Consider the following 288,358-nt stretch of genomic DNA (forward strand, 5'->3'; position numbering starts at 1 on the left):
GGGATTTATTTTGCATCCGTTCAAGCTGTTCGGCATGCCAAAATGATCAATGTGCAATGGCTTCTGAAATGACTTGCATATCTAGATGAGGTATGCTTTTACACTTTAAAAAAGTCAGAGGAAATTGTACTAATATTTTGAAAGACATCCATTAAAATGAATCTCTTTAAATTATTAAGTGGTTTACTTGCATTTTCATTTCCACAATATACAAAATATTCTAACCATGCCAAAAGTCACACTTACAGCAAATGCGTAGGAGCTAATTAGCTTAAAAATAGTAAATGCCCAAGATAATGTTGTGCAAGAATTAAAGTTGTCTGAGAAGTTAGTTTGCTGATACAATTAATATTTTAAAGCAATCTTCCATAAAAAACTGCATCAAGCAGTGATTTTAATTGCAAAATAATTCAACTAGAATACAGTAACTACAGTACATAACTTAAAACTACATTGCAAAACTGAAACAGCCTTAATATAATGATTAACATTTCAAATAAATAATCTGAAATCTTAAAATAAATGAAAATTACAATCTGCCTAGCCCATCCAATGGGTTTGTCTGTGTGCGTGTAAAAATTTTTTTTCTTGAAAAGTGTTACAAAGCAAGCAAGTCATGATTTAATTTTGAAATCTTAGCAGGTACAGTTCCTGTCAATCCAGCAGGGAATGGAGACAGCTGATACACAAATAATGAAACTAGGTAACTGTTATGAGAGTACAGATGGGACTCCAAGGTATTGACTGCCTGAAAACTCTCACTTTAATATTTTTCTTCTTTTGCCTGAAATGGAAAATTTCCCAGGGCAGTTATTCATGTTGATGGATAAATATTGGAAGTGAGGGAATACAGGTCTGTCGTTTTTTTCTTAAACAAAAATGTTGGTCTCAGAAATACAAAATTAAATTATACAAATAAACTCACTGGATACAAACACAAGTTTAGAATAGGAACAGAAATGAGCGAGAGAGTTTTGTGCTGTTTTCTGGAGTAATGCAACAAACAACCACCTGAAGTTTGAGGTATTTCTCAACATCATTATCATCATGCTAATATCATGGTTTAATGGCATGGACTATCATACACATGAACCCAGTGACAGAGCTAATAGGGAGATAGGAGGGCCCACTGACTCTTCCCCCACAACTGCCCCACAAGGCCCTAAGGTGAATGAGTGGTTTGTTTTCAAGCCAATAGATATAGCCAAAGGTGGCACCCCCAATGAGCCATCACCAACCCCTTCCCGGCTCCAATACTACATGTACCCATCTTGGCCTTTTGATTCTACTGTCTACGTATATAACCAGTGCTTTCTGTGCCCACCTTCTGATTACAATCCTGGCACTCACACCATAAACACCATCTCTAGAGTCTCAGCAGTTCTGCATAAAACAGAACTGAAATACTTCAACTTTCCCAGCTGGATCTGTCTGAAGACTGGCTCTTGACTCTCCAGATGGTGTAATGCACATTGACTGGTGTTTCTGATTTTCTTTCTGTGACACAGAGCAGATGCCAATAGCACTTCTTGAAAGCCTCCAACTGATGTTAATCCTGCCTACAAAGAATTTTCAGAAGCTTAAATCTGTAACGAAGAACAACATTGAGATGAAAAAATCAACAAAGGGAATTAGGCAAACCATCTCCATCTATTTAATTCTCTAGGCTTTCCAAAATATTGTAAATGAAGAGTTACAACTGAGAGAGAATGTCAGGAAATTGCTTTGATATGTTTCTTTTTTTTCATCTTTCATCTTTTTCTTATCCTGAATTTGTGTTTATTAGTACTACTCTATATTGATTGGTTCCCACCTACAGAACATATAGGCAAGGCCCCAAGAAGATTACAATCTAGAATTAAGATGTGACAAACTGGTGAGAACAAAGGATGGATGGAGGATTTGGATAAGGCCTACACAAGTGCATTAGTATGCACCAGCTGGGGTGTAAACAGTAGTACTCACCAGCTTGTCACATACTAACTGTCAATATGGACTCTGCTGACATGCACTAAAAATGCCCTAGTGCATGATGACATAGTCCCATTTGAAAAAGGATACAAGGACTGATGCCAGCCTGTTTAACTGCATTGTGGACCAGCTGAGCACGAGCACTTGCTGGGCTCCACCCATATATCTCCACTGTATCTATGTTGTGTATCGCAGAATCAAAGCCCAAGTTGTTGATGGATGGTAACAGATGAAACTTGAGAGGTTTAGAGGTTTGTTATGGAGCAGATAAGCACCCAAAAGCTCAAATGTTCAATCTAACTTTTACCACATCTCAAAAATGTCTGTAGCTTGGCTCCAGCATTTAACAATCTACTCACTCTCCTCCTTCATCAGTAGAATCATAGAATATCAGGGTTGGAAGGGACCTCAGGAGGCCATCTAATCCAACCCCCTGCTCAAAGCAGGACCAATCCCCAACTAAATCATCCCAGCCACAGCTTCATCAAGCCTGACTTTAAAACCTCTAAGGAAGGAGATTCCACCACCTCCCTAGGTAACCCATTTCAGTGCTTCACCACTCTCCAAGAGAAAAAGTTTTTCCTAATATCAACGGTAACAGTTATGGATGGTTGTGAATTTTTTGAGAAAATGTACACAGTGATACATGTCTGCAGCATGAAGTAAGCGTAAGGCACCAAGAGCCAATTTTTGCCCTCAGATACATATCAACAGCTTCAATGGATTTCAAGGCGCATTGTACATATATATCAGAGGGCACAATTTGTCCCAAAAGGTCTAACTTAAATTCACAAGAAGAAGAAAATTCAGAGTTCATTCTGAATTACACTCTACAGAACATTTTCACTGATGTGTTGCAACAGCTCATGTACACTCATTACAGTTGCAGTGCAAGGTTTGACAACTGTCCACTGCTTCAGCTATTACAGTTTCATTCTATTCATACCAAGTAATTAACGTTGGCTTGATTATTAAATTAAAATGGTTGAAAAGCAACTACTCACCTTTTCCAACTACAAAATATATTGTTCTTTATAAAAAAATGAATAAGCAAAAGATAATCAGTCAACACAAAGGATTGGTCTGCTTAAATGCATTCACAATTAAATTACATTTCAGCCCAATGCAATTTAAAATGTCACAGAAAGCAAGGCTCATTGCAGAACTTAATTAAAGCAATTCTTGCTATGTTCTGGTCCTCCTTTTTTCTCCCATTCCATCCCTGCTTCCTCCTTTTTTGTCTCTTCATTGTATTCATTCAAAAAGCCATAGACAAATTCTCCTCTTATTTTTATTATTGTTCAGACTACAGTAATTCCCAGATGCCCCATTCAGGATCTGAGCCTCCTGTTGCCAAGCACTGTACAAACATATAATAAAAGACAGTCCCCATCCCACAGAACTGATAGTCCTCAGCCCTGATCTTGCAAACTCTTTTGCACATGCATAAAGTGAGTATTTCTGAGGCTGTGTTTTCAACACTAATACATCAAAGCAGTCCATATTTTAAGAGAAATGTTAATAAGGCTTATGCACTTAAGTTCTTGTAAGCTTGCAGGGAACCTCAGAACAGAGCAGGATTCCATACCCTTTCAGCTTGTTCAGCAGAAACATTAATTGGTAAGTGAAAACTTTGACATTCACAGCTAGAAGTCAGATGATAGGATAGCCATTAGCTGCCTACATTCATACCCAAACTGTTAACCTACAATTGCTCTCAAGTTTTCAGCCAGTTTAGCCAGGCCACAGATGTCAAGTGACAGAGGGATTGTGTCACCAGCCTCCATAACTTTGCACGTGTCATCTCTTCAGAACATTTCATAACTTTTCTTCAGGATACCAAGGACAGCAGGGGACAAATATTACAAGTTAGTCAAGTTGATAGGCTAACAAATAATTTATGTCCTTGCCCTGAGCAGCTGAAGGCATGTAATCCCCTATGTTTGTATACTGAGGAGCAACAATTTTGCTCTCATACCAGTGTAAACCAGAGTTTACTCCACTAAAATCAGTGGATTTATATTGGTGTAAGACAATGTGAGAGAATCTGGCCTACAGTTCACAAATTCATGTCTTTCCTTGAAGGAAGATCCCTGGCTGCAGGGCAAAGGGGAAAACAAAAGTATAGGAACATCACCAGGCTTTTACCCAAAGATACTACAAAAATAATATGAGACAAATACAGTATAGGCAATGAACTACTAGGAAATTAAGCTTATTCACCTCTTGAAGTCTTGAGAGGAGGAAGCAAGAGATACCCGTTTTACCTAAAAGAGCAGCTGATACCTCATGATATCGTCTAACTATTCTGTTTAGACATAGTTTGGTTTATCTACACCTAGTAACATCTTGTGGCAACAGTGGTCAAGATACTTATTTCTTTCTTTATGTTTATACATATAAAAAGAGTGCTTAGCTAAAGCTCGAGGCACACCAACACAAGTTACAAGAACAAAAATGTAATGTAAATAGCATTGTATGGCTCCAACAGCCAAGGGAACTCAGAGAATTGTTTTTGCAACTAGAAACTCTGAGTGAAATCATGGCCCCACTAAAGTCAATGGGAGTTTTGCCATTGACTTCAATGGGGCCTATATTTCATCCCATGTCCATCTTCTCATTTATCTCCCACCACAGAAATACCATCCAACAATTCTTGGCCAATCAAAAATCATGACATTTTCATCTACATCTTTCCTCTTGCTCTGTTCAGGAAATTTCACCCAAGCTTTTCAGTTAATTTGAAAATGTAGAAAAGTCAAACCCTACCTTTGTTGGTAGGTGCTATTTGCTGATATATTCCATATTAGACAGATTGCAAACACTACCATAACTACCATGAAAATGACCGTAGCAAACCTGGTGATTTTCATATGGCTGAAATTGGCACAGGACTGCTTCTTAAAGCTGGGATAATTATTTACAACAGATCATGATTCTATGATTTATTTGATGAATTTCACCCATTTTTCTGTTTGCAAATTGTCACCAGCTTCTCAAATGTATTCATTATTGAAAACTATTCACTTGATCATTTCTACATATTTTTCCTGGATCTTATTTGTGGATATACAATATCTAAAGTCTGAGTCATTTTGATTGAACACACACTATTCCCTGACTGACTGAGTAGTGTGATGGGGCAAGGCCAGATGGCTACAGTAAAGTAGTGAGGAACAGGTATGTTAGCCCCAGGCTAAACAAATCCCCAATACCATGGTAAACAAATGGCACTTGCTCCAGTTAATCAAGACACCTGGGGCCAATTAAGATCCTTCTAGAAGGCAGTGGAGATAGCCACATTGATTGAGACATGAAGCCAATCAAGGGCTGGCTGGAACTAGTTAAAAGCCTCCCAGTTAGTCAGTGAGGTGCAGGTGTCAGGAGCTATAGAAGGGAGCCGTGCTGTTGGAGGAATGAAGCAGTACAAATCCATATCAGGTGTAAGGAAGGAAGCCCTGAAGGAACGGTGAAAGAGATATTGAGTGGGGGGCTGCTATGGGGAAGTGGCCCAGGTAATTGTACACATCCTATTTCCAAAAAGTCAGCTATCATAGCTTCTAATTTTAGGGTCCCTGGGCTGGAGCCCAGGGTAGAGGGTGGGCCTGGGATTCCCACTCCCCTCCCTGATTAATCACTGAGACTGGGAGACAATAGAGACTGTGCAAGGGAGGATTGCTTCTCCTCACCTCCATTGTTGGCTTATGATGAAAATGGCTCAGTAAGCTGTGGCCCTTGCCTCTAGAGAAAGAAGGGCTAAGTGGAGGGTCACAGGGAGCCTCTGAGGCTAGCAAAAATCCACCAGGAAACGCAGGACCCATGGAGTTAACGACAGAACTTTGTCACAGTAGCTGACACAGATTTTCATCGTGAATATTCTTGATTACAAATTACAAATTTGTGTTCTGCAAATATTCTGCAATATTCAGTTAAAAAATTCTGTTTCTGTGGGCATTCCTGCTAATATACACCTTCACTAGAATATCTGTGGAAAGTCAACACAAAAAGAGAGTGAAAAAAATCGATCCAAAGTGGTTGAAAAGTTTGTTGCAGAGTCCCCACCTCACCCCAGAAATTGACCAGCTCTGTTGCTGCTTCTTCAGCGCTGTATTCACTTTCCTTGTATTTTCTGTTAAATTCTGAAAACCGCTGGAAGTATTAGGCAATCACTCTTCTGTAGTCTACTGGGTTCTGTCATTTATTGTTGGGTGAGCAGTAGAAGAAAAATGAACCACAAGCATTTTGTGAAGGGGATGGAGAGGAAAAAACCCACACAGCTCCAGAGAGGAGTTTTGATTTTTGTTTTGTTTTAATTTTGGCTGAGATGGCATTTCCCAAGTCATCTAATTACAAAGTCATCCACATGTTAATTTATAAAAACATTTGTTACAACTCTTGTAACTCTGAACTTCAAAAAAAAAAATTACTTAGTCCCCCCCCACCCCCAATGAAATAATCCATGTCTTCTCTTGTGTTCTGAATATAGCATTAACACAGGTTGTTCTAATGCAGCAATTATTATGTGTTGCAGGATTTAAAGCTCCAAGATGGATGGGTCATTTAACCACACCAAAGTTATAATCCTCTCTTTGTAACAACCAGGGCCGGCTCCAGACCCCAGCATGCCAAGCGCGCACTTGGGGCGGCATGCCGCGGGGGGCGCTCTGCCTGTCGCCGGGAGGGCGGCAGGCGGCTCCGGTGGACCTCCCGCAGGCGTGCCTGCGGAGGGTCTGCTGGTCCGAGGCTCCGGTCCATTGGAGCCGCGGGACCGGCAACCGCCAGAGCGCCCCCCGCGGTGTGCCGCCGTGCTTGGGGCGGCGAAATTACTAGAGCAGCCCCTGGTAACAACACAATCATTTCCATTTTCATTTGGGTTGGCTTGTCAGTCAGGAAAGGAAGAAAGCACTAAGTCAATATTTTTTTCTTCAAAAGCCATTTTTTGCTATAGCAAATCTGATAGAAATATGCCTTTTCACCAGTTTTGCTGAGGTGGCAATTTTTTAAACATTCTTGCATATATCTGTGACAGTAATTTTGCAAGCAATCAGAATTACTAGATATAAAAACCTTCATATAAAGTATCCTTTCAGAAGCAATCGACACTGCCATAAAACATCCTCAGACAGCCTCACCAATCCCAAGAGTTCAAAAATTATGAGATCTACATCTTCCCAACAAAGTATTCAGAACGTCTTCAATAAAAAACAAAGCAAACCCAACAACATTCATTTTCAATCTAACTTCCATTTGTAAACACATAGCGCCAGATTTTCTGTTGTGTCTAAGCCTCCTCGTGCAGCACATATAGGAGCTCTGGCTCCTGTGCTACCTTCCCAAACAACCCCAGCACAGGGAACATAATAGATTTGGGGCAGGGTCCAGGGTCCAACTATGCTGCACTCCAGCTATACTCAAATGGCAAATAGTCCCTTAGGGACCACAGCGAGATAGTTTAAATAAGAGCAGACTCCACGCTGCTCTATGTTACGCTACAGCTTATGGCAGCACAGATTCACCTGGAGAATCAGGAAGCCAGACTCCATGCGCACTTGTCTGTGCTGACCTTATACTCAGCGAAGCAGAGAACCAGGGCCATGGTAGAGAATGCCCCGGTTCTGAGTGTGTTTTTGATCAACAAAGAAAACAAAACACGCACACGTAAATGGGATACCTCCCTCTCCTTTCCCTGTTTAACTCTTAGTGGGATATTTTATCCTTCTGTTCCTCTGGCCTATCCACCAAAGAACTGTTCAAACCCAGGCCCCCAACTCTTCCGCCTCCTTACCCCCTTTCCCAACCTCCTGCTCCTTCTCCATGGCAAGCTCCAACACTGCCTCTTAGATTTTCTGCCCCTCTGCATGGCAGACACTTGCACAGGAGACTGGGTTGATTTTTTGCTGTCTGCTCTCCTAGTGATGTCTGTGACAAAGGCTGAAACCCTGCAGTTCCACCTTTCCTCATCTCCCTCTCCTCTCCTATGCTCCTACCAGAGGTTGGGAGTCCAGATTCTTAGTACAGCATCACAGGACAGGAGTGCTGAGTGGGCTGGGCCGAGCCAGTTCCCTGGCGCTCTCTCCTCCTGTGCAACGTCCCTGCTCTCTACAGAGTGGGATACACGGGAACTACAGAATGCTGCCAGCACAACAGTGGTCTCTAGGCGACAGTGGAATAACTGCAGATAAATTTCTGATATGCATCCAGTGTCCCAAAATAATGGTAAGAAACCCTCAAAAATGGCCCCAGATCCCAATACTATGCCCAACTTCATTGGTTTTTCTGATGCCACTATGACTGGAAGTTCTGGAAAGAGAGACTTACTCAACACTAGTCCAAGAGAGAGGCCAGATCTGGTCCTAGGGTTGCCGTCTGTCCAAGTTTTCCCAGGATCATTCCTTTTTTGAGTAGCTGCCCCAGGAAATCTGAATGTTCTTTCTGAGATATTAAAAATCCCAGTTGTGGACACCTCCTATTACCCACTCCTTGGGCCTGCCTTTGCCTCTGGTTTCCCCTCCGTACAAGGGGCTGCCCTTGGTTTGGTACAATGCTAAGTCTGTGTCCAGGGGGTAAGAAGCAGCATGGCCTGTCTTGAATTGGTGGAGGCCAGGGCCAAGGAGACCCAGGCATTCTTCTCAGGCCTGAGCAAGGGAGATTTCAGGGCCAATCATGGCTTAGCTGGGGAAAGTGGGGCCAGGCCCAAGTATGTGGACTCTCACATCAGCACCTTAACATTTTAAATGATGGAACATGCAGGATGCAGATTGGGGTAGGGGGGCACCAAACTCCACACCCCGCCACCAATCCAGACTATCCATCCGACTTTTTAATACCTCAGAGGTGACAACCCTGTCTAGTCATTCTACTTGGAGCAATGATGTAGAGTCTTGAAGGGGATTAGAGCTGGAGAAATTAGGACCAGCCCAGTTGCTGCCCCATATCCCACTATTTAAAACAAGGTTACCTTAGTGAAGAGCGAGACTTCAGAAAAATTAATGCAACCCACCACCTGTGGAGAATGGGGGTAAATCCCAACGGTGGGTCTTCTCTTTACTGTTAAAATTGGTGAGATAATTTGGCCCTGGGGTTAGGTAACAGACTTGATCCTTGCTCCATTCTATCTATTTACCCATCAGTCTTAAGTACTTATATAGCTCATCACCATAGTATCAGAGCATCTCACAATCATTGAAGGATTTTTATCCTCACAACACCCCTGAGACAGAAGGAATGACCACTATCGCCATTTTGCAGATGGGGAACTGAGAAGTGTCTTGCCCCAGGACACCCAAGATAGCTGCAGCAGAACAGGAATTAAATTCAGGTTTCCAATGTCCCAGTCTTCAGCTTTAACCACAAGACCATCCTTCTTCCTCAGGAGTGCTGGAACAATTTGTATAGTGGGGGTGCTGAGAGCTATTGAACCAAACTGTAAACCCTTTATATGATGGAAACCACTTCAAGTCAGGGGGTGTGGCAGTCCTAGTTCCAGCATCCATGCTCCTCCCCCTTGGCAATAAGTGCTTGGAGCTCTGCACTCGGACACCAAGGGAGAGGAAGTAGGTCACGTTGTTTGACCAATCCACTGCAATTCACCTAGGACTGGCACTGCTGAGATCCAGAGGAAGGTGTATTCTGCCTACCTGTGTTAGAAAGCTGGCTGTCTGATCCAAACCAGACTCTGCATAAGATTCAAAAGAGGAAGGTTTAATCCAAGGGGGCCATAAAAACATGAAGTTGTGCAGAAGATTTTAGTAAAGACAAGATAAAACATTAATTTTCCTTATTTTTAAAAAGCATGTAATAAGAGAACTTTAACACCAAGTCCTGATTAATTACACTAAAGTAATTAGTATAAAAGGTGGTGTTGGGTTTTCTCAGAATTCAGAACATAATTTAGTTCCTTAGTTTAAAACTGTGTTTCTGAACAACTCACCTGTCATTTATTTTAAATTTTATGACCTAATATATGCAGCTCTATAAATTCTGTGTTTAGACTTAATCAAGTAGCAGCTCAGAAATTACTGTACATTATAAATAGCTGCTGGATGATAGAAACTAAGGTGAATCTGTGCCGGGGCAGGGGGAGGAAGAGTACATGCTGTAAGTTATTATGAACGGGTGTTCCTGTTCCTTTACATGATCCAAAATTCCAGAAACATCCTACACTGAGACCAATTCTGCCTCCCAATGAAGTCAACAGAAGTTTTTCCACTTGCTTCAGTAGAAGTAAAACTGAGCCCTTAATGAAGGCAAAAGACAAACAAATAAAACATAGTATAGAGCCATGGTGATGCTGGACCCAATCCATCCATACACAATAACGCCTTTATGTCAGATCCATTGGTATAAAAGGGCTGTAACGCTGGCAGAAGGCTGGGGGAATATTCGGATGGATGGGAGCTCTCCAACTGATGCAGAACCAGCATAACTGGCTTTATCGTACTCTCCATATGAGCCCCTGGTGGAAGGACATACCAGAGTTGTTTCTAGGTGTGGTGGGACATGGCTGAGGCATTGCTGCACTCCAGCTACTCTTGACTTGCAGCTGGGTGCAAATGAAAGCAGTCCTCAGGCTGCTCTAACTTTCACTGGGGCCAGTTTCTGGCCCTGTGTGGCCCAGGACAGAGTGGAAGCAGCATGGAGATGGTATAAAAGCCATCTCGGCCCTCCCCTGCAGGCCTTGAATCAACCTTCCTTTTCATGGAAGGATGAAATCTGCCCACTATTAATTAGAAATACTAAAGCAGAAGAGAGTAGAGTAGATTGAGTGGTAGCCAAATCCCCACAGCAGTTAGGATGACAGCAAACCACATTCACTAAGTTTTAAAACAATCTCATTTTCTTCTGTGGCTCTGAAGTACATCAGTTGACAATTCATGCTATTAATGACTTCAGGTAAGACATTTCAATAGTGGATTGGCCAGGCTCCTGCATGCTAGAAAATCATATGTCAGTATTAATTTCTTAAGTAGTAATAATTCACCAGAATTCTCAGCAGTGGTGCTTTTAAAACTCATTGTGTAATAGCATTTTAGTTTTCTGGAACATTTTGTGAAATGAAAGTTAGAACATATCTACTGTTATAATTTAACACATTTATGTAGTAAAAAAATGTTTTTATTCCAAGGGGACTGGCTTGGTATTGTGATTTGGAAGAAAATCCACCCCATCCTTCCCCCCCCCCCCGCATGCGCCTCATGAACCCAGGATAAATCAGTGGTTTGGAAGTAAGTAGGTAGAAACCCTTAGGCAAAGAAATCCGTTAATTTAAAGAAAGGAGTCTAAGTGAGAATATGGTGTGTCTACAACATCTTATCTGGCCTTCTGGCCTTACTCTTCTGGATGGAATCTTGCACTACTCATAAGTAAAGATGGGCTTAAGAGAGAGCTTGGATCTGGATTAGGTTTAAACTAGAGCTCAGGTACAAGGCAGAATCAGGGCTATGGGTTAGGGTTAGATGTGACAGCAACAAAATCCAACTTGCTGTTCTCAAGAGATTAAAGATAAAGATCTAGTGAAATCAACTGCTTGTGTGATTTCAGCCATCTTAGGCTAAAAGTTGAGAGAACTATGTATGCAAGTTTCTGAAAGCATCTGAACCAAAATGAGAAAATAGGCAACATCCAATTTTGGATGTGGCTCAAAATTAAAACTATGGAGATGTGTTTGAATCTTGAATCTGACCCTCCTTCCCCAATTTCCAAGTTGTTTGAATCTGACATACCAGTTTGGGAACATATCTGCCCAAAGCGTATACTGGGTTGGGCTTAGTCAGTTCTTTAGTGAGAAACCTCTAAGGGCAACCCTAATGCTGCAGAAAGTAGCACTGATGATTCTGTAGGAGGCGTCTTTCCCTCTGAGTCCATATTCAGAGATAATTTAGCATGTTGCTGTATTGCGCTGTTGCAGGTGCCTTTCAGTGTGAAAGTGAGGTTTTCCTAACTTGTGATCTTTAAAGATCACGTGGAACTTTCTGCAAGAGTGGGGTGTTATCCCCAGTATCTTAGTCTCCCATCAATTTGAGTGATTATTACTCTGAATAATTAGCATCTCTTTAATTATTCCCTGCAGTTTCAGTTGGATACAACATTCTTATTTGCTGTCTGCCTTCAAATATTCTATCTAATGAATACATTCAACAGTTGATATATTTTCCCTGGGATTTGGCTTCATTTCAGAGATGAATGCAGTGATTTCTGAATAGACTGTAGTTTTCTATTACATATTGGTGTCAGATTGTGAAGCTGTATGGGAGATGATGTAATGAAAGACACACATATATTGAGATATAGGTATAGGGAGAGAGACACTTTTTATTAATATAATAGCAATAACCGCATTCAACTAATGATATAAGACAGGGCAAAGCCAGAGAAAGGTTATTGAAAATTAAGTTAAAAAAAAAAAGCTATGTTCTTATAGAGGAACTATAAACTTTCAGGGCCTGTCTCATATGCACTTATATCATGACAATCGCCCTCCAAATGTTACAGTCTGGTACATTTGTACAAGAGTTGAAAATATTTCACCAAAATTGTCCTGCCAAGGAAATATATCCTAGTCTTTTATTTATATCTGAACATAACACTAACCAGGGATTGGAATTACTAGCCAGTCAAAATAGAAAATTAATCTGAAAATATACAAAGGACAGTATATACAAAGTTACAGCTGACAGATTGAATTTAACTGCAGTGGCATGAGTAAACAAGCCATTTTCATTTCTCACGTAAGGCTTAAAGCTTGCAAATTCTGCGCTGTGTTGATCAGTTAATTGTATTTATACTTTTTTGAAATTATGTATCTGATCAAGAGATCTGAATGGTTCTTTTCCCATTTCAGATCTAGCAAATATAAGCTTTGTAATCTATAGAGTATGTGTGAGATAGCTAAGAGATTCATATCAGTGGTCACCCTTAAAAAGTCTTCATTTACCTATGGTTACCAGTCAGTGGTATACCAAAATAATGTTTCTCTTCTAGGAATAAAGGAAGTAAAATTAATTAAAAAACAGGGTCCTTTATGAAATTTAGGATCTGTGTTAGTTTTCTGTGTCTGAATTATCTTAATAAAATATCTCAGACTCTTCAAATTTTGAGATAATTAAAATTAATTGAAAAATTGTGCAGAGACTATATTTGAAGAAATTACGTTGTAATTAAGCAAAATAATTAGTGACCGTTGTATATTATGATTATATTGGCTACATAGAGGGTCATGTTAACATCTCAAGTAACTTAAGTGTAGCTATTGTACCATCAGAGGTAACTCAATCAATTAGCTTTCCTTGAAAGCTAGTTTGTGGGCAACTTATTCCATCGTAGTAACTCTGTGGTATGAGGGAGACTGGCCATATGTCAAGAGTTCTCCATGGTAGATTGGCCCAACTCTCACTGCTCTTTAAAGGGTCCAGGACTACATACCAGCTTAAGCATCAGAGTTTGAAAGGTTCTCCATGTCACTTCTGTGCTGGCTCCTCTGCCCACCAAGGTAGCAAAAACTGAAGGAAGATTAACTGAAGCAAGAGAACAGGGGGAACTCAAACCTATAGCCATCAAGATTATTCAGGTCTCCCTAGCCCCATTCACATATCACTGGTCTCATTAAAACAGCCCTCTAAACCAACAAGCTAATTGCAAACCGAAGACCAGATTTACCAGTATACACTTTGGCTGATCAGCACTGCTCTGGCTTAACTGGCCAATGAGTTCTGGCTGAATCTGCACTGGAAATTTAAATTTTTAAAAATGATTTACAGTTAACAACATGTATCTTCAAGTCACTCGAAATATTGCATGGTAGAATTCTTTTGGGGTTCTTTCTTTAATGATCACGTAAACCAATTTTAAACAAGGAAAATTCCAATATAAAAAAAACTATTAGCAGTATTCCAATTCCACATATAGGAAATAACTGCACAAAGCAGACAGGAAAACAAGACTCTGAGAACACTTAGTTGTTTCCTATACACAAAACTGTTGGCTTCATCAGAGAAAGGAATGAGACAGCAGAGGGAGCATCTCAGCTCTGCACTGCCATGTCACTCTATCAACACACAGCAGCTGGAGTGGAGAAGAGCACCGGGCTTGAGTAGGAGCCAATGCCCTACCACCTTTCCAGAAGTGGCTATTTAGTATTTCCATTAGCAAAAGAGCAGCTAATGCAGTCTCATGGCTGCAGGTGCACATGGAAAAGTGAAGAGGAGAAAAAAAATTAAAAATAGATTCACACAGCAACATGGAAAGAAAAAAAGAGATACACAGATGATTCCCCAAGAAGAGATACAGGAAATGCCCTTTCCTGTGCTGTGAAACTGATGTAGGAGTCTCAGAGACTGAAGAAATCCCTAAATCGATGAGGCTGTGAGAACTTGTCCCATTGCTCATGGTGGGACTGATGCTGGGACGGGTGTGACAGACACAGGGAAGGGTGCTGGGATAGGATGGATTCTGCAGCACTTACAGGTCATAACATCACTGGCCTCAGGTCTAACAGGACAATAAACTAACCATTGGGGAAGAGATCAAAAACTGAAGGAAGCAGCATCACCACAAGTTCCTAACCAGAACCACCCACAAATAGATTCTCTCCACAGTGAGATAAGGAAAAGGAAGTTGAGCCAAAAATACAATATAGAGACTTGGTGATCACAATCTGGGACAAGAAAATGAGGGAGACAAAACACAGTGGAAACACAGAGAGGAAGGACTGTGCAACTAAAGTGACAGGAGAAATTAAAAACCAGAGACATTTTCTGCTTCCCTGTTAAAGACAGCAGGGATCATTGAAGTGACTTTCTTGTATTATCTGTCAGTAAAAGACTTTCCCATTGAATAGAGAGAGAATAAAATACCACCCAACTCTGGGAGAAAGAAGAGAGACAGCAACTGAGCTCTATGCTGTGCTGTCACCATATCCAGGACTGTGAAGTTAGCAATACCTATGGCAGATGAAGCCTGGCCTGCCCTTCCACAAGAGACTCAGCTCTTCATTGGAGTGAGAGCAGAGTGGCTAGTGCACAGCCTCATGGCCATGGAAACATAGGGAGAAGGAGAAAGTCAGGGAAAGAGAGAAAAGAGAAATTAAAAACAATGAAGAAGAGATTTAATATGTAGCATGTGAGAAAAAGAAGAGCCCTGAGAAACCGCTGGGAACAGATAGCTTTTTTACGCAAACAAGTAAATGGGGGCGAGAAGGGTTAGCATGTGGTTATTTTAAAGGAAATCTCATTAATTTTGAATGCTTGGTCTTGCCAGTGCTGGAGTTTTAACTACATGGGAAGTCTGAAGCTTGCTAAAGCCAACTGTTGATGATTACCTGTTTTGTTCATTCCCTCTCTAGCACCTGGCATTGGCCAATGTTGGAAAATATCATACTGGGCTAGATGGACCATTCGACTGACCCAGTATGGCCGTTCTTATCTTCAAAAATCATGAGTTTACCAGGAAGGAGGAGGAGGGTAGGTGGAAATCATAAGACTGGCTTAAAATCATGAGACTTTAAAAAAAAAAAAAAAAAAACTCCACCTAGAATCTTCCTCTTTCATAATGGCTGGCATTTCCCATTTTTCTCAATGGGAATTGGTTTGCCAACTAAGTTACCGTTGAGATGGGTTTCTACTTCCCAGTCTGACTGAGGCAACAGGCTGCTCTTAAAGATGGCTGCTGGCTTTGCTCTCACTGGAAAGTATGGGGTGTAGTGGCAATTTTGAAAGAGGACACCTTAACTGAGGGCCTCAGTGCCTTCAACAATAGATGTTTTGGAAAGAAGGGAATTCTTGGTGAGTTTCTCTGAAAGAAATTATTCTTATACACTAAACTCTGCAGAGGGATCAGTGTTCAGTTCCGAAGCATAATGTCAAAGGAACCCCTTCAATATTTCTTTTCTAATGGGACCTGTGCACCATGCTTCATAGAGTAGGGAGTGAAAACTAGAGAATAGGGAGGTGGAAACTAGGGAGTGAGTGTGCAGGGAGAGGTGGAGGACAGGAGGAAGGAGAAACAGATATATATTCAGGCATCATTGTGCTGCTTTAAACCCAGTTTAAATAGTCAGTGGACTCTGACTGCATTGCACTTCTCCAGAAGTACATTAAGCAATCAGAGTGTACTGGGTAAATTTGGCCATAAAATAAAAAGAGGAATATACATTTGATATTTTACATCTTCATACAGAAATATCATATAGTAACATTTACTTTGTCTAGTGTTTATGTATAAAAATGTTTATGAAAGAACAAAAAACAGACCAAGGAAATTGCCAGACAAAAACAAGGTTAAGATGGAGTTAACGTTGAGAGTACATATCAGTAACTCAAAGTAAATATATTACAGGAATGTTGCAGTTATCTCAGAGCCAAGCATTATACGTGTACAGTCAAGCTTATGCTGAAAAGAAATCCAAATTTGTTAAGATATGGAAACGTGTGAATTTAAAGGCCAATTTGGACAGAAACTCTGAAAATAAAGGTTTTAAATGGAAGTACTGACACAAATCTATAGCACAACCTCATGAAGACTCTAGATTAAAACACTAAAGAGACATTCACATCAGTGAAAGCAGTACAGTACAGCAGAGAATAAATTAAAGACCAGGTGTGTGTTTGTGCTTATTGTAAGCCAATGAATGTAAAAATCACTTTGGAGTGCAAGGAGGATGAAAATGGGGACTGAAGTTCTCTAAGTTCACTGGAAACAATATAAAATAAAATATAAAGTAGCACAGATGTATAGAATTCAGATTTAATAATATATTTATTTATTAATTCCATCAAAGGCTGGAAGAAGAGATGTGCGTTTTGCTCACGTTACCACTAGCAAAAACTGGAAACAAACACAAAAGGAGCTAAACTGAAAACAATAAAACTTTGAAATAATAAATAAAGTATATTGCTAGATGGTGGCATTAGTAGGGTGCTTCAGATGGTAATTTTTAAAAAATATATTGGTTCAAAATATTGACGATGTTGTAATAAAGAGGGTTACTGCTGGTCATATCACGTCCTTGTTCTTTTCTGATCTCTGCACCCACTACCCTGAATAGTTCCGACTCACCCTAGCACTTAATTCCCATGAGTACAGAGGAACCACTTTTAGGTCAATGAGCTATGACAATTTATACCAGCTGAGAATCTGGCACAGTGTATTTAAAGGAGGCAGCATTAGGTCCAGTTCTGGATTCCTTGCACATACAAAACTTCAATCAACTTTAATGGGAGTTTATGTTGCACAAGGAACATAGCATTAGATGAGTCATGTAGGTTTTAGATAGAAAGAGCACTTCAGTCACAAAGAAAATAGCAAACAATGCCTGTATCCTCCTTAATTAGCACTTATTGCTAAAAAAGACCATTTGTAAGGGCCAAACTAGCAACAAAAACAAATGATTATATAGTAATTTAATTGATTTCACTGCCAATATTTTAAAATTTGGGTACAGCTTCTCAAGCTCAGCTCAATTCTTTTTTCAGATATTCTGTCTTCTGCAACAATAAGAAAAAGATTAGAGAAAGATTAAGTACGTTTTCCTTTTTCGTAGTTTGCCTCTAGACACTGCAGTGACTCAACCGCATTGCTACGCCAGTGTCCCATTACTGAAGATGAAGCATGATGTGTTATTTCTATCATTGCCATTATTGTTATTTCTCTTGCTTTGTTTCAAATATGCTTCCCATTAGTTAACCAAAGCTGGAGAAAGTTTAAAATAGAAAAAAAACTGAAGTTTTGAGAGCAATGTTTTCCTTTCTTTAGCTTGCCTCTAGACTCTTTAGAGCAGTGATCCCCAACCTTTTTCATCTGGTGGGCACCAGACGACAAGCCACAGAGGACCGTGGCGGTGGACGAGCATCCGCTGAAATGCCACCGACAAGCGGCGTCATCCAGAGGAGTCGCCGCCAAAATGCCACCGAATTTTGACGGCATTTCGGCAGATGCTCATCCACCAGCCAGTACACGGGCGCACTTAGACGCCCTGGTGGGCACCATGGCACCTGTGGGCACCATGTTGGGGACCCTGCTTTAGAGGACCGACCACAGTACCATTGGTGTTACTGGAACTGTTCAAATTCTCCAGTAAATTACACAACTCCTGGGTTTTCATTTACAAACTATCAGAAAAACTGAATATTTCAGCCAAAAGTTCTGCTGTACAACGTTCTCCCCATTTCATGATACTCTGTAATTTGCCATCAATTTATGAATTATGCAAAGTCAAAAGATCTCTTTCCTTAATATATTTTGACAAACTACTGACCACTGCACCTTGCGAAACTACAGTACAATTGATGAAGCGTAATTATCTTCACACAATCTCATTCAATGAAAGCCATAATTTGCAATTCTTTACTGTCAGTATAAAACATTTCTAACATCTCCATTAGGTTGACAGTATCTACCCAAATAATGATTCCATAGACTCTCAGGATCTGATGTACCTAAAGTTTTTAAGCTCATTATCTATGTGCTTAGACATAGTGCCTATAATGATGAATGCTCTGGACATTTCAATCTAAGAACACAATCATGAACTCCATACTCTGGCAAAACTACCAAAAGACTGAGTGATGGTGATAATGTCCATGAGGGTTTTGCTGGAGTAAGGAGAAGTAAATAAGGCCCTATTCTTTGAACATTAATAAGAACACTGAAAATAGAGTTTGTAGTTTATGAACAGAGGAACAGGGTTTGTTGAAACCTACTCAAAATCCCTATGAGTTAATTATATATATTTCTAATCATGTGATGCAGTAGATGTAATTCCTTTCTTGATCAACTGAATAGGTTGCAGCAGACAGTTTCATTAATGAAAACTGAACTAACAGATGTTGTGTTTTTATATTTCTGCATTTCAACAACAAAATCAGGAGCAATGTTGTTTAAACCATAATTAAAAAAATAATGTAGAAGCAGTTTTTTAAATTATTTCAGCAAGTGCTTCTGCCTGCTTATTAATGTAACAAAATTTCAGCCTAGCAAGAACATTAGTCCATCTTAGAAATGTTATAGAATTTCATCTTAAAGAAAAAGATGTGATAGAGCAAATAATAGTAAGAGCTTTGTTCCTTTAGTGTAGTTTCAGATATGCCCATTGAAAGAAACTGTGTAAATTTTTTTTTGTACATTCGCAGATTATTTATGTGCCTCCAGCGGCCGTCAAACCACCAGATATGGCACTAAAACTTTGTCTATTATAATACATACTGTAGAATGCTTTGATTATAAACTGCCATAGAATCCATTTCAGCTAGCTTTTCACTAAACTTCAAAACTCTTTGCAATTTAAGGGTTTGATTCTGCAAGGTTCTAAGCATTCTAGCCTCAATCCACCAAAATATTATTCAGATTCTTGAAAGTACTTCACTGCATCGGGGTCACAGTGCTAAACACCTTGTAAAGTCAAGCCCTTAGTTATTAAATTTTACTAGAGACAGAACTGTTGAAAGTTTTTTCTTGCTTTTTTTTTGGCGCATTTCATAGGATAATTCAAGGATGATGTTAATAGGAATATTTAATGGCAGATAATTAAGTAATTCAATTAAGTGTTCCCCAATCTGAATTTCTCTGCTGTACCTGGACATTCAAACAAAACCACTTTGTCTCTTGCAGCTGCTCTGAAAGGCTAAAGACTGTTTTCATGCCAAAAGAGTGTAATTTATTGTTATTGTTATTGTCTAGAATAAAAATGTTTGTTATAATGCCAGTTTATAGGAAAATATAAACTCATCTTACTGTCCAGATTTATTTCGATGTTATGAATATACAAAGGGTTTTACTTTAGCCACACCATAGACATTATTCCTCATATATCTAGTGCCTTTAAGAAGAGTTTAATGATGACATGAAATCATATCATGAACTAAATATCCTCAAGGAGCAATTAACAGACACAGAAAGAAAGAAGATAAAGGAATCATCGATCCAACGTAATTCCCCCCAAAATATTGCTAGGTGGATGTCCAACCAAATTATTCTTTTGAATTCTGAAGTACAATAAGTGTTACTGAAGAAGGCTGTCAGATTCTGATGTATTTGATAGGAGTGAATTATATTTTCACCAAAGAATCCCACTACTTTTAATTTTTTAGTTTCTTTTTGAATCTCTCAATATCAAAATGAGCAGACACATGGAAACATTTCTTTCCCATCTGAAAAAAACAGCTAGCCAATGGAAGAAAAAATATGTTACCTCTCCTTGGGGAACTCTATTCTAACTCCTGTTCTACACTTAAAAAGTGTAGGTCAATATAGCTGACAGCACTCAGGGGTTGAAAGAGCTATACACCCTGCATGCAATAGCTATGCTGACCTAACCCCCAGAGGAAATGCAGCCAAGTTAGCAGAATAATGATTCTGTCAACCTAGCTACCATTGCTCAGGGGAAGTGATGTTCCTACAGTATCAGAAACCCCCCTTCCATCTCTGTAGGATGCACCTACACTACAGGGCTAAACTGCCATAGCTACTGTTCCATAGCTTTGTTGCTATAGTCCCTATAGTGTAGACATGGTTTAAGAATACCCCAAAACACGGCTAGAACTTCAGCTAAATATATAAGAACTAATTTACGAGAACCAAATAAGGACTAAATCTCAGAATTTCCTAGTACCTAACAAAATTGTTCCTACATATGTTGAGATCTAATTGATGATTCTGTGCATGTACAGAGAGCAGAATATTTTAGGTAAGATCTGCCATACACATCTGAAAAGAGAATTTTACCTTAACTACTTACTTTGGGTCCCATTACTGTAACCTCTTGGTGTATTATAAATGTATTCCTTAGTAGCTAATCTAGACTAGAATCCCAAGTCAGATTCTGATCTGAGTTGGACCAGTATATTACATTAAAGGCCTGGCAAAATTTGGTTTAACTTGTAAATTTGCATGCAAATATTATATTCTGATCCATGTTCTGCACTCCTTCAGTAGGCAAATCTTTCATTGACTTCCATAGGAGATTAGTCTATAAACAACATTTAGTTTGCCACAGACTAAAAAATGAATGGACGTTTATGCTTCAAAAGCTGCTTTTGCTCTATGAAAACCTTTGTAAAGAGATTTGATGGTTGAATGGTAGTACAGAAGAATTTGGTTTCAGTTATCACTGCTTTTAGTAATTTCTGCTTGAAGTCATCACAGTGGCCATTATCAATTAAAAAAGGCCCACCCTCCAAAAGGCACTTCCTTTGACTGGTATGTTTGCCCTGCCCTTTTATTGATCAGTGGACATTTACTAGTAACTATCAAATTGAAAACCTTTTCTTAGATTTTTTTTCCAGTGATTTTGAAAAGGAGAAGAAAATATCAAACTTTTTTCGGTGTTTCTAGTCTTTAGAAAAAGAATGTCAGAACTTGCCAGAGCGCAGGAGAGACAATTATAATCCAGAATCAATAGGATTGAGTTGGATAGTTGGATTTGATGTACACTTGTATTTGAACAATATTAATCTCATTACGAGGCCACCTTTTCAAAGGGGTCTCTGTCTGGTCTCCATTTGTGTGCTTTTGAGCACCCAAACAAATTTGCATACATTTTTTAGGGCTTTCCCTTATGGATGCAGGTGATTGAATTCCATTAGCTGCATGAGCAAGAGATTGGGCTCAAAAATGCATGCCCATGTGCTATAGTAACATAAATCTATCACAACATTGACAAATTTACTAGGTTCATCTGTCACTTTTTTCTGTTTATCCATAAAATATTTTCAGATCTTTAATTTTAATACATTCAAGTTTAAAAAATCATATTTCATTGTCTAACCTACACAACTCAAATTAAAGCTGGAAAAATATAAAATTCTTTACTTGTCCTGAAGCATTTCCTTAGATGTGGCAACATCCAGGACTTTATCTCAGTCAAAAACAAATGAAACATTTAGTCAGAAGTTCAGATTCTACACATAAAGCAGATTTGGGTTCCTGAGCTCCCCGGCCTTCTAAATAGAAAAGCAGGGATTCAAGTTCCCTTTCCAGAACTCTACATAGCAATGGCATTATATTACTGTTGCAACCATCCCTTTGCATCCCCTTTAGCAAAAGGCATATTCTTAAGTTACAAGCTATCATACTAACCTCTATATTTTCTATTTTTTTTATTCTCCAAGTAGCCCATATATTTATTTAATTAATATTTGATTTTACCAATTCCTGTAGTCCAGGGGTCGGCAACCTATGGCACACGTGCCAAAGACAGCACGCGAGCCGATTTTTAATGGCACGCTGCTGCCTGCCGGGACTCCAGCGTGCCATTAAAAATCCTGCCCAGCCCGGCCCGCTCTCCTCTGCCCTCTGCTCCCCCTGCAGGGGCAGGGAGCAGAAGCATAGCCGTGCACACGGGGCGGGCAAATGGCCCCACTCTCCTGGTGCGGCAAGCCGCAGGGTCCACGCTCCAGGGTTGGAGCGCCCGGCCAAGCGCAGCAAGCCGCCGGCCCCTCCCCCGCCTTCCTCCATCCCCTGGAGTCCTGGGGGTGTGGATAGGGGGTGGGGGCGGTGGCTAAGGGTCGGGGCAGTCAGGGGACAGGTAGGGGGTAGGGTCCAGTCAGGGGACAAGGAGCAGGAAGGCTTAGATAGGGGGTCAGGTTCTGGGGGGCAGTTAGGGGCAGGGAACAAGGTGTGGGGGGGTTGGGAATTCTAGGGGAAGCAGTCACCCAGCCCTCTTCTCTGAGCCCTGACCCCCCCCCACCCACACACCCAGCCCTCTGCCCTGAGCCCTGTACCTCCCTCATACACACCCAGCCCTTTGCTTGACTCCTTCCCCTCCCACAACCCTAGCCCTGACTCTGCACTCCCACACATCCCAGCCCCCCTCTCTCCTGACACCTGCACCCCCCCTCACATTCCTCCAGCCCTCTGCCCTGACGTGCACCCCTCCACATCCCCAGCCCCCACCCCATGCACCCACCACATCCCCACTCCCACCCTGAGCACCAAATGGGAGCACCTGCACCCCTCGCATCAAATGGGAGCTGCCCAGGTCAGTGCCCCACAGCCAAACCTCCTGCCCCAACCCTGAGCCCCCCTCCCTCATTCTAGCTCCTGGCCAAACCCTTCACCCCCAGCCCTGTGCTCAGTGCACTCCCACCCTCAGCTAAGTTCACTGCCGGTCTGGGGTCCTGGCCACTGGCATTGCACAGCCTGCTGCCGGTCTGGGCTTCTGGCTACCGGACCCTTGCCAGCCAGGGTCCTGCCGCAGGCCCCGCTCAGCCTGCTGCCGGCCTAGGTGAACAGAACCCCAGAACAGCAGTGGCCTGAGCAGGCCGGCGGCGTAAGATCAATATTTTAATTTAATTTTAAATGAAGCTTCTTAAACATTTTGAAAACCTTGTTTATTTTACAATACAATACTAGTTTAGTTATCTAATATATAGACTTATAGAGAGAGACCTTCTAAAAAACATTAAAATGTATTACCAGCACACAAAACCTTAAATTAGAGTGAATAAATGAAGACTCGGCACACCACTTCTGAAAGATTGCTGACCCCCGCTGTAGTCTCTCGAGTTTTATCTTCTATCAAGGCCACTTAATTTTTCATTCTAATCATTTGGATTGTGAAGGAATTGGTCCATTTTTTTCATAAATGAGCAAATTCCTACCAGTAATTTCTTTAAAGCGGTCTAAAAAGGCCAAAAACCCCAATATATTATTTTCAGTTTCCTTTTCTGAATCAGTGATTTAACATACTTCAGTTTCATGGTTTACTGGCTTACTTTGATCATAGCATATTACATGAGATAATATTATGTAACACAATGGACTGCAATCTTCTGTATGGAGTACCAACTTCCAAAGATACAGCAAACTGTACTCAGCAATGGTATAAGTAAACACAGTAGTTTGCTTTGTAAGTATAAAGTATTTAGGTTAGTAACTATGGAAGATAAAGTTCTATAGTCTGAGAACATTATGATATAGTAGCTTTTTCAAGAATATAGTTGGTCACTACCTTGTCCTGCTGGAAGTATTTGTTAAAGCTATGTCGCCATGCAATAATATTTGAAAACTGCACAATTAGTTCATATTTACCAAAGCATTTGGTAGACTATCTACAAGAAACGGAACACCTTGAATGATTTTTGTGGTGGTGGTTTTCTTGCCTTCATACTTTTATTCATTTATTTATTAATAGTTGTGAGAATCAGTGGGAATCAGGTTGGCATCACCAACAGCTGTATAGCCAAGCAATGATGAAGGGGAGATTTATGGCTGGGACACTGGGGAAAGACGTGTCTTGCTTTTCCTAAACAAAGTATTCATCTCTCTCTTCCCTCGTCTTCACTAGAGCACCTGTGCAGATGCAACCATAATTTGGCCCTTAGTTTGAACAATTGTATTTACATAGCAGGACATTTTCTGTCCATGTGATTTCAGCCTATTTCTGCAGACAATAAACCAAATAGACAGAAAGCTGAAGAAATTAATGAACATGTGGGGTTGTCTCAAAGAGTTTGATGTTGCCATTGTACAATCTTAGCTATCTTTATGCCACCCCAATAGTACAAGCTGCTTGGGTGATACACGGAGTGTTAAAGAATATCTATAAATATCAAAATAAGAGGTCATTGTAGAAAAAACAAAATTATGAGAGAGATTAGTGTTATCAGCATAAAGTAAACAAAATGTGTCAATGTTTGAAATATTCTCTTAATTACAAACCTTTTTGACTGGTGACATTTTACTCTGCACAGGGGATAGCTTTAATGCAAATTGGGAGATTGCAGCGCATACACAAACTAGTCAATGTAAATTACACTGTGACTGTCTCACCCTGCATTCTGTACCTCTGAAGTCTTTGCTAAAGGGGGTGTGATGTGGTGACCCCACAGAAACTCCTGGCAGAATCAGCTTATAACTATTATGTACAGATTAATATTGGCCTTCAGTTATATTATAAAACTAATGATAGATGATACTTGATCCTGAAGCTCTCACTCTCCCCCGCCCCCAAGATAGTTTAAGCCTCACTCTTGCTGAGTTTGGAGTCTTCTACCTTTTCTTTCTCCAAATCTATTAGCATTTCTCAAGTTCGTATCACTTTACTATCATCTTCAGGTGAAGTCCTTCTGCGAAGCTGGGTTTAATATACCTTGGAAAGGTTTTCTACCATGCCCAAACATTAAAGAGTCTCAACCCTCTAGACCAGATACTACTAGAAAGTAGTTTGCCATCAGATAATAATGGTTCAACTTTTAACTAATGAAGGAAGTTTATTGTAGAAAGTAAAAGAAGAATTGTTTGAAAATACCTAAGCCCTAAATTGCCTTAGGCAAATAGTCAACTTATTTTCTCTTTGGGTCCCATTACTTAGCATACTAATCCTATGGGAACAATGTTCTTGGACATCCTATGAGGTGGTGGAAATACCATTTCTGACAGATTACATTAGCAGTTGAAAAAGTACTAGCTTCCTGCTTTCCAAGGGTCTTGGAAGCAGCAAACTTTCACCAAGGGAACAATATAAGTACTCCAGATATTTTGTAGAGTGCATGCACAAATTTTTTTTCCTGTGCAAACTGACAGGCAGGGACGTTAGCCATCAAGCTTTCTGATTTGGGTGCACAGATGTCATATTTGTACCCAATTGTAAGTCAGTGGACCCACAAAATTGGATACATGAATTTGGAGCAAGGTGGAGGCTTGTGTCAAAGTTTTTCCTTTAGAACTACCTTACTTGTATTTGCTCGTCATGCTAAATATGCTTTGCAATCCAGCACAGTGCAAATACATGAAACAGCAACAGACTCAGGCAAGTAATAAGGGAAAATAGCATTAGCCTACGTAAGACAAATTGTAAGTCACATCATTTCTGTGACACAAATACAAAGTGCTAGGCAGTGTGTCTGCGTTATTTAAGAAAAGAAATTATTTTTGGTCTTACACCAGTGGAACAAACATTAGTGCTGTCAACAAAGAGAGAAGTTGCTCTTACGAACTGGATCTTCAGAAAATGTATCTTGCTGTTCTACATCACAGAGCGCTAAATACATTTATGCCACAGCGCTCTAGTTTGCCAACTAATAGTGCATTATCTAGATGCAGATTCAATATCAGTGGAACGGCAATCTTATGCATATGAACTGTCACTAAAATGCTATTCCTCCTCTCTCTCTCTGCTTTGAATATTTTCTGTTTACAAATAAAACAGAGTGCCTATCACAAAATCATTTTATCTTCGAAATGTTAGTGGTAATAGCACTGTTCAGAAATGTGATACTGAGACAAGGCTTCTACACACCAAAAAATACTGTGGAACCATACGCCACCTTCATTAATTCAACAGAAATATTTGCTTTCTCAACATTCCATTCAGTTCTCTCTCGTAATATTTCTTGACATATAGGAGAACGCTGAGCATGTGTATAGATTTCAAGTGACCAGCATTGCAAATGACCCAGGCTGAGACCTATGATGTTCTGATATATTCACTATTGTGGGACTGAAAATACAAGTCTGAAAATACTTGACCAACTGATAGCCTTCTGCTCTTTTAGCAGTGTAAAATCTCTCTGAACTTGCATTGGCTTCTGGCTCAGCAACCCTGTCCATGATTATACTGCAGTGCTCTATGACTAACTTATTCCATCCTTTCCCTCCCCCATGCTAATGCTGCTCTTAGATTACTGGGGCACCTGAAACAAAAGGAAAATAGTCATGAGTCCAAAACCTGAATGGTTGGTAGCACTGTTGAGTATTTAGTCTTCTCAATTAAGAGGGAGGCCAAGGAAACTTTTTCCCACTGGCTGGGTGCCAGGGGGAGAGAAGGAATGGTGGTAATTACATTATTTAAAACTTAGTTTGACTATATACAGAAAATATTTCTACTTCCTTTGTATTAGAGATCAAAACTTACAAACAGTAGGTTGCACCAGAGATGAAAACTGATCTGTTGCTCTGCTATGAATGCATCATTTTAGATTTAAAGATGATTGCTACACTTAGAGCTATCACTAAAGTCCAGTTTGCCTTCCCCTAGTTGTATCATTTTATATTTCTAACTAGACACCCATTATGCATGTGCAATTTTCAACTGCATATTTAATAATAGCGAGTTTTCTTTGTTCAGGTTTTCTTTTTAAATGCAATTCCATAGCTATTTAATGACCTAATGATTTGTTTCAGTTAGGTTAGGAATACTGATCTGCTGGATGAGGGGATTTTCTGACAAGCATGTTTTACCAAACTCTTGGCTAGTCCATAATGGAGTTGTTTACTCAGTGAGCAGGTGCTGCTGGAAAGCAGTGAGGGGAAGATCAAAGAAGACTCACACACGGTGTTCTTCAGACAGTAATTGTAGTGCACTGCCTATGATGTGTTTTTACAATTCAAACATACAGATTGAAAGGGGAAAAATGAAACACTTCATTTTCCTGTCACTCAGACCCTTGCAAGGAGAGTTGTTGCTCATGCTTTGGATACTACCAGAAGTAGAATGTAGCAGAAGTCTCATGACTCTAAGCTGTTCTTGGGAGGTTTGCAGTTACACAGTATATTTACACCGCAAATGATGGTGTAATTGTAGCATGGATAAACATACCTGTGCTAGCTAGATTAAAGTTAAAGCAAGTAAATAGCAGTGAAAACTTGGTGGCATAGACCACAAAACATACCAGGAACGTAATGGCCACCAAGGGTCCTTGGCAAGCTTGTACCAGGGCAGCTAGCCTGTACTGAAGCCCGTGCTGCCAGGTCCACTACTGTGGTTACCTGCACTAGAAAGCTAGCATGGATAGGCATATACTTAAATTTGCAGTGTATACATATCCATAGAAGCCCCGATTCTGCAAACACTTGAGCATATGCCTACCCTTATTCAATAAGGGTGCTCCTGGAATAAACTTACACCCATGCTTAACTGGTTGCTGGACTGGGGCCTTAGGGAGCTATGCTGCCAAGGATAGTGTTAGATCAGGAAAAGCAACAAAGAATCCTGTGGCACCTTATAGACTAACAGACGTTCTGCAGCATGAGCTTTCGTGGGTGAATACCCTCTTCTTCAGATGTTAGATCAGGGAGAGGAAACCTCTCAGGGCATATGCCCTGAGGGCTGGGACTTAATGTCTGCATGAATCCACAGCTTCTGTGCTGTTGCAAAGCCATAACCTGTGCATAGCCATAAACCATTCCCTTCCTCATTGGAGAATGTGTGTGCATATGTGTATTTAGTTTGTAATTAACTCTTTCCCCCCCTCTGACCTGGTAGTTGTTGGGGGGTTTTGTGGAGGGGGTGGTTTGGGAGGGAGAGGCAGGGAAAGAATTTAGCTCTTAGGTTAGAAACTAGGAATGGGGACTCAAGAGGGGATGACATAAGTCCCGTCCACCATGCAACTTTGGGACTGTGGTAAGGAATTCCATCCTTTTGAAAGATAATGAGGAGAACCAAACAAACAATGACAAGAATTATACCCAAGGAGTCTCAAAATTCAAGACACTGATCAGGAAAAAGATCTGGAACTCATATGAATGGCACTGCATCCTTTCATCACCCTGTTTCTGTGCTGTGAAAAGATGAGGAAAAGTTGCACACCAGACTATATGGGAGACAAACTACTACTTAGCTTTTCCTTCTAGTTTTAAATCTCCATTTTTACACAGACCAGCTGGCCCCCATTTACCTTTTCTAGTGCTCCCTTAAATGCAATGTCTGGGATCATTCATTGGGGGACATTCAGGAGTACTAGTCAGCTGGTGGCACTGCTGCCACACAATATATAGCAGCTTCCATCAGTTTGTTCAGAGATGGATGAAGTTTGAAGGGAGACTATGACTGCCTGTGTCATCATTGGTGTTTGCAACCAACTGTTTCCTTAGTTTGGCAGCCAGCGCTGACATTATGCTGTTCATCAAGAGGTTTTCCTTCGATGTTCAGTAACACAGTGACACTAGCCAGAGCAACAAAAACCTACAGCAGAGAGGGAAGATTGCAGTTCCTACTCCATTTTAGTCAAGCAACATAAAACCCTGCACAGATGTGAAAGACTCTTATGACTGCCTCTGTTTTATTATGTTTGTCGCATTTTGACCAAGTTTGGTTGTAACTCTTAGCCTGCGACACTGATCAAGAGAGTTGAGATTCAAACAGCTAGCAAACATACACACAAAGGATGTGGGGGAAGTTGAAATGTCAAGTTTGTACGGTTAGCTTATTATAGGCGCTTTTATTTTGTATAGAAGTAATCAAATGAAATTCCTGCCTTATCTGCATAAAAAATAAAAAAATGCCAAAGTACTTTACTATCTCAAGCAGGTACACTTCTTGCAGTCAATCGGAGAACTCGGTGTTGTACATGAAGACGCGATCGCAGTGAAGTTAGACACTTGTAAATGGGTTCCTTTGGAAAAGGCCATTTTCAGAAGCTGCTAGTGTAATGCTCACATGGTAGAGCCAGCCAGTGAGAGTTTAGCCTGATGGTGTCATGATTCTAACCTGGTGTTTCATTGGCTGTCTGTGTCAAAAATTGTTATCCTGTGGGAGAGATTAAAGGAACAATTGTGCAAAATAGACCAGAAGTTTATTTCTGTTGCTATATAACTCAGCTGTTTTCTAGTATCACTCAGTTTCATCAACCCCAAATACATTTGTATACATCTCCTTTACTTTTTTGACTTCGCTATTAGTTGTTCGGGGCTCAAAAATTGAATGTTGGGAGGGGCAATGCTGACACAATGCAGAAGTACCCACAGATAGTCATTAATCATGATACAGGCGAGTCTCATCTTACGCGAGGGTTCCGTTCCGCGATTAGCGCGTAAAGCAAAAAACATGTATAGTCAAAATTACATTGAGTTGAATGGCGGGTGGAATTGCCTGCACTACAGTGACAGTATTAGAATTGTTATTTTTCCCTCTTTTTTTCCCCCCCAACTGTGTAAAGCTGAAATCGCGCATGTTAAATGCGTGCAAGATGTGACAGACCTGTAATAGGCAATAACTGGCCTTCTCTGACTGGTGCCACCCGTTAGAGGACAACTTTCTTAAAGGATGAACCTAGGAAATTAAATGCCAAAACCGATGGGCTCACATACTATATGACCACATATTATTTCTCAGCTACAATATAACATAACAAAATCTCAGCCTTTATATTTAATATCATTATTTTCCTGGATTTATGAACATAGGGGGGTGAAATCCTGGCTCCGTTAGAGTCAATGGGACTTTTGCCATTTACTTCCCAGGGACCAAGAGTTCACCCAAGGTAGTTGCAGCAGTTTTAAGAAACAAATTGATTGGTCTAGACTGAGCATCAGTCATCTATTTCTTTAAATGGTTGTAGACAGCAAGTTACCAACTATCAGGGATGCATGAGATAGCACTTTTGTTTCTTTGCATTTATCATATACATTCCAGCAAAATGCAGTAGGTAATTTATTTCTCCCATGTCCGAGTGCATTCGGTTTCTGCTTCCATAGGAAAATGCACACAAAATTGTAAAAATGCTTTAACTTCATTTGTATGTATTTGTACAAGAGAAAATAAAATGACTTTATGGCACGGCAAGTCTTGGAATAAATCAATACAATTTTCAAAGCCTTAAAGGCAAAATACATTTGTTCTTCACAAAGAATTTTGAGCAACAGATCTAAGGCAACATCCTTTCCTTTAGGTGCTGAATGCTTAAGCTACATTTCATACTCAGCTCTACTCTTTATGCTGCTACATTATATAGAGAACATCCATGCACTACCTAACCTGGGCCGGCTCCAGGGTTTTTGCTGCCCCTTCCTCTTGGCCACCTCAAGCACCTGCTTGCTGCGCTTGTGCCTGGAGCCAGCCCTGTACATAACTCAAGTAGAAAGTCACTGCACCATGTTATCCCTTTTATGAGGTATTTGCACAGAGGACCAGAAACTCTGAGTGTGTACTCAGCTCCATAAATCAGCAGATCCCTACAGATCTTAAGGCACTAGACATGGTCATCTGCATGCTGCTTTCAGAAGTCTCCTGATTCTCCCCTGCCTTTATAGCAATGCAGCTCAGTCAGACAGAGTCAGGCTGGAGCTCAGGCTCTAGGACCCTGAAAAGTGGGAGGGTTCCAGAGCACAGGCTGCAGCCCGAGCCAAAATGTCTAGTAGGGTTGCCAGGCATCCAGTTAAAAGTCCAGTCAGTGGTGCAGTGGGGCTAAGACAGGTTCCCTACCTGCCCTGGCTCTGCACAGCTCCCGGAAGCAGCCATGTCTGACTTAGAGGCGCAGGGAGGCTCCATGCGCTGCTCCCACCCTGAGCGCTGGTTCCGCAGCTCCCATTGCCTGGGAACCATGGCGAATGGGAGCTGCGGGGGTGGTGCCAAGCCCCCTATCCCCTTCACCTAAGAGCCAGACATGCCAGTCACTTCCAGGAGTGGCCTGAGGTAAGCACCGCCTGGCTGGAGCCCGCATCCTGAACCCCCTGCCACACACCAACCCCCTGTGCCAGCTTGGAACCCCCTCCCACACCCAAATTCCATCCCAGAACCCGCACCCCAACCCCTGCCATACCACAATCCCCTGCCCCAGCCCTGATCCCCCTCCAGTACCCCAAACTCCTCATCCCCAGCTTTGAGCCCCCTCCTGTACCCCAAACTCTCATCCCTGGTCTCACCCCAGAGCCCGCCCCCGCAGCCGGAGCCCTCATCCCCTGCCACACCCCAACCCCCTACCCCAGCCTGGTGAAAGTGAGTGATGGTGGGGAAGGGAATGGAGTGAGCTGGGGTGGGGCCTTGAGGAAGGGGCTGGGCATAGGTCAGGACAGGGGTATTCGGTTTTGTGCGATTAGAAAGTTGGCATCCCTATCCAGGAGTCCCACTTCACAGAAGGGGAACAGTGAAACTTAATGTTGTCATGAAACAATATGGTCCACATCTAGTTCCCAAGTAACAGACCACTTTCTCTTCACCGTACTCAGACAAGCATTACAATGGCAAGCAGGATTTGGCACACTATCCATCGGTTTTCTAAATATTCTGTCTGTGATTCAGAGAGCAAATATAGATTTTTCCCCAGAAAGTCTTGCTAGTTGGTGGATAACAAATGGAGCAGATAGTTCACTGGATCCATCTCTGATGGCTTCTACTAAGCCAACAACTATCATTTGTTATAATGAGCTGAGATATAAGACAAGTAACTAAAGTTTAAAATAGTATAATGAAACTAACCCTCACATTTTACACAATTTTCTTTTGCGGCTCCTTTTTTTAAGTGTGATGTTTGAATGTTTCTACCAAGGATGCCAGTAATAGAAAGTTATCTTGCTTCAAAATCTAATGTTCCTCATTAAAATACAGATTAAACAAAAAATTCAACTTCCTTGAATCTCCATTTGAAACTGCGGCAAGGAAGTAGTTTTGAAATTATTAGCAATGAACAAACCATTTTAAATAAAGTAAGCACACCCTTGAATGAGTCCAACTGAAACTTTCATTAAAACTCTTTAAAGAGCTGGATCTCTCACCATTTGCAGCCAAATTACCAGATCATAGATATTCCAATTAGCAGCTGTTCTATTGGATATACATCTCTAAACCAAAACGCCATAAGCCATCATGTAACACAGCCAGTAAAAACAAAGAAAAATTGTGTCGAGCAAAAATATTTTTATTATTTAACATGTTTTTCTTTAAAACAGAAAACTGGAAATACGGGGTGTTTTTAAACACTTCATCAGATAACTAGGTAAAGAAGCAATATAAATCAGATATAACAACCTAACAGCATCTAGCAAATGCCCCGGCCTACCCCTTCTCCTGCCCTCCTCTGGGCACAAGGATAAAATGTGTGTGGGGTGGAAGAGCCTGGAAGTTTCTGCATCGACCTCTCTGGGAATAAAGGCCCACAGAATTTCTCCCACTCATCCCACCCTTACCACCTGTAGTTGCCTAGCTAGATCTCTGGGTATGTTATGGACCTAGAAAGACCACCTTTTCAGTTGGTTGGAAGGGATTTCCCCCTCCAAAAAGACTGGACCCACATTCGGTTGTTTTGGTTGGGGTTTATTTTTGTTGCCATTTTCACATCAGCCTGGAGGTCTAATCAGTTACTTATGGTAGTTAAAAGAAGAGTGGGGAGGACAACCCTTTAAGAACACTTTTTGACAACTTGTGGCTGCTGTCCAGTGCTATAGTTGGAATATGAGTGACCAGATCTTGTGGTAAAACTAAGCACAGGACCCAGAAGAGCATTGGCACCAATCCTGAACATTTGCGAGATGAAGAGAGTAACATTTTGTGCAGAATGAGTCAGTGTCATTCCCCGTACAATGAAAGGGCAGGGCAGGGCAGGGCAGATGCAAGGATGTTTCGTGCCCTAGGCAAAACTTCCACCTTGTGCCTGCCCCCCCCCCCGAGCCCTGTGGCAGCTCTCCGCCTCCCCACCCTAAGGCGCCCCGCAGCAGCTCCCCACCCTCCCTCTGCCCTGAGCGCCCCGCCCCAGCAGCTCCCCCCGGCCCGGGGAGCCGTGCGGCAGCTCCCCGCCCCAGCTCACCTCTGCTCAGCCTCCTCCCCGAGAACGCTGTTGCCACTCCACGTCTCCTGCCTCCCAGGCTTGTGGCGCCAACCAGCTGTTTGGCACCGCAAGCCTGGGAGGGAGAGAAGCAGAGCAGGACAGCGTACTCAGGGGAGGAGGTGGAGCAGAGGTGAGCTGGGGCGGGGAGTTCCCTTACGTGCCCCCCCCTTACTTCTGCAGGCAGCCCTCCCCGCGCCCCCCTACCCCAGCTCTCTCTGCCTAAATGCCGACAATGACCGTGGCGGCTGAAGATCCAGCTGCCGCGGTCACCGCCAAAGGACCCGAAATACCGCCCCCCAAATGCAGGCACCCTAGGCGACCGTCTAGGTCACCTAATGGGTTGCACTGGCCCTGCATAAGGGATTCCAGCATGGGCTGAATCTTTGGCTATTTACGATAAAACTGAGTGTCATCTCCTTTCCTTCTTGATTATATTGGATAGTTATATTCATACTCATACTCCATCAGCCCCACAGAACTTCCCGTATTTAAAGAGGACCACTCCCCTCCACTCTTTTGGCATTAGTTTAATAAACTTGTGGCCTGCCATGTAAAACCTGTTCCTGGAAGTGCCTTAATTCCTGCATTTCTGGACCAACAATATATAATTGTATGAGGTTATTTTAAAAATTACAGCTTTCAGTATTGGTTTATAGGACCTGTTTGACATTTAACAAAGTCAGCATCAATATAAAATGTGTGTGACTTTGTCATTAGTTATCAAGAATTTATTTAGCTCTTGAATTCCAAAACACGCTGGGCAAACTAAAAAATATTCTTTGGTAATGCAACTAATATAATCTGGGGACAATTTTAGTTCACTGCTTTTACTCTTCTGAAATGCCCGCAAATTCTCAAAAGCATTTTATAACAATGGGACTTTTTCACAAACAGTAATATGTTTAAATATTTATTCAGGTCACACATCTGTCTGACACTTAATGAACAGTATGAAGTAATAAAAAAACCTGTTTAAATTATTCACAAGTGATAAAGGGGGGCTGCTGAAACATATTACCTTGTTCTGGATTCTGTTTTAGGGACTTTATTAAGCTACTGTCAAAGCTTATAGCCTTTTCAGTAAGGTCTGACTTATCTGAACTGCTACTTATAAATATCATTTTTATGGGGTGCTATGACACAAATATATAGGACAAAATCTAGAGGGGCATCAAAGCAACGCTATGGCACACCAGGAAAGTGGGGGCATAAGTAGCTTTATGCCACTTTCCCCTCATCTTGATCTACTCCTCTGCACATGTTAGAGAAGCCTGAAGCTGTTCTAACTTGAGTCAAAAGATAATGGCCATCATGGGGCCATATACAGGCCAAGATCACAAAAATGAATTGCCTTCTGGCTGGCCATGACTCTCCTACCTTCGCCGCCTACACTGTGGAGAAGAGGTGAGGCTGGCATGGTAGTAGTGCAGCTCAGGATTCCTCTTTGCTAGGGGATTAAGCAGCTGTTGTCTTATGGAAACTTAAATGTCCCTTTGTGCCACTGGAGAGACATAAAAAGGGACTTCAGGATCTGACCCATACTGCATTTGAGCTGAAATTAGGAGAGGGAAATCTTTCTTGGCGAGGTCCGTGGGAAAATCTTGGGGGGAAATTGAGAAAACAACAAGAAAGGGTAACATTTCTTGATGAGGAAGGCATGAAATTCATGAGTACCTTACAGTTAATGGAGAAACCAGACCCCTCAGAAGTATATGTAGTTCCCACTCAGAAGTTGTTTACCACTGTAGTGGGAGTTGCACTATAGCAGAACAAATATTTTCATCTTGGCTAACCCATGGAAGGAAAGAAGAATGTGATTTGAATGGGATATAAATACAAGGCCTGGAAGAAGACTAGTACATTGAGACTATAATCCAAAACCCAGCATGGTACTTGGTTTAATGCCAGAGTAAGGATGACAAAAAGCTTGATTAGAGACACTAACCCAATTCTCCATTTCTTGATTACACATGGCATAGACACCTAGCTTCACTTCAGTATGTTTTCAGAATGCAGCAAATACACTGTTCAGCACTATAATGGTTAATATGAAAATTAGCTTTTAGTTTCTTCATGTTATTTATCTTAATAATACGAGAACACACCCCTGAAGCCTTTGTACCGATAAAGGAAGTGCAATTTCTCCTTTGAAAGGCTGGTAATCCATTATAGTACTTAATGGCATTTATAGGATGAGAAACTGAAAGTAAATTATATTGTATCATTTTCTCTTTCTAACTAGCTTCTTAGAAACACAAAATACTTCTGTATTATCAGACATCAAAAACTTCCATACGGTCACACCATGCGGAGGTATTTGCTGTTGTTTCTGTAGTGCACTTTACAGACAAAAAAGAAAAAGGAAACATGTTTTTACACTCTTTAGAGCAGCAATCTAAAGACATGATCTTCTGGCCAGCTGAGATCCTCTGGTTTCAGAGGAGCTGATGAGGGGAAAGACACCAAAAAAACATTTTTAGTTTAGAATTATCCCCTATACAAAGATTGTTGTAATGCAGTGATGCTGGTGAACACCAACATTCCATCTATAATTACATGCATGCTCTCAGAGAGTCAATTTCTGAGCCCTTCACACATGGAGTATCACCTTACTCCACAAGTAATCTCACTCAGGTCAATGTGGATTTGAGAGTAGGGTATTACTGGGTATGCTTTGAAATAAGGTTCAACTCAGCTCGAGCCAGAGTACCAGAATCTGAGCCACTGGCTTTAGGAGTTATTTTTAAAGCTTTTTATAGATAGGTCACAGAGTAAGTGAAAAATGAATTATTTACATGACCTGATCCTACACAGCAAGTATTGTGTTTGACTTAATCTAACAAAATGCACCATCTGGCCTTGAAATACAATTTATCCCAGCTCAGGAATTACGAGATCTTCTTAATTAATACCGTAGCAAGTCCTTTTCAAGAGCTACTTGTCAAGGCAGTATTGATATAGTCATTCTGGAGGAGAGTGGGATGCTTCGTATGTTCATCTGAATATCAATACCCAGGATGTTCTTCCAGATCATTTGTATTACTCAAGAGCACCATTCTCCTAATTTTGGGAATAAACTGAAAGACAGGCTTATTTCCTGCATGCTTAATTAACATACTGTATAAGATGTTTCATAAGGGGAGCACTATGAAAATACATTAGCCTTAGTGTTGCATTAGATAGTAATTGTAGTGTACCTCAGAATGGAAGGTTCCTTCAGAGGTTTAAAGGAATGTGTCTGAGGAGGATGTTTTGGGTGAGGGGTTCTTGGTTCTGGAGTGTGCTCTTCTACTTGGTACACCCCATCATAGATTTGTCCACTTCAGCACATGTTTTCAGCTCATACTTTTTTGGTTGTTTTGGGAGGAGGGGAATCAAGGCATGGTTGAGGGTTTGTCTAAAATGAAATACTACAAATATTTGGGGTATTGAAGTATTATTGGCTAGGATGAGATTACAAATTAAGTTTTCCTGATCACATTCATGCACAGTAACTGTACTTCGCATGTGTGGCAGAGGGTCTAGCCCTGAAGTTTGTACCCAGAACATCATCTGATTTTTTTTAATTGCCCCTATGCCAGTAATCTGGCCAGCATTTTTTCATGGTCCTAACTGTGAAAGATGTACAATCTGAATGTCACAATGTACCGGTACCATCTCTCATCTCAACTTTGTCAGTGCCCAAGGTTCTGGCCTGAGGTGCATGGATCACAGACGTTCTCCTTATGCGGTGTTATGCTTTTAATAAGTACTATGCAGCAACATTTCATAAATATACACCCTACAGACATTTAGGGAATTTTATGTTGCCTCTCCATATTCAACATATTCACCATCACAATCAGTGCATTGTATTGTACAGTCATAGCTGAGAATGATATCAGATCTCTAAGTGCTTCCACATCAGAGATCTTGCTCAGGGTCTCATGAGCATTTGAACACACATGTCTCACTGCTCTATTAATGAAGCATTGGCTTTATTGAATGGATGAGAAATATATGATAATAGAAAATATAATAGCAACTGAAAAATATTCTGCTTCAAAATGTATTTGAATTTAATTTTTCTCATACCTCAGGTTTCCAACATGCCCATATGTGTTGACAGAATTTCAGTTTACACTGAGGTTAAAACTTCCTGAACTAATCATAATTATAGTTACTGTCACTCTTCCCATAAAGAATATTCCTGTTAGAACATGGAAATCCATGCCTTTGCCTGCTTTCAAGAGCACTGACATTAGCATACCATGAAAGGGGTTTTTTTAACCTATAGCAGAGAATATTAATAGAAATGACTATACGTCCATAGAATTACAAAGCATCTTCACACCAAATTCTGCCCTTAGTTAGACATATGCAATCCCACAGTAAACAACACAAGTGAATTGCATGGATGCAAATGAGAGCAGAATTTCACTCTAATGCTATTCCCAGAAGTAGAGGACCTTTCCCAGCACAGTTTAACACTGATTGTAATCTGAGTATTATGAGGATGAACAGACATAGGAAACAATTAAACTCAGTAGAAACTCTAGCCCTCAAACAGATGAAGTTATTACTATGATTTCCTCACACACTAGCTCTACTAAACTCTTGTTGCTCTGTCCAGCCAAGTCACGGTTTCTGCATAACATAATAAATGTTTATTTCTAGTATTTCTCTTCCTACATGTTTAAATTAAGGAATAGCAAGAATCTGAATCTCCTACAGAAACACCGAATACTCGCACAACTCCACACCAGATAGGAGAGTGGATAGATTGATTAATTTTTACCAAACTTTGCAGTGTTCCTGTCATTTCTTGAATGGTAGCTAATAAAAAGCTTCCTTTCCCTTGATATTTATCTCTGATCATTTCAATTCTTCAAAAATATCAAATGTAACATATAGAATTCATATAAACGTATATACTGAACATAAAGGTATTAATACCGCAGACACAGAAGAGTACTCACATATCTCATACAGTCTCACCATGGGCTAATACAATTATTCCTAAAAATACATGTCATTTTTAAAAGATCATTTCTAATCCTTTTAAAGAATGCTACCAATGTCATTCTATACATTCACACCATTATAAGTAACACTGTTTTTTAAATGTCAGTCTGCAGAAGACAAAAAGATATGAAGCTTCTTGTCATTTTTCATAGCAGTCTTAATATAGTCACTTGATCCACAATTTATACTGTACATTTTTTCCCAAAAGAAATCATATTTCTAATAGCATGTATTAGTCAGGCCTCTCTGTCACATTAGTTAAATTATCTCATTTCTAAAGAGACTAATCAGATCTTATCACTTTGAGAAACAAAAAAATAAGGTTTACTTAAGACATTCTAGAACAGGGGTCGGCAACCTTTCAGAAGTGGTGTGCCGAGTCTTCATTTATTCACTCTAATTTAAGGTTTCACGTGCCAGTAATACATTTTAATGTTTTTAGAAGGTCTCTTTGTATAAGTCTATGATATATACAGGGGCGGCTCTAGGCACCAGCAAAACAAGCTGGTGCCTAGGGCGGCAAAATCTAGGGGGCGTCCCCTGCAAAATCTAGGGGGCGTGAGGCTGGGCCGGCGGACCTGCCGCCGTCATGGCTGCGGCAGGTCAACCGGAGCCCGGGACGAGTAGACCTGCCGCAGGCATGACTGCGGAGGGGGCGCTCGTCCCGCGGCTCGGCTGGACCTCCCGCAGGCATGACTGCGGCAGGTCAACCGGAGCCGCGGGACCACGGCACACACCGCAGTCATGCCTGCGGCAGGTCCACTCGTCCCGGGCTCCGGTCGACCTGCCGCAGCGGGAGCTCAACCGGAGCCGTGGGAAGAGGGGACCCGCCGCAGGACCGGGGAAGGGCGGCGCAGCGCACCGCGCTGCTTGGGGCAGGGTGATTTCTAGAGCCGCCCCTGGATATATAACTAAAATATTGTTGTATGTAAAGTAAATAAGGTTTTTAAAATGTTTAAGAAGCTTCATTTAAAATTAAATTAAAATGCAGAGCCCCCCGGACCGGTGGCCAGGACCCGGGCAGTGTGAGTACCACTGAAAATGAGCTCGCATGCCACCTTTGGCACACGTGCCATAGGTTGCCTACCCCTGTTCTAGAATCTGATTAATACTAAGGTTAATAACAGAGGCTACTTAGATAAAGCAAAATGGGAGTTTATGGAGTGAAAAACCTAAGCTGAGTGCTCAGAAAAAAACGTAAGTGGCTTGTGGGTCATTTCCAGTGACTTTTAGTTTTATTTGGTGTCTTCTACCAGTATATAGCATTAGTTGTCTATTGGTGTGCAAGTACCTTTCAGGAACACAGATCAAGTCACACAGTGCTACTGCTTTGAACATCTGTTCTCTAGTAAGTCATTAATATTGGATGCACAAAACTGGGTTCTCAAAATTGTGTTACAGTTCAAACACTGGGGAACTGCAAAGGTCTGGCTTTGCAGGTATGAACGATGTCACTCTTTAGTTGCTGGCTCACAGAGTGAATATGGGAGATAATTACAGTGAAGACAGCCATACGTTTATTATCAAAAGGTAAGATTTAAGAGATACTGAGGGAAACAAAACTGGTTACATATAAAACAAATTATAAAATGCAAACCTGGGTCTACACCTATCAATGTTTACCTTTCCTATATAATAAATAATATTTTCCCCTAAAGTTTTGCAGAGCTAGCAGGCTTCAGAGAAACCTGGGTAAAATAATTCATGAAACACCCCTTCCAGCAAGGGTTTTCCCTCAGTGAATGGATAGCAAAATGTCTCCTTGCATTCTTTTTATATTAATCAAAGTTCATTTTTGGCCTCCAGAGACTGGACATCCCCCTTTGGTTTAGTCTCTGGTGGCTTCCCATCCCCCTGTTAATCTCATATATAAATTGAGCTCCCACTGTGTTGGCTTACAACGCTTAATTTACATTTGCCAGAGAAATACACATCTTACCTCCCATCTGAAAAAGACCTGTTTGTCAGCCTTGGACACAGATGGCAAAACATGTTTTCAGTACATATACACAATTCCTTAAATACCATCTGCACATTCATCTCACAAGTATTATGAGTATCAGTATGACAGGCTTTTAAGATCTCATATGACATCATTTATGGATGAATACCATGAAAGCAGTGCGCTAGGTGTAATGAGTTTGTCAGGCCTGTTAGGAGGCACCATTACAGAATAGTGAACCCTTTGCCAGCTCATACCAATGGACCTCTGTCTCAATTGTTTTAAAAGGACCACAAACTCACCCTATAAACTCAAAACAAATGCTATTTTTCTTGGGTTAAGAACAATCCCAGAAAAGCCTTCAAAGTTTCTCAGGCTTACAAACAAGCACTAAATCTTTCTATGCCATTAGAGGCAGGAAGGCAGCTTTCTTGAAATACAATCCAAGTTGAGAAGTTCACATAGCTGATTTCTGTTTGTTTTCAGGTTCCACTACAGTAGTTTTGTACAACTAGACTCAGTAGTTGAAGGTTAGTTAATCAAGAGTTTCTCTCTATAGATTTTATATGGCTACATGTATTAACTGAATGCTCTGATAGCAATGGCAATTGACTTTAATCAGGCTATGCTGATTTATACCAGTTAAAAATCTAAGTTTTCTATTTTCAGTCAAAACTAGACAACCTTTTATTGGTATTTTTACTTGTATATCAAAAAGATTTTGAGAGGCAGAAAAGTCAGGAAACAATGCAATGGTACTAGATTCCAAAAATGATACAGTGTCAATAGCCACATTTTTATAAAGTATAAGAAATACAAGATTACACTGAAAGGGTGTTTGGCTGAGATCTAAAAATTATAACCAACATTCAAATTCAGTTTATACAGTAGGCACTGAGGGCTGCCACAGTGTTTGTAACTGTGGACTAGATTGGTTCAGTGTTTGCACCCAGGCTGAAAACTACTAAACAGTAGGAAACATAAGCAAAATGGACAATTGGTTGTTTTTACAGTTCTCATTCAGGACTAATTTCTTCTATGTTAAAAGCAATTTTCTCCATTTAGAAACTACTCTAGTTTTCATGAAACCAAAATGTGTGTCAGAGAAACACCAAGGTTCTAAATACAGATAATTTCTCTGACAGGATAAATATTTTTCTTTTCCTTTTTTTGTTTTAATACTTCCCTAAGATAGTTACTCTATGATTTTTGGACATATTACTTTATGTGAATAGTTTAGTTCTTGGGAGTTCATAGATTCTATGGTACCATTAGTGCCAAGCTACAGTTCAGCAGACAAGTACTACTCCAAAATATACCGAGAAACATGTTAAATAAAAGCAAAGCAGATATTTCATAATGAATTATTTACTGAATGAATTTCATCATCTTTTTCTGATCACGAAATGCCTACACCAAATGCATTTATTATTCAAATTTTAATCTAGACTTTGTTTATTTTACAGCTTGCAACTGAAGATGTGTTAACTTTCTAGTGTGAATGCTTGCTGAAGGCAAATTTAAAACTTGCTTTTTGCAAGTAAATATTCATATTACTAAAACTTAATTGCATCTAAGATTGTAAAAAATGAACACGAATGGATCATGTAACAGTGCTGAGGTGAACATGTAAAAAGTTGTGTGTGGAGGGGGATTAATAGGGGTAGAGATGTGTGAATCACTAAAGGTTTAAAAAAAACAGGAGTACTTGTGGCACCTTAAAGACTAACAAATTTATTTAAGCATGAGCTTTCGTGAGCTACAGCTCACTTCTTCGGATGCATAGAATGGAACACACAGACAGGGGATATTTATACATACAGAGAACATGAAAAGGTGGAAGTATGAATTAAAGATTCAATTAAGATAAGCAGCCAGAATTTTATGCAGCCAGAAGCATATGCCCCTTGCTTTGCTAGAACAAACTTTTGATAAGAATATTAGAATGGCCATACTGGGTAGGACCAAATATCCATCTAGCACAGTGCCCTGTCTTCCGACAGTGGCCAATGCCAGATGCCCCAGAGGGAATGAACAGAACAGATAATCATCACGTGATCCATCCCCTGTTGCCCATTCCCAGCTTCTGGCAAACAGAGGCTAGGGACACCGTCCCTGCCCATCCTGGCTAATAACTGTCGATGGACCTATCCTCCATGAATTTATCTAGTTCTTTTTTGAACCATCTTATAGTCTTGGCTTTCACAACATCCTCTGGTAAGGAGTTCCACAGGTTGACAGTGCGTTGTGTGAAAAAATATGTCCTTTTGTTTGTTTTAAACCTGCTGCTTATTAATTTCATTTGGAGACCCCCTAGTTCTTGTGTTATGAGAAGGAGTAAACACTTCCTAATTTACTTTCTCCACACCAGTCATAATTTTGTAGACCTCAATCATATCCTCCCCGCCCCTTAGTCATCTCTTTTCCCCGCTGAAAAGTCCCAGTCTTATTAATCACTCCACATATGGAAGCCGTTCCATACCCCTAATCATTTTTGTTGCCTTTTTCTGAACCTTTTCCAATATATCTTTTTTGAGATGGGGCAACTGCATCTGCACGCAGTATTCAAGATGTGGATGTATCATGGATTTATATAGAGGCAATATGATATTTTCTATCTTATTACCTATTCCTTTCTTAATGATTCCCAAAATTCTGTTAGCTTTTTTGATTGCTGCTGCACATTGAGTGGATGTTTTCAGAGAACTATCCACAATGACTCCAAGATTTCTTTCTTGAATGGTGACAGCTAATTTAGACCCCATCATTTTATATGTCTAGTTGGGATTATGTTTTCCAATGTGCATTACTTTGCATTTATCAACATGGAATTTCATCTGCCATTTTGTGCCCAATCACCCAGTTTTGTGAGATCCTTTTGTAGCATTTTGCAGTCTGCTTGGGACTTAACTATCTTGAGTAGTTTTGTATCATCTGCAAAAATTTTGCCACCTCACTGTTTACCCCTTTTCCAGATCACTTATGAATATGTTAAATGGGACTTGTCCCAGTACAGACTCTTAGGGGGACACCACTATTTACTGCTCCCCCTTTTGAAAACTGACCATTTATTCCTATCTTTTAACAAGTTACCAATCCATGAGAGAATGTTCCCTCTTATCCCATAACAGCTTACTTGTCAAAGGCTGTCTAAAAATCTAAGTACACTATATAGATTACCTGTATACCAGACACTCACTCTTACCTGTATGGCAGACACTTTCTCTCAATTCAGTACTTCACCTTCTGGTTATGGCTGAAACCAGGAAGTGCAAAGAGATCTGTACATGGAAAAACAAAAACCAAAAGTTAAATGAACTTCTTGGACATGCAACTTTGTTAGTTCGGGTCTAGCATGAGCTTTGGATGAAAGTTCAGGCTTTTTTTAATTCTATCTGAATGTGTTTGCCTATCCTTAATTTCCTCTATGCTCTGTGTCTACAAGAACTCAAAATTATTTTGCATGTGCAAGTTACTTAAAAGAAAACCACACACTAGCATCAGAATATTGATCAGCCCTAAATTAGGTGGGGATTTCCTAAATTGCACGTTGTGCTGTTACCAGTAATGAGGAGTGTAACTTCTGCCTCGGTATTTACTTCAACTGTTTTCACTCCAGTAGTATCTGGTGGTATTTGCAGCAGGTGCATGGCAAAACCTTTTCCGCAGTACAAACACCCAGATTACTGAGGGAAAAAAGAAATTATATCTTGCTTTCTTAAATTGTAAAACAGTTCCCCAGATTTTATTTTTAATAATTTCATCAATTTTACTGTAAAGGTGACTTGCAAAAGAGAAAAAAAAGTGTTTGTGGCCTTTTCTTATTTTTGATGTGTAACAAATATCGCAGAGGTGGAAGGGAGGAGATGGAGTTGATTCAGGTTTTAATTTCCTTGGGATGACAACCTCACAAGAGACAAGACACTGGAACCAGAGCAACTGAGAGGGGAAGGGATTTTATTCTACCTGTTTAGAAATCTTTGTTTTTCATTTCTTTCTGTTAACACCTATTTAACTTAAACTACTGGGGTGGGGGAGGGGGGAATTAGGGTCTACTTCAGCACTTGCATCCATACAAGCAGATGCCTGAACGTTCATAGAGTCGCATTCAAGCATCCCAAGTAATTGGGATTCCAAGTGGTCAGAGGGCTCTGTCATCAAAGCCCTAGGAGAAAAGCTTTTTAAGTGGAGGATTCAGTGTCCTCTCCTCTTAAGCTGAGGGCTGAGAAAGCTCCCACACTATTTCTCTAACTTTCCAAGGAGTTCTTCAGCAAAATAAGGAAGATAAATCTTGATATTCCTGATATAGCCACAATTTTTTTAAAAACTTTTATACATCACAAAGAAACATTAAAATTCTCCACATTATAGGTCACACTTTATTGCACTAGCAGAAGATTCCACTTGCAAACATTCAGTAATTTCAATATAGGCTCAATAAAACTAGCATAAAGCAAATCTAGTAAGCTTCTAGTCATTTTACTAAATAGTATATGGGTATGGCACAGTTCATTTTGGAAATGGAACACACTTCACGCAGAACTCAGAAACACAGTTCCATCCTGTCTATACAAATACAGATACTCATCCCCACACCACAACCATAAAAAACCCTGAGTGCAGCACAGCCAGTATGTCAAGTAACGGGATTCAGTGTGCCCACACAGGAGTCCACACCCCCCTGTATATGCCATACAATTATAATAGGTAGGCACTCTCTCTGTCTTAGCATGCAGGAGGGGGTTTGGGGCAGGGTGGGATGGGGAAGGGTTGGAGGTGGAGACAGGGAATCCATGAATACACAAATCCACCTGCAAAATTCTCACAGAGAAGTAGAGCTCAAGTATAACAGTGAAGCATATATAGAATGCGGCGGTGGAGAGGGGGGGGAAATTCCTCACCCCCTCACCACCCAGCTCGCACAGATCTCCCATGCATACAGTTGGTTTTCTCCATCCAGGATTTAATCTATTGACTCAAAGTAGATGCTTGATCATGTGTTTGCTACCATGTGGTTGGTAGCAACATTGCAAATGACTGAGAATGCAATGCCATTTAACAACTGAAAAGCTTAGTGGGAGAAGCTCAGATGGGGACATGATGGCCTAGGTTTAAACAGTGTTGTGACCTATATGACAGTTCATTTACAATTAGGGACAGCCTAAGGCAGCCGAGCACCATGGATGGATGGCCAATAGAGTAGCTGCATTTCTGTAATTAGTATCAAAGAAAAGTGTCTATGAGAGCTGTAACTTGAAGAAAAAAATCAGAAGAAAATAATTTGAATTCTTAAATTGTTAATTTGGAGCAGGGGCTGAGTTTTTCTCTGTGCATGGAAAGTGTCTGGCACATAATAAATGCTACAACAATCTAAAGATATTTTTAGATAATGTGGCTTCCTATGAAGGGGGCCTAACTGTAAATGCACTATATGAAAAAATGAAAGGAAGAAAGAACAGCATACCCTTCTATTCCCCAAAATGGAGAAAGGCATGAAGGAACTAAATCAATTCACATAATAAATAATGTCTCACAAAACAGTGGAGTGTTTTGACTCAATTGCCATTTAATCCATTAGGCTCAAGAGAAGATGAGGGAAAGCATAGGTCCTCTACTTAGTACAGAGGTGTTAATAATGGACAACATCAAGAAGGCTGAGTTGTTTAGTGAAGACTGAAGCAAAATAGGCATTAAAGGGTAAATTGTGACTAGATACTTAACACTAGGGAGAAGGAATGCACGCCAACATAGGGAAAGAGCACATTAAAGAATATTTAGATAAGTGAGATATATTCAACTTAGCAGGCTCTGATGAAATTCACCCAAGAATACTTAAGGAATTAGCTGGAGCAATCTCAGAACCATTAGCAATTCTCTTTGGGAATTCATGGAGGACAGGAGAGGTCCCAGAGGTCTGGAAAAAGGCAAACATAGTACTTATCTTGAAAAAGAGAAACAGAGGCCCCAGGGAACCATACACCAGGTCAGTCTAACTTCAATACCTGGAAAGATACTGGAAAAACTTATTAAACAACTAATTGAATAGATTCATAGAATTCAAGGCCAGAAGGGACCATTGTAATAATCTAGTCTGACTTCTTGTCTAACACAGCAAAGAATCCTGTGGCACCTTATAGACTAACAGACATTTTGCAGCATGAGCTTTCGTGGGTGAACACCCACTTCATTGGATGCAAGTAGTGGAAATTTCCAGGGGCAGGTATATATATGCAAGCAAGAAGCAAGCTAGAGATAACGAGGTTAGTTCAATCAGGGAGGATGAGGCCCTGTTCTAGCAGTTGAGGTGTGAAAACCAAGGGAGGAGAAACTGGTTCTGTAGTTGGCAAGCCATTCACAGTCTTTGTTTAATCCTGAACTGATGGTGTCAAATTTGCAGATGAACTGAAGCTCAGCAGTTTCTCTTTGAAGTTTGGTCCTGAAGTTTTTTGCTGCAGGATGGCCACCTTAAGATCTGCTATTGTGTGGCCAGGGAGGTTGAAGTGTTCTCCTACAGGTTTTTGTATATTGCCATTCCTAATATCTGATTTGTGTCCATTTATCCTTTTTCTTAGAGACTGTCCAGTTTGGCCGATGTACATAGCAGAGGGGCATTGCTGGCATATGATGGCATATATTACATTGGTGGACGTGCAGGTGAATGAACCGGTGATGGTGTGGCTGATCTGGTTAGGTCCTGTGATGGTGTCGCTGGTGTAGATATGTGGGCAGAGTTGGCATCGAGGTTTGTTGCATGGATTAGTTCCTGAGCTGGAGTTATTACGGTGCGGTGTGCAGTTACTGGTAAGAATATGCTTCAGGTTGGCAGGTTGTCTGTGGGCGAGGACTGGCCTGCCACCCAAGGCCTGTGAAAGTGTGGAATCATTGTCCAGGATGGGTTGTAGATCCCTGATGATGCGCTGGAGGGGTTTTAGCTGGGGACTGTATGTGATGGCCAGTGGAGTCCTGTTGGTTTCTTTCTTGGAGGTTTTTCTTGCAGTAGGAGGCTTCTGGGTACATGTCTGGCTCTGTTGATCTGTTTCCTTATTTCCTCGTGCGGGTACTGTAGTTTTGAGAATGCTTGGTGGAGATTTTGTAGGTGTTGGTCTCTGTCTGCGGGGTTAGAGCAGATGCGGTTGTACCTCAGTGCTTGGCTGTAGACAATGGATCTTGTGGTGTGCCCAGGATGGAAGCTGGAGCCATGAAGGTAGTCATAGCGGTTGGTAGGTTTTTGGTATAGGGTGGTGTTAATGTAACCATCACTTATTTGCACCGTGGTGTCTAGGAAGTTGACCTCCCGTGTAGATTGGTCCAGGCTGAGGTTGATGGTGGGGTGGAAGCTGTTGAAATCGTGGTGGAATTTTTCCAGAGTCTCCTTCCCATGGGTCCAGATGATGAAGATGTCATCAATGTAGCGTAGGTAGAGAAGGGGCATGAGTGGACGGGAGCTGAGGAAGCGTTGTTCCAGGTCGGCCATAAAAATATTGGCATATTGTGGGGCCATACGGGTGCCCATAGCGGTGCCACTGATCTGGAGATATATATTGTCATTAAATTTGAAATAGTTGTGTGTGAGCATAAAGGCACAGAGCTCAGCAACCAGTTGTGCTGTGGTATCATCAGGGATACTGTTCCTGACACCTTATATTCCATCAGTGTGTGGGATGTTTGTGTAGAGAGCCTCTACATCCATGGTGGCTAGGATGGTGTTTTCTGGAAGGTCACCAATGCATTGTAGTTTCCTCAGGAAATCAGTGGTGTCACGGAGATAGCTGGGAGTGCTGGTGGCATGGGGTCTGAGTGGAGAGTCCACATATCCAGACAGTCCTTCAGTGAGAGTTCCAATGCCCGAGATGATGGGGCGTCCAGGATTTCCAGGTTTGTGGATCTTGGGTAGAAGATAGAACAACCCTGGTCGGGGCTGTAAGGGTATGTTGATTTGTTCCGGTGTTAGTGTAGGGAGTATCCTGAGTAGATGGTGCAGTTTCTTAGTGTATTCCTCAGTGGGATCTGAGGGAAGTGGCCTGTAGAATTTGGTATTGGAGAGTTGTCTGGCGGCCTCCTTTTGGTAGTCAGACCTGTTCATGATGACAACAGCACCTCCTTTATCAGCCTCTTTGATTATAACGTCAGGATGGTTTCTGAGGCTGTGGATGGCATTGCGTTCTGCACGACTTAGGTTATGAGGCAAGCGATGTTGTTTTTCCACAATTTCTGCCTGTGCACATCGGCGGAAGCATTCAATGTATAGGTCCAGACTGTCATTTCGACCCTCAGGAGGAGTCCATGTGGAGTTCTTCTTCTTGTGCTGTTTGTGGGAGGGTAACTGTGTATCAGTGCGCTGTTCAGTGTTGTCCTGAAAGTATTCTTTGAGTCGGAGACAGCGAAAGTAGGCTTCCAGATCGCCGCAGAACTGTATCATGTTGGTTGAGCCAGTTTCTCCTCCCTTGGTTTTCACACCTCAACTGCTAGAACAGGGCCTCATCCTCCCTGATTGAACTAACCTCGTTATCTCTAGCTTGCTTCTTGCTTGCATATATATACCTGCCCCTGGAAACGTCCACTACTTGCATCCGACAAAGTGGGTATTCACCCACGAAAGCTCATGCTGCAAAACGTCTGTTAGTCTATCAGGTGCCACAGGATTCTTTGCTGCTTTTACAGATCCAGACTAACATGGCTACCCCTCTGATACTTGTCTAACACTGGCAATAGAACTTCCCCAAAATAATTCCTAGAGCAGATCTTTTAGAAAAAACATCTAGTCTTTATTTAAAAATGGTCTGTGTTGGAGAATCCGCCATGACCCTTGGTAAATTGTTCCAATGGTTAATTACATTCATTTAAAAGTCTGCACCTTATTTCCTGTCTGAATTTGTCTAGCTTCAACTTCCCGCTATTGGATTGTGTTATAACTTTCTCTGATAGATTAAGAGCCCATTATTAAATATTTGTTCCCCAAGTAGGTACTTGTAGAGTGTAATCAAGTCACCCCTTAACCTTCTCTTTGTTCAGCTAAATAGATTGAGCTCCCTGAGTCTATCACTATAAGTCAGGTTTTCTAATTCTTCAATCTTTCTTGTGGCTCTTGTGTAAGCCCCTAGAGGACAATAGAGTGATAAATAATAGCCAACATGGATTTGTCAAGAACAAATCAAGCCAAACTAACCTAATTTTCTTCTTTGACAGGGTTACTAGCCAAGTGAATAGGGGAAAGCTGTAGACATGATATTCCTAAATTTTAGCAAGGCATTTTACACAGTTCCACATAACATTCTCATAAGCAAACTAGGGAAATGTGATCTAGATGAAATTACCATAAACTGGGTGCAAAAAACGTGTTGTAGTGAGGGCTGACATCATTGGGTAAGGCTGAAGAAAGGACCTTTTCCTCATTTGGCAAATGGCTCAGGAAATAAAGGATGACAAACTATAAATAGAGCGTTTTGTTTCTGCTATTGTAAGCTTCTTCAGTATATTTGTGAACAATATTTGGCAGGACTGCAATAAGAATATGGATACATGATGACATAGTTAAAGTCAACAATATGCAGGTTGATGTAGAAAGTGCATAAGAATATAAAAGCTGTCATACTGAGTAAAACCATGACCCATCTTCCCCAGTATCCTGTTTCTAACAGTGGCCCATACCAGAAATTAAGGGGGATTGGAGAGAACAGGGCAATTATAGAGCAATCCAATCCTGTGTTCCATTCCTGGCTTCTGATAGTCAGAGGTTCAGGGTCATGCTGACTATGGGGTTGCATTCCTGACAATCTCAGCAAATAGCCTTTGATCAGCATATCCTCCATGAATTTATCCAGTACTTCTTTGAACCCATTTATACTTTTGGCCAACAGAACATCCCCTGGCAATGAGTTCCACAGGTTAGTTGGGCAGTATGGAAAGAGTACTTCCTGTTTGTATTAAACCTGTTGCCTATAATTTCATTGGGTAACCCCTGGTTTTTGTATTGTGTGAAAGGGTAAATACATCTCTTCTCAGTTTTTCCACATCATTCATGATTTTATAGACCTCTATCATAGTCTTTAATAATCTCTTTTCTAAAATGAACAGCCTTAGTCTTTTCAGTCTCTACTCATATGGAAGCCATTCCATAACCTTGATCATCTTTTTTGCACTTCTCTGAAGCTTTTCCAGTTCCACTATCTTCTGAGATGAGGTGACAAAACTGGATGCAGTAGTCAAGGTGTGGGAGTACCATGGATTTAAATAGAGGCATTATGATATTTCTGTCTTATTCTCTATACCTTTCATAAAAGTTCTTAACTTAATGTTATCCTTTTTGGCCACTGCCACACACTGAGTGGAAGTTTTCAGAAAAGTATACATGGTGACTCCAAGATCTCTTTCTTGAGTAGTAACAGATAATTTAGAACTCAGCATTGTATATATATAGCTGGTATTATTTTTCCTATATGCATTCCTTCACATTTATCAACATTGAATTTCATCTGCCATATTGTTGCCTAGTCACCTAGTTTTATGAGATCCCTTTGTAATGCCTCACAGTCTGTTTTGGATTTAACTATCTTGAATAATTTTGTATCACTTGCAAACTTTGCCACTTCCCTATTTACCCCCTTTTCCAGATTAATGAGTATGTTGAACATCATAGTCCCTGGAACAGATCCTTGGGGGACCCCACTGTTTACCTGTCCCCATTGTGAAAACTGGCCATTTATTCCAAGCCTTGGTTTCCTATCTTTCAACCAGTTACTGGTCCATGAGAGGACCTTCATCCTTATCCCATAACTAGTTTTTTTTTTCCCTTAAGAGCCTTTGGTGAGGGATCTTGACAAAGGCTTTCTGAAAATCCAAGTATACCATTATCAGCTGGATCACCCTTATTCACATGCTTGTTGGCTTCCTTAAACTTTAAACAAATTCTAATAGACTGATAAGGCATGACTTCCCTTTGCAAAAGCCATGTTGACTCTTCCCCCAACAAATCATGTTTATCTGTGTCTCTCATAATTTTGCTCTTTACTACAGTTTTTACCACTGTGCCCAGTACTGAAGCGAGGCTTTACTGGCCTGTAAGTGCCAGGATCTCCTCTGGAGCAGTCTTTAAATATTGGCATTACGTTAGCAGATGATTGGAAGGTAGCTATAGAGGCTGATTTCAGTGATAGGTTACATACTACTGTTAGCAGTTCTTTAATTTCATGAGTTCCTTACTAGCTCTTACCTGTACTTCACAAATTTCTTTCCTATACTGTGCACTAGGATATAGAGTTACCCTTTAATAAATTCATCCATAAGGGATATCTCCGCCCAAACTGTGTACTCCTGAACATCTGTTTTCTTTCCTCCAGCCCTTAGTATCCCATTCTTCATTCCCCTCCCATCCTTTAAACATCTTCTTGCTGAATTTAACTTTTTATATGACATGCCTGTGGAGAATACACTTCATTGTTTCAGCTCCTTCTTGATTTCTGCTCTATTCAACCTCCAGTTCCTGGTTCTATCGCAACTTCCCTCCTATTGCATTCCATCAGATCCATAGCTCTAATCCCTCTCCGTGTATCTGTCATCTACTGTCCCACTCAATTTCTCTCCAGCTGCCTCTCTCTTCCTCTTAGTCTTACTCTCATCATTGATAATCTCAATCTCTAACTTCCCAGCTGAGCCCTTAGCCTACCTACCACACACCTGTGCATGCAGAAAACATGCACCCAACTCCTCATCCTAGCCCACTAGTTTGACTTTCATCCCCAGACCAGTTTTCTGACTCATAAAAAGACCACTTGCTCAACCCTGACCTTGCGAAATGCTACTTTATCTCTGACCTTTTCATTACCCAACTTTCTCCTCCCTACCCACCACCTCATTTTCTTGACCAATACTTCCCTACTACTCTCCTTTCCTCCTTTGACTCAGTTACAGAATCTCTTCACTCTACCCTCAACTCTTTTGCTATTCTTTTCCACCTCAAAACCCATGCCCACTAATCCTTAAACACGGCTCATCCAACCTATGAATCCTCTACTACTGCTTCTGTGCCAGTGAATGCATCTGCCGAGATTCCCTGGCCCTCTTGGACTTCCTCCACTACAATTTTGTTCTCTCTTCACTTTTTTCACCTTCCTTATCAAGCAGTATTACCTGTTCACTCATTCACTCCCATACACACAAGTCCCATCACCTATTTGCAACCACCTTCAGCATTCTCCATCCCAATTTGTGTTCGATATTGCCAGCTTCTTCAAAGATAAGATCTTCCATGATCACTAAGGACACTATGCACTCCATATACAAATACCTTCTGAAGACTCACTTCTGATAAATGCAAAAAATTAGCTGACTAATAATGGCAAGATTGGATGCCCCTTTTACCACTCAATTATCTAATTAATATACCTAATTTAAAAAATGTATCAAGACACTGTCAATTATACCTGTGAGGACTTTACTTGCATGTAATACCCTTTTCCCCTACTCTTTACTTGTCTCTGTGTTTCTCCTTTTAGTTTACAAACTCTGACACTATGTTTTACACAATTCAAGAATGCCTCAACTTTGATGCCCTTATTGCATACTTTCACAGTGAATACAGTCTCTAAATCCTCCTCATAAAGGCAGCCTAGGGAGTTCACATAGCGGTGTGCGATATCACTTCTAGAATATCTGAGCACTGCAGAAATCATTTTTATCACATGCCCTCAAACAAAACTCCAACATCCCATTATCCCTCTTTGACTCTAATTGTACATTCACATCTGCCATCTAAACTTTGGCCTTCAACCCAAATACTCTTTTGCCTCCTACACTTACCATGTCTATAAATCTGCCTATTATACTACCAAAAACATTCCCTTCAAATGTTTACCAGTTATCTGAACATTATTAATGATTTCAACTCTAACCTTAATTTCCTTTATTTTCAACTCTTCAAAATTTATTGTATCAAAAAATTAGCATCTTCTCTCTTTCCTTCTGAAATGGGAAAATGTCTCACCCAACTTTAGTAACCTTTATAGTTTCCTGTGCACTTCAGAATACAATAACCCAATATAATATTTCCCTCTCATTTCTCAGCTCCTGTCGTCCTCAATCCTTGATCCCCCTACCCCTGCCTCCAGTCTTCGAAAAACATTTTATTCTATTCCCAAAACATCTAGCTTGTTTTAATGATGCCTCCTTCTCTTCCCCCACCTCCGCCCTAAGTCAAACATGGATCCTTCATTCAGGTTGCTCCTACAATTTAAAAAGTTTCCCAGAGCCTAACTCCCCAGTTCTCTTAAATCCTATCTCAAGAGATTCCTCTATTCTCTCTAGTCCTCAACCTCCTTTCTTAATTAAAAGTCTAGCCAATTTCTGCCCAACTCTGCCTTACCACATTTAATAACTACAGCTTGTAACACTCAATTTATTTGTTTCAATTTTTGAACTGTGTTACTTCAGTTCAGTTCAGGAGTGACTCATTTGGAGTCTTGTTTTACACTGGTGCACTGACTGCAGAACTGTAACTCATGGGGTTGGGTTCTGGGATAGTTTGTTTACTCAGACAAATATATCTGTTGAACTTTCTGGTCAGTGTTCGACATTCTTCGTACGATTACTTCATTTTAAGAGATCAAACCAACTACTTCTGCCTGACTGCAGCCTACTTTTTCCCCCCTAGAGTAATAAAAGGAAGTGAACAGTATCTGAGCAGAAACTTATGGCCAGATTCTCAACTGGTGTAAATTGGTGCAGCTCCAGTAACTTTAATATATCTAAGCTGATTTGCTCCAGCTGATGTTCAGGTGTCTAGTACTCTGATGGGTGATAGATATCTGGGTAGTCTATCCTGGGACTTATCAAGTCCCAGCATCCATACATGTGGGATGTAAATAATTTTCTAATCTCCCACCCTCTACTTCTTATAAAATGCTTTGTTCACATTCAGCGTATCACCATCTGACTACAGTTTTTTGGGCTTTATCCCATTTTGCTTCAATTGTGTGATGTACCATACTTGAATAAAGTACCCACGGCTTCAGTTCAATACAAGAACGGAACAGTGAGCAGGATATACATGGCACAGAAGCAAATGCCAACCTGCAGGAACCTGGGCCTCCAGCCCTGCAGACAAATGCATTGGTGAGGAGCCAAATGCATGAGTTGAGTCCCATCTAAGTCAAAGGAACTTTATCCAGATCCACAATGACTGATCTGTTTGCAGAATCAGGGCCTGGGGCAGCAATGAGCAAATTAAAGGTATAATGTATTCAGTACTATATGTCCAGCTGATTAATACAAGACTTCAGTCTCCAGTGGTGGCATGCAATCGATTTCATATAAATTGGAACATACACAGAAGAAGCTTATCACTACCTGGAGATATACTTTCATTAGTATGGTCTCTGTTTTCTTAAAACAGCTTTGTAATTATGGGAAAGCAGAATAAGAATCATAAAATATATATTAACATTGATTTTAAACAATCATTCAATTTGTAACTACAAGTTACCCCAGAAAATAGAATGTTTACTGTATTTTTTCTGTCTGAAGAAAGTTAAGTATTTAATTATTAATGGCACTGTTCTGGGGAATTTAGTAAAGAGCTTTTTAAAGATGAATAAGGGGAGAAAGGGAAAACTGGTCATTGTGTAGTTATTGCAAATACGTAACCTAATAAATAATTTCAGTGCTTATTGCATTTCTTAATTTAACAAACACACACACACACACACAGTGGGGCTGATTAAAATAATTACATTGGTTTATTGAGCCAAAGAGAAAAATAACCCTCCTATTCAGTATCTTCAGCACTTACTTCTGAAAAAGCTCATCTGTCCATGAGGGTTGCTCCTGTCTACCTGCACTTTTTCCACTCAGGGGGCTATCCTTAAGGCAGAAAGCTGCAATTGCAAATTGTTGGAGGAGTTGCAGCCTGCCAACAGCAGGAGGAGGACTTAGGGTATTAGTGCCACTGGTTCTCCCAGCCAGTATGATTTGTGGACATAGGGGAACTGGAGGTCTTTCTGAGCCCCAAAAAGTTGGCCCTTCACCTTGGTAACTGAGTTACTTTGCATAAATGTTACTAAAAATGTGAATTCATTGTAGTTACATTCCATGACATTTGATTATAAAGAATTTGTATACAAAAATGAAACATACTTCTTCTCAGAACCCCTCAAGCATATTTTAATGACTATCTTTATTACTACTTGTCAAACATCCATACTACATCTATCACCGCAGTTTAATCCAATTTCTCCGTTTTCTGAGTCACTTTTATATCTCTAGTTTCCCATCCGGAAGCTTCTACCCTTTTTAAACATTCTGTTATCTATGACTTCTAGGGAAAAAATTCACTGCTTTAAAATCCTTTTAACAAACAAAAAACAACAAAAACAAACAAACAAAAAAAACCTCTCAGTTTCCCCAACAAGTCAGTTCTCAATTCTGGGACTGTCTTCTCATCACACATTCCGTGTTTGTGCTGCCTTTCTTACTTTGACTCACTTGCAAGAAAAAGAAGTTCCTAATGTCTCTGCTAGGCAGCAAAACAAATCACCTCTATATTACTGTGACTGACACCGAATCTCTAACACATTAGCAACTATGTAGGAACCCAGGGAAGTTGACCTTAAAACAATTTCTTCCTTTTTTTTCTCTCCTCAACTTCTATTTGCAATTCCTTCCTCCTCTGTTTTATCTTACTACACAGTACGGAGGCCATAACTATACCTTCAGTTTCAAAATTTTAAAAAACCCATGCATAAATACACACTGTAAGAGCTACTGGAACGTAATTCATTCTCTACAGCCATTTCATTCTTAGTCTCTCTGCTCATCAATAAGGGGACTAATCACTGCCAAATAGGAAGAAGTGGTTATGATATGGATACCTGTCCATTAGGAACTGGTAAAACTATCTTAACCAGTAGAGCTACAAAAGTAACTCCACTGGAGTCAATTCAATGGAGTTGAAAACTGGTGTATACGTGAGAGGAGAATCAGAGCCAATACGGAGAAACGACAAAAGAGGCAAGCCCAAAAGAGAAGTCGCCAACATGTCTGCCAAAAACTGGCTTTGTGGAAAGAAAGGGTTATGGCATTCTGGGCGTACTATAAGCCTTTGATTCTTTAGCTAACAGAGCACAGGGACTGGAGAAAACATATTTTTAGTGCCTTATGGGCATTCATTTGTTTGATCCACCCTGAAAATTGTACCACGAGACCACCAACCTATTTCATGCAGGCCACCAAAGAGGCACCAGAAGACAAGATGCGTCACTGTCCCAAGGGTAGGCTGCCCCGCCTGAGATGATTTTCCAGTACCTTGAAATCACCCCTTTCAAGTGGCAGGTCTGTGCCTCCATTCCTTTTTGGGTTGGGATCCCGTGAGGCAGTCACTTTTCAATTGGGTCTCAGGGTTACACCCCCTTGTTGCAACTGGGTCACTGAGCAACCCCAATGAACCTGGCACTGCAAGTGTTTCCATTTGGGTCAGTAATAGTACGCAGTGACACAGAAGCAGTATTTATCTAAGCCTATGGTCTGAGTGAGCTCTCCCCTGCCACTTATTCATGAACTGGGGGAAAAGACCTCAGGAGCAGACCATATTTGCACAGACACACCTACTTTACCAACGTGATCAATATACTGTTAGTGGCTCAGTTTAAATGATCAATTAAGGTGACATCAGAAAACTCCGCTCAGTCCATTTATTAGACAAGACAAGTCAGCACAAACAGATTTATACATTACCCATCTGGAGAACAGGCTTGCAGAAGTTACATCTTCACTCTGTTCCAAAGTATGAGCTAATTTCTGCTCATATTTATATCCCCCTTGTTTCGGATAGTTTGAAAATTCACAATAGTATCTGTATTACAGACTTCATTCCCCTTCTTATCTAGTTTCATTCCTATTTTTCAAGGTACCTTTGTATCATCTGTACAGATCATCCCCAGCATACTGTACCAGTTATACCTAGAACACTGGATATTTGTCAAGTCTCAACAAAACATACATCTTGTGTTTGACAGATTCTACAGCTAAAAAAAACAAAAGATTATACAAAATTTACCTATTTATAACTTTCCATTATAAAGCTTAGCATGAGTACATAGCCATACAATTTAGCGTACATAAAAACCTTCTAGAAATATATAATGTTAGCTAATGAGGCATACTTAGTTTGCCAAAAGTATCAGTTTTGGCTGCTTTGGGTTAAACTTCACTGAAGTCTTGGATGCAGGGATAACAAAATGTTATCCTGTGTGTAGGACTAAAGGGCAGCTGAACTGTACTTCATACAGTTGAGGGGTCAACCGAAATTTAACGTCACTTGCTAAGCACGGGGTAATGAAGTAAATCAATTTAAAACCAGAGGGAGGTGGGGAAAGATGTTGCTATCTGGTGGTGAGGACTTTAAGTGTCCTATATGCCATTTGGCCCACCCCCTCCAGTATTTAAAGACAGAGCTAATTTGACTCAGTGGAGCTGAAATCACAGGTAAGCTGTTATAAGGACTGAGCCTTTAGACTGGCATGGGGACAGTGTTCCCATAAAGGATGCAGCAGCAGTGAAGTCTCCATTACTCAGTGAAATCACTGAGAACTGGGCTAGGTAGTGGAAGCTCACAACAAGGCATTGCAGCTAAAGGTAGCGTGGTGAGAGATGCAGCAGCAAGAGCACCCTCCTACCCAGCAATTCCTAGAACTGTGACTCCTAATAGCTGGGTTAGGTGTTCTTGGTGCTGTAGGGCCAGACCGGACCAAAGGACTGGAATGAACCACCTGAATGCACCCCTGGACTCTGGGGCTTCGCTGACATCAGGCAACAAACCATTTAGTGGGGTTGCAGCAGATGAAAAGGGGAAGTAGACTTTCACAACATAAGATGGGAAACTAACGCAAAGATCTACTGCCCCAGATACTGTGGGTATCTTACTTATAATTTGCATACTTCTGAATCGTCGGTGCTGTGTTTTTCCCTCAACTAATACTGTGCTCCCTCTCCCCTTAATAAAAGTTTTATTTTCTTATACCCAGATTCAGTGCTTGTGAGTTGGAAAGTATTGCCTCTTAGAGGTGCTTAGGGGGTGTTTACTTTTCCAAAATTTCTGGATGGGAGCTCATGCTGGATTTGTTTTGTAATTTTAAGAGGAACCCCTAGGTATTGAACCTTGCCCTTTGTTGTTGCCAACACTATCTAGCAGAAGGGTTACATTTATTTTGCCAATACACAATGCTTAGAGAAATTGATTTAAAAATAAAGACAATGCCCATGCTTATTGTCTTACCCAAGCTTTCTCCGATATAACAGTCAGTCTGTCCGTATGTCAGCCCTACAGCACACTGATGCCAACCGTCTCTATAGGCCAGATCCTTTAACTAGTTAGGGTGTTCTGATCTGCATGTTCTCAGCCATAGTAACAGCCTGTCACCAGGTTTAGGGGACCCAGGAATCCCACCATGGCTACAAACCGGATTATTTATAACACGGATGCTCTTTCCCTAGGCCATTGTTTTACCTTTCCTGCCAGGTTTCTTTTCAAAATCCCTTTTGATCTAATTGTGCATTCTGGCAGGGTAATATCTCAAACAAATACACTGAGGGATATATGATATTTATAAAAAATACAAATACTGGACTTCCCAGTTCACCACAATTGTCTCTGCCCATCTGAGTTGGATTTGAACAGATGACTACTCCTGTATCCCATCATACATTTTTGACCCATCCATTCCCTCAGGAAATTTTCTTTTAAAAATAAATTCCCAGTTTTGGGGGTAGAAATCCAAAGATCCCATATGCATGTTTTCCTCATGGATACACAATTTGTCTGCTGTAGAAAACCTCAAGTAACTCCAATGCTATTAGGTAAAGAAACCACTCCTCATTGGTTAGTCCATTGAGAGGAAAGATAAAAGAAGTGTTTCAGTAAATTTACATCAATAATAAAAATCTCAGTTGTTATTTTTATATGGATACCTGGCTAAAGGCATACAAGTATGTCTTGCCAGAACATCTGAAAGCTTCTGTAAAGAAACAAGTAGCTGCACAGATAAATATTCAGGAAAATTCCTATCATACCACTGTAAACCAGAAGAAAACACACACACTGTAATTACTTGATTAGTAACGTTAATAAATCTATTCTTTGTTTTGTTTCCTACTAAGTTCCATCCATTACTTCTGCATATTTTCTGTAATTGTATTTTTATAGTAATAAATGACTTATTTAAACTGCATTTTTTTTCATTAGCTATGATTACATTCCAAACAAAGGCAAAGATTAATTAATTAGATTAACTGAAGATGCGTTTAAATGACAAACACAGGATACCACCATCCTGCCTGGAGGCCGTAAGGGTATTTTAACATGTTATATCAATTCTTTGGTGTAAAGCAGTATGTATATTATCAAAGTGGTTACACCAGTTTACAACACATCACAAATTAAAGCAGCCCAGCCCATCTTTGGCAGTTAAGCATAGACAGGTGTGCACCTTCATACAACCTTTATGTGGTGGCATATAAGATCTGATTTATAGCATAAACTTCCACCGAATTTGATCTTATAAAACAGAACCTTATACAAGTTGTAATAGATGTAGTAAATGTCTCATGGAACATTTGAAAGGACAGAGAAGATTATATTCACACTTTACATTCACTGCTTGTTCATTATGTACGTCTAGAAAAAAGGACTATATTTAATTAAAAGGAAAGCTGAAAGAGTAAGAGGAACAAAAATGTTCTCAGCTTCAATGACATTATTGGAAAATAATTATTTCAGAACAGCTTATCTGTTGAAAAGCTGGCAAACTCCCAGGATCTTGATTGCTGTAAGCAATTTTATATCTGCTTTATATAGATAAATTTAACAAAGAGAAATTAATTTCAGTCTTGTAATAAGTCTCATCTTATTACCAAAATGAAGTCCCTGATGCAACAGAGCCCTGTGCAAAAGAGACTGCTCCCAAAAGGATTGTTAGCTGAAATTTAACAGCTGACTAGAAAAACTCCACCTCAAAGCTTTGAGCTTCCTCTGTTACTTCTTTCTGAACATAATTCTCAACAGATAGAGAGAGTAGCTCTTGCATTTGCCACTTCTGTTTTTGAGTTAGGAAGCCACATGGTTGTTTGGCACCATTACACATTCACATTATATTTGGAATGTATTTACAAGTAACGTACCTTAGAGCAGTACAAAGATGTTGCTCTTATTGCCATAAACTTAACATTCTTTGTCACTTACATCCACCCTATCCATTATTTTCCTGTAATCAAGGGCACATAAGAATTCTTTGAATATCCCATGAGATGAGATAGGTACAGAAAGGTCATCATCAAGCTTTAAACTGATTTTTTTGTTTGTTTGTTAAAATAATCTGCAAGAACCTGGTCCTCTCCTTCCCAGTGCTACATAGTAGTAAATTAGGGCTGTACTCTGTGGATGGCCTACCTATTTGAGCCATAACTAATCTAACAAATATTGGAAATTGCTGGATTCAACCCCCTGAAATTTGCATGACCTACATCCAGCATTAAGCTTTACAGCCAGATTCACCAGTGTGCCTTGGATTCATTAAGCTAGATTTATGGCTACTAATTTTCCCTAGAGTGTCACAAAGCAGTCTGTGTGTATTGGTGAACCTGCTCATAAATCCCACCAATCGGTCATTAATGTAAGCATTTTCAGTTTCTAGGTGGTATCACTTGAACAGAGACATATACAAAATGGATCCTTTCGTCTCCTATTATTATAAAAAGTATTTTAATTAAGGTAAAGAAACCAAGCTGCAAGAATCTAACACTGGTATATCCTAATAAAAGAAGACTGTGACATAGGATGATCCTTTCCAGCATTACTATTACATTTCATTGATGTGCAACATCACGCATATCAAAAAAGTCCCTATCATTTTATGATATTAGAGACAAATTCCCCTATCCATAAAACACAGAGAGCAGATTTATCAATTCAGGGGAAAAAATTCTTAAAAATACTCCTTGCATATTTGCTGGTTTCTTTGATCATGTGATTCAATAATTCCTTAATGACAAAAAATGTGAATGGAAAGAAAATGGAATATTCCCTGCAATCCAGTTCTCAGCAGAACTCCATTTCATTCTCCTACTGCTTCCCAATTCCTGAATCATTCCCTTCATCAGTTCTGCTTCCTGTCAAATTCCTGATGATTTTAAGAAATTATACATTTAACATATTGTGCACTTCATTTGTTCCTGGCCTTTTCTTTTTTTTAAAACACCTTTTTAAAAAAAATGTGTTTCTTCCAAGTGATTTTTCACTGGTCCCTCTTCTCCTTTCCACACCAACTCTTCCCTGACCTATCAGGTTCATTATTTTGTTCTTCTTTTCTCTTCCTTCTAAAAGACAAAACTACATTATATGTTTTCCCTTACCCTTGCCCCACCAATATCTCATTAGTTTTAAAGTACTAGATCCTAATCACCTTTTTTTATATTTTATTTTATTAATATTATTTAAGGAACTAATCTCCAACATTTTTCCCTATTTCTCACTTGGAAGTAAGTATTTTAATATGTCTTTGTTTCATACATTACCTGAAGGTCATAATACAGCTGATGTACCACATAATCCAAATGACACTCACTCTCTCAGGAGCATTTCTTCTTACGTTTACACAAAAAACTCTCCCCAGACACACTCAGTGAGCCACACACCTTCTTCCCCTTCACAATCTACATTATCAACGTCACTGAATGCTGCAAACGCTCTTTTAAAGCAACAATATTGAAGGGGACACTTGTCTTGATTGGTTTGAGAATACAGAAAGTGCCTTTATGTTTCTGCCATTCAAGGCAGAGATGGAATGTTGTCTGGACGCATGCATCACATTAGGCACTTAAGGTATGGACATCAAGCAGCATATTAAATGGAGGACTCCATTCAGATTGTTCATTTAAGCCTGTGTGAAATGTCATTTCAATAAAATATTTAAATAAAGGAACAATCTTTGTCCCTTTTTACTGATCCTGCTACTCACTTGTTTCTCCTTGTTACTGTTTTTGTGTGTGTTGTATATATTTTGGGAAGTGCCTTGGGATCAACACCAGAGAAATATCAAATTGTTGATTTATGCCCATGTTTGTGAAAGTTACATAAGGAACATAATGGAATCTCTCATTTATGAAAATGCAGCTTGAAAAGACTATACCAAATACTGTGTAAGTGGTGCTAGTGGCATCACAGCCCTTACTTACTAAATATCAGATTCTTCCCTATACTCCATATACTCCGTCCCACTCATGCCAAAGAGAGGTTTGGCGTTTATTTTGGAGTTGATGTGGAGGGTGGGGGGGAAAGGAGGAGGAAAACAATTGCTTTTGTTCTGTTTTTTCCTTTTAACAAATATGCTATGGGCCTCAGCAATTAAATCTAGGTTCTGTTCACTGATTTCAGAAAGAAATATTTCCATATGTCTATACCATTTTTCCAGTATTACATATATAAACTTAATGAAAAAGCCATAGCAACCAAAGGTGATATAATTTTCATTTCAACGAATGGAAATGAATACTAAGCTTGACCACTTAGGGCCAGATACCTACTGCATTCTACTTACACCCAAACCTCTCTGACTTCAGTGGAAGTTTTTGAGAAAAAAGGAACCTCTCTGTGCATAATAGTAGTGGGAATGATGTTCTTATACAACTAACTTTTATAGATCAGCACAACTGAATATACAAATGAGCATGAGAGTTACCATATCGGGGTACTGGACGTGTACGTTTTCAGCAAAGTGTCTAGGAATATAGCTGTGCAAGTTCTATCATCCATAACAGAAGCCATACTGCTAAATCCCAGAAAATACACACCAAAGGGGAGATTTTCAAAGGCACAAAGGGCAATTAGATGATCGTCTCCTACTGAAAGTCAAGTATCAGAGGGATAGCCGTGTTAGTCTGGATCTGTAAAAGCAGCAAAGAGTCCTGTGGCACCTTATAGACTAACAAGTTTTGGAGCATGAGCTTTCGTGGGTGAATACCCACATTCGTCGGATGAAAGTCAGTGGAATGTTGAATGCCTGCCTAACTCCCCTTTGTGCCTTTGAAAGCCTCCCCCTGGAAACTTCCAAGAAAGCTTCTCTTTTCAGGGTGTTTCACTGAACAGATTGTCAATGGGCCATACTGCAGTTTTATTCTAACGGGTCTGTGACACCTTAAAGCTGAGTAACTTCTATTTCCACATTGCCTCCTGTTTGATGTTGCTTACATCAGAAGTTGCATTTACTACAGCAGCTGTTCCTTCAACATATACTTTTATTTTCAAGCCCTAAAAATGGTTACCTGTTTAAACATAGGAAACAGTAGGATACAACAGTCAAAGAAAGATCAATTCCATTAACCATTCTATCAGTTCTGAGCATAAAAAGATGTTTTGCCTAATAGTATAAAACTACCCTCCTAGACACTAGAGAATAGAACTGTTCACAGGTAACGGGAAAATCAATTGCATTATCAGCTGGATGAATGTTTGGAACAGCAGCAGATTTTCAGATATTGGATAAATTGTTTTCTGACTCATTAAACATACATGTCGAATCTGTTATTGAGGTAAGCCGCATCAACATGAAGATTGCCATAACACTGTTAATTTAAGTGTAATGGTAACTACTAAGCCAAAAATGTTATTTTGCAGTCTTCATATTGTGAAATAAATAATTATTTCACTCCCTCCATGCAAGGCGGCACTTTTTTTTTTCCTTTTCCATGAAAAGAGGTTAGCTCATTTCAGTTAATATTGTTCAAAACCATTATTGAAGAGATCTGCCTCAGGCAGTAGCAGTTCTGGCTTCCAACTGCCTGTTGTGGGAGACCACTTCTAGAACAGAGGCATTTGTTCAGTGTCCCACCTTGTACATTCTCTAGGCTATCGGCAAATTATGGGCTAGATTATGCATTTATCTTACTCAGATAAACAGGGGAGTAAGGGCTCCACCCTCATCCCCTTATTCTAGGTATAAAGATCTGATACAGAGTATATCCCCCTGCTGTCCAGCTACTACCTACTGTGAGCAAATTGGTGGGAAGTACATAGAGACTTGACACTGTCTCCTACTGTCATTGATCAGACACAGAGGATGGAACTAAAACCTATCTCCTTTTAAAGGCTGCCAGGAGGTTCTCTCCCCCTCTGGGCAAGAGGGGATTAGGAGAGAAATTGTGATTCTGGGTGACAGTTGCTTACTGGGGCTCTCTCTGAGGCAGAAAGGTACATGCAATCTTTACACAAGGCTAAGCATATAGACTCAATCTAGCCTTCTGACAGTAGATATTGTTAGGAACTTACATGATATATTAGCCATCAAATGCCCATCTGGTAAGTTTTTCCCATCACTAACTACTACACCTGACCTAAATTTCAATCAGGGACAGAGAGGAAAAGCTCTGCATCCTATTTATCCTATGAATCATGCAGATCAACTATTGACCTCACTTTTTGACTTAGTAGATTTTCAAAGTCGTAAAGGGCAGTTAAGCTCCTAATTGACATTGACTTGCAATAGAAATTAGGTGCCTAATTACTATTTGTACCTTTGAAAATCTACCCCTCACTGTAAAGATCAAAATCATTTGTGGTTTAACCCCATTGACTGTCTTCAGTAGTTACAGAAATGAATTTAAACCTATATGTATTGTTGTGGTATCGGGGGGGGGCAATGGAGGATTAAAGCCCATTGTGCTTGGTGCTGTACAAACAATGAAAAAGGACAGATCCTGCCCAGGAGATCTCCCTCTCCCATTCAATTTCTGACAGGCACATATGCAGATGCATGTTCTGCCTTTGAACAACTACTACAAATGCACCACAATACCAGTGAGTCTATACACAGTACAACTAATATTGTCAGTCATCTTAAGCTCTTTGCAGCTGATGAAAAAGTAGGTTTCCCCAACTATTTTTATTACATGTGTCAAGAGCAACAGTAGAGTGTTGTTTTCTCCCTGAATATTCTATGCCACTGGTTCTCAAACTGTGGGTCACAACGACCCCATTTTACTGGGGTCACCAGGGCTGGATTAGATTTGCTGGGGCCCAGAGCCGAAGCCCCAGGCTGAGGAGTATAGCCCTGGGCAGTGGGGCACATGTTACAGGCCTCCTGCCTGGAGCTGAAGTCCTTGGGCTTTGGTCCCCGCTCCTGTAGTAATTTGTGTTATCAGAAGGGAGTTGCAGTGCAATGAAGTTTGAGATCCCTTGTTTTACACAAATGGGCAGTTGACACAGAACAAGCACATGTCTCCTAATTTCCAGAATACCCACTGGTCTAATATTTGACATCTCTCTAGCTGCCACTGAGTCACAGAGTTTCCTTTTCAACAATTAATCATATTGAACTTGGGTTTGGCAGCTGATCTGGTCTCACCCACTGGACTGATCTTTAGTCTCTATATAGCATATGCTTAACTATAAATGTGATTATCATTTACTTTAATGGTACGGAATTGGGACATAGAATAAGTAATACATGCCAATAGATTTAAAAATGTTATTAAAGTTAACGTTAAAAAATTATATAATACACAGGTTAAGAAAAGATTGTTTGTACATCTGGGTATAGTGCTTAGATTATCCACAAATACAAAGCTCGTTTTAAAAGTCATAAAATACATATAGTGCATAATCAGCAATAACCCACATTTAGGTGAATACATTTAACAATACAGTTTAGATATTAGCATCCAGGTATTTGAGTACATCACTTATGAAAAGTTGAGCAGTGAGCTTGTATTTGTAGAAAGCAAATATAAGAATGAGTGTAGATTGTCCTTCAGTAATTGAGCATTTAGGGTAGGTTGTCCATTTAGAAAATACAATCCATCAGGGAAGTACTTCAGTTATTTTCCCGACTGCATTTCTCATCGGCACTCCAGCTCATCCCTCCCGGTATTGCCGATGTCCAGTGATGTGTTCTACGTAGACGTCCCTTGACCATCTGATGGATGCTTATCCAATGCCACATCAGCAAGAAACTCACATAAGTATGTAGCAGGCCTTTGTATAAAACCATGCTAACTCACCCTTTTCATCAACAGATTTTGACAATTCCTGGACAGGATTCCCCTAAATTATGTCAAGGCAGCATTTGTTACTCAAAATTATTACTGGTTTAAACTAGAAATGGTCCCTTGTTCCGAAATTTGGTTCTAGATACAACATTTGAAAATATGCAAGGGTATTTGAATAAGGTTTTAGTTTTGCCCATATTGGTGTCCCATCAGCAATAGATCCCAAAGAGCTTTACAAAGGTCGGTATTATCCCCTGGTTACAGAAGGGAAAACTGAGGCACAGAGTACCAAGTGAATTAAAGTGAAGTTTCTTCTTTTACTTTGATGCTGTAATTATTTTCTCCATATCCACAAAAGCAATACCAGTGTTAACATCCTTCACTCTGAGCTTAAAGAATAACTTGCCCTAAAACTAAAATTCCAGTTCTCTATCTGAACACTTAATAATCCTTAGAGGAACTAAAGATTTGTCCATCAAGAAGGGAAGTGCTTTCAGATAGAAATATCTGCTAACTTCTCTTTTTCCTATGGATAAATAATAAGAGAATCTCTTTGCTTTGTTTATATTACCTCCTTCTGCTCATCTCTGACTATACTAGAGATGGGCAAACTATTTCTGTCAAAGAATTTACCTGGAAAACTTAGGGCTAGATTGCAAACAAAACACACTCTGCCTTGAATAAGAAACCCTTGACCCCCTAGAGTCACAATTGACTCCCTAGCTCTCCACTTACTCCAAGGGGAAGTACTCTACAAAAGCACTTAATATGCAGTATACTTCCCCCTCCCTGCTGACCAGCAAGTTATGATGCAGAATCAAGGTTCTGCCCAGGCCAACACTGCCTACCCCACTTGTGTGGGAGGGTGAGGAGTGACTCAAAGTCTTCTCTTCACCTCATGCCATGACCTGCAATACAGGTAGTCCGTGAAGGGGAGAAATGAAGAGATGACCTTATTACCCCTAAAACTCAAAGAGTTTTCAAAGTGGCTGCATGGACCCTTCTAGCTCAAATACTTTACTGGCACGAACACATGCTTATCTGTATGCTTATCTTGTCTGCCTCTTCATGCTTGTGAGCCAAAATTCTCTCTCACAAGTATTCCCTGCAAGCAAATAAAAGGAGCTGTGAATAGAATTGGAGCAAATTTGTGCATTTTGTTCAAAGGAATATTTGTGGATACAGTTTTTGCGTGTTGCTCATCTCAAGAGCACGATACTAGCCCAAAAGCAAGAGCTTCTGGGAACTAGTTTTCTAGGTTTTCTTGATGCAACCATTTTTTAAAACAATTTTTGTAAAAAAGAGTTTTGTTTGCTTGACTAATTGTTGTAAATTGTTCATATCCCTGCTGTTGATGTATCCAATCCTGCAAAATGCTGAGCAACTTCTGCAAGCTCAAGATTCTAACTCCCACTGAGGCCAATAGCACCTGATTCAGTTTCTACAGGTCTCAATGGTAGACTAGACATTTCAGCACCTTGCAGGAAATGCTCAAGTGAGCCAAATTCAGCTTTGGTATAAGATGGCACAACTCCAGTTGAATCCTTTGCTGATTTTGATATGTTCTTGACAAGTTTTTGTGCTCTTTCTAAATCTATGTAGAAAATCTTGGGGAGCAAAGGTAATGCATAAAAATCTTGTAGTAGACGGCCCCAATCTTACAGGCCTTCTGCTTGTGAAACTTCCACCGAAGTCACTGGAAGTTGCATACATGGCGTCCTCACAGCACTGCACCCAAAATATTGTGCTTAAAAAGTATCAGTGTGGGTATACATTCAGCATGCAAATGTTTATTTTTCCACAGTGTTATTGCTTTTAGGCATCCATGTGTCTCTCAGTAAGGAAAATGCGAGCACTCTAAGGGTAAGTTTTTGCATTTCCTTGACACTGACTTGTGACACCTAGCAAAGTAGTAATCTCCTTTATCAATACCACTGTATTTCTATAGTTTGCATTTTTCATTGTGATATTCATGTAACATAGCCTTAAATTAAATTTATATATGTATTGTGCATATGTTCTTGTGGTTTGAATTAGCATTTTTGAGTCTATTTCTTTAGAAGAGACTGTAGTATTGAAATATGTAACATGCAAAAGAAATTATTAATCGTTCATACTGTTTAGCAATTGAAGCAAATCACTACCGACCAAAAATAGATCATTTCCTGCAAGAACTGGGTTTTGTTTTTGTTTTTTAATGTTTTGGGAGAGTAGTTTTCTAGTTGAGCTAAATCAGAATAGATAAGAGCCTCAAAAGATAAATATTAATGAACAAGTAATATCATGAATATGATTTAATATGTAAGCCCTATTACACATCACTACATGTATTTGGTTTTCTTGCTTCCAACAGTGAAAGCAGAAAATCCTAATGTGAAAAAATGACTATGCCCTCAAGAGAGCTCCCTTTGTGAAGGGAGACAAAACCCGAAGTACTAGGAATTGATTTTTTACAAAATAATAAACTGAAAAACGGACACTTCAAGTAAAAATGTTTTCCATCATAATTATCTAAGTGCTTTCTTCTTTTTAAAAAGATGCAACATGATTCCTTTTTACATGATGCACTTAATAAAAAGCATCACTAAATATATTTTTAGAAACAGAGAGGGTGATGGGTCTTAATGTCCTCCAAGTTAGCTGCTGATTTTTTGGTTCCCTAAACTCCTGACTAAGTAACAACTGGCTTAGTGGGTCACTAAGTGACCTTGTGATCTAAAAAGTGAAGACTTATCATAGACTGACACTGCAGCCCATTTAGAACAATGAGATTTCTAAAAAGTACGCAAACCACAAATTCACATTTTAAAGCAGGTCACACTGAAGGCGCATGTGCATTTTTGCAGGTGTATACAAAGTCCCGTTTCTACAGATTTAAATCAGGTAGCTGTGTGTCTATCCAACAACTCGCTTGCTTACTTACCAGATTTTCACAAACAAATGAGTATTTTGTGGGTGCAACATAAGCACATGTATTTGTGCAGGCACCCTGACTGAACCTATTTTGAAAAAATCAGAGCCAGATTAGAGCTTTATGTTAAACTTATAGGGAAAACTATTGCCTCTTGAATTTACAAAGTGACCTTGGAGTCACTGTCAACTCAGAGGGGCAATCAAACTCAGGTCCAGTAAGTGTGTATATAAATATTTATTGGGCCAAATTTTCACCAGTACTCAGCACCCACAAATAGGGCCAGATTTTCAAAAGAACTCGGGCTCTGGGGTTCAGGCCTAGACTGAAAATCTTAACCAGAGCATATTGCTACTTGCGAGTCTAACTTTATTTTAACATTAGTTATAGCAATAAACTTTAGGTGAAACAAATGAGTTTTGAAACCATTATGGTCTTTCAGTAGTGGCAGATCATATTGGTATGAGACATAATTTGTTTTGACTTTTCATTTCGAGATCAATCATTTCAAAAAGTCCATACACATTATCCATGTTACGTTTTTCAGTTAACAATGAAAGAGAGTGACAAACAATTACATCTAAAATCAAATAAAAAGGTTAAATATTTCTAAAGGCATCTGAATTCATTATGCAAATGAACTAATACATTAATGACAAAACAAATAAACAGTTTCAGTAATATGATACGACTTTGTACTTAGTCATTTCAACATCACTAGTTGAATGGAAGATAGGAAAGAGAATTCAGGTCATATAGGGATAACATGCATACATTGAAACAGTCCTTGATACACCCCCATGATGTTGGTGTTCTGAATCCATTTTAAGTGTCTGTTCCATTGTCTTCATGAGGTTTAAGTGCGAAGAGAAGAGAGACCTTTTACAGACCTCTGTCTTTGGGCTCTCAATGTTTTCAATAGAGGAGTTTTAAACTTTTAAGTTCACAGAAGAACCAGTCCGGTCCCTCCCACCCCCACCACACCACACACAATAGATGCAGGTGGCCCTGGGATGAAAAAGAACCAACCTACTGTCCACACATATGGTGAACAAGGATTCTGGGAGTCCTCAAGAATTCCATGATGTTCCATCAGCCCATCATGGGCAGGGCACATTGGGGGGACGGGAGGAAAGAGAGGGGTTGATCTCTGACTATGCAAGTGCATCAGATTCAGGGGCACCTCAGTGTACGCCAGTTCTGATACAGAACTTGGAGATGAGGAGGGCCAGGGGAATCCGTGACTCTTGAAATCCAGTGACCAGTGAGCTCTTCCCCGTTTGATGAGAGTACAGGATAACAGCTGAGCAGTGGCTCCAATGCCTCTTGGCAGCCTAAGGAGCAAAATGCCTTCCCCTGAGACCCTACATATTTCCCCAGTACTCAACAGGCTGTGACCAGAGGATAGGATACATGCCTAAATGCATATCTTAGATTGTCAGTAGTAGATCATCTTAACTTCTACTTTGCATATGGCACAAACAAGGAGGATTGATGATGCTATATTAGATTGACAATTGCAAAACAGTCCATATCAGTAGTAACTGAAAGTTATCATCAACTGATGGCTCTTTGGTAACCTATATGAAAAAAAGTTTACTGCTGTCTATCCAGTTGTCCATTTTACAAAAGCCATAATCAGCCACCTACTAAAGCACAATGATGTGACAGTTTATGAAGGTTATATTGCTGCTCACTGTACAATACCTCTTCTGTAGAGAAGCATAGCCCTGAAAATTGAAGTTATCAAACCAGAAGCTTTCACAAGCACTAAATTCACACACAAGTTTTAAAGAAGTTCTATTCTATTCTACATAGATTCTCATAGTAAGCTTATCACCAACACACACCACTTTTTTGGAGAGAAAAGTATGCATGTCTTCCTAGTCATAAGATTGTTTGACCTCCTAGAAAATGTCAGTGATGTAAAAGTGATCATATATTAGGTAAAGATTAAAAAAATATTGCCATCTCCTGAAAATATTCTCTCCAGTCCTTTAAGGATTTAGTGCATCTTATACAAGACTGCTTACAATGCCATATTTGCCAACCATAAAATATTTCTAGCTCAAAATATTTATGATTTTGAAATTAAGTTCCAGCTCTTTGTTTATTTAGCCATAGACTTTGTTAGTGATTGATTGCTCTGATGTCAAACACAGCCTGACAGGAAGACTTTAAAATATGTTTAAAATTGTTAAATGGCTTCACAGAATTTGATGGTCAATATACATTAAAATGGTTTAAATTGTTCTTATATGGAAATAGTTCACAGCAGCTGCTGAGTACTTTATCTGGCCATCTTAGGCCCCTTTGATCAATTTTAACCCAAGTTACAGCAGTGAAGATTCCAACCTTTTTGCATTGTCTTGTAATTTTCTGTTCTCAATAGGTTCAAGATTATTTCTTCTCTGTAGTTTACATTTGTTTTTAATAGTTGATACTTTAAGATTGCATCATGCACAAACATATGAGAGCCATATGTTCTATGGAAATTGCCTCAACAATACTACTCCCCCCCTCCCTTTTTAAATTGCACTATATGTTTTAGAATGAGACCCATGTTTGTCCCAATCCCCAATCCTGCATGCTTACCCAAATCAATTGAATTCAGTGGATATTTTGGGTGTGCAAGAAGTGCAGGATTGGAACCTTTATTTTGTAGGTAGGTAAAGGGTGTTATTCAGTTCTCCAGGATGACATTTAAGCACATGCATCACATTTCCCAAAGCAACTGTCAGTCACTGGAAAACCATGGAATCTCTATCAAAGTGGGAAGCTCATCACTGGACTCTCAATTTAAGCCTCATTTGTGATGGTTTCCATGACAAAATTATCCTATCAGTTAAAAATTGGTCAGTCACTTAAATTAAAAATATTTGATTCTTTCAAAACAGGAATTATACTGTGAATTATTCTAAATACATTCTTGAGTGAATAATGTTCTGATATAAAAGAAATTTTGTAGTATAAAAATAATAATGTATGCACCTAGATCAGATCACAATATGAATGCAAATGTCCCCAGTGTTCAAGCAGATTTGATCCATGCGTTTGGTAGCTGGAATTCCTATCTGCAATAAAAACAAAGTCTAGGGGTCTTCCTGAATGGCCTAGTCCTGTCCAAGTGAAAGGCTAATACCCTCTTAATATCTAATGTTTGAAAAGCAGACTCTTGTGTAAACTGATGCAGCACAGGGAGAAAAAACAGAAAGTGAAGTTTGGTTGATATGGAATTCAGAGGATACCTTAGATAAAAGCTTTGGATGAGGAAGGTGCGTGCAATATGTCCATGAGCTTGTGATGGGAATCCAGGACTTCTTCCAGGAGAATTTCCATTTTGTCAAAGACCTGCTTCATCAGGTCCTGCAATTATCTAAAAGTCATGAGCTAATGATGGCAGCTGTGGCATTACTGTCTCATCTGGTGATGACAATGAGATGTTTGAGAAAGGGGTAACCATGTCAGCCTTTGTATCCCACTCCTCAGAAGGTCTCCTCAGGCTCAGAGTGGAGAGGACAGATGGACAGTATAGGGCAGCAAGGTCTTCTATGTTCCCCATGGGACTGAGTTGAGGAAGATCATAAGGCTTGGGGGGAATGATCAAACGCTGGCCATGCCTAGTGTTGGGAAGCAGGGTTCTTGTGTCCTGCCTCTGTTGCATCACAAATGTGGACCAATATCTCCTGGAATAAACTAGAGATCCTTAAACAGATATTTCCAAGTTTGAGTCAGAATGCTCCTCCCCACACTGTATTAGAGGTGACAACCCCTCCTCATGGATAGTCAAAGATGATAGGTCTCCCAGAAACATAAGCAGTCGATGATCCAGCTGACCTCAGCTGAGAGGATTCCAGAGGTTGCAAGGAGAATAGACTCAGGCTCATTCATTATCATCAAGTCTTTCAGGTACCAGAAGCACAACAGCACCCAGTAACAGAATCAATGCTGTTGCAGAAGCCATTGTGCTAGGCACTGATGTTAGTACCAAGGGTGTCAAGGATTCCATTGAAGCTGGTCTCTTGGTAGCAGAAGTCATTGATACTGAGACCTTTACTACTGAGGTATGGACTTAATCGACATCTTAAGGTGCTTCATAGAATCCAAAGTCCTTGGAGCTTCACTAGCACTCCTATCAGGGCCTTCATTTGAGGTCTCAGATGACCAGGTCTTTGATAAGGAATTCTGTTTTGCTCCTCTTATTCCCTTCGGTAAGCTTGGAGTGGGAAGCTCTCTGTACCAGCAGTGTGGTTACTAGTACCTCAGTCAAGGAGCATCTTCTTGGAAACTGGAGTTTTAGTTCCAACTTCCCTTTGGAACTCAGAGACCATGATCTCAATGAGAATGCGGCACTGACAGACCTGAAGGGTCTCGGTGCAGGGGGTCTGTACCCAGATCCAAAGCCAGTTTTAAGGTTTGCTCCATCATTAATAATCAAGACTTAATTTTCCTGTTTTTACCTTAAAAAAGAGCAGATTTTACATTTGTTTGGAATGTGGGAGTTTCCCAAGCAATGAATGCAGTGGGAGCATCTGTCACTAACAAGGGTTGCTTCTCAACCTTTTAAATTCTGGTGCGCCCCGAATCCCCAACAGAAGAAAATTTTGTTCAAGCCCCTCAACAGGGGGAAAAAGAAAAAAAAATTAAAGAAAAGAAATGGGGAACAAATATTCCAACTATAAAGTACTAAATCAGTTATTCCTAAGAACTAACCATAAAACCAAAGCACTTAAAAAGCAGAAACAGGTACACAGCACACAGGCAGATGCTAGATTCCATCTCTGGCCAAAGGCAGATGAGAAGGAATTGAGGGCAGTTTGCTTATGCAGCCCTACGTAGCCTCAATAAGGGGCATGATGATGTGTAGGTTGCATGTGTGGGCAGAATGGGCACGGCTACCAAAAATCTCCCATCAAAGGCACTGGGGCACATGCGCACCTAAAAGTGGAGCACCCATAGGGATGCTACTCAAAAAATGGATAAACGACAGAAATTTTATGCACTTTATTGCTGTGACTTTCTCCCCCTTGGAACTTAAGATAATTTTCTAGGGGTTTTTTTTTGTTTGTTTGTTTTTTTTAAAAAGATTTATTCTGTGAAGTAAAATCTGGTTTTGAAAAAGCTCAAGTTCATGCACACAACTCAAGAAGAAAATTCCGTTCCTAAAGTGACAAATCTTAAACTGTCTGATAAAAGAATGAAACAGCACCCAGCAAAAGGCCAAAGCAAAGTAAAAAAAATGAAACATTTTGCACGTATAGAGTAAAAAAATCACCACTGTGTCCTTCATTTGCATGTGTATATATTGGAGCAAAGGCAAATATTCAAATCAATTATGGTATCTGATGACCTCTGACCACAGTAAGCTGGAAGAGCTTTTCATAAGCAAGCACTGTTGGAGGGATACTCAAAAGTATGTTCTTTTCCTTCCCCATCTTGTTTCTTCTCTTTCGTATTCCTCTTCCGTTTTGCTCCTGTCTAATAAGAGTTTGGCTTAGGCAGACAAGTTTGCATATTTTGCAACACTGCTGTAGGTCTGTGACCAGAAAGAGGCAGTTAAAAGCAATGCCCTAAACAGCCCCATGCTGGTACAAGTTTGCCAGGTCTTGGAGTGGCTGATAGGAACAGCATGCAGTCTTATGTTCTTCCAGCTGTGAGCTACAAGTGAAAGTCAACCCTAGATACTGAAGCTGATTTTCCATCTTCGCTGTTCTGTTGTCTTCCTTCTACTGTGTGTTTTGCTTGTTTTGTCTTCTAGGAAGCAGCATTAGACTAACAAGAACGGCAACAACCACTCCAGCCCATCTCAACTAACCTCTTCTATTTTTCCCCCCAAAAGGACAGTTAACCATCTTTAATACTATCCAAAGACCAGACAAGGGTGTTTTTCCTTCTGAAGACTCTCTCCAGGGAAAGGGAATCAGGAATGTTCTTCAGATTAAAGCCTCTTAATACTTTACAGTTCAGGTGCTTTAACTATTTCTGTATATTTAATAAGAGGTTAAAAGGATATTTAATGGTGTGTTTGCCATGGTACAAAGAGAACCCCAATACCAAACCCTGAACCTTGTTTAAAACTGTTTAAACATTGGACAGTGATTGGGTTATGTTACACCTTTAATTCTTTGGATCCTATGTTCCATCTAAATTAATACATTTTCTAGCTCTGGGAATATCTGGTCTCTGCAGGAGAGTGATGAGACTTGAGCGGGGGGAATACTTACAAGTGCATAAATTAATTTATATGAAAATCAAACAGTTTTGAGCGAAAGTTATGGAGTAACTCTGTCCTTATGGAATACTGCATATGGGGAGAAGGGGCAGCCATCAAAACCTATATGTCATTTACTCTACAAGCCAAAGTAATCACTACTAAAAAATGAAGTTTATGGAAAGATGGAGTAACAAACATGATGGCATAGGTTCAAAAGGATGGTCCATTACTGCCAGAAGCACCACATTCAAATCCCATGTAGAAAAAGATTCCTTAACTGATGGACATGTGCATCAGTCCTTTCAGGACTCTTCATACATTGGGGTGTGAAAAAGTAGACCACCCAATTTGTGAATGAAACATGATTAGGACCAAATGCATCTTTATAGAACTCATTGAAAATCCTGAGTGTTACAGATATAACAAGTAGTCCAAAATAAAAGAAATCAAAAGGACTCCATGGGTTGAATGCATCTGGATGGCACACATGGAAAAACCCCTTCCATTTAGCTTACTATGTTAGCCTTCTAGAGCCCTTTCTCGCTGATTCAAAGCCTCTTGAACTGCCTCCAAACAGCTTCTAGCAATAGAATTTAACCAGCTAGTTTCCATGCTGTAAGATGCAGGGATGAGAGGTCCAGCTGTTGCACTAGACCATGATTCTGAGAAAGGAATGTCTAAAAGTGGAAAGGATGGACAGATTGACAGGTGCATCAAGAAAACTCTAGAAGAGTTTTTATTGTCATGAGACAAGGATGCAGACACATAGAAGCCCTCCAAAAGGCAGTACAGATCTCTAGACCCCCCAGTCTGAGAAATAGATAATAGTATCACAGATGATGATTAGAGAGAAATCTTAGTTCTCGGTACCTTTGTTGCTATTATTGGAAGGGACTTGGATCCCATAGTTCTTGGAGAAATGTCCACAGGTGTTGTAGAGGTAGTAGTTGTGTGGAGAGAATCAGTACTGAGGAGTTCTGTGCCATTGGGTGCAGTACCAATGCAGATGTTTCATAGATGGGACCTTATTACAATGCAGTACCGAGGAATCTGTAGCGGACAGTATTGATGCCATCAGCAAGAGGAAGAGGCTTTGGTCACTACTGACTGATAACACAGTAGTGAAGTAGAAACATAGGATTCCATGATCAGTGAGACTCTCAGTGTCAGTCCAAAGCAGACTTGGAGACATCAGATGAGTGGTGAGTCTTACACCTTGATGGGGATTGGAGCTGGGCACCGTCTAAAGATCTCTCCTCCTTTTTACTTCAGGCTGCAGGAGTCACTGACTGATCAGGGGAGGATTGAAGAGACAGATCAGTATGTTTGAGAAGCACAATGTCTCTTTGAGCCGGAAGACCTGTGAGTTCCTGGAGTAGCAAGTCTGGTACCCAGAACACTGGCAGAAATCAGTTTTGGAGAAGACAATTGCTTTTGAGGCGGGACCTCAGAGTTGGAGACCATCCTAATTGATCTTTCATCAAAACCATTTTCTATTGAACATTACAAGCTTTCTGAAAAAGATTTGCAGATTCAACATTCATCTGGGACATGTAACTTCCCATGACAGCATTAAGTATCCCCATTGTTCACAGGCATAGCTGTCTCACAGGCAGGGCAGATCTTAAAGCTTGGAGACAGTCTCAGCCATGAGACCTGCACCTCAGTACAGACCTCACACAAATAAGAATCTTTTCTCTTTTTGCACCAATAGACACTGAATGAAGTTTATAAACTATGAAGTACAGCGTAACGGGGTCTTTGCAGGACCCTCTTAGCTTCTGCCCCCACTGGGCTGAGAAAGTCACACAGAGACCTTGGTGCTTTTATTTACAGGTTGTGTTCCCACCACCTTTCCACCAGACACATAGTCTCCTTATTATAGTCCTCCAGCAGGAGAGAGGGGGCAAGTAATCACTCTCTGCTTCCCCTCACTGCCTTTCCTCTAGTGCAGCTCCCTTCTTTTCAGCTCCTCCCACGGCTTCCTTCCCCTGAGACTTTTATCCAGCCCCAGCCTGATGAGGCAGCAGCTGTTCCAGATTCCCCAATCAGGGCCAGGTGATCTACCCAGCTCCAATTCACCTCCCTTAATTGAAGCTGGAGTAACAGAGGGTTGGCTAAGCAGTTTTCTGCTTAGCACTCTGTCACGCCTCTCCCCTTTTTCTGAAGCACCTGGTTCGACCCTACAGGTCCCTTCTTCCCGCTTCTAATGGGTGGGGTCCTACTGGGGAGGCCTTCATCTTTTGGGTGACCAGCTGGGACTTCCTTGCAGGGTTCAGCCATCCCCCCTCCGCAGCAAGTACATTGCATGGGGGGTGGGCCATCCCATAGCGCTGCTTCCGCCCGGAGGTCATCACACTAGTCACACCCCTGGGTGCGCTCCCCTTTCTTTCCTTCCTTCACCTCTGACAGGGATTCAGGATTGGCCCCAGCTTCCTCCTGGGCACCCTCAAATAGTATTTGGTCCTCGTCTCCTAGGGGTCTGCCTACACAATGTTCTGTTGGGCCCATTGGGTCTGCTGAGAGCCCTGGAGCAGATACTCCCTCCTCATCTTTTCTCCTTTTCCTTCTCCCATCCTTCCTGACTCAGGCTCTGTTGTCTAGGGTTTTCTATTTCCAATACCTCTTCTCCCTTCCTCAATGGGTCTCTCCCTTCTCTCACCTTGGGCCTCTTCGCCCCATCTTGGCCAGTGGTAGCACCACTGGGTACGGCAGGCCCTCTACCACCCCAACCTGTTTCCAACAGAACTAGCCCCACACCTCATGGGGTACCTGGGTCATTGGGCACTGCCTCTCATCCCCATGGATGCATCCCAGATTTATTTTGGCCCCAGGGATTATTCACTGCGGCTTCACCAGCCCCCTCCTTACAAGAAAGCAGGCCGAGGCTGAGTCCACCAGACCCCGCTGGGGTCTCCTCCCCACCTTCACAGGAATGGTGGACAGTTTCTGCCCCTTCCTCCGCCCTCCAGAGTTGGTCCAACCACAAAATTTCGCAAAGTCACAGTCCATATCCTGGGCAGTCCTGCTTTTTATGTCCCACTCGCCCACACTGCCAGCAGATGAGTTGCCTGGTCCCAGTGGGAGCTCCCTGGTTGGTCTCCCGCTTTTTCTCCAGACCCTTCCCAGTCAGGGTTTCCATGGATTTTCTCCCATGGTCCTCATCCTTATAGGGGTGCCCCTCCTTCCTTGGGGGAGTCTGCCTCCTCTGTCAGCTTTACCACAGCCTCCACCATGCCCGGTTGGTGCCAGGCTGTTTGCAGAGGCACAACCTTCCCTACCCGGCCCTCCATACAGTTGCTCAACCCTGATTTGGCCCTTGCTCCAAAAAGTTTGCCCACCCCTGCTTTACACAGTCAAGGACAGAGCAGGAAGATATACAGGCCACACATGCAGCTCCAACAGACATGGCTGGCTCAGATTCTAGGCTTGCATACATGGGGTACACACCTGTATGGGTGGCACCCATGTAGACAAATGCTCAAAGAACAGTAGGTTTAACCGCTTGCTCATTAATTTATATATGGTGGGTCAAATCCTGACTCCACTGAAAAAAATGGGAGGTTTTTTTGCCATTAACTTCAATAAGGCAAGTATTTCACCAAGTAAGTTGGCTTTTTTGTAAGTGGCAGTATTCAGAACTGCTAAATGTCTAAGATTACACTTAAAAGAATTACAGCTTATTATTATTAGCTAGTGTTCTTGGTGCTGTACAGAACCCAAAACATAAAGATTGTATGGTCTCTGGTACACAGACTGTCTGAAGAGGATACAGAAGATCAGATGCAATTGGAAACCCAGAGGTGGAAAGAAATGAGACAGTTCACTCATCTGCACCATTTGTGCTAACAGAGCATATATAATCATTTCAGGGTAGTTCAAAATGTCTGTCATATTCCCCATCAAAATACTTTTCAACTGTTTTACACAAGAACCGGGTAGCAGTGTAGTTTTCACTGTGGCTTAGAGAGAGAGATGAAAAGGGATGCTCACAATTTTCTATTACTGATAATTTTATCTTCAAAATTGGTTCTGTACATTGGCCAGCTCAAAAAAAAAATGTAACAGCCCCCCACCTTCACTCAGTGGCACTGGAACACTTAATAATAGGGGTGCTGTGCCTCCCATTACTGCTGTCCACACCCCTAGGCCTGGGGCCGGGAGCAGGGCCCTGGCTCTGGGAGAGGGGGGATGTGGACAGGGATAAGGTGTCTGAGGCTGGGGCCACAGCTGGGGGCCATTAGCCAGAGCCCCAGGAACGCGTGCATCAGCCAGAGCCCCCAGTTTGGCAGCCAGTACCCTGGGTGCAGGGCCAGGAGCAGAACCTCACATAAAACCTGGGGGTGCTGCAGCATCCTCCACATCCCTTAGTTCCCACCCCTATGCTTTCACCCAAGTCACATGCACAAACTCTTGCAGAAACGAAACAAAGCTGTACCTTGTTGCAACATCAGATTCTGATACGACTCTCAAAAGGCTTCATTAATATTAACTTTTAATAAAGTTCCCAGTTTTCTGAGAACAGTGTATGAACCAGCAATTCTGTCAGAACCTAATCACCTACAGCCAACTGTTACTTCCAAGACCTTAATAATTTGTTGCCCATTACAATTTGCAAACACAACTCAGAAATAATTTCAGCATACAATGCAAGGCATGTTTCAATATTTACCAGCCTCATTTGGTCCTTTCAGAACATTCTTTGTATTACAGTGAATATGACATTTACTTTCTGTTATTTGTAATTTTGAAGCTGCACCAAGGTATTGCTTAGTTATTGCTATTAACATTTATAACGCGGTAGAGCCTAAAAGCTCACAGACTGGGCCTGATTCTGCTAGTCACTGCATGCACATTTGTCCCTTTTAAAGGTAGTGTTATAGCTCTACCAGTCCCCCTCAGGAGTACAGACCTTAGCAAGCTTTTCTTTGAGAGCTCTGTAATTCTGCGTATTAGTTTCCACAGTAAAGTAAGTAGCTGATGCGATTTTAGTAACTCTTTTGCATTCATAACTAAAGTTGTTTCTCTCTCTCTCTCTCTTTTGGTACAAAATTGCCCTACCTTCCACAGACAGGCCTCTTTAGATTGCATCTTCCCAGCACAATTCCGATCTAACACTTATGTCTCTGACATAATTGTCTCCACTCCACTCTACAATCTGAAAATTTGAAAAACAATCCTAACAAGACTAGGGATAATTTTAAAACCATAATCCAGACTCTCCCATTTCAAAACCTGGATGACCATATCAGTTATACTTCTCTACGCAAACACACGCTCCCAGAGGAAAACATATTTTTGTTGTCTGTATTTAGAAAGCTAGTGATCACTACCACAATCTCAATAATCACTACTGCATATCATTAATTTCACCTATGGAGTCTAAAATGGCATATTAGTGTTACATTCCTTAGTCTTCTCAAATCAATCCCAAACGACAAATTATCTAAGGAAGGTATAATTTAGATATAATTCTTGACTGTGAGCAAGGGACACATCAGAAATTTATTGCATATATCCATGTACTGTATCCCTCTGCCAGCCTACCATGTTTGTCACCTCAACAAGTACAATCTCCAGAACAGCATACAAGAAAAGATGCAACAATATTAGTAATTCAGAATTCTACTTTTGTAATGCAGAACTCCCAGGAGTGTAATCCCTCCTTAGGTCCAGCTGCTGCTTTTGGTAGCAAGGGACAGGAATCTTGCCAATATGATTTTTGGAAAAGGGAGAGGTTCAAGAACAGTTGCGTTTGGAAAGACAGACAGGGTAGAAAACCATGAATACATTTTGAATAGATTCAATTACGATTGAGCACAAATCCTGCCTGTTGATGCCTAGAACTTCTGTTGAAGTTCACTTAACCCTAATTTGCAATTCATTCTAGAGGCAAAGACTAATATTTTAAGAGGATCAGCCCCACTTATTCAGTACACAAACTGAATGGTGTGCAGTGAATGAGGCAAGGGTCCGTTAACTGAATAAATATGGAAATACTGAACAATTACGGCAGTCCTCACACACCATCTAACTTAGACTCAGGTCCTATGGAAATTATGGCATGGGATTCTCTACGCCTTGTATATGCACAAAGGACAGGCAATCTCAACTTTGGCATTTCCTGACTTAAATGCAACACATGCTTGTTTACATTTATGTTTAGGACTAGCCTACATTGTTATGAATTCTTTCATAGGTAGTAGTATCCCCATATAAAAAGATCAAAACTTCATATCTAATTTAACTATGAGCATAAATAGCAACAACCGCTAATGAGAAAACAAGAATCACAATAATTGATGCCTAATGTCAGAGCCATACAAATAGGATTGTTGCCTTGTAGCATGAACATTGGTCATTTTGATTGACCTACTTACTTCAGAGATGTTGCTTGGATGATAACTTTGACAATGCTAAGGGAATATGCTTTAACCATTATTTTTGTTTAGAGTTGTTTAAGGAGCTGCAAAAGAAAACAGCTTGCATGTAGAAAAGGCTTCACTGTGTTCAATATTCCAACTGAGCTAGCTAGGCATTAATGCAATGTATTCATCCATAAGAGACCTCTATATCAGTATAATATGAGGCCCTTTCCCATACCTCTTAAGTAACCTGAATTTCCTGACATTAAATATTTGAAATTGTTTTGGTTGTTAGTCCTACGACATTCCTAAGAAGTTCCACACAATTTCCTCCACTGCTGTCATCCCTGATGCATACCTCCACCACCACCATTTGGCTGACACCTTGGATAGGTGCACCTCTCTCCCATGGACTGTCTGCAAAACCAGCTAAGGATGTTTCTCTACCTGCCTGAAGGGCTGGCAGAGCTCAGGCACTGTGGAATGGCATGAATTAACCTTCCAACAGCTCCCATTATTTGTGTTCTTCCCTTGTCACCATGAGCCCAGTCCTGCTCTTTGTTTCATTGACAAAGAGTGAAGCTAAACCCTGTCTAAGTTGAACAAGCAGAACTTTATTAAACCCTGTGAACTGCTCTATGCACATGGCTGAGTCACTTTCAGCCTAATTCCAGCTATGCCCTTGGGTGTTGTTTCAATAAACAGCCCCTCCAGGGAACATGGACCCTCTGATTCCAGTTCCACTGATTGTGGTACACTATTTTCCCATAGCTCTACACAGCTGTGGTTTTTTTTTTCCCCTCTCATACAGGCTGGCAAGTAAGTAAGAGATGCTTGTTGGATGCCAATGCAGTGACTGGAGAAAGGCATAGAATGAAGAACACTGGTAGGCACAACTGGGAAAAATGATATTTCACAAGTGGTGTCTCATTTCGGGGTCATTGTCCTTAATGTCCCTTATCAATGATATTACAACTTCTGCTTTAGATCAAACAGCAACTGCTTAAAATCTAATTTAGATTAAGGCACCAAAAGAACTATTGCAAAAATTTAACAAAAATTAGCTAAACCAACGAGGCTGCAAAGCTATACAGTGCCACAAGCAATGCATCTTGAAGATTACTCATGCAAGTAATACCATTGTAAACAAAGGGGACATGATTTGGACAGTGGCCTCTAATCAGTGAATAGTACAATCTAATATGCAAATTCCAAATAAATTTGGATTTGATCCTATACCCACTGAAATTAGTGGGAGCTTAGCTATTAGCTACAATGGGAGCAAGACTGAGACCTTAGTCTTTAAAAATCTGTGAGCTACATTAATTATTGACATTCAGAACAGGAGAAATAATCCAAAACATTAAAATACAGAAATCCATGTGCTGTGTAACAGAGTAAAATGAGGACCCGGCTTCTGCCTAGGAAAGTACCTTATGGAGGGGAGGGGAGGGAAGGGGAGGGAGAGGAAGGAAGAAAGGATTGTTGATCTGTTTGTTTCTTTTTAAAAGGAAAATGACATTTTAAATTAACATTCACACTGATCTTCAGCGCAATAGATTAATGGAACCAGGTTGAAATCACTTCAGAAGTTTCACTCTTCAAAAGCTTTTTATTCAATATAGATTCACAGAGAGCAGAAGAGGGAGAAGGAGAACAAATACCCAACAAGTGATGTTTTACCTCTGTCACCTCTTAATTTTTCACTGGGCCAAAAGTTCAGTGGGCAGACAGAAAATGAAATGGTCATTAAACATGGGTTCAAACTGGTTTAGTAACACCACCCTTAACCAACTCCTTATTTTAACTGAGCACATTTACCCGAGCGCACACATGAGATTTGTCCATTCTTCAGAATGACTGAGAAAATATCATGTCTGAACTTCATTGAGATTAGGGCTGTTTTCCCCTACTATTGCTGGCAGAATTTCATCATCTTCTCTCTGGGGCTTTACAAGTAACACAGTCCCAGAGTAAAACAGTGCCCATAGGACGACCCAGCTCTCTTGGGAGGATGGCTGGGGATGCTGGTTGTCCACAGTCATGTTCTGATTGGCTGGCTGGGTTTTGCTGATGTTTTAGCTTGGCAGCAACTCACAGGAGGCAATTTTACAAAATAGACACACATCACTCCCAACTGAGAGGTTTTTTGTTTCACGGATTTAAAAATCTCAGTTGAAGCTGTACTTTCCCTTCCATATCCACCTCTATCTCCCTCCTTCTGTTCAACTGCCTGAGGAACTCAGGTACAATTCACTGTAAATGGTGTGTGGTTTTAGGAGGAAGGAATTAGGTTAATTAAAAACACATAGTAAAACTAACTGTTTTATAGCACTTCAGTTCCCAGTGAGGACAAGGAAGGGCCCCTGCCAAAAACCTTAAATATTGACTTGAAATGGGTTCTTTTAAACATTAATATTTTCCTGTAAGGAGAGAAAAACATTTTCAGTCAAGACTTGTTGTATGATTGTATAATCCCTTCTTTTGATGCATCAATGAAAGAGTGAGCGTTACAAAGCTGTGTGTGTACTTGTCTATTTGATAAGTTGAAGAGCCAACATGATCAATTTTATCGTGCACCTTCAATCACCTCACATTGCCTCTGCCCATTAATCTACCTCTCTAGAAAATATTCTAACATTGCTATTGTCCCGGTGACCCTTAAGGTTTTTGTGACTAAGAAGGGAACTTCCCTGCTGTTCTGAAATAGCACACATTTCTTAGTACTGAAAGCCCCTGACATAATACACTTTAAAGTTTTGACTTTTTTAGGGGGTAGAGAAAAGCCATTTTAGGTCATCACAATACAGGATACTGTGGTATGGTGTTTTCTGAGCACTCAATTAGGATAATCTGCAGGACTCGCATGTGATTAATATACTCACTACAAATTCATACCAACAAGACCTTTATATGACACCATCCCCTCTATATACATATACATTTTCATAGTATGACATATGAAAAACAAATGCCAACTTTTCATTTTAAATTGTAGTTTGTTATGCTATTCCCATTTTTAAATGATAAAGTGACATATGTTTATATTCAATGTAAGCTCCAAATCTACAGCCACGCACACAACTTAAGTACCAAGATGGCATCATTCTATTCTGTAGCAGAGCAGAAATCCATCACAACCCCTCCCCTATACCCCATCCCAGCTGGAAAATAGCTGCAGACAGCTGGCACTAACCCTGCCCCTCCAATAGCCTGTATTGGTCCCCTTACTGCACGCCAGAGTCTAGTGTGCCACCTCCAAAATCATAGCCACGTTATGCATGGAATGTACACCCACAGTGTGGCTCCCTAGTATTACATACGACACCAGTCCCACTAGGAAGGGAGTCTCTGCAGCAGCAAAGAAAAGGGGAAAATCTTGCCCCAGAGAAGCATTGCCAGGGAAAAGAAAAAAAAAAAGAGTCACAGTTTTCAAGACATCAGACTAAGAGAAAGAGAGGAGAAGAGAAAATTAAACAACAAATGCCAAGGTCAGTTTTGTTATGATGGAGAACTGATTGTTTCATTACATGTATTTTAGAAGTATATTTCATTTGGTTTATCTATTTGTTTTTTTTTTAACGGATTTGGCATGCCTGATTTTAATGCAGACCTAGGACACTGTTGGGAGTTTGTGAGCTACAGTAATGGTTTGGGAAAACAGTTATTTGTTTGTTTTTAAATTTTCCTCCCTGGGAGTGAAGGTTCAGATGAGTCAGGATGGTACCCCAAGAGTTAACAGGTGTTATCCCTGACTGCATCTAGCTTGGTACTTGATTTTTCTAGCTTGGATTGCAACTGAATTGACCATTATGCATTTGTGTGTGTCCTTGATAAAAGCTCATTGAGCCAGCACATTGGACTGATTGTGTTTCCTGCTGTCTTCTTAAATGTAGTTGGAAATTACCAGTAAATGGTTTCGTTCTTTCAATCAAGATGGCTGAAATTGCCAGTATTTGGAGCGCCTGATAGTTTGATGCTTTTGTGAACATGCCTGTTGTCATGAGAATCTTTTTTATCCTTTGCACCCACTGAAGGTTACAGTATCTACGGGATGTTTTGCTTTGATATGTAACCCTTCTGTTTCCAGTAACCTGTCTCACACTCACTTAAATCCTGAAACCTGGATAATAAATGTTGTTTTCATTATAGATACATCTCAGTGCTGATACTATACAAGGAGCTGATCCTCAACTGCATCATAAAAGCGGATATGAACAGTGCCCTTGGACACAGCAGACCAGGTATTACTGGGAGTGTTCAGTGGATAAGGGTCTAGGCACTACACGGGAATGCCTCAAATGGCACTTGGGGTCTGGGTTGCACCTATTGCTAACATGCTAGGCAAAAAGTAAGGGCTGACATAGCCCTGAGGAGATTGGGTGGGAGTGAGCGAGCTGATGCCAAGTTAAGCTCAACCAAGACTCCCTTTCCCTGGAGTCGGGGGAGGGGGAGGGGAGTAACAAGGTTACTCAGTCCTGGGTACTCCAAGAACCATCATACTTGTCTATTATCATGCTCTCCCCCATCCCTCCACTCCATTATTGCTAGGTTTGACACACTATGTCTCCCAGAGACAGCTCTGTGCCAATCTAAAATTCACTTCTGCCATGTCATCTATGAAAAGTGAGTATAGAACCTCCTACTGCCACAAAGTAAGAGTTGACATGATTCACACTTGGTATGCAGTCCATATTTGGACTCATCCTCCAAATGCCAAGCCCACATTTTGAGGATGTAGCACTTAACTGAAGCTCTGGTGATGCTGTAGAGCAAAGTGCTTTGGTGCAGACTGAACAAAGCATTAAAATTATCTTTTTATTGTTAAAACCAGTATTAAAACAGGCTGGTCCTTTCTTACAGCCTTGTGCCTCTGGGATCTTATAGTGACAGTAAGTGAACAGTTTCAAAACAAAGGATTTTTTTTTTAAATTACTAATATGGCTGTTATCATTACTAGACTCAGAATGAAGTGCCAAATGCAATATAATTAGAATCAGAAATGGCCTCAAGCCACAAAGCTTGAATCCAAGTGTCTTCCAAAGTTTAGGGTGGCTCAACTCTGAAATTGCAGTTTGGGTACATTATTCTTGTTTCTCCCCTGTCAATACATAGGGGATCATGGGACGTTGCAGGTTAATTTCTCCTTTGAGAAGAAATTGGTGACATGGGGCCTGGGTATTGTCTTACTGTAACTTGTTAATTGATACTATCTACACCAGTCCTTTAACAGAAGTGGTCACAAATGGCGTACAGGCAATGCCCTTTTCAGGGAATGTCAGACAAAACACTAATGCCCAGTGAGCAATTCTGCCTCAAGAATTCACTGTACTTCAAGGGATTAAAACAGATAGCAAACTCTCCTGCTGCTTGCAACAACTTCCTAAAGAGAAAAACAAAATTCACAAAACACAGTGTTTCCTCAAAGACTTAATGGTTGCATGCCAACAAAGTGAACTTGTCAAACTGTCACACAGTATACAACCGTGTTGTACACATACAACCGTATCTGCTCTAACCCCGCAGACAGAGACCAACACCTAGAAAATCTCCACCAAGCATTCTCAAGACTACAGTACCCACACGAGGAAATAAGGAAACAGATCAACAGAGCCAGATGTGTACCCAGAAACCTCCTTCTGCAAGACAAACCCAAGAAAGAAACCAACAGGACTCCACTGGCCATCACATACAGTCCCCAGCTCAAACCCCTCCAACGCATCATCAGGGATCTACAACCCATCCTGGACAATGATCCCACACTTTCACAGGCCTTGGGTGGCAGGCCAGTCCTCGCCCACAGACAACCTGCCAACCTGAAGCATATTCTCACCAACAACTGCACACCACACCATAGTAACTCTAGCTCAGGAACCAACCCATGCAACAAACCTCGATGCCAACTCTGCCCACATATCTACACCAGCAACACCATCACAGGACCTAACCAGATCAGCCACACCATCACCGGTTCATTCACCTGCACGTCCACCAATGTAATATATGCCATCATATGCCAGCAATGCCCCTCTGCTATGTACATCGGCCAAACTGGACAGTCTCTAAGGAAAAGGATAAATGGACACAAATCAGACATTAGGAATGGCAATATACAAAAACCTGTAGGAGAACACTTCAACCTCCCTGGCCACACAATAGCAGATGTCTACAGAACCAGACTAACACGGCTACCCCTCTGATACTTGTCACACAGTGCAATTTGGTGAGACTGACTATATCATCAATCATTATCTTAGATTTATATTGCGTTAGCTCTCAAATTCTGATGGACTCCCACTTGTGCAAGGTGCTGCGCAAACACATCTGAAGATATTTACCTGCCCCATAGAGTCTACATTTCAAATTCTAAAACATTTCAGTTTCTTCTGGATGAAGGGGCTTCTTTTCTCTCAGATGACAGGACTGAGCAAACTGGGGACAGTTTAAGCTAGCCCTGTCCATGTTTCAAATAATTATTCCTTTTTTTCTGTTTCAACAATTTTATCTCAAATTCCAGGCCTCTGCTAAAAGGAAGCAGGAGAGGGTACAAAATAAAACAAATGCCTTCTGTCACCATGCAAGTTAAAGACCTCACCCCCAAAACCCACATATTTAGGGGCTTTTTATGCTCCCTTTCCCTCTATTCTCCATTTTGATACGTGTCTATGTCAATGCCCACTTTATAATGTGGAACACAATAATGATGATTCTCATTGAAATATAAAAAGGAAATGTTTTCTAGACAAAGGAATACTTTTGTACTTCTCAAAGAAGTGTCTCGCCCTTTCACATATCTGTTTTCTACTTAACTTAAATTCTTCTCTAAAAATATTTATCTGATCTATAACTGTACGAAGTAGAAACAGGAAATTACTTTGCCTAAAGGTTTAAACATAAAAACCAGACACCCCATTTTCAACTTTAAGCTCTAATCAGGAAATCATTGTAACTTTCAATCTTTATCTTCAACATTCAACAAAAATCTCATCTTTCTTTTGCAAATTGATTTCAAAAGATGACAAATTATAAAAGTTTTATTTCTATAAATAAATTGTACCATCATTTTTAATTGCCCAAAGTCAAGTGATCCACAGGCCCTTTTATAATTATGTAGATATAGGGGGGTTAAAAGCTAGAGTGCAGAGTAAAGGAACTGCAGGTGTGCGGTTTAATGTGTTGCTAATTGAGTAGTGGGTGAGCATAAAAAGGAAGCACACAGGGTGATTATAGGGTTTTTAGTGAATGGAACAGTGCAAGTGCTGAACTCTATAATCAAGACTAAAGAAAAACAAGTTCACCTCTAATTTTCTGTGCTACAGTCTTTGTTACACATGCTCAGAATGCAAGATTAGAATGTGCACTCATGAAGTATCCGACACCACAGAATTAACTGACAGATTCATCTTTCCACCAGGCTTATCTGGGGGTGCAATTTGCAAGCACAAAAAAGGAAAAAAAGATTTGAGAATTTAGCTGAACTTCATATTGCACAGTTCTAAACTCTAGTTTCATGTTCCATCAGATGTTTGAAAAGATATAGATGAGAAATAATGAGATACAACTATAATCTAATATCTTTCCAAGCAACTCTAATTAATTTAGGCATTGTCCTAAAATTTCATTCTTCACATTTCACTTTGAAGACAAATGTATATTGCGCATATTAAGGATGGGTTACTAACTACAAAGCTTATTAGAGTTCTTCCAACAGCTTCACTTTATTTTTCAGAACTAAAGTGATAAACATTAGTACTATAATCCTTGTGTATCACATAATTAGAAAAACCTTCATGTTTTACCTTCTGGAGTAAGAGCCTACTTGAAGTTTTCTGTATTTTACATGTGCCTTCAGAATTAAACATTAACCTGAAACAATTTACATCAGCTTTTAGGCCCTTAATACATTATTTATTCACAAACATGCTTTGAACTGCAGCCACAATAAACTACCTTTAATAAGCTCACACCAAGCTTAAATTCACCAAGATTGTTGCAGAGTGAGAGTTGACCCAGTGCTCACTAATCTGGACAAATCTGTGGCAGAAGAAGAATGGACTAGATTAACAGATTTTAAAGCCAAAAGGGACCATTATGATCATATAGTTTGGCTTCCTGCATTAATATGTGTCACAGAATTTCACTCAGTTCTTGCATGAAGCTCATAACGTTTGGATCAACAGACGCTGACCCAATAGATTCTTCTACATGAATCAGGCTGTTTAACCACATGGGGCCTGATGCAAATCCAATCAAAGTCAAAGGGAGTCTTTCAATTGACTTCAGTAGTCTTTTGATCAAGCCCATCTACTCTAGTGATGTGAGGGCTATGTTAGATCCAAACCATGCAGATCTTGAGGAATTCATGGTAAGATGCTCACCACATTCCTTCCAAATACTCCTCAGCACTGACATGCTGCCATTAGTTTTCAGATTGCGTTGACCCTGAAGTAATCCTCAAACACATAGGCAAGAAGCCATGTGTCATAAATAAACAGATCAGGGTTAAGGTCTCTTTTACCTGTAAAGGGTTAACATGCAGTACCTGATGACCACCTGACCAGAGAACCAATCAGAGACAACATAATTTCAAATCTCTGTGGAGGGAAGCCTTTGTCTGTGGTCTTTGTTAGAGCTCTCTTTGGATCTAAGAGAGGTCAGTCATGTCTCCAAGTTCTCCTGGAGTAGTTTCTACTATTTAATAGTGAGTATTAATTAGAAAGGCGGATTAGTCTTTTGAGTTGCTTTCTATATTTGCAATTGTGTGTTTGCTAAAGGAAATTCTTTATTCCTGTTTGCTGATATTGCTTTCACTGAGAAAGAAAGGGGGAGGGGGAATTCTCTCCAGAGATTGATAAGTTTAGACCCTGTATTTTTGCATCCTGGTAATACAGAGAGAGTGTACTTTTTTTTCTTTCTTTAATAAAATCTTTTCTTTTTAAAAACTTGGTTAATTCCTTCTCTTGTGGAAATTCAGGGGAAGAGGAGGGGGGAAGAGAGAGTTCCTCCTGGGTTTGATTCAAACTGCTTGAATCAGGTATCTCTTTCCAGGACTAGGGAAGGGGAGGGGGAGGTAAGTCCCTCTTTGTGTTGAGTCAAGGATTTGACTCGGTGTATATCTCTCCAGAGTGGCTAGGAGAGAGGGAGGGGGGAAGTGGGCTGCTTCCCTGTGTGTAGAGATTCAGGGACATTGAATCTGTGTTCCCCAGGGGAAGTTGGGGGAACAGGCAGTGTGTCAGACACTTAAATCTGACTGGTGGCAGCGTAGTAGATCTAAACTAGGATTTTAGTTTAGAAGGAAACTAAGGCAGGTCCCCACATTGGAACCCAACAGCTCCAAGTGGGGGTGAGACCTATGACACCATGGATGAGAAATTAATGGTGCAAAGAGTAGCATTCATTTGCAATAGGACACCCGCAGAAATATTTAATTTGCCTTGGGGGAGCACACTGCCAAAAGCGACTGTTCTCTGGCTCTGCCACCAACCCCAGTCACACACCTTTTAACACGATGGCTGAAATGCGCTTGATAACAGGGAAAATGCCAGCTGAGCAGGTGCTACCCACCAGGGCTAATTCACATAGCTAATATAGCTGGTTCTCTCCATCTTGAACAGACAGCAGAAGCATTTTAGCCATATTTTATTGTTCATACATTAGAGTTTTTGTTTTACATAGTAGGCTGGTGCTGATAAATGGGCCACCTGATGTGTATGTGAATATGAACAATATACCATATACATATCCATACCTATGTGTGTGCCTCCTAAACAGCTGATAGATTCATTTGTACAGGGAAAAAAACCTGCCTTTTTAAATGAGTTTAAGGTTTGTCAACTGGTCCTTATCACATGTCCAATTTACAGCTGTGTCCTGTTGCTCTTACCCCTCCTTTATCCTATATTACAACACACAAATGGTTTAGTACAGTGGTTCTCAAACTTTTTTGCCCGCAGACCACTTGAAAATTGCTGAGGGTCTCGGCAGACCACTTAATGATCTTTCCAAATGTTGTTTGTACCATTAGCTAACTATTGTAAAGCACTTTGGATAAAAGTGCCTTAATAAACTAAAATAAATAAATAAAATAAAAAAGCCTTAATAATATATGTTTTTGTTCTACAAATAAAAGCACACAACTCTTATTTTAATAGCAGTAGTCTTACCTTTCTAATTTGATGGATGTGCCCTCTCTCCCCCACCACAGCAGCCCCTGAGTTGGAGCTGGGAAGGAGAAGGGTCTCTCCCCAGCCACAGAGTTGAGACTGGAAAGGAGGGCCATCTCTCCCCAGCAGCCGCAGCCCTGGAGCTAGGGAAAGACACCTCTTTCTCCGGCTGCCGCAGTCCTGCACATCCCAAATTCCCTCCACCTCCACTTCTCACTCAACTGTCCCCTCCCATCTTCCCCCTATGGCCTCCACCTCACATGTGCATCTTTCTCCAGGGTCCAGGCACCTAATTAGTGGAGCCACACCTGCGCATCTCCACTAATTAGGTGGATGGCCCTTCATTCTCTCATGTGTGGCTACCCAGGTGCGCACCTTAGAGGTATCTGCGGACCACCTGAATGGAGCTCACAGACCACAGTTTGAGAACCTCTGGTTTAGTAGGCAGCTTATTTGAATTCACCAGTCATTAAGCTAGACTGCGTATCTTCCTCCAAATACACAAGTTTGTGCACATAAGTTTGATTCAGCTATTTGAGAATACTATGATACCATAACCATATTCTAGTTAGACAAGAACTGACAGTGAAAGGGATCCCATCTACTAAAGTACTTTGTCAGCATTTGACAACAACTCTAGTTTGAGGATATCACTGTTTTCTTATTATATGCTCAGTTCTTTAAAAAAAAAAATCTGGTTTTGTACACATCTTTGTTTTCCTCTCTGAAGTGCCAGGCATCCCTATAGAACTATAGGCATATATTTAACAATAATAATCCTTATGAGCCATGGCACTAAAGAGAAAAGTGATCTCATATATAAAAAACCCACAGGAGTTAAAAAATACTTGTTCAAAGCAGCGAGGCTTTTATCATCTAAACTAGGATTAGGTTTAATCACTGCAGATCAATGGAAGCTCATGAAACATCCATGGCGGAAACTCAGTTACAAAAATTGATGATTCGACAAATAGGACTAAGGAAGTATTCCTAATTTACTTTATACTTGCATATTCTTCCCAAAGCCAATGTATAAACTTAAGTCTGTTCTACTGGTTAAGGAACCTGCAAATCATCCACAGCCACACATTCATTTAAGATTTATGTACATTTATAATAATCAAAATGTTTAGAACAAAAGTATTTTTAAAATCTTTACATTCTTATTGCTGCCAACTGCTACCACTTTAATTGTTACTTTGAAAATCCAATACTCACTCATTTTACCATTAGGCAACAGGCATTTTTAATAGATCTGTGAGAATGTTATTTTGTGCAGTGGTTGCTAAAAGAGCTTCTTAGCTACTAGGACCATTCAAAATTCCATTATATTTCATAATTACAACTACACTAGTAATGGAAAAGTCACTATGTGCTTTTTGGGAGAACAGCACAACACCCAGAATGCCACATGTGCACTATATATCCCATTAAATGAGAACACTACATATCCCATTAAATGAGAAGGATGTACAACTGGGCTATTCAGTATCTTCACTAACGCTGTACAGCACTTTACAGAATAAAGTGACTAGCATTTTTAAACCAGCAGTATAGAAATGGGTGAAGTTTTTGCTTAAAACTATGATGAGGACACTGAAGCATTTTGAAAATTCGTGTCAATTTCACTGAATCGTTTCAGTAAAAAACACCTTTTAAAATTTCCAAAACAATCAAGTTTGTGTGTCAATGTTTTCAAAAGAAAATTTTCAATTTTTCTATTTGTGAAATGACTATTTTGAAATTTTCAAATTTTCTTCTTAAAAGGGTTTAAACGACTCAAAATTAAAATGAAACACTTCCTTCCATCCAAAACTTATTTATTTTACTTTTTGGTTCACCAAAAACTTCAAAACTACTTTTCCCCCAATTTTTCAAAATTGCTGGTGAACCGAAAAGTCTATTATCTGCCCAGCTCTCCACCACTCTGTTGCTCTTGTAAGCAGGGCGGGCTGTCTTTTCTTAAATTACATGTAAATACTTACTTTATCTACCAAAGTATAAAATTCTTACAATGCCAAATTGTTTCTATATTAAACTGTCTCCATTCATTTGCCTCTATCAGATCCTGGAGAATCCTGCCAGACAACAACTGCTCCTCCAACTCAAAAGCTCTCATAACATGGAGTCCAGTAGATCCTAGTCCTCTCTCTTCTCCTTTTCAGCATATATAGGTGAGCCAAAGGAGGAAGATGAGACCACATGGCTTTCAAACCCTTCTAATGTGCTCTTTATTCACTCCCAGAAATGCACCTCTTTTTAAGCACCTCTCCTTTTACTGAGTGAAAGTATAGTGAAAGAGAAGCACCTAGCCCATATACACCCAGGAAAAGACAGCACATTAACCTGCCATTAGACAAGAAAAATGCATGAAGGTACATCTCACTGATGGTATTAGTCGTCTCATACAGTGAGAGACCTTCAAACCCCTTGCAAGTGCTTGAACACCAAAGCTCAGATTCTCAGGCCTAATCAGCCATCATTTCAGATAGCTTGTCAAAATCATCAATTTTTTTTTTTATGGGAATGCTGCTTCTTCCTTTCATCCCAGAAGCCGTAATAGACGTTAACTGCCATATTGTTATACTACAGGATCAGTTTAAAAACAAAATTTGTTTGAAATTTCAAACCCAGAAGTTTTGGTTTTCCATTACTAATTATTAAAATAGAGTCGAAGTTCTCATTGTTCTGGACAGCAGAGAAGACCCGCTCTGTGATTTTTGTGCAACACTGCTAAAACAAAATTAATATCACGTCCCTCTTCCACTGGATTAAACACATCCAATTTGTTGTTTACAGCTACGAGCGTCTCTCAACCTTTAAAATAATGAATATTGATTTGAAATGCAGGTAAACCCATGTAAAAGAATTATGTTAGATGGGAAACTGTAACATTTTAGAATGTCAAATGACATATCCATTTTCCACTTTTGCAAAGCTTAAGATCTTCTTCTAGCCTACTCCCATCTATATGGGGTCGGCTCTTCGAGTCCTTCTCCATTACAGTTGGTCTTGAAGTAGGTCCTCAAACTCTGCAGCTAATCAAATCCTTTTCTGTAACATCCATCTATTCCTGTATACACTATTTCCTTCACAATAGGCCATGTGCTGTACCTTGATGTTAACAGAAAAACTTGTAGAGAATTTTTTACAAAAAAGTAAAAGTTAGGTAATCATCTCATATTTTAGGTAGCATCTCTACATTTTTCTCCTGCAACACGCTGTTGAACGTCACTTCATTTTGCAGCACTCTCTATCAATTCCATCAGCTCATGTCAAATGTAGGATGTGGCAATGTCACAGAGTGCCTGATTTTAAATGCAGCTGCAGTTTGAATCATTATACCACAAACTGTAATGCCTACTCCAGTACTAGAACACAGACACACTGCAGGTATTTCATATCCATGTGGAAATTTGGTATTTCCATCACTATTACTGACCCTCCAACTACGTACGTAGAAGAAGCTAGCTTTTTTTAAGCACACAATGAAGTAGAACCCTTTCAGGAATCATATTTGGACAATGGCAATTTTTTTTGACTGACATTGAATCCTTGGAGGTGCTGACACATTTTTGTGTTCTGAAGAGACGTTTTAGGAACGATATTACACAACGTGGGTGTGACCGGTCTGGTACCCCAGCACCCCCTGGTGGCAGGGGCGAGCTGGAGCCTAGTGCCGCGCCACTCCCTTGTTCTTCGGCCTGCCCCTGGTAACCGGCGTATTACGGCCTACGGGCCAGAGTTCACATAAACACCCCCTCTCGGAGCGGGGTAGCACGGCCTGGCGGCCAGAGTCCAACAACCCTCCTCTTCGGAGCGGGGTAGCACGGCCTAGCGGCCGGAGCCCAACAACCCCCCTCTTCGGAGCAGGGTAGCACAGCCTAGCGGCCGGAGTCCAACAACCCTCCTCTTCGGAGCGGGGTAGCACGGCCTAGTGGCCAGAGTCCATAGACACCCCTTCGGAGTGGGGTAGTACAGCCTAGCGGCCGGAGTCCAACAACCCCCCAACCCCCGCTCGGCGGGGATCCACCCGCAACACGCCGAGCGGTACTGCAGCTTTAAGGCTGTCAGTCTCAACAGTCCCCTGGGTCACTTCCTACCCTGTCTAGCCGGACGTCGGCGTTGTCGGAGCGGTTCCCCCGTAGGTCCCTCCCGGCAGGCGCCCCCTCTCGGGGTCTCCGGTACGGCCTCTGCTCGGCTGACGCCCTGGTCCAGACGCACTGGCTCTCCTTCTGCAGGAGCCGCTGGTCTGCGTCCTTCTCCCCCGGTGGTCAGTCCCGACTGAGCAGACCTGCAGGCTTTTATGCCGGTCTGCCAGTTGGAGCACGCCCAGCAGAGCTTCCTGGGCGTGGCTTCCTCTGCTATCAAAGAAGGGTTAACCCCCGCTGTACCAGTGCGGGGCTGTCCCGCCCCGTCACAGTGGGGAAAAAAATTTACAACTGTGTTAGGCTGGCTCAATTAGAGCTGTGCAACATTTTTCGGACAGTCTATTCACCCCAAAATGCAGTTTCATGTAAGTTGAAACAATTCACAAATTCAGGTACAATTCAGCAAGTAGTTACTGCTGAAAAATATACATCTTTGGAAAAGTTGAAACATCGTTAGGGTTATTTATTTAAAAAGGTAAAACTCCCCCAAATGAAATGAAAATAATGAAATGTGCCATTTTTAGTCAAACAGTAAATTCAAACTGAAGTGAAATGGGGGGAGGGAATTGTTAAACAAGAAAAAAAGTCCATTTTGAGTCTACCAGAAACTAACTTTGAGCGGGTGGAATTTTTTGCTTCAGCCAAAAAAAGTCATGAAGTCACAGCACTAGGTTAAATACATCAACGGCAGAAGAGGATACCCGGAGTCTCTTTATTCCTTACTAACTGTATTTTGTATCTTTTTTTTTTTTTGCACTGAAAAGTCATAATGAAGCAGTGTGGCCTGGAGGCTAGATCTGAGTTCTATTCACTGCACTGCTACTAACCATGGGCAAGTCGCTGAACCTCTATACCTCAGCTTCTCTATTTGTAAAATGGGGATAATGACACTGCCCTCCTCAAATAATTTTGCAATATATCAAGGGAAAGGGCTATATAAAAGTGCTAGATATCACATGAAAAATAATAATTTGCAAGCATTTGTTCTTGGACACAGAACTGGCTTTTACATCTATTCTTTTAATCAGATATGCTAACTCACGTTAACCTTAGAAAATGCTGTCACTTGCATTAAAATGTCATGTTCATTTTCTCAGCACTTTCTCTTTACATGAGCAAATTAAAGGAGTCCACAGAAATAGAAGAAGAATAAAGGCCAGTAGCATAACCAATTAAGCAAATGGAGAATAGGGTAAAAATATTTTGCCAACGGCATAATTGAAGGCAGGTAATTTACAGCTGCTGCAAAGAATAACTGGCACAACAAACATTCCATAATTCAGTTAGTTAACCATGTAATGTATAGCTTTCTAAATAACAAAAAATTAGCAAAACAAATCATACTCAGGTTTCTATTTTAAGATTTGTGTATTTTCTTGCAGTAACAGCTATACTTAAGCAGAACATCAATATATTAGTAGTATTCTAAGTATGTTATTCTACATTATTATTCTTATTTCCTCTCCCGTCAGAGCCAATAAGCAATTACCTGTTGTGATTATTGTCTCCTTTCATCAGGAAAGATTCAAGAGCTTTCACAACGTGGAGACCACAGAAGATCATAGAACTGAATTCACCACTCAGAAAAACCTATTCATTTTAAAAGTTAGCCAAGGCATGGAGGCTGTTAATATATTTCCTGCAATTCTGCTGGAAAGCCAGAGATGGAGATCCACATAAGTAACTGTTTTCACCCTACACAGTTCTAATAACCTTTATGCAGCTGCAAAGCAAATGTCTGTAGGCAAGTTTTAGAAAATGTAACTTGCCATAGGCCTAAAAAGTGTGTATTTAATATTATTGAAGTTTGCAGACCTTTTTGGATACAATAAAATGGGCTTTCAACTTTTGTAACCAAATATTTTAGAAAGGAAAGAAAGGAAATTGTGATGGTAATTAGGACCCTGATTCAGCAAATCACTTAACACATAGTTAACTTTAAGCTTGTTGTAATAAATATAGATGTCAAGTACGCCCTGGAAATATGTGGTTGACAGTTATAGTTCTCTTTCTGCTTACATACTCAGGAGGAAACCACCTTATTCCCCTCTCCATAGTGACCAGGATTCTTGTAATCAGGTGTTCCAGACATGAGTAACTCCTAAAGGAACTAAAACAATGGGCGGCAGACATCTCAAAGGTTGACTTGGGCCTAGTTGAAGTTGAGGTTGAAGTCCACATGACAAAAACCTCTCATGATTTGCTCATGGGTAGACTTTCCTCCCTCTCTGTCTGGGCATGTGGAACTCACTGGGAATGATAAACAGTGAACTAAACTGTTTAAAGAATAGCTTATATTTCTCTTTGTTCTTTACTAAAAAGCAAAAATCGTAGAGGTCAAACTTCATGGTACTCTATGAAATTCAATCCCACTAGTTTTCTCCCCAGACACAAAGCAGCAAATGAGTCTGCTTTATGAATCAAAGACTTGGTCTTTCCTTATATGAATAATCAGTCTTGTGCCTTCAAAATATCATCTCTTGTGTTGTAAGTCCTAAAAGATGTGAATTACTTATATTAAGAAAAAAAATCAAAGAATGTACAGACTATATCCACTATATTTAAGAGAATTTATTGGAGGCTGTTTGATTTCTAAATGATTGGTGCACTACAGATTTGCCATGAATTATATGGCACAAGAAAGGAAGAACACTGCATAGAACAGAAGACTGAAAGGGACCTCCTGGGACACTGAGCATTGAAAGAGATAAGCACCTAACCTCACTGTAACTTTAGAAATTGCTTTCGAAAGATGAGTGTATCAGGATTTTCGTATGATGACAATTAGCAAATGAATGATTTACAAAGTAGGCAATATAGCCAGCTATTTTTTGCTAGCTGGGTATTCATATGGAGAGTAGTGAGAAACACAGTTGTAATTAATACTTTAATTCATATTCACATTTCTGTTAATCTGTTCCACCATTTTCTCATTCCACCCCAAGGCTGTCATACATGTTGAAGAAGGAAATACAAAGGAGAGGCAACAGGAATAACTTTTATTGATCTTTAATAATCTTTAATTATATTCTTTACTTGAATTCATCCAGTGCTTGTATTAGGATGGAAATAGCACTACTCCTTAAAAAGAGTTTGTCTATTTTTAGTCATTCATATAAAAGAAACTTTCCAAAAGACAAAGGACAAACAGGTTTGGTTTCAGCATACACTATCACGCCTTATTAGTATTCAAACAAGGATCCTGCAAACACTACTGCATAGGCCCCGATTCAACAGAGCACTTTTGCAGGTGTTTAGCTTTAAGCATATATTTAAGTCCACCTTTGGTCAGCAAAGCACAAGCCGTTTACTGTAATCTGTGCTCACGGCCATGAGTAATCCTCTTGACTTTGGACTAAGAGGTATTAAGCACTATGTCTAATAGTGTTTTTGTGGGATTGGGGGCTCCCCGCAAGTGAAATATATTTAGGGATAGATATTTTCAAGAGAGGCATGGGTGAATGGACTACAAAAATTAGGGTGAAATTCGCCCAATTGTGGAGAACTCATCTCGGTAGCAGTGCCTGGTCAGGACAAGTGTACACACTAGCTGTCTCACAGTACCGTTGGCACTTTATCTAGCACTCACGCAGCCCGACCCCCTTGGATCCTTCTCTACCTTTGAGTCCTAACTCCAAAGTAGAATGGAGGAGGGCGCACAGTGGAGCACACACAGGAACATACATCTTGAAGAATCTCAGTTACTGCACAAGGTGAGTAACCTTCTTCTTCAAGTGCTGTCCTTGTGGGTGCCCCACTTCAGGTGACTGTAGAGCAGATCCCCATTATGGAAGGATGGGGTTTGGAGTTGGCTGTACAGTTGAGGCTAGTACCTTAAGGCCAAGAATCATATCAACCTCTGAACTCTGAGTTATTGCATAGTGATTTGTGAACATGTGTACAGAAGCCCAAGTGGCAGCTTGGCATAGTTCTCTGATTGGAAAATTATGTAAGAATGCAGTCAAGGTAGAAACTGATCTAATTGAATGGGCTCTGATCCCTGTTGGGAGTTCTATATTTTGTTGGTAACATAAATAGATGCAATTTGAAATCCATTTCGATAGTCTATTTCAAAATGACTGAGCCCTTCAATCATTCAGTGGTGGAAACGACGAATCTCGGTGACTTATGGAAAGGTTTTGTTTTATCTAGGTAAAATGCTAGTGCTCTTCTAACATCTAGAGTCAGGAGAATAGATTCCTGTGTAGACCCATGTGGCTTAGGTGTAAAATGCAGGTAGATGGATAGGTTGATTGAGATGGAATGATGAAAATATCTTTGGTAGGTGGGAGCATAGTCACTTTGTTTTTAAAGAATATGGTACAAGGAGGATGGGCCATGAGTGCCCCAATTTCACCCACTCTATGTGCTGAGGTGATTGTGACCAGGAACACTACCTTCATTAATAAATGTAGTAGAGAACAGGTAGCAAGTGGTTCGAAAGGGGCTCTGATAAGGCTCTGAGGACCATGTTTAGGTCTCATGCTGGTGTAGGGTTGCGGTCTTCAGAGTACATGTTCTGAATGCCTGTGAGGAAGCGTTTCGTAATCAAGTGTGTGAAGACTGAGAAACTATCTATCTTGTGGACAATAGCAGCTATGGCTGCGAGGTGTACTCTAAGCGAACTAATAGATAACCCAGAGTGTTTCAAATGCAATGTGTATTCCAAAATTTAATGTACCTAGTGGCTGCAGTCCCGGTGCAGAGGATGCTGGAGGTGCCCAGAGCATTTAATATGCTCACCTTTCTGGCTGTCGGCACTGAGGGTAGCGATCTCACCAGAAACAGTTTTCTCTTGAATGGTTCTCCGTGTGCGGAAGATGTTTTCCTCTTCCTTGATTTTCTGGAGGAAAGGGTACTGCTCTGTCCAGGAAGGAGGTGCCCAGAGTCAGACAGTGGCATTAGGGATTTTTCCATAAGGATCACTAAGTCTGAGATCCTATTTCTTCCTCGCTCCATGAGGTTGCTGCAATGGGCACATTTTTGAGGAGCATGCGCCTCCCTTAAGCAACGGATACACTGCAAGTGTCCATCAGAGACAGGCATAATATCCTTGCATGAAGTGCATCTTTTAAACACAGGTGAGCATGGCATTATCGTTGTTCACTTTTGTACAACAAAATAGAGAAATGGAGGGGAAGTCCAAGTTTTTTTCTTCTAACTATTAGAACATCCATTTTTAATCTATTCTAAGTTATTTCTGATACTGCCATTGGAGCTCCATCTGCAGCCAAGGATGGTTGAGAAGGCATATTTGGCCTGGTAACTTTTACCCCTAACTCTATATATGTTTTTTTCTTGTTTTTTCTTGTTTTTCCTCGAATTCTATGTCTGACAATTTAAGCCCATCTGTGGTCAAAATGTTTCCTTTGTCCTATGTATCTGCATGCCAGTTTGCTTAACAAGGTCAGTAGGACAACACTACACCTGTCACAACTAGGCCCAAGTCAGTCAAGTTAGTTGCAGGTATCATTCAAACTTATTAATTTAGAAAATGACCCTTATGTCAATTCCCAGTAAAATATAGTCATGAGAATATATAGCTACCCATTTAAGAAAACAAAAGATATGGTTTTGCCAGCCAACCATACTCAACTAAACAAAAAAGGATGTAAGCAGGGTTATGAAGAACATGACTTATTTTCAGTAGCTTTGATCAGGCAGTCTTGCAATGTATGGACTATCATGAGCACGTAAATATATATTCCCACAAATATAATTTCATTTGATTAGATTTAAGGATGCTTAAGTGCAAAACTTACAATTATAACCACTAAGCAGCATGGATATCTCCAGCGAAGCAGGGGTTAGAGTAAAGCAGAGTGTGGGGTCAGAAAAGGAAAGCACAGCTCCCCTACTCTTGCCAAAATGCCCCCCCCCTTGCTTGCTTGATTGAGCAGTGCTTCAACAGTTCCCCTCCTGCTTGGCTGATGCCAAGAGAATTCTCCCTCCTGTTTTAAGTCTTCTTCAGCCACTGTCATTAAGACAACCACAGTTTACATGCTTGCATACATACACATATTCCAGTAACCAGAGAAGAAACCTCAGCTCCACAGTAACTCACCTGAAGTCCCAAAATATTAATGGCCACACTATTCACACACAACAGCCTGGGAATGAGAACGATAGAGAGAAATAAATGAGAATTGCAAGACAGTCATGGAATTTTAAATCCTTATTTTCATTTTTATATATTCATTGTATACCATTTGAAAAGGTTATAAAAAGCCTAACACACATTTTTATATTGCTTTTTTCAGAATAGGCTCTTTCAAATGCAAAAGCATCTGGAAGGCTAGAAGGGTTTTCTTATTGCTGTTTTAAAAGTGATTTTCATACTCCAGCACATTGTTAGTGTCTAACCAGTGAACAAATCCCTTGTGTGACAGCAACTTAAACCTGGGTCAAGCACTCAGCCCCCTGAGACATAGTAGTACTGCAGTCCTTAATGAGGATTGCTGAAATATTCCTTTAAATTCTGAACACTTGCAGCAAGTCATTGTGTGCTTCTGTGCAATATACTGATAGTCTCTCTCTACTTCAGCACCAAGATAAAAATTCTCTCTACCCCTGTACTAGAACTGTGCAAAGTGTGAAGTTCCAAATCATTTCAACTCCATTTTGATTTAAAATTCTACACTTGCCACAACCACGAGTGGCGTATGCTTGCACAGCTAGTAGTGTCTGAACCTCTTCTCCAGCCCCTTCACAAAACTATTGTAACAAACATCAGAGAAGCCTGCTGAGGTAGGTTGGAAATCCTTGTGAAGAGTCATTGACCCTCCAATGACTCAGACTTCCAACACTAGAGCTAAGTGAATAATATTTTTAAGTTCCCTGGTAGTTCTAATTTTAAAAAATGAATTTGAGTCAAATGAAATGTTTCATACAACCTGAAGTAATTTGTTTTGGGACAGTTTTAACCTTTTTAAATAAAAGCTAAGGAAATGAAGGACTAGATTCACAAAAGCAGAGGAAGAGGAAGTGATTGTGGTGTTATCTTCCCTTCCCTATTCCCCCATACTAAATGGCCAATTAGTTAGGTTCCCTCATCCAGAATGTGGGAGATCCAGGTTCAAATCCCTTCTTTACAGCAGGAGCTTCAGTCCAGGCTTCCCCCTTCCTGTGTAAATGTCCATACCACTGGAATACAGGGTACGCTGGGGTAGATCTCTCTCCACCTCTCTTTGCAGCTGTTCCACTTTGTATAAAGTACTTGAATAGTCATTGGACCAGAAAAAGCAAGAATGACTCTATAGCCTGGAGAGTAGGGCACTCACCTGGGATATTGGAGACCCAACTTCAATTCCCAGGATAGCCACCTCCTAAACTCTGTTGTGAATCTAACCGGGGTGGTGGGGGTGGGGATTGTCCATTAAGGACTGGATCTGAATATGCTTCCTGCTGTATTAAAATGAGGCTTGTACCTATGGTATAAATCATTCTACAGTAGTTTGAAACAGCGTGGTACTAGAGTAAAATTCTTTTGACAGAACAGGTACAGCACATACAACAAAACTGAAATACTAATCCAGTAGGTCTGTCTTTGATGCAGAAGATACTACTCATTCATTTAAAGTTTGACCTCCCTGCTGAATCTGCCAACAAGGGCGTCAGCTGAAATGCTGCTTTTGTGAACACTAGGAACTCAGCAGAGAGGACCAACTCATTTAGCATAAGTCAGAACAGCCATCCAAATTGCACCTCCCCTGGCTAGTATACCAAAGTGCATTCACTGCTGAGAGAGGGCAGCTTTAGCCTGGAACTTGTTCTTCATAGGAACCTCACAACTAGATACATAAGAATTCCCAGACTGGATCAACCCAACATCCACTTAGTCCAGTAACCTGTCTCTGGCAGTATCCAGTATGAGATGCTTGAAAGGAACAGCAGACCGATGTGGGATTACCTGCCTTCCACATTATGTGTCATCCTGATTGCTTATAGAGATTAGTTTAAGGCCTGAAGCATGAAGTTTAATGTCCTATAGCCAATGAGTTCATTTTATCATTGTGCTATGTGATGTTATGGTCAATTCACATGCTATTTCATATATAATCAATGTATGCTAAATAGATTTAAACTGTAGGATTATAGACATACAAGACTGATAAGTATTTAGGAGTGATTTATGTTTTAGGTATAAGTAAAGTGTGGCTGAAATGCAAGACCTACAGGCTGAGCCTTGTAAGATTTTAGCTTAGCCATACTAGGCTATAGGCTTAATGTTTGACATGAGTAGGTGACTGAGACAGAACCCTATGCCAGTACGATCACAAGATTACTGTAAAGAAGTGCCAATAGGTGATGTTACAGAAAAGTGGATTGCAATCAACTGCAATGTATTGTCCAAGCCTATGAGATAAAGATGTTACAATAAGGTAAGTGCCTGACCTGACTGCAGGGTCCATGTTATGCATAGTTCCTCTTATTCTCATTAGCATCTATGAACACCCTATGACAAACAGGGCATCCTAACATTCATGGGGTGTAGAAGTACAGCTAAGGGAAAGAGGGCTGACACCTACATGCGTTACCTGGGGTTTTCAAATTACCACTCTTTTTTGGGTTCTAACTGTTTCACTCCACGTGCTGTCAGAAATAAATCAATGGGAACACAGCAATTCTGTCTGATAAATGATTAATACAAGTAAGCATGTTCTTATCTAAAATTCCAATTTATTAGATACTAAGCACACACAGACATAAGAAATAGTTTTAGGACATCCCAGACATAAGTTACCCACAGCCTGAGATGGTTTTGAGTAATCACCAGCTAGACTTCCAGGGGCCCTCTTTCCGTCCAGCTGACAGGGGGGTTAGATGTCAGCTCCTTTCCTGAAGAAAAACTCCCTCAGACTGCTCCAAGGTATTTACCTTTACAGCTAACTCTAACAAGATGCATAACCTATAGTGACTCCTAGTGGGTCAGCATAACCACCTTTACGGGGCCACTAAATGCTCCTAATTTCAACAAACTACTAATTATCTCAAAACGTTTCTAGTATTTCTAAGCAGAACAACATGTCAGGGGCAACTAAAATCAAGGTCACTATTCACTCACTTTCCTCCATAACTTTTTATCCCACCCTCCCAGGGCATGTCTACATTACCAGATTAGTTCGATTTAACTTAATTTGAATTTGTGGAATCGACCTTACAAAGTCGAATTTGTGTGTCCACACTAAGGACACTAATTCGACTTTGTGAGTCCACACTAACGGGGCAAGCGTCAACATTGGAAGCGGTGCACTGTGGGAAGCTATCCCACAGATCCCGCAGTCCCCGCTGCCCATTTGAATTCTGGGATTTCCCCACAATGCATGCTGGGGGGGAAAATGTGTCGAGGGTGGTCTTGGGTAACTGTCATCATTCAACGTGCTTTCGGACGTCTCAAGGGGAGATGGAGGAGCTTACTGACTCACTCGGATCTCAGCGAAACCAATATACCCATTGTTATTGCAGCTTGCTGTGTGCTCCACAATCTCTGTGAGAGCAAGGGGGAGACCATTATGGCGGGATGGGAGGTTGAGACAAATTGCCTGGCTGCTGAATACGCTCAGCCAGAGAGCCGTGCAATTAGAAGAGCCCAGCGGGAAGTGCTGTGCATCCGGGAGGCTTTGAAAGCTAGGTTCCTCAGGGAGCAGGGTAACCTGTGACTGTTCAGTTTCTTTACAGAGAAGCTGAACCTGCCCCTGCTTCAGTTACTGTTGACTTTCTTCTGTGGTTACATACCCCGTTCACCACGTTTCCCCTCTTCCAACACACGTTTAAAAATAAAGTTAATGGAACATTGTTAATTAACAACGTTTTCTTTATTAATGAATTCACGTTAAAGGGTTGAAACAGGGACGCAGACTGTGGTGGGTAGGGTGTGCAGTGATGTTAACACCGCTTCTACATTCGAGGAATGATTGGCTCCTGCTCCTAGAGCGACCTGCCGTGCCGGACTGGTTGTTTCAATGGAGCCTGCCATCCCTCCTTTTTGGGACTCTGTGTGCAGGGGCTATGTGACCTTGTTGCGGCGGAGGACGGTTACAGATTCCCCTGCTGCATGGCTCTGTGGTCCAGGACAAGGACTGCTGCATAAGATCTGTAACCGCCCTCCCCCGCTACAAAGTCATGTACCCCCCACCCACACAGAACATGGAAAACACCTCCCAGACCGACCAGGGTGCCTACTGACTGCACTGTGTGTGTGACCTGCTGTTGATCCTGCCCCCATGTCTGTACCCTGATAAAGGTGACTGTCCTATGCAATTAACAACCCCCTTCTCCCCCCACCCCCTCACAGACAATCTTCTGTAGAAAAACTTGACGGAAATAGTAATTAGCAGCAAACTACTTTTAATAATCAACTACACAGTTAGGGGATGAAACTGGGATTGGGGCTTCGGTGAGCCAGGAAGGGAAGGACTTCTCAACATTTAGGGAATGAGAGCCTTCTTGTATTTGTGCACTCTTGCAGGGGTGCAGTGACAGTTTTCACGGCCCCTGTCGCCCCTCCTTCTTGTTACTTTGGGTGAGGGGGGTTTGGGACTTTGTGGCGGGAGAGGGCGGTTGCAGATACAGTGCAGGGGTGCTCTGTCCTCCTGCCTGCGGTCCTGCAGAACATCCACAAGGCGCTGGAGCATGTCAAATTTTCCTTGGGCATTTCCTGTGTGGCTGGTCAGAACATCCAAGCTCGGACTGCTGTCCAGAGCATCAACAGAGTGGTGCACTGTGGGATAGCTCCCGGAGCTACTAAGGTCGATTTCCGTCCACACATAGCCTAATTCGACATAGCCATGTCGAATTTAGCGCTACTCCCCTTCTCCGGGAGGAGTACAGAATTTGAGCTAAAGAGCCCTCTAGGTCGAACTAATTAGCTTCCTGGTGTGGACGGGTGCACGGTTAAGTCAAATTAACGCTGCTAAATTTGACATAAACTCCTAGTGTAGACCAGGCCCCAGTCTGATTAACAAACTGCAAATATGCAGATACCGGAATGTCTCACAAAGGCCTAAGATTATTCCTAGCTGTCTGATGTTCAGTTTTCAGCTAGCAGTGGCTGCACATACAAAATGACCAACTGCAGTACTGTCATGTTCTGGGTTACACGCAGGAATATAAAATTCCAGGGCAACATTCCTCATTTTGCAGATTATATAGCTTTAATATTAAGATCTGTGCACATGTGCATGCGCACGCGCGCACACACACACACACACACACACACACACGATTTTATAAGAACATAAGAATGGCCATACTGGGTCAGACCAAAGGTCCATCTAGCCCAGAATCCTGTCTACCGACAGTGGCCAATGCCAGGTGCCATCGAGGGAGTAAACCCAACAGGCAATGATCAAGTGATCTCTCTCCTGCCATCCATCTCCACCCTCTGACAATCAGAGGCCAGGGACACCCTTCCTTACACATCCTGGCTAATATCCATTAACGGACTTAACCTCCATGAATTTATCCAATTCTCTTTTAAACGTTGTTATAGTCCTAGCCTTCACAACCTCCTCAGGTAAGGAGTTCCACAAGTTGACTGTGCGCTGTGTGAAGAATTTCCTTTTATTTGTTTTAAACCTGCTGCCCATTAATTTCATTTGGTGGCCCCTAGTTCTTCTATTATGGGAACAAGTAAATAACTTTTCCTTATTTACTTTCTCTACATCACTCATGATTTTATATACCTCTACCTTAGTATCCTCTTTTCCAAGCTGAAAAGTCCTAGCCTCTTTAATCTCTCCTCATATGGGACCCATTCCAAACCCCTAATCATTTTAGTTGCCCTTCTCTGAACTTTTTCTAATGCCAGTATATCTTTTTTGAGACCACATCTGTGTGCAGTATTCAAGATGTGGGCGTACCATGGATTTATATAAGGGCAATAAGATACTCCGTCTTATTTTCTATCCCCTTTTTAATGATTCTTAACATCCTGTTTGCTTTTTTGACTGCCTCTGCACACTGTGTGGACATCTTCAGAGAACTATCCACAATGACTCCAAGATCTTTTTCCTGATTCACTGTAGCTAAATTAGCCCCCAATCATATTGTATATGTATATGTATAGTTGGGGTTATTTCTTCCAATGTGCATTACTTTACATTTATCCACATGAAATTTCATTTGCCATTGTGTTGCCCAATCACTTAGTTTGGTGAGATCTTTTTTAGTTCTTCACAATCTGCTTTTGTCTTAACTATCTTGAGCAGTTTAGTATCATCTGCAAACTTTGCCACCTCACTGTTTACCCCTTTCTCCAGATCATTTATGAATAAGTTGAATAGGATTGGTCCTAGGACAGACCCTTGGGGAACACCACTAGGTTATCCCTCTCCATTCCGAGAATTTACCATTTATTCCTACCCTTTGTTCCCCGTCTTTTAACCAGTTCTCAATCCATGAAAGGACCTTCCCTTTTATCCCATGACAACTTAATTTATGTAAGAGCCTTTGGTGAGGGACCTTGACAAAGTCTTTCTGGAATTCTAAATACATTATGTCCACTGGATTCCCCTTGTCCACATGTTTGTTGACTCCTTCAAAGAACTCTAATAGATTAGTAAGACATGATTTCCCTTTACAGAAACCATGTTGACTTTTGCCCAACAAGTTATGTTCTTCTATGTGTCTGACAATTTTATTCTTTACTATTGTTTCAACTAATTTGCCCGGTACTGACGTTAGGCTTACCGGTCTGTAATTGCCGGGATCACCTCTAGAGCCCTTTTTAAATATTGGTATTACATTAGCTATCTTCCAGTCATTGGGTACAGAAGCCAATTTAAAGAACAGGTTACAAACCATAGTTAATAGTTCCACAACTTCACATTTGAGTTCTTTCAAAACTCTTGGGTGAATGCCATCTGGTCCTGGTGACTTGTTACTGTTAAGTTGAACAATTAATTCCAAAATCTCCTCTAGTGACACCTCATTCTGTGACAATTCCTCTGATTTGTCACCTACAATAGCCGGCTCAGGTTTGGGAATCTCCCTAACATCCTCAGCCGTGAAGACTGAAGCAAAGAATCCATTTAGTTTCTCCGCAATGACTATCATCTTTAAGCACTCCTTTTGTATCTCGATCGTCCAGGGGCCCCACTGGTTGTTTAGCAGGCTTCCTGCTTTGGATGTACTTAAAAAAACATTTTGTTATTACTGTGACAGTATCTCCCATAAGGCTCTATGGAAATATGCCTAGGATATAGGATTAATACATGCAGTAGATCATAACCTTTACAGAGATATGTTACATGGCATATGTAGCATAAAACACATTCTAAACATATTTCCATAGAGCCTTATAGGAGGTACCATCACAACTATAGGAGACACCTAGAAGAACATAACCTGTCGAGATTCAGTAGCCGGTGCCAGAACATAGCAAATTTCTTCAATGCTTCTTGTAGCCTGAGGATTTGATTCATTTCATGGCCTGTATTTCATTATTAGCTCTATTACTTAGAAATCCCCTTAAACAATTAATCTTAATATTCCGAAGTTATGCCCTGGTTAGGTGATTATATCTTTCAAACTTCCTTTTTGTATTATATAATTATCACTTCTAGGGTCCAACAATAAAGTACAGGAAAAACAAAATCCTTCCTAGTCATCTAAATCTAGTGGACAACCCATAAACTTTGATTGTACCTAAAACTCTTTATTTGACATCTTTCCAGGCTTATCACGGGATATGAGGCATTACATTAGAGGAACAAGGACAGATTATTCACACAGAGACATGTGTCTGATTTACAAGGCAAACAAGTGTTTATAAGTTAGGGTGAAAGATTTTGCTGCTAAATAGAGATATATAAGCTTCTTGAGGTACCAGGGGGTTTGACCTCAAAATTTCTGGGGTCACCAGCAAGTTATGTCTAGAAGGATCACTTACTCTTGTCTGTCAGCTGGCAGGCATTCTCCTTAGCCAGACTGGGACCATGTCTACACTTACAAGCTTACAGTGGCACAGCTGTACTGACACACCATGCCGCTGTAAGATTGCTCATGTAGCCACGTTATGTCAACAGGAGAAAGCTCTCCTGTCAACATAATAAAACTGGCTCAAAGAGCAGCAGTAGCTGTGTCAATGGGAGACCATCTCCCACTGACATAATGTTGTGCACACAAGCACTTATGCTGGCAACATTTATGTCAGTCAGGGGGGTGTTTTTTTCAAACCCCTGAGCAACAAAAGTTTGCCGACAAGTGCTAGTGTAGACATGGCCTAAGAAATTGAAGTCTTACCCATGAGTAAATCATGGGAGTCTTTGTTCTGAGAAACTACCGGCAAGCCCAATTGCAAGGATTTTTAATGCATCTGTAAACTTTGGGATCATACCCTATGACTGGAGAATTGCTAATAGAGTACCTATTTTCAGGAAAGGAAAAAAGTGAGCCAGGAAACTACAGCCTTGTTAGTCTGACCTCAATTGTATGGAAGGTCTTGGAACAAATTTTGAAAAAAAAATGTAGTTAAAGACAGAGGTAATTGGGATAAAATACAACATGGTTTTACAAAAGTAGATCATGCCAGACCAATCTGATCTCCTCTTTTGATGAGGTAACTGATGTTAGAGAAAGGAAATGCAGTAGATCTAATCTACCTGGATTTCAGTAAGGCCTTTTATACAGTTCCACATGGGAAATTATTAGCTAAATTGGAGAAGATGGGGATTAATATGAGAATTGAAAGGTGGATAAGGAACTGGTTAAAAGGGAAACTACGAGTCATACTGAAAGGTGAATTGTCAGGCTGGAGGAAGGTAATAGTGAAGCTCCTCAGGGATTGGTCTCGGGCACAAAAGGTGGTAGTGTGTTAACAAAATTTGCAGATGACACAAAGTTAGGAGCTATTGCCAATACAGAGGAGAACTGGAATATCATACAAGAAGATCTGGATGACCTTGAAAACTGGAGTAATAGAAATGGGCTGTGTGACCAGAGTCCCAGGGGAGCCAACTGAGATCACTCAATTAGGGTGAACTACAAAGAATGGGGCAGACAATCCCCAAATCTGGAGGATAGTCCAATACTTAGATTTACCAAGCCAGCAAAAAACAGCTTCTATAACATCTCACTGGTTACCCAGAAGTCAACAACACAGTTCCCTTAAAGCAGTGGTGGTCATCCTGTGGCCTGTCAGGGTAATTCACTGGCAGGCTGGGAGACAGTTTGTTTCCATCGACTGTCTGCAGGGAATGCCGCCCGCACATCCCTGTGGCCCCGGCAGCTCCTATTGGCCAGGAACGGCGAACTGTGGCCACTGGGAGCTGTGGGCAACCATGCCTGTGGATGGTCAATTTAAACAAACTCTGTCTTGTGGCCCACAGGTTGCCCACTACTGCCTTAAAGTAACCCAGCCTCAGGCCTTCACCCAGACACCCAAGTCAAATATGATGAGGATTACTGAAAATCTTATTCATCATATAAGAAAGATCTACCAATCCCAAAAGATTGGACACATTACCAACTAGGTTAATGAATATTCCAGATCTTACCCAACTACACACTTACAGCCAATTCTTATTAACCAAACTAAAATTTATTTTAAAAAAAGTAAAAAAGAGGGTATTGGTTAAAAGATCAGTATACATACAGACATGAGTACAATTCTTGAGATTCAGATTCATAGTGGAGAGGGTGAGCTTTGTAGTTGCAAAGTTCTTTCAGAATAAGTTCATAGGTTATAGTCCCATGTTTGTGTTCAGGGTGATTCCAGATTGGGATTCTGGAGATCTCAACCTTTCATCTCAAGCTTCCCCTGCATGAAGCATGTCTGAGATAAAAAGGATCAGGACCAAAGGGATTTATATACAGTTCCAAATCTTCTTTGACAGCTCAGAGTTCTTCAGCGAACAATCAGGGTGACTTTAAAATAGGTCTATTTCCTAAGCATCACTGGTAATTAGCTACCAAATTAACTTAAGGCAATGTATCTATTAATCAGTCTATCATAAACTTTAAAGAGATATATAGACAACAACATTATTGTACCCAAGATTTATTTAAATGTTAATATTTTCTTTTGATCTCTAAATTAATAGCTATAGCGACAGACAGGAACTGTCTGTTTACATGGCTAACGTCTTAACAAGATAATGAGTACACACATACAATTAGTATCTACAATGGAATGGCCATAATTACCATTTACATAATCTTCTAACATGTCTTTAAAGGTTGACTTTGGGTTATTTAGCTTAACCCTTTCTGGCCGTGTGTCATACTTTATATAAGATTTGCTGCAATTATATAAAAGTGGTAGCAACAATGGTTTGCATAGTCATATTTTAATCAGATAACATCACAGGGTGAAATTTAATAGTGCAAGGTGCAAGGTCATGGACTTCAGGACTAACAAGAATTTTTCCTATAAACTGGGGACGTATCAGTTGGAAGTGATAGAGGACAAGACTGACCTGGTTGTATTGGTCTATCACAAGATGACCATGAGTCACCAGTGTGATGCAGCCATGGAAAAGGCTAATGCAGTCATAGGATGCATCAGACAAGGTATTTCCAGGAGAGTCTGGGAAGTGTTAGTACCATTATAGAAGGCACTGATGGGACCTCATCTGGAATACTGTGTGCAGTTCTGATCTCCCATGCTGAAGAAAGATTAATTCAAACTGGATGATCAGAGGAATGGAAAACCTACCTTATGAGAGGGGACCCAAAGAACTTGGCATGTTTAGTCTAACCAAAAGAAGGCTGAGGAGAAATATGATTGTTCTCTACAAATACATCAGAGGGATAAATATCAGGGAGAGGGAGGAGTTAAGTTAAGCACAAATGTTGACACAAGAACAAATGGATACAGACTAAGTTTAGTCTTGAAATTAGACAACGGCTTCTAACCATCAGAGGAGTGAAGTTCTGGAACAGCCTCCCAAGGGGAGCAGTGGGGGCAAAAAACCCAAATGGCTTCAAGACTGAGCTTGATAAGTCCATAGAGAGGATGGTATGATGAGACTGCCTACAATGCCATGTAGTCAGTCTCCGACTGCTCACAGCAAATATTTCCAATAGACAGTGATGGGACACTAGATGCGGAGGGCTCTGAGTTACTGCAGAGAATTCCTTCCCAGGTATCTGGCAGCTGGGTCTTGCCCACATGTTCAGAGTCTCACTGATCACTGTATCTGTGGTCAGGAAGGAATTTTCTCCTAGGCCAGATTGGCAGAGAGGGTTTTTTTGCCTTTCCTCTGCAGCATGGGACACTTGCGGGTTTAAATTAGTGTAAATGGTGGATTCTCTGTAACGTGAAGTCTCCAGATCATGATTTGAGATCTTCAGTAACTCAGCCAGAGGTTATGGGTCTATTACACAAGTGGGTGGGTGAGGTTCTGTGGTCTGCAATGTGCAGGAGGCGAAACTAAATGGTCATGATGGTCCCTTCTGGCCTTAAAGTCTATGAGTAGTTGGACAGTTCCTTATCAAGCATCAGAGATTTCCTTTCATGGGAACTGTGTATTTTAGCATTAGCTTAATTAAATGTCCCCCAAACAAGATATGCTTCCTGCTGGGACAGGTCTATTGACTCGTTTTTCTGGAAAGACAATCTGAGGATTGGAATATTGTTACCAGGTAGTTAAAAGGGAAGAGAAAGAAAGCAGTTAAGGAACATTTAAAATTTCTCAGAGTAGCAACCATGTTAGTCTGTATCCTCAAAAAGAACGGGAGTACAGGATGCATCCGATGAAGTGGGCTGTAGCCCACAAAAGCTTATGCTCAAATAAATTTGTTAGTCTCTAAGGTGCCACAAGTACTCCTGTTCTTTTTAAATTTTTCTACACCTTATGGCAATGGCTATATAGTGAGCAGCTAATTCACTGCTCTAGTTCATGATTTCTAGATTTTTCCATGAAGATTTCATTTCATATTCCACAATGATATGCAAAGTTTGCGCCATGATAAAAAAGTCTATTAATATTTGCAATAAGGCAGCAAACCACCACCACTTTTTGACCTACAACCCCTTAATTAATATGACAGATGGAAAAAATAGCTGCAGTATGGGTTGTTAAATTACTACAGGATTAGCACCTCAGAATGTAATGAAAATAAATTGAGCCCTTATGTTTGCAGCCAGTTGTCCACAGTATCAATTTCTATAATAAATCCACCTGTCTCTAAAACATTTTGCAGCTAGTGCACAGCCACATTTGGAGAAAAAGTGCTCTCTTCCCCCAAACTATTTCTCTAACTTGGAAGGATTATTCAGTTGTGTGTGTTAAGTACATTTGCTGCTATATACCAACCTATGCTAGAGGGATGGGCCAAAACTGCAAATTTTGGATCCCTATTCAGATTTGTGCATGTTCAAATTTAGACCTAAGCCCATCTCTAAAATGTAGTAGTATAATCACAGTAGCAAACAAAATTATAATTTACCAAAATACACATGTACAGTAGTGTTAGGTCTCATTTGTTATGCTGATATAGAATTGATATATAAACTGAGGAATATTTTAACCTGCTATTTATTCAAGCTCTTCACTGAAGGTAATGGCTTGTTAATAGGTTTCATCTTTAAAAGAAATTTGAATACTTCTCATCACATCAAATACATTTGAAATTAAGAATCATGCACTGAATAAATAGCACAAATGAAAGGAGTATAATGAATAAGTGAAATGCAAGAATACCTCCAAAACTACATTTTCATGCAACAACATTGTGGAAGAGAATTTTCAGGTGTGGGATGGCAGTTCATGGGGTTAGTGGTGTAATAAATAAGCAAGAAATAAGAGTATGCACAAAAAGAAGAGAAGGAGATGAAGGTTAAAGCTAGGAGAGGATTAGATTTGAAGCGAGAATGTAAAATAACAGGGCAAAACTGACTGTTGAACCACATTTGAGACCACAATCAGCTTCACTGGCACTATTCATTTTCTTGATATTAGAGGAAGCATTTTTTTTAAAAGGTAATTTTCAATTCTGATGCCAACACCACCTTGGCGTTGGTACACCTTTCATCTTATAATTAAAGTCAATCTGCTCCTGGACCTGATCGTCCCTAGATCTTCTTAGTAACATCTCATCACAGCTAACTAAAGTATACTAATGATCTATTAGTCAGATAATATTGTCCAGGTGCATAAAAGGGGTCCAAGAAGTAGATTCAATATAATTAAAGGACTACAGTCAGCCAAGAGAATACACAGGCCACCCTGGAAACTATATTTGTTTTTGTATCATGTAGAATGTTGACACTGAATCAGCTTCACTGGCACTATTCATTTTCTGGTTCCAAAGGGTCAGATGTGCAATCATGGACAACAGAACACCAATATTGGCAGATGTAGCTATAATATGTGAATTTTTCAAATGCAACTTTATGTAATGGAAATAGGGATAAAGCTTCCAAGAGGGCCCTTCCACTATGACATCTTTCCCCTAATGTCATTGAAATAACTCTTGGAGGGTTTCCAACAAAAAAATGAATGTAGTCATTGAGGAGTAATTCAAGAGGCTAAATGTGAATGTCACAAGTCTAAAATACTCCTGTGGTTCCTAGTGGTGAAATGGTACTACAGATTAAAAGGCTTTTATATTCCCCAGCGTTTAGTTTAATTCACTGACCCAATGGAGTGAGATATACAGTCATCCGTACATGGTTAATGCTAAATGGATAAAAAGAATTAGTGTCAGATGCTATGACTACCCTGTTTCAGTTTTGAAACATGAACTCAGTTTAAATCCTCTATACTGGTTATGGTTTACATGATTGCAGCAGTAGGGGTTGTGGGATAAGTTATCAATTCCACATACACCCCTGACCAACATAAATTTCACTCACAAAAGCACCACTGTGGACAGCGCTACATTGGCGGGAGATGCTCTCTCACCAACATAGCTACCGCCACTCATTGGGGTGGTTTAAATATGGCAATGGGAGTGCTCTCTCCCATCGAGATGGTATTTGTACATTCAGAGTCTGGGTAACCCTGTCAGAATTGAAGATGTTTGCTATGCTGAAACTTACAAAATGTGCCCTCTCTACCAGGTACAGACAGTTATTGGCACCCCTTTAGCTTTGAATATTTGTCAAAGAAAATAAAGAAAGATTTAGCCCACATTTATTTTCTATAACAATCTTGGACTAATGATCTTTTATTAATAAACTGATTATGTCTGCAGAAGAGCGGGCAATTGACGGGGCTGATGGAGCAGCCAATCCAGGGCCAGAAAGGCCCTATATAAGACAAGCAGCAGAAAGAGAAGTTCAGTTGTTGTGTGGAGCTTGACAAGGGAGGACCAGGTGCCTGGCTGGCTAGAGGAGCAGCAGGCCATGAGCAGTTCACTGCAGAGAACTGAGTCCAGGGAAGGCTGCCAGAGAGCAGGTGCCTGGCTGGCTGGATAGAGTAGCAGCAGGACCATGAAAAGGTCAGTGCGGGTAGGCTGAGCCGAGGGGACTTAGCCCAGGACCAGGCCAGACCAGTTGAGGGTACGGAGATGTGCCCTGCTGGTCTGGTTGCAGACTGAGCCCAGGGAGGGCTGCTGACAAGGACACCAGCTGATGGTACCGAGATGAGCCCCAGCTGGTTGGATGAAGAAGGTAGTGCCTGTCAGATCCAAATACCATTCTGTTCCATAGGGAATTGAAACATTTCATAATTTGTTTTTGTTCTCAACTGGAACAAGCAGCTAAACATTCAAAGTTTCCCACTAAAATTTCAAAAATCCCTCAAAACACTGAATAGGAACTTTCAATATATTTAATAGTTTATGTTTACCTTAACAATAACTTTAATAGAACAAAGTCCAAACAATTTTTAATTTTTCCCATTGAAAATTGTCAACAATATCAGCACGTTCCCATGAGATATGTTTTTGATTTTGCTGAAACAATGTTTTGACAGAAAAAAACTTGCACCAAAAAAAATTTGATTAGTTCTACTCAGTATCATGGGATTGACAGGAAGGCATATTCCTCCTGGGATCCAGGGGATGAGAAAAGCATATCAGGGAGCCTAGGGTGCGCCCCATCCAAGTAATCAGTACTGGGCCACCTGTGAAAAGGTAAAAACCTTTTCAGGTTTTTGGTCCTTAGGAGGATGAGCCTGAGACAAGTCAGAAGTCTGATAGCAAATTGAGACAAGTTAGGCACCAGAAAAGGTGCCCTGCACCTTGATTCATCCCTGGAGCAGTGATTCTTTCTGCCCTGTCAGAGTATGTCAGTGCCAGAACAGTGTAGGACAAGTGAGGTCTTAGCAGATATGGTCCAGAAGCTCAGGGTGAAAACTCCATTCACTTGAGCACTAACAGAGACAGCCTGACTGGATGATTGCAGTATTGGGTTTAGGTTCTGCTCTGTTATTAGTAAAAGGTCAAATAACCAGGCTCAGTTTGAATTATCCAAAGATTATTAGTCAAAGATTAATACATCACAAATACAGAATACAGAAAGGAAGACTATATGTTACCAAACCAGTCTGAAGCCTGGATAAGTGACTTCAGTACAATGCACTCCCAACTCCCAGAAACTACCTTCCTTATATATTGTGCTCGAAACAAACAATTCCTTTCCCATAACTGATCTACACATGTAATTCCTTGTATAGTATCTCCACTTACCTAATAAATAAGCTAAAGATATTGGATTAAAAAATTATAGGACACTTCTATAGCAGTCAGTAATTCTTAATGAGCTAAAAATCTCTCTCAGTGGATCATCTCAGGCACTAAAGACATTTGCAGTAACAAGTATCCCTCAATCACAAGAAATCCCTTCCTGGACATCTGGACACAATCTCCGTGGGCCAATAGGGTCAGGCTAAAATCATATACATCCCACCATTTGGTCACACACTAAACTTTAATACTGAGTTCCTAGAATCACATGTACAAAAGCTAGCATTATAGATACAAGTCACTTTGGTTCATGTACGTAGGATCAGGGGAAGTTTGGTTCATTTACTCTGACCTCTGTGTTCAAGGGTTGCCTTGAGCTCTTGAGGAACAGTTTCAGGCAGGCTTCTTCACTAAGCACACTCAGAAAGCTAGAGGAGTGACACAGAGCACCAACTAGACTATATCCCTCTCCTAGGCAGAATAGGCACCAGGAGGGCCCTTTGCTAACAGGCACTGAAGCTTTGCATGAGGGACAAGTCAAATTCCAGAGACTTAAACTCCTGTTATGCTAGCATCCCTCTACAGTGGGAGGGAAAGGTCCTAGCCTAACAAACTTAACTAAGCAAAAATGTATGTGGTTTTTGTTTTTAGTTAATGAGCAATAAAATAATGACTTGTTATTTGGTTAGTAACACTAGCACAGTGCTCCAAGAAAGAGGCAGGGGTTCCATCTTGCTGCTGCAAGGGGTAAGAAGGAATTGAGGGACAGCTAAACCCTCTCTGCCCCTGGGGTGGGGGTAGGCATAAGGACATCTAAGGTAGAGGTGCGACCTCAAAAGGACACTTCTGGCCAAGAGAATCTGAGCTCACATACATGGGGCACAAACACACCAAGAGTGCAACCTATTTGGACAATCACTTGGTCAGCTTTCTGAAGCTACTCACGGGGTTAAGAAAACTAATGGTAGCCTTCAGTGAAAGGGATTAGTGGATAGTGATCAGTTTAAGCATTCAGGATGAGAAATGGTCATATGGATATAACCACCAGATAGGTGTGTGCACATGGGATGTAAGAGGCGCTAGCAGCACTGAATGAGTCATGCAATATAAAAAGAGCAATATGAAAAGGATTGGCTAATATACTCATTTACACAAGAAATTTTAATTTAAAATTGTCCCTTGGTTCACCAGTCTACTCCAACTCCTTGCTGAAGTCAATTGGGGAATATAGCCCTAATATCCCTCATTCAGTCATTCATCTGCCTGCAGAGCAGATGGACAAGAGGGACAAGCAGACATGCCAAACCCATGGAAAAAATGCAAAAATTGGGCTTATTGGCTTGTTGACTAGTAGCTTGATGATTTTTTTTATCAGCTCCCAGCAAACAGGGGTTAATGGGAGGGGAAGAGAGTCAGGGGTGCACAGAGGGCCCATCACAGTCCCAGACTGCACGCTGGGGGGGGGGTGGATCTAGTCACAGAGTGTTGGGGTTCTTAGGTATTGGGTTGTTTGGCCTTGTTTTGAAATGGGATTAGCTTGATTTTTGGCTTATTGTGAAAGTCAGGGTGCTTATTTACTGCATGAAAGCTGGCAACTGTGGACACGAGTAGCCTTGGCCCAGGCAGCAGGAGGCCCTTCACTAAAACTGTAAGTGAGTTTCAGAAAGAATTCACATCTGTTCTTAAAGCAGATGAACTTGCACAGTATTTCACTTGGAAGGGCCAGGGCACTGAGTAAAGGTTTCAAGCGCATGACCTGAAATATTCAGTTACGGCTCTTTATATTAGGATGCAGTAGCCACTAGAGATTAAGCTGCAGGACAGGAGTAGACAGAATGAAGGGAAAGCGATTATTAGGACTTAACTGTTCAGTGCTGTTGAAAAGGTGAACTAATTAATATGCACAATATCCCTGTGCAGTAGGCAAGTATTAAATGTCCTCACTTTTAAGGATGAGACACAGAGAAGTTAAGGGACAGATTATGGTTTGCCTTTCAAAGGTGTGAAAGTTGAATGGGAAGACAGAGCCCTCATTCTCCTCAAGCACCTGCCCAGAGGTCACCCACCATCACTGCCCTCGTGCTTTCTAAACACGAGAACAGGGAGAGTGTTACAACTCCAGTAGCACACAGCAATCTAAGGCAGGGGAGGTTGAGCAGTGTCCCTGCCCTATGCTATATGGACTGAAGCTACAGGGCATGATGGGGAGTAAGAGCCATGTCTAACTATAAACTCCAGCTTCAAGCAGCAAAGGCTCTTGGCCCGCCAGTGTGCCTGCAGGGGGAACATTTCCAGGGAACACCACTTGCATAGTGTCTCTGCCCCTCTCCCAGGAAAAAGCACAAAATGAGTTGTCAAAGCCCACAAAACAAGTCATTTGCAGAGCTGGATTCCTGGCTTCTAGTACCAGACTACTAATACACTTCTTTTTGTGCCTACTATCAAGCAAATAAGTGGAAGTGTCAAAATTGTGGGGAGAGAATCAGGAGGTGAGAGAGAAATCTTAATCTAGTGGCGGAAGGGGGAAGAGCAGGAGAGGAGATTGTAGTGCATGGAGAACTGTGTAAGAGTTGGAAGCTATCACTTCAGGATAGGGGAGTGATTTCTGGACCTGCTTGCAGGTGAGGGGACTATGAAGGAAAGTGAAGTGTGTGAGCAGAGTCAGATCAGAAGACAATTGAGTTCAAGATGGGGTGAGTTATGTCGCTGTTTTAGGAGGCAGCTAGCTTAGTCTCTGTTTTGGGGTTTGTGTGTTATCTTTGTCAATTCTAAGAAATAAAGTGGTGTTACATTAAAAACATAAAAATACTCTTGCTGAAAGGTTGTAATCTAACTCCTTTGCTTATATGCCATAAACAAACAGGGGAAGAAGGAGGAACTTGCTCCTTGGAGACCATTCCTCCTGCTGATAATAGCCCACTTTAATTGAATTGTCTTGTTAGAATTGGTTAGGCAACTCCCATCTTTTCATGTACTATGTGTTTGAGAATATATATATATATATATATATATATATATATATATATATATATATATATATATATATATATATTCCCACTGTATTTTCCACTCCATGCATCTGATGAAGTGGATCTTAGATCATGAAAGCTTATACCCAAATTTGTTAGTCTCTAAGGTGCCAAAAGTACTCCTCGTCATTTGTGCTGATACAGACTAACACGGCTACAACTCTGAAAGTACAGTGAAGCGAGTGGAACCTTAACAAGACACTGGAGATGTTGTTACTGACTTCATAGGTCTAGGAGTGAAATCTAAATCTCCCTTTCCATTTTTGCCTTAATAAAATTAAATTGATTTTCCAAGATCCCCTTTTTAGTGATTAACATGTCCGCTAGTTCAACCTTTGGAGAAATAGTACACCATCGTGTGAGAAAAGCTGTACTCAGAGACCACTGGGCATTTAATTTTGGTGCATACATTTCTAACTAACAAAACTAACAATGCATCCACAACTACATCTACAGAGGAATTCAGGTATTTTTAAATACTTTGTGTACTTCCCAAATCCATGTATTTATTTGATCATAGAGTTGGTTAGGTCTCTTAAGGATACAGGCATATGTTTACAAATAGATTTTTGTTTAAAAAGCCACCTCATTCATCTAAACAGTTCTGTCAATATTTCTGGAATATAAATACACAATTTAGTTGTATGTGGATTGTATAGCATGCCTATAGAATGTGATTAGAAGTCCATTCACCTTCATTTATTATATTTTATTAGTGTTATTAGGATACTGTAGTATTACAAAAATATCAGTAACAAGTATAAATAAGATTGCACCCCAGTAACACCATTATTACTGTAAAGCTGGCTGGGGATTTTCCACTCAACTGCATTTACCATTGAAAAATAAATTTCTGAAAAATGTTGCAAATTCTGCCTTTTTTTTATTTTCCTCTAGGAAACAAATATTTTGTTTCAGTTCAGCATTAAACTGCATTGTTACATCTCATGTTCCTTTCTCTGTGGTCAGGGCTCCCTGGCCAATCTATATCTCCTGGAGCTTATGTGTACACTTACCCCCTTAGTTACTGGTTGACTGTAAGTCTTTGCACTTCCACAGTAGTACTCTACTGCAACTGGTTGGAAATATCATGGGAGATTTAGACCATTTTGGAGAGAGGTCTGGCCCAGAGAGAGAGAGAATGGGGACAGTGGGACATTAGGCACCCAAACTGTAACTCCAATGAGGCATCACAGTGGTGCAGGTGGCTGTAATTTAAGTGCCAAACCAAGCCAAAATTAAATATATTTTGACATTTCCAAATTGAAATTTCAGAATGTTTTGTTTCATGAAAAAAAATTCAACTTCATTCCAATTCAAACAAAAACAAGTATTGAAATATCAACATTCTGCAGAATCCCAAGTTTTGATCAGCTCTATACTTTGCAAACATTGGTTAAAGTTCAGAGGCAGGTAAATATTAAACTGTTTTACCATCTATAAAATGGAGTTCAGAGCAGTAAATCTATGCTCAGTCTTAAAGCATCTGGCTTCGACCGAGATACCTCTTCATACTCCAGCTTTTTCCAAATTTGCAGGTATAACCTGTGTGTGTGTGTGTGTGTGTGTGTGTGTGTGTGTGTGTGTGTGTGTGTGTGTGTGTGTGTGAGAGAGAGAGAAAAAACACACACACACACTTTCTGAATCTTTGTAAAATACCAAAATAATGAACAACTTTATGAAATTTGAATGAAAATTTTCAAAATTCCTCCAATTTTATACACATTTTGCATACCAGAAAATGGCTTTTGTCCATAGCTTTTGCGGTCTGCTATGGAATTTGATTTAGTCAATTTATAGTGCACCCATCATGACATTATTTCTAAACTTAAAATACAAACAAATATATTTCCTACAATTAGTGCACTTCTAATGGACCAAATCTAACTCACTAAAAATAATGCATAGACTACAAATGACCTTAATGGGAGCTGGGTCAAGCTCTTAGTGCCCTTCTATCTAGGCATACACAAGTACCAGACTGGATCTTTAGTATACAGAGTAAAAATAGGTGCTAAAAAAGTTTACTCCATTTGCACAGAAAAGATAAAATGAATCAATTTCTTTATCGGCTCTTTTGCCAAAATACCTTTTCCACAGAGCAGCAAACATGCTGATGTTTAGACACTATGGTGATTAGTTCAACATAAGTACATAGATAGTGACTACAATAAGTATATCTATTTGCAACAGCTGATTTTGAGTTGCAGTATGTATGCCAAAAAGCAATTGAGGCCATAGAACCAGGATTCCTTTTCTTTTATTATACAACTTTATAAGGGTTGGGTAGAATTTTTCAGATTTAATTAAAAAAATCTCTACTATGATTAGATATCATGTGTGTGAAACAAGTTTCAGCTCTATGTGAATTTTTATAGCAATGTTAAAGCCCTGAAAATATGAGTTTGTAGCGGGAATGCTGACAACCATAAATGTAATGGAGTGAACAGCACTGCTGTAATTTCTGATGCAATCTTATTGATATGACTAGTGGGGAGACTAAAAGTAGCACCAATAATTCTACTTTATTTTCTTGCACTCTTTCAGAGTTAAAATTCTCAATGGTTGCATCTGACATTAATTTCATATGAAGAAGGATCCTGAAACACTTTATCGCTCATGGTATCCTCCTGACATGAGACAACAGCAAAGATATATATTCTGTGTTACAACCAACTAAACCCAAGTGATAAAATTTTACTTGGACATCATTTCTTTCAAGGTTTACCTAAACACATGCTGGGATTAAATTCAAAGGTGAATTTATTAGAGATTTGAAAAGATACAGCAAATTCTGCTTTAATTATACAAGAACAGGGACACCAACACTGGCGTTTGCGAACGATCCTAAAATTAAAACTAGAGTTTCTCTAGTGCAGAAATTCTGATCAATAATTTGTTTTTTCCAGAGCAGTAACAAAGTTCCTGTTAGCAGGTTATCATCTCATTCAGCCATCTCACCCAGCAGCTGCTGAATTGGCCTAGTGCCCAATGCCAGGCTAGCACTGCTCCCCTGCTCCTGAGTGGCTGCCAGTATAGCAGTAGGAATGTAGGTTTGCAAACTCAAGAGGATTCAGTAGCTCAGATAAGCAGCCAATTTTTAACCTTTTCTAGTCTGAACCCAAATCCTAGAGCCTAGCTCATCCCTATTTCAGCCAATCCTTCTGCAACTGAAAGCTTCTTATCAATGCCCAATACAATGATGGAGACAAGGTGGGTAAGGTAATATCTTTTATGGGACCAACTTCTGGTGGTGAAAGAACATTGCAAACAATGAAAAAGTCACAGCTACACTTCAGACATCTTTATAAATCATGTGCTTCACTTACTGTGCCTGCTATTTCACATATTTCAAATAAGGATTTAATTTAGATTTCCCAGGTATGTATGTGTATTATAGAAACAACAATTTTTAGACATCTCTATTGAAGTATATAAACATATAGGAGAATGCAGCAGTAGGTAACTAGATAGAAGAGATGCAAAGCCTGGTGCACGTGCCTTCAATAGAGAACATCTTGTGTGGTGACTGCAGGCTGCTTGCTTTCCACCTTCAAAGAAAACAGGAGCAGAGGGGGAAGTCACCTCCTGCCCAGAACTCACATAATCCTGCAATATTTCTTCCCATCACAGACCTCCCTGATTTCCCCCCTCCCCAACATATATATGTTGAGAAACAAAGCAAGGCCAGTTACCAGGGATCAGGAGGAACATATTAAACATTTGGGCCCCATTCTGCATTATGCTGTGGCCCCTTCTCTCTCTCTCTCTCTCTCACACACACCTTCCTAGTATGATGTAGAATTGAAGAAGGCTTGTCTAAGGCCTCTACACTGCCCCACAGGCAGCCTCCTGCATTGGGACATGCCAGGAGTGTATCTGAGCAAGAAAGGTGGTGTGGCCTAAGCTCCACACTGACTATTCAGGCACAGCTCAGCAGTCCTTAGGGGGCTGTTCACAGCCAATTTTATAACTTAACCAACTTACTGTTGGGGCCAGACAGGCCCAGAATTTAGCAAGTGCACAGATGATTTAAAGGCACATCCCTTCCCTTGCCACAGGTTTTGGTCAGCACTGCTCAGAATCAGGGCTACTGTATATTGAATTAAATAAGAGCTGTTTCCAATAAACACACTTTTCAGCTAGGACCATCTATCCTAGCTTTTCTTTTTATACTTTGGAAATCTGGCCCTGAATTCCCTTTTAAAGAATGAGTAGTGCTTCTGGGATCTCATTTCTGGGGTGCCTAATTTGAAATCGCTTACAGTAGGGGAACCTGATTTTCCAGAAGTGCTGATTATCGACTAAGGCATCACAAACTGGCTATCTGAAAACCGAGGTACCAAAATCACTAGTTACTTGTGAAAGTCTTCATTTGTGTTCAGGAAAGGAAGTGACAGCATGTATACACAGTCTCCACAGTACCACCTAAAAGTGTCCCAATCTGATCGTGGCTGAGTTGGTTCAGTCTATAGCTCTCTTCAGTCCATGGTCTACCTAGTAAGACTACCAACAAAAGGATGACACGTTAGTGGTAGATGTGAATCTGTTTATGCTGTGAACGTTTGATCACTTGGAAGTGGATTGAGGCCAGGAACTCCTTTTATACAGGCCCTCAGACTTTCAGCAGGTAATATTTGGTCACTGTCAACCCAGGCTAGATTACACTCAGTAATAAAACATGAATACCGCCTAGTTTATATATAGCATTTTTCATCTGTCCATGTCAGAGGAGAGAAGTATCAATATTCCCATTTTACAGATGGGGAAACCGAGGCATAATGGAGGTGACCAGTAGCACAGCTGAGACCAAAACCCAGGTTTTAAGTCTCAGTCCAGTTATTCTAGAAATGACAGGCTATGTATCCTAAAACCCATTTTCTGAGCCACTGAGTCCCCCCTCTGGAATGTAGTAATTAATTACCATGGCTCTTAAATATGCTCTTGGGTGCTTCACATTCTACACTGTTCTTACAGTCATTATTGTATTTCATTTCTTGGGATGCTAATGGGTTTCTGACCAAAAAAATCCTTCTCCTATCTCGCTTTGAGAGAGAAGAGAAGAGTTTTAAAGTGTTTATATCTTGCTTTCCATTATACCAACCACAGTCATAAACCAGTGCTGTCAAAATGAGAGTTTTATGCATTTCCCATTTTTTCATTGTTTTCCCAATATTTACTGCAGTGTAACCTGCATTTTCCTTTTAATATAGTAACTAGATTCATTAGCATTTAGCTATTGGGATTTCCATGTAGTTAGCTGCAGTTAACTTCACAGCCTGAAAGCATGTTTATGGCAGTGGGTGGTGCAGAGATGCCTTTCCCAGTACAATCGGCACAGTGCCTACCAGAACTCTGCATGGGATAGAATGATCTCTGCTAAACCCCTGAACTGGAAGCACAGTGCACCTCCTTGGTCCTGGCCCTGGCTCAGTTCCACTAGCTGGTGCTGGGAGGTGCAGGCCAGGCCTCTCTCCACCTGTTTTGGGGAGGCTGTCAGTATTCACCTTATTCCTTCCTTCCACTCACATCAACAAGGAGGAGACTGAACAGCCCTGTGCAGGGCTATGGGTGGGCAGTGCTGCTTGCCCTCTCTTGATACCAATACTCACCTGTTTAGGGCTCATCACAATTTTGTCCTATGTGGTCAATTAACAAACAACAACCTATAGTTTTCTTTTCTCTAAATCTTAAATAAGGTTTCCTCTCAAGATTCACATCATGAAAGTTTCAAGCTAAGGCAACTAGTTCTGTATCTGAGCACTTAATTTGAAGCCAGTATTTCAGTGTCATAGTGCAAGACTGGGTACCTTAAATTGAGTTCCAACTTCAAGCCTGAGCCCTCAATCACATTGAGAACACCTACTAAAATAAAGCTTCACACATTAGAAGGAGAAAAATGAAAACTGGCAGTTTTGCACAGCCATTATTTGGAGATAAAATTGGACAACAATTCTGAACTGGATACCTGGAAGATCCTATCTGTACTATGGACAGGGAAGGATGCTTCTACCAATACCAATATATTCTGTATTGTAAGAGTGATCCTTGATAGCTGAGAAGAAAACCAGGAGAGGAGTCACAGCCCCAAGTAAAGGGTCCCGTAGAAACCTTTTACACTAGGCAAACACACTGAGTGGAGTGAATAGTGGGTGAAAGTGTTCAAATGTTAAAACAAGTTCACTTTTGCCAATGTTCATGCATCTTGTGTGTTTGCTTTCCAGGAACATTCGTGTGAGCGGGTATTTAAGGACAAATGCTCAGGGAAAGTGAATTTTACTCTGAAGCCCTCAAATACTCACACAGCTCTGCAGCTTCCCTAACCCACTGATGAAGTCACCACAGACTTGCTTTCACTCCCCTGCACACACTCCAGAAATAAGGGATTACAGGTCAGTGAGCCTGCTGTGCATATAGCTGGAAATTTCCACTACATGCATCCGATGAAGTGGGTATTCGCCCACAAAAGCTCATGCTCCAATACGTCTGTTAGTCTATAAGGTGCCACAAGTGCTGCTTTTACAGATCCAGACTAACACGGCTACCCCTCTGATATATAGCTTTAGGTTTCAGAGGCTCCTTGGATTTGCACACTTGGAACAACTTGTATTTTCTAGCAGCATGTTGACAGTTTTGAATGTTACATTAATCCAGGCTCCTACAGGAGATTTCAGGCTCACAATGAAGTGTGAACTCCCTCCTCCTCCTCTCCCCTCCCCATTTTAATGTACTTTGTTTGATTTTGCTTGAATTTTAGATCAAGATAGGTAAATTGCAGTTTACATTTGATACTCAGATTAATGGGCTCAGCATGAATTCAGCTTTAACCAAAAGAGAAGGGATGAATCTCTCTGGACCTTACTAGAAAGCCTTTCACTCCCAACATTGTAGGAGTGGTCTGTGAATGTCAAGGTGTCACCCCCACTCTGAACTTTAGGGTAGAGATGGGGGGACATGCGTGAAATAACCCCTACACTTATTTATCAGTTTAGATCTAGTAGCTGCCACCACCAAATAGTTTAAACAAACGTTTATGGGAGAGTCATTTGGAAACTCTGTTTTCCCCCCAAATATTTCCCCAGTCTTTATCCCCCTTTTTCTGGCAGGTTTGAGACTGATTCACCTCCCACCAATTCCTGGTGAGCCCAGATCCAAAAATCTCTTGGATCTTAAAACAAGGAAAAATCAATTAGGTTCTTAAAAGAAGACTTTAATTAAAGAAAAAGGGTGAAAAGAATACCTCTGTGAGATTAGCATGCAAGCTACTCTCACAGACGACAGATTCAAAACACAGAGGATGTCCTCTGGGCAAAACCTTAGTTACACAAAGAAACCCAATTTGATTCTCCCTCTATGCAAAAAGAAGTCACAAAAGAAAATAAACAATCTAATACATTCCTCCTCTAAACATTTACTACTTTTAAGAAATGTCAGATGGCTAATTCCTGGATCCTTTACTCTGGCACACTTTTTTCTGAACAGACCAAAGACTGACTTCCCTCCTCCCTCTTTGAAAGCATCTTGTCCCCTCATGTGAACTTAACTCTTTACAGGTAAAAGAGGAATTAACCCTTAACTGTCTGTTTATAACAGTGAGCAACAGGCATTTAAACATTAAGAGACAGATTTTCACAGCAGGAGTTCTAAAGGGGGGACATCACCATGTAGATCCACTTCAGAGATCCAGCCCTCCCTCACATGATTGTGCCCACCCATTCATCAGAAAGGTCTTGCAGAGCCCACCACAAACCTACTAGATCCTCTGTGACTCCACAATGCCTGTGACAGTCCTCCATCCCCCAGCCCTTGGTCACATTTGCCCTCACACCTCAGAGAAGGGTCTCCATGGCAAGGTGATAGCCCCAACTTTTGTTACTTGAGACCCAGCCCCCAGATGGAGCACTCAGCTCACCAACAGCCTGGCTGGCAGGCTCCTTCCTTCCCCTACTGCCTCTGGCTGAGAGGGTGCCCTGGGAAAGTCCAAGACCCTCCAGACCGGGGCATTGGCCTGGAAGAGCCAAGCCCTGCATGTACCAAAGCCCTGCAAAGCACTGGCATGGGGAAGCCTCTCCGCCCCTCATCTAAGCTCTGGAGTGGCAGGTGGGTAAGTGATTTCCAGCTTGTTCATGCCCTGACCCTGCAGGCTCCACAGCAGCCCCCATGGCAGGGGCTTAGCACCTTCTTCACTTCTCTCTCTCTCTCTCACACACACACACACACCCCCACCCCAGGGAGCACAGGGCTGCTCCATCCCCTAGGCACCCTCACCTGCTGAGCCACTTCTCTGGCAGGGTTTGCTGAAGCCCCTGCAGTCAGGTTCCCTGGGCCCTGGTGCACAATGCATCCTTAAGGCTTAACCCCTTCCTGCCCATGCTGTAGCCAGAGATGGCTGAGTTATGTCGGTGGCTAATAGCAGTCTGGAGGTGTTAGCTGCCTTTCGACACTGCACAGGCAGGAAGGGACAAGCTGCTTTCAGCCACTGTCGGGGTAGAGGTGGGAAGAGATGAGTGCTGCAAAGACATGGGCCATGTCATCCCTTCCCCCCGCTCCTCCTCCCCAGTGGCTGGAAGCAGCTCCCATCCTTTCCCTCCCACACGGTGCCAAAAGGCTGATGCTGGCCTCATTCTGGTCTGAACCCTGGCAGAAATATTGGGGGGGGGCTGTGTGACCCTCTGTGCCCTCCCCCACGTGTTGCCTTGGGAAGATATGGTGCCGGGTATCAGGAGAGGGGGGGTCTGTCCCATGGGGCCCAGCCAGGCATGGACTGTGGAGAGCACTGGGTAGGTAGGGTTGAGTGGTCACCCACTGTGTGTGTGTGTGTGTGTGTGTGTGTGTGTGTGTGTGTGTGTGTGTGTGTGTGTGTGTGTGTGTGTGTGTGTGTGTGTGTGTGTGTGTGTGTGTGTGTGTGAGAGAGAGAGAGACACCGCTCCTTGTGTGTATGTGGAGGTAGGAGTGTGTGTGTCACCCCTCCCCATGTGAACCCTAAAGCCTTAAAGATAAGAAGGTAAATAAAAAGAATCCAACAATACAGTATTTCTTTTTAACAGGGGCTCAGTCAACTTCATGTTAATTTGAATGTTTGTACTATGTAGTTCTGATTGACTGCCATTGAACTCGCTTGAATACGAGTAATTTTACCAGGTGGCCCATATTCAGCATATTGAAATATGGTCACCCTAATGTTAGGCTGAGGAAACTTGGCAACCAATGGCCAGGTGGTTGGACTAGAGAGGGTTGGCAAGGATGAACCTGGGGAAGGAAGTCCTGAGAAAGGGAGGGGTGATGGAAGTTATACAAAGAGGAGATGAGGCAAAATTCCAAAACTAATGTTTTTGTGTCTATGGTAACAAGAGAATGGTAATCAAGCTCATAATGTCACCTAGACTTCTATTCCCTCACCCACCTTTCCTTGTTCAAATTAATCCTTGGCTTTATTGTTTCTTTATTGAAAAACTAAGAATTTAAAAAATATGAGAACGTGACTTTCAAGATATGCACCCCACCTATGACAGTGAAAGTTCTTACTCTCTGTAAACTCTACTAAGATTTCAAAGCATTTTGTTATCTCAGCTGTGCAGACTGTCTGCCTAAGGCTACTTTAATATACAGAACCATCTACTTTTGCAATTTTTATTAAAATGTAATCTTGTCATAATGCATCTGTATATTTGTATTTGGCAACATATATTGTAGAAAATAATTACAATGAATACCCTATGTTCTCATTTCTGCTTCAAATGTTTTCAGATTTCTATTTTGGAAAATAAATAATTCTACTTTAAAAAGTGAAGGCTGATTGATAGATGTGTTCTGATTTCTCTCTTTTTATTTTTAGCGGTGTTGGCAAATTGTACTACAAAATTAGTTTCAGAGACTTTAGGAATATTTATCTATACAGCAGGTATTCAATGTTTTAAAAAAACCTGACTAACAGCTGTTGCTGAGAATTTAAAAACAAACAAAAAAAGTTCCCCTCTAACTCCGGCTTCTACATCTAGAAGTGAAGTGTTCTTAATCTACTACTGTTATAACTGGTATTTCAGAGTCATATAAATCAAGTAGGTGAGGGAAATGTAAGACTTTGCTGCTAATTTATCTGACTCAAATCCCAGGTGCAGTCACAGTTCAGGGCAACTGCACCTATGTTTCCACTCTATGGTCCAAAAAAAAAAAAAAAAAAAAAAGGCACCTACTGTAGGCTCCCAGCTCCTCAGCTGTCACCTCTCTTGGGAAAAAAATCAACACTGTCTCTCTCTCCTGACCAGGGTTTTTCCAGGCCTCAGTTCTCACCTTACACTGCAATATCCCCAGCACACCAGACTGGAAATACAGGCCAGCATGAGATTTGAGGTTGTAAGTTACCACACAGCTCTTTATAAGCAAGCAAGCATATTTATTCTTAAATTGAAAGCATTACAGAGAAGACAAAAGAACCTACACATATGCTAAAAAGCTTGCCAGAGGTCACCCCAACACCAAACCCTGGCCCTCACAGGTATCAGTTTGTCCAACCCTTCCCTAAGGATTGCCGTAACCCCTCTTCCCCCCCCCCCCACACCCACTCCCTGCGCCCTCCTTCCCACCCTTGGACAGAAGCTTTTGTCCATTTGCTGAATCGGGAAAAGATGGCGTCAGTTCAAACTCATTATTTATCCAAAAAGTCCTTTGTTACTGCTGGAGAATCCAGTTTGAACCCATATATGCAAGCCTCTCCAGTTGGTGGCATCTCTGGAGGGGTTACAACCTGCCTCCACCACCACCCACTGTTTTTAATTCATGTAGGGCAGTGGTGCTCAAATTTTCATACTGGTGACCCCTTTCACACAGCAAGCCTCCAAGTGTGACCACCTTTATAAATTAGATTTTTTTTTTAAATCTTGGAACAGAGTGTGTATACCACCAGTAATAATGGAGGTGTCTTATCTACAGCAATCTTATAAGCTACTGCTGAGTACTAGCAGAAGTAAAACCAGATGGAGTTTTGCTGATTGTTACATTATAAGGTTCAATTGAGATTCAACTGCAGAAAAGCTTTTCAAAATTGCAAATATTTCTGAATCACATCCTGCAAAGGGTACTTAATGTGTCAAATTAGAGAAGTAAAAGTAATGTACAATTCCCCCCCACCCCACCCCCTCATTAACACTGTAAGGTAACGGAGACAAACCCAAAAGCCATTCCTCTGGATTACTGCCTCCCCATAGTTCTATCATGTTTTCTTAATGACATTCCATGTGCAGCTTAGCACTTTTTTCTTTAAAATGAAAGCTTTGAGCCAAATATGTATAACTACTTGAACTATGTTACATAGAGGAATTTAAGAATAAAATTTAAGTGCCAGCCTAGTAGAAAAAGATACCCCCATTGTAAAGCCATGCACTGCCACAAGGAAGACCTGAATTATACTCTGAATAATTCTTGAATTGCTGTTCTTCAAATTCCTCAAGGACAGCACACACACCCCTACGACTAGCATTAGAAGTGAGTTTCATGTTGCTCAGTAGCAATTTCTGCTAGTCACTGACAAACTGACACTCCACTGGTGTTTGCAGATGTAATGCAAGTCCTTGACTATCAAGGTCAAGAGGGCAAAAGTAGTGATCCACTAAAACATGATCAGGTGCGCAAGTCTGGGTGATCCTATTGTTGAAGAAAGATTACAAAAGGAAAGATTTTTTCCTCTATCCATGGACTTGTTTTATTTTAACCCTGCATTTGATAATGGTTTTTGAAGAGGAGTGTGTGTGAATTGACAATAGGAAAATGCAACAAGCATTGGTTACAGCCTAATGATTGATTTCAGAAAAGGGAATGTTCTGGGTGGCCATCAGTCTTTGGGGCAGCTGGCCCCAACTTGGTTTGTAAAAAAGGAAATCATTTTAAAAAACACTAATCCCTAAAGTCAAGTTATTTTGACCACACATCAAGACATGCCACATCACAACAGACCAATGGACTATCTTCTCCAGAATCCTGCTTCTGGAGTGACCTCTATCAGATGCTACAGAGGAAGTGAACTTACATATTTTTCCTACTAGTTCTCATATTTCTGTTGCATTTAATAAATAATATGGGCTTCCCCTGCTGTTCAGGGTAGTTGTCATGCAGAGGGAAGCAGTCTATTTAGCCTCTAACTTGGAGGATTTTAGCTCTACAGTTTCTCATCATCTTTGTTGATTAATCAGATTTTCTAATGAAAACACGAAATGTTTTTCTATCGGTGCAACTGTAAGGTAATTTTGCTTGTCCAGCTTTTCAAAAGTTATGTGGAACAGCACACCATTGTAAGTAAAATGACAGCTCACCCAGATAAAAATGGGATCTCTATATTCAAGTTGGGAAAAGATGAGTATTTACAGAGTCATGTTTAGGCTGCAAACACCAACAAGGGAGACTTAAAAAAAAAAGAGAGAGAGGGAGAAAGTAAGTATTTTGAAAATAAAATTAGAAAAACCTCTATGTGGGAATTAAAACCAACTGACTGGTTTTGTATACAAACTTGGATAGCTTCTAGTATGGGTAGTCATTACTATTATTCAGTTAATGAGTCACAGCAAGAAATTAAAAATGGCCTATCAGCATTCCTTTCCTTTTCAGATTAGTCTCAGTCATAATATTCTTCATGCACAGCTTTTAATGTACTCTAGTATTTATAATATACACACATATCTGGTTAAGTGCTTTGCTGAATTGGGGGCCTCAGTGTACAAGTGACCTACATTGGCTGTGACTTTGGTAAACAGCTCTAGCCTACGATACGTACAAAGGCTAAAGTAATATCCCAGCCCAAGTAGCAGGGCTGGGAATTGAGGAGCTCCACAGAGAAAGGGATAGAAACAATCATCCCCTGCCCCCTAACGGAGCACACAGAATCTTTTTCAGCCTAGATAGCTCCTGTCACACTAGCATGCTCCCTCTGCAAATGGGCATACTGGAATACCCACCCACGCATCCACACCCATCCGGTCCCCTCACCTGCTCTTCAAGCAATTCCCTGAAGAAATGCCAAGAAGTTTGCAACAAAGATGGGTTCTGCACTGTATGGGTGGGATACAGTCCCCCAACCACTTAACTGTATTGCCTGGTAGAACTCCATCAGTGCTACTGCAAGAGAGCCCTCTGCACCTGTAAATGTGGATGCATAATGTGTCCATGAATGAAGCTGTGACAGTGCAGATGTTAATGCTAAGAATATACATCCAGAAGTGGTACAAGAGTGGATGAAGCCATGCTGTGGCCTCTTCTTTTGCCATTAGAAACTGATTCACAAAAGCCAACCAAAAAGTCATGCAGTACTACTGCACTATTTCCTCAGCCCACAAACAAATTGTTTCCCAAATAATGAATCCTAATTGGATATGGTAGATTTCAACCTCTGCCCATTCTTGAGAAGTATTAATCACAAATAGAAAAAGCAAATCTATATTAAAAGTCTTAATCAAATAAGGGTGGTCATTTAACCAAACATACAGAACTCAGACCCTTTCCACCAGCTCAAAAGAATGTTTTATCCTTGTTCATCTGAGAGCCTTACTTGGCTGCAACACTGCCCAAGGTGAACCTTGAACTTGATACGTTAGCGTACAGAAGACCATCCACAGTAAAGGATTTTAAAAACACACACAGACACAACAAGGAGAGAGATTTTCTGTCACCTGGCATGAGTATACCTTCATTGATTTCTAGAGTTATGACAATTTACACCATGTGAGAATCTGGCCCATTAACATGATTTAAATATAACTTTCTCCACTGCCTTGCACCAATATAGCCATTTATACCTGTTCAAAACATTACCATATTGGTTACACTCTCTTTACACAGTGTGACAGACCCAGGCCAGTGGGGTACAGAAGTCTGGTCCTATTAGTATCCAGGACCTCCCCCCAGCCTAAGGGGAGGATCCACAGGTCTGGGATACTAACTAATTACGTGGGACAACCAATGAAAAAACAGGAGCGGGAGTGAGGTCATAGGGCTAAACGAAGGGAACCTGATGGGGACACCGAGCAGAAAACCCCAGACAACGTCCACTGCTCCTCGAAGGCGTCAAGGGAGCCAGTGGACGCTGCCCAGAGGAACTCTGCCCGGATGCGTGAACGGACGGAGGAGTGGAAATAGGCCCCACAGTCACAGGAAACCGCATCGGCCAACCTCCTCTCCCTGGTATTATAGATGGCTAGTTTGGCCAGGGCCAAGAGGAAGTTGACAAGGAGATCCCGCGACTTTGTGGGGCCACGGATGGGGAGTGTATAGATAAACAGGTGAGAGGAAAAGTGAAACCAAAAACGCAAGAGGAGATGCAAGAGGAGCCGGAACAGGGGCTGCAACCTGGTGCACTCTAAATAAACGTATGCCAGGGTCTCCTTCACACCGCAGAAGGGGCAGGTGTTGGGGACAGGGGTAAACCGCGCCAAGTACACGCCCGTGCTCACAGCCCCGTGAAGGAGCCGCCAACTGACATCCCCGGCGGGCCTCGGGACCAGGGCAGAATACAAGCTGACCCACCGGGGCTCCTCACCCTTGAGAGGTGGCAAGAGGTCCCACCATTTTGTATCGGGGCGGGACGCGAGGGTGAGGTAGTGAAGAGTGTGGAGCACGAGAGTGTACAGATGTGTTCTTGGTGCGGTCTGGAACAGAACCGGCTGCAGGTCGGGCAGCCGGCTCGCAGTAAAAGGGTGAGGGGGCCGATTGGGTCCATGGGGCAGGGGCCCGATAAAAAGGTCCACGGGGCCCGGGGTGGAAGGTGGGCAGGGCGTGCCCTCTCGCAGGACCCGGTCAAGGTAGGCCCGAGCAGCGGGCAGTAAAGCGGCCTTCCCCTCCTGAAGTACGCGCCGGGGAGTACAAGGTCTGGAGAGCCCCATGCGCTGAGCGAGCGTCAGGGGATCCAGCCAGTCTCCCCAGTCGTAGTCCAGTAGGTCTCCGACCCTGGTGACCCCCGCCAAGACTAGCCTCTGGCGCACCGCAGGGAACTCCGCCACCTGCACAAGAAGCTGGGGGTTGTGTAGCAGGGGCTCCGCGAGGAGATCAACCCCCACGGTGGCCGCCACGGACCTGGTCATAAAAAAGAGCTTCCAGGTCTGGAGGATGTCTTGGTAGAAGACCGGCAGCCCAGAGAGGTCTCACGGAAGACCTCTTGGATGGAGATAAAAGAGCTGCCGGTCGTATCGGAGCCCTCGGAAGTGGCGGAGGAAGGTGTGCGCCTATACGCTCCACGCCGGACTACCCGCACCATACAGGAGCCTCTGCAGGGCCTGCAGGTGGAAGACGCGGACCTGAGTACGCAGGCACTTCAGGCCCTGCCGCCACTCCTCCAGGGGCAGGTGGAGGACCCCTGCAGAGACCCAGTGCGTTCCTGGCCAGAAGAACTCCAGAACCGCCGTCCGGAGGTTGCCCAGGAAATCCGGGGCCGGGACCAGGGTCTTGAGCCGGTACCAGAGCATGGACAGGACTAGTTGATTCAGCACCAGCACCCTCCCTCGGAGAGAGAGGCACCGGAGTAGTCCTGTCCATTTCCGGAGCCGCGCCCTCACCCCGCCCTCTAAACCATGCCAGTTCTCCGGCGGAGACAGATGCGTGGCAGAAAGGTAAATGCCGAGATAGAACAGTGGACCCGCGCTCCACCGGATGGCCTGAAGTGCGGGTGGGAGGGAGCTTGCCTGCCACCTGTCCCCAACCACCAGGCCAGAGCTCTTGACCCAGTTGACCCGGGTGGAGGAGGCCGCCGAATAAATGGCCTGGCAAGCCTCCACCCGCGCCAAGTCGCCCGGGTCCTGGACCACGAGGAGCACATCGTCAGAGTACCAGCCGCAGCTCCAGCTCCCGGAGCACCAACCCCGTCAGCCTCCAATGGAGGAGACAGAGAAAGGGCTCGATCGCCAGAGCATACAGCTGACCTGAGAGGGGACACCCCTGCCGTACTCCTCGCCCGAAGCTGACTGGCTCGGTCAGGGTCCAGTTGAGCCGGACCAGACACTCTGCGGAAGCGTACAGCACCTGGAGAAAACCCACAAACTGGGGTCCGAAGCCAAACGCTTGCAGAGTGCCCAGGAGATACCCGTGGTCCACCCTGTCGAACGCCTTCTCCTGATCCAGGGACAAGAGGGCGAACGACAGACCATCCCTACACCCTAATTCCAGGAGGTCCCGGACCAGATACAGGTTATCAAAGATCGTGCGGCCCAGGACGGTGTAGGTCTGGTCCGGGTGGACCACGTCCGCCAGCACGGACCCTAGCCGCAGCGAGATGGCCTTAACAACGATTTTGTAGTCCGTGCTGAGGAGCGAGATGGGACGCCAATTCCGTAAATCGTGGAGGTCCCCCCTCTTCGGCAGTAAGGCGACCACGGCTCGCCTGCACGAGAGAGGGAGGACCCCGCCCCGCAAAGACTCGGCCCAGACGGTGACTAGGTCTGGGCCGAGGACTTCCCAGAACACGCGGTAGAACTCCACGGTCAGCCCGTCCATGCCCGGAGATTTATTGGTGGGCATGCAACGGAGGGCTTCCGAGAACTCGGACAGAGTGAGAGGCAGCTCTAGCCAGTCCCGGTCGCCCGCGCTGACCGTCGGGAGTCCATCCCAGAGCACTTTACAAGCATCAGGATCGGTCAGATCCGGAGAGAAAAGAGTCGCGTAGAAGGCCCTGGCCCTCCCGCACATCTCCGCCGGATCCGTGAGGGGGTGCCGTCCTCCGCCAGGAGGCAGGTGACGTGCTTTTTGGCCCCCCTCCTTTTCTCCAGGGCATAGAAGAAGCGGGAGCCACGATCCATCTCCCAAAGGAAGCGGATGCGGGATCGAACAAAGGCACCCCGGGCTCGATGATACTCGAGGGCCCGGAGCTCCTCCTGCTTCTCCTGGCACACTCCGCAGAGGGATGGATCCTCGGGGCTGGCGGCCAGACGCCTCTCCAGCTCCAAAACCTCCCGTTCCAACTGCTCTATCGCCGCATCCCTCCGTCGGCTGGCGCCCCGGGTGTAGTCACGGCAGAAGAGCTGGGCGCACACCTTTCCCAGGTCCCACCACCGCCGGGCGGAGGGAAAGGCGCGCCTCTTCCCTCGCCAGGCCAGCCAGAACTCCTGGAAGGACACCACGAAGCCCGCGTCCTCCAGCAAATTATTATTAAAGTGCCAATAGGCCGGCCCCGGCCTCTCCGCACAGAGAGAGGCCATCACGGTGGCAAGGTGGTGATCCGAAAAGGGGGCCGGCCGAACGCTGGAGGAGTGGGCTCGGGAAAGGTGGAAACGTGACAGGTAAATGCGGTCCAGCCGGGAGTGGCGTGACAGATGGGCCTCCACCCGGACAAAGGTGAACGTCGAGACGACGTCTGGGTGGTGGTCGCGCCAGACGTCCACCAGGGATTGGCGTTTGACGATCTCCTGGAGGACATCTGCGGTGGCCGGGCACTGCTCGGTCCCCGAGCGGTCCCATTCCTCGAGGGTGGTGTTAAAGTCCCCACCCAGGACCAGGCACTCACGAGGATCCAGGGAGCCGAGGAAGGCGGATGCCTGCTGATAAAAACGCAACCTCTCCGGGCCCGATGTCAGGGCGTAGACGTTGACGAGATTAACCACAAGCCCCTCCATGCACCCGGAGGTGCAGCAGGCGGCCCGGCACAGCCTCGGCGATCCCCAGCACCTGAGGCCGTAGGTCGGGGGAGAACAGGGTCGCCACTCCTGCTGAGCAAACCGAGAGGTGGCTAAAGTAGACCCTGTCCCCCCACTCCAGCCGCCGGCTAGCTTCAGCGGCTGGATCCGTATAGGTCTCCTGCAGGAAAACCACAGAGTACCCCCCGTCCCAAAGGAAGGAGAGCACCTGGCTCCTGCGGAGACCCATCCTACAGCCCCAGGCGTTCAAAGTGGCAAAGATGATCAGCGCCATGAGGAGGGCTGGGGGGGCGATCCTCGCTGGCAGACACGCCCACGGCCTCTGTCAGGCCACGCAGCAATCCGTGACCAACCCCGTAGGTGAGTAGAGAGTCACAGAAGAGGCGGACCCGCCAGTAGGCCGCGGCGGCCTGCTTCCCGGTCCTCTTACCCTCCCCCATGAGGGTCCTCATGGCCCGGGGGGATCAGATGGAAATCCCCCCACCGCTGGAGCACAAGTTGGACCTTGTTATGGGAGCCATGGACATCCTCAAGGAACTCCCGCAGCTTCTCCCTCAGCGCATGGGGGGGGCGGGGTAATGGATCGATGACCATCCCCCAGCGGGGCCCCTGTCATAGCTCCGTGGCCCACCGAGGTGGGCAGGCAGGGGGCAGACCCTTGACGTGGTGTCCAATGGGCCGACGCCACGTGGCCCGCCCCGCTCCCCAGTCCAACAGGGGGCGGCAGAAGGAGAACAGCAGCCCCTGATGGGTCAGGGCAGGGAAAAACAACTAAGGCCACTCCCTGGGGGGTATCCCCGGGGCAGCAATGACATCACAGGAGGCGGAGGGGACAAGGGTGGGGCCGAGATCAGTGATAGGGTAGGGGTCAGAAGTAGGGGTGGGATCAGGAAGAGAATCAGGGAGACGGGCAGAGGCAGGATCCTGAGCCTCAATAGTTGGGCCGCAGGAAGATGGCCCCTCTTGGTCAGGCTCAGGGATCGGGGGAGCGGGAAGGGGACCCTCAACGATGCCGGGCGCAGCCACGATGGCTGGAACGACAGCCACAGCATCCGGAGATGGAAGGTCAACAATGGGGTCCCCGTCCGGGAAGGAGGTCAGTTGGCCCACACCCAAGAGGGACACCCCCTGGGAATTGGGTCCGGACAGCGGGGCACCTGCCGTCGCCTCAATGGGCTTGGCGGCCGTCAGGGAAGTGCCACCTGCAGCCGCGCTGATGGAAGACCCCAGGGGACCCTCAGAGGTGGGAGCAGAAGCATCAGCCAGGGAAAGGGAACCCGGGGACAGGGGGACTGAGGTGAGGTCACACAGATCGAGGCCCGCTGGCAAAAGGTCATCCTCCCCCTGCATAACCGGGGTCAGACCCAGGGCCTCGATCTCCTCGTAGATGGAGGGGAGGTTGCTGTCCACCACCCCGAGGCCCTCCCCGCCAGCACCCAAAGCGATGCCCACCTCAGTGCTCACAGGGGCTTCGGATGGTAAGGGGGCAAAAGGGGCTCCCTCGGGGGCTTCCTCGGGAAGGGACCCCGGAGGAGGGGCAGTGTCACTGTCCGGTGCTGCCACGTCATCCCCAGCCGGCACCACAAAACGGGTGTCATCAGGGGGCAAGGTGGAAGGCTCGTCATCGGTGCCCTCCTTCCTGCTCTTCTGGGGGGGTCTCCGAATCCAATGAATGTAATGGGGCCCGAGCCTTCCGCTTTCCCCGCACCAAGGACCAGCCCTCCATGGCATCATCCGGGGGCTGGCTAACAGGGGTCGGGTCTGGGGGCAAGGGCGATGGCTCAGAGACTCGGTGAGGCAATGGAGGGGCAACAGAAATGAGGGAGGAGTCTCCCTGGGGCGGGCCCTCTCCCACGCCCGGTGTTATCTCCGCCACACCCTCCTCCACAGCGGTGGACCGAGAAGGAGGAGGGGCAGCTTCAGGTGCCAGACAGCCAGGGGCACTGGCGGTCACAGGGCCGGTGCCTTGCCGGGGCTCGGGGGTCCCGGACGCTCCTCCGTGCCGGGCCAAGGGGCAGTCCCTCCGGACGTGCCCCATCGCCCGGCAGAGGTAGCACCGGGCCTCCCCCATCGAGTAATGCACCCGGTAGCGGGCTCCCTGGTAGGGGACCACAAAGGACCCCTCGAGTGCCTCTCCGTCACGCACCGCCGGTGGCAGTTGAAGCTGCACTTGCCGGCGGAACGAGAGGACGTGACGGAGCGCGGGGTCCTTGCAGCCCAACGGGAGAGGGCTGATGACGGAGATAGGGCGCCCCAGGGCAGAAAGGGCGGGCAGCAGGGCGGCATTGGGCAGGAAGGGAGGGACGGAGGTCAGGATCAAGCGGACCCCCAGGTCTTCCAAGGGCTCCAGAGGCACGAACACACCCCCCACCACTAGACCTGTCTCTACCACCTCTTGGGCGGCAGCCTCTGATGCCAGGAAGAAGACCACCCTCCCGTACATTTTGGAGGCCGCCACGATGGCTGTGGGCCCCACCACCCTCACCAATGCCCGCACGTAGGTCTCCACGTGGGGCGAGGCGAGCACCAGAAGGCAACGGACGCCGTGCTTCCTGGTCAAGGCGGGGAAGGGGCCCCGGCCGCTATAGATGGTAGCGGAAGCGGCAGTCGGAGGAGCAGCGGTTGACGGGGGAGCTGCCGCCACCTGGGCATATGCCCTGGGGGCCGGGGGAGGGACACCCGCAGAGCTGGTGGAGGGAGCAGCAGGGAGGGATGCCGCGGCCGGTAGTGGGGCTGTGGCAGTGGGGGCAGTCCCCGCCATGGAGGACTTGGTCTTTTTAGCGGGGCCCTTACCCTTCTTCCCACCCCGACCTTTCCCACCGGCTAGGGGGGCTCCCACCGAATCGGAAGGGGCGAGGGACATGGCAGCAGCGGAGGTCTCCCCAGTACTCGCCACAGCCGGTGCCCCAGCGGGGGCGGGGGCAGATGGACCGGCAGCAGCGGTCGAGGTAGAGGCTTGGGGAATGGACACGAGGGCTTCTGGGGGAGGGGCGGTGGGAGCATCGCGAGGGGTCACCCCCGCCGCGTCCCCCGCCATAACGAGAGCAGGGAGGGGGACAAACAGCGAGGGGAGGGGAAGGAGAGAAGGCAACCGCCCCTCCCCGCTAGGCTGCAGGCAGGGGTGGAGTGTGCCACAAAAGGAAGGCTAAAGGGGCGAGGGGAGCAATCAAGGACCTAGGGGCAGGAGGGTGTCAGGCCACCGACCCAGAGGGGAATTCTGGCTCCTCTAGTTGCACTAGGGGACCAGGGGGGCTAACAGCATAGGGGGTGCAGTGAACAAGGGCCAACTCAAAACGGGGAAGGGCACAAGCACATGGGAGGGGGCATGGGCGCACGAGGGGAGGGACCAATCAGGGTTGGGGGATCGCAGGGCCGCAGAGGGAAATGGGTAGGGCAGACAAATGTGGCAAAGGAGAGGGGGCCAGGCCAATGGGGTGCGGGTGTGGGGTGCGCCCACGGGCACTTGTGCAAAAAGTCAATGGTGGCTGCTGCTGTTGCAGGCCCAAACGGTGGAAGTGGGCGTGGCAAGCCAGGTGAGCAGCTCAGTCCCGGAGGCAGGAGGCCGAAGCAGAAGGAAAACAGCCAGTGAGGGTGGTGGAGGGAGCAACAATGGTGGTGGGGGCGAAGGGGGACATGGATGGACCCGGGGCAGGCTCCACGCCACACCCCCGGCGTCCCAACAGACACAGTCCAAACCCCCACCACAAGAGCATACTCAATCCTTTAGTGCCCCCTCCACGGTGGTCTTCAGAGTCTCCATGAGGTCCTCCAGCAGCAGGCAGCACTCTCCTTCTCTTCCCCCTTGGGGCTCCAGCAGCTCCCCAGGAGCAAAACACAGCAGCTTCAGCAGCTCCAGATGGTGGTCTGGTGGCCAGGCAGGAGGGACCCCGCTCAGAAGATGGTGGTGGTGGCTTCCTCAGCAACAAGGGCTGGAGCTGGGGTCCCTCACTCCCCTCCTCTGGGGAGCAGGCCAGCAGCCCCCCCCCCGCCCAAGGGGCCGTAGGTGGAGTAACAGCAGCAACTGGGGGGGGGGGGATCTACCAGCCAGTCAGCAAGCAGATAGCAGAGAAAGGGGGTGGGTGGTGGTGCGTAGCCCAGCCAGGGGAGCAGCTAGAGCAGCAGCAACAGCAGCGAGGGCCCAGCGCCCAGCAGGAACAACAGCAGCAGCAGATGCCGCCCTCTCCCTCCTACCCTCTACAGCAGAGAAGAAGGGGGTTCTTCTGGCCACTGGAGAAAGTTTTCTGTTCCCTGAGTGACCAGAGCAGGGGCTGCACTAGAGTAATCAGGAATCTGCTAGAACCAATTAAGGCAGACAGGCTGATTGGCTGCAGGTGTTCTAATCAAGGCAGGCTAATCAGGGCACCTGGGTTTAAAAAGGAGCTCACTCCAGTCAGGGAGGGGGGAGTGAGAGGAGAGGGAAAGCGTGTGAGGAGCTGGGAGCAAGAGAAGCAAGGAGCTGAGAGTGAGAGTGAGGGTAGGTCTACACTTACCGCGCGGGTCGACGCGGTGAGTTCGACTTCTCGGAGTTCGAACTATCGCGTCTAATCTAGATGCGATAGTTCGAACTCCTCGCGCGCTCCGGTCGACTCCGGAACTCCACCACTGCGAACGGCAGTGGCGGAGTCAACGACTTCGATCCCACGGCGTCTGGACGGGTAAATAGTTCGAATTAGGGTACTTCGAGTTCAGCTACGCTATTCGCGTAGCTGAACTTGCGTACCCTAGTTCGACCCCCGCCCTTAGTGTAGACCAGGCCTGAGAGTGTGCTGCTGGAGGACTAAGGAGTACAAGCGTTATCAGACACCAGGAGGAAGGTCCTGTGGTGAGGATAAAGAAAGTGTTTGGAGGAGGCCATGGGGAAGTAGCCCAGGGAGTTGTAGCTGTCATGCAGCTGTTACAGGAGGCACTATAGACAGCTGCAAACCACAGGGCCCTGGGCTGGAACCCAGGAGTAGAGGGTGTGCCCAGGTTCCCCCCAAACCTCTCAACTCCTGATCAGACACAGGAGAAGTTGACCCAGACTGTGGGGAAGATCACTGAGGTGAGCAAATCTGCCAAAAAAGCGCAGGACCCACCAAGGTAGAGGAGGAACTTTGTCACAACAGGTATAAATGACTACAGAGGGTGCAAGACAGGGAGAAAAGAATCAGGTTTATGATCAGCAAGTCTTTATTCTATCTTTTAAAATGGACAATGCACGTCATAGAACTTATCTTATCCAAGGGCAAGATAACATGATATACAAAACTCTTCTTTCTTTAATTTCAATGGCTCATTGCTTTCCTGGGTAGCAATATAATTCTCTAGTACAAAGGAAAGAGCTTTACAAAGGGTCAAGCCACCTTCATTGATTGTGTGTGCATCTTTGAAGGTATTCCAATTCGTACAGGAAGGGTTATGAAGTCAATAGCTATAAGTACTTAAGTAATTCACTTTTTTTTACCCTTCAACTGTTATCAACAAAAAGTTTGAGTTTTATTTAGAGTAGATACTTATGAGATTACAACATATATATTCTACTTTTTCAAGCACCTTCCAATGCTTTGATATTTACATTTTTGTCATGCACATATCCATTATGTTTTCAGGGAATTACTCAGTGTTGGGTACTATTCAGTGCAAGTAAAGTTTGCAGAATCTGGCTCTAAACTGAGCTAGGTTTTGTTTTTTTCCTAAGCCTGGAAACTGGTTTAAGTATGAGTTAGGATTCAGTTTGGTTATTACTTTATATGAAAATATTTTTCCTATAGTTTAGACTACTGTGCCATCCCCCCTCCCACCCCAATCCAGCTCTCAGTGATTAGAACCTTGAGAAAACATTGTAAGAGGTCTATAGGGTGGCATCAACCAACATGAATCTGTTTTAAACTCCATTATTCCTGAGTGATTGTAGAAGATGGCAAGGATTCCCCTCTCTCCTGGGCACCTAATTCCACTATATATACAAACACCAGTGAATTGCAGACAGTTCATTACGCCCTTGGGGCAGAGCTTTTTCAAAAGATAAATAGTGTTTTCTAGATGTTAGCAAAGGGAACAGGGAGCCTAAGATTTCTCACACTAATGAAATCACACCATTTTTAACTAACTTATTTTGATAAAATAAGGGATTAATATAAAAAAAATTCCTGACATGTAATATCCCTGCTTTGAGTCTTTTTAACTAAACTTTCTTCCTTTACAAACCATTCCTGAACAAGGCCTCACATAGCATGCAATACTAGAGCTGGGCAGAAAACTGTTTTCCCACCCTTAAAGCTGATATTTCAATAGTTTCCCATTCCACTCAGACTTTTTGGAGGTAACCCAAAACCCAGGACCAGAATAGCCAATGACTTAGTGGTTATGGCACTCACCCGGGATGTCAGAGACTGAGTTCATGTCCTTGATCTGCCTGATTTGGACTTGAATACAGATCTGCCACAGCCCAAGTGAGCTCTTTGACCAACTGGCCATTGGCTAGATGGTTCATTCTCTGTTTAAGCAATGAATCCAATCTAGAGCTGAGAAGCCTTCCTAAAAGTTTCACTGAAACCAACTCTTCCCCGCAAAAGTTTCAGTTTCAATCGGCATTTTCCAATGAAAAACCATTTAGTCAAAAAATTCCTGACCAGCTCTACTCAAGACATCATAGGAAGCATAATGTTCTGTTTCAGCCAGCTAAACCTTGACATCTTGATTCAGGGACAATCACCATTGTAGGATTTGGAATTTTGATTAAGGAAATATGGTAGGATTTTTCTCTGCATGAATTTATGCTTGTGCCATTTGGATCTCATATGATGAGAATTTCTACCCTACAATACAGCTTCCCTCATCTGAAAACTACACATTTTGCAATCTCAGCATCTCTAGTAAAAACATGTTCTTTAGCTCACTTATATACATGAATTACAGTAAGATTAAAATGTGTGTACTTTAAAAACTATCTTTAGAACTGAGCTAGCAAGTGTATCCAGAGTGGAGTATGCTCACATACATCTGATTCAGGAATGTAGCCAGACCATAATTAATTCTTAATGGTATTTAGCTAAATGGGAGAAACACCATGTATGTGGTTATATTGTTGGTTACATCCAAAATATCAAGTGACCTTTGGACTTAAAAGAATGCTTGTGTGGAAATTAAGTCATGGTAAATCTTAATCAACCTAATATACAAAAGCTTTTGAGATGTTAAATTCCTGCCATTTCCTATTTTTCCACCTTTAAAACAGATACATCCATAGAATTTGATTTAAAAAGTGACAATTCTAGAGAGGGAAAGCAGCTGTGTTAATATCTCCTGCACTTGTCTTTTTTAGCCTCTAAGTTGCCATTCAAGTTAGATGGAGCTAGCAAAAACAGTGTATTGAGAACATGTCAAAATATAATGGCCAAGGCCAACATTTTCAAATGAAGGTGCTGATTTTGAGTGCTCAACTTGACACCCCTTGGTCCTTATCATGAGAGGTCTTGAGATCCCATGACTCAAACAGAAACTAGTAACCCGAATGGTCTCAAGTTGAGTACCCGAAAGTATATCACTGCCCAAAATCAGTGGCCACCTTCAAAAATTCCAGTGCAAGGTTGCAATGGGAAGATGTGTGGCCAGATATTCACAAGAGATCAGTTTCTCCAAGTGCTTTCAAAAAAGGCTCAACTACCATTAAGGAATCTAAATAAAGGCCAGATTTTCAAGAATACAAAGCACCCAGAAGCTTCTATTGTGACACTTACTGCTAGATTCTCAAAAGGAACTTAACATCTAACATGTTGAGGAGACCTTTCCTCTGGCCACTTATTTTGGTGCCAAAACAGGAGCTGAGCTCTTTAGAAACTCCCAGCCCTAAATCACATTGTTCTGAGTTTAGCCTAAGAAAATGTCTTTTTTTTTAAATAAAATAGCCCAAGTCCTGCTATATATGGGCATATATGTTTCCCTCATTTGTCTCTTTTTCCTTATTTTCAGAGGTTTGTTGAAGAAATATTTTGGAGTGCCTCTTGGAAGAGACCTTGTGACATAATTAGTTTAAAATCTTGTTAAAGTATGATGCACTAGAGTTAAAATGTTTTAAAATACATTTTATGAAGTGTTTATTTTAATGAAAATCTGGCTACACATCAGTCTCAGTTCTTTGCCACGAGTAAAAAAGGAAAAGATCCTCAAACACAATATTCATAATTAGAGTTAGGCAACGCATCACAAATCTAATTATAGCATAAAGATCAGAAGCACGACCATACCAATTCCTTACATTATTAGCTTTCCAGCTATTGAGAGGTGTTTATAAAAACCCACACAGTCATGATTTGACAAAAAGTAGTGGTAAGCTTAAATCCAAAGAAATGGTGGTGCTAATAAAATTGATTCTCTATTCCTTCTGACAAAGTGATTCTGTTGACCTGCCTCTAAGTTTAAGAAAATCGGTTCTATGTTGTACTTAGTCTCTGGGGAGTCAGTTATGTTTGAAAAGAAAGCTTTTAAAAAAAAAAAGTTTTGATGACTAAACTTGATTTAAGAAAGATCTTTTATGGGACTGTCATACTAAAACCCATGCGGACAAGGGGTCATTAATATTTATATAATTGCTATTCCAGTGAAGAATATCATCTGCAGTTACATTAAGTAGTCCCTGTAATATAATGGCATCCCTCCCAATATTTAGGGTACAAGGTAAACACTAGTTTGGTGTTAGGAAGCGTTGCATAATGCTATGGGGCTTCTGAGACTGGCTACTACCAAAAACAGGATGATGAGCTAGATTCATCATTGATCTCTTCGGCTATATCACTTTGTCCATTTTAAGTGTGATTAAAATAAAAATCAATTTTAATAAGCTGGGCTCCAATCTTACTCCCAATGAAGTCTATAGCAAAGCCATATTGATTTTGATGAGTCCAAGATTAGGCCTCTGGTTTGGCACTTAACCCAGCACTGTGATCCTTTAGGTAAAGAAACAGACTTCAGATGGACAGAGTTACTGAGTTACCTAGTGAAGTTGCTTCCATTTGTCCAAAGGGAAATCCTCAAAGTGGATGATGGGCAGGTTGTTTACTGGCAGGGGGACGTAATATGTTTATCTAAAAAGATATAGGATCTGAAAAACTTTTGCTTACATTACTTTGTAACAATAGTCTCATTTTGGTCAAGGTGCAGCACTTATCTGAGACAGCCTAAACTCCTTTAATACAATATTGGAGATGTTTTTCTTCCCCAGACCCATGCCTGATAGTTAATTTAAAGATTAAGAGCAGTACAATGCAAGATGCCAAGCACCTACTGAAAGCACATCTACATAACAATGGTTATGACCCTGGCAGCACTGTGCATGGTCTACACTCATTTTCAGGCTGTTGGTAGCATCCCTGCACTTTCACTGGAGGTAGCATCAGGGAGAAATCAGTTTGAAAAAAAGGCTAAATGAAAACAGAGCCAAGGCAGCAGAGTAGCTTTGGAGGAAAATTAGTTCAAGTCTACAGATAGAACTGCATGGAAGTTCTGCATACATATTTACCTTGGAAATTTTTATTGGTTGTGGAGGGGGAAGACATTCTCTCCTTACAGTACAATAGTGTTGCTTGTTTTCACCACAGCTGATAAGCCATTTTCAGAGATGTCTTTTTCCCCCATTCCACAAAACAAAAAACAGGAATTTGTACCCAAAAGAAATTTGATACTTGTAGTTGATTTTTACACTACTATATAAATCTCTTTGAGGGTTCACAAATTAGAGTGTAATCCCCCTCCTTGCTCCAACCAAAACAGTTCACTTAGCCTGAAATTTTCCATAGTTCAAAGGCCACTGCATAGATGGCCAATTCATCTAAGCCCTTGATTCCAGTACCAGCATGGAAAGCAAGTTGGGAGCAGGAAGGTGAGGAGTTCCTACATCTACAATTACAATAATCCCATGGGACCACAAAAAACTTGCCCGGGGTACACTGGAGCAATGGGTACTGTTTCAACATATAGCGGCCAACATCAGCCATGAGGACCATTATTGCAGCCATATATTCTGCCCTTGAATTGGGGGCAATGGATTCCATACTTCTACAGTCCATAGACCTCCCTGGAAAAACTCAGTTTAAGCTTTGTGTATTCACATCTATTAAAAGTGTGACAATGAAGGACAACAAATGCCAGTACATGTACACAAAACATTCATTTCAGTCTACAACCACCCATAAGTCAAGTTGTCATTATCAAAGTGCACAGAAAGTCAATCAGCATCTTCTGATTTAGTTGCTTTGGATCCTGGAATCACAAGCAGACATATGTTGCTCTCTCAATAAGACTGTCCAAAGTCAGCAGCTATTCAGTGTAGAACTATTTCTACTGCATTTGTGGATGTGTCTCTTGTAGTTTGAGATTTTTTTCTCCGCAATTCTTTCAATTTGATGCTCAGTACTTGATTTCACAGTAAGCATTTCAAGTTTACCGCTTAATATATTTTCTAGTATTTTTTTTTACCCTCAGTAATTGCTGCGAGTTAAGAATTTTCAGCCTCATTCAACATCCTATTATACCTGCCGACACGCATTGTGTAAGAGAAGATGGAGCCAAATATGCTAACTGAGTTGTCCTAAGTCAAAAGTGATTAAATGGGTCTTGATGCTTCTGCCCTTCTTTTAGTGGATTAGGAACTTGGCATTTTACCTATTCAAAGTCAGCTTCCAAATTTGAATTTATGACTACACTGCCAAAGGTTGCAAACCCACACCCTGATACTTTATTTTCTTATCTTTCCAAGGCCACGCACCTCACACACAATTAAAATTGAAGGTGGGGGGAGAAATGGGATACCAGATGTTCATAGCTTATTTTGGTGAGGTTATTGATTGGTAGGACTGGAATCCAGAACAGAAAAAGCAGCCCAGGCAGCAGCCAGCTTGCTTGCTTGCTGGGTTTTTTTTGTTTGTTTTTTTGTTTTTTAAGCAAACTTTTTTTTATATATATATAATTTTAGCCCCAGCTCCATTTCTAAATCCTTTTGCCAGTGGTATATTTGTATGGATGTGGAACAGGGGTTGTGGTAAATTCTTACAAAAATCAGTGATATACCTATATCACAGAGTTCCATCTACATACAGAGTTAAAATAATTCTTTTACTCCTCAGCTAAATTGTAGCAGATTGAGGTTTATGCTGTGAGTCAGTTTTCTATTGGAAGAGAAAGTGGTAACCTAACCAATGCAGTAGTCAATTATTGTCTCCAACTTATCATTCAGATTCTCCACTTGTGTTTACCCACCATAGCATGAAGTGCAGGGGCGGCTCCAGGCACCAGCATGCCAAGCGCGTGCCTGGGGCGGCCAGCCATGGGGGGCGCTCTGCCGGACGCCGCGAGGGCGGCAGGCAGGTTGCCTTCAGTGACATGCCTGCAGAGGGTCCGCTGGTCCCGCAGCTTCATCGGACCTCCCACAGGCGTGCCGCTGAATCCGCGGGACCGGGGACCTCCTGCAGGCAAGCCGCCGAAGGCAGCCTGCCTGCCGTGCTTGGGGTGGCAAAATACCTAGATGAAGTGAACACAACTTGTACAGATGTCCTCTCCTAGCATCCCCTAGATCCAAAGGGAGATGGGGTTATAGGTTCAAGCAACCTCTTTACCCCTTCAGCATGTGTAGATTTATACATTCCATGAGTTGAAACAAGTCACTCATCTTGGACAGAGGGAAAAAAAGTGTGTTTTTTTTTTTTAAATAAAGGCAATACCATCTCTGCTCAGGTCAGCAGTCTCTCTGATCTGTCTCAAGATCTCTCACAACCATCTTCAGCATCCAAGTTCACATACCTGTGTAGGGGTCAGCTTACATTTCCAGACATGATTTCAGATAGTAGCTTTGCTTTTGAAAGCAGTTTTCTCCTGTATATTTCATAGAATAATATGAGGAAGGGACCTCGAGATGTTATCTAGTCCAGTCCCCTGCACTCAACAGGATTAAGTATTAGCTAGACCATCTCTGGCAGGTGATTGCCTAGGGAAGTTGTTGAATCTCCATCATTTGGGATTTTTACAAGCAGGTTAGACAATTTATTCCAGTGCTTAACCACCCTGACAGTTAGGAAGTTTTTCCTATTGTCCAACCTAAACCTCCCTTGCTGCAATTTAAGCCCATTGCTTCTTGTCCTATCTTCAGAGGTTAAGAAGAAGAATTTTTCTCCCTCCTCCTCCTTGTAACAACCTTTTATGTACTTGAAAACTGTTATGTCCCCTCTCAGTCTTCTCTTTTCCAGATTAAACAAAACCAGTGTTTTCAATCTTCCCTCATAGGTCATGTTTTCTAGACCTTTAATCATTTTTGTTGCTCTTCTCTAGACTTTCACCAATTTGTCCACATCTTTCCTGAAATGTGGCACCCAGAACTGGACCACACTCCAGTTGAGGCCTAATCAGCATGGCATAGAATGGAAGAATTACTTCTCGTGTCTTGCTTACAAAACTATTGCTAATATATCCCAGAATGATGTTTGCCTTTCTACAACAGTGTTACACTGTTGACTCATATTTAGCTTGGGGTCCACTGGCCCCAGAGCCCTTTCCCAGTACTCCTTCCTAGGCAGTCATTTCCCATTTTGTATGTGTGCAACTGATTGTTCCTTCCTAAGTGGAGTACTTTACATTTGTCCTTATTGAATTTCATCCTATTTACTTCAGACCATTTCTTCAGTTTGTTCAGATAATTTTGAATTATAATCCTATCCTCCAAAGCACTTGCAGCCCCTCCCAACATGGTGGTGTCTGCAAACTTTATAAGTGTACTCTCTATGCCATTGTCTAAATCATTGGTGAATATATGGAACAGAACTGGACCCAGAACTGATCCCTGCGAAACCCCACTCATTATGCCCTTCCAGAATGACTGTGAACCACTAATAACTACTCTCTGGGAACGGTTTTCCAACCAGTTATGCACCCACCTTATAGGAGCTCCATCTAGGTTACATTTCCCATAAGATGGTCATGCAAGACAGCACCAAAAGCCTTACTAAAGTCAAGATATATCACATCTACCACTTCTCCCAATCCACAAGACTTGTTACCCTGTCAAAAAAAAAAGCTATCAGATTGGTTTCACAGGGTTTGTTCTTGACAAATCCATGCTGTTACTTACCTTATTATCTTCTAGATGTTTGCAAACTGATTGCTTAATTATTTGCTCAATTATCTTTCCGGGTACAGAAGTTAAGCTGAGAACTTCATAGATAGATATATATTTGTATATATCTATATATAAAAAAAATCATATGTACAAGCAAAGGTCTGAGGACTGTTACAGCTATCCCCCTATTCCATTTTGTTTCTTACAGCTGTCCCCCTACTCCATTTTGTTTTTGTTCTCCTCCTGTGGCCGCCCCTCCCTGGCTGTTAAGTTGTCTACCAGGGCCACTGCCCTTCTCAAAGGGAGGGCCCCTTAAGTTGTTTAACAAGAGCCATTGCCCTTCTCAAAGGGATGGCCTCTTGTGCTGCGTGCTAAGTGGGACCACTGCCCTGTTCAAAGGGTTAGTCCTGTTATCACCTTGTTAAACCTGGGCTTGGTGTAGGGTAGGCAATGTCCAGAGCTGCAAGACCTAAAGGAAAAATAGCTGAGCATATGAGTCATACCTGGGGGCTCAGAACTTGCCCAGACATGTTCTATGCCTACCTGCAGTCTTTTCCCTGCTTTCTCTCCTCCCTGTAAGAAGGGGAACCAATCAGAGCTACTGGCGGGAAGCTGCCTAAGTTTGCCTTTATAACCAGACATTTTCTGATCAAACCTCAGAAAGGTTCTTGCATTGCTGCCTGGTCTGATCAGCCAGGGATTCTGGGGGGTCCTTTCTCCACTCTCGTTTTATTTTTGAGCGTACCCCCGTTTTTAAACTCCCCTCCCACGAACAACGAATTTTGCCTGGAGATCTCCTGATTATTGTGAGCAAATTGAGTCCTCTGATGCTGAAACTGCTGTGCCTGCTTCTGCCTTTGCTGCTGTCCTGGGGATTGGTAAGAACTCCCTCTTGCAAACTCCCCCAGTCTTGGCTGCTGGCTTTCTTTCCCCAGCAGACAGACCCAAGCTAATTCCTTGGTCTGTATCTGTAATCTGCTTCTAGCTTGCAGCCACCCCACTGCTGCAGCCACCACTGGGCACACACCACTCTGCCCTCTGAAACTACCCTTAGCATAAGGTGCACCCATTAGGTTAGGTTTAGCCTTTAGTTTAGATAAATTGTAATTTCATTTTGCATAGCTGCGGTTAAGTTAGGTTTAGCATTGTACTCTGTAAATTAGGCTTAAAGAATTGTTGCATTGTGTTTTGTTACTTGCTAATTTGTGTAGTCTTGGTTAAGTTAGATCATAGATAAGATTTTGCTGTGTTCTGTATAATTGTGATTAAGTCTGTCTTCTCACTGTCACCCCCCCACCCCGGGCTTTCTCTGTCTCTCTCTGACTTGTTACAGTTTCTTTGCTGCTCCACCACGTGCTCCTCTTCCCCCATCTCAATCTAGCATAAAACCCCATTGGTTACCCTTTTTCTCTCTGATACACCTCACATTCTACGTTTACACCACTGTGACACATTTTTACCTAAAATTGTTTGCTATTTAACATACTTTATCCGTAACTGTTAGTTGGTTATATGCTGCTGTGACACACCCTGTACATAGAAAATTGTTAGCTACCTGTTACATCATATATTTCTGTGTTAATTGGTTATCCTACTGTATTGTACCCCACTATTGAAACCCCCTATACTGTTCACCAAAAGAAACCCCTCCCCAATTGTCTACCTTAACAAACCCCTCACTATTAAATTTTCCCTGTTTTTGCATTTTCTTAATAAAGTTTATTTTGCACCCCACCAGTGCAGTAATTGTCCCCCAAGATCTCCTACCTGCTGGCAGGGACAAGGACAAAGAGGAACCTGTATTGTATATGAAGGAGGAAGGAAGCTAAACAAAAAGATAGAGAACTGGTTAGAATTCGCAGGGCAAAATAAGGACAGCAAAAGTGCTGAACAAGTTATTGCTAAACCACTGGTGAGGGCTAATATAGGATTGTAAAAACATGCAATACAAATGCAAGAGAGATTAATTACTACATAGAGGCAGCTAAATCAGTATCAAATTGGCATAAAACTACTGAACTACTTGTTGTGTTAAATAACTAAAACAAAAGATAAGGAAAAAATATACAGCTAAATAGGAATAGGTGGAGACCTTGTCAAAATTGCACTTGATCAAAAGCAGTGAAGAGAATACCTTGGGCGAAGTGAAGACAAGGCCTAGAGAGGAGGATGGGCATCTCACTATCAGAAAGATGTCAAACAAAAGTAAATGTAAATACCTGCAAAAATATGGAAAGGACTTATTTGAGGATATGCTTAGAAAATATTTACAAGTCTATCACCTCAGGGTCCATCCTAGGATCCAAAAACATTTTATGAATACTTATTTATGAACCCTTTCAATATCTGGGATAGAAGAAGAATAGCCACATTTAATATATAGTATATTAGTGTACAGAGGGGTCAAGGCCAACACAATCAGATCTGCATGCCTAAACAAACAGCCTGGTGCTAAGCACCCAATAAACTCTATGTAAGCTACTGATGCTCAGAATCTCTGCAATGAGGCCATTTATTAAGATGCCTAGGCTTACACACCAGCAATGCAAGATCTGGCCTCAATGGCCTGCCTGGATTCACACAAGACTGTCAGAACCAGGCACAAAATCCACATGCTGTTGCTTCCAGTTGTGTGTGTTTAGCCAAAACGCCATTCTTCCTACAGTATTCAGAATTTTATTTATATGTATTTATAACATGTCTACCAATGATGTATCCTGTCCCTGACCCACTATGGTATGGTTATCTTGCCATATGCATTATGAACTCTAAGTAAGGAGTAATGTGTGTTGTAAGGAGTTCCGAAGAAGTACAACTAAGGAACAGAAATTAAGCAAAAGGAAATTCAGGCTGACTTAGTGTGGGGAGTGACTAATCATGAACTAGCCCCCACAAGGGAAATGGTTAAGGTTGCATCCCTTGAGTGATTTAAAAAACAGGAGGAGATGAGTGATTCAAGAATCCACTTGAGGGATTAATCCTACATTGGCAGAGAGTAGATGAGATTAGCTAGCGGGTCTAGGTTATTGTGCTAAGCAGCTATATATATTTCAGTGTTAGAGTATACAGTTTGTTCTTGAACTAAAATCATTTTGAAGTGCTTTACGAAAAGCAGATTACTGAAGAATTTGTAATTCCCAGTCCCATGTCCACACAATGGATTTTTAATATAAATCATACCTAAACTAAACTGCCTGACTAAACTGAAGTCTAAATTAAAAATAAATGGCATTTAAGAGAACTTCAGAAATATCACTTTGTGGTGAACTGTCATGTGGCTACTAGAAGTCATATCAAATAATGAAAACACATTGGGTACCTTTTATTTTGTCCCCAGATACAGCACTTCATTTTAGAAGAGTTAATTTGAAGATTTTGTACTATGTGACCTTGTCTTTCCAAGATTTTACTAGCAGATCATTTTATGCCATCTAGCTTAGTGTTACTATATCATGATGATGTCTTCACTATATCATAATTCTGCCTTCGTATAAGAAGATTTCAAATGAAATTAATGAAACACCATTAAAACTTAAGACAAGAGTATGGGAGCCTGAAGAACTCTCCTGCTGGGCTTTTCATTACTAAAACCCATCACTTAAATAGCTATAGTTTTATTTAAAGTTCTGTATTCTATGTTCTGTAAACAAATAATTAAATATTTTTTCAGCCTTCGTTTTCATAATAAAAGGCTCCTCACAGTCCCTTTTATCTGAGAGATTAGGAAAAAATTAAGGTAGATAGAAGATACTCGGTCTGCCTGATTGCACTCAAACAAGACAAAATCCTTTCTGAAATATAATGAAGTGATCTTCCAGAGTTCACATACATAAAAATCTTCAAAATGTAATAATTTGAAAACGTGACAATCCCAGATGACTAAAGTACCAGTCATCTTGTAGGAGCTGTCTTTTTAAGGAGCAGTCTCTCTCTCTCTCTCTCTCTAAATCCCCATCCCAGAGACTACAATAGTCACTTAAAGATTTATACAATTAGGTGGAACAAACATTGAGTTACCAATAAGCTTTCACATCCCCTCCCTTTGTACTGTTCAAATTCACAACACTAGAAGCACTTGTTCTTTTCCTTCAGAGTGAGTAGACCTGAGGTGTATGGTTATCACAGTGCAGTCTTGCTACCCTTAGGCTATGACCAGTCAGTTCATCAAATAATCTGAAATAGAAAGTTCTGTGTTTTAGTATGTTACCTTCCTGTGGATCCCATAGTATAGATACCATACTATAATGTAAGTTTTGTAGAGATGAGTTTTAACATGTTATTCCTGGTCTCCATCCACATCTAGAGAGCAGGAACTTGTGGGGAGTGAGAAGGTCAACATCATCACGTATTGTCTCCCTGTTTCTTTCTGAGCTATGCCAACTTGATTTCAGACATCATTAGGCCATCATCACTCTTCATATTTTGCTCACAGAATTTGAAAAGCTCTGGTTCTCTTTTTCTTCACCTCAGAGCCAAGTTTTTGCATGGAAAGCACAATAGGAAAGCATTATTTCCTATTCTAGTGGAAGACTGAGGAAACTCCAATATATGGTGTGTTTGCTGCTGTCAAATACTGTTTTAAAAAAGTGACTATTGTAGAAACCCAGTCTTGCATTTTCCTGTACCCTTAGTGTCTGTTATTATGTCTACTCTTCGGGGAAAGATACCGGCACCAGATAATAGTACAAGAAAGAAAGAATGAAGGCTTCCAAGGCAAGTTATGCATACTCCCCCAATGGACTTGAGTTGGGAGTTCAAGCTATTGGGATCATGAAGAATTAGGCCCATAGTAAAATCAAGACCACCACCTGAATATGTAGTGTAAATACAGGATATTCAACTTTAGACCTCATATACAAGATTTCCTTATAACCCTGCTGTAATGAGACTATTCAGTTGTGAACGGCCTTTCCTACTGCATTATCCCATTTGCCAGTTCTACCACTGACTGCAACAGCTCATTTAATCCTTCTGATGATTTTTCATAATTGTATATCAAATATTTTGAGTAAAAGATTCCATTTTTAAAATATTCTAGTCCTCACCCAGTACAGGCTATACTCTGAAGAAATATCTCTGAAAATAGGATGGTCAATGATATCAAGTCATCATCATCTAATATCAGACACATGACATTAAGGGTCAAATTTCCATCATGCTGGAAGGAAAATTAGAAACACATGCCTGCCTTCCATTTTAGCTAGTGGAACATGACACTTAATCCTTAGCTACCAATACTGAATATTCATTCAATTTTAACATGTAACTATCGAGAAGCATTACTTAAAAATCTAACAAGCGTAAATCCACCTTTTTTTAAGGTGAGAAAAATTCTGATTGGTAAAAAATTCTTTATTCATTTTTAAATAAGTCTCTGAACTTCCTGCCAGAAGTAGAAGTGATGAAATGTCATGGGAAACACTGTTCTTGTAGCACTTTCAGTCTTACCAAAGCAAGTAGTGGTAGACAACTCATGGGAAAGCCTGCTTAAATTAGACTGGCAGATGTTTTTTATGCTCAAAAGTTTATGATAGTTTGGATAAACATCCAAATTTGTGGGTCCTCACCCAAACTGAATTGAGTCTGAGCCTTGAGGTTTGTTTTACTAATTCTGTTTCCCTTGGTCCATTGAATTAATAGTGTGATGGAACAAGTTTCTGCATAAAAACATCCAGTTACTAAATATTCCTCTAAATAGATTTCTTTGTAAGATAATTAACACAGTTTGATGACCCATGAGAATCCCAACTGGTAACCAAGTTGTCACTTCTACATTGTGCTCCATTACCCTTGAGCAAGTCCAAGAGTCAAGATTCTCTCTTCAGATACTGCTGACAAATTCACTTAAACCATATGTAATCCCACACAGGAAAGATTAGTTGACTTCAGATATATCCACACTGGAGTTGGAGGTGTAATTTGCAGCTTGAGTAAACATACTAATGCTAGCTCATTGATCTAGCATGCTAAAAACAAAATTGTGACTACAGCCATCCTATGGTCTCAACAGCATCGTTTTCAGGGTAGCTAGCCCCTCCCACTGCTCATGGGAGCTACACTTCTGTTTTTAGCACACTAGCTTGATCAGAACTGGTGCAGGTATGTTTACTTGAGGTGGAAACTATATTTCACCAAGCTCTACACACATTCCTTACCAACCAACCTTTGTAATACTCAGACATACTCTGACAACTCAATTCCAAAACAATCTCCCTCTAACTTCCCAACTATAACCACTCATGATGCATCCATTTCTCCAGAAGTGCACTCAAACACATAACCTCAACTCAAACTAGAAAAATTCCCTAAAGACAACAACAAACAATATATGGTAGAGTGTGATGCTAGAGTTCAGGTTGTATATTTGTGACCAAAAGCACCCCTGTGTAACCCCCAAGGAGATGCCTGGAGCTCTGTCTGCTGGCAGCTCAGGGAGGAGGAGCCAAGGCAACCTCAGAGTCTGCCCAGCAACCAATAGGGAGTGGAGATGCCCCTCCCAGGGAGTTGAGGAGAGGGAGAAGCCATTTTGAGGGGAGGCTGGAGCCAGCCAGGGCAAAGGCCAAACTGGCTGTGTGGGGAGCTGGTGAGTCCCAGGCCTGCAAGCAGGGTTCCCCCTGAGAACTGGCCTCTAGGGACCTGACACCAGATTCCCCAGCTGGGTTTTCCTTCCTCACGGATGATTCCCAATTGTTATGTTTGCTGAGAAATTTCCCCAGCCAGGCTGGGTTTCCCTCCAGCTCCCCTGGTGAGACCAGTCCCCACATGGTCAGCGCTGTTAGTCCAGGGCTGATTCCTGCCTGAGGAGGATCCCTGCCAGCGGACAGCAGCCCCTGAAATCGTCCAGCGTCATCCTCAACCCTGAAGATCATTTGTGGAGTTCGTGAGTGCCTTGTCTTTAGTTAGTTAGTCAGGGAATTTGTTTTGGGGACCCTCTACTCCCTGAACTGTGTCCTCGAGCCAGGGAGTGAGGGTTTGAGGATTTTATAATTTACCGCTTATTACACCTGTGGAGGGATTCACCACCTCCTCCCACTTGTGGGTCTTTTGGGCTGTACTGAACCCAGTCAGCCACACTGCTACACCTCTGCAGAGAATTGTATCGGTCATCAAGGGCCCCAGCAAAGTACGCGTACCAACAGGACACTAGTTTTGCATTTGTTACATCCAGACACGGGTATTTTAAGTGTGGGCACCGGTGACCCTAAAAATAGTGTTTCCCCTGTTATGTTGTATTGTTGCCTGTTTAATATAATTGTTGTGTTGAATATATTTTTATGTGTTGTGTTATTTCTTGGAAGTCTCCAACTATCTGGCAAATAAGTGGGGATTCCTCTGTAGTTAGAATTTTCCGCCCAAGCTGCCCTGGTGACTCTGCCAGGAAGGAGCGAGGGGGGTGGAGGCACCGCCAACTAATTTCATAACCAAAAAAGATTCACCCTACTGAGTGGGTGGCGGGATCCAAAAGAACCCAGACCTGTCCATCAGAACCTGTAAGTAGATTGCCAGTAAAGGAGGTAATCAGGTGGAGAGGGGCGCTACACCTGTATTCACACCTTACACGCTAATGTAATAATTTTTGTACAAAATATGCTTTGTATGGTATCATTTTAAAATTAACTCACTGATCAATATCCTCATTGTGAAATATATGTAGCAATATTATATGTAAATATATGAATTTCCCCTTGTCTGATGTTATTAGCACATATCCAAAACCAGACAGGCATGCTTAGGCAAAAGTTGTTCATCAAGCCTACTCTAAACAAAGGAATGTGTTTTACATTTACAATTTAAATATAAGTAGTAAACAGGGTTCTCAAAACAGCAAGGGGAGGAGATGGTAGAAAACAGAACAATTTGCATTTTAGCAAACATAACTGGGGGAAGAAAGAGCATAGAGCCTCTTTCACCACCAGACTCCATGTCACCTTCCTCACTGTTTGGATAAGCTTTGCTTTAAAGAGAGAATTGACTTCAGAAGTTCACAGGACTATAAAAGAAAAGGGCAGAAAACCACAAACTCTCAAAGACAAAGCCACCAGCATCTTCGGGCCTCTGGCGCAGTTCCTAACCAGTCACCAGACTGCCAGAAGACTGTGGGTGCAAAAGGTCATCTTGAACAAAAGCCTTGAACCAGAACTGTCTAGATGAAGTTTTAGATGAGTGTTTTCACTTTTATATGCTTGGAACCATGTCTAACTTTCTCTTGTACTTGAATTCACCTAAAATCCTGTCTTCTTTTATTAATTAGCTTGTTTTATTTTTAATCTAAACCAATCCAGTGCTGTGTTTAGATTCCACTGTTTGTTGCTTTATTTGGAGTTACCAAACTGTTGAATTACAGGGGCAACAAACCTCAATATCTGAGCTGTCCAGGAGAGGGCTGAACAGCGCAGAACACATGTTTTGGGGGAATCCGGGACCAGGACCATGTTGGGGTCACCCTGCAGGTAGTAACCTAGGCTGGTAGAAACCAGAGAGTGTGACTGGTCAGTTACTAGCAAGCTTCCAGGGTCAGAGCTGCCAGACCAGGGCTTCACCTTTACAAAGTCAGGGCGTGACCTGCAGGCTGGTTGTGAGCAGCCCGGATGGGGAGCCACAGCAGGAAAGCATTGAGAGGCACCCAGGGTTACAGAGCAGCCATTGACAATCCCCTCACTAATCTGGATTGCTCCCCAAGATAGGACAGCATTTCAGTGTGATTGTGGGGAAACAGATACACTGTGCCTGGTAAATTGTTGCAATTTAGGAGTATGTGAACCTTTAAAAGCAAAGGGAAAAAAAGAGGTAGCTAAAATTGGGGCAGCGGAAAAGGACAAGAGGCCTAGTAATTCAGCAAGGTAGCATCAGAGAATGGAACTAGTTGACAGTTGTGAGCAGTTCCAGCAGCTCTCTCTTGGGAAATTAAATTCAACAACTGTCAAATAGTGGAATCCTTCTGTTTGTTTAAATGTACAACTTGGGAAGTGGCGTATGTGTGAGATGTTAGGCGCATGTGCATTGTCTAGGTTTGTGGTTGTACAGGGACTTGCAGGGGGCAGGGGCATTGAAATTTCAATGAAATTTCCAATAGGTGTCATTTTTAAATGTATCCTCTAAAATGTTTACTAATGTTTACAAATTAATATTATGAAAAATATTCTCTGAAGTGTTAGTGTGTTAAATTTGAAAACAATTCAGTCACTGAGTGTGACACAGAGGGATTCTAAATCCTGCTCACATAAATCTCTGTGCAACTTTAACCATGGAGCACCTACCAATGTATACGTAATAACTTCAGCTTACTGAGGTAGGAATCTGCCAAATCATTACCCACACTGTTAACCAAGTTTATCATAACTCCACTTAGTGAGATTTGAAAGATTATGGTCCAGCCACCTTTTTTCATGTGTGTTTTGGTCAAGAATCAGGTTCCACATTCCTTCTGTCCTGCCAATCACTTTTTACATTCCAATTAGATTTCTCTTTTAAAGAGGCTTAATTATATGCAGCTTCACTAGAATTAAGTTCCACTATATTTATAAGGTAAAGTTGGGCTGTGTTTTAGTTATACTATGAATTCCCTAAGTTCTAGTTTACAAAACTAACCAAATTAATCCCTAGTGTAGCTAACTGAAATGGACTAATTTAAACCATTAAGTTTAGTCACCCAGTGAACAACACCAGAAGACAGTTGCTGCCACTGACAGATACCATCATTAGTAATTATGGAGTTAATGTAACAGTGGCAGATACTGTTGAAAATTGTTTTGAAATGTAATGTTTAGTATACTGCAAAGCCACATAATCAATAGTGCTTGGAAAATAACTGATTTTCTGGTTCGCTGGTAGTTCTGAAAAATGTAGAAAAAAAATGTTGGTTTGACCATAACTGAAACCTAAAGTTTTCTGGAATTTTCAGCAAACTGAAGAAGTCAACAAAAGTGGCTTTGTTCCTAGGAAATTTAAAAAACGGTTTTAATAAAAACAAAGGAAGTGAGGGGCTAGCTAGAGTCACAAAACAGGAGGCGATGCCTATTCAAATCTGTCTTCTGCTTCATACTCTGCTTATGTTACATTGGGTGCCTATACATATGCACTTTATAGCTCAAACCAACAAGCAGCTATGCTGTTGCATTTTGAATGAATAGCAAGAAATGGAATAGTCAGAAAGAGGGATTACTAAAGGAGTCCTTCTCAACAAAAGGGCATGTGTTCCTGCTGAGACAGACACACAAACAAAGACACAACCTCAGGCTTTACACTTCTATGTTAATGCAATTCCCTTTTCTAATACAAAGTTACATATTGCCTCTGAACAGTTTCCCAGTATGCCCTAGAGGGGATCCAATGTTTCCACAAAGAGCACCCTGCTTAGATGCTGGCCCTCAGTTTCTGGGTACCTTTCACTCTGGATAGCTTTCACTTCAAACCCTCTTCCTTTTTTTAACAGGACTTGCAGTTTCTCAGACTACTGTAATTGACTGTTACATAGAATGGGGGAAAAAACCCTCTCTTCCTTAGTTTTCCAACACTGAGGGTTAAGGCGACCAGACAGCAAGTGTGAAAAACTGGGATGGGGTGGGGGGTAATAGGAGCCCATATAAGAAAAAGACCCCAAAAATCTGGACTGTCCTAGACAATTGGGACATCTGGTCACCCTACTGGGGGTTCTCTTTTCAGTTTCAATGCCTTTCCATTAATGGTCCACCATTGTCTTTCCTTGGCTTGTACAATGCTAGGTGCTTGGAGTTTGTGTGTTTTTGTTTAAGTACAAAATTAAGTAGCCTGGGAAGTGCCCCCTTACAGCCATTGACTCTGTGGGAAGCAATCAGGCAGGAATTACAATCTGGTTACAATTTCAATTTTCTACACATATATACATATGCATATATTTATAACCGTATCCTGTAAACATATCTAATTACGATCAAGTTCAGAAAGTCACTTTCACAAGAGACCTTGAACATATTTATACATAACATTGCATGCAGCCAGTTGATTAAATTGCTTATTCTTTGAGGTTCAGACCTGTTTTCCCTTGGGGTGGCAGGACCCTGATTGTCACAATGTCATAGAACACATAAACCTGATTTTGAATTTTTAAAATACTTTGTTTAAATAGTTAGGCTCAGATCTCTTTCCAGCCTTTGTATTTTATAGTAAAAACTACTTTCCTACCAATGAAACTTCTAATTTTTTTATGTCTAAGGGGAGTTGAAGAATTGAAAAAAATCAAAAGTTAGTCTATTGATGTAAATGCTCAGCAACAAGCTTTTAATATAAGCTATCTGAACAGTTCACCCAGAACTTTTTCTCATAAACTTTGTGACATACTTTCAGCAAGTTACCCAACTGAAGGTAGAAAGCAGCTGTTTCTTCCTCATGTTTTGTAACTCAAAGTAGTTTAGTGCATTTAAAACATGTGAACTATTCCAAATGAATTTTATCCTTGTCTTTACATGTTTAAAAAAAATATATAGAAGTCCTCTAACAAGACAGCCTCATCCATTTCAGTCTGCCTGGGGTATGTACCCTGTAATCTCTACTGGCAGGGCTCCTATGAAGCGATAGGTATAGATTAAAAGGAGCACTCCCTGGCAGAATTCCCAGGCACAGCAGCAGTACAAACACTGCCTGGCCTCCCCAAGGGGTGAATCAACCTTAAGGCAGAGCTGCTCCTGTGCCAGAACAAAGCTGATTCCAATTGGTAGGCATGGATTCATCCAAGAAAGCAAACCCTTTTGTTTCTTAATGAACATTTTCACATTAAAAACTGGCCTGAGCCAAGCCCCAAGAGCCAGGCATCTCTCATTTTGATGAGTATTCAAGTTCTGGATCTGAATTTTACAGCTAGTCCTATTGCTTTGGGGGTTTGAAATCCAGGGCTGCATCCAAATTGTGGCCCATCTCTACTAGAAATTGTTTCTTCACTTAAAGAACTCCATCAAAATGGATATGTAATTGCATTCAGCTGTTTGTACTAATTAGACATTTAAGATTTCCATGGCAATCTTCTTTGCTCATAAATTGTAAGAGGAGATCACGTTCAACTGCCAAAGCAACACACACTACACCCACCAAAAGCAAAAATGTAAATCAGTGGACATCTCACTTCAGCTTCACTGAAACACAGAGTGGAAGTGTTATTGCAGAATTGTCATAGTTATTGAAGATTTACTAACATTTGTGTTTGTTTTTTATGAGGAAATCAATCTTCATTACATTTTGTATTATTCAATAAAAATAATGTATATCTAATTTAGTTAGAGACAGTTAAGTTGAGTTTCTTTTCCCCAAAAAGTGTTTTGTTACGCCATCAGCTTGTACTACATTTCTGCACTCTTAGCTTCTTTGTTCAGCATTAAGGCTAACCTGAAACTCCCCTTTTGTCCCATAAGACCCCAAAAGTGACATTATTCCTCTCCATTTGGGATAGCGATAACTGCAGGTAATTACTCCTGGGGGGATCCTGCATGACTGCACACCCACAGAAAATGCCCCCGCCCCCTCACAGATTTCCTGTGTTCCCCTGCAGAAAATGGCAGGAAAGTAAAGGGAAACTGTGGGGGGCGGGGAAGGGAAGGCAGGGGTATGCCATGGGTGCAGTTTGGGGTGGGGGGGATTGTCCCGCTCCAAACAGAGGTGAGGCAAAAGGGGGGGGGCCGGGTCACTTGGGGTTACATGCCACTGCCTCCCGTCAGTCTGCAAGTGCAGAGCTTCCCAGCTAAAGGAGGCTCTGTGTCTCCATTCTGCTGCCTCTGTAGCTGAATGATGCCTCCTTAGTCCTAATGTCAGTTGTTCTCCCCTTCTGTGTGCTGGGAGCCTTTCTGGTTTCTATTCTGTGCAACAGTGAGCAGGGCCAGCTCTAACTTTTTTGCCGCCCCCCCCCCCAAAAAAAAGCCAAGTGCCACCCCACCCCAAGGTGCTTCCCCAAGCACATGCTTGGTCAGCTGGTGCCTGGAGCCGGCCCTGACAGTGGGGGGGGGGGGCGGCTGGGTAAAGGGGAAGGGCAGGATTAGCTCTAGGGACCGGCAAACCAAGCACGTGCTTGGGGCAGCACAATTCCAGGGGCAGCACTCCAGCCACCCCCACCCTTTTTTTTTTTTGGGTGCTTCAGCAGTTACGCTCTTCAAGGGTTTTTGTTTGTTTTTGTTTTATTGCTTGGGGTGGCAAAAAAACTAGAGCCGGCCATTGGGGTGGGGGAGAGAAATGAGGGAAGGGACTGTGAGGAGGAAGAGGCAGTGGGGGAGGAAAGCGGTGGAATAGGGCTGGGGGAAAGGAATGGTGGGGAGAGGGGGATGGACAAGTGATAGGGGAATCGCATAGGGAAGCAGGACTCCTGCATGCGGCGTCCCCTTGGCAGCAGCTAGGGCTCCCTCATTAAGCAGGCCCATCAAACCCTCACCCTGACAAGCCCCACTACACCTGGATCCCTCCAATGAGTCCCCACACCCAGACCCCCACTGATCCCCACCCAGTTGCACCTAGACCCCCACTTCATCAAGCCCCACTCCCCCAGCACCCAGACCACCCCCCACTGAGCTCCACACACCCAGATCCTCATCTCTCCACACTCAGCCCCTGCTCCTCAGCCCCAACCAAGTTCACCTGGATCCCCTGCTGAGTCCCATTGCTCCTGCATCTGGAACCCTGCCACCCACCCCCAACAAGCCTCTGTTCATCCAGATCTCCCACTGAGCTGCACCCAGATTGCCCCACACATACACATGGATCCTCCCACACTAAACCCCTCCACACTCGGATCCTGCTGGGCTGAGCCTGCCCACCCACACCAGGCGCAGAGGGGCAGGGCCCAGGGGTATTTCTGGAGTAGGCCCAGCCCTTGCACTGTATCAGGGTGAGGTGTAGCCTCACTGCCGAGTCCCTGTACCGGGGGAGATGGGGGCTTTAGGGCAATCTCTCACCTCAAATGCAGCCAGTGGCCTGTGCTCCCTACTGCCATGCTGGAGCCACATTTATTTATTGACAAATAAAATTTGCAGAACTTTAAAATATTGTGCGCACACTTTTTTTATACAGAATTCCCTCAGGAGTAAGGTAATATATGAAGCATCAGAGTCTGCTACAGTTATGACAACTTAATGACACATGGAAACATTTTACTCTGAAAACGTTGAAGTTTCTCAAAAAAAGCTTGAAATCCAGAAGAGTCACTCAATTATTCATTTTTCCAAGCAGATACTACAATTTGCTCTGGATACACATCCCGTAATTTTTATACGGTAGCATTGGTTAGGAATAGGGGTGAATTAATGATCTAGAGCCCAGTACTGCAGACACTCTTTAGGGGGCCTATAACACTAATGTCAATGGCTTACCATGCCCACCTCTACATAAACAAGGCACTTAATAATGGATTTCCATGAATAGATTTCCTCCAAGTAGTATCCATGGGGAATGTGTGTTATAAGCATTAATGTGCTTATCAGCTAACACTCAGAAGTGATGACTTTCCTGAAATATTGATTTCAAGAGGAAGTATCACTGGGTATGACATACCACTATTGTGGATTATCCACCAATAAGAAATTGAATTTGAGATATGACTGCAGGCACTCAGATGAGTCAGTTTTTCCCACTTTCACGTGTATGTTGTTATTAAAAGTTTGGTGGTAAATGGTAACCTGACAAATTCAAGTTACAACACTGACAGGGGAGGGGAGAAAATCGTGTGCAAGGAAAATCTTGAGACACAAAGATTGTAAAACACTTTTAAAGGTTTTTGGCCTAAACAGTGCAGTATTCCCTTCAACTACCAGCCATAATAGAAAAGATGAAAAACTGATTCTTCTTGTGCATGTCCCCTTCCCCCCCCCCACCACCACACACACTTTTACTAGTTGCTGGGTCACTCACATAAGCTTCATGAATTTCCTGTACACTGACATCATGAGAGATTAAACTGACTATATCGTATAGTATAAGTGCTACCACTGGTATTGTACAATGAAAAGGCAAATACGCAGCCAAAACAAGAGACATGGGCCAAATCCTGAGGCTCAGTTTCCATGGAGTCTCACCAGATCAACTGGTGTAACAGACTGGAGAATCCAGCCACATCACTGCAGTCATGGGAGTTATAGCAATCCTTGTAAACAGATAGTAGAAAAGCTCACGACAGCAGTGACTTTCACAAACTGGTGAGATTGCTGCTGTTTGGGACAAAATTATGAGAACAGCCTGCTGAATTTTGGTACCATTGAATTCTGACCTCAACTGTAGTTCTAATCTAATTTTACCTCATGCCACAATTCAAATCTAACCCTAATCCAGATCTGACCAGTGTGGTGGTCCATCTCTGTCACTCAGCATAAAAAATCATCAACTAACATTTACTCTAATACTTGAATACAAGTGGCTTTGCCTTATATAATACCTAGCTCTTATATAGCATTTAGCAGATTTCAAAGCCCTTTTGCCAAGGAGGGAAGTATCATTATGCCCCTTTTTCAGATGGGGAAACTGAGGTACAGAGCGACAAAGAGTCCTGTGGCACCTTATAGACTAACAGACATATTGGAGCATAAGCTTTCGTGGGTGAATACCCACTTCATCAGATGCATGTAGTGGAAATTTCCAGAGGCAGGTATAAATATGCAGGCAAGAATTAGTCTAGAGATAATGAGGTTAGTTCAATCAAGGAGGATGACGCCCTCTTCTAGCAGCTGAGGTATGAACACCAAGGGAGGAGAAACTGGTTCTGTAGTTGGCAAGCCATTCACAGTCTTTGTTTAATCCTGAGCTGATTGTGTCAAATTTGCAAATGAACCCTAGTTCAGCAGTTTCTCTTTGAAGTCTGGTCCTGAAGTTTTTTTGCTTCAGGATGGCTACCTTTAAGTCTGCTATTGTGTGGCCAGGGAGGATGAAGTGTTCTCCTACAGGTTTTTGTATATTGCTATTCCTAATATCTGACTTGCGTCTATTTATCCTTTTACATAGGGATTGTCCAGTTTGGCTGATGTACATAGCAGAGGGTCATTGCTGGCACATGATGGCCTCCGTGGGGGTGGGAGAGGCTGGCTTGGGGAGCAGGGAGGAACTGCCCCCCAGTACTCACTGGCGGCGTGGTTGGGGCTGGGTCCCTGCACTTCCCACCTGCTGGGGCAGAGCAGGGGTGGGAAGAGGCAGGGCAGGGGCTGGAGCAGTACACAGCTGCACAGGGCACCAGGAAATGTGGTGCCCCGAGTTTCCTGGTGCCCTACGCAGCTGCATACTTTGTGTTTGGGTAAGGACAGCCCTGGTATAATCATTTCTATTTGTTAGCATTTCTATTTGTTAGCATGCTTCATCAAAATCCAGGACCCCTCTGTGCTAAACCCTGTACAAAAACATAATAAATTTCAGCCACTTACCTAAAGAACTTCAAGCAGTAGTTTTGGATTGGAAACAACTGTTTGCCCCCTTAATACTGTAGGCTATCATGAAACTATGCTTTGCAGTGTCTTTCATACAAGCCATGTTGCATAACACTAGACAGTAAAAATAATTAAGTTTTTGGTAGGGCCCTACCAAATTCACAGCCATGAAAAACATGTCATGGACTGTGAAATCTGTTCTCCCACCATGAAATCTAGTCTTGTATGTGCTTTTACACTATACTATATTGATTTCATGGAGTTTCTCCAATTAGGGGTCCTACCCTTATTTCCGTGCTGCCTTCAGAGCTGCTTGGCTGGAGAGCAGTGTCTGTAGGACAGGCACCCAGCTCTGAAGGCAGCACTGCCGCCAGCAGCAGCGCAGAAGTAAGGTTAGCAGTACCACAATCCCCCCCTACAATAACGTTGTGATCCCCCCACAACTCCTTTTTGGGTCAGGACCCCTACAATTACAACACTGTGACATTTCAGATTTAAATAGCTGAAATAATGAAATTAACAATTTTTAAAATCCTATGATTGTGAAATTGACCAAAGTGGACTGTGAATTTGGTAGGGTCCTAGTTATTGATAATAAATCAGAGAAGGAAAGAGATTAAAAAGGACCAGGCAGAGTAAGCACCATGGGGAAATTCATCCTTGTTGCAACTCAACTCCCAATACGTTTCCAGCTGAGATTTAGGAAGTCCTTTTCATCGCATAAAGCTGACTGCAGCCCAATGGCCACTTTTCACAGGGAAAGGAGTGTCTCAGAGTCAGGAATTGTGGGTCACAAGCATGGAGCAGTTCTGAAGAAAACCTTTTGCTACCTTCAGAAGGAGACCACTCCCCCCAACCCACCACCAGCCCTCCAACTTCCTATGGTCAGGAATAATTCCATATGGGTTGATTGATTTAAAAACCTCTGACAAAAAGGGATTATATTGACATTTTATTGTACATTAATCCTGGCCAATCAAGTGAGGATATTTCCCTAACATTATAGCATTAAATTGTTATACTTTTTTTAAAAATACAAAAAGACAGCAGGTCCTAAAATCACTTGACTGTCACAAATGGTCTCTTTCTCAACTGTTCTGAAACTGGCCTGTGAGCTATCAAATCCCCAACTTTGTTACTGCTTGAAGAATAGATTGCAAAGTGCATGCTATCATAATACACTTACTGAGAGCTATATTCTAGGATTATGCAAGTGCTTGAGACTTAATTGGTTCTCTCTTACCACATTCTAGGTTTTCTGACCATGAGGAATTGGAGGTAAACTAGATAAAATCAGATGAATCTTTACAAAACAATGGTAAGGTGCATGAAAACCTTAGAAACCCCTAATTAAATTAACCGGGATTTTTATTTTTTAAATAAAAAGCCTGAATTGTCTGCAGTTGGCTATGAAAATTGTCTTTTTGAAATATCATTGGGGTCTATGTACTTTGAATGACTGAATATTCCACAAGACTACACACACACCACAGAGTTCTGCTTGTAGTTAAAAAAACTAAGTCTAGGATTTTGAAAATAAAAAAAGTCATTGTAAGAAGACAAAACCAAACCAGTAATCGTCCACTGATGAAGCAGCCATAGGATTTCACAAACATACCAGGATACTTTAAAAAGAGAGAGCTGAGACCAGTTGACTCTTCCCCTCCACCCTCTGTGTTCCTTCCAGCTGTTGCACAGCTGCCTACCCTTCCAAAATGCTCTCAGAAAATTCTGCTATTCTGGGGATGGAATTCCCTCATATGTAGCACTTGCAACATAATATAAAATTCAACACTCTACCAATTTCTTCAAATACTGTGTGTATTAAAAAAAAAAAAAAAAAAAAGAAAGGTAAGCTCCCATCCTCCATCAGTGGGAGCTCCTTTCTCCAGGATCCTTAAAATTAAGCACAGACACCATGCTTCAAACAGAGACCTGCTATGGAACTTGTCTCTCTTCCCACATGAAGATTTTTTAAACTCAGCCCTGCAGGAAGGTCTTCACCCACTGTAACACTTAAGTCGGGTGTAGGCAGTCACCTTACCACAAGCCTATTAACTAGGGGGTAAACGTTGCCTGTTCTTAACCATTTTATCACTCAATTTGAGGGATGTGTGTACACATAATGTAAAAGGGCACTATATAATGGTTAAGGCATCTCTGCTGTTTTTATTTCTGCACATTTTTGAAATATAAAACAGCCTTCCCAAAAACAGAAAACCCCCAGCTACAGATCTCTACTCTGTCTGCACCCACACTTGCAACCCTTCAGCTTGCCTTCCATCCCCAAAAGTTTGGGGATACATTTAACTTTTGATGGATTGTTAAGGACTTAGAAAACAGATGGATTTTTGCAAGCAGCCATTTTGGCTCCATCTTTAAATTGTTTAACAATTTAAGACAAGGCAACATCTTGCAGATATGGAAAGAGACTGTCTACATGATACTTTTGTCTAGCACCAATTCTTTACCCACTTCCTATAATTTCTGATAAAGTAATAAGCAGACTTCTGTGGAAATAATTAGTTTATATTCCTTTTTTTTTAAATCCCAAGAGGTTTATGAATTGCTTTTCCAATTTCAAAATGTGGTTCATTAATTGCAAGTAAAAGTATATGAAGATTGCAGATTGTCATAGACCAGTAAGTGCTATGTGCATGTAAGTATGAAAGGCAGGAGCTCTGTTAGAGACAGAGTTCCGTTTCCTGGCTCCAGACACCCGATGGGTTCAGTTTACAAAGAGAGAATACCCTTGTCATTTGATGCCAGTGGTTCACATACAAAGTAAGATATAACAGTAAATACAAATAAATCATTAGCTAAAAATTAAAAAAACAGCCAATTAATAGAACATAGATGTGTAGGCTAGAGGCCAAGAGAAAATCTGAACCCTGGACAAGTCAGAATTTTTCTGCCTCTTATTAAAGATCTGTCAACAACTACTATCTGAACTGTAATAGCTTTTTGAACATGTTGCTCCTTCTACAGTAGCCTATCAACTTGTGCCTTTGGTTTTCATTGCAAACAAATGATTGTTCACACTGGAACTGGCATGCTCTAAATAAGATGGGGCACTTTGATTCACTGGGGGAAACAAGGTTTCCAAAAGGCCCTTGAAAGAGCCCTGGCACCAAAAAAAAAAAGTTAAACAAAGAAAATCAGAATTCAATCACACTCTTTGTAACTAGAGCCACATGCCTAAAATTGTGTCAACGTAACAAGTGAAGATTAATTCTGCACCAAGCCAATTGTCCTTTTTCTCCCCCCTACGAACGGAGCCTTAGGACAGACTGTGGTCCAGGGACTCCTCAGTGCCAAGTGGCAAAGGGCAAACCATAACATAACTCATATCAGGTCTGACAAATGCTCTTTGTCCAAGCTAATTGTCGTCATTCTATATCCTATATAAATTTGCAACATGCTTGTTATTAAATATTATTGCATGGTATACATACAACAGGCTCTATATGAAGAAATATGTTTTTAATGTGTTTGTCAGGCAAGGCTTAAGTCACCCTGCCCTAGACAAAGGAATGTGGTTCTGACTTCTTGAATGCATCTCTAATGTGACTTGAGCAAGGAGAGATTGTCATTACCTTTTGTGATACAGCATGGCCAGAGGGCAGCAGGAAAGGGTTAGAAGGGAGCCTTATTCCCTGTAAGGGGAAGAAAGTTTGCTATAGATTAATTAGAGCACCTGAGGCCAATTAGAGCACCTAAGCCAGTCACATGATAAAAACCCCTGCTTCAATCAGACAGTGTGGGAGTTGGAGCAGAGAACAGTTTGAAGGGAAGGAGAGGATAGTTTGGAGAAGTGCTGCGGTGAGCTAAGTCCAAGACCCTAGGTAAAGGGGCACCTGGTTTGTACAGAGGGAGGGTAGGAAGCCCCCACAAGCTGAAGGGCAGGAGAGGGAAGTAGCCCAGGGGAAGGAAGTGTCAGTTCACGTGGTTTACCACTATCCTCAGGGTGGGCCCAGGTCCCTCCCTCTCCACTCCCCTCCTCTAGGACACTAGTGGGGCAGTTAAAATTCCACTGCAGGGGAAAGAATTGGTGCCCTGAACCCCCTCCCCAGAAGAGAAAGCATGAGACCCATCAAAATAACGCTGGCAATTTGCCACACTTTACATGAAGAATGCACACACAACTATCAGGCAAAACAATGTGGAAGATGGCCACTTAATACTCTTGACAGGGGGATGGAAGCTGCAGCTCCAGGAGCCTTCCTGCCTCATGAAACAAGGTCATTGAGCTGTAGAAGACATAAGCAAGGTCAGAAAGCCATGTGGGCATCCATTATCAGGCAGATAGAAGAGGCCAGAGCTCTTGTACATCTGAGAAAAGTGGAACCTTTCAACTAAGGGGGCTGAAAGTCTCTGGAAAGTGAATATAAATGAGAGACTTGCTTGAACAAAAGACTCATTTGTTAAGTTAGACTTTAGACTAAAAATATACTTTAACTTTTGTTTGTGACCATTTTTCTATCCCACTTACTCCAATGTGGTATCACTTAAATATCTGCTCTTATGAAGTTTATTTTAGTTTTCCTACAAGCCATCTCAGTGCTGTATATTAAAGAGAAGTGCAAGTCTGCAGCTAGTACACAGGTTGATGCTGTATACTGTATCTTTAAAGCAGCAGCAAACTCCTGTGAGAAAGACAGGACACTCCAGGGCTGATGGTTTGGGGAAAACTCAGGACTGGGGAGGGCATTGGTGTCACCCTGCGAGGAGTAATCAGGCTGGTGATGCCAGAGTAAGATTATTGTGTTGTAAGCAGGCTCTTGGTGTCAGGGCTCTGAACCAAAAGCTGCAAAGCACAGAGACACCCAATGTTGGAGGGCAGCTGGTGACAACTCCTTATTGGTCTCTGTTGAATTCCAAAGCATCATACAGGCCTGTGTCTCAGAACGCAGAGGGTTGGAAATTCCCTTATTCTTTTTGTTAGTTCCATTCTAATGTCTTCCCCAAACCCTTCTAATTATAAGTTATGCTCATCCATTCAGTTAAACATTGCAATGTGACCAATCATAGCTTTAAAATGTGTATATTGAGTAGGGAGTCTAGCAGTCAACAGTATATAGTTCAGAGACATCCGCTTACGGACATTCCACAATTAGAACAAGAGGCTAAATTTACTGAGGAAGTTATTTGCTCAGTTTCAGAAATTAGCTGGGGTGGTCTCATATTTCCTTGAAAAAGGTGACACAGCCACCATCACATATGGCGGTGACTGGACCATTTTTACCAGCCTCAGAGGGGATTATGAGAGCATGGAGACTGAATTACTCACTCCAAGAGGCAGTCTGAGTTAAGGTAAATTGGAGGTCAGGGATAAGGCACATTGGTAGCTTGGTGTGAGGTGTCATTGTCTCTTCGTACACTGCACCCATTCTGAGTTAAGAGGGAATTTCAGTTTTGAGCTAGCATTCAAGAAACTCTTAATAAACTAAATTCACTCCCCCCCTTCACTTTTTTATTAACCCCAATAAATGTTTAAATAACCAGTTTGTATAATTAAATATTAGGTACTTGCCATCAACTATTATCAATACAAATATGGGGATGCAATTTTCTGTGTTAATTGATTAGAGAAAGTGTCTGCTGCTAATGAACAGTGCCAAATTATGTATCTTTGGATTTAATTTTTACCTCTTTCTTCAATGGAAAGAACTGTCTTACAATATGCCTGCAATACAGTAGAATCCATTTTTAGCCAAAATGAATGCAAGATACATTTAGGTTTACTACTATCAGATTTAATGGAACCAAATACATTTTTTCTGTGCCCCTTGTACAAAGAATTTAGTCTACAAGTCTATGTTGTGGTATGCAGAGACTTCTGCATGGAGATGTGGGAGCAAAATGCAGTGGAGATTAATGATTTTTTACTAGAAAGATAGTCTGCATGCAAGTGAGACTTCAGTATCAATAAGTTCCTGGGTGCTCACCACTTTTGTCTTAGCAAACGTGTTTAACAATGCTTTTCACGCAAGCTTATAAGCTGTTACAGCCTTTTAGATACAAGGTAGATGCCCACATGTTCAAAGATACCTACCATAAAGGTAGTGACAAGATTTTACCTAAATACCTTCACTAAATATACTGGGTTTTGCAAACAGACACAATATCCCTCAAACTACTTATAGTCATCTATGCACTTGGTGTAAAGTATGTTGATACAACTAGTTATTGCCTCTATGGACCTTTAATGCTTTTTATACTTTTGTTCCCCTACATTCATTTCCTTTCTGTATTCTTAAAGTTCTCACTTGCATCTTGAAAACTACTTTTGCTCCTATTTTAAGTGGACTAAATAGTATTAGAGTACAGCTGTGGACACTGCTGATCTCAAGCCAGCACAAGTCCATTGACTACAACACACTTCCTCATTTACACTGGTGCAATCTTGATTAGCATATCAGGCCATTTTGATGATCTCTCACATACACAAGCAAGAACATAGTTGGGGGGGGGCATTGTCCCCGCCCCCCGCACACACACAACTGCAGCCTCAGGCAGGTGCAGAATTCACACACACAGCTCCATTGGCCTGACTGGAGCTTCCCTCCCACCCCAAATATAGAAGTCAAACTACACTTATGTATATACATGCTTCCAGTGATGCATATCTAGGAACCCAATCACAAAAAAACCACCATATTCTTGAACAATTCATGATAATGGGGCAGAGGGTAGCAACAAAAATAGGGACAGGACAACAGATTTAGCTTGGAAGAAAGAGGTTGGAAAGCAGAAGCTAGAGAGGATCAGGAGGCGGGAGAGCGACTGACCTTCTGCCCCGAAGCAACACGCATCACTTTCACCAACAACTTCTGGACTTCCAGGCACTTCAATTCAATGTCTATTGTAAATACACAATAGGGGGGAAGGGGAGAGAGAAGGGGAGGAATCTATCACTTTCTTACTCTCAAACAGAGATGAAGACTAGCTGGGCCACAAGAGAGTTCTGTAACATTACCGTTATTTAATATTCAGTATGTACACTTCACATTGGGGTATAACAATTATACTTTATCAAAAATGAGAATCATCTATTTAACACTGTGAATTTTAAGAAACCCATTAGCTGCTGCAAGGTTTCATCCATCAGCCCCATGATAACTTTTAAAACAACCCCGTTTTCCCCCCTACCCCCTGCAACTTTCAGATACCCTTGTGCTAAGTTTCCTAGCAAGCAAGCATCCGCAATTCATTAACCTTATTCCTATCAGAGTAACCCTGGCAAGTGTTACATTACATATGATTTGATAAAGGTGTCCTACATCTGACCAATGTGATAAGACTAAACTCTTTTCATGCACGTCTCTACTGGCATGCCTCTCTCAGCTGTTTACCTGAACCTGATATTTTTCAGCCTTTGTTTTGTTTTAAAGATCTTTACCTCTTATTTTTCCATTATATGGATAAGCTAACTTTCTATTATTGTCCCCAATTAAAGCCAACCAAAGTTAAACATTTGAATGCACAATATAGGAACTACAAACTATTCAAAGTAAACTAAATACTAATAGTTGACAGCACAAATATATTACTATATAAAATATGAGCAAACGGAGCATTTCTAAAGTGCACTTGCTCAAGAGACTTCATAGGAAACTTGTAATTGAAGCAGAATTAGATGTAGCAAATGTCTCTTGCATACATCCAGACTATGCCAAAAGGCCTCTTACCCTAGGCAACAAGGCCCAGGTTACACTCTCTGCTTTCATATGCAGGAGGCAGGAACACATCATAACCTGAAAGAATTGAAGCCTACATGGTGTCATTCCCCCTCTCAACTCCAGGAAATTTATGCATAAAAGAATACTAATCCTGTCAGTGTACTATGTTCCCTCAAAACCCATCCCAAAAGGGAACATTATTCCAGGCACTCGGGAGGGAAACCAATCGGAGGTTTCTAAATGAACTGTGTTGCTGCAAGTTTTGGGGTGACCCAAGTAATAGCAGAGAGGCACTGGGCCTCCATGGGGAATTATGGGCCTTCTGTGAAGCGGACACCAACACCCAGTAGGAAGAACTGAAAACAACCATACAGTTTTGAGGCTGCAGAGTTTTCCACCTCCAAACAGTGTTTAAATTGCTGGAGGCTGCTTGACGTTCTAACTATACTCCTGCTTCCAACTCTTGCTTCCAGCTGTGTAGCTGAGCATGCGGTAGCAATGGTAGGAAGTTGGGTGGAGATCTTAGTGTAGACAAGGTCTTCGTGGTTACAGGGGCCATGATTTTCAAATATAAAGTACCTAAATCTAGTTTTGTTATGGATAGATGACTTTTCTTAAAAAGCCAAACAAGAACAGTTGTTAAATCAGAGTCTCATGAACTCTGAATTTTAAATTTAAAAAAAAAATAATAAAGGGACAGCTTTGAGCTTTAAAAGTCCTTTAAAATGTTGCTGACTAGGACGGTATCCCTACCAGATACTATTTATAAAGCTACCAGAATTAGTGAAAACAAAAAAAGATACTCAAAGATTCAAGTACCTCAAAACATACGGCCTTCTTACAATGCTTTGGGAGGAAAGCAGTAGTAATAATAAATAATCCTGAAAATGAGCAGCTTATTTGACAGCCACCAAATGTTATGTCTGGTCAAAGTGATACTGTATCTCAATCAACATACATCGTCCACTAAGGACCATTGTGCCAGCCAGAGTGACCACAGTTGAGGGCATTTCACCAGGCATTTTGCGTGAAGTTCCTGGATCTGGCTCAATCTTGAGAGCCCATGAATCACTGGGTGGCCCCACAGGTGGGATCAGGATGTACACCCCTTCACATTTTAATAGACAATTTGAAAGCATGGTGTGGAGTGTTTGTCCATCCTGGTGATGTGGCTTATGAGCATGCAATGGCATGTTTGAATAAAATGAGCAATTGAGGGAAGACAGATCTTTGAGGTTGTTACATGTTGCCCAAAGTCAAGTCACTTCATGCACAGGATTTAGTGCCAATAGAATGGCTTCAGCTGCTCCATGCACTAAGTCTTCCTGTAAGAGGTTCCAGGTTTCTGGCCCATATATCAATACAGATAGTACATAGAGGTTCAGGCTCTATCCAGGCTCTCAGTACAGAGATGTGTTGTGTCCATAAACAAGACATGGACTTCATGCAAGAGGCAGAGGGGCCATTACCAAAAAACATCCAGTTTTCTGTGACCATTTGAACTCAGATTGCAGTGTAGGTAGGTGAACTCAAAGTTCTCCACAGTACTCAACCCTATCTGTACTGGGTTCTGGTGGCCTAGCTCCAAGGTTTTGGACCTTTGTCTTCAACCATGAGATGTTTGATTCCAGAATGTGGGTGGGCCTTAGAGACCAGGGCTGAAATTCTGACTTCTCCACAAGCAAGGCAGCGGAAGCGTAGTCTTGGTCAGACTTCTTGCACATCAGAATCAAGATTGGTCAACAGCAAGTCCTAATATCCAGTCAATATCTCAGAGAAGTGCAGGAGTGAAAATGCATCCTGCTGTGCGGCTGCACATAACATAGCAAAAGCCTTGAACCAATGCACGCATGCGCACGCACACACACTTACGTCCCACAACAGATTTAGCAGAACATTTGAAATACCAACTCCTGTCAGTGCAGGTTTTGGTGTATAAGTTCTCTCTTTATTTCAAGGAAATGACAAAGAAAGAACTGGCCCACACAGAAGTGAATTAATATAATGAAAGCAAGATTAAATAGTGCATAAAAGTATAGCAATCAATAAGAGGTAGAGCCAGGGCTGGTGCAAGGATGTTTCATGCCCTAGGCGAAACTTCCACCTTGCGCCCCCGCACCCCGCCCTGAGGTGCCCCCCTTGCAGCAGCTCCCCACCCTCCACCCTGAGGCACCGCCCCGCCCCAGCTCACCCCTGCTCCGCGCACGAGCACCCCAAGCATGCCGTCCCTGCTTCACTTCTCCCACCTCCCAGGCTTACGGCACCTAAGCTAATTGGCGCCACAAGCCTGGAAGGCGGGAGAAGTGAAGCAGCTCACCCCTGCCCTGCCTCCTCCCCGAGCATGCCATCACGGCTTCACTTCTCCCACTTCCCAGGCTTGCAGCGCCAATCAGCTTAGGCTCCACAAGCCTGGGAAGCGAGAGAAGTGAAGCAGTGGCGGGGCAGGGGTGAGCTGGGGCGGGGAGTTCCCCTGCGTGCTGCCTCCCCCCCCCCCACTTGCTGCAGGCGGCCCTCCCCACGCTCCCCTGCCCCAGCTCCCTCCACCTAAATGCCAGCGGCGACCGGGGCGGCCAAAGATCTGGCCGCCGCCGAAGAAAATGGTGCCCCCCAAATCCCAGCACCCTAGGCAACCGCCTAGGTCGCCTAAATGGTTGCACCGGCCCTGGGTAGAGCATAAAAAGTACCAGCTGATCAAAGACAGAAAATTAAGACTGCTGCAGAATGAGGAGTTCACTTAAAGGGGGGGGGGGAAGAGAGAAGAAAACCATTTGAACTAACAGTACAGAAAAAGATCACAAAATATACCATAAAAAGTGATATAAAAAGGGACATGGGGAAAAAAGCCAATATACATCCATGACAAACCAACTGAACTAGAGAAAAGAAGTGTGCAGTACTATCAGGACACCATGTAAGAAAAAAAAACCTCAGTACAGAAAATATACAATAAAGGGCACTAAACAAATATTGGGGCAAAGAAAATGGAAAGAAATATCAAATAAGTTGTCCTCAGTACAAAAAAATTATGAGCCTGAGTAAGGTAAAAGAGGACGGGATTGGACCACTTGCTAATTCTCCTCTAAATAAAACAACCTCATAGTACAAACAATGCTCTATATTTCTCTGCTCTTAGATAGAAAATACAATCAATAGCTAACAGTAAGGATTCCTAAAAAGTTACTGTACCATGGAACTGGTGTCTGAAAATCCACTACAACAAATTGGTTCTGCCACAGGTACTGTGATGTAGACAATGCCATTTAAATAACTGTGCGGTAGGTACCATTTAGGTAACTAAGTAATTTATAGTTTTCAAAGGTAGCCACATATTATGTAGGGCTGTATTGTCAAGGTGCCTGATCCTACAAGGTATAGGATCCTGACTCTCACTTGGTTTTGCCTCAGTCATTTGAAAATGAATGGTTTTATATAAACACCCTAAATCAGTTCAGATTGACTCTGAAGATTTGTGAAATTTAGTCAGCTCTCAAGGTTTGTGAATGTTAGTTGACTTCTTGATGGATCATCACACACAGTAATCCTATTCATGTACATAAAAGCTCCTCCAAAAACATTCCTGTGTAAAGAGGGATCACAAATCTTCATGGAAATGTGAACAATAAAAGGGAAGAATGTATTTTAACTTAATTGCTATTTGGTTTTCTTGAAAGTCAGATAGCTTTTGACATTATTTTACCCAATTTTCATGACTGACATGTGAGCAGTCTGACCTAGTGGTCAGACCAGGGTCAGGCTGAGTTAGATACCAGGAGGTCAGAACACAAAACTAAGTCAGGTATCCAGAGGAAGAAAGGATCAGGTGATCAACAGCAAGCAGTAGTAGAAGTCCTACACAGGGTGAACCCAGTTGCATGAACAGCTAGCTTCCTGTTCCTGTGCTGGATTTGATTAACCAATCAAGTCCCAGCACTGGAGTCCTCTACTGGAATTCAGTTCCTAGTCTGTAGGTCACTGGATGGTAGGTTGGAACTTACTAGCCCTGAGGACGAGAGTTCAAGGCCCACTTTCTGTGACACCAACATTGGTTAATTATATGGAAAAGATTTGGAAGATTAACAACCACAATAGTTACAGAGGTGACCAGGTACCTTTTAGAAACGGATTTAGCCATAAGTTTTACCAGATCGCAAAGCAAGTCAATTATTATGAGTCAGTGCTTGAATCAAGTAGATGTGAAGAATTTTTATTACCCCTTATTTCCTGCAATTAAGGGCAATTCAGATAAAACGTGGTCTGCCTTATTTCATGAAATTTCTCACTTTCAGCTCATGGGAGTCTTGTTAAGTAAATACTAACCTGGCAAAACTAATTAATTTTGCCCTGAGCATTCTTAACACAGATGTCTGTTTTGAACAAGTTTTGAGCTTAATGAACCAGCTCCAAGTAGACAAGAAAAACAGCTTCAATGAAAGTTCAGCTACCACCACAAAGATCTCTTGGAGTAAGCTGCCCAAATTAGTAGTTTCCTATTTAGGCTATCCCAGAGTATTTCACATGTAGTGCAGTAACTTCTGGTATGAGATATGATGATAGCCCTGCCTTTAAGACACGGCCAATGCCCAATACATCTAGGCCAAATAAGCAAGTTTACTTGGAGTAAATTATTATTTAATAGCATGCGCTACACCAACCTGTGCACCCCATACTAAAACAAATGTGTGTCCTGGTCTGCGCCCACTACTTCCTACCATGCATAATTACTACAAAGTGCCTTTATAAAATACAACAGTATTCAGTGATGCTGACCAACTCACAGCATTACAGTTGGAAGCTGTAAAATTTGGGAGCATTGCTGGAGAATATAATAAGTTTTTATTTATTCTAAATAAAGTTTTAGTGCCACAGTTCAGAGACATCACTGTGTTCTCCTCCATAGTTTTCCTGCAGGAGAGACAGACGAACCATAAAGGTAGCAATCAATGCGTGAACTGTGTTCTGAAATGGCAACATTCTTTTACAAAGAGGTCATAGCATGGGCCTGACCTGAGACTAGTGCGCCAGACTGGTTGGAGATGGGTGTTCCTTCAGGATGCATCACTTTCCATTGCAATTGCTGGTGAGAGAAATGGTTCTTTTTGCAAAGCTGGCCCATACATGCATGTCTTATTGATGGAGGGCCAAAATTTTAGGACTACAATGCAGAGATATTGACTTCTGGCCATGTGCTATAAATTATTACAGCATAGGTTCTTCATTCTGGAGTTTTGGGGACATGGAGGTTTGATAACTGGCAGCATCTATATCCTTTGCAAGAGCTGATTTATCAGTGGCTGGCCTCTGATTCCCCAGATTTAGTACAATTTCACAAGGGTGTTAAAGAACCATGCAGTGGTTTTAACTCTGTACATCGGACAGCAGCAATGGATTAGACCAGTTAGAGCCAAATGCATCAGCTATTATTTCACTCTGTAATTGCTCAGTCATGGGCATTAAAACCTATTTTTTATTACAACTGTGGTAGGAAAGAAGTTGGGACATTGTGATTCTCTACTTATTTTGTCAAGTGTCAAGGAAAATTTCACTTTCAATGGAACAGTCAGATTAGCAAGATACTTCGGTTTAACAGCTGATGACATGCTTCTTTAACATGTTATCTCGGAATTGCTATTTTTAACAGCATACCCGATCTCATCGCCCTCTTTTTTTCCTCCCCTTCTCACCTTTGCACCCATTCTCATTCTACCACTTATGTCTGAAGTGAATTCTTTCCAGTCCAAATCCATCCTGATAACTCACTTACTTCATGAGGCCTGCAAATGCTGTCACCCTCACATGCCAGTCCCCTCGCTCAGCCCCCATTATTAGAGAAAAACCAAAAGTTGTACTACATTATTTTCCATTATGGCTCTGTAGTGGCTCTTATTTGATCTATTTGTCTCAAGGCAAGGGTTGCATCTTATGCTTAAATAAGTTTTGTGCTGTAGAAGCAGGTGCGGCCCTAGACTAACTGGCACCTAGGTGAACCATGCAATCGGCACCACCACCCCCACAGGCAGATCTAGGCTGAGGGTTTTGGTAACCTGGGAAACATTTTGCCTCTTTTTTCCTTTTAATGTTTAAGTAGTTTTCTTTTTTTTTTTTTTAAACAGAGGCTTAATTATTCAGTTTGTATGTCCGTCTGTCCAACCAATGGGCCATGAAGCTGGGTCCCCATACTGTAACTTGTTTGTAACTTCCTCATCCTTTCTTCCTTCTATTTCATTTACTTCAATTTCTGCATGTGTCTCTGAAGGTGAATACATTTTCTCTACTTCCATACGAGTCTGATGCTGTGAGCTGACTTCATCTAGAAGTAAGTTTCCATCATCTTGAGTTTCCAAATTGCTTCCATGTGGATGTGAGCTACCCTCCTCTCCAAGTAAAATTCCTTCATCTGGATGCTGTGAACTGCTTCCATCTTTATTTGGATTAAAGAGAAAATATTTCAGGAAGGATCTCTGCTGTTTCACTTGGTCTTTTTCCTTCTCAACCTTTCATTTACAATACTCTGCTCCTGAGGGATTTTTTTCCCCTCTTTTGCCATGAGGCATTTTAATATTGTTATGTACTGTGCTCCCGACTGCAAGCATTATAGAGTTAAGGATGGCTGACACACCACATGGTTGGCGATTTAAACCACATTGCAGTCATCCCAACATGTCTTTTCACTGCTTAAAGGTTTAATGATTAGCAGAATACACTCACTTACCTATTAAAACAGTTAGTGACATCATTTACATGGAAACAAAATGACCTTTTTCGACGTGTCGCAACCTGATGCGCAGTTATGGCTCTGTATGGCCAATTGTCGGTCCACGGCCATCTTGTCCTGTTAAAAGGACAAGGCAGCCTCCATCTTGGACCAGGTTCTTGTTGCATAGGAAAGGGCAGAGACCTAATCCTGCCCAGCAACACTAAAGTGCTGTGTACACTTTCCTGTTTTGTTTTCTGTTGGGCCGTCTAAAGGTCAGACTAGTGCAGTGTGCAAAGACCTGATTCTGCCCAGCAACTCCGTAGTATGCATTTTCCCGCTCTTTTTGGGCCCGGTCGTCTGGAGGTCAGGCTAGTTCTGCCCAGCAACTCCAGAGCACTGTATACAGAGACCTAATTCTGCCCAGATACCCCAGTGTGCCGTGTGCAAATCCTGCCGGCGTGGGGGGCAACAGCTCGAAGCCTGGAGGGAGGGGGAACCAGGGACCAATCAGATGTTGACACGAGTGAGTGAGACCCTTTCTATAAAACTAGGATTCCCCCCAAAATCTGTGTGGAGTGTCCGCGTGTCAGCTGAAGGGCCTGATCAACCTTTCAGCCAGGGTCTCCTCCCGGTATAGCTAGTTCGTGTCGTGTCGTTTGGATCCATTCTATCAGCTCGTCATGCTTCTGGTGTCTGCTCTGCTGGTCAGCTGCGCCTGGAGTGCGGTATTTGTTTTCTAATTTCTGGCAGTTTGCTTATCTAGCCTCCTATTTTTCCCCTCCCTAACCCAGTACTAATTGTGTACACAGTGTTAAAGATTAAAGTATTGAGCTCATAATTGCACAATTGCCTAGGTGTATAGTTGTTCTAAGGTTTTAATAAATTGTTTATTGTAAACTGTTTTGAGTGTGTGAGTCACTGCTCTGGCTTTGTCCGGAGTGTTTGTGTCTGGGAGCTGTCTCCACCTGGGGATTGGCTGACCGGGGGGTTCCTGTCCCCGCGGTCTGTGTGGGTGGAGTCTGCCCAGTCACAGCTGCACCACACTCTGTGTAAATCCCTTAGTGTGAAAGCAAGGGCGGTTGAGGCAGTGGCCTGTGGGTCTCTTTTTCTGTGTTGCACCGGGCACTGCCCTGACGAACCCGATTCCCATCTTGTGTGATTGGTGTGTCTGCCTATCCAGTGTGGTGCAGTGAGCAGTATAGAATTGTACTGTTAATGATTTTTGGGTTGTTTATATTGCCTAACAACATCCCAGCTAAAAATTGCCTCTCTCCCTTGGCCCAAGTTGTAACTTTCCCCCAAATAAACGCAGCCACTTGGCTTTGCACCTTATTCTGGTCCTGCCTGATTTTCCTCTCCCAATATAAAGCTTATCGAACCCGAATCAATTTTGGACAGACGTTATAACCCGACACCGGTTATTTGGAAAGTAATCCCCTTCCTCACGGTAACCCGCTTGGAAAGTGACGTCACTTTCGTAGTCTATGAAGCATTAAAGCTGTTACTTTTCTTTGATGGACCTTATTTATTACATGTGAACCAATTATAACAAAGCAAAGTTCATAATTATATAACCCGATAATAACGCTAAGGTTTAATAACGCTTAAAGATATAAATCCAAAATGTGAGTATTGCTGAAAGACGTTATTCTTTGGCACCAAGAAAATTTTCCACAGCATTTGCTCGATTCTTAACCATCTATCTGCGACATGTGCTAAAATGACCATTTGACGTGTATCAGCTTTCAATATCACTATTCTAAATGAATTTCCGGCTATGCGAAATTGATGTATATTCGAGTTAGGTGTCATTAGCATTGCAGCTCTTGCCGCTGGTGAATGTGTTCCACTGTGACTGAGTTATTGCTTATCAAAATTGCAGAGTGGGTCATCTTGATCCTATGTCACAAATTGGGGAGAGGGAAGCTAAAATATTTATTTTTGCTGTAAATAAGATGACATATTAATAAATCCTCAGAAATGTAGAGAAATAATTATAATTCATATTCCCTCTATGCGCATGGGAATTGAAATAACGACATCTTTGTTATTTTATTTGTATTTTTCCCCATCTTTTTTTTTCCATTTTTTTTAATTTGATTTTTTCCCCTCGAATTTGGGGCCCCATTTAACTTGGCACCCTAGGTGACCACGTAGTTCACCTATATGGATGGGCCTCCCTGTGTAGAAGATAGAGCCAGTTGGGAATTTTCCATCAGAAGTATTTGCCACTGGAAAATCAAATTGCCACAAAAACAATTTTCTGGAAAAAAAAAATCAATTCTGCTGAGTTTATTTTCTGTTGAGCGAAATCAAAAAATTAAATACTTAGTTTCAGGTCAGTTCAATGCAAATCAGACTATTTTGTTTTGCTGAATTGGCCAAAAAAGGTTTCATTTTGAAATAGTACAAGAAATATTAAACAGCATTTACTTATTAGTGTATTGCCTTGTAGGAGTTGTTTGGGTCCACATCTGGCCTATGGGCCAAGTGCTCTGGAAAACTACATTTTGCATAACGCAATTTGGATTTCTTTCTGACCAACCAGTCTGGGTGCCTCATAGGATTCACATTACTCTGTATATCATGAGATGTCCATCCAGGGAGTCTAGCCCCTACAAAAGCATGGGGGCCTCAGGCTCCTCCCATAAGGCAGTGTGCCACAATGGGAAAACACAATTTAATGTTGAAATGACTCAAAACAAAAACGTTTCATTTTGGATTGTTGAAATGGCCCAAAATGAAACAAACATTTTGATTTCAGGAATGTTGGAATATTTGGTTTCGACCAAAAGTGTCGAACTGTTTCATTTTGACATTTCTTCCATCAAACAATTGCAATTTCTTGTCCCAACATGGGATGAAAATGAATGTTAAGTGACAGAATTCCTACAGGTCAGAAATTCCCACTTTTGCTCAGCTCTAACAACTGACTTCATTCACAACAAAAAGCTACAAAGCGTCACAAAACTTGATATTTATTCACTAATTGCAAGGTAAGTTACCACTAATTTCAGAGACTAAACAAACCTGTATCATTACACACAGGAACAAGGTAAACTTCTGACCAAGTTTACGTAACCCCACTATATTGTCAGTGCCCCTAATTTCGACAGCCAGCCAGCTTTTTACATTTCTATTTTAAACACTATTCACCACGAACATGCAAAGTTTTATAAAACAGTAACTGTGCAAAAGCTTCTGTAGAGTGAAATTCAGTGTCTGACGGCTTGTCGTCATGGGGAAAAAGCCTTCAGTAGTTGGACATTCGTAGTGTGCACACAGTGCCTTTAGACACATTAGGTTAATGCACTTTGAAAGTGTATTAAGAGACATGAGGGTGCTCTTAGTGCACAATAAACTTCTACACGGGCCATTAGCATAGAGTAGCTAATGCACACTAGCTACTGCAGGCTTACCCAACCCCCCAGCACCTCCCCATCGCACGTAGCGTTTACTTATTATAATGCTAACAGGTGGACTGCACTTCACAGTTTCTTGCGCCTTTAAGGGGGTTGGGGGGAGAGGAGGGGAAGGGAGAAAAAACAGAACCAATAGCTTAACTGCAGTAAAGAGACAGACTGAACCCCAGGGCTCAGGACCCAAGAGAGCACTAGACATATGACCAGTATCACGACAGAAGGAAAAAACTTACACAACTCATATCATTTAAAAATCAGCCCTTTAAATATAGGCTAGGAAGATCTCCAAGATGTTACATTTTCTAGTGCAAAGATTCAAGGCATTTCACAGCTGCAGTCCAAATTCAGACACAAGTAAATCCATATCTGAGCAGAATTTTCAGAAACCTTCATGATCCATTGCCAACTTCAAGCACTCAGCAGCTGACCTTAACACTCCTGATATACACATACACACCCTTAATGCACAAAGGTTGTGGCATGTTTGGATCAGAAGTTTTTGGTCAGTGCATTGTACAGAAAGGCCAGTTGTAAAGTTCAGATATATGAAAGAGGTCTCCAAAAAGTAAGGTAGGGTTGCCAACTTTCTATTTGCAGAAAACTGGACACCCTTGCCTCGCCCCCTGCCCCACCCCTTTTCCAAGGCCCTAACCCCGCTCATTCCATCCCCCTCCCTTCGTCCCTCAGTCTCCCCCACCCTCTCTCACTTGTTCATTTTCACCAGGCTGGGCCTGGGGCAGGGGTGCAGGTGAGGGGAGTGGTGGTGAGGGCTCTGGGGTCGAGCCAGAGATGAGGGATTTGGGATGAAGGAGATGGCTCCAGGCTGGGGCAGAAGGTTGGGGTATGGAAGGGGGTCCGGGCTGAGTCAGGGGGTTGAGATGTGGGAGGGGTTATGGGCTCTGGGCAGAGGGTGCAGGCTCCAGGGTGGGGCCATAAATGAGGGGTTCAAGGTGGATGAGGGCTCTGGCTGCAGGTATGGGCTCTGGGTGCTTGCTCTAGGATGGGGCCAGAAATGAGGGATTCAGGGTGCATGAGAGGGATCCGGGCTGAGGCAGGAGGGATGAGGGCTGTGGGTGGGATGGGGTTGGAGTGTAGGAGGGGGTGTGGGCTCCAGACAGCGCTTACCTCAGGCGGCTTTCTTAACAGTCCAGTGAGCACTGTTCACCGAAGCCACCAGGGTCCCTTTTTGACTGGGCATTCTGGTCAAAAACCAGACACTTGGTAACCCTAAAGTAAGAACCAATGTATTCGTTCTTACAAGGCAAAAACAGCACTCAGCAAAAAAACAACAAGAGAACTACTAATTAAAGAAAGGCAAAAATAAGTAATTGAGAAGTAAAAACCATTTGTTTTGTTTCCTTTGCTGAAGTTTCTCTGTCTGAAAACCCAAAGAAGCAGATTCTGTCCACCACACAGTAGAACAAATGATGAGATCCATGCAGTACAACATGTGAATTCAGCCAATTATCCCCTACATTCTGTGCACAGAAAAAGGCTATACCTGGCCAAGGAACATGAGGGGAGCAGTGATTATGCAGTCTCTCTACCCCAAGCTATTGAGACCTAGGATCTAGACAGCTGTTCAGCATGCAAACCACCTGGTTTCTGGCAGAAAATATCAGGAAATTTAATGCTGCTTTGGGTAATGCATAACTTATAAGCCATGACTTCTATCCCCTCAGAGGTAGTGAAAGTGCACAGCTGTAGACCTGAGGCCGCTGGTGCCTGTGCTGCCAGAGGGAATGCAGGCAGGAAGGCATATGGATGGGTTCCTCTTCTGCATAGTAGAAACCAAACGCCGCAAAGTTGAGGCCAAGATTTTCTTCACATCTATGCACTCTGTGCTGTTGGTAGACTACATCATGTGTCGTTGATGCACCACAGCTAAACCCTCTCACAATGGGGGGAAAAAAAACAAACATTCCTCGCCCTGAATCCAATCAGAGTGTAAGTGGTCTTCACATGTTCATATTGAATGGGATGATTTAGCACAAAGTCACAAGATGATTGTGTTACCAGGTACTGGTTTGCAGCTGTACCTGCTGGAAACGTGCCACAGCATAACCCCTCCAATTTGAACTTGTCCCTTACTTGCTTTGGTCTCATTTTGTGGTGTCCCATATCTTGACTACACAGTGAGGGCTAGTCCTCACTGTAAATTGAGCAGTTAAATTGCTTGCCCTTATTTTACCTATCAGATCCCTCTGTCTCCCTCCATCTGAAAGCCTGCAATACTAAAATGTTAAACCAGGGGTCGGCAACCTTTAGGAAGTGGTGTGCCAAGTCTTCATTAATTTAAGGTTTCGCGTTCCACTAAAAGGTTTCACATGCCAGACCAGCAGCACAGGCGGCAGACAAAACCCCAGACTGGCAGCAGGCTGAGCCGCTCAGGCCGCTGCCTGTCTGGGGTTACCAGGGTCCTGGCTGCAGACTCCGCTCAGCCATCCTGGGTTCCATCCAGCCAGGCCAACAGCGGGCTGAGTGGGGCTGGCGGCCGGGACCCCAGCTGGCAAGGGGCTGGCAGCCAGGACCCCAGACCGTCAGCGGGCTGAGCAGCTCAACCTGCTGCCAGTCTGGGGTTCCGTCCGCAGCCCCCTGCCAGCCAGAGTCCTGGCCGCCAGCCCCATTCAGCCCGCTGTCGGCACAGGTTCCGTCCATCCAGGCCGGCAGCAGGCTGAGCGGGGCCAGCGGCCGGGACCACGGCTGGCAAGGGGCTAACAGCCGGGACCCCAGACTGGCAGCGGGATAAGCCACTCATCCTGCTGCTGGTCTGGGGTTCCATAATCCAGGCTGGCAGCGGGCTGAGCAGAGCCGGCGGCTAGGACCCTGACTGGCAGCAGAGTGCCACTAAAAAAAAAAAAAAAAAAAGCCTGCGTGCCACCTTTGGAGAACGTACCGCAGGTTCCCGACCCCTGTGTTAAACCTATCCTAGCCATAAGCTTTCTTAGAACTCCATCAAAGCCTCTCATCTCTGCCTTGGTTCATCACAAGCACCACATTTAACATAAAATGAACCAACCATGATACCAATACAGTTGAACCCTGTTATGTCGCCGGCCTAGGGGTTTGCCAAAAAGCGTCGAGATAACCGATGATCGAGATAAGGCGAAGCGGGGACCGGGTATGCGGGGCCGGGCAGGCGGGTACGCGGGGAACCGCGGGGCTCGGGAGCCGGGGAGCGGGCGGCCGGGGAAGCGGGGCGGGCGGGCGGCAGGCGAAGCAGGGACCGGGTATGCGGGGCCGGGCGGGCGGGCGGCAGGCGAAGCGGGACCGGGCGAAGCGGGACGCGGGCGGCTGGGGGGCGAGCGGGCGGCTGGGACGCGGGAGCGGGCGGCTGGGGCCGCGTGGGTCGGGACGCTGGGAGCTGGGCCGGGGCCGGCGCTGGGAGCCGCGGCCGGGCCGGGCAGGGCCGCCGGAGTTAGTAGTTTACCGGTAAGTGGCAAATTCGGCGCTCTTCTGTGCTCGAGATATTAGGGTTAGGCGAGATTAAAGAATCGACATAACCGATGAGAAACCGATAAGACAAAGAGGGAGTTTGGCGGTTCCACTTCTAAAACGTCGACTTAATACGATTGGCAAGTTAACCGAGGTCGAGATAAATGGGTTCGACTGTATATCCTAGATATGATGCTGATAAGCACTTCAGGATTGGTAAGAGATCAGATGGACATCCACTATATAAACCAAGTTTCTGTACGAAACTATTGGGGCAGGTGGCAAAGTTCTGAGAATTCAGAGAATATCCAAATTCTATTAGGAATTCTTGCAACATCTCTGGTTTTAAGGAAGCACTCCCTGTAAGAAAGAAATATGTAAGAAAGAGAGACTATTGCAGAATATAATAATTTTGTATGTTTATGATAGTAAGTCATCACCTAACAACTCTGCTACCAAATCTGCTAGACATAAATGAAGTTACATATACTCTAGATATAAATAGTAGGCTGTCTAAAGTCAAAGCATATTTAAATATATATTTCAATATTTAATGCCAAGTTTTATACCACATCATTCACAATCCATTAAGTATTTTATTACATTTATTGTAGAAGTGAGAAATTTATAGCCCTTCGTTTATGGTATTAATAAGGGATGATGAAACCACACTGAAGATATATTGCTTTTTAGTTTATACAGAGGTTTTCCATGATGGTAATGTTTTATTATAATAAGATATGATCCAAGTGCCATAATGTAACTAAGATTTAAGAGAAACATTACTAAAATCTACACAGGCCTTAAGGCTGTGGCACAAATATTTACAAACAGACTTGAATTCTCTCAGTTGCTTTCTACAGAAGATCTATGAAAACCATTCACAGATCTGCTTGGAAGTTTTCCAGCAGAGTTTTTCACTGGAAAATTAAGGTTACAGGGAAATTTGTGTTTTTTGCTGAATTTTGTAACACACAATGCATAAATGCAGAAGTTGATCCAGGGAAGAGCTATCATAGAGATTACAGGGCCAACTGTTCTCTCACACCAGCTTTACACTGGTGTGATTTCATTTACTCCAATGGAGTCATTGCCAATTAAAACCAGTGAAATTTAGAGCAGAATCAGGTGTTTCTTCCCACCAACCAGTGTCAGTCAGGTCAACAAATAATCCTGTAGTTTAAATAGGGTTGCCAGGCATCCAGTTTTTGACCAGAATGCCCAGTTAAAAAGGGACCCCTGTGTCTGCAGTCTGCACTGCAGACCTGGCCATTAAAAGTCTGGTTGGTGGCGCAGCAGGGCTTGGGACAAGGCAGACTCCCTACCTGCCCTAGCTCCATGCAGCTCCCAGAAACGGCCACCAGGTCCCTGCAGCCCCTAGATGCTGGGGCGGCCAAGGACTGGGAGGCTACAAGCACTGCCCCTGCCCCGAGTGCCAGTTCCGCATCGCCCATTGGCCAGGAACTGCTAGGAATGGGAGCTGCGGGGGGGCAGAGCCTGCAGGCGCAAAGGCAGCACGCATCATGCAGAGCCACCCGGCCACCCATGCGCCTAGAGGCCGCAGGAACCTGGCAGCCACTTCCTCAGAGCCGCAGTAAGTGCTGTCAGGACCCCACCTCCTGCCAAATCCCAGAGTCCCTTCCTGCACACCCAACCCCTCAGTGAAACTTTCAACAACACAGGCAGGTTTCTGTTTCCATCTGCCCGATAGTCATATGAACTGGCACCTGACAAAACAACATCCGCAGTTTACCATCTCCCTGCCGCTCTGTAGATCAGTTGAGCTACGTGCTGTTTTTTTATGAGGATCAGGTGATCTTCCAGCAATAACCTGATCTCTGGCCTCACAGCATCATACGGAAGGCAGTTGGTCAGTCACCCTTTAAAAGGGTCAGACACCTCTGACACATCTTCAGCTCATAGCCGAAGAGTCATCCGTAGCAATCATTCACCATTTGGTCCATTCCTGCACAGCCACAAGGACTTGACGGCCGGAGAGTCCAACATTGGACCAGCCTTGATGAACCCATGCAATGTGGGGGGGTCCTGCCTCTGGGCCACATCCACCTCTTGGTTGGATATCAGTATAAGCCATAATTACAAACAACCTACTGACCCATTGGACTCAAGTGTTTAATAACCCTAAAGTATTTTACAAGAGTATCCTAATATAAATCAGTATATTCCATTTATTTTTAAACCTCAGCTGTTGCAGCCCCCTTTTACCAATAATATTCTGTCTCTAAACAATTGCTCCTACCTATCAACCTAGCTGCTGTGGTTAACAACACTGCATGGAAACTTAGATACTGTCAAACCTTTACTTTCTGTAAGTAAATTAATAGAAATCGGCTACTGGAAGGCTGGAGGGTGGGGGAGAAAAATCAATGTTTTCCTACATGGTTATCAACTGATTTTTTTCTGCTAGACTGTTGGAAATGTAGGCTTCTAATTCAATCAATCTGCAATCATTTAAATATTTCTTGAGCCAGTGATAACTGAAAAGCCTTCCCAGGAGTTCTCTTGCTGCAAAAACCTTTAATTTTGGTTATTCTGTTTTTACTGATGAAAAATTTACAGTCAACCATTTCAAAATGACTGCTTGAAGTATATTACTTGTGTCATTAGAGACACAGTTCTGAGCTCCCTAATCTCTTCCTGGTTTCATTGCTTTCTTGATGTGTATTTAAACCTGCCCCGAGTTAGGTTACTGTCGTTGGTGTTAGCTGTAGTTTTTGAAAAGTTGTTGTGATGTTCTCCCAGACTGCATTGATCAAGAAATGTCTGGACTTGAATGTGATTATATTAAGATAGATAGTAGTCTTAATGGAGAATAGATCTTATTGCCTTGGACATTTCTATTTTATCTTCCTAGCACCTTACTTACAAAATAGGACTCATGAAATTTACCTTTAGGGCAGAGATTTTTTTTTTTAATTTGAACACTATTCCCCTGCTGTAGTTGTACAGTTCCAATGAAGTTTGCCAAAAATGTAGGTTATTAATAAGACCTAAAACATTAGTATGTCAAAGACAGAACCTGGATTTTTTTATTTTCTTCAGCCAACAGGAGTTCTACATGAAGAATAATGGTAGACTACAGAATACATTTATTCTAATGATTATCAAAATTAACAACTCATATTCGCTGTAGATATCTGTGTAGATGTTAAATTTAGGACTCTGATTTTTACAGGCCTAGGCAGCTATTAAGGTAGAAATGACTGCTTTGTGGTTGAACCTAAGAAGTATTAAAAATGTTCAATAACAAGTAATGATCATTTTTTGGACCAGCTCTCTGTAGTTGTTCCCTTTAACCTGAAATTCTGTACATGTGCAAGTCTTATTAGTTTATGTGATTAGATCATTGACATACTCAATGGAGGCATATAAGGATGATACCATGAAGGGCTGCAACATTTTCACATTGTTATCTACACTTTTGTTTAAGTGTAGATGTGAATCTTGGCTGAGATTTTCAAAGCAGAGTAGGAGATAGAATTTTCAGGTGCTTAATTGACGTAGAAGTTTAGGTCTCATTTTCAGAAGAGAATTAGGCACTTGAAGAAAATCCAAAATCAAGGAGACAGTCACTTCAGCACCTAAATCACTTTTGGAAAATGTTACCAAATGGCTTTTAGCCACACAACTCCCATTTAGTTTCAACTGAAGTTGTGTGGCTAAATCGCCTGGTCAGTTGTGAAAATCTCAACCATTAGCTTTCAGAAGTCATGTCATATGCTTTAGAAGCTATCAAAATTCTGTAGTGGCTCATGTGCTGCTGTTTTTATAGAGTTCTGTTTCCCAAGTATATAGATGCAGGCTAAATCTTTAAACTTGCAGCAATGGTTCGTTGTACACTGTTCCCCCGCGGTTTTAGGTGATAGGAACACAAAAGGTCACATCTTCACTAGTGTTATATAGAAACAATTAACCACTTAGCTGCTCGGCTCAGGGCTAGATTAAGGCCTAGACCAAAAAAAAAAGGTGGGGGGGGGCTCTGTAAAAAGTCCCAGATCCTGGAGTATTGCAGTTACATCAGAATCTCAGCTTTCACTTACAAACTGAGCATTTCTAGCCCAAAGGGTTGTGAAGAAAAAGCTCTCAAATTATAAAAACAACCAACCAACTCAAGGACATCTCCAGAGTCTGCAAAGAGCCTGAAACAATCATTTTGAGTGGTTTGACTTGCCCAGAGTTAGGAAATAGAGTTATTTGGGAGCTAAGTATATATAAACCTACCAGGCAAAGCTACATATTGGGGCTCGGACACGTTTCTGGTGGCTTCTAGGACTTAGTATTTGTATTCATTGAATTGAGAGCTAAGCAACCACCCTAAAGGTCCCAGATTACCATAATCTAGCCCTGACTCGACTAATATCTATGACACTGTAGAAAGCACATATCCAATACTACCCCGTGGAAACAACAATCCCTATATACATGATTTGTGGGGTAACGTTGTGCTAAGCCTCTCAGTAGAGCTTGAATCAAGCCCAATAATTGTCATAGGCTGTGCAACCTTGGTTTCCATTATTGGAAAATACAGCTCTTCTACATAGAATCATAGATTAGGGTTGGAAGAGACCTCAGGAGGTCATCTAGTCCAATCCCCTGCTCAAAGCAGGGACCTATCCCCAACTAAATCATCCCAACCAGGGCTTTTTTAAGCTGCGCCTTAAAAAACTCTAAAGGATAGAGATACCACCTCCTCCCTAGGTAACCCATTCCGGTGCTTCAGCACACTGCTAGTGAAATAGTGTTTCCTAATATCCACCCTAGACCTCCCCACACTGAAATCTGAGACCATTACTCCTTGTTCTATCATCTGCCACCACTGAGAACAGCCTAGCTCCATCCTCTTTGGAACCTCCTTTCAGGTAATTGAAGGCTGCTATCAAATCCCCCCTCACTCTTCTCTTCTGCAGATTAAATAACCCCAGTTCCCTCAGCCTCTCCTCATAAGCCATGTGCCCCAGCCCCCTAATCATTTTTGTTGCCCTCTGCTGGACTCCCTCCAATTTGTCCACATCCCTTCTGTAGTGGGAGGACCAAAACCAGACACAGTACTCCAGGTGTGGCCTCACCGGTGCTGAATGGAGGGGAATAATCACTTCCCTCCATCTGTTGGCAATGATCCTACCAATACAGCCCAATATGCCATTGACCTTCTTGGCAATAAGGACACACTGCTGACTCATAGCCAGCTTCTCATCCACTCAGGGGTGGCTCCAGGCACCAGCACACCAAGTGCGTGCCTGGGGCGGCAAGCCACGGGGGGCGCTCTACCGGTCGCCGCGAGGGCAGCAGGCAGGTTGCCTTTGGAGGCATGCCTGTGGAGGATACGCTGGTCCCGCGGCTTCGGCGGACTTCCCACAGGCGTGCCACTGAATCTGCGGGACCAGGGACCTCCCGCAGGCAAGCTGTGGAAGGCAGCCTGCCTGCCGTGCTTGGGGTGGCAAAATACCTAGAGCCGCCCTGCATCCACTGTAATCCCCAGGTCCTTTTCTGCAAAACTGCTGCTTAGACACTCGGTCCCCAGCATGTAGCGGTGCACGGGATTCTTTCTTCTTAAGTGTAGAACTCTGCACTTGCCCTTGTTGAACCTCAGCAGATTTCTTCTGGCCCAATCCTCCAATTTGTCTAGGTCATTCTGGACCCTATCCTATACTCCAGTGTATCTACCTCTCCCCTCAGTTTAGTGTCATCTGCAAACTTGCTGAGGGTGCAATTAATCCCCATCATCCAGATCATTAATAAAGATGTTAAACAGTACCGACCTCTGGGGCACTCCACTTGATACCAGCTGCCAACTAGACATCGAACCATTGATCACTACCCATTGAGCCCGACAATCTAGCCAGCTTCCTATCGACCTTATAGTCCATTCATCCAGCCCATACTACTTTAACTTTCTGGCAAGAATTCTGTGGGAGACCATATCAAAAGCTTTGCTAAAGTCAAGATCTCTCTCTTCCACCACTTTCCTCATATCCACAGTGCCAGATAGCTCATAATAGAAGGCAATCTTGCCCTTGGTGAATCCATGTTGACTGTTCCTGGTCACCTTCCTCTCCTCCAAGTACTTCAAAATGGATTCCTTGAGAACCTGCTCCATGATTTTGCCGGGGACTTTTTTCCCCCTTTTTTAAAATATGGGCACTATATTTGCCTTTTTTCAATTGTCCAGGACATCCTCTGATAGCCACGAATTTTCAAAGATAATGGCCAATGGCTCTGCATTCACATCAACCAACTCCCTCAACAGCCTTGGATGCATTAGATCTGGACCCTTGTGCATGTCCAGCTTTTCTAAATAGTCCTTAACCTGTTATTTCACCACTGAGGGCTGCTCACCTACTCTCCATGCTGTGTTGCCCAGTGCATCAGTGTGAGAGCTGACCATGAAGACTGAGGCAAAAAAATACATTGAGTACTTCAGCTTTTTCCACATCATCTGTCACTATGTTATCTCCCCCATTCAGTAAGGGTCCCACACTTTCCTTGACCACCTTCTTGTTGCTAACATACCTGTAGAAACCCTTCTTGTTTCCCTTCACATCCCTTGCTAGCTGCAACTCCAATTTTGCCTTCCTGATTACACCCCTGCATGCTCTAGCACAGGGATCTCAAACGAGCACGAGGGCCACATGAGGACTAGAACATTGGCCAGAGGGCCGCATCATTGACACTCCTCCCCATGCTGTACCTGGCCCCACCCCCACTCCACCCCTTCCATGAGGCCCCTGCCTCTTCCCACCGCTTCCCTGCCCCCATTCCAACCCCTTCGGCAAAGTCCCCACCTCAACTCCACCCACTCCTTGCTCCTATTCCAACCTCTTCCCCAAATCCCCGCCCCTGCACTGCCTCTTCTCCACCTCCTCCCCTGAGCGTGTGGTTCCCCGCTCCTCTCACTTCCCTCCTGGAAAGCGCTAAGCACCGACAAACAGCTGTTTGGCAGCGGGAAGCTCCTGGAGGTAGGCAGATGAGCAGGGACGCGATGTGCTGGCGGAAGAGGGGGGCAGCAGGTGAGGGAAGCGTGGCGGCCGCAGGAAATAACTCGGAGGGGGTGCAAGGAGGCCGCAGGGAGCTTGGCGGGCCTCAGCAAATAACTCTGTGGGCCGCACGTTTGAGACCCCTGCTCTAGCATTATTTTTATACTCCTCCCTAGTCATCTGTCCAAATTTCCACTTCTTGCAAGCTTCCTTTGAGTTTAAACTCAAAAGATTTCACTGTTAAGCCAAGCTGGTCGCCTGCCATATTTGCTATACTTTCTGCACTTCGGGATGGTTTGTTCCTGCACCCTCAATAAGGCTTCTTTAAAATACAGCCAGCTCTCCTGGACTCCTTTCCCCCTCATATTAGCCTCCCAGGGGATCCTGTCCATCAGTTCCCTAAGGGAGTCTAAGTCTGGTTTTCTGAAGAAAAAGAAAAGTATAACTTGTAAAGAAAGTTTTGACTAAGTTTCACTAAGTCTGAAGATCCAACAGAAGCCGCTGGGTACTAAACTTTTCTGAAGAGTCCAGAGACATCATCCAGATGCTTAAGTGGGAGCAGAGCATGTTTGAAAGTGTGGCCCCATACATTATACATTTACTCTGCTTTATCATAAATGGAAAAAGTATTTTTTTATTTCACATTTTTCTACTTTGCAGTTTTGTTTTTCCCTGGGATGTGCTTTTGCTGGTTGTCAATAAATCGTAAGTGTTTCCTTCCAGTTACTACACCCGTTCTACCAATACCTCTAACAGAAAATAAGTACGGCAACTTTATTTTTAAGATGAATGCTTTACGGCGGGGACTGGGAGAAAGTCTGTCAAGACAGCACCCAATTTAAGGATTCTTATGGGGTTTTTCCTTGTATCGTTGTTTAAGGAAGAGCATGATAAACCACTATATTTGCTGTACATTTGTACACCAACATCTTTGAGTGGTTCCCTTTTTCTATAATTCTTTTCAATATGTGCAGAAAGCACTCTTCAAACCTTTTGATGTACTTAGTTAGCAACTAACCTGGTATACTAGGTACCATACTTCTTTACAAATGCCTAAAACTTATGAAGTAATACTTGAGTGCTGGTGTCTCTTATGAGAGACTGCTCCTTTGTCAGACATGTGTGGTGTTTAGATGTGCTTGTAATTATTAGCACTGGGAGCATTGGCTGTTGGGAGTCTGAAAGGACAGAAAACAGGAATGAGGGGGGAAGAGAGTTGAGGAGGCTGAGTGAGAGTTATAGCGTGTGCAGCAGCAGCTTGGTACAGAGGTTTCCATTGTAATAATAAAGTCCTGTTGAAGTTGTTAGTAACTTGCTTGGTTGATACAACAATAGGGTCAGAGATCACACCCACGGAGATTTCATTTTTGTTTTAAGTTTTCAATTTTGATGAATTTTTCATTTTGGTGGAAAGAATCTTACTGATTTTTAAATCAAAAATATTGTTTTCAACTGGAAGAGAGGCAGAGGGCAAAATAGAGAAAGCAAGCCAGTGGAAAAAACCCTATTCTTTCCCATTCTTTTTTGTTTTCCCCAATATGGAATAAAGTCTAAGTATTACTTTCTCTCTAAATGAAACAAAGGATTACTTTTTTTTTTAAGTAATTTTAATTTAAAAAAGTTTTTCCTCCCATTTTGCTAGTGGGAAAAGATGTTAAACTAAAAAGGTGGGTGTTTTACCAGAGCTCTGAGAAGAAAAACTTTCATGAGTCAAAACATATCCAGATTTTTCCAAAGTTTTCCTTGTTGAAATTTTGACAAATGAAGAATTTAAGTAAAAAATAGGTCATGGAAAAAAAAAACTTTTCAACCAGCTCGATCTATCACTGATATTTAAGTCTAAAGTTAAGTGACCAAGGCATGCTAATATGGTTTCCTTTTTTAAAAAAAGACCATTCCTATTCTGTGTGTTACATGGTCAAAACAGGTCCTTAATCATGGACACACAGTTCCTATGGACTTTGAACAGAAGTTGCATACACATTCAAGCTCAGAATTTGGTCCTTGGGGAAATAAACTATTGCTGGGCCTCAGAATTGGATTTAAGTTCTTCACTTTCATATTTTACTCATCTGGTGTACTTGTGAAACATGATTTGACATTCTAATGGAGCCTGGTAATCAGCACTAACTATGTGCTTCTACATATTTTGGTGGCCCTTGGAGCTCATTCCACACTCCAGTCTATACTTTGCATCATAAGTTTTAGGGGAACAACAGAAATATCTGAGTTACTAAAAGGGAAGTAATGAAGAACTTTTACTAACTCCTGATCTGAACTGTTGTCTGCAAAAATGCGAGTCCAAACCTTTGTCTACATTACAAGCTAGAGATGTGACTCATCCCTCCCTGCTCATGTTTATGCACTTGTGCAAGTTTGTGTGCATGAGTAGGGGAAATCTCATTCCTAGTTCATAGTGTAGGCAACCTATTTATTAGCTTTTCACAGTGCTTTTCATCCTTAGATATAAGAGGGTAAATATAAATATCCCATTTCACAATGAGGGGAAAGTGAGGTACAAAGAGGTAGAGTAACCTACACAAGCTCACTCGGGACATCAGGCTCATCTGATAATTGAGCAACTTCAAAAGATTTTAAAAGTTAAAATGAATCCATAGAGTCAGATTTTAAAATCAAAAGAAGTTATGATGCAGTCTGATCTGCTGGTTGACAGAGGCCACTGGATTTTACCTAGTAATTCCTACATTAAGCCGACAGTTTTTGGTTGTGGTAGAACATATTTTTAGAAATACATCCAATCTCAATTTAAAGACTTCCAATGGAGAATCCACCACATCCCAAATAAGTTGCTCAAGTAGCTAATTGCCCTTTAGTCACAGAAAAGTCAGATTCGCCAACAGTTGCCAAAAAGTTATTTCCTGTTCTAATTAAGAGGTTACAGGAATGAGGCATTTTAGATACCTCTCTGTGATAATTGCTGACTTTTTTTAAATGGTGACCAGTATACACAGTAGTATACAATTGCTAAAGTCAGACTATGAGAAATAAAAAGTAACACCACTTTTTGGTTTTCTGTTTATAAACTGGGGAGGTAGGAAATATTTCCATTCTAATTTTAATGCTTTCTCATGGGCCTGCTAATATAGCAGCATTTTTAACTTCGCAGTCTGAGTGACTAATGGATATTTCACTCATTTGGATCCCCATTGTACGCATGTCTGCTAAGCTTCTGCAAACAGTGTTGGCTAAATATGGTGTTCTAGTACCTACATGAAGTCACTATATAAATAAGTCACTAAAGGTATGTCTACACTGCAATGCAAGCCCTGGGTTAGTTGAAGGTGAGTTAGCAGACCCTGCATTTGTTAATCTAAGGCTTGAGCGGCTACACTCATTTGTGATCCCAGGTTAGGAATTGTTGAACCCTAGGTCTCAACTTGGTGCTCCACTGTCTACACTGCTTTATGTGGGCCCAAATCCAACCACCCATGCCCCAGATTTCCTAATGCCCCTCCCAAAATGTGACTGCTCTAGCCCTTTGTTTGTGGTGGGAAAAACTTGACTATCCACCAAACTTGACTTTTTGGGGCAGAGAACAAAGCTGACCAGTGGGACTGTAGAATACTTTTGGTAGAATCCCAGAGCACAAGTCCAGTGGAACTGTGTCTGCACTGCAAAGCAATAAGGCTTGAACATTGGGTCCCTTAGTTCAAACCTTGGGCTTACGTTGCAGTATAGACATTCCCTAGAATAGTGTTTTTCAAAGTTCAGGTCGCAACCCAGTACTGAGTCGCAGCATGTAAGGCACTGGATCACCTTGCTCAGCACCCAGGGACCCCACCAGCTCTGGTCAGCACCACCGACTGGGCAGTTAAATGGCCTGTCAGCAGTGCTGCCCAGTTAAGGCAGGCTTGTGCCTACCTGTACTGACACAGTGCTGTGCCCTAGAAGCAGTCAGCAGTGGGTGCGGCTTTTAGGCAGGGGGTCCACGGGGCTCCATGCGCTGCCCCTGCCCCGAGCACAGACTCCACACTCCCATTGGCCAGTTCCCAGCCAATGGGAGCTGGCAGAGCAGTGCCTGTGGGCAAGAGCCGCAAGGAGCCGCTTGTGCGCCTCTGCCTCGGAGTGGACCTGCTGCTGGCTGCTCCTGGGGCACAACAATATCCACGGTGCCAGGACAGGCAGAAAGCCTGCCTTACCTCCAGTGGCTCCCAGTCAGCAGCACAGCTCGGGTGCTAAGTCCATGCTCCAAACCCGTGCCCCAACCCTGAGCCCCCCCCATCCAGAACCTCTCCTGCACCCCAAACCCCTCATCCTCATCCCCAGCCCAGAGCCTGCACACCCTGCCTAGAGCCCAGACCCCCTCCTGCATCCCAACCTCCTTCCCCAGCCCAGAACCCCCACACACACCCTGAACCCCTCATTCCCAGCCCCCCCCGAAACCCTCACCCCAACCCTCTGCCCCAGCCCTGAGCCCCTCCCAAACCCCTCATCCCCAGCTCCATTGGATCACAGGCATCAATTTTCTTCAACTATGTCCCCAGAAAAAAGTTTTAAAACCACTGCCCTAGGAAACCCATCTGAGTTTGCACTGCACATTCTACATTGAGAACATATTAATTTTTTTTAAGACAGATACAGGCATGGGTACAGATGTGAGACTAGTTGTAATTGTAAAAAATGTGGAGACCCATGCTCAGTCAGACTGACATCTATATCTATTGGAACAAAAACAATCTGCACTCAGCATGCAGCAATACAACTATGCTGGTGAGCTCCCATTGATAAGAGCACTGGGTTGGGAATCAGAAGATCTGGATTCTACACCTGGCCCCTATGCCCTGAGTGAACTTGGGAAGGTTACTCTACCTCTTTGTACCTCACTTTCCCCTCATTGTGAAATGGGATATTTATAATTTACCCTCTTATATCTAAGGATGAAACGCACTGTAAAAAGCTATTAATTAGGTTGTCTACACTATGAGCTAGGGATGGGATTCCCCTACTCATGCACACAAACTTGCACAAGTGCATAAACATGAGCAGGGAGGGAAGAGTCATAGACAACAGATCAATATCCTAGTTTGGGACATCATGCCCTCGGGTAAATTCTACCACTTCATGTTGGGTTCTATCTTATGATTTAGAAAGAGCTTGGTGAGTTAACAGCCAGTGACTTATAGCTTCCATTTGAAAATAAACAAAAAGTGGCCAATGACCAGAGCAGACCAATGTTCGTGTGGAATTAGTGCTGGTGAAATGTGCCAGACTGAGAGCCCTGGAGACTGGAGCCATTTATACAAAGGCTAAAAAATGCTAACAACAACAGCAGCTTGTCAGTGGTTTGAGCATTGGCCTGCTAAACCCAGGGTTGTGAGTTGAATCCTTGAGGGGGTCATTTGGGGATTGGTCCTGCTTTGAGCAGAGGGTTGGACTAGATGATCTCCTGAGGTCCCTTCCAACCCTGATATTCTATGTTACACTGATTGTCAGCATGCCTCAACCCTGACCTGCAGGACCTATACAGGTAAAAGGGTAGCAGATTCAACAATCCAGTCAACCAGTGGCCTCTCTGATCAAAGTGTAAATAGAGACACAATTACTGCCAACAACTACAGTATTTTTGTTTAGTGTGGACATTTGTCCACCTGGCTCTGGGCAACAGCCACCCAGGTTTTTCACATTATACTTAATGGCTGTTCAATTGCTTAACAAACTTCCATAAATAGAGACCTTTGCTAGATGCAAGTTGGAGACTTCACTGTGAAAGGTTCCACACCCGTGTTATGCATTCCCATGATTTTGCCACCATTTTATCTGTACTTTTAATCCTTCTCAGATTTAAGTGATCATGAAGTAGGGTAGCATTCACAGAAAACAGTTTTCAAAGCAGTTGGATGAAGATGTGCTGCTGTTACCATGAACAAGACGACATTTTTGCACAGCAGCCTCCAAGAAAAACAAAAGAGATACAAGTTATAGCAAACTCAAGCTCTGCTTATTCTAATAGCAAGCTATGATATATTTTAATAAGCCTCTTCGCAAACAGCTTCTCCAATTTTTGCAGGAGCAGGACTACATCATCCCTGGCTCCAAAGACAGACAGACATTTTGACTGAGACTGTGCAATGGCCATTTAAATGTATTTCTTTATCCTACAACTTCCATTTATTGGCCTGATGCAGTTGTCAGTTGCATTTACAATATTGATATGTTAATTGTAGTTAGCCAGGTATTCAGACTGGAAAAGGAATTTATTTCCTAGCAATCATAGTGCAGTTTCTGATCTCATTCTGCAGTAGTTTTAACACTGTTGCACTGGTTCCTGCTGCTTTTCCATTAAGCATTAATAGGGAAAGCTACAGGGCTCAGCACATTGGAGCTCCAACACAGTGGAAGGGGATTACTGATAGCATTGCATACTCCATTTAATCACCTGGCATCTCCACCCCAAACATAAAGTTGACCTTCCTAAGAACACCTGTCACATAAAAAATGGAAGAAATTTATAAGTCTCTGGAGTGAAATATACACTTGTTTTTAATATTGATGGTTTTAGTATAACCAGCCCCGGATAAATTAATGAGCTGGCATTTTAATATTGTGCTTAGTACAACACAGATGCACAAAAGGAAGGCAATTTTTAACTGTATAAACAAAGTTATATTTTGTTCAATATAAAAGTCTTCAGCATGGAGAGCAATTCCTAAGTAATAAGGTAAAAGTTTGTTTTAAAACAATGGATCCAGAAAAGTCAATCAATTATAATCTATGGATCACTAGCTTCTTGTAAGATCTGTGCATTTTTTTAAAAACCTGTATATGAATCTCTTCAGTAAAGCACCACCTAAAGCTCTGGGTGGGGAAAAAAAAAGTTATCCACACAAATGAGTCACTATAGATGAGCTTGCCTACCCTGGTGACTGTTTCAATACAACTTTAGCCAAGATGATCTGTTTTCCTTTAATCTCACCTACCACACACTCACAAGCTGGGGCAGAAACTAAAGGTCAGGAGTCTCACTCGTTATCCATTGTAATCTGGCTTCCCCATTTGATGTTACACAGATCACTTTGACCCCATATTGTTAGAGTTTGTTTTACATTGAAACTCTGAATTGGGAATAACTGCAGCAGGAGTGTTCCAATTGCCAACCATTTTCTTGTTTCCAGCTGGTAAGTTCTACTGCATAGTGTTCCATTTCCTTGGTCTCTGAAGTACTACGCTATCTATTTCCTGCTGAAAGAAGAGTGATTGTATCTATAATGAGCTGATTAGATATAGAAATGTGGAAATTCAACTTCTCTCTGTATTTTGAATCACTGAACTGACTCCAGTTGAGTATGAGTCCACTAGGCCCCAACTGGGAGCCAGCCCCTCTTGAGTTCCAATCCTAGCTTTTCCAATGACTTGGGTAGCCTTGGACAGGTCCCACGCTGACTCAGTTTCCCCATCTACAATACATGCCCATTTTATAGGGGTGCTGTGGAAAGTAGTGTTTGTGGAACTTGAGGTAAATACAAAGATCTCCAGACATTTTACAAAGGAGGTCAGTGTAATTAGTCCCATTTTACACATTTGACATTTGTCCTACATAGAAAAAGTTTAATAAATATTATTTTGCTTCATGTTTAGAATGTTGGGTGGAAATGGTGAAGTCTTCACAACCATGGAATTAAAAGTCTGCAGTCATAAGCCAGTCAAATTATTCCTTCCTAAGGAAACAATTTCAAAAGTGATCCCATATGTTAGTGAGTCTAAACTCAGACTATGTTTGAGCCATGCATTATAGTTGGACATCAATATATCTAGCTAGATGTTGGGCTTAAAAAAAAAACAACCCACACACAGGTAACAAGAAGGGTTCTTCCACAGCTATAAAAAGAATGGAGTTTATATTGCTGTGATAAATGGAGGTTACTATGATTTTAAAATTCAGTCACTTCTTTCCACCCAAGAAATGTTTATCTGAAAGCAAACGTTCTGTTCTACATATCCCTTGGTATAATCTGTGACACCTACAGGGAAACTAGGATATCACGTTGAGTCTTATGATCTGTTTATATATTTACAGGAAAAAGTCAACTTGGCAGAAGAGTCTACACAGAATTAAGGACGTGACAGGAAAGAGTACAGAACATTTCAAATGAATAGTTTTGAAGTCTTTAGTGGAACAGTTAATACATTTACACAAATTTAGTTTTCCTGTGTGCTTAGATTGATGAAACAGGTTTAAATATAAATATTTTAATACCTGATATTGTTTCTAACTAAAGAGCTAATAAAGGAGACTAACCTTGGATATGTGTAATACAAGTTACAAATAAGTAGTTAGGAGCAAATGACTGACAAGTGGACTTATTACATAAGGCAGATTTTCACATCTTATTAGTATTCACTGTTCAAGTCAAACTTTCCACATGTGACTTTTAAAAGAATTAGATCTGAGAGTAAAAAGAAACTGATTGTTATAGCATAAAAGTAAATGACATTCTACACCTCCCTCACTGAATTGATGAATAGATTTGAATTACATTATAAGCATGTGTCACACCAGTCTAAATATTAGAACTACATTTCTTAATGTATCACTGAAGAGCACAAGTTATTGCTTATTAAAATTAGTTTTTCTATCTTCCCCCCCAATTCTGTGCTTTAGCATGTTTTTGCAGCTTTCTGAGACGCACCCCATTTGCCAAGTTTTAGAATTCTAGTCCCACAAATTCTTAATGGTGCCCCACACACATATAAAGGAAATATTCCTAAACAAAAAGCTCTTAGGCAGGTTCAGGACATTAGAGATCTGCCACTTTAAAATATTAGACTAGTGTAGTCATTTGTTTTTGTAATAAAAACATCAATTTTCAAGGCACTAAATCAGAGCCTTGTAGCTTAAAAAACCCCAGATACAGAAACACAGGAAGCATTCAGTAAAACTGCCATAAACACCAACCTTTACTCCTGCCTCTTACCCTCACTTATCCTCCACTGAGGCATGGGAGAAATGGTTACACGAAAGAAAATAAGTTTTTCATGTAGTGTGATTCCCCTTCCCTGCTATATACCTGGCACCCACCCTTACAGACTGTACGCATGTTACATACAGGAGCATCTCAGGCTTCTATCAGAATGTGTAGAGTCTTGAGGGTCTATGGCAGGGGTTGGCTACCTATGGCATGCGTGCCAAAGGCAGCACGTGAGTTGATTTTTGATGGTACACGAGATGGGCTGAGAGGCTCAGCCCACCACCGCTCTGGGGTTCCCATTCAGCACCCGCTGCTGGCCTAGGGGAAGGAACCCCAGGCTGGCAGCGGGCTGAGACCCTGGCTGGTAGAAGCCAGTGGCCGGAACCCCACAGCGGGGCGGGCTGAGCTGCTCAGCCCACCGCCGCTCTCCGGTTTCCACCACCAGCTCCTGCCAGCCAGGGTCCCACCACCAGTCCCACTCAGTGCCCACTGCTGGCCTGGGGTTCCTTCCCCCAGGCTGGCAGCGGGCTGAGACCCCAGCTGGCAGGAGCCAGCAGCCAAAACCCCAGAGCGGCAGCGAGCGGAGACACTCAGCCCACCACCGAAACCCCAGAGCTGGGCAGGCTGGCCACATATGCAGAATCCTCAAATTTCATCTCCTAGCTTGCCTCCCTAGAACTTTCATAGGTCATCTCTGGTCTGGCCATACAGCCAGTCACCCCTTGGATTGGTTTTCAGATTAGATTTCCTTATTGAGTCCATCATAAGGAAGTCACATTCCAGGATGGATCACCATCTTATTAAGACAGAGCTCTCTCAGTTACCAGGCAACAGACTCATAACCCTGATTAGACTGCAAGAACTCGGACTTCAAATTTCAAAGCATGCTTAAGGACACTAGCACTTGAGTCCAAGCACGTGAGGAATCAAGCATCCAGTGAATCATTGTAAACTATACTTCACCAGAATACAAGGTCCCTTAAATGGTCCATTTGTCCCTATTGCCCACACAAATGTATTTGGTTTTCTGACATCTTACCACAGATGGAGAGGGTCAGAATCTTTACCACAGATGGAGAAAATGAAGGCTGAAACAGATATGCTAGAAAACATTTTTCCACCTATGCAGAGGCTGTGTCACAGTCCAAGAGAATGTACCCATCAGCCTCTACTGAAGCTAAAAAAAAATCTGACTAAGGAACTAACAGGGGTGACAACTTCAATCTTGAGTGCATAAAGCCCATAAAAAACCTAGCACAAAGTGCTGTGAAGAACTGTCATCCTACTTGGCTAAAAAGATTGTGCACATCCAGGAAGGCGTCTCAGTCTCACTCTATACTATCCAAACACCTGTATTCCCAGAGTTCAGTACATTCACTAATCAAGAGCTATGAACAGCTTAAAGGAGTATCAACTCGATACCTGTGAATCTGACCCATGTTCTCCTGGCTGATGAAAGTCATGAACTAGTGACATTCATAACCAAAATGGCCAATGCTTCAGTCAAGGAAGGACTTTACACACAAACAGTGCAACTGACACTGAAAAAAATATAGCCTGTGTACATCTGTTCTAGCCAACTACCACCCAGTATCAAGCCTTCTGTTTCTGAGCAAGCTCAAAGAATCTAGTCAAAAGGCCAACTGAACACTCAGACTGAAGCCAATATCATGGACCAAAAATAGTTTGTAATCAGGAATGGAAACTGCTTTAGTGGTAACTGGTGCATGATCACTCACTGCCAATGAATGGTGGTAAAATATCCATGGTTATCTTTCTGGATCTCTGCTGTACCGGAAAGTCAACCATGAAATATTGCTGTCCCAGCTCAAAGAGGTAGCAGGGATCCAGGGGAATGCACTAAAATAGCGTAATTTCTTTCCAGAGGGACACTCCCAAAGAGTAGCAATGGGAAACTGCACTTCCACCTCTAGACCCTCTTTCATTCCTGGAGTCTCACAAGGATCAATTCTCTGTCCTGTCCCATTGAACATCTACATAGAGCCAGATGACATGGACTCAAGTGCCAGCAACGTGCAAATGACAGATCTACCCATCTTCACTTCATATGACTGATTAACTATCACCAAGATGACCCAGGGTTTGGATGAGATCAGCTCATGGATGAACAGCAGCTGCATAAAGCTGAATGTGAGCAAAACAGACATTACATCGATGCGCAGAAGAAAGCAATGTGAGGAATCTGTAGCGATGGTACAGTCTTCGGTTGAAGGCACACCCACAGTTGCTTAAATCAGTCTATTTCAGGAATGCTCCTGGATTTGTCACTGAAGCTAAGACTTCAAAAGGCAGCATCCACAAGTGAAGCTTTCCATCATCTCCATTTGGCTAAGAGACTATCCCATCCTGCAAGTGACCTGGCCTTGGTTATTCACACTTTTGCACTGCTATAGTTTAAGAATGTTCTCTCATCACATTTAAGGGCTGAAGCCTTAATGCCCATAGAATTCCTGCTGATATAGAAAGCTACAGCATCTCTTCTCAGCAAAATGGACTACCACAAACAATCAAACCTGTCTTCTATTCACTACACTGGCTATTGAATCAGGTTCACAGTCTCAGTCCTTCCCTTTAGCATGCTCAAAGGGCCAGGCTCAGCATATCTAAAAGATACTAAAGGTCCAGGATAAAGACTGTGATTGACAACTCTGCTCTTCTGCACAGTGGGGCATTCTACTCTAAGCATAAAGCTCTTTCTCTGACCCACAAACTCTGACAGGAAGTAAGGGTCCTCACAAACCTCACCACCTTCCATTCTAAGTGTAAGACACTTCAACCTTGTTAAGGTTAGAGAAGACAAAGCAATGTGTGTTGTGACAAAGTTCCTCCTCTACCTTGGTGGGTCCTGCACTTATTGGCAGATTTGCTCACCTCAGTGATCTTCCCCACAGTCTGGTCAACTTCTCCTGTGTCTGATCAGGAGTTGGGAGGTTTTGGGGGGGCACCCGGGCACGCCCTCTACTCTGGGTTCCAGCCCAGGGCCCTGTGGATTGCAGCTGTCTATAGTGCCTCCTGTAACAGCTGCATGACAGCTACAACTCCCTGGGCTACTTCCCCATGGCCTCCTCCAAACACCTTCTTTATCCTCACCACTGGACCTTCCTCCTGGTGTCTGATAATGCTTGTACTCCTTAGTCCTCTAGCAGCACACCCTCTCACTCTCAGCTCCTGGTGCCTCTTGCTCCCAGCTCTTCTCACACACACAGACCCTCTCCTCTGGCTCTCTGCCCGCCCCTGACTGCAGTGAGCTCCTTTTTAAACCCAGGTGCCCTGATTAGCCTGCCTTGATTAGAACACCTGCAGCCAATCAGCCTGTCTGCCTTAATTGGTTCTAGCAGGTTCCTGATTACTCTAGTGCAGCCCCTGCTCTGGTCACTCAGGGAACAGAAACCTCTTTCTCCAGTGGCCAGCAGACCTCCTTTGACTCCTCTGCTGTAGAGGCTAGGAGGGAGAAGGCTGCTGTTGCTGTTCCTGCTGGGCCCTCACTGCTGCTACTGCTCTGGCTCCGGCTGCTCCCCTGGCTGGGCTAGACACCACCACCCACCCCCTTTCTCTGCTATCTGCTTGCTGGCTGGCTAGTAGATTTCCCCCCCACCACCCAGTTGCTGCTGTTGCTCCACCCACAGCCCCTTTGGGGGGGGGGCTGCTGGCCCGCTCCCCCGAGGAGGGGAGTGAGGGACCCCAGCTCCAGGCCTTGTTGCTGAGGAAGCCACCACCACCATCTTCTGGGCGGGGTCCCTCCTGCCTAGCCACCAGACCACCACCTGGAGCTGCTGGAGCTGCTGTGTTAGCTGCTGGGGAGCTGCTGGAGCCCCGAGGAGAAGGAGAGTGCTGCCTGCTGCTGCTGGAGGACCTCGTAGAGACTCTGAAGGCCACCGTGGAGGGGGCACCTAAGGACTGAGTATTTTTCAGACTGTGCTCTTGTGGTGGGGGCTTGGACTGTGTCTTTTGGGACACTGGGGTGTGGCGTGGAGCCTGCCCCGGTCCATCTGTGTCCCCTTCGCCCCACCACCGTCGTTGCCCCTCCACCACCCCACTGGCGTTTTCCATCTGCCTCATTCTCCTGCCTCTGGGACTGAGCTTCTAGCAAGCAAAAAGAGCACCTTGGCACCTAACAGACAGATGTTTTTTTGCAGCAGCGTTTCGTGGGTGAATACCCACTTCTTCGGATGCAAGCAGTGGAAATTTCCAGGGGCAGGTGTGTATATATAAGCCAGCAAGAAGCAGGCTAGAGATAACGAGGTTAGATCAATCAGGGAGGATGGGGCCTGTTCCAGCAGCTGAGGTGTGCTCACCTGGGACTGAGCTGCTCACCTGGCTTGCCGCGCCCACCTCCACCATTTGGGCCTGCAGCAGCAGCCAGCTGCATTGACTTTTTGCACAAGTGCCCGTGGGCCCACCCCCACCCCCTTGGCCTGGCCCCCTCGCCTTTGCCACATTTGTCTGCCCCGCCCATTTCCTCTGTGGCCCTGACTGTCCTGCCCCAACCCTGCAGCTAGCCCCGTGGTCCCACTGCCCTGTTCCTAGTTTGATTTTCCCCCCGGCCCTGTGATCCCCCAGCCCTGATTGGCCCCTCCCCTCGTGCGCCCATGCCCCATCCCATGCGCTTGTGCCTGTCCCCTATTTGAGTTTGCCCTTGTTCACTGCACCCCCCCCAATGGTGTTAGCGCCCCTGGTCCGCTAGTGCAACTAGAGGAGCTGGACTTCCCCTCTGGGTCGGTGGCCTGCCACCCTCCCGCCCCTGGGTCCTTGCTTGCTCCCCACGCCCCTTTAGCCTTCCCTTTTTGGCACCCTCCTCCCCTGCCTGCAGCCTAGCGGGGAGGGGTGGTCGCCTCCTTTCCCTCCCCTCCCCTCGCTGTTTGTCCCCCTTCCCGCTCTCGTTATGGCGGGGGACGCGGCGGGGGAGACCCCTCGCGATGCTCCCACCGCCCCTCCTCCCGAAACCCCCGTGTCCAATCCCCAAGCCTCTACCTTGACCGCCGCTGCCGGTTTACCTGCCACTGCCCCCGCTGGGGCACCGGCAACGGCGAGTATTGGGGAGACGTCTGCTGCTGCCACGTCCTTCGCCCCTTCCGATTCGGAGGGAGCCCCCCCAGCCGGTCGGAAAGGTCGGGGTGGGAAGAAGGGTAAGGGCCCAGCTATAAAGACCAGGCCCTCCATGGCGGGGACTACCCCCGCTGCCGTGGTCCCGGTACCGGCCACGGCATCCCTCCCCGCTGTTCCCTCTACCAGCTCCGCAGGTGTCCCTCCCCCGGCCCCCAGGGCATATGCCCAGGTGGCGGCGGCCCCCCCGCCTGCCGCTACTCCTCCGCCTGCCGCTTCCACTACCATCTCTAGCGGCCGGGGCCCCTTTCCCACCTTGACTAGGAAGCACGGCGTCCGTTGCCTCCTGGTGCCCGCCTCGCCCCACGTCGAAACCTATGTGAGGGCGTTGGCGAGGGTAGTGGGGCCCATGGCCATTGTGGCGGCCTCCAAAATGTACGGGAAGGTGGTCTTCTTCCTGGCGTCGGAGGCCGCCGCCCAGGAAGCGGTAGAGACGGGTCTGGCAGTGGGGGGCGTGTTTGTGCCCCTGGAGCCCTTGGAAGACCTGGGGGTCCGCTTGGTCCTGACCTCCGTCCCTCCCTTCCTGCCCAATGCCGCCCTGCTGCCCGCCCTTTCTGCCCTGGGGCACCCTCTTTCTGTCATCAGCCCTCTCCCATTGGGCTGCAAGGACCCCGCCCTCCGTCACGTCCTCGTTCCGCCCGGCAAGTGCAGCTTCAACTGCCGCCCGGCACGTGCGTGGAGGCGCTCGAGGTCCTTTGTGGTTCCCTACCAGGAGCCCGCTACGGTGCATTATTCAACGGGGAGGCCCGGTGCTACCTCTGCCGGGCGATGGGGCACGTCCGGAGGACTGCCCCTTGGCCCGGCACGGAGCGTCCGGGACCCCGAGCCCGGTATGGCGCCCGGCCCGTCACCGCCAGTGCCCCTAGCTGCCCAGCACCTGAAGCTGCCCCTCCTCCTTCTCAGTCCACTGCTGTGGAGGAGGTGCGGCGGCGATAACGCCGAGCGTGGGAGAGAGGCCCGCCCCAGGAGACTCCTCCCTCGTTCCTGTTGCCCCTCCGTTGCCTCCCCGAGTTCCTAAGCCGCTGCCCTTGCCCCCAGACCTGACCCCTGTTAGCCAGCCCCTGGATGATGCCATGGAGGGCTGGTCTTTAGTGCAGGGGACGCGGGGCAAGCGGAAGGCTCGGTCCCATTACCTCTTTCAGATTCAGAGGCCCCCCGGAAGAGCAGGAAGGGGGTCTCTGATGACGAGCCTTCTGCCTTGCCCCCCGACGACGCCCGTTTTGTGGTGCCGGCTGGGCGCGACGTGGCAGCACCAGACGGTGATGCTGCCCCTCCTCCAGGGTCCCTTCCTGAGGAAGCCCTCGAGAGCCCCCTTGCTCGCTTGCCATCCGCAGCCTCCGCGAGGACTGAGGTGGGCGTCGTTTCGGGTGTTGGCGGGGAGGGCCCCGGGGTGGCGGCCGGCAATCTCCCCTCCATCTACGAGGAGATCGAGGCCCTGGGTCTGACCCCGGTTACGCAGGGGGAGGATGACCCTTTACTAGCGGGCCTCGATCTGAGTGACCTCACCTCGGTCCCCCTGTCCCCGGTTTCCCCTCCTGACTGCCGCTTCTGCTCCTGCCTCTGAAGGTCCCCTGGGATCCTCCATCATCCCGGCTGCGGGTGGCACCCGCTGACGGCCGCCAGCCCATCGAGGCGACGGCGATGCCCGCTGCGGACCCGATTCCCAGGGGTGTCCCTCTTGGGTGTGGGCCAACCGACCCCTTGCCCTACTCTTGTCCCCTCCACTTCCCGTGATGCCATTGCCGCCCCTCGGGATACTCCCCAGGGTGCAGCCTTAGTTGTTTTTCCCTGCTCTGACCCATCAGGGGCTGCTGCTCTCCTTCCGCCGCCTCCTGTTGAACTGGGGAGCGGGGCAGGCCGCGTGGCGTCGGCCCATCGGACGCCACGTCGAGGTCTGCCCCTGCCTGCCCGCCTTGGTGGGCCACGGGGCTGTGACGGGGCCCCGCTGGGGACGGTCATCGGTCCGTTACCCCGCCCCATGCGCTGAGGAGGAGCTGCGGGCGTTCGCGAGGACGTCCGTGGCTCCCGTAACAAAGTCCAACTCGCGCTCCAGCGGTGGGGGGATTTCCATCTAATCCTCCAGGCCGCAAAGGCCCTCATAGGGGAGGGTAAGGGGACCGGGAAGCAGGCCGCCGCGACCTACCGGCGGGTCTGCCTCTTCCGTGACTCTCTCCTCACCCACGGGTTTGGTCACGGATTGCTGCGCGGCCCGACGGAGGCCGTGGGCGTGTCTGCCAGCGAGGATCCCCCCCAGCACTCCTCATGGCGACGATCATCTTTGCCACTTTGAACGCCCGGGGCTGTAGGATGGGTCTCCGCAGGAGCCAGGTGCTCTCCTTCCTTCGGGTCGGGGGGTACTCTGTGGTTTTCCTGCAGGAGACCCATACGGATCCGGCCGCTGAAGCTAGCTGGCGGCTGGAGTGGGGGGACAGGGTCTACTTTAGCCACCTCTCGGTTCGCTCGGCGGAGTGGCGACCCTGTTCTCCCCGACCTACGGCCCGAGGTGCTGGGGGTTGCCGAGGCTGTGCCGGGCCGCCTGCTGCACCTCCGGGTCTGCATGGAGGGGCTTGTGGTTAATCTCATCAACGTCTATGCCCCGACATCGGGCCCGGAGAGGTTGCGTTTTTATCGGCAGGCGTCCGCCTTCCTCGGCTCCCTGGATCCTCGTGAGTGCCTGGTCCTGGGCGGGGACTTTAACACCACCCTCGAGGAACGGGACCGCTCGGGGACCGAGCAGTGCCCGCCGCAGCGGGCGTCCTCCGGGAGATCATCGAGCGCCACTCCCTGGTGGGCGTCTGGCGCGTCCACCACCCGGGCGACGTCTCGACTTTCACCTTCGTCCGGGTGGAGGCCCATCGGTCGCGCCACTCCCGGCTGGACCGCATTTATCTGTCACGTTTCCACCTTTCACGAGCCCACTCCTCCAGCATTCGGCCGGCCCCCTTTTCTGATCACCACCTTGCCACCGTGACAGCCTCTCTCTGCGCGGAGAGGCCGGGGCCGGCCTACTGGCATTTTAATAATAGTTTGCTGGAGGACGTGGGCTTCGTGGCGTCCTTCCGGGAGTTCTGGCTGGCCTGGCGAGGGCAGAGACGCGCCTTTCCCTCGGCGCGGCGATGGTGGGACCTGGGGAAGGTGCGCGCCCGGCTCTTCTGCGCGACTACACCGGGCGCCAGCCGACGGAGGGATGCGGCGATAGAGCAGTTGGAACGGGAGGTTTTGAAGCTGGAGGCGTCTGGCCGCCAGCCCCGAGGATCCATCCTCTGCGGGCGTGCCGGAGAAGCGGGAGGAGCTCCGGGCCTCGAGGATCATCGAGCCGGGGTGCCTTTGTTCGATCCCGCATCCGCCTCCTTCGGGAGATGGATCGCGGCTCCCGCTTCTTCTACGCCCTGGAGAACAGGAGGGGGGCCAAAAAGCACGTCACCTGCCTCCTGGCGGAGGACGGCTCCCCCCTCACGGATCCGGCGGAGATCTGCGGGAGGGCCAGGGCCTTCACGCGGCTCTTTTCTCCCGGATCCGACCGATCCTACCGCTTGCAAAGTGCTCTGGGACGGACTCGATGGTCAGCGCGGGCGACGGACTGGCTAGAGCTGCCTCTCACTCTGGCCGAGTTCTCGGAAGCCCTCCGTCGCATGCCCACCAATAAATCTCCGGGCATGGACGGGCTGACCGTGGAGTTCTACGCGTGTTCTGGGACGTCCTCGGCCCAGACCTAGTCACCGTCTGGGCGAGTCTTTGCGGGCGGGGTCCTCCTCTTTCGTGCAGGCGAGCCGTGCTGCTGCTATTGCCGAAGAGGGGACCTCTGCGATTCTGGAATTGGCGTCCCATCTCGCTCCTCAGCACGGACTATAAAATCGTTGCGAAGGCCATTTCGATTCGGCTAGGGTCCGTGCTGGCGGACGTGGTCCACCCGGACCAGACCTACACCGTCCCGGGCCGCACGATCTTTGATAACTTGTATCTGGTCCGGGACCTTCTGGAATTAGGGTGTAGGGATGGTCTGTCGTTCGCCCTCCTGTCCCTGGATCAGGAGAAGGCGTTCAACAGGGTGGATCACGGGTATCTCCTGGGCACTCTGCAAGCATTAGGCTTCGGACCCCAGTTTGTGGGTTTTCTCCAGGTGCTGTACGCTTCCGCGGAGTGTCTGGTCAGGCTCAACTGGACCCTGACCGAGCCGGTCAGCCGGGCGAGTACGGCAGGGTGTCCCCTCTCGGGTCAGCTGTACGCTCTGGCGATCGAGCCCTTCCTCTGTCTCCTCCGTCGGAGGTTGACGGGGTTGGTGCTCCGGGGCGGAGCTGCGGCTGGTCCTGTCGGCGCCCGGCGATGTGCTCCTCGTGGTCCAGGACCCGGGCGACTTGGCGCGGGTGGAGGCTTGCCAGGCCATTTATTCGGCGGCCTCCTCCGCCCGGGTCAACTGGGTCAAGAGCTCTGGCCTGGTGGTAGGGGACGGGTGGCAGGCGAGCTCCCTCCCACCCGCGCTTCAGGCCAGCCGGTGGAGCGCGGGTCCGCTGCTCTATCTCGGCGTTTACCTTTCTGCCATGCATCCGTCTCCGCCGGAGAACTGGCATGGTTTAGAGGGCAGGGTGAGGGCGCGGCTCCGGAAATGGACAGGACTACTCTGGTGCCTCTCTTCGGGGGAGGGCGCTGGTGCTGAATCAATTAGTCCTGTCCATGCTCTGGTACCGGCTCAACACCCTGGTCCCGGCCCCGGATTTCCTGGCCAACCTCCGGACGGCGGTTCTGGAGTTCTTCTGGCCAGGAACGCACTGGGTCTCTGCAGGGGTCCTCCACCTGCCCCTGGAGGAGGGGGGGCAGGGCCTGAAGTGCCTGCGCACTCAGGTTCACGTCTTCCGCCTCCAGGCCCTGCAGAGGCTCCTATACAGTGTGGGTAGTCCGGCGTGGAGCGTATTGGCACACACCTTCCTCCGCCGCTTCCGAGGGCTCCGATATGACCGGCAGCTCTTTTCTCTCCATCCGAGAGGTCTTCCGCGAGACCTCTCTGGGCTGCCGGTCTTCTACCAAGACCTCCTCCGGACCTGGAAGCTCTTTTCAATGACCAGGTCCGTGGCGGCCACCGTGGGGGTCGATCTCCTCGCGGAGCCCCTGCTACACAACCCCCAGCTCCGTGTGCAGGTGGCGGAGTCCCCCGCGGTGCGCCAGAGGCTGGTCTTGGCAGGAGTCACCAGGGTCGGAGACCTCCTGGACTACGACCGGGGAGACTGGCTGGATCCCCTGACGCTCGCTCAGCGCATGGGGCTCTCCAGCCTTCGTACACCCCGGCGCGTACTTCAGGAGGTGAAGGCCGCTTTACTGCCCGCTGCTCGGGTTTACCTCGACCGGGTCCTGCGGGAGGGCACGCCCCGCCCACCTTCCACCCCGGGCCCTGTGGATCTTTTTATCGGGCCCCTGCCCCGTGGCCCCACTCACCCCCCTCGCCCTTTCACTGCCAGCCGGCTGCCCGATCTGCAGCCGGTTTTGTTCCAGACCGCGCCAAGGAAACATCTGTACACGCTCGTGCTCCACACGCTTCACTACCTCACCCTCGCGTCCCGCCCCGATACGAAATGGCGGGACCTCCTGCCACCTCTCGAGGGTGAGGAGCCCCGGTGGGCCAGCCTGTATTCTGCCCTAGTCCCGAGGCCCGCCGGGGATGTCAGTTGGCGGCTCCTTCACGGGGCCGTGAGCACGGGCGTGTACTTGGCGCGGTTTACCCCTGTCCCCAACACCTGCCCCTTTTGCGGCGTGAAGGAGACCCTGGCACATGTTTATTTAGAGTGCGCCAGGTTGCAGCCCCTGTTCCGGCTCCTCTTGGATCTCCTATTGCGTTTTTGGTTGCACTTTTCCCCTCACCTGTTTGTCTATGCACTCCCTATCCGTGGCCCCACGAAGTCGCGGGATCTCCTTGTCAACCTCCTCTTAGTCCTGGCCAAACTGGCCATCTATAAAACCAGGGAGAGGAGGTTGGCCGATGGGATTTCCTGCGACTGTGGGGCCTCTTTCCGCTCCTCCGTCCGTTCACGCATCCGGGCGGAGTTCCTCTGGGCGGCGTCCACTGGCTCCATTGACGCCTTCGAGGAGCAGTGGGCGTTGTCCGGGGTTCTCTGCTCGGTGTCCCCATCTGGTTCCCTTCGTTTAGCCCTGTGACCTCACTCCCGCTCCTGTTTTTTTTTCATTAGTTGTCCCACGTACTTAGTTGGTGTCCCGGACCTGTGGATCCTCTCCTTAGGCTGGGGGGAGGTCCTTTAGTAGTGGGCGGGCTTCGCCCGCCCACTTCCTGGATACTAATAGGACCAGACTCCTGTACCCCCACTGGTCTGGGTCTGTCACAGTACATTTTAAAAAGAAAACCCCAGAACAAAACAAACAAACAGCCACCACTGTACATACATTCCTCCAAGGAGAGGAGAAGGGAGAAAAACCACATCAATGTATACTTGCCGGAACTCAGGTTCTGTGATGAAAGTAGCATAAGAACCTATATAAAATAGACTAAATTGTCCCCAAAAAGTAAAAATGTCAACTAAATACTCTCTCTCATTCACCTCAAACTTTCACAAAAGAACTGCTCTGCGGGACACAATAGAAATGTGGAGCATAATATATAGTGAGGCTCTTAGAAGAAAGGGAATGTAAATGAAAAGCTACAGTTTGATTTGGAGTTGTGTTTTAAAATGAAAAGCTTCATGAAGAATTGTAAATTCTCTACATTTTGTTTAATCACATCACTTATCACTGTCTCAGCTAAGAGCGGAGCACAAGGCTTTTCAAAAGTTTAACCATGCAGATATTGACAAAGAGGCTTAGTTTGCTAATTTGCCTTGGAAATGGTTAAAATTTCCTTAGATTTCCATACACACACAGTTTACAAGTTAATCTACTAGATTTGTTTGTATTTTTCATAAATGTTAGCAGTAAGCTTTATTGCAGTCTTCTCAGTGCTGGCACCAGTTAAGCAGTAAACAAGTGTTTAGCCATAGACTACCATATGTTACAGCAGAGATTCTCTATTCACTGGAGCGTATAGCACCAGTCTAGTTTGTCTTGACTGACACTATACTATTAAATTATGTACTTCTCAGAGAATGGTTCAGTAGTTGTATCACTGAGATCAAATTGAGAATGTTTTTTAATGTTAATGATAAACCGAGTACAAGAGCAGCAGTACTCTATTGTCAGTTTCCTCAAAAAAAAATAGTATATTAGAGGAAAAATGACTGAAGTTACAGAAAGTGAGGGGATAGGGAGGGAGACTATTTGTTTCAAGTATATCTTAAGGCTGAAATTCACTCTACCCTCAGAGTTTGATTGATGTAGCTACAGAAGCACAACTGCTAACTTGGGTCCCAGTCCTGCAAAGACTTATGCATGTACTGTAAGTAAAGAACAAGGCTTTGAACCTCTAAAAAGAGCCCAGGATCCTGAAGTCTGTCCGGTGACTTCTTGTTCCTCTCAGCGTACACTTAACATAAGTCTTTAGAAACTAGTTGGGAAACTAGTTAACTTTAGCAACTGAAGACACCAGTTTACAAGAACTACATTATTGCTAGGAACAATACTTTCCTATGTAGTGCGAGTGTGCCATCATGAATGACTGGCATTCTGTGAAAGCATGTGTACTTCCAGTGCTGATTAAAACGGACCCTAAGCATCATTAAAATCTTGTTTTATCTGTACTTTTACTGTTGCTGGGGGTTTTTTTGGAAGTGTCCTTCACAGAAATATTATTTAGTACCAGACACTTTAAATGTTATTCAATAAGATATTTTATGCAGAACAACACTTCAAACTTCATTTTCCCATCTTGGAGTAGATAGACTCCATGCTGGAAGGAAGGCAATTGAACAACAAGTTCCTGTACACAAGTCAAGTAATTTTAAGGATCCAGGACTCTACCTAAATTTATATCCCATTGTACAGAACTATCCCTCACCCTCAATCATTGTCTATTGATGAACTGAGGAGAAAAGAAGCCTTACCATGTGAGAAGAAGGAAAGAGTGCTATTATCTACAGTGCTTTAGATATTTAGGTACTGCAGTTAAATAAGGTAAAAAAGAATCTCTGTTTGGGGGCAATAAAGCAATTTTTGGCTACAGTTCCAAAGATACCTTGCCATTTTTGTTGAGGTCCCCTTCCCACTCACCCAGAACACCATACACCAACAAATTGAGGGAGGAAAGATCACCTCAGAGTTATTGCTGATCTCAGGTTTGGTTCAAATACACAACAGCATTTATAAACAGTTTTGTTCTTTGAGATTGATACATAATCCAGGATAGTCTCTTATGAAAAGCTATTATTTTTCAACTAAACCCTAACTAATTTGTGCCCAAAATATTCAACTTGTGAAAGCATCACTAAGTTTTCTGACAAATGTTTTAAAATAACCTGAGTGCTGGACGTGTCTCTCACCCTCATCTTCATGCCTTCTTCCATAAGAGAGATCTTTTCTACTATAAGCATGGGTCACCCTGCTACTCTTCACTTAAAGCAGAAATGAGTTTTAAGGATTAATTTTGAGGCCTACAAATGTTAGTTCATGTGAGTAAAGCAGGGCCGCCCGGGGTGGGGGGGGGGGCAAGTGGGGCAATTTGTCCCACACACTAGGCCTCACAGGAGCCCCCACAAGAATTTAGTATTCTATAGTATTGCAATTTTTTTTTTAAATGGAAAGGGCCCCCGAAATTGCTTTGCCCCAGGCCCCCTGAATCCTCTGGGTGGCCCTCAAGTAAAGTGCTGCCTCTACTTCCATTGAAAAACAAATTCTAAGTAGCATCATCCTCCAGGTCTCTCAGGATCTTTATATCCAATGTAAGCCTGTTTTCTTAGTCCCCAGATCCTGCAACCAAATCTGTCGGCAGACTGATTTCAGTAGGGCTCTGGGGTAGAACAATGGCACCCATTGCGGGAACATGTGGGTAGGATTAGGGCATCAAACTGTGAACTCAAAGCAGGACTCTGTGCCTTCCTTTGTTCCTTGGACAGATGCTGGACAGTCTGTCAGTACTTATCAAATACATACCAACATTTGGCTTTTGAGTAATGTCTCAAAAAAAACCCTGAATCTTCTTTCCACCTGTACCCTAAATTTGTGTGTCATTCCTTAGTTTACTTTATGCATCTCCACATATATTGGTACATTTGCATGCCTGGGGAGTGGATGATGGGTGAGGGCTGATGATGAATGGGGAAAGAGACCCCCTAACTCCAGGTAGAAGAATTCATCTCCCCCATGTTAAATCTTTCCCCTCTCCGGGTGATTTTTTTTTTCCTTAAGAAAAGAGTGAGATGAACATTATTTTATTTCCTGAAATTCAGCATTATGCAGATAAGACCTAAGATATAAGTAATGATTCAGAAAATAAAAATAAAAATAAAAGATTGTCCTGGCTTCAGGTTTTGAACTGATTTCTTCTCTTTTTGTAACCTAAACCATTGTTTAGAAAAAGTTTGTGTAATGAAAGCCTCAAACCAAACCTCTTAAAAGAAACCCAGTCCCATGGACTGTATCTGGAGGATGTCTGTAGTAGTTTTCTAAGGCACTGCGATAGGACTTAAAATTTAAAATAAAAACATTCAAAGAAACCAATGATTTTCCATTTCAGATGCTTTCATCTTAGGCTCTGCAAAAGCCCTGCGAGGTTCCCTGATCTTTCTAAATCAACATCAGGAACATAGAGGAGCAACAGACCGTTTTTACTGAAAGTCCCTGGAAATCTTAGTCCAAACAATTTTAAACGTGTATAGAGTGCAAGGTCAGAAGGGACTCTTAGATCATCTGACTTCCTGTAATTTGCAGATCAGTGAATTTCACCCAGCTACCCCATTTCAGTCCTCAGGAACCTGAACTGCTCCGCACTACAAGGGAAAAAGATAATGAGATAAACCAAGATACCCCCAATACCCAAGGCCAACTGATTAGATCAGATATGCCCAGATGATCCTAACAAGCAATCCATGCTCTGTGCTTTAGAGGAATGCAAAAAGCCCCAAATTCACAGCCCATCTGTCCTTGGGGAAGATTGCTTCCCAATTCCAAATCTGATTCTCGGTTTAACCTTGAGCACATGAGCAAGAAACATCAGCCATCCCTCTAGGATGAGGATTCTCGGTACCACCTCTGAGCACACGTTCACCCTGTCTGGTGGACCATCTCCAGCTGTGGTCAATCCCTGATGCCTCAGAGAAAGGCAAAAAAACCAGGATACATCTGACCAAAGATTCACCTGCGAGAAACAAATTCCTTCATGACTCCTACAGTCAGTCAATCTGCTAAAGTCCTGAAGCCTGTAATTTCATTAGCCATTGTCTCAATACAGAACTACAAGTGTTATCAGCATATTGAGGGCAATGCAGAGATTCTTGTCCCTTTCATGATCAAAGGAATGGAATGGATGGGGCGGGCAGCAGAAATCAGATTTACAGGCCCAAAAGGGCCGGTGCACCCACACCCCAGAACACACCGGCTATAGAATTTCTTCCAGGAGCTGCATTTAAGCACATCTTTTTGAAAGATATTTAGTCTCAATTCAAAATCTCCAAGTGATAATGAGACTACCACCTCCCTTGGTAAGCTGGTCCAATGTTTAGTTACCCTAACTGCTAAGAACTTGCATCTTATTTCAAGGTTCAACTTCCAGTCACTGGATCTTGTTAATATGTTTGTCAGCAAGATTGAAGATGCCTCCCTCCCTCCACCAGATATTTTTTTACATGAGTTAGTACCTATACACTGCAATCAGATTTGAGAAGCTGAATAGGTTGAGCGCCTTAAGCCTCACATCCTAAGGCTTTTTGTTTGCCAGGACCTTGATCATTGTATGTCCCTCATTTGAGCTCTCAAGTATTTCCATATCCTTCTTTAAGCATGGACACAGTATTCTTGTAGTGGTTTTACCAATGCTATGCACAGAGACAAGATCACTTCCCTACTTCTACTTTTATACATTCCAGGATCACATTAGCCCTTTTTGTCACTGCACTGATTGCAATATTTGGGGTTGGGAAGGAATTTTCCTCCAGGGTAGATTGGCAGAGATCCTGGAGGTTTTTCACCTTCCTCTGCAGCATGGGGCATGGGTCACTTGCTCGAGGATTCTCTGCAGCTTGAGGTCTTCAAACCACAATTTGAGGACTTCAGTAACTCAGACACAGGTTAGGGGTTTGTTACAGGAGTGGGTGGGTGAGATTCTGTGGCCTGCATTGTGCAGGAGGTCAGACTAGATGATCATAATGGTCCCTTCTGACCTTAAAGTCTATGAGCTCATGAAAGGCAGTTGTCTATGACCACTCTTAAGTCCTTCTGAGTTGCTGCTTTTTCACCATAAAAGTTTAGGATGGACTAAATGCTGTCCAAAACGTGTAGGAGCCTCTCGTGAAACTTTTTAAAGTTTGGAACCATAATAACTAGTTAAAGCACATCACAAGCCTACACTGTACTGAGTTGACATAATTGACAAGATACAACATGACATAACATCCTTATAAGCTTGAGAATGTCAGAAAATAATGTCCTAGTATCAACTTATTCAGAATCTAGTTCATATTTAATTAATTCAGAACTGCTGATTAGTGATCAGAGTTCTGCTCAAACCAACATGCTTTTATTTTTGTCTCAGCAGACTGAAGTTTAATGAACCTTCAAGAGACAACCTACTGTTTTGGCCTTCAGTAGGTCTATCAGTGAATAGGATCTTGAGTCAATATTCAATTTTTTCCATCAGCTTTGATATTTGGTGCTACAATAGCTACCATTAAAATATCATAATTTGTCAAGTTACTACAATGTAGTATGCAAGATACCACCTTCCCACCACCCCCATGCTCCACCTTATCCCCTCCCTCCCATATGTAGTATAGAGAACGAATGTGGAACTGTATTTCAGATACCATATGATTACTAGTTGACCACTGAATATAGGGATGAGGAATCCAAAATTTAAAAGTTTTGTTTGGAAAAGTCAGTACAAATTTTGAAAGCATGACTGAACATCTAGGAGTAACATGAGTGGAGTCAGGATTACATCCTTGGAGTCTGTGAAGTGTTGCTGTAGCTGTGACAGGAACATGCTTCTTGTGCAGTTTAAAATATTTTTGCTTTCACTGAGGCCAAGAATAGCCTCATGATATTTCATTATATCTGATTTTAATCCCAGCATGTTTTGGGACTGAAGAATGATAAGGATACACAAATAAATTAATTCTTTAAAAAAGGAAGACTGAACTTTTGTACCTGAAACAGACTTGGTTCAGGTTTAAGGGAGGGATTCTCCCTCTCACTACATCCCCCATATGCTGTGAGGGCAGCAGAAAACGGGCTGGAGAAGTATTTAAGTGGCTGGAGAAGTACTCCCCTGGTGCAGCAAACAAGCTTACTCTCCCTTCGATTTCACGCATGCACAGATGACCTTTGAGCCACCTAAGCTATACGGGGCAGGTCCAGCCCCTGAAGCAGGATTGAGAGGCCCTCCCTCCCCGAGAGCTGCAAGTTTGGGGTGTGCTTAAGAGATGCAGCACCAAATATCAACCTAGATTTTCATGTGACTTTTGTGTCAGTTCACCTTTTTATCCAAACCCATCCCTGGTACTAAGCAGGAGTTTGACTACTCACATCTGTAACATAGGATCTTCAAATTGTGATAGCCCCCAAACATAAGCTAGACCAGTGGTTCTCAACCAGGGGTACACAGAGGTCTTCCAGAGGGAAGATCAACTCACCTAGATATTTGCCTTGTTTTACAACAAGCTACATCAAAAGCACTAGTGAAGTCAGTACAAACTAAAATTTCATACGACTTGTTTATATTGCTCTACATACTATACACTCAAATGTAAGTACAATATTTATATTCCAGTTGATTTGTTTTTATCATTATATGAAAAAATAAGCAATTTTTCAGTGATAGAGTGCTGTGACACTTCTGCATTTTTATCTCTCATTTTATAAGCAAATAGATTAAGTGAGGTGAAACTTGGGTTACGCAAGACAAATCAGACTCCTGAAAGGGGTACAGAAGCCTGGAAAGGTTGAGAGCCACTGAGCTAGACAACCTGATCCGCAGAAACAGCCATTAGATTCTCCATTATTGACTGATTGTTAATGCTGCTCGTTGATTTCAAAGGCAAGACTGAGAGATTCTGGCTTCGGACTCCTCGAAATACAACAAAGAAGTATTTTACCTCTGCTACAGAATCCTAATGGTCCCAGGAGAGAGAGTTTACCAGAGTGCCTGCTGCAATGGTAGTTGACAGATAGTGGAAGATAAAAATGTGAAAATTGTTCCAAAAACACACAAAACAGTTCTCTTGTAATTAAGTTTAGTGCTTCTGAAAAATGCCAAACTGAAAGGACATGCAAGCCCTCTGATGTTTTTCATCTATTATGCTTTTTGCTAACTTCACAGCATTACTCCATCCATATGCTTCAACCCAGATCATCTGAAACACTGAAATCAGTCTGTTCATGGCCCATGAAGCTGATTTTTGTCAGACACCTACGCTCAAGGTCAAGTGTGAGAAATTTATGAGCTAGCACTATGCTACCCTGGTCATTGACAAAGGCAGACAAGGCTTATTTGCCTTATTTAGCAAAATGATTGCTAGTTCATCTAGACTCATCCATCATAGATTGTGAACGCAACCCATGAGCTGCAAACGTGCTACATTAAAATTATGTCTAATCATTAATATAGCTTTTAGTGGGATTCACTATAAAATAATTAAAGATTTTATTTGGTGAGTTCTGGGCTTTTTGCCTACTTCATGGGTCTTGACTTCCTTAGGCTTCTTCTAAAAGAAAATGTTCATAATATTTTTAAAAGGCCTATAATAGTTAAAGGTGTAGGTGTTAATTATCCACATTTTTTTTTGAAAAGCAAGTCTTGCTGCCTGAGTGTATCAATGTCTAAATACATTGCAGAGAAATCTTGAGGTTTTTCCTCCCAATCCCCTTCCTGTGCAGCTATCTGGGAACAAATGAATAAGAGAGACCTGACAGGCCAATCAGGCTAAAGTAAATTAACAGAACTTGTTGGGGGGGGGGGAAATGTCTTTAGAGATTTATTTTCAAACTATTTTATTGAAGTTTAGGGAGCTTACTTGGCAATAGTTCACCTAGTTCTATTTCCTAGTGAATAATTTATTCAAGTTTTGTTTTCTCTGGTCACAAGTTAATTATGACCAGACTTTGATTTTTCAAATGGTTATTCAGAAAGTTATATAAATATATTTAAGCCTAAAGGCCCTTCAAGGACCAATCACCTCTGCTGTGTCTTCATCATTTGTTAGTTATTCACATTGTGCAGATGGTCATACTAAGTTATTGTGTAGCATTTCTGATCTGTGATTAGATTTTTCGTTTTGTTGGTTTAAAAAAGGTGAGAAGTAGTTCTCCATGAACACACAAGTATTCAAGCACCTTTTGCTTTCCACTGACATCCTTAGAAACAGAAGTATTTGAATGGATGTTCATAGATAGTTTCTGAAGTATTCGATCCAACTTTGTCACTTAGTCCATGGCTATTTTCTGTATCACTGCTTTACAGTATATGCCCAATTTAACTAAAAATATGCTTCCAAATGGTTTGTCAAAAATGGCATTGCCGAAGTGCCTTCTCATGTCAGTACAAGTATTATATAAGCTTTTGTTTACAATGATTATTGACAGCAACCGAAAAAGGACAGAGTTTACCACTTAGAGTACAAGACATCAATGCTTTCTTACACATAAGACTAGATATGGCCCTTCAAATGTTGTCACTTCCACTCACGTTAAATGAGGTTACATCAGTATCTTAAGTACTCTCTTGCATATCTAATTACCAAAAGAAACACTTTGAACACCATCTACTGTATTCAATTATCTAGTGATTGGTAATACTTGGTCTAAGTGTTGGTGGCCTGTGATATACATCAGGTCCAGAATAGATCTAGTGGTTCCCACTGGCCTTAAGCTTTGTGAATCTGAAGCTGTCGAGATTTTAAAGGGTCCACTCTACTGTTACAGAAGGGCAACCTTCAAGACTCATTTCTTTTAGTTTTGCTCCATATTACATACCAGCCTTTGATTACTGCTTCCATCTCCCTTTAATTTAGGGGAAAATAAAATTAGATTTAGAGAAATGAATTGGTCTTAATTTTATTGAGTCTGATTTATACTGTAACACAAGCTTGTCTCGCTACTGCTTGCAAATTACAATATTATATTTATTTGAATGTTGGGAAAAAGTTAAGTACTATTCTAAATGAAGCTCTTGGCAGCTACTCCCATTTAATTTTTTACTAATGAGTAAAGCTTGGCTAATAAAGTAGTACAAATCACCATCCAGACTGTTGAATTGGAAAAACAGACATTGGATTAAATTCAGAGGTAATGAGTAAGGACATCGCTTACACCTATTTATTAGAGCTGGGGGGGGGCGGTTTTCCCCAGCCTGTGAGAATTTTTGAAAAATTTTCCACTCATCCTGAATCTGGACTGATAATCGAAACAAAAATTCAGTTTGGGTCAAATGAAACCCCATTTCATGTAGTTAATTTTGAAGTTTTTTCATTTGTTGCTTTTTTGGAACTTTTAGTATAAAAAGTTAAAATTCTGAAACAAAGTCAGACAACCAAACCATGTTGTGAACATGTCAAAACTCGACAGCAGGACACTTCAATAAATTTCGGAACTTTTTTCAAATGAAGGGATTCATCAGAACCAATCCCATACGCAACCCCAAACATTTTTGGTTTTAGCAAATCAGCATTGCGGAACAAAAAAGAGATTAGTCAGAAAATTCCCACCCAACTCTACCATTTATCTCCAGTACTGGCAGAATGGATGCAATCCTAGTGGCAAGCTGTGACATTTAGTTCCCCCTTATCAGAGGGGCTTGCAAACCCAGGGTTTGGACCACTCTCTACTAGTAACTCATCAGTTCCACATCACCTGTGAAAAAGTTATTTTCCCTTGCTGTTGTATCCCACATCCCCATTCTGCTGTGCAGCTAAAACTAAATTGAATCTTGATCCCTGAAGCACCATGACTGGTATTCATCCTGTTCCACTATATTGCATGCTAAAAAAGCAGACCACCACTAGAGTAGAGTAAATTGGATGGGTCAGGAAGGAGGGGAAAGGAGACACCACAACACCAGTGAGGCTTCTCTCAATTGTCATGCAAGGTCTTTGCCTGCAAGAGTTCTTTCAATGGAGCAGGAACACAACTGAGTAGTTTGAAATTAAGAAGAACCCAAACCTGCACTGCTGCTCTGTTGGTTTCTAGATACTTTAGTTGCAACACTACTCTAGAAATTGTCAGATAACAGTGCTATGACATCAATCCAGCACCCACTAAAGTCAACAGGAGTCAGTGTTACATGATCTAATCAGCAGCTACATATTGTCCCTAACTGATGTCCCTGCTTCTGCCCAAAGAAGAAATGTGACAGACTAGCTAATGTACAATCAACGAGTGAGAAACTGTGGTATAGCTAGATCTACACCTCAGATGCTCTCTGAAAAACATTGGCTTCGCTTTTAAGCATGTCTAAGCAGGGCAGAAAAGGTGGGGGAGTTGCGTTGTATGTAAGAGAGCAGTATGACTGCTCAGAGCTCTAGTATGAAACTGCAGAAAAACCTGAGAGTCTCTGGATTAAATTTAGAAGTCTGAACAACAAGGGTGATGTCGTGGTGGGAGTCTGCTACAGACCACCAAACCAGGGGGATGAGGTGGACGAGGCTTTCTTCCAGCAACTAACAGAAGTTGCTAGATCACAGGCCCTGGTTCTCATGGCTGACTTTAAATCACCCTGATAGCTGCTGGGAGAGCAATACAGCAGTGCACAGACAATCCAGGAAGTTTCTGGAAAGCGTAGGGGACAATTTCCTGGTGCAAGTGCTGGAGGAACCAACTCGGGGAAAAGCTCTTCTTGACCTGCTGCTCACAAACAGGGAAGAAATAGTAGAGGAAGCAATAGTGGATGGGAACCTGGGAGGTAGTGACCATGAGATGGTCGAGTTCAGGATCCTGATACAAGGAAGAAAGGAGAGCAGTAGAACAGAGACCCTGGACTTCAGAAAAGCAGACTTCGACTCCCTCAGGGAACTGATGGGCAAGGTCCCCTGGGAGAATAACATGACGGGGAAAGGAGTCGAGGAAAGCTGGCTGTATTTTAAAGAATCCTTATTGAGGTTGCAGGAACAAACCATCCCAATGTGTAGGAAGAAAAGTAAATATGGCAGGCGACCAGCTTGGCTTAACAGTGAAATCCTTGCTCGTCTTAAACACAAAAAAACAGCTTACAAGAAGTGGAAGATTGGACAAATAACTAGGGAGGAGTATAAAAGTATTGCTCAGGCATGCAGGAGTGAAATTAGGAAGGCCAAATCATGCTTGGAGTTGCAGCTAGCCGGAGATGTTAGGAGTAACAAGAAGGATTTCTTCAGGTATGTTAGCAACAAGAAGAAAGTCAAGGAAAGTGTGGGCCCCTTGCTGAATGAGGGAGGGAACCTAGTGACAGAAGATGTGGAGAAAGCTAGTGTACTCAATGCTTTTTTTGCCTCTGTCTTCACAGACAAGGTCAGCTCCCAGACAGCTGCACTCTGCAGCATGGTATGGGGAGGAGGTGACCAGCTCTCTGTGAAGAAAGAAGTAGTTCGGGACTATTTAGAAAAGCTGGACGAGCACAAGTCCATGGGGCCGGATGCGCTGCATCTGAGGGTGCTAAAGGAGTTGGCCGATGAGATTGCAGAGCCATTGGCCATTATCTTTGAAAAATCATGGCGATCGGGGGAGGTCCCGGATGACTGGAAAAAAGCTAATGTAGTGCCCATCTTTAAAAAAGGGAAGAAGGAAGATCCAGGGAACTACAGGCCAGTCAGTCTCACCTCAGTCCCTGGAAAAATCATGGAACAGGTCCTCAAGGAATCAATCCTGAACCACTTAAAGGAGGGGAAAGTGATCAGGAACAGTCAGCATGGATTCACCAAGGGCAAGTCATGCCTGACTAACCTAATTGCCTTCTATGATGAGATAACCGGTTCTGTGGATGAGGGGAAAGCAGTGGATGTGCTATTTCTGGACTTTAGCAAAGCTTTTGATACAGTCTCCCACAGTATTCTTGCCAGCAAGTTAAAGAAGTCTGGGCTGGATGAATGGACAGTAAGGTGGATAGAAAACTGGCTAGATGGTCGGGCTCAACAGGTAGTGATCAATGGTTCCATGTCTAGTTGGCAGCTGGTATCAAGTGGAGTGCCCCAAGGGTCGGTGCTGGGGCCAGTTTTGTTCAATATCTTCATTAACGATCTGGAGGATGGTGTGGATTGCACCCTTAGCATGTTTGCAGATGACACTAACCTGGGTGGAGTGGTTGATACGCTGGAGGGTAGGGATAGGATACAGAGGGACCTAGACAAATTAGAGGATTGGGCCAAAAGAAATATGATGAGGTTCAACAAGGACAAGTGCAGAGTCCTGCACTTAGGATGGAAGAATCCCATGCACTGCTACAGACTAGGGACCGAATGGCTGGGCAGCAGTTCTGCAGAAAAGGACCTAGGGGTTATGGTGGACGAAAAGCTGAATATGAGTCAACAGTGTGTCCGTGTTGCCAAGAAGGCTAATGGCATTTTGGGTTGTATAAGATGGGGCATTTCCAGCAGATCGAGGGATGTGATCATTCCCCTCTATTCAGCACTGGTGAGGCCTCATTTGGAGTCCTGTGTCCAGTTTTGGGCCCCACACTACAAGAAGGATGTGGATAAATTGGAGAGAGTCCAGCGGAGGGCAACAAAAATGATTAGGGGGCTGGAGCACATGACTTATGAGAAGAGGCTGAGGGAACTGGGATTGTTTAGCCTGCAGAAGAGAAGAATGAGGGGGGATTTGATAGCTGCTTTCAACTACCTGAAAGGGGGTTCCAAAGAGGATGGATCTAGACTGTTCTCAGTGGTAGAAGATGACAGAACAAGGTGTAATGGTCTCAAGTTGCAGAGGGGGAGGTTTAGGTTGGACATTAGGAAAAACTTTTTCACTAGTAGGGTGGTGAAGAACTGGAATGGGTTACCTAGGGAGGTGGTGGAATCTCCTTCCTTAGAGGTTTTTAAGGTCAGGCTTGACAAAGCCCTGGCTGGGATGATTTAGTTGGGTTTGGTCCTGCTTTGAGCAGGGAGTTGGACTAGATGACCTCCTGAGGTCCCTTCCAACCCTGAGATTCTATGTCTGACTCTAGGCTTTGAAATGGCCTAGAAGGTAGAGCACCAGATGTGCTTAAAGCTAGCATAGTATCACTATCACTTTTCTCCTCTTACTGGTGGTGGCAGTCTGCTCAGCAAAATAAGGTAATGCAGAAGAAAGGCTAATATTTGGTCCACATGCACCATAAACTTCAGGATTGGGTGTACAAGTCTGCCAGCATGCAGTAAGGGGCCCTATACATGGTGTAATAAAGGAGTAATAAGCCAGTAGCTGAAGAAACTGCAGTATCTTTGCATAATACAAGTGGATATTGAGGAGATAAAGAGGCGAAGAGGCTAATTTCTTTTTTCCTTTCCTACTCCAGTGCTAGAGACACAGGCTTAATTAAAGTATATCAAGCACATAGGGTGATCTACCATTTAAAAGATGATGCACATATTAGCTGTAATCCTTCCCTTTAGTTATTAATTCAATAATTTATGCAATATCTAAACAGATACACATTTTCCATGGCCATCTACAATTGTCCTCTGAAGATTTTCAGAACTCATTCTTTTCTTGAAGTATTCACAGTGGTTCTCCAAGGAGGGTGGGGGAAGAAGAGAAACTACAGTGTTTCATGATGGATGTTTTTTCACAGAGGCCACTCTTATTGGTCTCCCGAATGGATGATTTTTAAAACTGACCTGCCTCCTATGTAGTTTACATATTTAGAATCACCACAGACACCTTTTTAGCTTGAACTGAAACCTAAGAATATGAGACCTATTGTAAAGTAATCAAAAGCACCTACGTGACTTACAAGCCCAAGTCCCATTTTCAAAAGAGACAGTACTATAATTTTTTTTGAAAATGTTACCCCTTGACATTATGCACCTTGCTTTAGAATATTGGCTTAGAATATTTTAAAAAAAGGATTAGAACTTTTCTCCTCCAAATAGCTTTTCTGTGTTTTCTTCCCCTAACATTCAACTTGCATTTTATACATCTAGAATAAGCATACTTGATTTGGACTGTGTTTGCATCAGACAAAACAAAAACATTATTCTGATGATTGTGAATTATGGTACTGTCCTCAGATACTCCTTGTCTGTTTAAGAAAGAAGTTGTAGTAAAAGTTCATTGAAGAAAGTGGATGTTCTAAATAGTTCATTAATTACTGCATACGCCAAGTTTTGAAAGCAGAAACTGCATTTTCAGGTATAGGGAGAATTCTCTCTAAATAAGTTCTATCTTCGATACTCTGGTTCATAGAAACATTAGATTGTGAGGCATTCAGATGCATTTATCCATCATCATGAGTGTGAGGTAGGGCAGTGCTATTATCCCCATTTTACAAGTGAGGAACTGGGTCACAGAGAAGCGCAGTCACTTGATCAAGATCAAACAGCAAGCCTGTGGTGGAGCAGGGACTTGAATGAAGGCCTCAAGTCCTAGACTACTGCCCTAGTCACTGGGCCATCCTTCCTCTGTTGCTACAAGTGGTGCGGTCTCTCACAGCAAGCTTGCTCTCAGTCTTCACACTTTCCTTGTTCTGATCTTCACCACATTCAGAGTCCTTGCAGCATCCTTGGGAAGGGAGGCCACAGTTCCTACACATAGAACAAGCACTCCGACATTTCTATACTGTTCTCACCTTCCTAGAAGTCAGGAACAGTTTCTTTCCTCAGAGCTGCTAGTGTTTATCCACTAGTGTCAATTCACAGTCACTTAATTAAACAGCTGGTTGATTAGAAAAACAACAACAAACAGAAATACAATGAAAATGTAGCTAGGTTGGGTTAGCTAGCTAGACCCAAATTCTGTTTTAAGTTACAAGTTACCAGAGTGGTCAAGTTGCCATATGAGGTTGCACAATCTTTTGTGCTCATACCATCTTACATGCTGCAATACCATCAGCTCTCAATCTAAAGGTTGGTAGGGTCAGTCAGTATTTTGATGGGAACCCCTAGAAGACCTACATATTGCACAAAGTTGTACTGGTGTTTGTGATGACATTCCCCTCTGAGGTGGTCTTCATAGCTAGAAGAGGTTATTCCCCACAGTAGATTGCTAATTTGATAGAAAATCTGAGTGGCATAGGTAGTTTTTGCCTCAGTGTGCATAGCTGAGGCTATATTCCCACATACATCAGGGATTTACCTCCACCGGCTACAAGGAAGTAAACGTTATGCCTTGTAAAATCCTAGTGGAGACATCAAGAGAGATCTCATGTTGAAATAAAACAAAAACAAACAAAAAAAAGAGACATCAATTTTTGCACTGAGACATAGCCGAAATCTGTACTGAAATAGTGCCCCATCTTGTGGTAGGGTATCACAGTAATGCAAAGGAGATGTAAAATTTGACCACGTGTGGGCATTAAAAAATCCCAGAATTCAGAGACAATTTTAAAGTTCATGGATATGCTAAACACCCATCTTTCAAACTAAATGGAAGGTGCAGTTAGGCCCCTTTATGGCGCAAGATGGGTGGAGACAGTAAAAGCTGCCCGTCACAGTTCAAGACAACTGCACCTGCATTACTCCAACAAAGGCACCCACTTTCAGGCTTCTGGTTCCCCAACCATCACCTCTCCTTGGTGAAGACCAGGGTTTATTCAGGCTGCACAGTTGCATGCCTACACTGACTTCCCAAGCAAGACAGACTGCCTAAAAGCAGGCCTGCTTTGCTTTTCTACTCAGAGGCTATAATGGTCCACAATTATGAGGTACCACACAGCTTTTCCTAGGCAAGCACACTTATTGTTAAGCAGAAAGCATTAGAGAGAAAAACATTAACACAAGAGAACCTATATGCATGCCAATATACTTACCCAAGATCCCCCCAGCTCCAGCGAGGCCTCTGGTAGGAGACAGCCCTTCAAATCCCACCAAGAGGTTTTTGTGGTTACAAGTTCATAACCAGGGGCGGCTCTAGGCACCAGCAAAACAAGCTGGTGCCTAGGGCGGCAAAATCTAGGGGGCGGCAAAAGGCTGGGGCCCCAGCTCTTCCTGCCGCTGCGAGCCGAGGAGCGGCCCGTCCTCTGCAGCCGGGGGGGGGGGGGGCGGCAGGCTGGGCCGGCGGACCTGCCGCAGTCATGCCTGCGGGAGGTCCACCGGAGCCCCGGGACGACTGGACCTACCCCAGGCATGACTGCGGAGGGGGCGCTCGTCCCGCGGCTCGGCTGGACCTCCCGCAGGCATGACTGTGGCAGCTCAAGCGGAGCCGACGGACCCACGAACCGTCCGCAGCCGCGGGAGGTCCAGCCGAGCCACGCGGGACCAGCGGTCCTTCTGCAGTCATGCCCGCGGGAGGTCCGCTGCTCCCGCGGCTCTGGGGCGCCTCCCGCGCATGACTGCTTGGGGCGGCCAAAAAGGTAGAGCCGCCCCTGTTCATAACTGCCTTGGCTCAAAAGGAGCACCCCCATTAATCTGACAGTCACTCCTTTATACAGTTTAGGTGCCTAATGTTCTCCTCACACAACAGGTGGTCTTCAGACAAAGGTCCCCTCCTCAGGGCAAAGCACCAAAAGGCTTGCACAATTGGAAGCAATATATTTGCCTACACCTCCCCTAGAGATTTCCTGAGAAACCCATTTAATCTGCCAAACTAGAATGAAGTTTTTAAGTTGTTTCATATAGCCCTTTAATGCTCACAAAACTTCCCAGGGTTTACATTAGTCATGTCTCAAGAGGGCAGACAATACATAAATATTTTGCATGTTTAATACAATGAATTCCTAAAATATTTAAAACTTAATAAAGTTTGTCCAGGATATTGCAGAAAAACTTGCCGTATCTGTCACACTGCTGTCTGAGGCAATCAGCTGCATCGCAAAGCCTGAGCAGAGTTAAGCCCTTTATCTGGGGTGGGGGAGTGTTTCCCCGGGACTGTGTGCAAATTCAGAAGCTAGAGGATTGATTGCAGCTGTGTGTTAGAAGCAGAAAGCCATCAGAGAGCAAGAGAAACAGCCACGAGAATGGCCTTCAGAGGCAACAGTGAGACAGCGCTCTTGGAAGGCTAGTGAAGCAGGTGTGGAAGCTGTGAGCAAGGAAAACTTTGTATATATTCTTTGTAAATAAACAGAATTGCACAAAAGAAATACCTGACTCTTATAATCAGTTTCTCCTTCTAATAGAAATAACTGAGCAAGGCCTTAAATATTGGGTAACCTCTCTGGACAAGGGGCAACATTATCATAATCAATGCTGCTGCTCTAGGGAGAAAACAGCAATTTTGCTATTTAATATTAGATTTGAGGGCCCCAATTTAGGAAGACACCTCTGCTCATAATAACATTTCTGCAAACACTTAACTTTAAGCACCTTCTAAAGTCCTATTTAGCTGCCATCTCTTCAAATTGAGTTGGGCACCTGGATTCTTCCATGGAAGCCTTTGGATCCATGCATTTGAATCACAGGACAGAAGTTGGACCATAGTGATTGCTGAGTGCCACTGTACATCCAAATCTCTGACAAATCACTGCAGTTCATTGTCTATTTGATTCCCTGACCCCGTTAAAACACTGATTCTATCACGTTTGACAACCACATAAAAGATTTATGCTAAGTGTAAGTGCAAAACAGTTATACCATGTTGTAGAAGACTTTCATTATAGGTAGGATGAATGACATTTAAAAATCAGCAGATTATGCTTTTATAACCTTCAACACGAACACAATTTCATGTGCCTAGATGAAAAATAGAAACCCGACAACTGCCACTAGCCCTGACCAAGTATATTCCACACTGTTAAGCAGATGACAAAATAGCAAAACAAAATGGAATTTAAACAATGTTTTCTTTCCTATGTCAGTGAAGCACAAAGCCTGAGTCACATTTCAGTCATATCAATGTCTTCTGTTGACATACCATTGATAAAGCATTCCAAATAAGCTTCATTAGTTTCAAATAAAACATTCATTGTTTCTCTTTTGGGTTGTCATTCATTTGGCCATAAATATGCCATAGGATACAATTATCAGAATACTACATATAACTTGGGACATAGGAAAAGAACGCAAGAGATTTTCTTTTACAAAATAACGTCAAGCCTGACTATACATTAATTGAGCATGCAGGAATGATACCTCCGAAAAGTTTAAAGTGTCAAGGGATTTTTATCCTTTACATGTTGGGCCAGGTCCTCAGCTGATATAAATTAGCATAGCTCCATTTAAGTCAATGGAGGAGCTACACCAATTTATACCAGCTAAGTATCTAGCCTTTTTTATTCTATGGCCACTATTTGGTTTAATGGCCTGTATTTTTTAAGATATTCTATTTCTCAATTCACCCTTACAAGCCAAGGATGAGACACCTTATTTAGTAAATATTTAACATATAAGAACTTGATGAGTGTAAAACCACTAATGGAATTGCAACTTTGAGACTCTGGCTTCTAAAATCAGATCCCTTTAAAAATTGAATAATATGTCCTTGAAGGTGAAGAGATTGACTCAAAAGGATAATAAATCAAAAGAAGTAGAGCTCAGCATATGAGTAAGAAATTTTACTAGACAGGATCCCTGCCTTCATGAAAACTGAAGCCCTATTTCTGTTACCAAAAGGGTCAGATACACAATGGATGCGTGTCAAGATTGTTAAGCAGTTTCCCTAAAACCAGACAAGCTGAACATACTTTGTAAACAAGCCCACTAGCAACAGGCAGTTTGCACCTGCAGCTCTCCTTTATCAGTTATTGCTTTTATAATTTGGCAGAAGTTGAATTACCTCCTGGAAACAACAGGCAGGGAGACATTTTATATCACTCTTAGGGCCCTCTGGTCTGGGGGCTCAAGGAGAAAAGTTTCAAGGGCCTGCATGGCAGAGATTTTGTCATCTCCCTTGCAGGTTTTGTTTAGAGACCCCAGAGAGCAAAGATACTGAAGAGAAATGGTGGAAGTGCCATTCTTCCCTCTGTCCAAGAGTCTGGGGATTTCAACCCTTTCATTTTTAGTTCCTTCTCTTCAGGAAAGAAGTGAATTTATAAAAAGTATGCAATTATTTCAGTTTTATCTCCTTTCCTGTAAATCCCTGCAACACTCTGTCCTGCTAACCTTTCCCTGCTGTAGAAAGGAAACCATGTTTGCCTCTTGTGTTTGTTTTCTAATGTTTGTTTAAGGAATTAACTGAGGAAGAGACTGGGATAGTGAAACTGCAGCTCAGATAAGACACTTATCTTAAAAAAAAAAAAATCTTTACCATTGTTTAGTTTTTAGCTCATACATATAGAGGTACTTACCCGACTAGGGATGATACAGAAAATAACTAGTTCCTCTCTGATTCTTTCCACAAGAAATGAACTTCTTGACTTCAGCTACTTCTTGACAATTGGGTTCTATTGGACAACAGTCAGCCCAGGTGTTACTAATTTAAGGAGTCTCAGGTGCAGCAATGACCATTTAGCAGAAGCTGACATAGCATAGTCACTTTAACACACACACACACTCCCTCCATCTGCCTGCATCCCCAAAAAAGCCCTGAAGCACTAGCCTGTAGTTCATTCTATGGAGGAACATTAAGGAAGTAAACTGGTGAAGAGAAGTTTGCTATAAGAAAGCACTAAAGCTACAGTCAGAGGCCCTAAAATCCAAGTCTTTCATGAGTGAAAGTCAGACTTCAATCAGTGGGTTTACCCTAAAGGAAGTGAGATCAGAATCAGACTTGTAGCATCTTGGTATTGTCTGAATTTAAGTAAACTATAATCCATGAATATTTTAGTTTTGTTAATGTATATTTATTGCTTCTACATTTTGCTGCAGCACATATACTTTGCAAACACTTTTTTATTTGGCTGGTGACAATAACAAACCAATTGCTTTTCTGAGTCAGTCCCACTGAAGTCAAGTAGATCCCATTTAGCCCTTAAATACAGTCATATCTCATAACAAATAGAAAACACACTTGATGTCATACTTCTCTTTGATTTGTCATTGCTACAGTGTACTTTGAAAATACTTAAGCCATTGTTAATGTCGTCTCTCACCACCACCATATATTGTCAATCACATTTTCATAACCTATATTTATGAAATGCAACAAGAAATTCTCGGGGCCTATTAAGACACAGAAGTAGAGAGCTAAAGCCCACAAGCCTTCCTTCCCTCCCTCCCCCCTTAGGCTCCAATCGTATAATCCAATCTGCATGGACTGACCTATCTGAAACACCTTTGAATTCACAGTGGTGTTACATAGGCCCTTATGTCTTCCCTCAACACAAAGGAGTTTTAATAAATACAAAGAGAAGCAGAGAGTAATGTCACTTCTGAGTGAGGAAGGGGACCCCAATAAAAAGGGAGATCAAATAATTAGGGACACTTAGGGCTACGTAACCCTTTCCACTATATAGTTCAAAAGGGAAGTAGGAATTAAAATAGTTACATGTGGAACTTTAATCTTCCTGGAACACATCTAAGCACAGAGACTTCTCCCCTTTGCAATTAGGACACAAGAAGTGAACTCAGTCTGAGTGTACTATTGATACTAAAAATGAGACACATAAATGTTTACATAAATGTAACACTGAAGTAAGGAAAAGCAAGGGTATAAGCATTATTCATTATGGCCCTGATCCTGCAAGCTCCTGCAAAAGGGTAGACCCGAGTTCAGTTGAAGCCAGATTGATTTCAGTGGTTTGCCTATGCAGATCCAGTGTCTGGACTCGGGCCTAATATTCTGGCACTTCTGCACCATGACTGAGAGTTTTCACCAGAACCAAAACATATCTAAGGTATGGGAGAACCATACTTTCCAATAAATGGAACACACTATGTTAGAGGAAAATCAAATTCAAAGTAAACACTTTCAGTACATCAAGTGAGCATTGACAGCATTTGAATTATAAGTGGATGTAACTGGATCCCTTAAGTGACAGCTAAGAGAGTGGGGAAGATAAAAGGATGCAAGGTGTGTATATTATATATATTTTAAACAAAGATTAGTAATTCATTTAAAAAGATGAGGAACAGGAATGGCTCTACCTCTGAATATATTAAATGAATACATCGATGTGAAACTTGAACTGCTGGGATTGTTATGTGTCACCTCCAGTGTTGTCAGAACTGTGCTGCACTGTAATGTGACTGATGCGTCCTGACATGACACAGCCAAGTGTCAAAGACAATGGGAACAGAAGTTTGTTTTTTAGTAACCAGCATGAGCAACATCTTACTTTGAGATTTTGCAATTTTTTTTTTAAATGACCCAGTATAGTCAAAGTAGAATGTTATTTTAACAAGAAATAATCAGGAAGTTGGGAGAAAAATGGGAATAAAACTTTTAACCCAAAAAAGAAAGATCCTAGTACACTAGGGATGATCAAATAATTAGGGATCCAATGTTGCCTCATCAAAGGGAGCACATAGAGCTCCCAATCACACTCATGGAAGTTATGAGGCTGTAAATTAGGGAAGACAGACTATTGTCTTTTAAAGAAGAGACTGGATCTTTTTGTATGGAGAATTTCAAATACATTTTAATGTTGTGGTTAGCGTAGATTTATTTCTATTCATCGCTCTTCTGATGGAAATTGCTATAATAAACTTTCAAAGACTATTTCTTTATAAAATCTTTATGTCAACCAGCTCAAAAAGAGTGCAGGCTAGGAGAAAAAAAAAGCCATAGGAGAGCCAGGAAAGTTATGGCTTCAAAGCAGCAAGAGTTTGTTAAACTAAGCAGTCAATGAAGCCTATTAGAGTGCATCCTGGTGCTGCAGATTTATACAAGCTAATTAACAAAGTGTCCTTAAATTTATCTTAACATATTCAGCCCAGGAAGTACTTTGAAGAGAAGACACCAATCTTGTCAGCTGGTTATAAATTCAAATAGGTACTTCAAGGACAAAGAAATAGGGCTTTTAGGTTGAATGATCTTCCAGTAGCTTCACTTCTAGCATGGATAGTTCAGTCTTTGACAATATTTATTATGAATCTTTATTTAGAAGCTAACAAACAAGTGTGGCCAGAAAAGAAGAATCCCAAAACATTATAAACCACCACCAAGTCCAGTAAATAACTGCAAGGACATCACATCCCTCCCAAGATGAGGGACAATCCTACAAACCATTTCTTGTATAAATAGCCTCACCAGCATCAAAGAGACTACTTGAAGGAGGAAGAACCAGGAGTAAACGGTTGCAGGATGGGGCTCCAAAAGAATACACAAGAACAAGACAATCAGAATACTTTGAGGAAAACTAAGCACGAACACAGTATAAAGATGACATACTGGTTGCAGTTAATGCACTTTATGTGCAACTTCACTAGACACTTTCAGTTCACCGATCCAAAAATTATCCATCTCCTGGTTAATGCTACCTATAAGCTCTGCAAATCCTCCCACTTAATTTCTCAGCTCAACATGACCAGTCCCAGTTTAAGTCTCTTAAATACTATTTTCTGTAACAGCCGTTTTCTGACTCTTTAAGCAGACATGGACCTGCAGGTGAACCTAGCCTTACCTTTCCCCAACTGGGTGTCAACCAGTTCACTTGCACAGATCAGGCAACAAGAAGCCAAGAGAAACCAAACTAGTCAAAAGAAACAATGGTCACTTCCTGTGATGAAGCACCAAGGAAGGCAGGTACACATACAGCAACAAATTAAAGGCCCTTACCTCAGGGCCCAGCTTCAGCTCTCCCAAACTGAAAGTCCAGAAAAAAAGTCTCCTTGCCTGGTCAACTCATCTTCCAGAGCTTGTGGGGGAACGCTGCCTCTTGCAGGCTTCTCATCAGACCCTCCCCCATGTAACTTAATCTTCCAATAGATAACTAGGGCAGAGAAGGGAGTCTCCTTAATTGCACCCAGGCTGTTCTGAGCTCTAGGCTGAGCTGCAAACGGGTAGCACACTCCTTCACAGACACCTCACTAGTGCAAACCTTACAACATAATTAATGAGCTCAGAATTTAGAGTCAATGAGGAAATTATGTTGCCCAAGGTACTTTTCTGATCTCTTATAGTCTGTTTGCCAGCAACTCTACCATCCACCTTATTTCCAATACAGCATCCATATTTTTGCAGCACATAATTCCCTACAGATAATAGACCAGCATCACCACTGTGCTACTCTACTTTGGCACTGGCATAACTCCACTGAAATGAAAGATGTAAACAACTGGAGAGACACAGTGATGAATAAGGGTAACATTTTTCATAAAATGTGGAGTGTTGCAATGTAGACTTAAGAAATACTTATAATTGTCAACTCTTTGGGGCAAGGATCATCTTTTTGTTCTGTTTGCACAGTGCCTAGCATAGTGGGGAACTGGTCCATGACTACGGGCCCTAGATGCTATGGCAATACAGTTAATAGATAACCTGTGGTAATGACTCCACAGTTAAGGCTTCAGTGCTACAGTTTACCAAGGGACATGGTGTATTCTCCATCACTGACAATTTTTAAATCAAGATTGGCTGTTTTTCTAAAAGACATGCTTTAGGAATTATTTTAGGGAAGTTCTATGGCCTGTATTCTACAGGAGGTCAGACTGATGATCACAAAGATCACTTCTGGCTGTGGAATCTGAGTCTACAATTGAGTACGGAGGCAGATTGCTAGGCCCATATGGAATCCCACAGACTTCGGTGAAGGCTATGAAATTTGTGGGAGAGCCATGGCAATCTCCCCACTAGCAGGATGAAAGCTTAAGACTGTAGCTTGCTTTCCATTCTAGGCCTGATTTAACTCACATCTTCCATGTTCCTACAGAAGAGGGAAGTCTCTTTTTGCCTGAGATTTGGCGTACATGGTCTTTAGCCAGGGTAGAATATGTTATTAGAAAATTTGGGGAAACTGACAAGTCTCTGGCTGGGTTTTCAAATGAGCTTAAGGGAATTAAGTGCCTGATTCCTATTGAAATTCAATAAGATATAGATGCCTAGCTTCCTTTAGGTTCCAGGGAACATCCAGGTCTATTGGCCATGCTAAAAGAAATTTAACAATACAGCTTTATAAATACTAACAGTCAATTAAATTCAGTTTAAATAATCTCAGGCCTTTTCTGTAATATAATATTTTATAAAAACATTATTTTGTTAATGTTAGAACTATCCAAAATTCCTAAAATACAATACAGCTGTAGCCTACAGTTCACATGTAAAGCTAATTGGTTTGCATTCAGACAGTTATTCCAACAATTTGAAATGTTACATTCAAATCTTAAATGAAAAATTTTTGTTTTTTTATTTCTTGTAATCCCTCTTCTTCTCTTGACATTATTTTAAAGCATGGTTATTTGGAGATAATACTGGATATGTTATAAGCCAACTGATATTTCAACTATCACAGCAAATTACAATCATTTGAGTCAAGGTACTATGAAGCTCAAAGATCTGCTGTGCATCATAGTAATATTCCCAGTGATATCTACTCTCCTCCACTATAATAGTCATAATATAGAGTTTACTGCCTCTGATCTACTTCATCCTCTTCAACTGTGTTCTACTTAAGGCATGATTGTGAAAACAGAGGATAGCAAGGGAAAAGAAATGATTCAGTGGGCATAATTCTCTGATGGTGTATTTTAACCCAGCTCTTTTTAAGTGGATGAGGCTGCACCAGTTCGCACCAGCAGAGGATTTTGTTCTGCTTTTCCTTAATGAGTTAGAGATAGCAAATATACTCAGTTTACAAATCAAAACACATTTTTTTCTAAACACCAGCACTACATTTTCTACTTGGCTATGGGTTTTTTTATTATTATTATCACCAATGATAGAGATTCTGGGAGCAGAAATGAACCAGTAATTTTATTAATGATGCATGAAGCAAAATAGAATACATCTTACTCTTCCATAGCTACAGCATATTGTCTCCAGCAAGCTGGCCATCCTAAGAACATGTTTTTGTTATTACAATGAAATCTAAATTGTTTATATTTTGTTCTGGCATCTGCCATGGTTTTTACACATATACCAAAAATAATCATGAAATAAAACAGGAAGATGATGGAACTACAGTAATAAAATAGTTGTACCATACATTGTAAGCCCCACAGCAAACACTTATTCCATTGTGTGGTGAACTCTTAACAAAATGAATTGCTGTTTCACTTAACATGAGCTGCAAATTTAGGACACATGGCCAGAGAGCTACAAGTTATTAGTTCTTCATCAGGTGATGCAAATAGCTTAACAATAGCACACTAAGTTTGTCACAAGTTTTTGTATAGGGATCCACAGAGGATACAAAACCACAGTCTACTTACAGTTACTGCAAGCTAAACAACATGCTGGTTTATTGTTTTAACTACATACTCAAAATGTTGGTACAACCTCCACCAATAAACAGGATGCAAGGTCAAAGGATGAAGCCTGGCTCCAGCCCATAATACTCTGATTTGCTCAGTTAACCCTTTAATAGCAATTTACTACCTAATTCCATTCTTAATCTAATACTGAGATGTCATCCTTTAAATAGCCATGGCCTCTTCTTTCTTTTACTGGATAGCAACCCTCCTTAGCTGCCAGCAAAATCTCAAGCATTGGGGAAACCTTCCTCCACTCTCTGGGTTCAGCCATTCAGTAGATACCCCTAATTTTGGCACCCTGGGCAACCCTTCATCCTCTCCTGGGCTTTGCTCCTCACGGTGGTCCTCACCCAAAACCTAAGGCTCAGGCACTTATATGTCATTCCATAAGAGGACCTGATCCTGATGTCATCTTACCACTCAATGAAATGGACCATCAATTAAACAGATTTTAAAAGACCAAGGTCCAGTTTGTTCTAGAATAGTACCTGGAATCCATGTTGGCTGCCATGTATTAAAATTTTTGATATAGAGTCAATCCTTCAAACCCCACTCTCTAACTTTGAAATGACAATTATGAGGAGCTTGGGGTTGTTTGTAGGGGGCGTGGTTGTTGTTTTTTCAATCAGCCTGTCTCCTTAAAACTTCCTTTTCTGTGCTGGGATGAATTAAGTCCAAATGAATTCTTATCCTTTTCCCCATCAACAGCTGGACCAGGCTCACCCCCATTATAATGTGAGGAGTGGTTTGGTATGTCAAAAGAAATTGAGCCAGCTTGTTTCCAAGTTTCCATTCATTATCTTCTTCCTTCCCTCTTTCGAAGTTTGAATAGCTCTTTCTGCTAAACCATTTGAAGCTGGATGGGATGGAAATATTTGAATACATTTAATCCCATTTCTGCTCAGAAAATATTTAAACTTCAGACTGGTAAAATTTGGTCCATTGTCAGTGACAAGTACTACCAAAAATCCATGTGTGGTAAAGGTCTGTTGAAAGTTTTCACAGGTAGCCATGGAGTTGTTGAGGTCATCATGTGCACTTCTAAGCATTTTTATTGGGCAGCCACTATAATTAAAAACAGCTTTGAAGATCTGAGTAGCTTTTTAGACTCCTGGGACATTTTCTCTTGTTTTTTTTCCCTGCCAAGGGGTCTCCTTCCTTAAATGGTGGTATAAAGGTTCTAAAGGGACTGAAACATTTGGAAGAAACACGTGTAAATAATTTAACATAACTAGGTAGGCGCTTCACTCAGTGGTGTTCTGGGGCACTGGTACTTGTTCAATAGCTGTGATCTTGTCGGCCATTGGGAGACCTCCCTCCTTGTCTATCCTGTCTCCCAGGTACCGCACTTCTAGTCTTATTAAAAAGCATTTACTTTGTTTCAAGAGAAGTACCTTCTCCAGCATTGAAAGAAGTTTAGGATCACTTCTGCTGGTATTAAGGATATCATCAGTCCTCCCTACAATCTCTGGAATATCTTTCAACAAATTTTCCATGGCTCACTAGAAAATTCCAGGTACTGACAATATTCCATATAGTAATCTATTTTATTGATATAAGCCTTGTGGGTGTTTATAGTGGTGAATTTCTTATAGTCTTCCTCCAAGCAAGCCTTCTGTTCCTGGAATGGTGTAATTGTCTATTTTAGAAACTTGATTCACTGTTACTTTATAATCCCCAAATATGTCTTGTCGTGTTTAACCACTGGCACTAAAGGGGTAGCCCATTCAGAAAACTGCAATGGTGAAACGAAGCCCACCTTTTCCAACCTGTCCAATTCAATCTCAATTTTTTTTGTTCTGAGAGCATAAAGAATGGGTCTTTCTTTAAAATATTTTGGCTACTCCACATCCTGAATATTAATCCTGACTGTTACCACCTCCAGCATCCCTAACCCTTCTGAAAAAATATTGGATGAGCATCCAGAACTTCCTGGAGTGCTGGTGTTTTACCCTGGTCTAATTTAAACATTTCTTTCTGATTCCCTTTTAGTTCTTTCAACGAATCTCTAACAAATTTTGCCTTTTTCCTTGGATCACTAAGACTGGTAAGTTTTTCTTTTGGCTTTTATATTTTACAGGAACTAGCACTGAACCTACCACCCGATTTAGTCATGGGTATTTTTGAGTAAAAGTCACAGACAGGTCATGGGCAATAAATAAAAATCCACAGCCTCTGACCTGTCCATGACTTATACTAAAAATACCTGTGATTAAATCTGGGGGGGAGGGAGGGCTGGAGGACATGGGGGGCACCGGGGCCAGTGGCTCCAGCTGCCAGTGGCCGCAGCTGCTCCAGGCGGCCAGCCAGGGACCGCTATCAGGGGCTGCGGACCACGGCTGCTCCGGGTGATCGGGGACCAGGGGCGGCTCCAGGACCCAGCATGCCAAGTGTGTGCTTGGGGCGGCATGCCGCAGGGGGTGCTCTGCCGGTCGCCGGGAGGGCAGCAGGCAGCTCCGGTGGACCTCCCGCAGGCGTGCCTGTGGAAGGTCCGCTGGTCCCGCGGCTTCGGTGGAGCATCCGCAGGCGTGCCTGCGGGAGGTCCAGCGGAGCCGCGGGACCAGTGGACCCTCCACAGGCACGTCTGCAGGAGGCCCACAGGAGCCGCGGGACCAGCAACCGGCAGAGCGCCCCCCGCAGCATGCCGCCGTGCTTGGGGCGGCAAAATTGCTAGAGCCGCCCCTGTCAGGGACCACTGTTGGAGGCTGGAGCAGCAGCTGCTGTGGCCCTGGGGTCAGCCACACTGGCCCCTGCAGAAGTCAGAGGTCACGGAAAGTCACGGAATCCATGAGTTCAATGACCTCTCTGACAGACATGGAGCCCTCTTGATAAATATATTCATTAATTACCATAGCTGAAGCTCCTGTGTCTACTTCCATGTACACCGACTGATTGTTTACCAATACTGTTACTTCATAAGGACCCATTTTCTTCCCTGTCATAGAGTACATAGTGTGTACCTTCTCATCTGTCTTTTCCTCCCCCTCCAGTAAAAACACCCTCTTCTTCCTTTCTTTTTCTCTGTAATTATGGAGGTTTACAGCTTGGCTTTGATATGCTTGTTGATATCCAACCTTGAGGCATTGATGACACTGGGCCATTTTATAGGAGCCGGAAACTCTTTGTGTTTCTTTGCATTTTGTTTATAGAATTGGTCTGATTGTTTTGTAGTCTAAATGAAAATCTTGTATATTTTTTCACTGCTACTTCCATAGCCATTGCCAATTCTACCACTTTGTGCCAGGTCAAGTTCCCTTCTGCCAGTAACCACATTTGAATTTTTTTTTATCATTAATGCCACAAACCAATCTGTCTCGCGGCATATCCTCCAGGACATCCCCAAACTATCCATATTCAGTTAGCTTTTTAAGCTCAGCCACGTACAATGATATAGATTTACCTTGCCTCCTCATCCAATTATGTGACTTAAAACTTTCCACAGTAATAATGCTGGTCTTTAGCGTATAGTGCTCAGTTAAGATCCTTTGTGAATCTTCTAAATATTTCTCTCCTGGTTTCTGAGGTTGTAACAAACTACTTCAGAGGGAGTAGGTTTTACTCTCACAGATACTGAGAACTATCGCTTTCTGTTTTTCTTCATCTCTCATCTCGTTTCACAGGAAATAGTGACCTAATCTTTCAACATATTGCTGCCAGTCCTCATTTTCTGCATTAAACTCTTCAATTTTCCCATAAGATGCCATTCTGTGTTTTCTCCTCATTGCCAGTTTTGTATAGAGGCCCCCAAAGGATACAATAAGACAGTCTATTTTCAGTTACCACAGGCTAAAGAACATGCTGCTTTATTGTTGGAACTACATACTCAAAATGATGGCACGACCCCCACCTACAAACAGGAAGTAAGGTCAAAGGGTGAAGCCTGGCTCCAGCCCATACTACTCTGAGTCACTCAGTTAACCACTTAATAGTCACTTTACTACACAAGTGTAAAGAAAAGAGTCTGTTGGATAATGATCTTTGTTCTCCATTATTAATCTAAGCCATTAACGGTTATTACCACTGTCTGTAATAGTCTGATTAAATTTACACTTGTTATTAGAAATCTGATGAAGGTGTATATCTCAGTAAAAAAAAATCATTAAGATGGGACTTTGTGGCACTCATGATCATTTGAGAACAAAGTGACAGATTCTTCTGAAGTCAGCATACTAAAAATGGAAATACTGTAATCTGTAATTATAGTCTGCATAGTTTTCATCTTCAATATATTTTGTCATAATAGCTGTTCTTGTAACAGATCCTCAATTTAGCTAAACTGATTTATCTCCACTTAAATTAATGGCACAATGCCAGTTTATACAAGTTGAGGATCTGGGCCCTGATATTTTAAACTATAACAAGAAACAGAAAAGAATAAGAAACTGTATTTACTCAAGATGTTCTCTAAACTGTATCAACTGTCACCAGAAGTAGGCTGCTAGGGCTGTTTAATACATGGGTATGTGAGATTTGCCCCCTAGAATAAACACACCAATCTACGGTGTCCAAAATGGGAAACTATTTGTGGAAAATAATGACATCCAACTTTAAGAAATCAGGTTAATAGTCTCACTATTTGTATGGCTCAACACTGAAAATAATACTGTGTCAGTTGGCTGGGGAAAGAACTGTGACTATTGCAGTTAAGGGCATTGTTAAACTAAGCAGTAGGTGATACCTAGTCAATCTCTATCATTGCTAGTGGAATACACTAAGTCCCACCTGGGAAAACCCTCTTTAGGCATCATTCAGTATACATCACATTTCAGCCCCAGTCCAGCAAAGCACTCACGCCCAGAGTTTTAAAGCTATTTTGGTTGCAACACCTAGCTGCCTAAAGCTCATTTTCAAAAGAGATTTGGGAATATTGACTCTAAATTCCCAAATCCCTTTTGAAAATCAGTTTTAGTTTCCTAAATCAAGCAGGTGTTGCAATACTGAACAGAACAACATGTAAATACCTTTAAAAATCTGTGTGTAAGGTCCTGATTCAACAAATCACTTAAGCACACGTACAACTGTAAGCAAGTGAATAGTCCTATTTGATGGCATTCAGGCATTGAGCAGGTATACACCCTTCCGGTTGCTTTATGTCAGAAGCAAACACAAAATATTAAAGCCCTGTGATGGGTGTACAAACCCCACATTGGAAGGGAAGGGGTTAAAGAGCTGCTTTGTGTCCAGGCACTCCCACCTCACCACACCCACAAAGCCTGCACAGGCTGGCGGAGGAGAACAGAATAGCTCAGTGGCAGACAGACAGTGGAGATAAGCTGACCTACACTCTGAGCTCCTGGGAAGACATACCACAGGGGTGCTTGCTTCTTGAGGTCTGTCTATAGTGACCTGACCAAGCCTATTGTCACACTTCAGGCCAACTACAACTGTATTTCCCCTCAGTGGTCCAGCAAGGGCACCCACTTTCAGACTTCCAGCTTCCTTGGTTGTCAGCTCTCTTCAATGGAGACACGTCTCTCTCTCTCTTTGGGCCAGGGTAGCTCCAGGCTGAATGGTTCCCTGCTTTCACTGTGTTATTTCCAGCAGAGACAGGCTGCCCAAGCAGGCCTGCTTGTTTTCTCTTCAGAGACAGCTAATTAACAGTGTGATTGCCCACAGTTATAGTTCCCATACAGCTGTTTTTATGCAAGCCTATTTTACTCTTAGGACAAAGCACTATAGAGAAAACAACTTAAAAGCAAAAAAAAAAAAAAAACCTGCATGCATGCTAATAAGTATCCCAAAGATCACCTCAGCTCTAACACAGGCTCTGGAAAGAGCAGTCCTTCAACACCCCACCGAAAGGGTTTCAAGTTCAAGTTTGTCACAGCTTCAGCTCATAACAAGCACCCGGTCTTATGGGGCTGCCAACCTTTCCCTAAGAATCAGAGTGCTCCATTGCTGGGATCTTGTCTGTTGTCTAGATCTGGAAGAAGGACAGGAGCCTGTGTAAAATCAGGCTAATTATCAAAAATTGTTTCAGTCTCTGTTAGTCCTTGGAGAATCCATTTTGAACTAGCATATGCATATCTTTCCAACTGGGGTGGCTTCAAAGGGATTGATAACTGGAACACAAGAATGACCATACTGGGTCAGACCAATGGTCCATCTAGCCTAGTAGCCTGTCTTCCAACAGTGACCACTGCCAGATGTTTCAGAGGGAGTGAACAGAACAGAGCAATTTACCTGTTGGCAATTCACCCCCTATCATTCAGTCCAAGCTTCTAGTAATCAGAGATTCGGGGACACCCATAGCATGGTCTTGCATCCTTGATCATCTTGGCTAATGGCCATTGCTGGACCTATCCTCCATTAACTTATATAGTTGTTTTATGAACCCTGTTATACTTTTGACCTTCACAACATCCCCTAGTAATGAGTTCAAAAAGTTGATTATGCATTGTCTATGTATGTGTGTTAGACCTGCTGTCTATTAATTTCATGGGGTGACTGGTTCTTGTGTTATGTGAAAGGGTAAGTAACACTTCCTTATTCACATAATGGTCCCTTCTGATCTTGAATTCTATGAATTCACTTTCTCCACCGCCATTCATGATTTTATAGACCTCTATCATATGTCCCCTCAGTTGTCTCTTTTCTAGGCTGAACAGTCCTAGTCTTTTTAATCTCTCTTCATATGGAAGCTGTTCTATACCTCTAAACATTCTTGTTGCCCTTCTCTGTGCTTTTTCCAATTCTATTATATCTTTTTAAGATGGGGCAACCAGAACTGCATGTAGCATTCAAGGTGTGGGTGTCCTATGGGTATATATAGTGGCATTATAATATTTTTGTCTTATTATTTATCCCTTTCCTATTGGTTCCTATTAGCTTTTTTTTAACTGCTGCTGCATAATGAGCAGATGTTTGCAGAGAACTATCCACAAAGACTCCAATATCTCTTTCTTGAATGGTAACAGCAAATTTAGACCCTATCATTTTGAATGTATAGCTGGAGTTACGCTGTCCAATATGCACTACGTCGCATTTATCAACACTACATTTCATCTGCCATTTTCTTGTCCAGTCACCCAGTTTTGTGAGATCTTTTTGTAACTCTTCACAGTCTGATTCGGACTTAGCTATCTTGAGTAATTTTATATTGTCTGCAAACCTGGCCACCTCACTGTTTGCCCCTTTTTCCAGATCATTTATGAATATGTTGAACAGCGCTAGTCCCAGTACAGACCCATTAGCATCACCTTCCTCCTACAGAAGTTTCATACAATATCACAATAACTCATACACAATTGCATTTTAATGCAATGGACCCAAAGATATTAAACCTAATTCAATAAGGTTTATCTTAATTCAGTAAATTTTATCTTAATTCCATAAGGTTTGTCTAGAATGTTGTAGAATATTGTCAGTCTCAGACCTACAAAAAAGGGACCTGTGACTCTCTAAACGTTAGAGACTTTATCTTTGTGAAAAGAACAGGAGTACTTGTGGCACCTTAGAGACTAACAAATTTATTTGAGCATAAGCTTTCATGGGCTACAGCCCACTTCTTCAAATGCATGGAATGGAACATATATTGAGGAGATATATATATACACACATACAGAGAGCATGAAAAGGTGGGAGTTGCCCTACCAACTCTAGGAGGACAATTAAGTAAGGGAAAAAAAAACTTTTGAAGTGATAATTTGAAGCATGGCAGAGGGGCATTGCTGCCACGTACATTGACCAAACTGGACAGTCTCTACGCAAAAGAATTAATGGACACAAGTCTGACATCAGGAATCATAACACTCAAAAACCAGTAGGAGAACACTTTAACCTTTCTGGTCATTCAATGACAGACCTGCGGGTGGCAATTTTGCAACAGAAAAGCTTCAAAAACAGACTCCAACGAGAAACTGCTGAGCTGGAATTGATATGCAAACTAGATACAATCACCTTAGGTTTAAATAGGGACTGGGAATGGCTGAGCCATTGCAAACATTGAATCTATCTCCCCTTGTAAGTATTCTCACACTTCTTATCAAACTGTCTGTATTGGGCTATCTTGATTATCACTTCAAAAGTTTTTTGGGTTTTTATTTCCCTTACTTAATTGGCCTCCTAGAGTTGGTAGGGCAACTCCCACCTTTTCCTGCTCTCTGTATGTGTATCTATATATCTCCTCAATATATGTTCAATTCTATGCATCCGAAGAAGTGGGCTGTAAACCACGAAAGCTTATGCCCAAATAAATTTGTTAGTCTCTAAGCTGCCACAAGTACTCCTGTTCTTTTTGTGGATACAGACTAACATGGCTGCTACTCTGAAATTTATCTTTGTGGTTAGTTCTTTACTTTATCCTATGGGAAGAGAGGCACTGATAGGAATCCATGGAGGCTCCTGCATAGTAACCCAGGGTGCAGGACTTAGATGCTTACCATTGGGTCCTGGATCAGAGCCTGGCGGAGAGTGTGGCCTGAAGATACAAGGTTCTGGGCTGCAAGATCTCAACCCAAGGGAGGGAGTCCTGAGGCCTCCCACTTAGTCCTGTAGGCTTTTCCATTCTCAGATTTTTTTAAAAACACACCAGAGGGGACAGACTTGAACATGTATCTGGCTGAAGAGCAGAGTAATAGGAAGAACAGGACATCTTAGGGCAAGTGGCAGCAAGAAAGGGAACGCAGGGAAGGAAGATAACCAACCTACCGTACCATACCATTGATGGTGAGCATGCCCTTTCACAAATCCATATCCAGTAAAGCACTTAAGCATGTGCATAATCTTAAGCAGGTGAATAGTCCCATGGACTACTGTTTTATAGCTATGCACGTTCTTAAGTGCCTTGCTGAATAAGGACTTTAATATTTCCAGTGAAATCCTGGCCCTACAGAAGTCTGTTATTGACTTTAATGGGGGCAGGTTTTTACCCCTTTTGCTTGCTTAATCTTTTAAACATAATGAAAAATGTACATTTTCTGCATCTTCTTCCACCACGGTCTTCAATTATAAAAGAAACTTAGGAACCTTAAATTAGAAATACATTTGCTTAATAAAATAGTCAGAAGGCCTATTCTTAGCTGAGTGAGTACTGTCTGCATTAGAAATAAACAATATTCTGTGCCCGCTCTGAGATCAGCATAACCCTCAAATAGTGAATATTATTTTCATTTAATTTAAGTGAATAAAGCCCAAAATACAAGCAGGGGCTGTTTCTGGTGTTTGCTTCTCAAATAATGCACTGCTTATTTCCAAGAGGCTATGACACAATAAATAAGGCATGAATTTTCAGAATTCAAACCAACCATTTTTACAGGCTTCCATTTCCTCCTTACAATTGCATCTCACTTTCTCTTTAAACTGCTTAGTGTTCTTGTGTCAAGTCTATCCTTTTCTTGCAGTCAAATACATGTGGCTTCTTGCCATTGTCACATTATTTCAGCAGTACTGGGGTGTGTGGTATTTCAGTACAATTACATTTGGCCTTGTCATATGTGCAGCTGGAAGAAAGCATTGTTAAAATCAAACAACCCATTAAGGTGCTTAGTTCAAGGAAAAACTCTCATGCATTAAAAGCATTTAAAAGTGGTCTTGATTTTATGTTTCGGTCTCTAAACCACACATTCTGTGAGGCCTGGGCAGCAATGTTTGTGTACCTCTGCTCTTCACTACGCAGAATGAGCGAGAGCATGTCCCCCCACAGTGGCCAACTGACTGAGGCAATCGACCTTCATAAATACTACAATCAACAGAGAGATCACTAATAGCTTATGATGTTGAGATCCAAGACTTCTGCTTACTATCCTAGGGTATGTCTACACTATGGGATTACTCCGATTTTACAGAATTCAAATTTTGGCAACAAATTGTATAAAGTCGAGTGCATGCGACCACACTAAGCACATTAATTCGGCAGTGTGGGTCCACAGTACCGAGGCTGGCATCGACTTCCAGAGTGTTGCACTGTGGGTAGCTATCCCATAGTTCTCACAGTCTCCCCCGCCCGTTGGAATTCTGGGTTGAGATCCCAATGCCTGATGGGGCAAAAAACATTGTCGCGGGTGGTTCTGGGTACATGTCGTCAGGCTCACCCTCCCCCCCTCCCTCCATGAAAGCAATGGCAGACAATAATTTTGCGCCTTTTTTCCTGGGTTACCTGTGCAAATGCCATACCATGGCAAGCATGGAGCCCACACAACTGACTGTCACCATAAGTCTCCTGGGTGCTGGCAGATGTGGGACTGCATTGCTACACAGTAGCAGCTCACTGCCTTTTGGTAGCAAATGGTGCATTAGGACTGAAAACCATTGTTATCATACAGAGATGGGAGTGACTCAGCCAGGTCATTTCCCATTTTCTGCTGAGCACCCAGGAGATGGTGAGGGCTAGCAGTCATAACGCAGCATCTTCTGGTGAGCAGCCAGGAGATGACGATGGCTAGCAGTCATACTGCACTGTCTGCTGCCAGCCTAAGATGTAAAAGATAGATGGAATGGATCAAAACAAGAAATAGACCAGATTTGTTTTGAATTCATTTGCTCCCCCCTCCCTCCATGAAATCAACAGCCTGCTAAACCCAGGCTTTTGAGTTCAATCCTTGAGGGGGTCATTCTGGGTGGCAGTTGTTTGTGTTTCTCCTTGATGCAAAGCCTCCACCTTTGTGGATTTTAAGCCATGTTGTCAGTCACCCCTCCCTCCCCAGAGCAATGGCAGACAATCGTTTCGTGCCTTTTTTCAGTGCAGACGCCATACCACGGCAAGCATCCCCGCTCAGCTCAGTGCAGCAGTCATGAACATTGTAAACACCTCGCGAATTATCGTGCAGTTTATGCTGAACCAGAACCTGGAAAACCAGGTGAGGAGGAGGCAGGGCCACCCAAAGGATTCAGGGGGCCTGGGGCCTTCGGCGGCGGGGGCCCCCGGCCACTGAATTGCTGCCAAAGACCCGGCACTTCGGTGGTGGGTCCCAGAGCGGAAGGACCCCCGCCATCAAATTGCCGCCAAAGACCGCTCCGGGGGCCCGGGCCCTGTGAGAGAGTTTTCCTGCTCCAGGGGCCCCGAAAAACTCTCGTGGGGGCCTGGGGCAAATTGCCCCACTTGCCCTCTCCCCCGGACGGCCCTGGTAGGAGGCGATAGCAGCACGGTGACGAGAGTGATGAGGACATGGACATGGACACAGAATTCTCTCAAACCACGGTCCCCGGCGCTTTGAAGATCATGGTGTTAATGGGGCAGGTTCATGCCATGGAACGCCAATTCTGGGCCCATGGAAGCACAGACTGGTGGGACCACATAGTGTTGCAGGTGTGGGACAATTCCCAGTGGCTGCGAAACTTTCGCATACCTAATGGCACTTTCATAGAACTTTGTGACTTGCTTTCCACTGCCCTGAAATGCCAGAATACCAAGATAAGAGCAGCCCTCACAGTTGAGAAGCGAGTGGCGATAGCCCTCTGGAAGCTTGCAATGCCAGACAGCTACCGGTCAGTCGGGAATCAATTTGGAGTGGGCAAATCTACTGTGGGGGCTGCTGTGATGCAAGTAGCCAAAGCAATCACTGAGTTGCTGCTACCAAAGGTAGTGACTCTGGGAAATGTGCAGGTCATAGTAGATGGCTTTGCTGCAATGGGATTCCCTAACTGTGGTGGGGCAATAGATGGAACCCATATTCTTATCTTGGCATTGGACCACCAGGGCAGCCAGTACATAAACCGCAAGGGGTACTTTTCAATGGTGCTGCAAGCACTGGTGGATCACAAGGGACGTATCACCAAAATCAACATGGGATGGCCAGGAAGGGTTCATGACACTCGTGTCTTCAGGAACACTAGACTGTTTAAATGGCTGCAGCAAGGGATTTACTTCCCAGACCAGAAAATAACTGTTGGAGATGTTGAAATGCCTATAGTTATCCTTGGGGACCCAGCCTACCCTTTAATGTCATGGATCATGAAACCGTACACAGGCACCCTGGACAATAGTCAGGAGCTCTTCAACTATAGGGTAAGCAAGTGCAGAATGGTGGTAGAATGTGCATTTGGACATTTAAAGTGTCACTGACACACTTTACTGACTCGTTCAGACCTCAGCCAAAGCAATATTTCCACTATAACCCCCTCCCCCATCCAGTTCTCTGGGATAATTGCTTTACCCCTCCCCCCACCATGTGGCTAGTATCAGGGAAGATCCCTGCTAGCCAAACACAAACAGCTCATTGCCAATGCCCCCTACACACACACCCCGCTTGGCTAACTGTGGGGAGGATTTATTTTCAGCAACAGGCAAACAGCCTAGTGGGAACGGCCACCTCTGAATGTCCCCTTAATTAGGATAGCAACACAGCAAGATAAAGAACGGATGTTGCTTGAATGCCAGCAAACACCGGGACCATATATTGCCAGGCTTTGTCATGCAATGATACCAGATTACTTGCTACTAGCACGGCGTGGTAAAGTGTCCTACCATGGAGGACGGAATAAGACTGCCCTCCCAGAAACCATCTGCAAAGGCTTCATGGAGGTGTCCCTGGAGGATTTCTGTTCCATCCCCAGACATGTTAACAGACTTTTCCAGTAGCTGTACTGGTCGCAAATGCATCCCAAGTCCTCAGGGCAAATTAATCATTAAAAAATGCTTGCTTTTAAACTATGTTTTCTATTTACAAAGGTACACTCACCAGAGGTCCCTTCTCTGACTTCATAGTATGGTAGGGTGACCAGACAGCAAGTGTGAAAAATCGGGACGGGGGTGGGGGGTAATAGAAGCCTATATAAGAAAAAAGACCCAAAAATCGGGACTGTCCCTATAAAATCAGGACATCTGGTCACCCTATGGTCCAGAATACCACCTTGGGAGGGTTGGGAGGCTATTTCAGTCAGGCTGAGAAAAAGATCCTGACTGTTGGGGAGAACGGTGTGCTGTGTGCTCTCCGCAAGCTCGTCCTCCTCCTCCTCATCATCATCATCTTCCCCGTCCGCAAAATCCTCAGGCATGGCTGAGAGTACCCCCTCCTCGGAATCCATGGTCAGGGGTGGGGCAGTGGTGGCGGCCCCCCCTAGAATTGCATGCAACTCAGCGTAGAAGCGGCATGTCTGCGGCTCTGCTCTGGAGCGTCCATTTGCTTCTTTGGTTTTCTGGTACGCTTCTCGGAGCTCCTTAACTTTCATGTGGCACTGTAGTGAGTCCCTATTGTGGCTTCTCTCCATCATGCCCTTGGAGATTTTTTCAAATTTTTTGGCATTTCATCTTTTGGAACATAGTTCTGCTAGCATGGAATTGTCTCCCCATACAGACATCAGATCCAGTACCTCCTGTACGGTCCATGCTGGAGCTCTTTTTCGATTCTTGAACTGCATGGTCACCTCTGCTGATCAGCTCTCCACGCTGGGCAAACAGAAAAGGAAATTCAAAAGTTCATGGGGGTTTTCCTGTCTACGTGGCCAGTGTATCCGAGTTCAGGTTGCTGTCCAGAGCGGTCACAATGGTGCACTGTGGGATAGCTCCCGGAGGCCAATACCGTCGAATTGCATCCACACTAACCCTAATTCAAACCAGCAATGTCGATTTCAGTGCTACTGCCCTCGTCAGGGAGGAGTACAGAAATCGATTGTAAGAGCCATTTATGTCGAAGTAAATGGCTTCGTTGTGTGGATGGGCGCAGGATTAATTTGATTTAACGCTGCTAAATTCGACCTAAACTCGTAGTGCAGACCAGGTCCTAGAGTGCTTCAAATCCAGGGTTTAGCTAGTGCCAGGGATTATGATCTGTCCATTGCTTATGTTCATAGATTCATTATAATCTAATATTGTGGATAAAAATATGGAGGTGCTAAACATCAAAGAGTTAAAAAAAAATCAGTGTAAATGTCATTTTGAAATCTTGTGATCTTTACTGTCCTTACCTTGTCTCCTTCTACTAAACAACAAGCCATCAATGAGGGCTCTTCCAGACGCTTGGCAGTTATTTGTCAACCTGTTTCCCTTTCAAGAAAACTAAGAACCTCCTCGCAGAATGTAGAACTCTTGAGGTTACTTTCATAAAGCAGAGTGGAAGGAGTTACCCATAGTCCAGCTCACAGAGGCCTCAATCTTGAAATCAGATCTATACCGGTGGATCATGAAGTCAAGATAGCTCCATAAAGGTGCATGGTGTTACTGGGTAGTGATACTTGGATCCAACACATTTTGAGTGATTTCAGTTTAATGTGCAGAATCCTCCAATGGTATGTCTGGTTCATCATAGAGGCCATTTTTATTCCATGACTTGTGACATTTACTTTTGGGAAGAAAAATATTGATCTATCTTTTAATAAGTCACCAAGCTTCTCTATTATGACTGGACAAATCTGGAGCAATCCTTATAAAGGGATTCATTTCCCTTCATAAAATAAAACTCTCTCTCTAGGGGCCCGGTTCACTGTAATGTGTTCATCCAGCCATACCTTGTACTTCTGTGCTGTATCATTACTAGATAGATATTTCACTTAGGTGAGGAAAAAATATAAACCTTAACTGTAACTGAAATGTTGCTACTTCTTTTATACTGAGTTTAATTCAGTCTTCCTCTGTGGTGGATGCTATATAATCTAAATAGTTCTAGGTTTGGAAATATTTTTTTACAACCCGTAAGATTCCTCAGTTAAAGGATTAAATAACCCAGTAAGTTTTGTGTCAGTGTAGTAATTTCAGTTTATTCTTTCATACTCACACATCCCCAAACCTCTATACACTCCTGTGTTACTTTCCCAGAACAAGAGGCTTGTCCATATGATATATTTAAGCCTGTCTTTCCTTGTCATAAAATGATCTTAAATCTATCTGTTCTTATCGGGAAGAAAATATCATTTTCTTCAGTTATCTTTCCCCTGAGACAATATGTTTCTTTCAAGTTAAGGTAGTTTATTGAGTTACTGTACCAAGTACAGTGTTAATAATAGTCATAGAGTTTGAGACCAGAAGGGACCATCAGATCATCTAGTCGGACCTCCTGTAAATCACAGGTCACCACCACCACACAGCATCCACACACTAAGCCCAACAGCCAAAATTAGATGAAAATATTATAGTCCTTGGGCAATAATGGGACTTTTTTTTCCTGGTTATTAAAGTGGCCACATACAACACTGTGAAAGAAACAATACAAGCAAATATGTAGGTAGTACCATTGGCTCTCTCTTTCTAGTCTATCAATCTAGGTACATATACTACTAGAATGCCCACCACTGCTGTATCTGAATGTGTGTACCACAAGACAGACACATGAAAAACAATGTGGTTTAAAATGGTGGGGATAGCAACTTTCACTAGAACTGAGATAGATCTATCTGCTAGGTCAGGTGATCACTATTTATAGGTGCAGTTAGGTTAGTTTCACTGTATTTTATTTCAGCTTACTTTGGCTTTTTTTTTTTATTGTGTCATACAAGACCAACATATAATGACAAATATATAACATATACAAAGCATGTCACTGTTACCTTACATAACCAGTGTTGATTTTTTTTCTGTTTTAACACAGAACACAGTTAGGAGGACTCAGCTCCCATGCTGTATATTTATCTTACACCATGTGTTCAGTGTAGTAACAAGAACAGTTTGGAAGTCTACTTTTGCCCTTAAGAAAAATACGAGATAAAGTTAAAGAAAAATGTTTTGACAGCTGCACTTTCCACCTTTTTTCTTTCCAGGTCAGTCTCCAAAATTTGTCTCTCTCATTCTCCTTCTTTCTGTGTCCATTTGACTATTTTCTTTTTTGCTATATCTTTCTGTTTTTACTTTCTTTTTTGCCTGTTTTTCATTTCTCTCCTTTCTCTGTCCCTTTCTCTTTTTCTTTACCTTCTTTAACCGTCTCTTTTCTTTGGCTCAGGCTGACAGTGGAGGCAGTAGACATCACTGATCTCGAGACCAGAAATACCTGCCGTGAATGGAACTGACCACATGGTTCCTGACTATCCCAGTACATATCACAAGGGGAAAAAAAGCAGGAGCCTAGTGTTATAGTGTCTGGAGTGGCTCATGACTGTGAGTGCCTACCTCAGGGCAGACTGTCAGATACCCAAACTGGTGGTATGTTCTATAATTAGATTTCACCAAACCAGTAACAAATGTGAACTCTGTAACAGTCCATGGAGTCAAAGACAGTCCCCTTAGACTCTCCAGTCTATATTGCCATCCAGACAAACTGGACTTTGTGATAAAAGGTCACTTAAACCAAAAATCACACCACATCAGGATTCTCCCAAGAGACCAATCACTTACCCCAGATCAACTGATTCTCCAGATCTTACTAAAGACAATGCTGGCAGCCAATTCTATAGTAAACTAGAGATTTATTAGCTACAAAAAAAAAGAATGAGAGTTATTGAGAGTTAAGCAGGTAAAATATATATACAGGTAAATCACAGTTTATAAACCCAAATGATGGCAGTGATACAATAAATGGCCAGTTCCCCAAAAGTATTTCAGGGAACCCAGATTGTCTCTGGGGATCTTTGCTTTGCATCTGGTACTCTTCCCTATAAGAATCCAAACAGTTCAGAGATAAAGGATCTTTCTTTGGATTCATTATTATATCTCCTTGTGACAGAAAGCAAGCGGGCAGTGTCTCTACTTTTTCTTTGATGACTGTGAGTGAGGAATGCACTTCGTCTTTTGACCTCCGACCATCATACACAATGGCCACTTGCTTCAAAATTAGCATTTAATGTTAAAGCCCTTAAGTTCTTCATTAATATTTCACAAGATTTCTTTTGATGGGCTATTTAGTTACAGGGGTATACACAATGTAAATGTTTGCTATTACATTATAACAGGAACAGATAAGCAAAAACAAAGTAAATAATGTCCCATTAGTTTTCATAAGTTTAAATACCCAATTGTAGTGGGGGTGGTCACCCCACTCCTGCCCGGAAGGGCTTAAAGCAGCCCGGGAGAGGGCTGTGGCAGAGGAAAGCTGGGCTGATGGGGAAAGCAGCCACAGCTGTAGCCAGTGCAATTAGGGCCCAGCTGGCCCTTATAAGAGGGCAGTGGGCCAGGAGCAAGGAGTCTCCATCTAGTTGAGGAGGGAGATGGACCTAGCTGCCTCAGTGCTCAAGGGTACTGGAGTGAAGCAGGGCTGGGGAAGGCCAGAGGAGCTGGGGAGCTCTAGGCTGGCAACTCCCCAGGTTGCAGGGCCTGGTCCAAGGCCCCTGAAGATACTGGGTTGCAGGGAAAAGGCAGCAGGTCAAAACCTCCCTTGCCTTTGATGACTGGCTTATACAGACTGCAGTTGGCCCCAATGAAAGTGGGCTAGATGGTGACTGGCAGTGGCCCATAGGCTGAGGCTAGGTGGGGATAGAGGGTTGGGGGTTTCCAAAAGAGGGGAGACCCATAGAGACAGGTGGGGTTATTGCCAGGGGGCAGCCCCAGGGTAAAGGGGCACCGGGTCCTGGGAGGGACATGGGGGGCCAGCGGCGGCAGTGGGACACTGGTCTGCAGAGGGTGCCCCAGAGGCTGGAAGAGCTAATTCCTGAGATGACCAGCAGGAGGCGCTGCAGGGTTGAGTCCTGCACACCTACCCCAATACACTCTTATTCAGCTAACTATTTCTTGTGTCTATACCAATATACAAGTGTATTGACCTGAATACACTCTAGCATGACCTAGTCTGTCAGTGTCACCCAGTGCTTCACTTACTCCTTGGTTACAGCAGATAACCACTGGGATTCTTCTGAGTGAGTTTTGTCCTGGTAAAAGGTGCTGTATTGATGGCATGTAGACTGAGATCCTCCCAATTATACACACCTCACCAGAGTTACAGGATGTACAGGTTTCCCCACACTGACAAACTAAGATGCCTCAACACTGTAGTGGAAAGGTTGAGAGATTAATTAAAACTCTGTACACTGGCTTTGGCCAGGCTTGGCCTCTCTGCTGGGAAAGTCAACAAGTTTCAGTTTTGGAGTAAGGAATTATTTTAATTACTCATACACTTTTTAAAGGAAAAGTTCCTTCCAGCAAGTCAATTTTGAGTTAGATGCCAAAAATCCCTTTAACACACTAATTTTCATTTCCAGTAGAGCGCAAAAATTCTCACTATCCTAATCCACATCTAGGTGTCTATTTACAAACCCCTGCCCAAAACGTGTGAGCCACATATCCTGTTCCTCTTTGCCTGCCTTTTATGAATTAGAGATAGCAACATGTCACCTTTTACTCTCCCATATACAAACCAACACGTTTTTTTCTCTGATCTATAAAGCACTGTCCTGTTTCACTTTCTCACAGTGTTCAAAATACCTGAATCTCTTAGGATTAATTCACCACTGACTTTCACCCCAACCAACCCTATTAAAGACAACTGAATTAAACCACCTGCAAAACAGTGTAGAATTTATCCCCTTGACCCCTGAGACAGAATGTTCCATCATTGAGAGTGATGGCTGACTGTCAGGAATTTAGTAGGGAAAGAATCACTCTGATCTGGGAACTTGGATGTTATTGGGTAAATAATATGCTTCTTAAAAATGATCACACTTCTCATGAACTCTCTCATTGCCAGGAGTTGTTGTGGAGGCCAAAACTATAACAGAGTTCAAAAAAGAATTACCTAAGTTGATGGACCTTAGGTACATAAATGGCTATTAGCCAAGATTGTCAGGGATGCAACCCCATGCTCTGGGTGTCCCTAACCTCTGACTGCCAGAAGGCCAGAGTGGATGACAGGGGATGGATCACTTGATGATTGCCTGTTCTGTTCATTCCCTCTGAAGCACCTGGCATTGGCTGGTCAGAAGACAGGATACTGGGCTAGATGGACCATTGGTCTAAACCAGTATGGCCGTTGTTATGTTCCAAGATTGTTTATTATTAAAAAATGACGTGGAAGGATATAGGATGCTGTGGTGACAGCAATAGCCTTTAATTTCTAAAGACTGAAGTTTAAAATCCAGTTAGTCATAGGTTGTCATAAACAGATAGTTAAGGGTTAATGCCTCTTACCTGTAAAGGGTTAAGAAGTTCACCTAGCCTAGCTGACACCTGACCAGAGGAACCAATGGGGGAACAAGATGTTTCAAAAGGAAGGAGGGAAGTTTCCTTTGTTTAGTCAGTTGTTTTCAGTTTTCAGCCAGAGTGAAAAAGATCAAGGAACCAGCCTCTTATCAGAGTAGTAACTTTTAGAAAGGAATAAATAGGTTTATGTTTATTTCTTTGTAACCTGTCTTGTGCAATTAGAGGAAGAATCAAATTGGGTATTTGGGTATTTTCATTGGTGTAATTAAGTTTTTGCCCAGGGGAACATCCTCTGTGTTTTGAATCTGTTGTCTGTGAGAGTAGCTGGTATGCTAATCTCTCCCAGAGGGTTTTCTTTTACCTTTCTTTACTTTAATTAAAAGCCTTTTTTTTAAATAACCTGATTGATTTTTCCTTGTTTTTAGATCCAAGGGGGTTGGATCTGGATCCACCAGGAGTTGGTGGGAGAAAGGAGGGGGGATGGCTAATTTCTCCTTGTTTTAAGATCCAAGGGGTTTGGATCTGTGTTCACCAGGAAATTGGTGAAGTCTCTCAAGGCTACCCAGGGAAGGGAGTGCTTGGGGGTGGTGGCAGCCAGACCAGATCTAAGCTGTTAATTGAGCTTAGAGCTTCTCATGCAGGTCCCCCACATCTGTACCCTAAAGTTCATAGTGGGGAAGGAACCTTGACATAGGTGAAAATGTTAAATAGAAGCGTTTTCATATCACAAAACCATCACACCATCTGGCACAAGAGCTTCTTTCCAAGGTGGTGGTGTAGTTCAATGGAATGCTCTGGCAAAATGATGTGTGGAAACACACAAACATTACCGATGCTATATCTGATTCCAGCCAGTGTTATCAGCTCCAGACTTTCAGAAGTATTATGTTAATCTGAAATGTTATACATTAATAGTTTTACTATACAAGCAGTTTTAGTTCAGATACACCAGTCTCCCTTTCAGGGAACTGTTATTGCTGTAATAAACCCAAACAAGCATGGTTTAATAATGAGAACTCTCTGGTGATAAATTCTTTTTGATGGTCTACAGTTAAGAAACTAGTTTATTAGATGTTGGAGAAAAACAAATTGGTTGTAATTTTGGACAATACCAATTTCTTGTGGACATTTGCTACATTTCTAAGTCCCAAATCTTATCCAGTCAGGAAAGTTATGAGAATAATTTATATCATGTGAAACAAAATTCATAAAAAGCTTAAGAATTTGCTTTCAGAAATTGTTACATATTTTAAACCCAACACTCCTGATGCTAGAAAAGGATCATAATATATGGTATTCAGATTAAATAAATACTCTAAATAGCTATACCTACTGTGAGGTGATATGCAGAGTGGGGATAGGAGAAGCACAGGAGGAGGAGTTGTTAGGGTTCGCTCAATATAACTAATAGTCTCATTAGAAATCTCTAACCGAGCCCATAAAATGAGAAAGTTACTCACCTTGCAGTAACTGAGGTTCTTCGAGATGTGTGTCCCTGTGGGTGCTCCACTCTAGGTGACGGTGCGTCCCGGCGCTGTCGATCGGAGATTTTCGGTAGCAGTGCCTGGTTGGGGCGCATGCACCCAGATGGTATCTCCCGTCTAGTTGGAATCTTCCTGAGTGCGTGCGCCCCACACCCTCCTCAGTTCCTTCTCTACCGTGGAGAGTCATCTCAGTACTCCAAAGTAGAGGGGAGGAGGGTGGGGAGTGGAGCACCCACAGGGACACACATCTCGAAGAACCTCAGTTACTGCAAGGTGAGTAACTTTCTCTTCTTCGAGTGCTGTCCCTGTGGGTGCTCCACTCTAGGTGAATGTGTAGCAGTACCCACTACGGTTGGTGGGACTTTGGAGATACGGCAGGGAGTACTGAAGATAGTACTGTATGACCTACTATTGTGTCTGCCGTGGTGTCTTGCGTTAAAGCATAGTGTTTTGCAAACGTGTGTTCAGATGACCATGTAGCTGCTTTGCAGATATCGGGAATGGGAACGTTGTGTAGGAAGGCAATGGATGCCGACATGGCTCTAGTGGAATGAGTTCTAACGCCTTCAGGCGGTTGAAGATTCTTCGCACGGTAACAGGATCTGATGCAGTCAGAGATCCACTTGGATAGGCGTTGTTTAGAAATAGCCGTGCCTTTTGATCTTTCGGCAACTGAAAGAAAGAGTCGTGGAGACTTGCGAAATGGTTTAGTCCTGTCTAAATAAAAGGCAATTGCTCGCCTGACGTCGAGAGTATGCAGGGTTGCGTCCTGTGGCGTTTTGTGAGGTTTGGGGTAGAAAGTTGGTAAATATATAGGCTGGTTGAGGTGGAAGGTCGATACCACCTTAGGAAGAAATTGAGGATGCGGTCTCAAAATGACTTTATCTTTGGAGAAGATTGTGTATGGAGGGTGGGCCATCAAGGCACTTATTTCTCCAACTCTCCTTGCTGACGTTATGGCAACTAGGAAAGCCACCTTCATGGACATATGGAGATCAGAGGAGGTAGCCAAGGGCTCAAATGGAGGTTTCATGAGAGCATGAAGAACGAGGTTAAGATTCCATGTAGCCACTGTTGCGTGAATTTCAGGGTAGAGATTTTGCAGGCCAGAGAGAAAGCGTTTAATGGTGGGGTGTGTAAAGAGTGAGTACCCATCCAATAGTTCGTGGAAGGTGGTAAGCGCCGCCAGGTGCACTTTGATGGAGCTAAGGGAAAGTCCGTCCTGTTTTAGTTCGAGGAGGTAATCTAGAATGTTAGGAAGGGTCACATTGTTGGGTGCTAAATGTTTATGAGAGCACCAAAGAGTGAAGCGCTTCCACTTCTGAAGGTAGGTTTTGCGGGTGGAGTCTCTCCTACTGTGCAGGAGGACATGTAGGACTTGCTCGGAACAAGCTAGTTCATGGGTTTGGAACCATGAAGGAACCAGGCCGTGAGGTGGAGCTTCTGGAGTTGGGGATGGTAAAGGAGGTCTGGCCTGTTGGGGAGAGCCCATGGGTGACGGGAGGACATGCGGAGAAGGTAAGGGTACCACGTCTGTCTTGGCCAAGCCGGGGCAATAAGGATGACCTGGGCCTTGTCGTCCGCGATCTTCCGAATAACCCTGTGTAGTAGAGGGATAGGCGGGAAGGCGTACAGGAGGTAACTGTTCCATGAAATGAGGAATGCATCCCCTAGGGATGCAGTCCCGAGTCCCGCCCTGGAGCAAAACAGGGGGCATTTTCGATTTCGGGTCGTGGCGAAGAGATCTATTGATGGAGTGCCCCAGTGGGAGAAAAGGTGTTGGAGTACTGTGGGATGCAGTTCCCACTCGTGTTCTGTGGAGAAGTGCCTGCTGAGTGCATCGGCAGTAGTGTTGTGGCAGCCTGGTAGATAGGAGGCGATGATCTGTATTCGATGTTGTATGCACCAATTCCAGAGTCGAATGGCTTCCATGCAGAGGGAATGTGATCTGGCACCCCCCTGTCTGTGTATGTAATACATACATGCTATGTTGTCTGTTAAAACTCGCAGATATCTGTTCTTTATAAGGGGAAGAAAGTGAAGGCATGCTTTCCTCACTGCTCTGAGTTCTAGGAGATTTATATGTAGATGCGTCTCTGATGGAGACCATCGACCTTGTGCTCTGTGTTCTCCTAGATGCGCTCCCCAACCTATCAGGGAAGCATCCGTGGTGAGCATGAGCGTTGGGGATCGTTGCTGGAAGGGAACCCCTGCACAGAGGTTTTCTGGAGTTGTCCACCATTGTAGGGAAGTTATAACATTGGGAGGAGGAGTTAGCAGCATCCCTAAGGGATGTCTGCTGGGTTTGAAATTGGAGTTGAGCCAGCCCTGGAGGCATCTCATATGTAGCCTGGCGTGTTGAACCACGAAGGTGGTAGCTGCCATGTGACCAAGGAGCTGTAGGCAGATTCTTGCTTGTGTCCTGGGACGAGTAGAGAGTGTGCGTATGAGCTGAGTGATAATGAGGAATCTGTTGTATGGGAGCGAGGCCCTGCCCTGGGTTGAGTCGAGATGAGCTCCAATGAACTCTATCTGTTGCGTGGGTATCAGGGTGGATTTTTGGGTGTTTATTTGGAGACCTAGGCTGTGAAAGAAGGAGATGGTGAGACGTGTGGCTTGAAGTGTGTCACCACAGGAGTCACCCTTGATGAGGCAATCGTCTAGATAGGGGAAAAGTGTGACTCCGTGTTTGCGGAGGTGAGCCACAATGACGGCTAAGGTCTTGGAAAAAACTCTTGGAGCCGTGGAGAGTCCGAAAGGAAGAACTCGGTATTGGAAGTGATCGTGACTGATTGTGAATCGTAGGAAGCGTCTGTGAACTGGATGAATTGATATGTGGAAGTAAGCGTCTTGTAGGTCGAGGGCTGTGAACCAGTCCCCATGATCCAATGCGGGTATTATTGTGCCCAGTGTGACCATCTTGAATCTTTGTGTCCTCACGAATTTGTTCAGTCGGCGTAGGTCTAATATAGGCCTCCATCCCCCAGTCTTTTTCTGCGTTAGAAAGTAATGGGAGTAGAAACCTGTCCCCTGGTGTTGCAGAGGCACAGGCTCCACTGCGCCTAGTTGCAGAAGGTGAGCCACTTCTGTGCGAAGTAATTGCTTGTGGGAGGGGTCCCTGAAGAGGGACGGTGAAGGGGGATGGGTAGGAGGGTAGGAAATAAAAGGAATGGAGTAACCGGTCTGAACTATTTCGAGGACCCAGCGGTCCTGTGTGATCTGCTGCCAGGCATGTTGGAAATACTGGAGGCGGTGGCCAAATGGGAAAGTAAGTGGTGGAATCAAGGGGTGGTCGTGCAGACCCTCGACCAAAGCTTCAAAACTGTTGTTTATTGCCCTGTGGACGGAAGGTGGTGGCTTGGTTTTGATTTTGTCTGCGTTTGGGAGGTCTATTACGATTCCGAGTTGTGTCGTACGGTCTGGAATGAGGGCAATAATACTGACGTGTTCTTTGGTAGGGTTGGTATCGCTGTCTCCTGGGAAGAGATGGTTGAATGCCCAGGGTGCGCAGTGTCGCTCTGGAATCCTTCATGGTATGGAGGAGTTCGTCAGTTTTTTGGGAGAAAAGTTTGTCCTTGTCAAATGGGAGATCCTCCACTTTAGTCTGGAGTTCTTTAGGAATGCCGGACGCAGAGAGCCATGAGGTTCTGCGCATAACCACAGCAGTTGCGGTAGTACGGGCTGCTGTGTCCGCCGTGTCTAAAGACGCCTGTAGGGCTGTTCTGGAGATTAATTGTCCCTCAGACAGGATTGATTTGAAGTCTGCTCTTCTGTCCTCTGGTATGTAGGAGGCAAATTCGAAAAGCTGATTGTAATTATCGAAATCATAACTGGCGAGGAGGGCAGAGTAGTTAGCAATCCTGAACTGTAGTGTAGAGGATGTATAAACCTTGCGTCCCAGGACATCAAGGTGTCTAAGGTCTTTGTCTTGAGGGGTGGGTCGATAATTGTGAATGTTTGGTCCTCTGTGTCACTGCATCGATGACAAGGGAGTTCGGTGGTGGATGAGAGAATAGGAAGTCTGCGTCCTTTGCAGGAACGTAATATTTACACTCAGCCTTCTTGCAAGTTGGTACCAGAGAAGCTGGGGTTTGCCAGAGAGTGTCAGCTGGCTCCATGAGTGCTTCATTTATAGGGAGCGCGATTTTCGAGGGTGCAGACGGTTGAAGGATTTTAAGGAGTTTGTGTTGCTTCTCCTGAACCTCTTCTAAAGGAATATCCTGGCTGATCGCAACCCTCCGAAAAAGTTCTTGGAACTGTTTGCAGTCGTCCACGATCTGTGGAGGTGGAGGGAGGCTGGCTTCATCTGAGGCTGATGGAGAGTTAGGATTACAGGCGAATCAGGATATGGTGCATAGCTCCCCAGTTCAGGAGGGGGTTCAGGCACCCTGGAAGTGGATGAAGCAGGAGACTGAGGTACCGAAGGAAGGTGATTGATAGGAGGATTCTGCCACGGGTACCACTGCGGCCAAGGCATGGGGTAGGAGAACCCAGGCATCACCCACGGAGGGGCAGCATAGGGAAACTGAGGCTGCTGAACTTGAACCGTGACCTGAGGTGGTAAAGGTGCCTGTGGAGGAGAAGCAGGAGGGGAGAACTCTGCCTGCTGTTGCAGTTCAAGGTCACCGTCGGTGAAAGCCATTTCAGGTGGAGAAAGTGGCAGGTCAAGGAAGGAGTCCTCTGCTTCCAGGAGTGGAGAGTGAGGCTCAGGTGGCACTAAAAGGTCACTTTGAGTGAGCAGCTGTCGTTCCTGCTCTCTAGGCTGAGCTAAGTCTACTCTCTGCTGTAGCTGTTTACTAGGCGAGAGTGACAGAGAGTCTCCTGTTGTATTGTGCTTGGATGCCCCCTGCAGGGGGTCTGCTGCTAGTGCACGGGTAGCTGAGTGGCTGGGTGCCGACCCTGTTCTCGGTGCCGAGGCTGATCGAGCTGTCGGCACCGCAGCTATTTTTGTCGCTGAGGCAGAGCGCGCTGGCGGGATCGCGGCTGCTTTCAGCGCTGAAATTGACCAGGCTGAAAGCAGCGCGGCTGTTCTTGGTGTCGGTGCCGAATGCGCTGTCGGCACCGCTGCTGTTGCTGGTGCCGAGGCACGTGGTGCCGGTGTTGCAGCGTGCCTGGGTGCCGCAGAGGAGCGAGGTGTCCGTGCCGCAGCCGTTTGCGGCGCCGAGGGGACCGAACGGGTAAGTGCCTTCCCAGCGCGGGAAGTCTGGTCCCTGCCTTTCAGCTCTGTCAGAGCAGTAGCTGAGGCATTCGAAGAGGCTGAGGCAGCTGTCTTTCCTGCTGTCAGCACAGGGGGTAGGGATCTCGCCGGAGACCCCTTACCCTTGTTAGAGTCTCGTTTGTGAGACTTCTGCGCTTCATGCCTCCGCTCCAGGGAGGGTGAAGTGACGCTCCCCACCGGTTCTGATCTGGCTGGGGAGCGTGTGGGAGCGGGTTCCACTTTTCCCATCTCCGACAGTGGCTGCAGGGATTTCTCCATCATGATGATCTTGAGGCGCAGATCCCTGTCACGACGAGCTCTTGATTTGAGGCTCGCACAGTGTTGGCACTTTGCGGGGATGTGGGTGTCCCCGAGGCACTTCACACACTGGGAGTGACCATCTGACCGTGGCATGGAGTCCTGACAGGAGATGCATCTTTTGAAACCCGAAGCTCCTGGCATTGTGAATTGGAGATGGGCGAGGAAAGTGTCTCAATGGGAGACAAGCCTGAGGGTTTTTTTTTCTTTTTTTAACTAAGTAACTAACTATGTAACTATACTAAAGGAAGGGAAACAACTGGGAAGTAATTAATAATTATTTCTATGTTTCCTACAGAGATCAGGGAAGAGAAGGCAGCACTGCTCCGAGTCCCGTCTTCAGCCGAGGACGGTTGAGAAGGAACTGAGGAGGGTGTGGGGCACACGCACTCAGGAAGATTCCAACTAGACAGGAGATACCATCTGGGTGCATGCGCCCCAACCAGGCACTGCTACCGAAAATCTCCAATCGACAGCGCCGGGACGCACCGTCACCTAGAGTGGAGCACCCACAGGGACAGCACTCGAAGAAGAAATCTTAGCTACTGCAGATTACAGCTGGCATATAGTGGTCATATCTTAATTCACCTTCAAGGGATTCCCTCAGAAGAAGTTGCTGGATATCTTTAATGCAATTGTGGGTAAAAAACCTCTTATCTATAATATGAAAAGAACCATTATGTATTTTCAGAAGACAGATTTATGACTAAATACGCAGCCTATATTGACATCATTCTGAGGAAAATCTCTATGAATGAATTCCTATCAAACTCTGTTGGGAAAAATAAAACCAAGCTTTCTGAACAGACATGAAATAAATAAAGTATTCTCTTTAAAATAGAAGCGATTGACTTTTAACATTTCCCAGCAAACAACTTTTTAAGGCCTGAGTACCAAAAGAGACTGAAAGAGAGCCCTGGCCCTTGTTTCATATATCTATCTATCACATTGCTTCCCTGTGAACACTGTGAAAGGCTTAAGTGCTTTAAACAAAACCTTCCTTGTGGTGAAGTATCCCCATAAGACAACAAGAGGCTGAGACGTGTAGTGCCAAAAGATTGGAGGAGACACAGGTTTATATCCTGAGCACCACTGGGATGACCACTAAAGACCCTTGGGATCAACATGACAACTACTCTGAAACAGTTACTAGAGTAGAATTTAAAGTCACCATAACAATGTTTGCTGGGCTAACTTGAAATGGAATTTGATATGTAGAGAAAATGCTCAAATTTGTTTTTTCAATAAACACAGTTACATCTGCATAGTGCATTTTGTACGTATTGATTATATTCATGAATCAAATATACTGCATAATTAGAGCATGCAAACAGATTGACATATGCCACATTGATCATATTTTATATCACAAAAATATGACAAGTATGCTAAATATACTGGACCACATTCATCCCTGGCGTAACTCCTCTGAAGTCAATGGAATTACACCACAAAGAAAAGGAGAGTGGCCATGATCTCCCTATACCTTTTCATCACCCTCAGATTGAGAACCCATGGTTTAGCATGAATTCAGAACCATATTAAAATCTATTAATGTATTTGGAATAAATAAGTATCAGGCATGCCTTATTACTGTGCAGGATTAGAAAGGTTTCATTATATAACATGTCATTAATTAAAGCATGACTTATCCCTGAGGCTCATAAAAATGACAATGAAGAGTAAAGGTTTAGCCAGGTTGCACCAAGTGTCAGGAAGTGTAAAAAGAATTTTCCAGGTGAGGAATCTTCAGGAACCTACTATGAGGTGTACGCTGCACGCACACACACAATTTAAAGTAACAGAAGTTGGACACTGTGATTTACTGTCAGTATATTCCATGTCTGTTTTAGGAGACAATTACTCATATGTTTGCTTCCCCTATCTATAAAATAATAATACTTCCTTTCTCCCATCCCTTGTCTGTTTTATCTATTTATAGTGTAAGCTTTTTGAGGGCAGGGCCTCTCTCTTACTATGTGCTGGAACAGTCCCTAGCAAAACGGGGCCTTGCACTCATGCCTAGAGGCCCTTACTGAGTTTAATATAAATAAATGAATCACGACATCTTTGTTCCCCATGCACTACTCCTCATTTATGAGATTAACTATATAATATCATCTTAGATTATCTTTCCATATCTTGGATGATTGTTCTAACACCATTTTCCTATAATATATCACCAATAATAGTGTTTTACCTTTAAAACATATCAGCCAATTCTTTGGTTAATATTATTAATATGCCTTTTTGTGACATCCTAAATGTCTTGCATTGATGGTAAGGCCATTCCAGTACATCTGGAATTAGACAAGGCTGTGGAAAAAATCTCATTTGAAAAAATCATTAGAAATACCTTTTGGTTTTTTGACAGCATTGGGTTTGATTTTCTTCTTCAGCAGTTGCTGTTTCTCAGTTAAACAGAGTACTAGAGCAAAACTTTTAGAAATTGTAACATTTTCTTGGTGGTTTCTGAAGCTTCTTTTCTGCTATATTGCTGACAACCCTTGCAAATCAGTCAGAATTCCTAGGCCAAGGCATCCAGCTAAGAGTGCAGGATTTTTTTAAATGTGAACAAATAACCAATCAGACATATTGTATAGACCAACCTGGTGTAGTTCCAATTGTTTGCATGTGGTTTTTCATTAAAAATGGTCTTCATCTTTGTGGTGTTTAGATGTTGCTTGTAATTATTAGAACTGGGAGCACTGGCTGTTGGGAGTCTGAAAGGACAGGAAACAGGAAGGAGGGGGGAGGAGTTGAGGAGGCAGAGTGAGAGATACAGAGAGTGCAGCAGCAGCTTGGTAAAGAGGTTTCCACTTTAAAAATAAAGTCCTGTTGAAGTTTCTTAGTACCTTGTCTGGTTGATACAACAATCTTCTTGAGTTTATTTTATTCAGTTTGTATAATGCAAAATCATTTTCCTGTCTCTGAACTGGACTTTTACTTTCTTCTGCACTAATAAGTTTTTAAAACACATTTTTCTGAACACATCTTTTCTTGTGTCCAGAGATGATTCTTTATTGATCTTCAGCAACCTTGTAGGGTTTCATATTTTTGGAAGTCCATGAGACAAATGGACTGAACCGCTTTTTGTTTCTTTCTGACCTAAGAATGACCTTTTTTCTTTTCCTCAACCCTGAAAATGACAATGTACGTCTGTGTGCTCTGAGAGACTTTTCTTAATGTTCTACTCTAAATCTGGGACTTATCTCAACTTATTTTCTTCATGCATATGGACAGCTCTCCATATCTTCTGCCCAAAAAGGACTTTCTCAGCTAGATTCTCAGCTGGTGTAAATCAGTATTACTCTGTTGAAGTCAGTGGATTAGTGCTGATTTACACCAGCTGAGGAGTTGACCCTAGATCATCTTTAATTTGTTCTTACTCAGGGTGAAGGAAGTTCCTAAAAGGATTGACTTCCAGCACATAAGAGCTCTTTATTCCATTTTTAGATTAGACGTCATCCTTCCTGAAAACAGCAGTTTTAGTGAAATTTGTGTCATATTCCCCTTTATTGTATTAATAAATACAAGGCAGTATTGATTGCGTGAAAGCACTTAATCTTAACCTATAAGGTCCACCATGTGCATCCTCTCTTCCTGATCCACTGCATCCCAATTTTAAAACCTTGTTTCAGAATACCCAGGGAGGGACTACTGCAGAATTGGGAAAAGTAGGGGACACTTTTTCCTTCTTTATGAGCACATCCATGCCTGGATCCACTGGGTTTTCACCCCATAGGTGTGGAGATAGATAGATGATTTGGTCCAATATTACTTAATAAAGGACATGGACATATAGACTGGGAGTTAAGAATCTTCCTTTCAATTTGACAATCTGGTAAATTTTCTGGAGCACCTTTGCTAATACTACCTCACCCACCTTGTCTCTCTAATATTGACCAAGGGTCAGACAACTGTTTCCCATGGCATCATACCTTCCCAACACTATGGATGTTTTTAAACTGATTTTTAATTTCTAAATCGTTTCCATTCTACAGGTTTAAAGAGGATCAATTTGGGGAGGTGGTTAAAAAAAATTGAATCAACATTTTAATTGAAACTTACCAAAATGATTATTTATCAAAACCGGTAACTGAATTTTTAAACAACATATTAAAATGCCACTAAATGTCAAAAAATGAGAAATTTAAAAGCAGCTATTTACCTTTTTTTTTCATTTTCAAAGAAAGGTCATTTTACTGTGAAAAATATTTTTGTTCGAAAGATTTTGAGCAGCTTTAATGCTCTCCCTGCAGCTTTAACTTACTCATTGTCCTCCTGAGGGAATGGGGTTCCAGGTCCTGTGGAGACTTTGGAAAGGCACAGGAGTTTAGTATGGATGGTCTATATATATCTATATCCCAGGGATCACAAGGCTAGCAGCCAAATCTCTAGCCACTTTAGGTGGAAGATGGCATTGGAAACTGCCATTGCTAACTCAAAGGATTTCTTGCCTTTTCCTCCATGCAAGAGTAGTCTCTGTAGGAAGAACACAACAATCACAGCTACCACCTATGGCCTTGCCAATACTAGAAAATATAATGGACTCCCGCTAGAAAAGCTGTACACTAAGGCCAACCCTATCAATTGTGTTCAGCTGGGAATTGCAGCTGCAAGATTCCTTACATCTTCTCAACCTAAAGTAGTTCTTCACTGTCTTAATGCTCCCCCCAAAGGTCTTGCCTACACATTGCAAAGAAAAAAGCTCAGTAGCATCTACGAGGAATGATTGGGAGACACTGTGTATCTGCCCTGTTTCATATAGAAAAGGTTGCATATATTAGTAGACATTATTGAGACTCACATAAATGAATCTGCTATTCCATCCCACCCTCACCCCATTCAGCTGAATAACACAGCATGGCACACTTTCTACATTTGTTTCTTATTTTTTATGAATATATTTTCTTCTTTTAGGAGTAATTATTCCAGCAGTGCAGGATATAATTCAATATAGCTATTGAAACCTTTTACAAATAATTAATGTAATGTAAAAAAACCTGAATACATTGAAGTTTCTGCCAATGAGCTCTCTAATTTTCCTACCATCAAAAGAAGATATACACTTCAGTATAATTTGTGGCAAGTAATTATGCTTAGAAAAATAGTGCATGGAAAAAATGTCTGTATCCTTTTATGTTTCAGTTTAAAATTTATAAAACATCATTTTTACTACCATAGGTATAATCCAACCATACATTTAATGGTTTTGATAAACTGCGATCCTAATTTGATCTCAGTTACACCAGCTTTTCACTGGTATACCGCTACTGATTTACATCCATACAGAGCCAGCTCTAGGTTTTTTGCCGCCTCAAGTGCGCAAAAAAAAAAAAAAACCCTACAGGAGTGCAACTGCCGAAGCAAAAAAAAAAAAAAGTGTCCAGAATGCCGCCCTTGAAATTGTGCCGCCCCAAGCACATGCTTGGTTTGATGGTGCCTAGAGCTGGCCCTGCATCCATAAATGTGGAATCAGAATCTGTCTCTAATCCTTTTTTTAGCCAGAAGACTAACAATATCATCATATATCCTTTTCCCTCCTGTGTTCTTTTTTTCCAAGCCCTTGAGAGAGTTCAATGTTTTATTCCTTGAAAATTAAAATATTCTGTGGAGGCTTGGGGTTGGGGATTTTTATCTGTTTTGAACTGAAAATCAGGATGCATTTGACACGACATGACCAAATCAGAACAGATGAGTTATGCTCACTACAGAATAGACCCACGGCACTTATAACTGTTTTTAGTTTCTCTCTTTCCAAATTACTGGCACAGTCAAAACCAATTCATTCAATTAGCCCTTTAGAGTAAAGCCATGTCAATGGGTTGCATAAATACATGATCCCTATAGCAATATGTAAAATGACTCTTTTCACATCTCACAGCCTCTTTGTTGACATCTAATGTATTGTAATTAAGTCTAATTAGGTAGACTTATGGATTCACACTAATGGTTATGTATAAGTACATGTCCCCCACAGCTATTTGTTCAAGGCATTCTTCATATCATTTAACTTGCTTCAATTATGCATTTTATAATTTGCCTACTGATGTTTTTGCATAGTGATTTTATATACAGAAATGTGACCTACAGGATTTTCAATATTTAACTTAAGATCTGAAGAGATTTCTTTGACATACAACTTAGTTTCCTTTCATTGCTTTTTAACTCAGTTGTTGTTAAAACAATTCCTTTGCCTAAAATTTATTTCATTACTATTTTAATTATGCAACTATGGAAAGCAGATAACGAGAAAATAGATGGACTTTTTAATATGTATATTCTATGAAGTGGCTAACCATTCCATTTTGCAAATATAAGTTTTAGAACTGATTTTAAATCTAAAGATTTGTAAGTTCATAAAATATTCATTATTTATGCCTCAATCCTGTGTAATGCTTAAGCATGCATGTTACTTTACTCACCTGAGCAGTACCTCAGTGCATAAATTTACTCATGTCTTTGCACAAAGAGGGCACTGAGAATTCTACTTTTGTTTATGATTCAGAGGATGTAAAATTATTAGCTAAATCTTCAAGGCATGAATAGAATATGGCTTTTTGTCTTGATTTTTAATTCACTTCTTCATAGATTTCATTTTTCTTCCATTATATGGCCATTGTTTCTTTTATGAAAATAGGAGACAGGAAAGTAAAATGAACTTACTACTTAATAAATAAATCAACATGCTGCATTGTGTATATGAAGGTGTACTCTTCAATTGCACCTTAGCTCCACCAGTAGGTCATTTGCCTTGGCCCCTGATTCACTGAAGCACTTAAGCAAATGATGAAATCTACTGTGTTTAACACTTGCTACCAGTTCTAAATTTAGGACTTATGACTGGTACAAACTGCACACACATGCACCCTGTAGGTGTTTCTATCTACTCTTTACTATATAGCCTTCCCATGGTCCTTGCTGTGACAGAAGGACGGGGTTCTGTAAATAATTCCTATGTCACAGCAAGGGAATACTGATAAATCTACGCTACCCTGCATCAGCTAAGATAGATACTGGAAACATGCAGCATCCAGAAATGTAAGATATGATTTGATTTTCTCTATAACTAAGCTAATGGGAGCCCATCTCCCTGGGCTTTGCAAACATATTCAAATGTGATATGTTGTGCAAAACATTTTTTATTTTACTACCATTTTCTCTGTTTTTAATAAATCTTATTGTTAAGAAGGCTTTTGTTGTATTGGGTAACTTCACAGAGACTGCCCTGAAAGAGCTGAGAATCGCTCAGCCTCAGAGAGCTGATGAAGGGATAAGGATTTCTGAAGCCTACCCCCAAACACATAGGCTCAGTAAGATGGGGCATGGACAAGAACCATGCTCTCCCATTAAGGCATAATTCAAATAGCTGTGGCAGATGCACACCAGGAAGAAACTCAAAGACCAAGGGGCGGTTGTGAATTGGCAGGAGTGTGGGTGACACTCACTGGACCTTCTCACAGGCACATCTGCCCTAATTGTGAATAATTTTGAAAATTAGTCCTCAAATGCCTAACATGTACATAAATGACTAAACAACATCACAGGGAAGAAATGTTAAAATGAACCGAATTTAAGAAACAGATGCACAAACAAATTGAAACAAGCTGGTATTAAAAATGAAATAAAAGGCAGTGGAGGAGAAGAAAAAGACTGATCATAAGACAAAGTAGAAAATGAAAACCTAACACTTCCCAAATCACCATGTAAATTCTACCAATCTATCAAAGTACACACCTGTTCTCCACATCCTCCCTGCTGAGTGCATGAGGAAACCAATTTAAAGATACTGTAGTGAATGTGAAAATTGCAGACCCATCCATCACCATTATCCCCTCTACAAAAAGCAGCTATCGGAGAGGAACAAAGAAACCCAATAAGCCTTTGTTTGTAAAACAACAAAAAAATGCAGCTTCTGCTAATACTGGCTGCGTACTTAACCATCACCCAAGTAGAAAAGCAGGAGCGGTTAAGTGGTGGTATGATGCCAGGGGATTCATGCTTTGGGGTTTTTTATTATTATTATTCTGTGCGTGCTATTAGTATCTCATGACCTAATATACATGGTAGCAGCAGCGGAAGCAACTGCTGGGACAAAAGCCTCCATAATTGCTTAACAAAATTGCTATTCTCCATTCTCAGCCTAAGACACTGATTCTGATCACACAATAGACAGAAGATACACCCAGTGTTTGCTAGCAGTTACAGTAATGGCAGGTCATAATTTTAATTTCTCAAACCAGCATGCTTGGGGCCCTTTAGAGTCAACTTACTGAGAGACAGTTATTACAGAAGAAGCCATCTGTATAGATTCACTACTGGACCTTTATTACAGACCATTTATCTTAATATTCAGTCTTTAAAGAAACCATCAGTGTAAGATTCCCACTCTTGGATTTCAAGCTCCCAGCAACAAGACAGAGCAATGATTTGCACTGGGATCGTATATCCCAAAAGTGAGAATCCTTTTGCATGAAAGTATCTTCAGTGGAGCAGAAGCATGGATATGGAATTTTCCTTCTAGCCCTGCAATCCTATTCATTGTTTTGTGATTTTTTTAAAAAAGGATATCTACTTTGAGAGGAACAAATACCAGAAACCAGCTCCTCTAAGCATGTTTTACTTTGTTGTTTTCACTGCTTGTCTGTTGCTGCTGTCTTGCAGCAGATGTTGCTGTTCATTTTGTTTTTTAAATCACTCTATTTAAAATCTGGCATGTGATTGCCCTACAGTGAAAAAGAAAACAAAGCTGTCACTTTGATATGACTGCTTGGAGACTGCTCTTTCTTCATGCTGTCATTGTGTGGCCTATGTTAGTGAGAAGCACAGAACAATAAGAAAAGTATAAAAAATATTAAGTGATAAATCAATTCTCCTTGTGCTATAAAATGAGATTGATGAACAAACATACTGGAAGTCTATAAAAAGTAAATAAGCAGGTGTGGAAGCACAATCCATGGCCTAACTTGCAACCTGATATTAACTGCACTCTGGCTGAAATCCAAACACTCCCCTCACCCCCCCCCAAACACACACCCTTCTTGTGCAGAGCCCAGACAAAGCCCCGACCCCACAGAAATAGTAGGACAGGTAGAGCAACCGGAAAGTGCAAGTCTCTCTGCTCAGATACAAAAAGGCCAATTTGGGGAGCAGACAGTGAGAAAGGTGAGTGAATCTACATTTGTGTCTCCAGTGACTATGAGCCCCCATTCTGCAGGCATGGAAGGACAGCATCCATCTTTTTCTGTCAATAGGAAGAGCTGCACTGTAGGAACTGGGGTGATTCAACCCATGTTGTTCCTCAAACCCTTGCTCATCTCCTCCTCTAGTCTCCCCTACTTACTCTGGCCTTGTTCAGGAACAGCAGAATTTTAGCCGATCCGAGCTGTAGAACTCAAAGCTCATTTACTGGTGACCCATGCCTTTATCCCAATAAGACTCAGGGATGGTGTAATTTCCAGTAATAGTGACCTAGTAGAGTCAGTAATTTTTTATTGCAATGAAGCTTTGGTGAGCATAATAGGAACAATAACAATACTGATGATACTGAGTTAAGCATTGTACAGAGTTTACAGTAGCCTTTAACCTCCCCCAAACAGTCCATGAGAGCCATTGATAATTCCTGAAAGAAATGTGAAGGGACAGAACCTTTCAAAAATGTAGCAAACACTTACTCCCTCAAAAAAAAAAGTATTTCTGAATACATTTTGCCTGACCAATAAATATAGACAAACTGTACTGATGGGCCAGGGATAGGAGCACACACAGAGACTGCTTGCTTAGCCTGTTAGTGCAATACTATACCAAATTATTAGCTTGCAAATGGATCTTTTCTGTATCGGGGGGAAAAATTACTATACAGAAATGTTAGTATATTTAAATCTGCTCTTGATGGCATAATACTCAGTTTGTATTATGAAAATGTATCTTACAAGCTTTTTAATCAAGCTGGTAAGTTAAGAAGGTCAGGTTGTATTACTCTGTATGTATCTCATTTGTACTTTGCTATTGAAACACACTGTCATTCAGGAAGGACCCAGGCTTTTTATAAAAAAACACGAAGTTGGGAACATTAGCTCATTTCTTCAAGATCAATTAATTTCCCAGAAACTGATGAATGCATTTTAGAAATAGCTGTAGGGAAATGTTAATTGAAGATATATCTATCATGCCTTGGAGAACATTTTAGCCAAAATAAAGATAGGTTCAACTTCCCTTGAGTTGCAAATAAGATTGTGATCGAGTAGTTTATTTACTAACTTCTATGATAAGTGAGAGATGTATCAAATTGTAGAGAGCCTTTGCCCAGAGCAAAAGGGTAATGCTTTGTTGTTAAACCATTTAACACAATCGGGAAAGATAAAATTTAGTATCCAAGTAAAGTGGGATTTCAAAACTGCTCAGCATTGGCTTGTTTTCACTGAAGTCAGTGGGAAATCTTCTATTGACTGCAATGGAAGCAGAGTTAGGCCAACTGAGTGCCTTCATAAATCCCTCTCTGTATAAGTAAATCTAACCTGACTCCTGTTGAAGTCAAAGACAAAACTCACTGATTTCAGTGGAGGGCTGGATCAGACCCCTTATTAGATGGTTCACCCTTTGTAGACAGAATAAGAACCAACACAAACCCTCATGTAAAAACCTAGTCAAAACAAATCAGAACCTTTTTCCAAAAGTCAAAAATAGTCAGTTCATTATTTTACAAAAAAGTTAATGTTCACACTCCTTTCCCTGCCTGGAGCCAACTAGGACTAGAAGAAGAAATGCCATCAGAGCACCTTTACTTGTAATATTTTTAGTCTAACAGGAAACATAAGATAGTTGAAACCTGATTCAGCAAGATTTCTAACCCAACATTGCAGGCTCCAGTAGCACAGGTGGCTCAGATATGAGCCTATTCTACAATCCAGGATCAAATTACCACCCACATTTGCAGAAGCTTGGATCTGAATCCAGAGCTGAGTATTGTGACAAAGTCCTTTCTTTACAATAGGCTAAACCAAAGCCCCAGAACCCCATATATTCAAGCTTCAGGAACCTTTGGATCTGGCTCAGAATTCTGAGACTCAGGCCCATTTAATGTACAGAAGGGCTGGATGAGCATCAGGATGTGTGATCACTTAGAGAAAGGATGCTGTTGTGGTTAAGGCATTGGACTTGTCTCAGAAGATCTGCATTCTGTTCATGGTTCTGCCACAGAGGACCTGTATGACCCTGGGCAAATCTCGATAGGTTTGTCCACACTGCAGTAAAGAAACCAATGGCACCAAGTCTCAGTTCACTCGGGGTTGTGGGGGTCAGGCTGTGGGACTAAAAATTACAGCGTAAAGTTTGGTCTCAGGCTGGAGCCCAGGCTCCAGCCCAAGCCCAAGCATCTGCACTGCAATTTTTAACCCTCATTGAACCTGTGCCCTGGGCCTTTTATTACAGTGTCGACATACCCTTAGTGCCTGGTTCTCTTCCCATTTCACTTAACAGCAGAACTCCTATGCCATTGTGCTGCAGTTCCCCATCAGTAATATTAGGAATATTAATAATAGGAATATTAATTCTTCTGTAAATTGCAGGGTAAATTAGGGCAGGGTAAATTAATCAATGTTTGTAAAGTGCGGACAGTGATTTTATATACTCATACATATGAACTATGATCAAGGTTTACTGATCTTTTTACATAGTTCTTCTGGCTGCTTTTGTCTACCATAGAAAAATACTCACTCTCCCTCTGAAAGGAAGACCCTAGGACCATCAATATATTGCAGATGTTTCAGGTGTAGACACATTGTGTCAAAAAAGGTTAACAAGATTTATCCATCATAAGCAGTAAGCACAGAAACTTCTTGATCAGTGCAGACCAGTAAATGCAACTCAAATGCTATTGATTTTCAGTAGTTTCTATCCTATGATTAATAGTTTACACAATGTTCAATGTTAGGCAATAAATAATACATTATTCTTAGTGTTATGACAATATTCCCCATTGACAGCCTTTAGTTGTCTACATTTTTGCAGCAGACTTGGCAAACATTTCTTGAATGGTTAATGCTTGCTTGCTCTTTTGGAGTAGTATGTTTTAAAAAATTAAGTTTAGTTAGGGGTAAGAATTTATAGAGCGTCTGTGAAAGAATTGCTGGTTCACTTGCAGTGCTCTACATTATTAATTCCAGATTAATTTCATCCTCTAGTTGTAGACATAATGGAACTCTCTGTGAAAGTAACTCAAGCAAAACGCTATATTTACCGTACTTTCAATATATGTTAACTAAATTGACAAAACTGAAGGCAAACAGTCTAGACCAACAAATTGGTTAGTAACATACTGAACAGTATTTGTAAAAAAATGATTGTCTTTTTTACTAAACTAGCCAGATTGATTTAAATGCAAATGTTTTACTCTTATGACACATCTCTGGTTTCAATGAATAGAGCAGAAGGCAATTAATTTTGCTGCTTATATATAGCAGACTTGACTTGTTTGCCTGAAATATCCTAATGAATCAAGTGTTTTTCCATTTACATGTCGGACACTTTTGCCATGTAAAAAACCATGAGCACAATAGAGCTTCCATTCAGAGCAAAATGAACTACTGTGGTTTTTGTTCCTAATCCTGGAACAAGGAGTTTGTGACTGAATATAATTAATTAATTTCCTCTGCTGGTAATGTATTTGACTAATTGTTAGTTAAATATGCTAGGCAGGTGAATGTAAAATAATGTTCAGGTTGTTGTTATTAATGTTTCAATTGCGAAAGAGTTTTACAACCAGTGTTGTGCCTTTGGATACGACAGCTGATGCACAACTGAGGTTACAAAATAAAAGACTACGTGCAGTTGGACGCACACTGAAATAGATATGGAACCCCCAGGAGGACCTTCCCGGAGGGGCTGATACAGACTGGTCAATATGGTGATGCCTAAACCTCCTGTGCACGCAGACTGGCAGATCAAAGTCTAATATGATCAAATGGGGCTAGTCTAACTATATGAACATACAGTATGCGAGTGCAGTGAGGTGCAGACCAGTGGTGAGCTGGAGCCGGTGGTGAGCTGGTTTAGAACCGGTTGTTAAAGGGGTGGGCAAAGTCCGGCCCGCGGGACTGTCCTGTCCTGTCCGGCCCGCCTGAGCTCCTGGCTGGGGAGGCTCCCCCGGCCCCTACCCTACCTTCCCCCCTATCGCAGGGCCTCAGCATGCCGCGCTGCCAGCACCAGTGCTCTGGACCGCTCCTGGGCAGCTTGGCTGCTCCTGCCGCTTTGAGCAGCATGGTAAAGGGGCCAGGCCAGGGCTGGGAGGAGGGGTTGGATAAGGGGCAGGGAGCGGTTGGAGGGGGCGGAGGTTCTGGGGGGGTGGTCAGGGATGGGGAACGAGGGGGCTGAATGGGGTGGGGTCCTGGGTGGCAGTTAGGGTGGAGGGTCTTTGAAGGGGGCGGTCTGGGGACAAGGAGCAGGGGGGATTGATGGGTTGCAGGTTCTGAGGGGGGCAGTTGGGGGCAGGACGTGGGTGAGGGTCGGATGGGGGAGACGGGCTGTTTTGGGAGGCACGTGAGGCTTGTACTTACCGGGTGGTTCTCTACCGGGTCTTCAATGGCACTTTGGCAGTGGATCCTTCACTCGCCAACGTGCCACCGAAGACCCGGAGCGAGTCAAGGACCCACCGCCGCAGTGCCACCGAAGAACCGGTAGGGAACTGGTTCTTAAGACTTTGGCAGCTCATCACTGGTGCAGACCATGGAGCTCCTGCTCATTTGCCAACTCTTTGGAGACGAAAAAAGCCATTGCTTGTGCACGATTCTGGAAAAACATCTAGTTTGTGACAAGGACACAAGAAGGAGGTTTCATGTACAGCACAGTTACCACTAAATTTGACTGAATGAGTTGCCAAATGTTGAATTCTAAATGACCACACTGTTCAGCCCTCTTGCAATTAATACCAAAAGTCCAAATCCTACTCACTTTATGAGTTGTGTAAGTGAAGGAATCGGAAATTCCAAAACGTTGGAAGTAATTTCATTTCTCCTATAGCTTGATGTGACAATAATTGAAAGTGCTTCAAAAAAGGGAAATTATTGTGGATGCAGGGTCACGTGGGGTTAACTTTGGGCCAGCTAAACTACATAATCAGTTAAATGCAATTGCTGAGTGCAACTTCATCCCTACTTGATTATTTGATACTAAGAGAAATTATCTGGTAATTTTGTAATGTGGCAGTCTACAGTCAAGAGAAAGTGCTACTTTAAGGTAAGAGGTGTTGCAGCTCAGTACTGAAGTGCATTGTCGCTGATGAGTACCACCCACACTATGGCTGCCCACTTCGCTAACCAGGGTTATCTTGTCTTAATATTCAAGTGCACCAAGTTCTCCTTAACACAAAATAGCTACCAAGACTTATCACTATTGTAACAGAATATAGTGAAAGCTCACAGGAAACAGGATTTTAAGGGCTCTATTTTGCCTTGTAGAATCAGTGTTAAGCTCAATATGCCTGCACCTCAAGTTACAGGTTCTGGGAATCACATGATGATGTCATTGTGAGATCATCACTTACAACCTGGTGAAAAAAAGAAATAGACTGCCTGCAGTATCAGGTTTCCAGATGAGGTCCCCCCACTTCTAGCATAGGTCATCCACCCTGACTGTGATGGGAGTGGGGGGCAGGCAGTCCACTTCAAATCCCTACAGGAGTAAAATCAGTGCTCGGAGTGAGAGTAATGAATCTTCCTCACTCAGCAGACAGGCAACACGTTGTCAGGTGTCAGAGTGGATCAGAATGAGAACTAGCAGACACTCTAGGTGTTGTGGGGCTCTTTACAATCTTTTCCTTGACACCCCCCACCTCCCCACACCCTCCCGGGGAGGAAGCATTGGCTAGAAGACCTGCAGGACAAAACAAGTGATTGCAGGTAGAGCTCTCCTATCCATTTCCTATTAAAATATTCTGCTGTCCTAATCTTTGTATCTCACCCCCATAAATATGCAGAGATGCAACATGTTGAAGACTACAGCCCAGCTCTTCAGCTAGTGTAAATCAACATAGCTCCTTTGAAATCCTAGGACCTCTGCTGATTTACACCAGCAGAGGATCTGGCTCTTTCCTACAAAATCTTACAATCTAAATTTAGACAAAACTCAATGAGTGGTAATTGCAAACAGTTGGAGGAGGACAAGCATAACAACAATATGATCATGCAGTTGCTTTGGCAAATTAACATGCAGTATGTAAGTTCTGAGAATTGTGTATGTGACAGGTGCTGATTCTTGGAGAGTCTGATAAGGCTCGTGGAAGACATGGAAAAGAGAAGATGAGATGAACCTGAAAGAAAGGTGAGAGAGACTACAAAAGAGAAAATAGAATTGAGATTAGGACTGACATGGGAGGAGAGAATGAAATGGAATAAAGTAATTAGCAAAAGAGACAAAGCTTAAGTTAACATATTGTAGTAATGTACATATGTTCATATATGTTATTGTGCTTCCCTGGGAGATGCACAATATCTCTGTACATTTGGGAATGGGATAGGATGGCTATTATAAACATAATATGTTATGTTAATATGAGCTAAGCTACTTTTTCTTTTTCTAGTTAAATCATGGAGGAAAAGAAGAAAGAAAAATCACTTAACATTTACCAAAATGCAGGCACAATACTTCAGTGGAAATAGACTAAGGCTGAATTGGATAATTAGTCTTTTGAACTTTATAACATAGGAAATTATGCATAGATTTCAGCTCAAGCAGCTGGGCTCCATTACGGCAGCTCAGAAGCCTGGTGGCAGCACAATGATCTTTTATATGAAAGGTGACATTTAGGCTATGTCTACACTACAAATTACTTCGGTATAATTTATGTCACTCAGGGGTGTGAATAATCCACACCTGAGTGATATAAATTACATTGACCTAAGCGCTGGTGTGGACAATGCTTTGCCCACTGACATAATTACTGCCTCTCACAGAGGCAGAAGTTACTAAGCGGACAGGAGAGCTCGTTCCCATCAGCTTAGAGCATCTTCCCCAGAAGCGCAACAGCGGCACAGCTGCATGCAGCTACACTGTAGACATAGCCGTAGGCCCAAAGGATTGCCATACTGATACCAAATAATTCTGGGGAGGATGACTCTGGCACCCAAAATGCCAAGACTGGATGGGGTGTAGAGAACTCAAAAGGGGCACAAATGGAGGGGGGCCAGATAAAGAACACAACACTGGCTCTCTGATATACTCCTGCCTCTCCCCAACCCTCTGGAAGCCTCTTAACAGATAAATAATAGGGTTGGGTATCTGTGGGTATGGAGGCATAGCTTGATGGGAAGGACTGGGAGGATGGCTGCTCTTCCCAGACACCTTGCAAGAAGCACCTGCTAACTAAGACAAAATATCTACAAAGGAAGATGCTGCATATCTCCATTTATGTGGGGTTTTGAATATTCAAAATATTGCACTGATGAATTTGGACCGCAGGCAAAGCAGAAATGAGGGACATTAGTGTATACAAACATCATGCCCAGACAACAGAAAAGTTTGGCTGGGGCATTTTAGGAGGAGCTAAAATTTCCTTTTGATGCAAACTAATGATGGTATTTTCCAAATACAGTACATCTTCTTTACAGTGTAATCCTAGTGATACTTAGCATGCTAATTAATGTACCAGAGGAAATGCCATAATTTTGGCCAATCAAATAAAATAACACCACAAAGAGAGAGCACCTGGAAGGCTGAAGATATTGAAGTCATTAGCTTTAGTTCCAACTTGCTTTGATAACTATGGGCAGATAGAGCACTGAGTCCATATGTTCCGGAAATCAATGGTTAATAGCTAGTTCCGGACAAGACTTATTCAAGCAGATCTTCAAGTTCTAAGAGCCACAATACCACAGAGGTAAAACTAACTGTAATGATATTACCACTAAACTCTGTAATACCCTGCTCAGAAATTTAGATGACCACATCATTCCTGAATTTCTGCCATCCTCTCCCTAAAATACGATAATTATAAAAGAGCAACTTGAAGAACAAAAGTGCAAAGTATGTGCTAAACACTTCTACTTACAGAATTTTTCAAGTGGTTATATTCTTCTATTTTAAACACAGTCTGGACCAAAAAAAGGATGTAGTTAAAATTCTAATAATGTTTTATCTCCATCTCTGTCTCTCTAATAGGCTAGGGACTCAGTGATAAAGAGTGAGACCTCAGCTTATTCATTTTTGCATTGCCATATGGACAATAATGACTGAGGCAGTCTGTTAGGTATTACCTTCCTATGTTTTTCTGTAACACATGTAGTTTTGCAACAAATTGTTATCTGAACATTGTCACCAAAATAATACACATGTACTGCAAATGAGAGAAAGATCAGCACACTTTAAAATTACTTTGCTCCTGTTTTGTATATTGCAAGATTCAAGAGATAAATATAATTCTGCATCTACTATTTTCTGATATGAAAGGATATATTTGCCTCCATATGTATGCAGAGTGCAAGGTCAGTTCATTTCATGCTTTTTCTTTGCCAAGGAGTTGCTGTGATCTGATTAAAATTTTAAACTAAAATTTACCAAGCCAGCAAATGAATAAAAAACTAAACAGAATGTATGGACAGCACAGAAAGAAAAGCAAATAATGAGGGAGTGGCGCATAATAACCCAAAGAAAAGCTCTAATCTCTTTCTAAATTAATCATTAAAAAAAGCTGTGCAAACTCCCCAAACCAGACATAATGAGGAGATGGGACCTGATTCGGCTCCTACTTACACCAGTATAATTCCTTTTGCTTTGCTGAAATTACTCATAATTTACACGGGTGCAATTATGATCAGAATGAATCCCCAGGCCAGAGCTACTACTGTCCTGGAAGCTTTGTCTCATTCCACTGACAGAAAGCAACCACAACCCCATTGTAATTGACTGGTTAAGGTAAATATGTATACTAAATAATAATAGAGAGATTAAAAGTGAAAAGCAACTGGAACTTACCATTGGATCTCATCCTAAATGTGTAGCAGAAACCTAAGATGGTCACCAGAGGTGGTTATGAAAAAAAGTTAAAGAATATTTTAGAAAGTAAAATAAACAAACCACCTAAGTATTTTAAAGTTATATAAGAAGAAGCCTGAACCACAAGCAAGTATTTGTGGATCCCATTGCTGAGATGCTTAGGGTCATAGCCCTGGTCTAGATAGGGCCAACCCCAGAGCACAGGTTGCACTCAGCCCAATGTACGAGGCAGCACTGGTCCTGAGCTGAATTGGGGGTTTCTGAACACCCTTCCAGCTATTACCTCAATCCACCCTGCCATCCCTCAGTGGAGATCCAAAAGGGCCATGCAAGACAATAGCAAGCTCCTTGCTTCCTAGTTCCTCCTGCAACTGGCTGGGCTACTCTGCTCTTCATTCCCCTGCCCATCATATAAAAAGAGCAGTACCTCCAACTGCTCTTCACTGGCTCCCCTGTCCCTCCTCCTCTACATACCCCCTGACTTCAGTAGAAGTTGGATAAACCCCTTAGTCAGGGAGAATCAGCTGTCATCTCTAAGGAGAGGTTTGACCTGGGAAAGGTTTTGTCCCTGTATGCTAGTCTAGTGCCTTAACCACAAGTATAAAAAGTTCCTCTTACTCCTCTTCCTAGCTGAATTGCCAGAACTGTCAAAGACTTTTATTGGTCATTTTTTCCCTAAAGCGTTATTTCACTAAATAGTGTATATGGGGGAGGGGAGAAAATCACACATTTGTTAAGGCCAACTCCTTATGAAAATTATAGTGATAATTTTCTGAATCTGCCAAACAGCTGGTAGAATTTCATGTCCAAATCAAGTTGTGGACAGAAATAGATAATGGATATTTTAATTCCTATATAATTCTAACCAAGACTTGTATTTGTTTCTTATAATTTTGGAGGACACTCAGAGCAGAACTGTTACACGGTCAGCAATTTCATTCTGGTTAGAAACTGTACCTTGTAATTACACAATCATTCTGTGTACATCCTGACTTGAATGTAAATAGTCTAGGAATTTACCTGGTTACAATCATCAAAACAAATTAAGTTAAGTGTGGTTATAAAAATCAGAGAAGTGCCCTCACAGAGGTAATACCTGCATTTCACAGGTGTCTGCAGCTATAGCCATAAAATCTGCATACCCATGTTGCAATATCCGTTCTTGAAAGCAACCACTTCAGAGATGTTACCAAGAAACCAATCATTTTTTGACTAACACTGTATTTCTGGAAGTGATGCATTTTTGAGTGCATGTTTTAGCAATAGAGTAAAACATATAATGGTCCTTCCAGTGGGAATATGGTAGCTTAAGTACATTAGAAAACTGTGTAATGAAATATGTTAGTCAAATATATATACTAAAATGTTAGACAAATTAATACTATAGGAAAATATGAAGGAATGTTTGTTTTTGTATGCGTGTCTGCACAGAGAGTCCTTTTCTTAAGACTCTCCCCTGCCTCTTACAGAAGTTGGTTGTCAACTACTTCCACTGCAGCATCTCCCTTTCCTGGGGCCTCATGGAGGACTCTGAGATCTGGATATGCATGCAAAAAATATGAGGATTGTGTGGGTCAGAGGGAGTGGGCAAGTCTTGTTGGAGAGGGACTCAGTTAAATCCCAGCAGCTCACTACCTGAACAAAACTAAAAACCACACAACTTCCTAGGGCTTCAATCCTGCAAACACTTATCTCATGTCTCCACTAGGATCGCTTTACTGGTATAGGAATACCAGTATAGCATAGCAGCAAATACTCCCAGTGGGGATGCAGCTCTACTAGCAAAAATGCATTTTGTGGCAGTATAGTGAAAACACCCACCCCAGGGAAACAAGCGATACTGGTGAAAGAGCTGCTTTGTCAGTATAACTGCATCTACACTACGGGCTCCTGCCATCACAGCTATGTCCAACAGGGATCACACCTCTGACAGACATCGCTATGCAGGCAGAAAGCTATAGTGTAAACCGGGTCTTACACACGAGCTTAACTCACAGCACATGAATAGTTAAGCATGTGTATAAACATTAATAGGTTTGGGGACTGAATATATATATTACCTTTTCCTCAGACTCTCTTCATCACTTGGGAAATCATCCCTTAAGGAGGTTGCTAGGGTACCTGTGGCTAGGGGAAGCCCTGGTAGCGTGGCTGTGCTGGAGCCATAATGCCAGCAAACAGGGAAGGCGGTGCTCTGAGGACCCCAGAGATAGTGTGGAAACAGTATCCGTTTGGTTTAGGTGATGGAAATATAGCTCATACTTGCAGGAAATAGAAACAAATTAAACTTCTCATGGAATGATTTGAAGGATATCTGTGAAGAGGTTCTTTGAGTTTTCCTCACCACAGGGCTCCTCAGCACAGATGTTTGCATGGGAGGAGGCTATCTACACCATGGTTGGGCTATTTTCTGCCTGATTTATATGAAGGGTTTCTTTTTGTACTTCAGCAACGTAAACATCTTCTCTTTTCTTGCTACTTGACATCTGCAATATAAACTGGGTATTCCTGGGCATAGGGGCAGGGCCAGTTTTAGGCTGATTCCCCGGAATCGGGCCCTGCGCCTAAGAGGGCCCCATGCCTTAGTCACCTTTTTAATTTTTTAAATTTTTTTTACTCACCCGGCAGTGGTCTGGATCTTTGGTGGCATTTCAGTGGCGGGTGGGTCCGCGGAAGACCCGGAGCAAGGTAAGGACCCCCTGCCGCCAAAGTGCCACCGAAGACCCGGACCACCACCGGGTATTCAAATCAGGCCCCAGAGTTCCTAAAGCTGGCCCTGGATAGGGGCTGGGGAGGACGAATTAATTTCAAGTCATGTTGAGCATTCATGGCATTGTCAGAGGGCTACTTTTGAGCATACACAGTGGGAGTTCATGTTAGTCACTGTTGAAAC

The 288,358-nt window shown here is 42.8% G+C and overlaps 2 long non-coding RNA genes across 20 annotated transcripts; one reads left to right on the top strand and one right to left on the bottom strand.

Moving 5' to 3' along the window:
- Positions 1–364: 364 nt before the first annotated feature.
- LOC120369558 lies at positions 365–239,032 on the bottom strand. Of its 19 annotated transcripts, none has more exons than XR_005583225.1 (7): positions 238,915–239,032; positions 174,651–174,721; positions 171,456–171,515; positions 102,277–102,322; positions 100,956–101,075; positions 43,592–43,667; positions 365–1,586 (listed from the first exon to the last, which is right to left on the bottom strand). It is a non-coding gene; the product is annotated as an uncharacterized LOC120369558 (long non-coding RNA). The 19 variants fall into 19 exon arrangements; XR_005583228.1 differs by having other exon boundaries at positions 100,894–101,075; XR_005583233.1 differs by lacking the exon at positions 171,456–171,515 and having other exon boundaries at positions 100,956–101,070.
- A 3,612-nt stretch (positions 239,033–242,644) lies between these two features.
- On the top strand, positions 242,645–243,595 carry LOC120409289. Its single transcript, XR_005601239.1, has 3 exons — positions 242,645–242,782; positions 242,934–243,063; positions 243,540–243,595. It is a non-coding gene; the product is annotated as an uncharacterized LOC120409289 (long non-coding RNA).
- The last annotated feature ends 44,763 nt before the right edge of the window (positions 243,596–288,358 follow it).

Source organism: Mauremys reevesii, linkage group 7, assembly GCF_016161935.1.
Source record: "Mauremys reevesii isolate NIE-2019 linkage group 7, ASM1616193v1, whole genome shotgun sequence".
Taxonomy (NCBI): Eukaryota; Metazoa; Chordata; order Testudines; family Geoemydidae; genus Mauremys; species Mauremys reevesii.